The 286,642-nt window shown below is 49.1% G+C and overlaps 3 protein-coding genes and 1 pseudogene across 5 annotated transcripts; 2 read left to right on the top strand and 2 right to left on the bottom strand.

Moving 5' to 3' along the window:
* The first annotated feature begins 47,341 nt into the window (after window positions 1-47,341).
* LOC137371813 (natural resistance-associated macrophage protein 1-like) lies at window positions 47,342-149,843 on the top strand. 2 transcript variants are annotated; one of them, XM_068034705.1, is made up of 16 exons: window positions 47,342-47,449; window positions 51,982-52,073; window positions 64,483-64,634; window positions 77,974-78,096; window positions 78,187-78,306; window positions 81,906-82,012; window positions 84,682-84,752; window positions 96,091-96,158; window positions 106,983-107,138; window positions 108,588-108,746; window positions 109,758-109,844; window positions 125,550-125,669; window positions 127,456-127,605; window positions 128,072-128,145; window positions 136,181-136,334; window positions 146,501-149,843. In XM_068034705.1, exons 2-16 carry the CDS (start codon window positions 52,058-52,060, stop codon window positions 146,585-146,587), a joined length of 1,644 nt encoding a protein of 547 aa, XP_067890806.1. In that variant the 5' UTR covers window positions 47,342-47,449; window positions 51,982-52,057; the 3' UTR covers window positions 146,588-149,843. The 2 variants fall into 2 exon arrangements, with proteins under 2 accessions (XP_067890806.1, XP_067890805.1); XM_068034704.1 differs by lacking the exon at window positions 47,342-47,449 and adding an exon at window positions 48,849-49,089.
* Window positions 60,674-60,781, bottom strand: LOC137372445 (U2 spliceosomal RNA; annotated as a pseudogene).
* A 13,233-nt stretch (window positions 149,844-163,076) lies between the features above and the next one.
* On the top strand, window positions 163,077-231,609 carry gmppaa (GDP-mannose pyrophosphorylase Aa). 2 transcript variants are annotated; one of them, XM_068034449.1, is made up of 12 exons: window positions 163,077-163,217; window positions 168,196-168,293; window positions 182,499-182,602; window positions 190,825-191,017; window positions 198,483-198,542; window positions 199,372-199,502; window positions 223,912-224,046; window positions 226,653-226,750; window positions 227,251-227,297; window positions 228,135-228,227; window positions 230,116-230,284; window positions 231,331-231,609. In XM_068034449.1, exons 1-12 carry the CDS (start codon window positions 163,178-163,180, stop codon window positions 231,429-231,431), a joined length of 1,269 nt encoding a protein of 422 aa, XP_067890550.1. In that variant the 5' UTR covers window positions 163,077-163,177; the 3' UTR covers window positions 231,432-231,609. The 2 variants fall into 2 exon arrangements, with proteins under 2 accessions (XP_067890550.1, XP_067890551.1); XM_068034450.1 differs by lacking the exon at window positions 230,116-230,284 and having other exon boundaries at window positions 231,331-231,446.
* A 12,854-nt stretch (window positions 231,610-244,463) lies between these two features.
* LOC137371800 (rac GTPase-activating protein 1-like) lies at window positions 244,464-266,122 on the bottom strand. Its single transcript, XM_068034680.1, has 10 exons — window positions 266,071-266,122; window positions 264,173-264,324; window positions 263,306-263,470; window positions 262,177-262,272; window positions 261,517-261,715; window positions 258,567-258,669; window positions 257,877-258,009; window positions 253,320-253,434; window positions 244,659-244,749; window positions 244,464-244,580 (listed from the first exon to the last, which is right to left on the bottom strand). Exons 1-10 carry the CDS (start codon window positions 266,120-266,122, stop codon window positions 244,529-244,531), a joined length of 1,158 nt encoding a protein of 385 aa, XP_067890781.1. The 3' UTR covers window positions 244,464-244,528.
* Window positions 266,123-286,642: the final 20,520 nt, after the last annotated feature.

Raw genomic sequence — 286,642 nt, 5'->3', positions numbered from 1 at the left:
GTGTGAGGAAGTGTGAGGGAGTGTGTGTGAGGGAGTGTGTGTGAGGGAGTGTGAGAGTGTGTGAGTGTGTGAGGGAGTGTGTGTGAGGGAGTGTGTCTGTGAGGATGTGTGTGTGTGTGAGGGAGTGTGTGTGTGTGAGGGAGTGTGTGTGGGGAGTGTGTGTGAGGGAGTGTGTCTGTGAGGATGTGTGTGTGTGTGAGGGAGTGTGTGTGTGTGAGGGAGTGTGTGTGAGGGAGTGTGCGTGAGGGAGTGTGTGTGTGAGGGAGTATGTGTGTGTGATGGAGTATGTGTGTGAGGGAGTGTGTGTGAGGGAGTGTGTGTGAGGGAGTGTGTGTGTGTGAGAGGGAGTATGTGTGTGAGGGAGTGTGTGTGTGTGTGAGGGAGTCTGTGTGAGGGAGTGTGTGTGAGGAGTGTGTGTGTGTGTGAGGGAGTGTGTCTGTGAGGATGTGTGTGTGTGTGAGGGAGAGTGTGTGTGTGTGAGGGAGTGTGTGTGAGGGAGTGTGTATGTGTGTGAGGGAGTGTGTCTGTGAGGATGTGTGTGTGTGTGAGGGAGTATGTGTGTGAGGGAGTGTGTGTGTGTGTGAGGGAGTGTGTGTGAGGGAGGGTGTATGTGTGAGGGAGTGTGTGTGTGTGAGGGAGTGTGTGTGTGTGTGTGAGGGAGTGTGTGTGAGGGAGTGTGTGTGTGTGAGGGAGTGTGTGTGAGGGAGTGTGTGTGTGAGGGAGTGTGTGTGAGGGAGTGTGTGTGTGAGGGAGTGTGTGTGTGAGGGAGTGTGTGTGTGTGAGGGAGTGTGTGTGAGGGAGTGTGTGTGTGTGAGGGAGTGTGTGTGAGGGAGTGTGAGGGAGTGTGTGTGAGGGAGTGTGTGTGCGAGGGAGTATGTGTGTGAGGGAGTGTGAGGGAGTGTGTGTGTGAGGGAGTATGTGTGTGAGGGAGTGTGTGTGTGAGGGAGTGTGAGGGAGTGTGTGTGTGAGGGAGTGTGTGTGAGGGAGTGTGAGGGGGTGTGTGTGAGGGAGTGTGTGTGTGAGGGAGTGTGTGTGTGTGTGAGGGAGTATGTGTGTGAGGGAGTGTGAGGGAGTGTGTGTGAGGGAGTGTGTGTGTGTGAGGGAGTGTGTGTGAAGGAGTGTGTGTGTGTGAGGGAGTGTGTGTGAGGGAGTGTGAGGGAGTGTGTGTGAGGGAGTGTGTGTGTGTGAGGGAGTGTGTGTGAAGGAGTGTGTGTGTGTGAGGGAGTGTGTGTGAGGGAGTGTGAGGGGGTGTGTGTGAGGGAGTGTGTGTGTGAGGGAGTGTGTGTGTGTGTGAGGGAGTATGTGTGTGAGGGAGTGTGAGGGAGTGTGTGTGAGGGAGTGTGTGTGTGTGAGGGAGTGTGTGTGAAGGAGTGTGTGTGTGTGAGGGAGTGTGTGTGAGGGAGTGTGAGGGAGTGTGTGTGAGGGAGTGTGTGTGTGTGAGGGAGTGTGTGTGAAGGAGTGTGTGTGTGTGAGGGAGTGTGTGTGAGGGAGTGTGAGGGAGTGTGTGTGAGGGAGTGTGTGTGTGTGAGGGAGTGTGTGTGAGGGAGTGTGTGTGTGAGGGAGTGTGTGTGAGTGAGGGAGTGTGTGTGAGGGAGTATGTGTATGTGAGGATGTGTGTGTGAGGGAGTATGTGTGAGAGAGGGAGTGTGTGTGAGTGAGGGAGTGTGTGTGAGTGAGGGAGTGTGTGTGAGGGAGTGTGTGTGTGAGGGAGTGTGTGTGTGAGGGAGTGTGTGTGTATGTGAGGGAGTGTGAGGGAGTGTGTGTGAGGGAGTGTGTGTGAGGGAGTGTGTGTGAGGGAGTGTGTGTGTGTGTGAGGGAGTATGTGTGTGAGGGAGTGTGTGTGTGTGTGAGCGAGTGTGTGTGAGGGAGTGTGTGTGTGTGTGAGCGAGTGTGTGTGTGTGAGGGAGTATGTGTGTGAGGGAGTGTGTGTGTGTGTGAGGAGTGTGTGTGAGGGAGTGTGTGTGAGGGAGTGTGCGTGAGGGAGTGTGTGTGTGAGGGAGTGTGTATGAGGGAGTGTGTGTGAGGGAGTGTGTGTGTGAGGGAGTGGGTGTGTGTGTGAGGGAGTATGTGTGTGAGGGAGTGTGTGTGAGGGAGTGTGTGTGATGGAGTGTGTGAGGGAGTGTGAGGGAGTGTGTGTGAGGGAGTGTGTGTGTGTGTGAGGGAGTATGTGTGTGAGGGAGTGTGTGTGTGTGAGGGAGTGTGTGTGAGGGAGGGCGTATGTGTGTGAGGGAGTGTGTGTGTGTGTGTGAGGGAGTGTGTGTGAGGGAGGGTGTATGTGTGTGAGGGAGTGTGTGTGAGGGAGTGTGTGTGTGTGAGGGAGTGTGTCTGTGAGGATGTGTGTGTGTGTGAGGGAGTGTGTGTGTGTGAGGGAGTGTGTGTGAGGGAGTGTGTATGTGTGTGAGGGAGTGTGTCTGTGAGGATGTGTGTGTGTGTGAGGGAGTGTGTGTGTGTGAGGGAGTGTGTGTGAGGGAGTGTGTATGTGTGTGAGGGAGTGTGTGTGAGGGAGTGTGTGTGTGAGGGAGTGTGTCTGTGAGGATGTGTGTGTGCGTGAGGGAGTGTGTGTGTGAGGGAGTGTGTGTATGTGTGAGGGAGTATGTGTGTGTGAGGGAGTATGTGTGTGAGGGAGTGTGTGTGAGGGAGTGTGTGTGAGGGAGTGTGTGTGTGTGTGAGGGAGTATGTGTGTGAGGGAGTGTGTGTGTGTGTGAGGGAGTGTGTGTGAGGGAGTGTGTGTGAGGGAGTGTGCGTGAGGGAGTGTGTGTGTGAGGGAGTGTGTGTGAGTGAGTGTGTGTGAGGGAGTGTGTGTGTGAGGGAGTGTGTGTGTGTGTGTGAGGGAGTATGTGTGTGAGGGAGTGTATGTGAGGGAGTGTGTGTGAGGGAGTATGAGGGAGCGTGTGTGAGGGAGTGTGTGTGTGTGTGAGGGAGTAATTGTGTGAGGGAGTGTGTGTGTGTGTGTGAGGGAGTGTGTGTGAGGGAGTATGTGTGTGAGGGAGTGTGTGTGTGTGAGGGAGTATGCATGTGAGGGAGTGTGTGTGTGTGAGGTAGTGTTTGTGAGGGAGTGTGTGTGAGGGAGTGTGTGTGTGAGGGAGTGTGTGTGTGTATGAGGGAGTGTGTGAGGGAGTGTCTGTGTGAGGGAGTGTGTGTGTGTGTGAGGGAGTGTGTGTGAGGGAGTATGTGTGTGAGGGAGTGTGTGTGTGAGGGAGTGTGTGTGTGTGTGAGGGAGTGTGTCTGTGAGGATGTGTGTGTGTGTGTGTGAGGGAGTGTGAGGGAGTGTGTGTGAGGGAGTGTGTGTGAGGGAGTGTGAGGGAGTGTGTGTGAGGGAGTGTGTGTGTGTGAGAGGGAGTGTGACTGTGAGGATGTGTGTGTGTGTGTGAGGGAGTGTGTGTGAGGGAGTGTGTATGTGTGTGAGGGAGTGTGTGTGAGGGAGTGTGCGTGAGGGAGTGTGTGTGTGAGGGAGTGTGTGTGTGTGAGGGAGTGTGTGTGTGTGTGAGGGAGTATGTGTGTGAGGAAGTGTGAGGGAGTGTGTGTGAGGGAGTGTGTGTGAGGGAGTGTGTCTGTGAGGATGTGTGTGTGTGTGAGGGAGTGTGTGTGTGTGAGGGAGTGTGTATGTGTGTGAGGGAGTGTGTGTGAGGGAGTGTGTGTGAGGGAGTGTGTCTGTGAGGATGTGTGTGTGTGTGAGGGAGTGTGTGTGTGAGGGAGTGTGTGTGAGGGAGTGTGCGTGAGGGAGTGTGTGTGTGAGGGAGTATGTGTGTGTGAGGGAGTATGTGTGTGAGGGAGTGTGTGTGAGGGAGGTGTGTGTGAGGGAGTGTGTGTGAGGGAGTATGTGTGTGAGGGAGTGTGTGTGTGTGAGGGAGTATGCGTGTGAGGGAGTGTGTGTGTGTGAGGTAGTGTGTGTGAGGGAGTGTGTGTGAGGGAGTGTGTGTGTGAGGGACTGTGTGTGTGTATGAGGGAGTGTGTGAGGGAGTGTGTGTGTGAGGGAGTGTGTGTGTGTGTGAGGGAGTGTGTGTGTGAGGGAGTATGTGTGTGAGGGAGTGTGTGTGTGAGGGAGTGTGTGTGTGTGTGAGGGAGTGTGTCTGTGAGGATGTGTGTGTGAGGGAGTGTGAGGGAGTGTGTGTGAGGGAGTGTGTGTGTGAGGGAGTGTGAGGGAGTGTGTGTGAGGGAGTGTGTGTGTGTGTGAGGGAGTGTGTCTGTGAGGATGTGTGTGTGTGTGTGAGGGAGTGTGTGTGAGGGAGTGTGTATGTGTGTGAGGGAGTGTGTGTGAGGGAGTGTGCGTGAGGGAGTGTGTGTGTGAGGGAGTGTGTGTGTGTGAGGAGTGTGTGTGTGTGTGAGGGAGTATGTGTGTGAGGAAGTGTGAGGGAGTGTGTGTGAGGGAGTGTGTGTGAGGGAGTGTGAGGGAGTGTGTGTGAGGGAGTGTGGTTGTGTGTGAGGGAGTGTGTCTGTGAGGATGTGTGTGTGTGTGAGGGAGTGTGTGTGTGTGAGGGAGTGTGTATGTGTGTGAGGGAGTGTGTGTGAGGGAGTGTGTGTGAGGGAGTGTGTCTGTGAGGATGTGTGTGTGTGAGGGAGTGTGTGTGTGAGGGAGTGTGTGTGAGGGAGTGTGCGTGAGGGAGTGTGTGTGTGAGGGAGTATGTGTGTGTGATGGAGTATGTGTGTGAGGGAGTGTGTGTGAGGGAGTGTGTGTGAGGGAGTGTGTGTGTGTGAGAGGGAGTATGTGTGTGAGGGAGTGTGTGTGTGTGTGAGGGAGTCTGTGTGAGGGAGTGTGTGTGAGGAGTGTGTGTGTGTGTGAGGGAGTGTGTCTGTGAGGATGTGTGTGTGTGTGAGGGAGTGTGTGTGTGTGAGGGAGTGTGTGTGAGGGAGTGTGTATGTGTGTGAGGGAGTGTGTCTGTGAGGATGTGTGTGTGTGTGTGAGGGAGTATGTGTGTGAGGGAGTGTGTGTGTGTGTGAGGGAGTGTGTGTGAGGGAGGGTGTATGTGTGAGGGAGTGTGTGTGTGTGAGGGAGTGTGTGTGTGTGTGTGAGGGAGTGTGTGTGAGGGAGTGTGTGTGTGTGAGGGAGTGTGTGTGAGGGAGTGTGTGTGTGAGGGAGTGTGTGTGAGGGAGTGTGTGTGTGAGGGAGTGTGTGTGTGAGGGAGTGTGTGTGTGTGAGGGAGTGTGTGTGAGGGAGTGTGTGTGTGTGAGGGAGTGTGTGTGAGGAGTGTGAGTGAGTGTGTGAGTGTGAGGGAGTGTGTGTGTGAGGGAGTGTGTGTGCGAGGAGTATGTGTGTGAGGGAGTGTGAGGGAGTGTGTGTGTGAGGGAGTATGTGTGTGAGTGAGTGTGTGTGTGAGGGAGTATGTGTGTGAGGGAGTGTGAGGGAGTGTGTGTGTGTGAGGGAGTGTGTGTGAGGGAGTGTGAGGGGGTGTGTGTGAGGGAGTGTGTGTGTGAGGGAGTGTGTGTGTGTGTGAGGGAGTATGTGTGTGAGGGAGTGTGAGGGAGTGTGTGTGAGGGAGTGTGTGTGTGTGAGGGAGTGTGTGTGAAGGAGTGTGTGTGTGTGAGGGAGTGTGTGTGAGGGAGTGTGAGGGAGTGTGTGTGAGGGAGTGTGTGTGTGTGAGGGAGTGTGTGTGAAGGAGTGTGTGTGTGTGAGGGAGTGTGTGTGAGGGAGTGTGAGGGAGTGTGTGTGAGGGAGTGTGTGTGTGTGAGGGAGTGTGTGTGAGGGAGTGTGTGTGTGAGGGAGTGTGTGTGTGAGGAGTGTGTGTGTGAGGGAGGTGTGTGTGTGAGGGAGTGTGTGTGTGTGAGGGAGTGTGTGTGAGGGAGTGTGTGTGTGTGAGGGAGTGTGTGTGCGGGAGTCTGAGGGAGTGTGTGTGAGGGAGTGTGTGTGTGTGTGAGGGAGTGTGTATGTGTGTGAGGGAGTGTGTGTGAGGGAGTGTGTGTGTGAGGGAGTGTGTCTGTGAGGATGTGTGTGTGTGTGAGGGAGTGTGTTTGTGAGGGAGTGTGTGTGAGGGAGTGTGCGTGAGGGAGTGTGTGTGTGAGGGAGTATGTGTGTGTGAGGGAGTATGTGTGTGAGGGAGTGTGTGTGAGGGAGTGTGTGTGAGGGAGAGTGTGTGTGTGTGAGAGGGAGTATGTGTGTGAGGGAGTGTGTGTGTGTGTGTGAGGGAGTGTGTCTGTGAGGATGTGTGTGTGTGTGAGGGAGTGTGTGTGTGTGAGGGAGTGTGTGTGAGGGAGTGTGTATGTGTGTGAGGGAGTGTGTCTGTGAGGATGTGTGTGTGTGTGAGGGAGTATGTGTGTGAGGGAGTGTGTGTGTGTGTGAGGGAGTGTGTGTGAGGGAGGGTGTATGTGTGAGGGAGTGTGTGTGTGTGAGGGAGTGTGTGTGTGTGTGTGAGGGAGTGTGTGTGAGGGAGTGTGTGTGTGTGAGGGAGTGTGTGTGAGGGAGTGTGTGTGAGGGAGTGTGCGTGAGGGAGTGTGTGTGTGTGAGGGAGTGTGTGTGAGGGAGTGTGTGTGTGTGAGGGAGTGTGTGTGTGTGTGTGAGGGAGTGTGTGTGAGGGAGTGTGCGTGAGGGAGTGTGTGTGTGTGAGGGAGTGTGTGTTTGAGGGAGTGTGTGTGTGTGAGGGAGTATGTGTGTGAGGGAGTGTGTGTGAGGGAGTGTGCGTGAGGGAGTGTGTGTGTGTGTGTGTGAGGGAGTATGTGTGTGAAGGAGTGTGTGTGTGTGAGGGAGTGTGTGTGAGGGAGTGTGAGGGAGTGTGTGTGAGGGAGTGTGTGTGTGTGAGGGAGTGTGTGTGAGGGAATGTGTGTGTGAGGGAGTGTGTGTGAGGGAGTGTGTGTGAGGGAGTGTGTGTGTGAGGGAGTGTGTGTGTGTGAGGGAGTGTGTGTGAGGGAGTGTGTGTGTGTGAGGGAGTGTGTGTGAGGGAGTGTGAGGGGGTGTGTGTGAGGGAGTGTGTGTGTGAGGGAGTGTGTATGTGTGTGAGGGAGTATGTGTGTGAGGGAGTGTGAGGGAGTGTGTGTGAGGGAGTGTGTGTGAGGAAGTATGTGTGTGAGGGATTGTGTGTGTGTGTGAGGGAGTATGTGTGTGAGGGAGTGTGTGTGTGTGTGAGGGAGTATGTGTGTGAGGGAGTGTGCATGAGGGAGTGTGTGTGTGTGTGAGGGAGTGTGTGTGTGAGGATGTGTGTGTTTGTGAGAGAGTGTCTGTGAGGGAGTGTGCGTGAGGGAGTGTGTGTGTGAGGGAGTGTGTATGTGAGTGTGTGTGTGTGAGGGAGTGTGTATGAGGGAGTGTGTGTGAGGGAGTGTGTGTGTGAGGGAGTGTGTTTGATGGAGTGTGTATGTGAGTGTGTGTGTGTGAGGGAGTGTGTGTGTGAGGGAGTGTGGATGTGAGTGTGTGTGTGTGAGGGAGTGTGTGTGAGGGAGCGTGTGTGAGGGAGTGTGTGTGAGGGAGTGTGCGTGAGGGAGTGTGTGTGTGTGTGTGAGGGAGTATGTGTGTGAGGGAGTGTGTATGAGGGAGTGTGTTTGAGGGAGTGTGTGTGAGGGAGTGTGTATGTGTGTGAGGGAGTGTGTGTGAGGGAGTGTGCGTGAGGGAGTGTGTGTGTGAGGGAGTGTATGTGTGTGTGAGGGAGTATGTGTGTGAGGGAGTGTGTGTGTGTGTGAGGGAGTGTGTGTGAGGGAGTGTGTGTGAGGGAGTGTGTTTGATGGAGTATGTATGTGAGTGTGTGTGAGGGAGTGTGTGTGAGGGAGTGTGTATGTGAGTGTGTGTGTGTGAGGGAGTGTGTATGAGGGAGTGTGTGTGAGGGAGTGTGTGTGAGGGAGTGTGTATGTGTGTGAAGGAGTGTGTGTGAGGGAGTGTGTGTGTGTGTGAGGGAGTATGTGTGTGTGAGGGAGTGTGTGTGAGGGAGTGTGTGTGAGGGAGTGTGAGAGAGGGAGTGTGTGTGAGTGAGGGAGTGTGTGTGAGGGAGTATGTGTATGTGAGGGAGTGTGTGTGAGGGAGTGTGAGAGAGGGAGTGTGTGTGAGTGAGGGAGTGTGTGTGAGGGAGTATGTGTATGTGAGGATGTGTGTGTGAGGGAGTATGTGTGAGAGAGGGAGTGTGTGTGAGTGAGGGAGTGTGTGTGAGTGAGGGAGTGTGTGTGAGGGAGTGTGTGTGTGAGGGAGTGTGTGTGTGAGGGAGTGTGTGTGTGTGTGAGGGAGTGTGAGGGAGTGTGTGTGAGGGAGTGTGTGTGAGGGAGTGTGTGTGAGGGAGTGTGTGTGTGTGTGAGGGAGTATGTGTGTGAGGGAGTGTGTGTGTGTGTGAGCGAGTGTGTGTGAGGGAGTGTGTGTGTGGGAGAGTGTGTGTGTGAGGGAGTATGTGTGTGAGGGAGTGTGTGTGTGTGAGGGAGTGTGTGTGAGGGAGTGTGTGTGAGGGAGTGTGCATGAGGGAGTGTGTGTGTGAGGGAGTGTGTGTGAGGGAGTGTGTGTGAGGGAGTGTGTGTGAGAGGGAGTGTGTGTGTGTGTGAGGGAGTATGTGTGTGAGGGAGTGTGAGGGAGTGTGTGTGAGGGAGTGTGTGTGAGGGAGTGTGAGGGAGTGTGTGTGAGGGAGTGTGTGTGTGTGTGAGGGAGTATGTGTGTGAGGGAGTGTGTGTGTGTGTGAGGGAGTGTGTGTGAGGGAGTGTGTGTGAGGGAGTGTGTGTGTGTGTGAGGGAGTATGTGTGTGAGGGAGTGTGTGTGTGTGAGGGTGTGTGTGTGAGGGAGTGTGTGTGAGGGAGGGCGTATGTGTGTGAGGGAGTGTGTGTGTGTGTGTGAGGGAGTGTGTGTGAGGGAGGGTGTATGTGTGTGAGGGAGTGTGTGTGAGGGAGTGTGTGTGTGTGTGAGGGAGTGTGTCTGTGAGGATGTGTGTGTGTGTGAGAGAGTGTGTGTGTGTGAGGGAGTGTGTGTGAGGGAGTGTGTATGTGTGTGAGGGAGTGTGTCTGTGAGGATGTGTGTGTGTGTGAGGGAGTGTGTGTGTGTGAGGGAGTGTGTGTGAGGGAGTGTGTATGTGTGTGAGGGAGTGTGTGTGAGGGAGTGTGTGTGTGAGGGAGTGTGTCTGTGAGGATGTGTGTGTGTGTGAGGGAGTGTGTGTGTGAGGGAGTGTGTGTGAGGGAGTGTGCGTGAGGGAGTGTGTGTGTGAGGGAGTGTGTGTGTGTGTGAGGGAGTATGTGTGTGTGAGGGAGTATGTGTGTGAGGGAGTGTGTGTGAGGGAGTGTGTGTGAGGGAGTGTGTGTGTGTGTGAGGGAGTATGTGTGTGAGGGAGTGTGTGTGTGTGTGAGGGAGTGTGTGTGAGGGAGTGTGTGTGAGGGAGTGTGCGTGAGGGAGTGTGTGTGTGAGGGAGTGTGTGTGAGGGAGTGTGTGTGAGGGAGTGTGTGTGTGAGGGAGTGTGTGTGTGTGTGAGGGAGTATGTGTGTGAGGGAGTGTGTGTGAGGGAGTGTGTGTGAGGGAGTATGAGGGAGCGTGTGTGAGGGAGTGTGTGTGTGTGCGAGGGAGTATGTGTGTGAGGGAGTGTGTGTGTGTGTGAGGGAGTGTGTGTGAGGGAGTATGTGTGTGAGGGAGTGTGTGTGTGTGAGGGAGTATGCGTGTGAGGGAGTGTGTGTGTGTGAGGGAGTGTGTGTGAGGGAGTGTGTGTGAGGGAGTGGTGTGTGAGGGAGTGTGTGTGTGTATGAGGGAGTGTGTGAGGGAGTGTGTGTGTGAGGGAGTGTGTGTGTGTGTGAGGGAGTGTGTGTGAGGGAGTATGTGTGTGAGGGAGTGTGTGTGTGAGGGAGTGTGTGTGTGTGTGAGGGAGTGTGTCTGTGAGGATGTGTGTGTGTGTGTGAGGGAGTGTGTGTGAGGGAGTGTGTGTGAGGGAGTGTGTGTGAGGGAGTGTGAGGGAGTGTGTGTGAGGGAGTGTGTGTGTGTGTGAGGGAGTGTGTCTGTGAGGATGTGTGTGTGTGTGTGAGGGAGTGTGTGTGAGGGAGTGTGTATGTGTGTGAGGGAGTGTGTGTGAGGGAGTGCGCGTGAGGGAGTGTGTGTGTGAGGGAGTGTGTGTGTGTATGAGGGAGTGTGTGTGAGGGAGTGTGTGTGAGGGAGTGTGTGTGTGAGGGAGTGTGTGTGTGTGTGAGGGAGTATGTGTGTGAGGAAGTGTGAGGGAGTGTGTGTGAGGGAGTGTGTGTGAGGGAGTGTGAGGGAGTGTGTGTGAGGGAGTGTGTGTGAGGGAGTGTGTCTGTGAGGATGTGTGTGTGTGTGAGGGAGTGTGTGTGTGTGAGGGAGTGTGTATGTGTGTGAGGGAGTGTGTGTGTGAGGGAGTGTGTGTGAGGGAGTGTGCGTGAGGGAGTGTGTGTGTGAGGGAGTATGTGTGTGTGAGGGAGTATGTGTGTGAGGGAGTGTGTGTGAGGGAGTGTGTGTGAGGGAGTGTGTGTGTGTGAGAGGGAGTATGTGTGTGAGGGAGTGTGTGTGTGTGTGAGGGAGTGTGTGTGAGGGAGTGTGTGTGAGGGAGTGTGCGTGAGGGAGTGTGTGTGTGAGGGAGTGTGTGTGAGGGAGTGTGTGTGAGGGAGTGTGTGTGAGGGAGTGTGTGTGTGAGGGAGTGTGTGTGTGTGAGGGAGTATGTGTGTGAGGGAGTGTGTGTGAGGGAGTGTGTGTGAGGGAGTGTGAGGGAGCGTGTGTGAGGGAGTGTGTGTGTGTGTGAGGGAGTATGTGTGTGAGGGTGTGTGTGTGTGAGGGAGTGTGTGTGTGTGAGGGAGTATGTGTGTGAGGGAGTGTGTGTGTGTGAGGGAGTATGTGTGTGAGGGAGTGTGTGTGTGTGAGGTAGTGTGTGTGAGGGAGTGTGTATGTGTGTGAGGGAGTGTGTGTGAGGGAGTGTGTGTGTGAGGGAGCGTGTGTGAGGGAGTGTGCGTATGGGAGTGTGTGTGTGAGGGAGTGTGAGGGAGTGTGTGTGTGTGTGTGAGGGAGTATGTGTGTGAGGGAGTGTGTGTGAGGGAGTGTGAGGGAGTGTGTGTGAGGGAGTGTGTGTGAGGGAGTGTGAGGGAGTGTGTGTGAGGGAGTGTGTGTGAGGGAGTGTGCGTGAGGGTGTGTGTGTGTGAGGGAGTATGTGTGTGTGAGGGAGTATGTGTGTGAGGGAGTGTGTGTGAGGGAGTGTGTGTGAGGGAGTGTGTGTGTGTGAGAGGGAGTATGTGTGTGAGGGAGTGTGTGTGTGTGTGAGGGAGTGTGTGTGAGGGAGTGTGTGTGAGGGAGTGTGCGTGAGGGAGTGTGTGTGTGAGGGAGTGTGTGTGAGGGAGTGTGTGTGAGGGAGTGTGTGTGTGAGGGAGTGTGTGTGTGTGAGGGTGTATGTGTGTGAGGGAGTGTGTGTGAGGGAGTGTGTGTGGGGGAGTGTGAGGGAGCGTGTGTGAGGGAGTGTGTGTGTGTGTGAGGGAGTATGTGTGTGAGGGTGTGTGTGTGTGAGGGAGTGTGTGTGAGGGAGTATGTGTGTGAGGGAGTGTGTGTGTGTGAGGGAGTATGTGTGTGAGGGAGTGTGTGTGTGTGAGGTAGTGTGTGTGAGGGAGTGTGTGTGAGGGAGTGTGCGTGAGGGTGTGTGTGTGTGAGGGAGTGTGTGTGTGTATGAGGGAGCGTGTGTGAGGGAGTGTGTGTGAGGGAGTGTGTGTGTGAGGGAGTGTGTGTGTGTATGAGGGAGTGTGTGTGAGGGAGTGTGTGTGAGGGAGTGTGCGTGAGGGAGTGTGTGTGTGAGGGAGTGTGTGTGTGTATGAGGGAGTGTGTGTGAGGGAGTGTGTGTGAGGGAGTGTGTGTGTGAGGGAGTGTGTGTGTGTGTGTGAGGGAGTATGTGTGTGAGGAAGTGTGAGGGAGTGTGTGTGATGGAGTGTGTGTGAGGGAGTGTGAGGGAGTGTGTGTGAGGGAGTGTGTGTGTGTGTGAGGGAGTATGTGTGTGAGGGAGTGTGTATGTGTGTGAGGGAGTGTGTATGAGGGAGTGTGAGTGAGGGAGTGTGTGTGAGGGAGTGTGAGGGAGTGTGTATGAGGGAGTGTGTGTGTGTGTGAGGGAATATGTGTGTGAGGGAGTGTGTGTGTGTGTGAGGGAGTGTGTGTGAGGGAGGGTGTATGTGTGTGAGGGAGTGTGTGTGTGTGAGGGAGTGTGTGTGAGTGATGGAGTATGGGTGTGTGAGGGAGTGTTTGTGGGGGAGTGTGTGTGAGGGAGGGAGTGTGTGTGTGTGAGGGAGTGTGTGTGTGAGAGAGTGTGTGTGAGGGAGTGTGTGTGAGGGAGTGTGTGTGAGTGAGGGAGTATGGGTGTGTGAGGGAGTGTGTGTGAGGGATTGTGTGTGAGGGAGGGAGTGTGTGAGGGAGTGTGTGTGAGTGAGGGAGTCTGGGTGTGTGAGGGAGTGTGTGTGAGGGAGTGTGTGTGAGGGAGGGAGTGTGTGTGTGTGAGGGAGTGTGTGTGAGGGAGTGTGTGTGAGTGAGGGAGTATGGGTGTGTGAGGGAGTGTGTGTGAGGGAGTGTGTGTGAGGGAGTGTGTGTGAGTGAGGGAGTATGGGTGTGTGAGGGAGTGTATGTGAGGGATTGTGTGTGAGGGAGGGAGTGTGTGTGTGTGAGGGAGAGTGTGTGAGGGAGTGTGTGTGTGAGGGAGCGTGTGTGAGGGAGTGTGCGTATGGGAGTGTGTGTGTGAGGGAGTGTGAGGGAGTGTGTGTGTGTGTGTGAGGGAGTATGTGTGTGAGGGAGTGTGTGTGAGGGAGTGTGAGGGAGTGTGTGTGAGGGAGTGTGTGTGAGGGAGTGTGAGGGAGTGTGTGTGAGGGAGTGTGTGTGAGGGAGTGTGCGTGAGGGTGTGTGTGTGTGAGGGAGTATGTGTCTGTGAGGGAGTATGTGTGTGAGGGAGTGTGTGTGAGGGAGTGTGTGTGAGGGAGTGTGTGTGTGTGAGAGGGAGTATGTGTGTGAGGGAGTGTGTGTGTGTGTGAGGGAGTGTGTGTGAGGGAGTGTGTGTGAGGGAGTGTGCGTGAGGGAGTGTGTGTGTGAGGGAGTGTGTGTGAGGGAGTGTGTGTGAGGGAGTGTGTGTGTGAGGGAGTGTGTGTGTGTGAGGGAGTATGTGTGTGAGGGAGTGTGTGTGAGGGAGTGTGTGTGGGGGAGTGTGAGGGAGCGTGTGTGAGGGAGTGTGTGTGTGTGTGAGGGAGTATGTGTGTGAGGGTGTGTGTGTGTGAGGGAGTGTGTGTGAGGGAGTATGTGTGTGAGGGAGTGTGTGTGTGTGAGGGAGTATGTGTGTGAGGGAGTGTGTGTGTGTGAGGTAGTGTGTGTGAGGGAGTGTGTGTGAGGGAGTGTGCGTGAGGGTGTGTGTGTGTGAGGGAGTGTGTGTGTGTATGAGGGAGCGTGTGTGAGGGAGTGTGTGTGAGGGAGTGTGTGTGTGAGGGAGTGTGTGTGTGTATGAGGGAGTGTGTGTGAGGGAGTGTGTGTGAGGGAGTGTGCGTGAGGGAGTGTGTGTGTGAGGGAGTGTGTGTGTGTATGAGGGAGTGTGTGTGAGGGAGTGTGTGTGAGGGAGTGTGTGTGTGAGGGAGTGTGTGTGTGTGTGTGAGGGAGTATGTGTGTGAGGAAGTGTGAGGGAGTGTGTGTGATGGAGTGTGTGTGAGGGAGTGTGAGGGAGTGTGTGTGAGGGAGTGTGTGTGTGTGTGAGGGAGTATGTGTGTGAGGGAGTGTGTATGTGTGTGAGGGAGTGTGTATGAGGGAGTGTGAGTGAGGGAGTGTGTGTGAGGGAGTGTGAGGGAGTGTGTATGAGGGAGTGTGTGTGTGTGTGAGGGAATATGTGTGTGAGGGAGTGTGTGTGTGTGTGAGGGAGTGTGTGTGAGGGAGGGTGTATGTGTGTGAGGGAGTGTGTGTGTGTGAGGGAGTGTGTGTGAGTGATGGAGTATGGGTGTGTGAGGGAGTGTTTGTGGGGGAGTGTGTGTGAGGGAGGGAGTGTGTGTGTGTGAGGGAGTGTGTGTGTGAGAGAGTGTGTGTGAGGGAGTGTGTGTGAGGGAGTGTGTGTGAGTGAGGGAGTATGGGTGTGTGAGGGAGTGTGTGTGAGGGATTGTGTGTGAGGGAGGGAGTGTGTGTGTGTGAGGGAGTGTGTGTGTGAGGGAGTGTGTGTGAGTGAGGGAGTATGGGTGTGTGAGGGAGTGTGTGTGAGGGAGTGTGTGTGAGGGAGGGAGTGTGTGTGTGTGAGGGAGTGTGTGTGTGAGGGAGTGTGTGTGAGGGAGTGTGTGTGAGGGAGTGTGTGTGAGTGAGGGAGTATGGGTGTGTGAGGGAGTGTGTGTGAGGGAGTGTGTGTGAGGAGTGTGTGTGAGTGAGGGAGTATGGGTGTGTGAGGGAGTGTATGTGAGGGATTGTGTGTGAGGGAGGAGTGTGTGTGTGTGAGGGAGAGTGTGTGAGGGAGTGTTGTGTGTGTGAGGGAGTGGTGTGTGTGTGAGGGAGTGTGTGTGAGGGAGTGTGTGTGTGTGAGGGAGTGTGTGTGAGGGAGTGTGTGTGAGGAGTGTGTGTGTGTGAGGGAGTGTGTGTGTGTTTGTGAGGGAGTGTGTGTGTGTGAGGAGTGTGTGTGAGGGAGTGTGTTGTGTGTGAGGGATTGTGTGTGTGTGAGGGAGTGTGAGGGTGTGTGTGTGTGTGTGAGGGAGTGTGTGTGAGGGATTGTGTGTGGTGTGAGGGAGTGTGTGTGAGGGATTGTGTGTGTGTGAGGGAGTGTGAGGGAGTGTGTGTGTGTGTGGGAGTGTGTGTGAGGGAGGGAGTGTGTGAGTGTGTGAGGGAGTGTGTGTGAGGGAGTGTGTGAGTGTGTGAGGGAGTGTGTGTGTGTGTGAGGGAGTTGTGTGTCACAGAGGGCATGTGCATTGCACACGTGTGTGTGCAAGTGTTCATATATGTGTGTTTGCTGAGGGCTCCTGCGTGTCCATTGTGAAGCAGTCCAGGTGAATGTCTCCCCCATTATTTTTGGAGTGAAGTGGATTGAAGGTGACTGGAGTTTGACCGTTTTGACTCACATCCTTTCTGTAATGTCCAAATCCTGCACATCTTTCTCGACTGTTGTGTTTCTCACCTGTACCTGAGCAGAGGACCAATGGGCCCCTCATTTAAAATGGACAGTGAAGCAGACTTCATATTCAGGCTCTCCAGGTAAGTCCTGGTAGTGGGGTGTGATTGGGTGTGATTGAGGGGGGGGGGGGGGGGGTGGGGGTGTGCAGGCAGGAGGCAGGTGGTGGAGGGGAGGTGGTCAGGAAAAGGCCAAGATCGGCTGCTGTGGAATTCGTAGAATGTTTCTGGGGAAAATTTGCATTCAGAGGACCAGAGTGTCCTTGTACATGAATCACAGAAAGTGAACATGCAGTCAGGAAAGCATACTAACATATGAATTAGGAGCAGGAGTAGGCCACTCGGCCCTTCGAGCCTGCTTCACCATTCAATAAGATCATGGCTGTTCTGATTGTAACCTCAACTCCACATTCCCACCTACCCGATAACCTTTCACCCCCTTGCTTATCAAGAATCTATCTACATCTGCCTTAAAATTATACAAAGACTCTGTTTCCACGGCTTTTGAGGAAGAGAGTTCCAAAGACAAGGCAAATGTTATGTTAGCCTTTATTACTAAGGGATTACTAAGAGTATAAAAGTAAAGAGGTCTAATATAAGAGTGGCGCAGTGGTTAGCACCGCAGCCTCACAGCTGCAGCGACCTGGGTTCGATTCTGGGTACTGCCTGTGCGGAGTTTGCAAGTTCTCTCCTGTGACCGTGTGACTTGCAGGTTGATAGGTAAATTGCCATTATAAATTGCCCCTAATGTAGGTAGGTGGTAGGGGAATTGAGGAAGGTGGGGATGTGGTAGGTAATATAGGATTAATGTAGCATTCGTATAAATGGGTGGTTGATGGTCAGCACAGACTCGGTGGGCTGAAGGGCCTGTTTCAGTGCTGTATCTCGAAATAAATAAATAATTATTCAGGGCATTGGTGAGGCTACACCTGGAGCACTGTGTGCAGTTTTTGTCTCCTTACATAAGGAAAGACATATTTGCCTTCGAGGGACTGCAACGAAGGTTCGCTAGACAGGTTCCTCGGAAGAGAGAACTGTCCTTTGAGGAGAGACTGACTATCCTAGGCCTACATTCCCTGGAGTTCAGAAGAATGAGAGATGATCACAATGAAACATATAAATTCTTAAGGGGCTTGACAGGGTAGATGCTGAGGAAATCTTTCCCCTGACTAGGGAATCTAGAACACAGGGTCACAGTCTCAGAATAAGGATTGGCCATTTAGGACTGAGATGAGGAGAAATGTTTTCACTCAAAGAAGAGGAAAATAAGACTGGCAAAGGGAGAATATGAGAATTGAATGGTAGTTAACATAAAAGGGAGTCCAAAAATCTTCTACCAGCATGTAAATAGTAAGCGGGTAGTAAGAGGTGAGGCCTATTTAAGGTCAAAGAGCGTAATATATACTTAGAGGCCCAGGGGAATGCTAGCATATTTAATGAGTACTTTGTATCAGTATTTACTAAGGAAGAGAATGTTGACAAAATATTGGTAGAAGTGGAAATTGTAGAGGTAATGGATGGGGTGAAAATTGATAGAATGTGCTGGAAGGGCTGGCTATGTTTAGAGTGGATAATTCACCTGGTCCAGATGGTTTGCAAACAAAGTTGCTATAGGTGGTGGGGGGGGGGGGGAGAATTAATGCAGCGACTTGTCAAAATCTTCCAATCTTCCCTGGATACGGGGGGAGGTGCCAGAGGATTGGAGAGTGGCAAATCTGATACCCTTATTCAAGAAAGGGTGCAAGGACAGTCCTGTAACTAGGGCTTGGTGCTGAGAGGGGGGTTTTATTGAGAGGATTTAGTGCTGAGATGGGGGTTTTATTGAGAGGATTTAGTGCTGAGAGGGGGGTTTTATTGAGAGGATTTAGTGCTGAGATGGGGGTTTTATTGAGAGGATTTAGTGCTGAGATGGGGGTTTTATTGAGAGGATTTAGTGTTGAGATGTGGGTTTTATTGACAGGATTTAGTGCTGAGATGTGGGTTTTATTGAGAGGATTTAGTGCTGAGATGGGGGTTTTATTGAGAGGATTTAGTGCTGAGATGGGGGTTTTATTGAGAGGATTTAGTGCTGAGATGGGGGTTTTATTGAGAGGATTTAGTGCTGAGATGGGGGTTTTATTGAGAGGATTTAGTGCTGAGATGGGGGTTTTATTGAGAGGATTTAGTGCTGAGATGGGGGGTTTATTGACAGGATTTAGTGCTGAGATGTGGGTTTTATTGAGAGATTTAGTGCTGAGATGGGGGTTTTATTGAGAGGATTTAGTGCTGAGATGGGGGTTTTATTGAGAGGATTTAGTGCTGAGATGGGGGTTTTATTGAGAGGATTTAGTGCTGAGATGGGGGTTTTATTGAGAGGATTTAGTGCTGAGATGGGGGTTTTATTGAGAGGATTTAGTGCTGAGATGGGGGTTTTATTGAGAGGATTTAGTGCTGAGATGGGGGTTTTATTGAGAGGATTTAGTGCTGAGATGGGGGTTTTATTGCGAGGATTTAGTGCTGAGATGGGGGTTTTATTGAGAGGATTTAGTGTTGAGATGTGGGTTTTATTGACAGGATTTAGTGCTGAGATGTGGGTTTTATTGAGAGGATTTAGTGCTGAGATGGGGGTTTTATTGAGAGGATTTAGTGCTGAGATGGGGGTTTTATTGAGAGGATTTAGTGCTGAGATGGGGGTTTTATTGAGAGGATTTAGTGCTGAGATGGGGGTTTTATTGAGAGGATTTAGTGCTGAGATGGGGGTTTTATTGAGAGGATTTAGTGCTGAGATGGGGGTTTTATTGAGAGGATTTAGTGCTGAGATGGGGGTTTTATTGAGAGGATTTAGTGCTGAGATGGGGGTTTTATTGAGAGGATTTAGTGCTGAGACGGGGGTTTTATTGAGAGGATTTAGTGCTGAGATGGGGGTTTTATTGAGAGGATTTAGTGCTGAGACGGGGGATTTATTGAGAGGATTTAGTGCTGAGATGGGGGTTTTATTGAGAGGATTTAGTGCTGAGATGGGGGTTTTATTGAGAGGATTTAGTGCTGAGATGGGGGTTTTATTGAGAGGATTTAGTGCTGAGATGGGGGTTTTATTGAGAGGATTTAGTGCTGAGACGGGGGATTTATTGAGAGGATTTAGTGCTGAGATGGGGGTTTTATTGAGAGGATTTAGTGCTGAGACAGGGGTTTTATTGAGAGGATTTAGTGCTGAGATGTGGGTTTTATTGAGAGGATTTAGTGCTGAGATGGGGGTTTTATTGAGAGGATTTAGTGCTGAGATGGGGGTTTTATTGAGAGGATTTAGTGCTGAGATGGGGGTTTTATTGAGAGGATTTAGTGCTGAGATGGGGGTTTTATTGAGAGGATTTAGTGCTGAGATGGGGGTTTTATTGAGAGGATTTAGTGCTGAGATGGGGGTTTTATTGAGAGGATTTAGTGCTGAGATGGGGGTTTTATTGAGAGGATTTAGTGCTGAGACGGGGGTTTTATTGACAGGATTTAGTGCTGAGATGGGGGTTTTATTGAGAGGATTTAGTGCTGAGACGGGGGTTTTATTGAGAGGATTTAGTGCTGAGATGGGGGTTTTATTGAGAGGATTTAGTGCTGAGATGGGGGTTTTATTGAGAGGATTTAGTGCTGAGATGGGGGTTTTATTGAGAGGATTTAGTGCTGAGATGGGGGTTTTATTGAGAGGATTTAGTGCTGAGACGGGGGTTTTATTGAGAGGATTTAGTGCTGAGATGGGGGTTTTATTGAGAGGATTTAGTGCTGAGACGGGGGTTTTATTGAGAGGATTTAGTGCTGAGATGGGGGTTTTATTGAGAGGATTTAGTGCTGAGATGGGGGTTTTATTGAGAGGATTTAGTGCTGAGATGGGGGTTTTATTGAGAGGATTTAGTGCTGAGATGGGGGTTTTATTGAGAGGATTTACTGCTGAGATGGGGGTTTTATTGAGAGGATTTAGTGCTGAGATGGGGGTTTTATTGCGAGGATTTAGTGCTGAGATGGGGGTTATTTGAGAGGATTTAGTGCTGAGATGGGGGTTTTATTGAGAGGATTTAGTGCTGAGACGGGGGTTTTATTGAGAGGATTTAGTGCTGAGACGGGGGTTTTATTGAGAGGATTTAGTGCTGAGATGGGGGTTTTATTGAGAGGATTTAGTGCTGAGATGGGGGTTTTATTGAGAGGATTTAGTGCTGAGATGGGGGTTTTATTGAAAGGATTTAGTGCTGAGATGGGGGTTTTATTGAGAGGATTTAGTGCTGAGATGGGGGTTTTATTGAGAGGATTTAGTGCTGAGATGGGGGTTTTATTGAGAGGATTTAGTGCTGAGATGGGGGTTTTATTGAGATTATTTAGTGCTGAGATGGGGGTTTTATTGAGAGGATTTAGTGCTGAGATGGGGGTTTTATTGAGAGGATTTAGTGCTGAGATGGGGGTTTTATTGAGAGGATTTAGTGCTGAGACGGGGGTTTTATTGAGAGGATTTAGTGTTGAGACGGGGGTTTTATTGAGAGGATTTAGTGCTGAGACGGGGGTTTTATTGAGAGGATTTAGTGCTGAGATGTGGGTTTTATTGAGAGGATTTAGTGCTGAGATGGGGGTTTTATTGAGAGGATTTAGTGCTGAGACTGGGGTTTTATTGAGAGGATTTAGTGCTGAGATGGGGGTTTTTTGAGAGGATTTAGTGCTGAGATGGGGGTTTTATTGAGAGGATTTAGTGCTGAGATGGGGGTTTTATTGAGAGGATTTAGTGCTGAGATGGGGGTTTTATTGAGAGGATTTCGTGCTGAGATGGGGGTTTTATTGAGATGATTTAGTGCTGAGGTGGGGGTTTAGTGCTGAGATGGGGTTTTATTTCTGAGACGGGGGTTTAGTTCTGAGGTGGGCGTTTAGTGCTGAGGTGGGGGTTTAGTTCTGAGGTGGGGGTTTAGTGCTGAGGTGGGGGTTCAGTTCTGAGGTGGGGGTTCAGTTCTGAGGTGGGTGTTTAGTTCTGAGGTGGGTGTTTAGTGCTGAGGTGGGTGTTTAGTGCTGAGATGGGGGTTTAGTTCTGAGGTGGGGGTTTAGTTCTGAGGTGGAGGTTTGGTTCTGAGGTGGGGATTTAGTTCTGAGGTTGGGGTTTAGTTCTGAGATGGGGGTTTAGTGCTGAGGTGGGGGTTTAGTTCTGAGATGGGGGTTTAGTGCTGAGATGGGGGTTTAGTTCTGAGGTGGGTGTTTAGTGCTGAGGTGGGGGTTTAGTGCTGTGATGGGGGTTTAGTTCTGAGGTGGAGGTTTGGTTCTGAGGTGGGGATTTAGTTCTGAGGTTGGGGTTTAGTTCTGAGATGGGGGTTTAGTGCTGAGGTGGGGGTTTAGTTCTGAGATGGGGGTTTAGTGCTGAGATGGGGGTTTAGTTCTGAGGTGGGTGTTTAGTGCTGAGGTGGGGGTTTAGTGCTGTGATGGGGGTTTATTTCTGAGGTGGGGGTTTAGTTCTGAGATGGGGGTTTAGTTCTGAGGTGGAGGTTTGGTTCTGAGGTGGGGATTTAGTTCTGAGGTTGGGGTTTAGTTCTGAGATGGGGGTTTAGTGCTGAGGTGGGGGTTTAGTTCTGAGATGGGGGTTTAGTGCTGAGATGGGGGTTTAGTTCTGAGGTGGGTGTTTAGTGCTGAGGTGGGGGTTTAGTGCTGTGATGGGGGTTTATTTCTGAGGTGGGGGTTTAGTTCTGAGATGGGGGTTTAGTTCTGAGGTGGGGGTTTAGTTCTGAGGTTGGGGTTTAGTTCTGAGATGGGGGTTTAGTTCTGAGGTGGGGGTTTAGTTCTGAGGTTGAGGTTTAGTTCTGAGATGGGGGTTTAGTGCTGAGGTGGGGGTTTAGTGCTGAGGTGGGGGTTTAGTTCTGAGATGGGGGTTTTGTGCTGAGGTGGGGGTTTAGTGCTGAGGTGGGGGTTTAGTTCTGAGGTGGGGGTTTAGTTCTGAGGTGGGGGTTTAGTGCTGAGGTGGGTGTTTAGTTCTGAGGTTGGGGTTTAGTGCTGAGGTTGGGGTTTAGTGCTGAGGTTGGGGTTTATTTCTGAGGTGGGTGTTTAGTTCTGAGGTTGGGGTTTAGTTCTGAGGTGGGGGTTTAGTTCTGAGGTGGGTGTTTAGTTCTGAGGTTGGGGTTTAGTTCTGAGGTGGGGGTTTAGTTCTGAGGTGGGGGTTTAGTGCTGAGGTTGGGGTTTAGTTCTGAGGTGGGGGTTTAGTTCTGAGGTGGGTGTTTAGTTCTGAGGTTGGGGTTTAGTTCTGAGGTGGGGGTTTAGTTCTGAGGTGGGGGTTTTTGCAAGATGGCAGTGGCGGAGGAGGAATGTCTGCAGCTGTTGCGATGAGTAACCTGTGTCACCGAACACCTCACCACCCACCCCTCACCCAATCCCAAAGCTCAGCAGGGCCTGCACTTTAACTCCATCGGCTGTTGGGCGGACTGTGTAGAGGAGACCTGATGGGTTCAATGACCATGAAGGAGATCGAGCAAGGGCATCGGCTCAAGCAGAAGGGAACTGGTGGCTGGAGACCCAGCTATGGGCAAATAACCCCTCTGCCTTTAGGGCAGATTCTCGAGCGAGAGGCTAGGTAAGGACACTTTGACATAACGCTTATAGCTTAGTGGTTGCCGCAGCTGTCTCAGCCTGCTGAGCTACTGTGGAGAAACACTTCGCCTAAAGAGTGGGATGAGTCTACGTGAGCCGATTTCCACTTTAAACAGACTTAACACAGGTGGGAAGAAAAGTCCTCTCACAGTGGAGCAGAGGTGAAAATGCCAGGTGCAAGATGTCACTGGTGGCTGCAGCTGCAATTCTGCTGCAGACAGCTCAGCAGCAATGGGATGTTTGTCTGCTGACCTGAGGCAATGACATCTTCCCAGAGTGACCAGGCAGCCTTCTCTCGGGAGAGCACTGCCTGCTCCAAATGGAGACGGCCCGTCTCAAATCGCCTGGTTGGCTTGTCATAGCCGTTGGGCATCTCCGACAGCAGTGCAAGAGAAAGAAATAACAAAAACAAAAATAAACAAAACGTCTTGAAACTTGCGTGCTGGACTATTTGTACAAGGTCAGATTCAGATGACATTCTGCATTCATAGCCAGAGAGCTCACTCGGCTGAACATCACAGCACCCAATGAAGTTCACTTCACAGAGCAGGGAGCATTGATAGAGTGTGGAGCTGGTTAGATACCTTTCTGCTCAGGGAAAGGCAAGGATAAACAATGCCTCAGCTGATGAATTTATGGTGACAAACTTCATTGCCAGCAGGCTTTAAAATCTCCCATTGGTATTTCTGATCAACTCATATCCCTATGACAACCAATCCAAGACAACCAGTTCACCATTAGCAGCAAATATGCTCCGACCCTACAAGCCGATATAATGACCAGAGAAGGCTTCCATCGTGCCCCCTGCACAACCTTCAACTGAAGGATAAACTCATCATACTTGGAAATTTCAATTGGTTACAAGAGCAGGTCAGAGACTAGGAATCCTGTGGTGAGTAACTCACCTCCTGACTCCCCAAAGCCTGTCCACCATCTACAAGGCACAAGTCAGGAGTGTGATGGAATACTCTCCACTTGCCTGGATGGGTGCAGCTCCAACAACACTCAAGAAGCTCAACACTACCCAGGACAAAGCAGCCCACTTGATTGGCACCCCATCCACAAACATTCACTCCCTCATCCACTGACACACAGTAGCAGCAGTGTGTACCATCTACAAGATGCACTGCAGCAATGCACCAAGGCTCCTTAGACAACACCTTCCAAACCCGTGACCTCTACCACCTGGGACAAGGGCAGCAGATGCATGGGAACATCACCACCTGCAAGTTCCCCTCCAAGTCACACACCATCCTGACTTGGAACTATATCGCCGTTCCTTCACTGTCGCTGGATCAAAATCCTGGAATTCCCTTCTGAACAGCACTGTAGAGTCATAGAGTCGTACAGCATAGAAACAGGCCCTTCGGCCCACCGTGTACATGCCGACCATAATGCCTATCTATAATAATCCCACCTGCCTGCATTAATTCCATATCCCTCTATGCCTTGCTCATTCAAGTACCTGTCCAGATGCCTCTTAAATGTTGCTACTGTTCCTGCCTCCACCACCTCCTCTGGCAGCTCATTCCAGATACCCACTATTCTTTGTGTGAAAAATTTACCCCTTTGATCCCCTTTAAACCTCCTCCCTCTCACCTTAAATCTATGCCCTCTAGTTTTAGCCGCCCCGACCATGGGAAACAGACTCTGGCTATCTACCCTATCTCTGCCTCTCATCATTTTATATACCTCTTTCATGTCCCTTCTCAGCCTCCTTTGCTCCAGGGAAAACATTGCCCCTATGCTCTCTGACCATCACCCCTGTGCTCTCTGACCATCGCCCCTGTGCTCACTGATCATTGGCCCTGTGCTCTCTGACCATTGCCCCTGTGCTCTCTGACCATTTCCCCTGTGCTCTCTGACCATTGCCCCTGTGCTCACTGACCAATGCCCCTGTGCTCTCTGACCAATGCCCCTGTGCTCACTGACCATTGCCCCTGTGCTCACTGACCATTTCCCCTGTGCTCTCTGACCAATGCCCCTGTGCTCTCTGACCATTGCCCCTTTGCTCACTGACCATGGCCCCTGTGCTCTCTGACCATTGTCCCAGTGCTCACTGACCATCGCCCCATGGCTCTCTGACCATTGCCCCTGTGCTCACTGACCATTTCCCCTGTGCTCTCTGACCATTGCCGCTGTGCTCACTGACCATTTCCCCTGTGCTCTCTGACCATTGCCGCTCTGCTCACTGACCATCACCCCTGTGCTCACTGACCATTTCCCCTGTGCTCTCAGACCATTGCCGCTGTGCTCACTGACCATCGCCCCTGTGCTCAATGACCATCACCCCTGTGCTCACTGACCATTGCACCTGTGCTCTCTGACCATTTCCCCTGTGCTCTCAGACCATTGCCGCTGTGCTCACTGACCATCGCCCCTGTGCTCAATGACCATCACCCCTGTGCTCACTGACCATTTCCCCTGTGCTCTCAGACCATTGCCGCTGTGCTCACTGACCATCGCCCCTGTGCTCAATGACCATCACCCCGGTGTTCACTGACCATTGCCCCTGTGCTCACTGACCATTTCCCCTGTGCTCACTGACCATTTCCCCTGTGCTCTCTGACCATTGTCCCTGTGCTCTCTGACCAATGCCCCTGTGCTCCCTGACCATTTCCCCTGTGCTCAATGACCATTTCCCCTGTGCTCACTGACCATCGCCCCTGTGCTCTTTGACCATTGCCCCTGTGCTCTCTGACCAATGCCCCTGTGCTCACTGACCATTTCCCCTGTGCTCAATGACCATTTCCCCTGTGCTCACTGACCATCGCCCCTGTGCTCTTTGACCATCGCCCCTGTGCTCTCTGACCATTGCCCCTGTGCTCTCTGACCATTTCCCCTGTGCTCACTGACCATCGCCCCTGTGCTCTCTGACCATTTCCCCTGTGCTCTCTGACCAATGCCCCTGTGCTCTCTGACCATTGCCCCTGTGCTCTCTGACCATTTCCCCTGTGCTCACTGACCATCGCCCCTGTGCTCTCTGACCATTTCCCCTGTGCTCTCTGACCAATGACCCTGTGCTCTCTGACCATCACCCCTGTGCTCTCTGACCAATGCCCCTGTGCTCTCTGACCATCGCCCCTGTGCTCACTGACCATTTCTCCTGTGCTCTCTGACCAATGCCCCATGGCTCTCTGACCATTGCCCCTGTGCTCTCTGACCATTTCCCCTGTGCTCTCTGACCATTTCCCCTGTGCTCTCTGACCATTTCCCCTGTGCTCACTGACCATCGGCCCTGTGCTCTTTGACCATTGCCCCTCTGCTCTCTGACCAATGCCCCTGTGCTCACTGACCATTGCCCTGTGCTCTCTGACCATTGCCCCTGTGCTCTCTGACCATTTCCCCTGTGCTCACTGACCATCGCCCCTGTGCTCTCTGACCATTGCCCCTGTGCTCTCTGACCAATGCCCCTGTGCTCACTGACCATTGCCCCTGTGCTCACTGACCATTTCCTCTGTGCTCTCTGACCATTGTCCCTGTGCTCACAGACCATTGCCCCTGTGCTCTCTGACCATTGCCCCTGTGCTCAATGACCATCACCCCTGTGCTCACTGACGAATGCCCCTGTGCTCACTGACCATCACCCCTGTGCTCACTGACCATTTCCCCTGTGCTCACTGACGAATGCCCCTGTGATCACTGACCATCACCCCTGTGATCACTGACCATCACCCCTGTGCTCACTGACCATTTCCCCTGTGCTCTCTGACAATTGTCCCTGTGCTCACTGACCATTTCCCCTGTGCTCACTGACGAATGCCCCTGTGATCACTGACCATCACCCCTGTGATCACTGACCATCACCCCTGTGCTCAATGACCATCACCCCTGTGCTCACTGACGAATGCCCCTGTGCTCACTGACCATCACCCCTGTGCTCACAGACCATTTCCCCTGTGCTCTCTGACAATTGTCCCTGTGCTCACTGACCATTTCCCCTGTGCTCACTGACCATTGCCCCTGTGCTCACTGACCATTTCCCCTGTGCTCACTGACCATTGCCCCTGTGCTCACTGACCATCGCCCCTGTGCTCTCTGACCATTGCCCCTCTGCTCTCTGACCAATGCCCCTGTGCTCACTGACCATTGCCCCTGTGCTCTCTGACCATTGCCCCTGTGCTCTCTGACCATTTCCCCTGTGCTCACTGACCATCGCCCCTGTGCTCTCTGACCATTGCCCCTGTGCTCTCTGACCAATGCCCCTGTGCTCACTGACCATTGCCCCTGTGCTCACTGACCATTTCCTCTGTGCTCTCTGACCATTGTCCCTGTGCTCACAGACCATTGCCCCTGTGCTCTCTGACCATTGCCCCTGTGCTCAATGACCATCACCCCTGTGCTCACTGACGAATGCCCCTGTGCTCACTGACCATCACCCCTGTGCTCACTGACCATTTCCCCTGTGCTCACTGACCAATGCCCCTGTGATCACTGACCATCACCCCTGTGATCACTGACCATCACCCCTGTGCTCACTGACCATTTCCCCTGTGCTCTCTGACAATTGTCCCTGTGCTCACTGACCATTTCCCCTGTGCTCACTGACGAATGCCCCTGTGATCACTGACCATCACCCCTGTGATCACTGACCATCACCCCTGTGCTCAATGACCATCACCCCTGTGCTCACTGACCATTTCCCCTGTGCTCACTGACCATTGCCCCTGTGCTCACTGACCATCGCCCCTGTGCTCTCTGACCATTGCCCCTCTGCTCTCTGACCAATGCCCCTGTGCTCACTGACCATTGCCCCTGTGCTCTCTGACCATTGCCCCTGTGCTCTCTGACCATTTCCCCTGTGCTCACTGACCATCGCCCCTGTGCTCTCTGACCATTGCCCCTGTGCTCTCTGACCAATGCCCCTGTGCTCACTGACCATTGCCCCTGTGCTCACTGACCATTTCCTCTGTGCTCTCTGACCATTGTCCCTGTGCTCACAGACCATTGCCCCTGTGCTCTCTGACCATTGCCCCTGTGCTCAATGACCATCACCCCTGTGCTCACTGACGAATGCCCCTGTGCTCACTGACCATCACCCCTGTGCTCACTGACCATTTCCCCTGTGCTCACTGACGAATGCCCCTGTGATCACTGACCATCACCCCTGTGATCACTGACCATCACCCCTGTGCTCACTGACCATTTCCCCTGTGCTCTCTGACAATTGTCCCTGTGCTCAATGACCATTTCCCCTGTGCTCACTGACGAATGCCCCTGTGATCACTGACCATCACCCCTGTGATCACTGACCATCACCCCTGTGCTCAATGACCATCACCCCTGTGCTCACTGACGAATGCCCCTGTGCTCACTGACCATCACCCCTGTGCTCACAGACCATTTCCCCTGTGCTCTCTGACAATTGTCCCTGTGCTCACTGACCATTTCCCCTGTGCTCACTGACCATTGCCCCTGTGCTCACTGACCATTTCCCCTGTGCTCACTGACCATTGCCCCTGTGCTCACTGACCATCGCCCCTGTGCTCTCTGACCATTGCCCCTGTGCTCTCTGACCAATGCCCCTGTGCTCACTGACCATTGCCCCTGTGCTCTCTGACCATTGCCCCTGTGCTCTCTGACCATTTCCCCTGTGCTCACTGACGAATGCCCCTGTGATCACTGACCATCACCCCTGTGATCACTGACCATCACCCCTGTGCTCAATGACCATCACCCCTGTGCTCACTGACCATTGCCCCTGTGCTCTCTGACCATTTCCCCTGTGCTCACTGACCATTGCCCCTGTGCTCACTGACCATTGCCCCTGTGCTCTCTGACCAATGCCCCTGTGCTCACTGACCATTGCCCCTGTGCTCTCTGACCATTTCCCCTGTGCTCTCTGACCATTTCCCCTGTGCTCTCTGACCATTGCCCCTGTGCTCTCTGACCATTGCCCCTGTGCTCTCTGACCAATGCCCCTGTGCTCACTGACCATTTCCTCTGTGCTCTCTGACCATTGTCCCTGTGCTCATAGACCATTGCCCCTGTGCTCACAGACCATTGCCCCTGTGCTCTCTGACCATTGCCCCTGTGCTCAATGACCATCACCCCTGTGCTCACTGACGAATGCCCCTGTGATCACTGACCATCACCCATGTGATCACTGACCATCACCCCTGTGCTCACTGACCATTTCCCCTGTGCTCTCTGACAATTGTCCCTGTGCTCACTGACCATTTCCCCTGTGCTCTCTGACCAATGCCCCTGTGCTCTCTGACCATTTCCCCTGTGCTCTCTGACCAATGCCCCTGTGCTCACTGACCATTGCCCCTGTGCTCTCTGACCAATGCCCCTGTGCTCTCTGACCATTTCCCCTGTGCTCTCTGACCAATGCCCCTGTGCTCACTGACCATTGCCCCTGTGCTCTCTGACCAATGCCCCTGTGCTCACTGACCATTGCCCCTGTGCTCTCTGACCATTGCCCCTGTGCTCACTGACCATTGCCCCTGTGCTCTCTGACCAATGCCCCTGTGCTCTCTGACCATTTCCCCTGTGCTCTCTGACCAATGCCCCTGTGCTCACTGACCATTGCCCCTGTGCTCTCTGACCATTGCCCCTGTGCTCACTGACCATTGCCCCTGTGCTCTCTGACCAATGCCCCTGTGCTCACTGACCATTGCCCCTGTGCTCTCTGACCAATGCCCCTGTGCTCTCTGACCATTTCCCCTGTGCTCTCTGACCAATGCCCCTGTGCTCACTGACCATTGCCCCTGTGCTCTCTGACCATTGCCCCTGTGCTCACTGACCATTGCCCCTGTGCTCTCTGACCATTTCTCCTGTGCTCTCTGACCATTTCCCCTGTGCTCTCTGACCATTGCCCCAGTGCTCTCTGACCATTTCCCCTGTGCTCTCTGACCAATGCCCTGGTGCTCACAGACCATTGCCCCTGTGCTCTCTGACCATTGCCCCTGTGCTCTCTGACCAATGCCCCATGGCTCTCTGACCATTGCCCCTGTGCTCTCTGACCATTTCCCCTGTGCTCTCTGACCATTGCCCCTGTGCTCACTGACCATTTCTCCTGTGCTCTCTGACCATTGCCCCTGTGCTCTCTGACCAATGCCCCATGGCTCTCTGACCATTGCCCCTGTACTCTCTGACCATCGCCCCTGTGCTCTCTGACCATTTCCCCTGTGCTCACTGACCATCGCCCCTGTGCTCTCTGACCATTGCCCCTGTGCTCTCTGACCAATGCCCCTGTGCTCACTGACCATTGCCCCTGTGCTCTCTGACCATTGCCCCTGTGCTCTCTGACCATTTCCCCTGTGCTCACTGACCATCGCCACTGTGCTCTCTGACCATTGCCCCTGTGCTCTCTGACCAATGCCCCTGTGCTCACTGACCATTGCCCCTGTGCTCTCTGACCATTGCCCCTGTGCTCTCTGACCATTTCCCCTGTGCTCACTGACCATCGCCACTGTGCTCTCTGACCATTGCCCCTGTGCTCTCTGACCATTGCCCCTGTGCTCACTGACCATTTCCCCTGGGCTCTCTGACCAATGCCCCTGTGCTCTCTGACCATTTCCCCTGTGCTCTCTGACCAATGCCCCTGTGCTCACTGACCATTGCCCCTGTGCTCACTGACCATTTCCCCTGTGCTCTCTGACCATTTCCCCTGTGCTCACTGACCATTGCCCCTGTGCTCTCTGACCATTGCCCCTGTGCTCTCTGACCATTTCCCCTGTGCTCTCTGACCATTGCCCCTGTGCTCTCTGACCATCGCCCCTGTGCTCTCTGACCATTGCCCCTGTGCTCACTGACCATTTCCCCTGTGCTCTCTGACCATTGTCCCTGTGCTCACAGACCATTGCCCCTGTGCTCTCTGACCATTGCCCTTGTGCTCAATGACCATCACCCCTGTGATCACTGACGAATGCCCCTGTGCTCACTGCCCATCACCCCTGTGCTCACTGACCATTTCCCCTGTGCTCTCTGACAATTGTCCCTGTGCTCACTGACCATTTCCCCTGTGCTCACTGACGAATGCCCCTGTGATCACTGACCATCACCCCTGTGCTCACTGACCATTTCCCCTGTGCTCTCTGACCATTTCCCCTGTGCTCACTGACCATCGCCCCTGTGCTCTCTGACCATTGCCCCTGTGCTCTCTGACCATTTCCCCTGTGCTCACTGACCATTGCCCCTGTGCTCTCTGACCATCACCCCTGTGCTCACTGACGAATACCCCTGTGCTCACTGACCATCACCCCTGTGCTCAATGACCATCACCCCTGTGCTCACTGACAAATACCCCTGTGCTCACTGACCATCACCCCTGTGCTCAATGACCATCACCCCTGTGCTCAATGACCATCACCCCTGTGCTCACTGACGAATACCCCTGTGCTCACTGACGAATGCCCCTGTGCTCAATGACCATCACCCCTGTGCTCACTGACGAATGCCCCTGTGCTCACTGACCATCACCCCTGTGCTCACTGACCATTTCCCCTGTGCTCTCTGACAATTGTCCCTGTGCTCACTGACCATTGCCCCTGTGCTCTCTGACCATTGCCCCTGTGCTCAATGACCATCACCCCTGTGCTCACTGACGAATACCCCTGTGCTCACTGACCATCACCCCTGTGCTCACTGACCATCACCCCTGTGCTCACTGACGAATGCCCCTGTGCTCACTGACCATCACCCCTGTGCTCAATGACCATTTCCCCTGTGCTCACTGACCATTGCCCCTGTGCTCACTGACCATTTCCCCTGTGCTCTCTGACAATTGTCCCTGTGCTCACTGACCATTTCCCCTGTGCTCACTGACCATCACCCCTGTGCTCACTGACCATTTCCCCTGTGCTCTCTGACAATTGTCCCTGTGCTCACTGACCATTTCCCCTGTGCTCTCTGACCATTTCCCCTGTGCTCACTGACCATTGCCCCTGTGCTCACTGACCATTTCCCCTGTGCTCTCTGACAATTGTCCCTGTGCTCACTGACCATTTCCCCTGTGCTCACTGACCATCACCCCTGTGCTCACTGACCATTTCCCCTGTGCTCTCTGACAATTGTCCCTGTGCTCACTGACCATTTCCCCTGTGCTCACTGACGAATGCCCCTGTGCTCACTGACCATCACCCCTGTGCTCACTGACCATCACCCCTGTGCTCACTGACGAATGCCCCTGTGATCACTGACCATCACCCCTGTGCTCACTGACCATTTCCCCTGTGCTCTCTGACAATTGTCCCTGTGCTCACTGACCATTTCCCCTGTGCTCACTGACCATCACCCCTGTGCTCACTGACCATTTCCCCTGTGCTCTCTGACAATTGTCCCTGTGCTCACTGACCATTTCCCCTGTGCTCACTGACCATCACCCCTGTGCTCTCTGACCATTTCCCCTGTGCTCTCTGACCAATGCCCCTGTGCTCTCTGACCATTTCCCCTGTGCTCTCTGACCAATGTCCCTGTGCTGACTGACCATTGCCCCTGTGCTCTCTGACCATTTCCCCTGTGCTCTCTGACCAATGCCCCTGTGCTCACTGACCATTTCCCCTGGGCTCTCTGACCAATGCCCCTGTGCTCTCTGACCATTTCCCCTGTGCTCTCTGACCAATGCCCCTGTGCTCACTGACCATTGCCCCTGTGCTCTCTGACCATTGCCCCTGTGCTCACTGACCATTTCCCCTGTGCTCTCTGACCATTGCCCCTGTGCTCTCTGACCATTGCCCCTGTGCTCTCTGACCATTGCCCCTGTGCTCTCTGACCATTGCCCCTGTGCTCACTGACCATTGCCCCTGTGCTCACTGACCATTTCCCCTGTGCTCTCTGACCATTTCCCCTGTGCTCACTGACCAATGCCCCTGTGCTCTCTGACCATTGCCCCTGTGCTCTCTGACCATTGCCCCTGTGCTCACTGACCATTTCCCCTGTGCTCTCTGACCAATGCCCCTGTGCTCACTGACCATTGCCCCTGTGCTCTCTGACCATTTCCCCTGTGCTCTCTGACCATTGCCCCTGTGCTCTCTGACCATCACCCCTGTGCTCACTGACCATTTCCCCTGTGCTCTCTGACCATCACCCCTGTGCTCACTGACCATTTCCCCTATGCTCTCTGACCATTTCCCCTGTGCTCTCTGACCATCACCCCTGTGCTCACTGACCATTTCCCCTATGCTCTCTGACCATTGCCCCTGTGCTCACTGACCATTTCCCCTGTGCTCTCTGACCATTGCCCCTGTGCTCTCTGACCAATGCCCCATAGCTCTCTGACCATTGCCCCTGTACTCTCTGACCATCGCCCCTGTGCTCTCTGACCATTTCCCCTGTGCTCACTGACCATCGCCCCTGTGCTCTCTGACCATTGCCCCTGTGCTCTCTGACCAATGCCCCTGTGCTCACTGACCATTGCCCCTGTGCTCTCTGACCATTGCCCCTGTGCTCTCTGACCATTTCCCCTGTGCTCACTGACCATTGCCCCTGTGCTCTCTGACCATTGCCCCTGTGCTCTCTGACCAATGCCCCTGTGCTCACTGACCATTGCCCCTGTGCTCACTGACCATTTCCCCTGTGCTCTCTGACCATTTCCCCTGTGCTCACTGACCATTGCCCCTGTGCTCTCTGACCATTGCCCCTGTGCTCTCTGACCATTTCCCCTGTGCTCTCTGACCATTGCCCCTGTGCTCTCTGACCATCGCCCCTGTGCTCTCTGACCATTGCCCCTGTGCTCACTGACCATTTCCCCTGTGCTCTCTGACCATTGTCCCTGTGCTCACAGACCATTGCCCCTGTGCTCTCTGACCATTGCCCTTGTGCTCAATGACCATCACCCCTGTGCTCACTGACGAATGCCCCTGTGCTCACTGCCCATCACCCCTGTGCTCACTGACCATTTCCCCTGTGCTCTCTGACAATTGTCCCTGTGCTCACTGACCATTTCCCCTGTGCTCACTGACGAATGCCCCTGTGATCACTGACCATCACCCCTGTGCTCACTGACCATTTCCCCTGTGCTCTCTGACCATTTCCCCTGTGCTCACTGACCATCGCCCCTGTGCTCTCTAAACATTGCCCCTGTGCTCTCTGACCATTTCCCCTGTGCTCACTGACCATTGCCCCTGTGCTCACTGACCATTTCCTCTGTGCTCTCTGACCATTGTCCCTGTGCTCTCAGACCATTGCCCCTGTGCTCTCTGACCATTGCCCCTGTGCTCAATGACCATCACCCCTGTGCTCACTGACGAATACCCCTGTGCTCACTGACCATCACCCCGTGCTCAATGACCATCACCCCTGTGCTCACTGACGAATACCCCTGTGCTCACTGACGAATGCCCCTGTGCTCACTGACCATCACCCCTGTGCTCAATGACCATCACCCCTGTGCTCAATGACCATCACCCCTGTGCTCACTGACGAATACCCCTGTGCTCACTGACGAATGCCCCTGTGCTCAATGACCATCACCCCTGTGCTCAATGACCATCACCCCTGTGCTCACTGACCATCACCCCTGTGCTCACTGACGAATGCCCCTGTGCTCACTGACCATCACCCCTGTGCTCACTGACCATTTCCCCTGTGCTCTCTGACAATTGTCCCTGTGCTCACTGACCATTGCCCCTGTGCTCTCTGACCATTGCCCCTGTGCTCAATGACCATCACCCCTGTGCTCACTGACGAATACCCCTGTGCTCACTGACCATCACCCCTGTGCTCACTGACCATCACCCCTGTGCTCAATGACCATCACCCCTGTGCTCACTGACGAATGCCCCTGTGCTCACTGACCATCACCCCTGTGCTCACTGACCATTTCCCCTGTGCTCTCTGACAATTGTCCCTGTGCTCACTGACCATTGCCCCTGTGCTCTCTGACCATTGCCCCTGTGCTCAATGACCATCGCCCCTGTGCTCACTGACGAATACCCCTGTGCTCACTGACCATCACCCCTGTGCTCACTGACCATCACCCCTGTGCTCAATGACCATCACCCCTGTGCTCACTGACGAATGCCCCTGTGCTCACTGACCATCACCCCTGTGCTCACTGACCATTTCCCCTGTGCTCTCTGACAATTGTCCCTGTGCTCACTGACCATTTCCCCTGTGCTCACTGACGAATGCCCCTGTGATCACTGACCATCACCCCTGTGCTCACTGACCATTTCCCCTGTGCTCTCTGACAATTGTCCCTGTGCTCACTGACCATTTCCCCTGTGCTCACTGACCATCACCCCTGTGCTCACTGACCATTTCCCCTGTGCTCTCTGACAATTGTCCCTGTGCTCACTGACCATTTCCCCTGTGCTCACTGACGAATGCCCCTGTGCTCACTGACCATCACCCCTGTGCTCACTGACCATCACCCCTGTGCTCACTGACGAATGCCCCTGTGATCACTGACCATCACCCCTGTGCTCACTGACCATTTCCCCTGTGCTCTCTGACAATTGTCCCTGTGCTCACTGACCATTTCCCCTGTGCTCTCTGACCAATGCCCCTGTGCTCTCTGACCATTTCCCCTGTGCTCTCTGACCAATGTCCCTGTGCTCACTGACGAATGCCCCTGTGATCAATGACCATCACCCCTGTGCTCACTGACCATTTCCCCTGTGCTCTCTGACAATTGTCCCTGTGCTCACTGACCATTTCCCCTGTGCTCTCTGACCAATGCCCCTGTGCTCTCTGACCATTTCCCCTGTGCTCTCTGACCAATGTCCCTGTGCTGACTGACCATTGCCCCTGTGCTCTCTGACCATTTCCCCTGTGCTCTCTGACCAATGCCCCTGTGCTCACTGACCATTTCCCCTGGGCTCTCTGACCAATGCCCCTGTGCTCTCTGACCATTTCCCCTGTGCTCTCTGACCAATGCCCCTGTGCTCACTGACCATTGCCCCTGTGCTCTCTGACCATTGCCCCTGTGCTCACTGACCATTTCCCCTGTGCTCTCTGACCATTGCCCCTGTGCTCTCTGACCATTTCCCCTGTGCTCTCTGACCAATGCCCCTGTGCTCTCTGACCATTGCCCCTGTGCTCTCTGACCATTGCCCCTGTGCTCTCTGACCAATGCCCCTGTGCTCACTGACCATTTCCCCTGTGTTCTCTGACCAATGCCCCTGTGCTCTCTGACCATTGCCCCTGTGCTCTCTGACCATTGCCCCTGTGCTCACTGACCATTTCCCCTGTGCTCTCTGACCAATGCCCCTGTGCTCACTGACCATTGCCCCTGTGCTCTCTGACCATTTCCCCTGTGCTCTCTGACCATTGCCCCTGTGCTCTCTGACCATCACCCCTGTGCTCACTGACCATTTCCCCTGTGCTCTCTGACCATCACCCCTGTGCTCTCTGACCATTGCCCCTGTGCTCTCTGACCATTGCCCCTGTGCTCACTGACCATTTCCCCTGTGCTCTCTGACCATCACCCCTGTGCTCTCTGACCATTGCCCCTGTGCTCACTGACCATTGCCGCTGTGCTCTCTGAAAATCACCCCTGTGCTCACTGACCATTTCCCCTGTGCTCTCTGACCATCACCCCTGTGCTCTCTGACCAATGCCCCTGTGCTCTCTGACCATTTCCCCTGTGCTCTCTGACCAATGCCCCTGTGCTCACTGACCATTTCCCCTGGGCTCTCTGACCAATGCCCCTGTGCTCTCTGACCATTTCCCCTGTGCTCTCTGACCAATGCCCCTGTGCTCACTGACCATTGCCCCTGTGCTCTCTGACCATTGCCCCTGTGCTCACTGACCATTTCCCCTGTGCTCTCTGACCATTGCCCCTATGCTCTCTGACCATTTCCCCTGTGCTCTCTGACCAATGCCCCTGTGCTCTCTGACCATTGCCCCTGTGCTCTCTGACCATTGCCCCTGTGCTCTCTGACCAATGCCCCTGTGCTCACTGACCATTTCCCCTGTGCTCTCTGACCAATGCCCCTGTGCTCTCTGACCATTGCCCCTGTGCTCTCTGACCATTGCCCCTGTGCTCACTGACCATTTCCCCTGTGCTCTCTGACCAATGCCCCTGTGCTCACTGACCATTGCCCCTGTGCTCTCTGACCATTTCCCCTGTGCTCTCTGACCATTGCCCCTGTGCTCTCTGACCATCACCCCTGTGCTCACTGACCATTTCCCCTGTGCTCTCTGACCATCACCCCTGTGCTCACTGACCATTTCCCCTATGCTCTCTGACCATTTCCCCTGTGCTCTCTGACCATCACCCCTGTGCTCACTGACCATTTCCCCTATGCTCTCTGACCATTGCCCCTGTGCTCACTGACCATTGCCGCTGTGCTCTCTGAAAATCACCCCTGTGCTCACTGACCATTTCCCCTGTGCTCTCTGACCATCACCCCTGTGCTCTCTGACCATTGCCCCTGTGCTCACTGACCATTGCCGCTGTGCTCTCTGAAAATCACCCCTGTGCTCACTGACCATTTCCCCTGTGCTCTCTGACCATCACCCCTGTGCTCTCTGACCATTGCCCCTGTGCTCACTGACCATTTCCCCTGTGCTCTCTGACCATCACCCCTGTGCTCACTGACCATTTCCCCTGTGCTCTCTGACCATTTCCCCTGTGCTCACTGACCATTGCTCCTGTGCTCTTTAACCATTGCCCCTGTGATCACTGACCATCACCCCTGTGCTCACTGACCATTTCCCCTGTGCTCTCTGACCATCACCCCTGTGCTCACTGACCATTTCCCCTGTGCTCACTGACCATTGCTCCTGTGCTCTTTAACCATTGCCCCTGTGATCACTGACCATCGCCCCTGTGCTCACTGACCATTTCCCCTGTGCTCTCTGACCTTTGCCCCTGTGCTCACTGACCATCACCCCTGTGCTCACTGACCATTTCCCCTGTGCTCTCTGACCTTTGCCCCTGTGCTCACTGACCATCGCCACTGTGCTCACTGACCATTGCCCCTGTGCTCACTGACCATTTCCCTTGTGCTCTCTGACCATCACCCCTGTGCTCACTGACCATTGCCCCTGTGCTCACTGACCATTTCCCCTGTGCTCACTGACCATTCCCCTGTGCTTTCTGACCATTTCCCCTGTGCTCTCTGACCATCACCCCTGTGCTCTCTGACCATCACCCCTGTTCTCTCTGACCATTGATGCTGTGCTCTCTGACCATTTCCCCTGTGCTCACTGACCATCACCCCTGTGCTTTCTGACCATTGCCCCTGTGCTCACTGATGAATGCCCCTGTGCTCTCTGGCCATCGCCCCTGTGCTCACTGACCATCACCCCTGTGCTCTCTGCGTGTAAGGGTCTGGAGGGTGAATGTGAGGTTCTGGAGTGTGAGTGTGTGGGGTTGTGTGTGAGTGTGAGGGTCTGAGTGTGAGTGTGAGTGTCTGAAGTTGAATTTATGTGAGCAAACTTACGAATATACAAACATACGAATTAGGAGCAAGAGTAGGCCCTTTCAATAAGTTCATGACTGAACTGATTACTCCACATTTCCACCTACCCCCAATATCCTTTCACCCCCTTGCTTATTAAGAATCTATCTACCTCTGCCTTAAAAATATTCAAAGACTCTTCTTCCACTGCCTTTTAAGGAAATGAATTCCAAAGACTCACGACCTTCTGAGAGAAAAAATTTCACCTCATCCCTGTCTCAAATGGGTGACCCCTTATTTTTAAACAGCCATCCCTAGTTCTAGATTCTCCCAAAAGGGGAAACATCCTTTCCACATCCACCCTGTCAAGACAAAGAACAAAGAACAAAGAACAGTACAGCACAGGAACAGGCCATTCGGCCCTCCAAGCCTGCGCCGATCTTGATGCCTGTCTAAACTAAAACCTTCTGCACTTCCAGGGTCCATATCCCTCTATTCCCATCCTGTTCATATATTTGTCAAGATGTCTCTTAAACGTCGCTATCGTATCTGCTTCCACCACCTCCCCCGGCAGCAAGTTCCAGGCACTCACCACCCTCTGTGTGAAGAACTTGCTTCGCACATCCCCTCTAAACTTTGCCCCTCGTACCTTAAACCTATGTCCCCTAGTAACTGACTCTTCCACCCTGGGATAAAGCTTCTGACTATCCACTCTGTCCATGCTGCTCATAACTTTGTAAACCTCTATCATGTCACCCCTCCACCTCCGTCGTTCCAGTGAAAACAATCCAAGTTTATCCGAAACAAAAGCAAAATACTGCGGATGTTGGAAATCTGAAATAAAAACAAGAAATGCTGGAACCACTCAGCAGGTCTGGCAGTGTCTGTGAAAAGAGAAGCAGAGTTAACGTTTCGGGTCAGTGACCCTTCATCGGAACTGACTAATATTAGAAAAGTTACAGGTTATAAGCAAGTGAGGTGGGGGTGGGGCAAGAGATAACAAAGGAGGTTGAGATTGGACCAGGCCACATAGCTGACCACAGAGCAAAGGCAAACAATATGTTAATGGTGTGTTGAAAGACAAAGCATTAGTACAGATTAGGTGTTAATACACTGAATATTGAACAGCAGCAAGTGCAAACCTGAAAAAAAACAGTGGGTAAGCAAACTGAACAAACAAAGATGAAATGAAATAAATGCAAAAAAAAATTGTAAAAAATGTAAAAAAGAATGTTAAAAAAAGGAAGAAAAAAATAACTAAAAAAGAAAGTAAAATGGGGCCCGTCATGCTCTGAAATTATTGAACTCAATGTTCAGTCTGGCAGGCTGTATTGTGCCTAATCGGTAAATGAGATGCTGTTCCTCGAGCTTGCGTTGATGTTCACTGGAACACTGCAGCAATCCCAGGACAGAGATGTGAGCATGAGAGCAGGGGGGAGTGTTGAAATGGCAAGCAACCGGAAGCTCAGGGTCCTGCTTGCGGACTGAGCGGAGATGTTCCAACCTCTCCTCATAGCTAATGCCCTCCAGACCAGGCAACATCCTGGTAAACCTCTTCTGTACCATCTCCAAAGCCTCCACGTCCTTCTGGTAGTGTGGCAACCAGAATTGCACGCAATATTCTAAGTGTGGCCTAACTAAAGTTCTGTACAGCTGCAGCATGACTTGCCAATTTTTATACTCTATGCCCCGACCGATGAATGCAAGCATGCCGAATGCCTTCTTGAATCTTATATGTTTCAATTCCCCCTCAGAATCTTATCTGTTTCAATCAAGTCGCCTCTTACTCTTCTAAACTCCAGCGGATACAAGTCTAGCCTGTCCAATCTTTCCTCATAAGACAGCCCGCCTATTCCAGGTATTAGTCTGGTAAACCTTCTCTGAACTGCCTCCAACGCATTTACCTCCTTCCTTAAATAAGGAGACCAATACTGTACACAGTATTCCAGATGTGGTCTCACCAATGCCCTGTATAGCTGAAGCATAACCTCCCTACTTTTATAATCAATTCCCCTCGCAATAAACAATAACATTCTATTAGCTTTCCTAATTACGTGCTGCACCTGCATACTAACCTTTTGCGATTCATGCACTCGGACACCCAGATCCCTCTGCATCTCAGAGCTCTGCAATCTCTCACCATTTAGATAATATGCTTCTTTTTTATTCTTCCTCCAAAGTGGACAATTTCACACTTTGCCCTCATTATACTTCATTTGCCAGATCTTTGCCACTCATTTAACCTATCTATATCCCTTTATAACCTCCTTACATCCTCTTCACAACTTACTTTCCTACCTATCTTTGTGTCATCAGAAAATTTAGCCACCATATCTTTGGTCCCTTCATCTAAGTCATTTATATAAATTGTAAAAAGTTGAGGCCCCAGCACTGATCCCTGTGGCACACCACTCGTTACATCTTGCCAACCAGAAAATGACCCATTTATGCCTACTCTCTGTTTCCTGTTAGCTAGCCAATCTTCTATCCATGCCAAAATGTTACCCCCAAACACCATGAGCTTTTATTTTCTGCAATAACCTTTGATGTGGCATCTTATCAAATGCCTTCTGGAAATCTAAGTACAGTACATCCACCGGTTCCCTTTTATTCACAACACATGTTACTACTTCAAAGAACTCCAATAAATTGGTTAAACATGATTTCCTTTTCACAAAGCCATGTTGACTCTGCCTGATTATCTTGAATTTTTCTAAATGCCCTGTTATAACATCTTTAATAATAGCTTCTAACATTTTCTCTAAGACAGATGTTAAGCTAACTGGCCTGTAGTTTCCCGCTTTCTGACTCCCTCCCTTTTTGAATAAAAGAGTTACATTCGCTATTTTCCAATCTAAAGGAACCTTCCACAAATCTAGGGAATTTGGGAAAATTAAAACTAAAAGATCAACTATCTCACTAGCCACTTCTTTTAACACCCTATTTTCTTGAGTTCCTCCCTCCCTTCCATTTCCTGACTTACAGCTAATACTGGGATGTTATTTGTACCCTCAATAGTGAAGACCGATGCAAAATATCTGTTTAATTCATCTGCCATCTCCTTATTATCCATTATTCATTCCCCAGACTCACTTTTACAGGACCAACGCTCACTTTGTTAACTCTTCTTATTAAAATATCTGTAGAAACTCTTACCATCTGTCTTTATATTTCGAGCTAGCTTTCTCCCGTACTCTAATTTTAACTTCCTTATCAATCTTTTAGTCGTTCTTTGCTATTTTTTATATTCTGTGCAATCTTCTGACCTGCCTCCCATCTTTGTGAAATTATAGGCTTTTTCTTTAAGTTTGATACTATCTTTAACTGTTTGAGTTAACCACGGATGATGGGTCCCACCCTTGGAATTTTTCTTTCTCGTTGAAATGTATCTATTCTGTGTATTCTGAAATATCTCCTTAAATGTCTGTCACTGCATCTCTATTGACCGATCCCTTAACCTGATTTGCCAGTTCACTTTAGCTAGCTCTGCTTTCATGCCCTCATAATTGCTCTTACTTATGTTTAAAATACTAGTCTTGGACTCTTCTCTCCCTCAAACTGAATGTAAAATTCAGTCATATTATGATCGCTGCTACCTAGGGGTGCCTTAACTATGAGGTCATTAATTAATCCTATCTTGTTGCACAATACCAGGTCTAGTATAGCCTGCTCTCTGGTTGACTCCAGAAGGTATTGTTCCAAGAAATTATCCAGAAAACATTCTATGTGCTCCTCATCTAGGCTACCTCTGCCCATCTGATTTTACCTGTCTATATGTAGGTTAAAACCCCCCATAATTATTGCTGTACCTTTCTGACAAGCTGCCATTATTTCTTCCTTTATACCCCATCCTACAGTGTGGTTAATGTTCGGTGGCCTGTACACCACTCCCACAAGTGACTTCTTGCCTTTATAATATCTTATCTCTACCCAAACTGCTTCGACATCCTGGTCTCTTGAACTTAGGTCAACCCTCTCTATTGTGCTAATACCATCATTAATTAGCAGAGCTACCCCTCCACCTTTTCCTAGCTTCCTGTCTTTCCTAAATGTTATTCATCCTTCAATATTCATGTCCCAATCTATGTCATCCTGCAGCCATATCTCTGTAATGGCTATCAGATCGTACTTATTTATTTCTATTTGCGCTATCAGTTCATCTGTTTTGTTTCGAATGCTATGTGCATTCAGATCCAGTGCCTTTAATTGTGTCCTTTTATTGTTTTTGTAACCTCTAGCCTTATCTGTTGATTTACTCTTAGATTTGTATGGTCTATCGCTTCCTGTCACAGTCTATCATTTCCCATATTAATACCTTTCTCTCTTGCCTTGTCTCTACTCTTTGATTTACCATATCTTCCCAAATTTGATCCCATGCCCCCACTATTTAGTTTAAAACCCTCTCTACTTCCCTAGTTATGAGGTTCACTAGAACACTGGCCTCAGCATAGTTTAGGTATAGACTGTCCCAATGGTTCAGCCACCACTTTCCCCAGTACTGGTGCCAGTGCCTCATGACCCAGAATCCACTTCTACCACACCAGTCTTATGACTCCTGACTTCTGTCTTGTAGATGGTGGGCAGGCTTTGGGGAGTCAGGAAATGGGTTACTTGCTGCAGAATTCCCAATCTTCTCTTGTAGCCACAGTATTTATATGGCTGGTCCAGCCAGGTGACCCCCAGGATGTTCATGGTGGGGTATTCAGCACGGGAAGTGCAGTTGAATGTCAAAGGGAGATGGTTGGATTCTCTTTTTCTGAAAATGGTCATTGCCTGCACCTGTGTGGCATGAATGTAACTGGCCCTTTATCAGCCCAAGCCTGGATGTTGTCCAGGTCTTGCTGCATGCGGGCATGGGCTTCTTCAGTAGCTGAGAAGTTGCGAATGGTGCTGAACATTGTGCAATCATCAGCAAACATCCCCACTTCTGACCTTATGATTTAAGGAAGGTCATTGATGAAGCAACTAAAAATGATTGGGCCTAGGACACTACGCTGAGGAACTCCTGCAGTGATGTCCTGGGACTGAGATGATTGACCTCCAACAACCATAACCAATATCCTTTGTGCTAGGTATGACTCCAACCAGCAGAGTTTTCCCCCTAATTCCCACTGGATCCAATTTTGCTAGGCCTCCTTGATGCCACACTCGGTCAAATGCTGCCTTGATGTCAAGGGCAGTCACTCTCACCTCACCTCTGGAATTTAGCTTTTCCCCAGTTGAGCATTTTTACCTTTGATATTTTCTGTTCTCTTTTTATAATTACTTTAAACTGAATGATGTTGTGGTCACTGTCAACTCGATGATGATTTACTATAACACACTGCACTTATCCTGTTTCATTTCTCACAGCCAGATCCTTTTGGGACTGGAGACAGATTGATCGAGAAAATTCTTCTGTACACATCAGAAATTCCTCTCCTCCCCTACCCTCAGTATATTTTTCCCCAGTCTACAATCGGGTGATTAAAGTCTGCTAATATTACTACATTTTTTTGTTACATAGCTTTGAAACTTGTCAACAAATTAACTCATCTATTGCTTCACTGTCTGGTGTGCAATAAAAATACTCCCAGCAAAATAGCACCCCCTCTGTTCATTAACTGCAGCCTGAAAGACTGTCCGAGAACCAGCTAATAAATCCCTGTTTATTTAGAACTGCAACTTCACTGTTGATCAATACTGCCACTAACCCTCCACTTCTTCCATCTCTATCATTCTGAATACTTGGGACCTATGAATATTAAGGATTCATTCCTGGCCTTGTTTGAACCATGTCTCTGTGAATGTAACCACATCATTATCCCATGTGGTAGTTTGTGCTTGCAGCTCACCAAGCTTATTAGCTACAGACACTGATGTATCTACAATTTAATTCCTCCTTCGTCACTTTGCTGTTTTCCTCAATTTGGTCCCTGCAATATTTGGACTATTTCTAGTTTTACTGCTGTTTATATTTGTCTGTTCTCCAATCTCATTACTGCACTTTTCTGCTATTTTCTGGTTCTGCGTCCTCTTCCAAATTAGTTTAAAGCCTCCCCAACAGTACTGGTTCACCTCTCAGCAAGAACATTGGTCCCGACTCTGTTCAGGTGCAACCTGTCCATCTTGTACAGTTATCCCTTCCCCCAGAACCAGTCCCAATGCCCCACGGATCTGAAAACTGCCCTCCTGCACCACTTCTCCAGCCACACATTCACCTGCACTATCTTCTAGGTTCTATACTCATTAGCAAATTACACCTGCCACATGGGCTGCCCGCGCATCAACACTAACAGAATTTCTTATCCACAGCTGTTACATAAGTTTCTAAATTCACTTGAAAAAGCCCTTCAAAACATTCCTGCGGGGGATGCAGAGACCAAGTGGGCCCACATCAGAGACGCCATCTATGACTCAGCAATGACCACCTTTGGCAAACGTGAGAAACAGAATGTAGACTGGTTTCAATCTCACTTTAAAGAGCTGGAACCTGTCATAGCCGCGAAGCGCATTGCACTGCTGAACTACAAGAAAGCCCCCAGCGAGTTAACATCCGTAGCACTTAAAGCAGCCAGAAGCGCTGCACAAAGAACAGTCAGGCGCTGTACAAATGACTACTGGCAACACCTATGCAGTCGTATTCAGCTGACCTCAGACACTGGAAACATCAGAGGAATGTATGATGGCATTAAGAGAGCTTTTGGGCCAACCATCAAGAAGATCGCCCTCCTCAAATCTAAATCAGGGGACACGATCACTGACCAACGCAAGCAAATGGACCGCTGGGTGGAGCACTACCTAGAACTGTACTCCAGGGAGAATGTTGTCACTGACACCGTCCTCAATGCAGCCCAGTCTCTGCCAGTCATGGATGAGCTGGACAAACAGCCAACAAAATCGGAACTCAGTGATGCCATTGATTCTCTAGCCAGTGGAAAAGCCCCTGGAAAGGACGGCATTACCCTTGAAATAATCAAGAGTGCCAAGCCTGCTATACTCTCAGCACTCCATGAACTGCTTTACCTGTGCTGGGATGAGGGAGCAGTACCACAGGACATGCGCGATGCCAATATCATCACCCTCTATAAGAACAAGGGTGACCGCGGTGACTGCAACAACTACCATGGAATCTCCCTGCTCAGCATAGTGGGGAAAGTCTTTGCTCGAGTTGCTTTAAACAGGCTCCAGATGCTGGCTGAGCGTGTCTATCCTGAGGCACAGTGTGGCTTTCGAGCAGAGAGATCCACCATTGACATGCTCCCTTCGCCAGCTATAGGAGAAATACCGTGAACAACAGATGCCCCTCAGATGCCCCTTTCATCACTCCCCCCTGCTCTCATGCTCACATCTCTGTCCTGAGATTGCTGCAGTGTTCCAGTGAACATCAACGCAAGCTCGAGTAACAGCATCTCATTTACCGATTAGGCACAATACAGCCTGCCAGACTGAACATTGAGTTCAATCATTTCAGAGCATGACGGGCCCCTCATTTTACTTTTATTTTTAGTTATTTTTTTCTTTCTCCTTTTAAAATTTTTTTTTGTGTTTATTTTATTTTATTTCATCTCAGTTTGTTCAGTTTGCTTACCCACTTTTTTTCATGTTTGTACTTGCGGTTGTTCAATTTTTAGTCCATTAACACCTTATCTGTACTAATGCTTTGTCTTTCAACACACCATTAACATATTGTTTGCCTTTGCTCCATGACCTTTTGGTCAGCTGTGTGGCCTTGTCCCATCTACACCTTCTCCTTTGTTATCTCTTGCCCCACCCCCACTTTACTTGCTTATAACCTTTCTAATTTCTAATATTTGCCAGTTCTGAAGAAGGGTCACTGACCTGAAACGTTAACTCTGCTTCTCTCTCCACAGATGCTGCCAGACCTGCTGAGTATTTCCAGCACTTTCTGTTTTTATTTCAGATGCCCCTCTACGTTGCTTTCATTGATCTCACCAAAGCCTTTGACCTCGTCAGCAGACGTGGTCTCTTCAGACTACTAGAAAAGATCAGATGTCCACCAAAGCTACTCAGTATCATCACCTCATTCCATGACAATATGAAAGGTACAATTCAGCATAGCGGTGCCTCATCAGACCCCTTTCCTATCCTGAGAGGCATGAAACAGGGCTGTGTTCTCGCACCCACACTGTTTGGGATCTTCTTCTTCCTGCTGCTCTCACATGCATTCAAGTCTTCAGAAGAAGGAATTTTCCTCCACACAAGATCAGGGGGCAGGTTGTTCAACCTTGCCCGTCTAAGAGCGAAGACCAAAGTACGGAAAGTCCTCATCAGGGAACTCCTCTTTGCTGACGATGCTGCTTTAACATCTCACACTGAAGAGTGTCTGCAGAGACTCATCGACAGGTTTGCGGCTGCCTGCAGCGAATTTGGCCTAACCAACAGCCTCAAGAAAACGAACATCATGGGACAGGACGTCAGAAATGCTCCATCCATCAATATCGGTGACCACGCTGTGGAAGTGGTTCAAGAGTTCACCTACCTAGGCTCAACTATCACCAGTAACCTGTCTCTCAATGCAGAAATCAACAAGTGCATGGGAAAGGCTTCCACTGCTATGTCCAGACTGGCCAAGAGAGTGTGGGAAAATGGCGCACTGACACGGAACACAAAAGTCCGAGTGTATCAAGCCTGTGTCCTCAATACCTTGCTCTACGGCAGCGAGGCCTGGACAACGTATGTCAGCCAAGAGTGACGTCTCAATTCATTCCATCTTCGCTGCCTCTGGAGAATCCTTGGCATCAGGTGGCAGGACCGTATCTCCAACACAGAAGTCCTCGAGGCGGCCAATATCCTCAGCATATACACCCTACTGAGCCAGCGGCGCTTGAGATGGCTTGGCCATGTGAGCCACATGGAAGATGGCAGGATCCCCAAAGACACATTGTACAGTGAGCTCGCCACTGGTATCAGACCCGCTCTCTGCTTTAAAAACGTCTGCAAATGTGACATTGACCACAAGTCGTGGGAGTCAGTTGCCAACGATCGCCAGAGCTGGCGGGCAGTCATTAAGGCGGGGCTAAAGTGTGGCGAGTCGAAGAGACTTAGCAGTTGGCAGGAAAAAAGACAGAAGCACAAGGGGAGAGCCAACTGTGTAACAGCCCCGACAACCAATTTTATCTGCAGCACCTGTGGAAGAGTCTGTAACTCTAGAATTGGTCTTTATAGCCACTCCAGGCGTTGCTCCACAAACCACTGACCACCTCTAGGTGCTTACCTATTGTCTCTCGAGACAAGGAGGCCAAATAATAAGACTCGGAGTAATCCTGAGATTATTATCTTTGAGCTCTTTTTTTCTGCCCCTTTTCCTAGATCCTGACGATCTTCTTGAAGGACTTCACTTTTTTTATATCTATGTCATTGGTTCCAACATGGACCATAACTTCTGGTTATTCCCCTTCCCTTCACACAATGTCCTGTACTCACTCAGTTATGTCTTTACCCTGGCACCAGGGAGGCAACATATCATTCGAGAATTATAGTTGTGGTTAAAGAAAGGCCCGTCTGTGCCCCTAACTATGAAATCCCCTCTGATCGCTGCATTTCTACTCTTTCTTTTTCCCTTGCATGCTATCAAATCTTCCAGAGTGCTGGGGGTTTAATTCTTATTGCATTCCTCCAGGGAGTCCTTTAGGGAAGGAAATCTGCTGTCCTTACCCGGTCTGGTCTATATGTGACTCCAGACCCACAGCAATGTGGTTAACTCTTAACTGCCCTCAGAAATGACCTAGAAAACGACACCATTGTATTCAAGAAGGCAGCTCACCACCTCCTTCTCAAGGGCAATTAGGGTTGGACAATAAATGCTGGTCTTGCCAGCGACACCCACATCTTGCAAATGGATTAAAAAAAGCACCCCCTGGCATTTGAAACAAAAAAACAGTAAGCTGGTACCACTGGCTTGGGGGGATTCCTGCCACTACCTGTGTCATCCTCCTCCCCTGTGGGTGGTCATTCTCCCTCACCTCCTGTGACTTCTGTGCTTGGGGGGATTCCTGCCACTACCTGTGTCATCCTCCTCCCCTGTGGGTGGTCATTCTCCCTCACCTCCTGTGACTTCTGTGCTAGCCTTGTCACCGCATCCTGGAATGTACAATTCAGGAAACTCTCAGTTTCCCAGGTGCACTGCAGTGACTCCAGCTGCTGTCAAGCTCTGAAACTCTGAGATTGAACTTGAGCAACTGCCGACACTTCCTGCACATACAGTAATCCAGGACATGGGAAGGTTCCAGGGGTTCCCAGATAAAAATAGTCAATTGACCTCAAAATTACTAGGACCCTGACCACTAACACACTTGATACTGAATTCCAAATAAGTAAGAAACTGACCACTGACCTCTTTCAGATCGGTGTGTTGTGTTATACGGGTTGCAACATTAAATGTGTCTCAGCGAGTTCAGTGTCTGTTACCTCCAGTAATTTAAATAGAATCACTTTCAGTTCCACTTCATCATTCAATCAGTTATAGCTTCAGCTTCCTTTTCATTAAGGTAAAGTATCGACTTGTCTCCACATCTCCAGAGATACCAGACAAACTCTGCTCTGTCATTTTGGAGGATTGAACTAATTTCTGCAGCAACTTCACAACTCGATGGGATTGGCTTGTGTTCTCACTGTTCCTCAGGTAAGTTCCCAGAACTCCAGGTTAGGACAAAACCCACAGCCAGAGTTAATTCTACAGCAAGACCAGCTCGTAACCTTATGTTCTCCTCGCCTCGTGTCTCAGCCATGCCGCTATGATTAGCACTCTGGCCTCTGAGGCACAGGGTTGTGGACTCAAATTCAACTCCAGACACTTGAAATCATTATCCCAGCTGACACTCCCAGTGCAGTACTGAGGGAGTGCTGCGCTGTCGGCGGGGCAGTATTGAGGGAGTGCTGCGCTGTCGGCGGGGCAGTACTGAGGGAGTGCTGCGCTGTCGGCGGGGCAGTACTGAGGGAGTGCTGCGCTGTCGGCGGGGCAGTACTGAGGGAGTGCTGTGCTGTCGGCGGGGCAGTACTGAGCGAGTGCCGCACGGTCGGAGGTGCAGCGCTGAGAGAGTACAGCATTCTAAAAGGGGCGGTACTGAGGAAGCGCCGCACTGTTGAAGGGGCAGTACTGAGGGAGTGCCGCACAGTCGGAGGTGCAGCATTGAGGAGTGCTGGATTGTTAAAGGGGCAGTACCGAGGAAGCTCTGCACTATCGGAGGTGCAGTACAGAGGGAGTGCAGTGCTGTTGGAGGGTCAATACTGAGGGAGTTTTATGTATTCGTTGCATGGGATGTGGGCATCGCTGGCCAGGCCAGCATTTATTGCCCATCACTAATTGCCCTTGAGAAGGTGGTGGTGAGCTGCCTTCTTGAACCGCTGCAGTCCATGTGGGGTAGGTACACCCACAGTGCTGTTAGGAAGGGAGTTCCAGGATTTTGACCCAGCGACAGTGAAGGAACGGCGATATAGTTCCAAGTCAGGATGGTGTGTGACTTGGAGGGGAACTTGCAGGTGGTGGTGTTCCCATGTATCTGGTGCCCTTGTTCTTCTAGTTGGTAGAGGTCGTGGGTTTGGAAGGTGCTGTCTAAGGAGCCTTGGTGCATTGCTGCAGTGCATCTTGTAGATGGTACACACTGCTGTCACTGTGCGTCGGTGGTGGAGGGAGTGAATGTTTAAGGTGGGGCTGGAGTGCTGAATTTGCCTCAATGCCCTGGGTTGGTAGGAAATTTCAGACTGCAGTTTTGAAGTTCTGAGTCTGTTGTATGGTTGACTTATGAAAAGCTCAGTTATGTTTGAGAATTGCAGAAATTGGAGCTATTATTGGCTTTTGGCCAGTATAGAGGAAGTGAATCCTTAGTCTTGTGACAGTGTATGGTGCCAATCGACTCCAATTCACTTCACGCTTAATCATAACTGGGGACAGGTTCAGTCAGAGTCACAAGAAATACTCTGTAAATCACACAGTAACAGCAAAAAGAAATAGGTGTTCCCCCAAGTGAGGAACATAGAAAAGACTTCCTACCACCAAGCTTCTTCCACTGATTCTATTAAACATGCATCGCTCAGTTTAGTCGTGACTCCTTGCCCTTTCGCAATATCCCACAACGCCGACACAACTGGGTTGCTTACTCAGAGTTCTGAGGGTATTGAGTTGGGGAAATGGAACTGAGGTAGAGATCAGCCTTGATCCAAAGAAAGAACTTGCATTTCTACAGTGCTGTTCAGAACATCAGGACATCAGTAACTGCTTTACAGCTGATGAAGTCACCTTTGAAGTGTGGTCAGAGTTGCAAGGTAGGAAACGCAGCAGTAAGTGTTTGCAAAGCAAGATTCCACAAACAGCATTGTGTAATCGGATCATAATTATGCAATTGAGCCCTTTGTTCAGCCATTGGATGAGATCATGGTTGATCTACAAACTAAGCCATATAGCCACCTCTGTCGCATAGCCCTTAACCATTTGGTTAACAAAAAACTATCAATCTCAGATTTTAAAATTAGCCTTTTTGATTAGTGTTTGTACCTGACTGCTACATAGTGTCATTTATAGCATAGAAGGAGGCCATTCAGCCCATCGAGTTCATGCTGGTTTTCCACAGAGCAATCCAGTCAGTTCCACTCCCCCGCTCAATTCCCGTAGCCCTGCAGGGTTATTTCCTTCCAACTTCACTTTGAGATCAGTGATCGTCTCCACTTCCACCACCCACTCAGGCAGTGAGTTCCAGGTCATTACCAGCCGCTGCGTAAAAATGTTCTGCTGCATTGTCCCCCTGCATCTCTTGCCCAAAACCTTCAATCTGTGTCCCCCAGTTCTTGTACCATTTAGGAACATAGGAAGATTAGGAACAGGAGTAGGCCATTCAGCCCCTCGAGCCTGTCCCGCCATTCAATGAGATCATGGCTGATCCGTGCCCTAACTATATATACCTGCCTTTGGCCCATATCCCTTAATATCTTTGCTTAACAAAAATCTATCTATCTCAGATTTAAAATTAACAACTGTTCTAGCTTCAACTGCTGTTTGTGGGAGAGAGTTTCAAACCTCTACCACCCTTTGTGTGAAGAAGTGCTTCCTAACATCTCTCCTGAACGGTCTGGTCCTAATATTTAGACTATGCCCCCTAGTTTTAGAATCTCCAACCAGTGGAAATAGTTTATCTTTATCTTGCCTGTCTTTTCCTGTTAATATCTTGAAGACTTCAATCAGATCACCACTTAAACCTTCTAAATTCTAGCGAAAACAGGCCTAATTTGTGTAATCTCTCCTCGTAACTTAACCCCTGTAGTCCAGGTATCATTCTTGTAAACCTACGTTGCACTCCCTCCAAGGCCAATATATCCTTCCTAAGGTGTGGTACTCAGAACTGCTCACAGTAACTCCAAGTGGGGTCTAACCAGGGTCTAACCATTTGTTAATGGGAACAGCTTTTCCTAGTCTAACTTATCTAAGCCTGTCATAATCTTGTACACTTCTGTTAAATCTCCCCTCAATCTCCTTTGCTCCAGGAACAACCCAGGATTCTCCAACCTAACCTTGTAAATAAAATCCTCCATCTCTAAATGAGTGCATGGATCCCTAAATCTCATTGGACATCCACTATTCCTTGCCTTTTATTTATTCATTCATGGGATGTGGGCGTTGCAGGCCAGGCCAGCATTTATTGCCCATCCCTAATTGCCCTTGAACTGAGTGGCTTGCTAGGCCATTTTGAGGGCATGTAAAAGTTAACCACATTGCTGTGGGTCTGGAGTCACATGTAGGCCAGACCAGGTAAGGACAGCAGATTTCCTTCCCGAAAGGACATCAGTGAACCAGATGGGTTTTTACAACAATCGACAATGGTTTCATGGCCATCATTAGACGAGCTTTTTAATTCCAGATTTATTAATTGAATTCAAATTCCACCTTCTGCTGTGGTGGGATTTGAACCCATGTTCCCACAGCAATACCTGGGTCTCTGGGTTACTAGTCCAGTGACAATACCAGTACACCACCGCCTTCCCTTTCACTACTATAAGAGTGTTCCAATCTAACATTTACTGGTCCAACGTGGATGACCTCTCACTTAGCTGCTTCCTAGCCAGAGATCGCTGAATCCCCCACTAACAACATCTTGGGGGTCACCATTGACCAGAAACTGAACTGGAGTAGCCATATAAATGCCGTGGCTACAAGAGCAGGTCAGAGGCTAGGAAGCCTGAGGTGAGTAACTCACCTCCTGACTCCCCAAAGCCTGTCCACCATCTACAAGGCACAAGTCAGGAGTGTGATGGAATACTCTCCACTTGCCTGGATGGGTTCAGCTCCAACAACACTCAAGAAGCTCGACACCATCCAGGACAAAGCAGCCCGCTTGATTGGCACCTCATTAACAAACATTCACTCCCTCCACCACCGACACACAGTGGCAGCAGTGTGTACCATCTGCAAGATGCACTGCAGCAACACACCAAGGCTCCTTAGACAGCACCTTCCAAACCCGTGACCTCTACCAGCTGGAAGGACAAGGACAGCAAATGCATGGGAACACCACCACCTGCAAGTTCCCCTCCAAGTCACACACCATCCTGACTTGGAACTATATCACCGTTCCTTCACTGTCGCTGGGTCAAAATCCTGGAACTCCCTTCCTAACAGCACTGTGGGTGTACCTACCCCACATGGACTGCAGCGGTTCAAGAAGGCAGCTCACCACCACCTTCGTACGGGCAATTAGGGGTGGGCAATAAATGCTGGCATAGCCAGTGATGCCCACATCCCATGAACGAAAAAAAAGACCGATGCCAAATATTTGTAGGTTTATAGCTCGGCCTGGACATGACCAGAGACTCACTACCTTATTATTCCAGAGCCCTTCTGCAATTGTAGGCGCTTATCTTCTTCTTATTTGTTCCTGGGGTGTCGCTGGCTAGGACAGCATCTATTGCCCATTCATAATTGCCCTTGAGAAGGTGGTGATGAGCTGCTGATTTCTACAGTATCTTCTCATGATTTAAAAGGCGTCAGAGACTCCTACCTTCTAGGGTTAATGAAAAGTGCTCGGTAAAGAGACAGTATATCATGTTAAATGAGTCATCTAGCCTATACTTCATGTCAGCACATGTCCTGTGATATTATGACAACTTCCTCAAATCTAACTGAATGATTAGCACGTTATCTCAGTTCACTGCTGTGCTGTTTTGCAGTAGTTCAGATGCCTGGAGCACAGTGCGACTAGGAACTGCCCTGACACAGATTCACACCTGAGCCTAGGACTAGACAATGCAGGACAGCAAAGGTAAGTGTGACCCTGTCTCTAATGTTCGAGCTTCAGAAATCACCAGCCAAACTCTTTACAGATTCAAATCTGTTCAATGTGGAACACTTTATGGTGTTTTTGTTTGCAAAATTATACTTTATTCATAAAATTTCTATAAGTACATTCTGTAACATATCAAATTCGGCATTACAGAAGTGGAGTATGGTTCAAATTCTTTCCACACAGCCTGTGGCACTCTGAGGTGCCTCAATACAATTACAATTATGCATGATATTAAACCACATGCATTTCATGTGAATCATACAGCCCGAGGGGATCTAAATGGTTTCCAGCCCCTCGGTATACAATGGCAAACAGGCCTTCCACAGTGGTCTTTCCCCATTGAGCCTTTGCTGTGGCTGCCCCAAGCCTTTGTGCGTCCCTCAGCACGTAGTCCTGGACCTTGGAATGTGCCAGTCTGCAACATTCGGTGGTGGACAACTCTTTGCGCTGGAAGACCTGCAAGTTTCGGGAAGACCAAAGGGTGTCTTTCACTGAATTGATGGTCCTCCAGCAGCAGTTGATGTTTGTCTTGGTGTGTGTCCCTGGGAACAGCCCATAGAGTAACTTTACAGCGTTTTTTTTTTATTTTCAAAATATACTTTATTCATAAAAATCTGTAAAAAATACATTACCAATACAGTTTCAAACAGCACCAAGTCAAAAAATACAAACAGTGCAAAGGAGGTCCGTTTTCTTCAATACAATCATGAGTTGCCTCAGAACCCTTCCATTTCATTTGGTGTGGGTGAATAAGGTGGGTGAGCTTGCAGCATGGGTTGGTACCTGGGATCTCAATGTAGTGGCCACTTCGGAGACATGGGTAGAGCAGGAGCAGGAATGGATGTTGCAGGTTCCGGGATTTAGATGTTTCAGTAAGAACAGAGAAGATGGGAAAAGAGGGGGGGGTGTGGCATTGTTAATCAAGGAAAGTATTACAGCGGCAGAAAGGACGTTTGAGGACTCGTCTACTGAGGTAGTATGGGCCGAGGTTAGAAACAGGAGAGGTGAGGTCACCCTGTTGGGAGTTTTCTATAGACCTCCGAATAGTTCCAGAGATGTAGAGGAAAGGATAGCGAAGATGATTCTCGACAGGGGCGAGAGTAACAGGGTAGTTGTTATGGGGGACTTTAACTTTCCAAATATTGACTGGAAATACTATAGTTCGAGTACTTTAGATGGGTCAGTTTTTGTCCAGTGTGTGCAGGAGGGTTTTCTGACACAGTATGTAGACAGGCCAACCAGGGGCGATGCCACATTGGATTTGGTACTGGGTAATGAACCCGGCCAGGTGTTAGATTTAGATGTAGGTGAGCACTTTGGTGATAGTGATCACAATTCGGTTAGGTTTACCTTAGCGATGGGCAGGGACAGGTATATTCCGCAGGGCAAGAATTATAGCTGGGGGAAAGGAAATTATGATGCGATTAGGCAAGATTTAGGATGCGTAGGATGGGGAAGGAAACTGCAGGGGATGGGAACAATCGAAATGTGGAGCTTATTCAAAGAGCAGCTACTGCGTGTCCTTGATAAGTATGTACCTGTGAGGCAGGGAGGAAGTTGTCGAGCGAGGGAGCCGTGGTTTACTAAATAAGTTGAAGCGCTTGTCAAGAGGAAGAAGAAGGCTTATGTTAGGATGAGACGTGAAGGCTCAGTTAGGGCACTTGAGAGTTACAAGCTAGCCAGGAAGGATCTAAAGGGAGAGCTAAGAAGAGCAAGGAGAGGACACGAGAAGTCATTGGCGGATAGGATCAGGGAAAACCCTAAGGCTTTCTATAGGTATATCAGGAATAAAAGAATGACTAGAGTTAGATTAGGGCCAATCAAGGATAGTAGTGGGAAGTTGTGTGTGGAATCACAGGAGATAGGGGAAGTGTTAAATGAATATTTTGCGTCAGTATTTACAGTAGAGAAAGAAAATGTTGTAGAGGAGAATACTGAGATTCAGACAACTAGGCTAGATGGGATTGAGGTTCACAAGGAGGAGGTGTTAGCAATTTTGGAAAGTGTGAAAATAGATAAGTCCCCTGGGCCAGATGGGATTTATCCTAGGATTCTCTGGGAAGCTAGGGAGGAGATTGCAGAGCCTTTGTCCTTGATTTTTATGTCGTCATTGTCGACAGGAATAGTGCCGGAAGACTGGAGGATTGCAAATGTTGTCCCCTTGTTCAAGAAGGGGAGTAGAGACAGCCCTGGTAATTATAGACCTGTGAGCCTTACTTCGGTTGTGGGTAAAATGTTGGAAAAGGTTATAAGAGACAGGATTTATAATCATCTTGAAAAGAATAAGTTCATTAGCGATAGTCAGCACGGTTTTGTGACGGGTAGGTCGTGCCTCACAAACCTTATTGAGTTTTTCGAGAAGGTGACCAAACAGGTGGATGAGGGTAAAGCAGTGGATGTGGTGTATATGGATTTCAGTAAGGCGTTTGATAAGGTTCCCCATGGTAGGCTATTGCAGAAAATACGGAAGTATGGGGTTTAGTTTAGTTTAGTTTAGAGATACAGCACTGAAACAGGCCTTTCGGCCCACCGAGTCTGTGCCGACCATCAACCACCCACTTATACTAATCCTACACTAATCCCATATCCCTACCACATCCCCACCTGTCCCTGTATTTCCCTACCACCTACCTATACTAGGGGCAATTTATAATGGCCAATTCACCTATCAACCTGCAAGTCTTTGGCATGTGGGAGGAAACCGGAGCACCCGGAGGAAACCCACGCAGACACAGGGAGAACTTGCAAACTCCACACAGGCAGTACCCAGAATTGAACCTGGGTCGCTGGAGCTGTGAGGCTGCAGTGCTAACCACTGCGCCACTGTGAAGGTGATTTAGAGCTTTGGATCAGAAATTGGCTAGCTGAAAGAAGACAGAGGGTGGTGGTTGATGGCAAATGTTCATCCTGGAGTTTAGTTACTAGTGGTGTACAGCAAGGATCTGTTTTGGGGCCACTGCTGTTTGTCATTTTTATAAATGACCTGGAAGAGGGTGTAGAAGGGTGGGTTAGTAAATTTGCGGATGACACTAAGGTCGGTGGAGTTGTGGATAGTGCCGAAGGATGTTGTAGGGTACAGAGGGACATAGATAGGCTTCAGAGCTGGGCTGAGAGATGGCAAATGGAGTTTAATGCGGAAAAGTGCGAGGTGATTCACTTTGGAAGGAGTAACAGGAATGCAGAGTACTGGGCTAATGGGAAGATTCTTGGTAGTGTAGATGAACAGAGAGATCTTGGTGTCCAGGTGCATAAATCCCTGAAGGTTGCTACCCAGGTTAATAGGGCTGTTAAGAAGGCATATGGTGTGTTAGCTTTTATTAGTAGGGGGATCGAGTTTCGGAGCCACGAGGTCATGCTGCAGCTGTACAAAACTCTGGTGAGACCGCACCTGGAGTATTGCGTGCAGTTTTGGTCACCGCATTATAGGAAGGATGTGGAAGCTATGGAAAGGGTGCAGAGGAGATTTACTAGGATGTTGCCTGGTATGGAGGGAAGGTCTTACGAGGAAAGGCTGAGGGACTTGAGGTTGTTTTCGTTGGAGAGAAGGAGGAGGAGAGGTGACTTAATAGAGACATATAAGATAATCAGAGGGTTAGATAGGGTGGATAGTGAGAGTCTTTTTCCTCGGATGGTGATGGCAAACACGAGGGGACATAGCTTTAAGTTGAGGGGTGATAGATATAGGACAGATGTCAGAGGTAGTTTCTTTACGCAGAGAGTAGTAGGGGCGTGGAACGCCCTGCCTGCAACAGTAGTAGACTCGCCAACTTTCAGGACATTTAAGTGGTCATTGGATACACATATGGATGAAAATGGAATAGTGTAGGTCAGATGGTTTCACAGGTCGGCGCAACATCGAGGGCCGAAGGGCCTGTACTGCGCTGTAATGTTCTAATTCTAATTCTAATTTGTCGTGCCAGATGCATTTTTACATTTTACAGCAAACAAAAATTTTCCCGATACAGTTCGAGGGGTTTTCCATGGATCCAGCCCCTCCGTTCAGCTTGGTGGGGGGACCTTACACAGTGGTCTTTCCCCATTGAGCCTTTGCTGCAGCTGCCCCAAGCTTTAGTGCGCCCCTCAGCATGTAGTCCTGGACCTTGGAATGTGCCAATCTGCAACATGCGGTGGTGGACAACTCTTTGCGCTGGAAGACGTGCAAGTTTCAGGAAGACCAAAGGGTGTCTTTCACTGAATTGATAGTCCTCTAGCAGCAGTTGATGTTTGTCTCGGTGTGCGTCCCTGGGAACAGCCCCTAGAGCACAGACTCCTGTGTTGCAGAGCTGCTTGGGATGAACCTCGACAAAAACCACTGCATCTCTTTCCACACCTGCTTTGCAAATACACATTCCAGGAGGAGGTGGGCAACCGTCTCTTCCCCACCACAGCCACCGCGGGGGCATTGTGCAGAGGGGGCGAGACTTCGGGCATGCAGGAAAGATCTGATGGGGAGGGCCCTTCTCACCACCAGCCAAGCTACATCTTGGTGCTTGTTTGAAAGTTCTGGTGATGAGGCGTTCCACCAAATTACTTTGGCGGTCTGCTCGGGGAACTATCCGACAGGATCCACCATCTCTTTTTCCCGTAGGGCCTTGAGGACATTCCGTGCAGACCACTGCCTGATGGACCGGTGGTCAAAGGAATTTTCCTGCAGAAACTGCTCCATGAAGGATAGGTGGGTACGGCACGGTCCAACTGGATGGAGCGTTCCGCGGCAATGTGACCAAGCCCATCGCAACACCGGGGACAGATAGAACCTCAGCACGTAGTGACACTTGGAGTTTGCGTACTGGAGGTCTACACATAGCTTGATGCAGCCGCACACGAAGGTGGTCATCAGGATGAGGGCCACGTTGGGTACATTTTTCCTGCCCTTATCCAGAGGTTTGAACATCGTGTCCCTCCGGGCCCGGTCCATTTTGGATCCCCAGATGAAGTGGAAAATGGCTCGGGTGACCGCCACAACGCAGGAGTGGGGTATGGGCCAGACCTGCACCACGTACAGCAACAACATGAGCACCTCGCACCTGATGACCAGGTTCTTACCCACAATGGAGAGAGATCGCTGCTCCCACATGCTCAGCTTGTGTTGTACCCTGGCTACTCGCTCCTCCCAGGTTTTGGTGCACGCCCCGGTCCTTCCGAACCATATCCCCAGCACCTTCAGGTAATCTGACCTGACGGTGAAGGGGACAAAGGATCGGTCAGCCCAGTTCCCAAAGAACATGGCCTCGCTCTTGCCGTGGTTAACTTTGGCTCCCGAGTCCAGTTCGAACTGGTCGCAGATGCTCATCAGTCTGCGCACAGACAGCGGATCCGAGCAGAAGACGGTGACGTTGTCCATGTACAGGGAGGTTTTAACCTGAGTGCCTCCACTGCCTGGGATTGTCACCCCTCTTATGCTCACATCCTTCCTAATAGACTCAGCAAAGGGTTCAATACAGCAAACAAACAAGACCGGGGACAGAGGACAGCCCTGTCTGACTCCAGATTGGATCGGGAAACTTTCCGATTCCCACCCATTGATTGAGACTGTGCTACTGATGTTTGTGTGGAGCAGTTGGATCCAATTGCAGATTCCCTCCCCAAACCCCATTTCGGAAAACACGTCAATCATGTAGGTGTGTGATATCCTGTCAAAAGCCTTCTTCTGGTCCTGGCTGATGAGGCAGGTGTCCATCCTCCTGTTCCGTACATAGGCGATCGTATCCCTGAGTAGCGCGAGACTATCAGAGATCTTCCTGCCGGGTACAGTACAGGTCTGATCAGGATGAATCACCAACTCCAGAGCAGACTTGACTCGACTGGCGATGACTTTGGACAGAATCTTGTAGTCAACATTAAGCAGTGAGATGGGCCGCCAATTTCTGATTTCTGCCCTCTCCCCCTTCCGCTTGTAAATGAGTGTGATGATGCCTTTCCTCATGGATTCTGACATGCTGCCGGCCAGGAGCATACTCTCGTATACTTCCAGCAGGTCCGGGCCGACCCAGTCCCACAGGGCCGAGTACAACTCAACCGGTAAGCCGTCACTTCCGGGAGTTTTACTCGTCTCGAAGGACTCGACGGCCTTTGTCAGCTCGTCCAGAGTTAGCAGCTTGTCCAGTCTCTCCCTTATGCTGTCAGCAAAGACGTCTGTCATAGATGACAGGAAGGACTGGAAGGCTCTGCTGTCTGTTGGCTTCGCATCACACAGCCCAGCATAAAAGGATTTGTTGATCCTTAGTCTGTCAGACTGCGAAGACGTTACCGAGCCATCCTCTTCCTTCAGGCTGCTGATAACAGAGCTCTCTCTGTGTACCTTTTGGAAGAAGTAAGAGGCAGTGGTCGGAGAAGAAGACCGGCTTGACGTCGGTGGATCCGACCGTGACAGCACGGGACACAAACAGGAAGTCAATCCTGGAACGGGCAGACCCGTCCGATCTTGACCATGTGTATCTGCGCTGCGCTCCGTCTGCAGGTTTGCTGAAGACGTCGTGCAGTTTGGCATCTTTAACAGTTTCTATTCGGAATCTGGACGTAGCGTCCAGTTTGCTGTCGTCACTGCCGGATCGTCCAGCCGCATCGATGATGCAGTTGAAGTCACCGCCTAGGATGACCGGCCTGGACGTCGCCAGCAGCAGTGGGAGTTGCTGGAAGACGGTCAGCCGCTCACTGCGTTGTACCGGGGCGTACACGTTGATCAACCGGAGCGGAGCGTTGTTGTACATCACGTCTGCTACGAGGAGGCGGCCGCCCACCACCTCCTTAACTTCGGAGATGGTGAAGTTACCTCCCCGCAGCAGAATACCCAGGCCGGAGGAACGGCAGTCATTACCCCCCGACCAGATCGATGGCCCGTGGGACCACCATCGCGACCACTGCCTGTAGGTGCTGAGGTGTGGTATTCCACACTCCTGCAGAAACAGTAGGTCAGCTTTGACCTTGGCAAGGTAATCCAAGGTTGAAACACATCGCGTAGTAGATTTAATGCTACGCACATTAATGGAAGCAATCTTTACACCCAATTTTTTAAGTTAGTTGTTGCTTCCCATACCATTTGTCCTTGCTAGTCCCAGTCCTTCGGAATGTTCCTGCATACCCATCGTGTGCGCAAGCAGTTTCACAATAGTTGGGCTCAGAAACCCCTCCTGGTTTTTCATGCAGGGGTTTGTTCCGCTGGGGTGACATTGGGGGGGGGGTCTTGTAGGCAGCAAAGATTGGGTTATCCTCTGCTGCTTCCATCTGTTCCTTCTCGAAAACATCACGGCTCCCGGCTTCCCGGAGCTGAGGTGCGCCGGATGTGTCTTTGCTTTCGGTGGCCCGGAGCTGAGATGCGTTGGCCACGTCGTTACGTGTGGCGCTTTGGGGTTGGGGCACGCCGGGCCCATCACAGCTTCCAGTGCCCGGGGGCTGGGATGCTTTATCATCCATCTCCTTGGAGTTCTGCCGCCTCTTTTGAAGGGGCTGTCGTTCCAGCATTCCCCCGTCCAGTGAAGAGGAGTTGTTGCAGTCTGTTTCAGAAGGTAGCTTCCTCTTGCCACTGGTTTGGGTGGTGGCCTGTTCCACTTTTGGATGTTTTTTCTTTGTGGTTTTCCTTTGTACCACTTGCCACTGACCTGTTTGTCCATCTGCTGCATCCTCCTCCATTGATTCTGTCTGTGGAGGAGGGGTTTCCAGGCGCTGGGTAGGTGCTGGGTCGCTGGTTTCAGCTGCCTCCCCTTCCTTCTCCTTCTCAGGTTGAAGTTCCTCACTGCGGAGAAGGTTGCTGGTCTCCTTTCGAATACCAGACGCCTTCGTCGTACCTTCTCCCGGGCTTTCCTTGGACCTTGCCGCCTGAGCATAACTGAGGCAACGTTTGGGGCAGGTCTTGTAGAGATGGCCTGCCGCACCGCACAAGTTGCAACACTTAGTCTGCTTACAGTCCTTGGTCTGATGGCCTTCTTCCTTGCAGTTCTTGCAAACAACCGTGCTGTAGTTGGCTGCCATGTGACCAGATTTGCCACAGATTGCCAGATTTGCGGCAAACTCTAGGCTGCCCAGCGTAGACCAAGAAGCCTCAACTTCCCCCGATAGCGAAGCTGGAGGGAGGGTGGATGATGGCTCCACTGGGATCGACCTTCAAGGTCACCTTGACCTGCCGCTTGCTGGTCCAGATCCCAAAGGGGTCCTTGACATCAGTGCTGCTGCCGGCCACCTCGACGTACCTGGTGAGAAAGGTGAGTACATCCACCACCGGAACATGGGGGTTGTAGAGGTGAATCGTCACCACCCGGTCCCGTTGTGACGGAAGCGTGAAGAGCGGCTCCGCTGTGAGGATCGACAGTGGCTCCCGGTCCCCTTTCTCCTTGAACACCTTCAGGAACTTGATGCATCCCGCCACGTTCCGGAACGTCACGTCGAAGTATCCACTGCTGGGGAAATCCTGCAGGCAGAAGACGTCCGTCGCTTGAAATCCGCAGCAATCGAAAATAATTTTCTTGATGAAGAAGGTGCGATCGACCGGTGCATCTCCTTCCTTGTCCTTCACGACCACCCGAACGGTGTTGCGCACTCCCTGGCCCGAAGCTCGAAAATTGGTTCTAGCCATTTTACTCAAAACTTCCCCAGGATCAAAAGGCAATGATCATGGTCTCTTCTCAATCAAATAAGCACTGATAAGAACAGATACTACACTTGATCTTAGCCAAAAGGCCAAGACTGATCCAGGGCAGTGTATCCGGAATGAGAGTCACTCCACACAGTGAGACTGACCCAGGGCACTGTATCCGGAGTGAGAGTCACTCCACACAGCGAGACTGACCAGGGCAGTGTATCTGGAGTGAGAGTCACTCCACACAGCGAGACTGACCCAGGGCACTGTATCCGGAGTAAGAGTCACTCCACACAGCGAGACTGATCCAGGGCACTGTATCCAGAGTAAGAGTCACTCCACACAGTGAGACTGACCCAGGGCAGTGTATCTGGAGTGAGAGTCACTCCACACAGCGAGACTGACCAGGGCAGTGTATCCGGAGTGAGAGTCACTCCACACAGTGAGACTGACCCAGGGCAGTGTATCTGGAGTGAGAGTCACTCCACACAGCGAGACTGACCAGGGCACTGTATCCGGAGTGAGAGTCACTCCACACAGCGAGACTGACCAGGGCAGTGTATCCGGAGTGAGAGTCACTCCACACAGTGAGACTGACCCAGGGCACTGTATCTGGAGTGAGAGTCACTCCGCACAGCGAGACTGACCAGGGCAGTGTATCCGGAGTGAGAGTCACTCCACACAGCGAGACTGACCCAGGGCACTGTATCCAGAGTGAGAGTCACTCCACACAGCGAGACTGACCAGGGCAGTGTATCTCGAGTGAGAGTCACTCCACACAGCGAGACTGACCCAGGGCACTGTATCCGGAGTGAGAGACACTCCACACAGCGAGACTGACCCAGGGCACTGTATCCAGAGTAAGAGTCACTCCACACAGTGAGACTGACCCAGGGCACTGTATCTGGAGTGAGAGTCACTCCACACAGCGAGACTGACCAGGGCAGTGTATCTGGAGTGAGAGTCACTCCACACAGCGAGACTGACCAGGGCAGTGTATCCGGAGTGAGAGTCACTCCACACAGTGAGACTGACCCAGGGCACTCTATCCGGAGTGAGAGTCACTCCACACAGTGAGACTGACCAGGGCACTGTATCTGGAGTGAGAGTCACTCCACACAGTGAGACTGACCCAGGGCACTGTATCCGGAGTGAGAGTCACTCCACACAGTGAGACTGACCCAGGGCACTGTATCCGGAGTGAGAGTCACTCCACACAGTGAGACTGACCAGGGCAGTGTATCCGGAGTGAGAGTCACTCCACACAGCGAGACTGACCAGGGCAGTGTATCCGGAGTGAGAGTCACTCCACACAGTGAGACTGACCAGGGCAGTGTATCCGGAGTGAGAGTCACTCCACACAGTGAGACTGACCCAGGGCACTGTATCCGGAGTGAGAGTCACTCCACACAGCGAGACTGACCAGGGCAGTGTATCCGGAGTGAGAGTCACTCCACACAGTGAGACTGATCCAGGGCAGTGTATCCGGAGTGAGAGTCACTCCACACAGTGAGACTGACCCAGGGCACGGTATCCGGAGTGAGAGTCACTCCACACAGGACAGATTGCACATATATTTAAAGAACTTTCCAACACTGATGCAGACACTAAATTTACTGAGGTAGTGATTCAGTGAATCACTAAATAAATGGATAAACTGGGGTACAGTTTAATTTCCCATCTCTGAAGAATCCTCTGGAACATTCCCACCATGTGGGCTCAATCCCTGTGGAATCACTCTCTCCTGGTGGGCTCAATCTCTGTGGAATCTCTTTCTCTCCATGGGATAATCCCTGTGGAATTACTCCCTCCCGGTGGGATCAATTCCTGTGGAGTAAATATAAGTATATCAATGGGAAGAGGATAACCAGAGAAAGAGTAGGACCCATTAGGGACCAAGGGGGAAATTTGTGGGTGGAGCCAGAGGACATTGGTAGGGTATTGAATGAATACTTCACATCTGTCTTCACCCAAGAGAATGAGGAAGTAGATATGGAATTCAGAGAGAGAGACTGTGAGGTTCTTGAGCAAATTGTCATAGGGAGTGACAAGGTATTGGAGCTTTTGGAAGGCTTAAAAGTGGACAAATCTCCAGGTCCAGATGATTTGTGTCCCAGGATGCTGTGGGAGGCGAGGGTGGAGATTGCAGGGGCTCTGACCCTAATTTTTAATTCCTCTCTGGCCACGGGGGAGGTGCCAGAGGACTGGAGAACAGCTAATGTGGTCCCACTATTTAAGAAAGTTTGTAGAGATAAGCCAGGGAACTACAGACCAGTGAGTCTCACGTCAGTGGTAGGGAAACTATTGGAGAAAATTCTGAAGGAGAGAATCATTCCACACTTGGAGAGGCAAAATTTGATTAGGAATAGTCAGCATGGCTTTGTCAGAGGGAGGTCATGCCGAACACAATTGATGGAGTCTTTGAGCATGTGACCAGGTGTGTAGATGAGGGTAGTGCAGTGGATGTAGTTTACATGGATTTCAGCAAAGCCTTTGACAAGGTCCCACATGGGAGACTTATCAAGAAAGCAAATGCACATGGGATACAAGGTAACTTGATAAGGTGGATTCAAAACTGGCTTAGCTGTAGGAGACAGGGAGTGATGACAGACGGCTGTTTTAGTGACTGGAAACCAGTGTCCAGTGGCGTACCACAGGGATCTGTGCTGGGTCCCCTATTGTTTGTCATTTATATAAACGACATAGATGACTATGTGGGGGGTAGGATCAGTAAGTTCGCGGATGACACAAAGATTGGCCAAGTGGTTAACAGTGAGGTTGAGTGTCTTAGGTTACAGGAAGATATAGACGGGATGGTCAAATGGGCAGAAAAGTGGCAGATGGAATTTAACGCTGAAAAGTGTGAGGTGATACACTTTGGAAGGAGTAATGTGACACGGAAGTATTCAATGAATGGCCTGACACTGGGAAGTTCTGAGGAACAAAGGGACCTTGGCGTGTTTGTCCATAGATCTCTGAAGGCAGAAGGGCAGGTTAATAGGGTGGTGAAAAAGGCATATGGGACACTTGCCTTTATCAATCGAGGCATAGATTACAAAAGCAGGGAGGTCATGTTGGAGTTGTACAGAACTTTGGTAAGGCCACAGCTGGAGTACTGTGTGCAATTCTGGTCGCCACATTATAGGAAGGATGTGATTGCACTGGAGGGGGTGCAGAGGCGATTCACCAGGATGTTGCCTGGGATGGAACATTTAAGCTATGAAGAGAGGTTGGATAGGCTTGGGTTGTTTTCGCTGGAGCAGAGAAGACTGAGGGGTGACCTGATTGAGGTGTACAAGATTATGAGGGGCATGGACAGGGTGGATAGGGAGCAGCTGTTCCCCTTAGCTGAAGGGTCAGTTACGAGGGGACACAAGTTTAAGGTGAGGGGCGGGAGGTTTAAGGGGGATTTGAGGAAGAACTTTTTTACCCAGAGGGTGGTGACAGTCTAGAATGCCCTGCCTGGGAGGGTGGTAGAGGCAGGTTGCCTCACATCCTTTAAAAAGTACCTGGATGAGCACTTGGCACGTCATAACATTGAAGGCTATGGGCCAAGTGCTGGCAAATGGGATGAGGTAGACAGGTCAGGTGTTTTAATGCATCGGTGCAGACTCGATGGGCCGAAGGGCCTCCTCTGCACTGTATTATTCTGTGATTCTGTGATTCTGTGGAATCACTCTCTCCGTGCGGGATCAATCCCTGTGGAATCACTCTCTCCGTGCGGGATCAATCCCTGTGGAATCACTCTCTCCGTGCGGGATCAATCCCTGTGGAATCACACTTCTGTGGAATAACTATGAAATCTCTTTGCAGAGGTGTTGAGTTCTGAGGATGCTGCTGTCACCCACCAGGATAACAATGGGAGCATCGAGGGGGAATCCACCAACCCCCGAGACCACAACAGCAGTGACTCTCAGCAGCAAACATACCTGGATGGGAAGATTTCAATCCCCGATGCGGGAATGGTGAGCTCACTTTTCCTCCTCTTCCACAACTGTGATTCTGTTTATTTGCAAGATTGCAATCTCCAACATTTTCTTTCAAATGACTCAATCTCCCAAAAACTTACTACTTCTCCAGAGAAGGAGGTGAGGCTGGGTTTGGCTCAGAAAGTGATAAATACAATACTGAGGGAATGCTGCACTGTCGGAGGGTCAGTACTGAGGGGGTGCTGCACTGTCAGAGGTTCAGCACTGAAGGAGTGCTGCACTGTCCGAGGGTCAGTACTGAGGGAGTGCTGCACTGTCGGAGGCTCAGTACTGAATGAGTGCTGCACTGTCGGAGGGTCAGTACTGAGGGAGTGCCGCATTGTCGGAGGGTCAGTAATGATGGAGTGCCGCACTGTCGGAGGGTCAGTACTGAGGGAGTGCTGCACTGTCAGAGGGTCAGTACTGAGGGAGAGCTGCACTGTTAGAGGGTCAGTACTGAGGGAGTGCTGCACTGTCAAAGGGTCAGAACTAAGGGGGTGCTGCACTGTCAGAGGTTCAGCACTGAAGGAGTGCTGCACTGTTGGAGGGTCAGTACTGAATGAGTGCTGCACTGTCGAAGGGTCGGTACTGAGGGAGTGCCGCATTGTCGGAGGGTCAGTACTGAAGGAGTGCTGCACTGTCGGAGGGTCAGTACTGAATGAGCGCTGCACTGTCGAAGGGTCGGTACTGAGGGAGTGCCGCATTGTCGGAGGGTCAGTACTGAGGGAGTGCTGCACTGTCGAAGGGTCAGTACTGAATGAGTGCTGCACTGTCGAAGGGTCAGTACTGAGGGAGTGCCACATTGTCAGAGGGTCAGTACTGAGGGAGTGCCGCAATGTCGGACGGTCAGTACTGAGGGAGTGCTGCACTGTCAGAGGGTCAGTACTGAGGGGGTGCTGCACTGTCAGAGGCTCAGTACTGAGGGAGTGATGCACGGTTAGAGGGTCAGTACTGAGGGAGTGCTGCACTATCTGAGGGTAAGTACTGAGGGAGCGCTGCACTGTCGGAGGGTTAGTACTGGGGGAGTGCTGCACTGTCGGAGGGTCAGTCCTGAGAGAGTGCTGCACTGTCGGAGGGTCAGTACTGAGGGAGTGCTGCACTGTCAGAGGGTCAGGACTGAGGGAGTGCTGCACTGTCAGAGGGTCAGTACTAGGGGAGTGCTGCACTGTCAGTGGGTTAGTACTGAGGGAGTGCTGCACTGACAGAGGGTTAGTCCTGGGGGAGTGCTGCACGGTTAGAGAGTCAGTCCTGAGAGAGTGCTGCACTGTCAGAGGGTGAGTACTGAGGGAGTGCCGCACTGTCGGAGGTTCAGTACTGAGGGAGTGCTGCACTGTCAGAGGGTCAGTACTGAGGGAACACTGCACTGTCGGACGGTCAGTACTGAGGGAGTGCTGCACTGCCAGAGGGTCAGTACTGAGGGAGTCCTGCACTGCCAGAGGGTCAATATTGAGGGAGAGCTGCACTGTCAGAGGGTCAGTACTGAGGGAGTGCTGCACTGTCGGAGGGTCAGTACTGAGGGAGTGCTGCACTGACAGAGGGTCAGTACTGAGGGAGTCCTGCACTGCCAGAGGGTCAATATTGAGGGAGAGCTGCACTGTCAGAGGGTCAGTACTGAGGGAGTGCTGCACTGTCGGAGGGTCAGTACTGAGGGAGTGCTGCACTGTCGGAGAGTCAGTACTGAGGGAGCGCTGCACTGCCGGAGGGTCAGTACTGAGGTAGCGCTGCACTGCCGGAGGGTCAGTCCTGAGGTAGCGCTGTACAGTCGGAGGGTCAGTACTGAGAGAGTGCTGCACTGTCGGAGGGTCAGTACTGAGGGAGTGCTGCACTGTCGGAGGGTCAGTACTGAGGGAGTGGTGCACTGTCAGAGGGTCAGTACTGAGGGAGTGCTGCACTGTCAGGGGTTCAGGACTGAGGGAGTGCTGCACTGCGGGAGGGTCAGTACTGAGGGCGTGGTGCACTGTCGGAGGGTCAGTACTGAGGGAGTGCTGTACTGTCGGATGGTCAGTACTGTTGGAGCGCTGTACTGTCGGAGGGTTAGTAGTGAGGGAGTGCTGCACTGTCAGAGGGTCAGTACTGAGGGAGTGCTGCACTGTCGGATGGTCAGTACTGTTGGAGCGCTGTACTGTCGGAGGGTCAGTACTGAGGGAGCGCTGTACTGTCGGAGGGTCAGTACTGAGGGAGCGCTGTACTGTCGGAGGGTCAGTACTGAGGGAGCGCTGTACTGTCGGAGGGTCAGTACTGAGAGTGTGCTGCTCTGTCAGAGGGGAGTACTGAAGGAGTGCTGCAATGTCAGAGGGTCAGTACTGAGAGGGAGTGCTGCACTGTCGGAGGGTCAGTACTGAGGGAGCGCTGTACTGTCGGAGGGTCAGTACTGAGAGTGTGCTGCTCTGTCAGAGGGGAGTACTGAAGGAGTGCTGCAATGTCAGAGGGTCAGTACTGAGAGGGAGTGCTGCACTGTCAGAGGGTCAGTGCTGAGGGAATGCTGCACTGTCGGAGGGTCAGTACTGAAGGAGTGCTGCACTGTCAGAGGGTCAGTGCTGAGGGAGTGCTGCACTGTCAGAGGGTCAGTACTGAGGGAGTGCTGCACTGTCGGAGGGTCAGTACTGTTGGAGCGCTGTACTGTCGGAGGGTCAGTACTGAGGGAGTGCTGCACTGTCAGAGGGTCAGTGCTGAGGGAGTGCTGCACTGTCAGAGGGTCAGTACTGAGGGAGTGCTGCACTGTCAGAGGGTCAGTGCTGAGGGAGTGCTGCACTGTCAGAGGGTCAGTGCTGAGGGAGTGCTGCACTGTCAGAGGGTCAGTACTGAGGGAGTGCTGCACTGTCAGAGGGTCAGTACTGAGGGAGTGCTGTACTGTCGGAGGGTCAGTACTGAGGGAGTGCTGCACTGTCGGAGGGTCAGTACTGAGGGAGTGCTGCACTGTCAGAGGGTCAGTGCTGAAGGAGTGCTGCACTGTCAGAGGGTCAGTACTGAGGGAGTGCTGCACTGTCAGAGGGTCAGTACTGAGGGAGTGCTGCACTGTCGGAGGGTCAGTACTGAGGGAGTGCTGCACTGTCGGAGGGTCAGTGCTGAGGGAGTGCTGCACTGTCAGAGGGTCAGTGCTGAGGGAGTGCTGCACTGTCAGAGGGTCAGTGCTGAGGGAGTGCTGCACTGTCAGAGGGTCAGTGCTGAGGGAGTGCTGCACTGTCGGAGGGTCAGTACTGAGGGAGTGCTGCACTGTCAGAGGGTCAGTAGTAGGGGAACGCTGCACTGTCGGAGGGTCAGTACTGAAGGAGTGCTGCACTGTCAGATGGTCAGTGCTGAGGGAGTGCTGCACTGTCAGAGGGTCAGTAGTAGGGGAACGCTGCACTGTCGGAGGGTCAGTACTGAAGGAGTGCTGCACTGTCAGAGGGTCAGTGCTGAGGGAGGGCTGCACTATCAGAGGGTCAGTACTGAAGGAGTGCGGCACTGTCAGAGGGTCAGTACTGAGGGAGTGCTGCACTGTCAGAGGGTCAGTGCTGAAGGAGTGCTGCACTGTCAGAGGGTCAGTACTGAGGGAGTGCTGCACTGTCAGAGGGTCAGTACTGAGGGAGTGCTGTACTGTCGGAGGGTCAGTACTGAGGGAGTGCTGCACTGTCGGAGGGTCAGTGCTGAGGGAGTGCTGCACTGTCAGAGGGTCAGTGCTGAGGGAGTGCTGCACTGTCAGAGGGTCAGTGCTGAGGGAGTGCTGCACTGTCAGAGGGTCAGTGCTGAGGGAGTGCTGCACTGTCGGAGGGTCAGTACTGAGGGAGTGCTGCACTGTCAGAGGGTCAGTAGTAGGGGAACGCTGCACTGTCGGAGGGTCAGTACTGAAGGAGTGCTGCACTGTCAGATGGTCAGTGCTGAGGGAGTGCTGCACTGTCAGAGGGTCAGTAGTAGGGGAACGCTGCACTGTCGGAGGGTCAGTACTGAAGGAGTGCTGCACTGTCAGATGGTCAGTAGTAGGGGAACGCTGTCCTGTCTGTCTGATGAGATTTTAAACTGAGGCCCTGTCTGTACTCTCAGGTTGTTGCTAACGTTTAGACAGCCACTATTAGATCAAGGGGAGGGGAGTTCTCCCTTGTGACATCGCCCAATATTTATCTTCAACCAACATCACTGAAACAGATTGTCTGGTTATTTGCTGCAATTCTATTTGTGGGATCGTGCCCTGTTGCATTTCTGTCCTTACAATAGTGACTGTACTTCAAAAAGTACTTCATTGGCTGTCAACAAGTTTGGGAAGTCCTCAGGTTGTGAAAGGCGCTATATAAATACAAATATTTCTTTTTTTATCCCAGTCAGTACCTATACTGCTGTGGGCTTGTTGCCAGGCAAACCTCTACATGAGTCAACGCTGAGTACTTTGAGTGGACAGTCAATGTTTAAACCCTTCTGGCAGTTTCACAAGAACATGCAACATTTTTCGGTGGGATTGAAGACCCTCTGAAACAGCCAATCCAGTCATTTGGAGGGCTGGAGTGAAAGGTGTTCGAACCAATCAAATTTGAGCTGCACATAAACTTGAGTTCGGAGAGTTTTAAGATGAGATGATGGTTTCTGAGAGTCGCAAGTGTCAACATTTTTCATTCAGTGTCTGATAAAGGGAGGACACCAAATGTATCAGGACCCAATATTTCTCTTTCTAGATACAGCACAGAAGGAGGTCATTCGGCCCATCATTCCTATGCCAGCTCTTTGAAAGAGCTGTCCAATTAGTGCCACTCCCTTTTGAGGCAGAGCATTCCAGATCACAACAACTCACTGTGTCAAATTATTATCCTCATCTCCCCCTCTGGTTCTTTTCCCAATTACCTTAAATCACCTGGTTACCAATCCTTCTGCCAGTGGAAACAGTGGTCTTCTTATTTATTCAGTGAAATCCTTTCGTGATGTTGAAAGTCTGTATTAAATCTCCCGTTAACCTTTTCTGCTGTAAGAAGAATAATAAAAGTTGTTTTTGCATTCACTGAGTCATTAAGTCATTGAAGGTGACAGGACAGGTTGAGAGAGCAGTTAATAAAGCATACAGTATCCTGGGCTTTATTAATTGAGGCATAGAGTACAAGAGCAAGGAAGTTATGCTAAACTTGTATAAGACACTAGTTCAACCTCAGCTGGAGTATGGTATCCAGTTCTGGGCACCGTACTTGAGGAAAGACGTGAGGGCATTGGAGAGAGTACAGAAAAGATTCATGAGAATGGTTCCAGGGATGAGGAATTTCAGTTATGAAGATAGATTGGAGAAGTTAGCACTGTTTTCCTTGGAGAGGAGAAGGCTGAGAAGTGATTTGATAGAGGTATTCAAGATCATGAGGGGTCTGGACAGAGTAGATAGAGAGAAACTGTTCCCACTCGTGAAAGGATCGAGAACAGAAATAGGGTAATTGGCAAAAGAAGCAAAACTGACATGAGTAAAACTTTTTCACGCAGTGAGTGGTTAAGGTCTGGAATGCACTGCTTGAGAACGTGGTGGAGGCAGGTTCAATTGAAGCATTCAAAAGGGAATTAGACAGTTATATGAAAAGGAAGAATGTGCAGGGTTAGGGGGAGGGGGAGAAGGCAGGGGAATTGCATTTTCAGAGAGCCAGCGCAGACACGATGGGCCGAATGGCCTCCTTCTGCACTGTAACAATTCTGTGATTCTGTGATTTTGAATATCTGAATCAGTCTTTCTTCAGACTGGGTACAGCTTCTCTTTGGCTTCCTTATCTCGAGAGACAATGGATACGCGCCTGGAGGTGGTCAGTGGTTTGTAAAGCAGCGCCTGGAGTGGCTATAAAGGCCAATTCTAGAGTGACAGGCTTTTCCACAGGTGCTGCAGCGAAATTTGTTTGTCGGGGCTGTTACACAGTTGGCTCTCCCCTTGCGCCTCTGTCTTTTTTCCTGCCAACTACTAAGTCTCTTCGACTCGCCACATTTTAGCCCCGTCTTTATGGCTGCCCACCAGCTCTGGCGAACGCTGGCAACTGACTCCCACGACTTGTGATCAATGTCACAAGATATCATGTCGCGTTTGCAGACGTCTTTAAAGCAGAGACATGGACGGCCGGTGGGTCTGATACCAGTGGCGAGCTCGCTGTACAATGTATCTTTGGGGATCCTGCCATCTTCCATGCGGCTCACATGGCCAAGCCATCTCAAGCGCCGCTGACTCAGTAGTGTGTACAAGCTGGGGATATTGGCCACCTCGAGGACTTCTGTGTTGGAGATGCGGTCCTGCCACCTGATGCCAAGTATTCTCCGGAGGCAGCGAAGATGGAATGAATTGAGACGTCGCTCTTGGCTGACATACGTTGTCCAAGCCTCGCTACCATAGAGCAAGGTACTGAGGACACAGGCTTGATACACTCGGACTTTTGTGTTCCGTGTCAGTGCGCCATTTTCCCACACTCTCTTGGCCAGTCTGGACATAGCAGTGGAAGCCTTACCCATGCGCTTGTTGATTTCTGCATCGAGAGACTGGTTACTGGTGATAGTTGAGCCTAGGTAGGTGAACTCTTGAACCACTTCCAGAGCGTGGTCGCCAATATTGATGGATGGAGCATTTCTGACGTCCTGTCCCATGATGTTCGTTACAGCTACAGGGTACAGCAACACTTGTAATAAAAACAGAAAATTCTCAAAATACTCAGCAGGTCAGGCAGCAGCCTGTTAATGTTTCAGGTCAATGAACTTGACTTTTTGGGAGAAATTAGCTTTGGTTTGAAAAGTAGAATCAGAGAAGGTTCTAAATCATCCAGAATATTGACCTAACAAAGCCGCCAGTCTTCAGTGATCTGAGTGTTGAGAATGTGGAACTCACTACCACAGGAATAATTGAGGCGAATAACACAGATACATTTAAGGGGATAAAAACAAGAAATGCTGGAACCACTCAGCAGGTCTGGCAGCATCTGTGAAAAGAGAAGCAGAGTTAACGTTTCGGGTCAGTGACCCTTCATCGGAACGTCGGTCACTGACCCGAAACGTTAACTCTGCTTCTCTTTTCACAGATGCTGCCAGACCTGCTGAGTGGTTCCAGCATTTCTTGTTTTTATTTCAGATTTCCAGCATCAGCAGTATTTTGCTTTTACATTTAAGGGGAAGCTAGATAAGCACATGAGAGAGAAAGGAATAAAAGGATATGCTGATAGGCTGAGATCAAGTTGGGTTGGAGGAGGCTCATGTGGAGCATAAACTCTGGCATGGACCCATTGGGCTGAATAGCCTGTTTCTGTACTGTAAATTCTGTGTAATTCTACGTCATGTCTAACCTTACCACTGTCATAGAGTCATTTGCGGCACTGAAGAGGCCATTCGTCCCATCAAGTCCATGTCAGCTCTCCACGGTGCTATGCAGTCAGTCCCACTCCCCGGTTCGATCCCGGTTGCCCGACAAGTCTATTTCTCTCAGGTGGCCATCCAACTTCCTCTTGAAGTGATTGATCGTCTTCGCTTCCACCACCCTCGTGGGCAGCGAGTTCCAGGTCATTACCACCCGCTGTGTAAAAACGTACTTCCTCATATTCCTCCTGCATCTCTTACCCAAAACCTTCAATTTGTGTCCCCCAGTCCTTGTGCCATTAGTTAATGGGAACAGTTTTGCCTTGCCTATCCTATCTAAGCCTGTCATAATCTTGTACATGTCTATTAAATCTCCCCTCAATTTTCTTTGTTCTAAGGAGAACAACCCCAGCTTTTCCAACCTAACCTTGTAACTAAAATCCCCCATCACTGGAACCATTCTGGTAAATCTCCTCTGCACCCTCGCGAGCACCCTCACATCCCTCCTAAAGTGTGGTGACTAGAACTGGACACAATACTCCAGTTGGGGTCTAACCAGAGCTTTATAAAGGTTCAGCATAACTTCCCTGCTTTTGTACTCAATGTCTCTATTTATGAAGCTCAAGATCACATATGCTTTACTAACCACTCTCTCGGTATGTCCTGCCACCTTCAAAAATTGATGCACATGAAGCCCCAGATCCTGCTGCAAACTATATTCTTATAATTGTTAATTTTTTATCCCTTGCAATATAAGTTGTGTAATTGGTTTAAGTTATAACAAGACTGTGCCCTTCTATTTGTCCTCCAAAGCTGACATTTAGGGTTGTTTTTCAAGTTGTCAGCTTTTCTGAAGATTGTTTCCTTCTTTTTAGTTCATTTTCTCAGTGGTTTGTGAATATGTCAAAGTTAAAAACTGTATTTCTGAAACATGCAGGCTTAATGAGTCAACGAGACCGCAGCCACTGTCAGTATATAATTAAGAGCCAGAAACAACACTAACAGAGGGCAAAATAGACCAACTACTCACTTCCACCAGACCAGGGTGTTCCTGTTCAATTAAAGGCAGCAATTCATGTGGATGACAGTAAAAGAAAAGCTAATAGAATTGTGTTATGTGAAAAGTTTTAGAGTAACTGAGATGTAATGATGATCTGATCTGAATGCTAAGACCTCAGTTCGGGCACTGTGTGTAGTATCTGGAGGGATATTGCAGCTTTAGAGGGGGTACAATGCAGATCCACTGGAATGCTGCCAGTGAAAGTGGGTATTTTTTCATTATAACAACATAGATTATGAGGCAATAGCAGTGGTTACAATTCAAAAAGGATGAGACAGGTGAATTGAGGCAGATTTCGTCCAGTAGTCAAAGCTACTGGAACGAGGGGCCAGAGATACAAGATTAAATACTAGAGATTTAGAATAGAGGGAAGGAGAGCTGTGGGGCTGTTACTCCCAGGGCTAGAGGCTGGTTCACTAATATCCTTTAGGGAAGGAAATCTGCTGTTTTTACCTGGTCTGACCTACATGTAACTTCAGAAGCACAGAAATGTGATTGACTCTTAACTGCCCTTTGAAATGGCCCAGTAAGCCATTCAGTTGTCAAGGGAATTAATGATGGGCAACAAATGCTGGCCTTGCCAGCGACACCCACATCCCATAAAAAGGCTGAGGCAGGAAATACTTCAACATTGAAGAGGAGCTTGGACAGGGGATGAAGGAAGAGGAGTTACTGGGAAATGGGAACGGGACAGGTAAATGTGATTATGACTATCCGGTGGAGGGTAAACACCAACACAGACTGGTTCGACCAATTGGCCTGTTTCCATGTTGTAAATTCACTGTATTCTTCTCCATTCACCATCGGCAGCAAGGGGCCAGACCAGTTTCACAAATCCATTGATATAGAGACATTTACAGAACAGAAGGCTTCCGGGAGTTGGGGAGGGGGAGGCGATTGCGAGAAAGGGCCGAAGGTGGGAGGCGACCGGGGTGATCAGTGGAGGTCACGGGGAGATGGGGGTGATTATGGGGCAAGCTCTGGGGTTGGGGGGTGATTGGGGAAAGGGGTAAATGTCCAAAACTGCTGCTCCTCCCAACTCCATAGGGAAAGAAGTTTTTCTAAGCTTTAGAATCCTTTCTATTCAGTGACCGTATACCTGCTCAAGACCCAGATATACTCACCGGAGCTCGGGGTAGAGACCCAGATATACTCACTGGAGCTTGGGGTAGAGACCCAGATATACTCACCAGAGCTCGGGGTAGAGACCCACATATACTCACCGGAGCTCGGGGTAGAGACTCAGATATACTCACCGGAGCTCGGGGTAGAGACCCAGATATACTCACCAGAGCTCGGGGTAGAGACTCAGATATACTCACCAGAGCTCGGGGTAGAGACTCAGATATACTCACCAGAGCTCGGGGTAGAGACCCACATATACTCACCGGAGCTCGGGGTAGAGACCCAGATATACTCACCGGAGCTCGGGGTAGAGACCCAGATATACTCACCAGAGCTCGGGGTAGAGACCCACATATACTCACCGGAGCTCGGGGTAGAGACCCAGATATACTCACCGGAGCTCGGGGTAGAGACCCAGATATACTCACCAGAGCTCGGGGTAGAGACCCACATATACTCACTGGAGCTTGGGGTAGAGACTCAGATATACACACCAGAGCTCGGGGTAGTGACCCACATATACTCATCAGAGCTCGGGGTAGAGACCCAGATATACTCACCGGAGCTCGGGGTAGAGTGTACATGGGTTCTGAGTGGTTGAATTGTAATTCTGTGTTCCATGGCATAGGAACATGGGAACAGGAAGAGGCCATTCAGCCCTTCAAGTCTGCTCCATCATTCAGTTTCTCATGGTTGATCCATCTCTTCACTCCATTTACCCACCTTTGTTCTATATCCCTTTGCCTAACAAAATCTGTCAAGCTCTGTTTGAAATTTTCAATTAGCCTCCAGCATTCACAGCTTTTTAGGAGGAGAAAGTTCCAGATTTCCACCACCCTTTTGTGTGAAGAAGTGTTTCCTGACATTCGCCCTGGATGGGCCTGGCTCTAATTTTAAGCTTCTGTCAAATTGTTCTGGACTCCCCCCAGCAGAGGAAATTGTTTATCTCTATGTATCCGATCAAATCCTTTCATCATTTTAAACACCTCAAATAATTTATCCCCCACACACCCCGTAATCTTCTCGACTCAATATAAGCCATGCCTGTGCAACCTATCCTCATAATTTAACCCTTTCAGCCTTGCTATCTTTCTGGTGAATCTGCACTGCCCCCTCTCCGAGGGTGATCTATGCTTCCTGAGGTCTTGTGTCCAGAACTGAATCATGATCTGATGAGCAATGATCCACAGCAAAGCCACCCACAGATTACAGCCCATTCACAAGGCTGATGCCCCAGTGCAGTGCTCAGGGAATGCAGCATTGTCAATGTGCTATATGGCTGCTTCTATGCTGAATGTTTGACAAAGAGGCAGAGGGAGTTTTCATGGCGCCCTGGCAAATATCTCTCCCTCAATCAAGATCATCAAAACACAAATGAACAATAACAAGCTGCATGTATATAGCATCTTTAACATGGTTAAAATGTGTCAGCAAGGCTCAGTGGGTAACAATCTTAACTTCCAGACAGAAGTCTGTAAGTTCAACGTCCAATCCAGCAGCTTGAGCACAAAATTCAGGCTGATTCTCTTAACGCATTACTAAGGAACACTACACTGTTGAATGGTCAGTATTGAGGATGTGCTACACTGTTGAATGGTCAGTATTGAGGATGTGCTACACTGTTTAATGGTCAGTACTGAGGATGTGCTACACTGTTTAACGGTCAGTACTGAGGATGTGCTACACTGTTTAATGGTCAGTATTGAGGATGTGCTCCGCTGTTGAATGGTCAGTATTGAGGATGTGCTCCGCTGTTGAATGGTCAGTATTGAGGATGTGCTACACTGTTTAATGGTCAGTATTGAGGATGTGCTCCGCTGTTGAATGGTCAGTATTGAGGATGTGCTACACTGTTTAATGGTCAGTATTGAGGATGTGCTACACTGTTGAATGGTCAGTATTGAGGATGTGCTCCGCTGTTGAATGGTCAGTATTGAGGATGTGCTACACTGTTTAATGGTCAGTATTGAGGATGTGCTCCGCTGTTGAATGGTCAGTATTGAGGATGTGCTCCGCTGTTGAATGGTCAATATTGAGGATGTGCTACACTGTTGAATGGTCAATATTGAGGATGTGCTGCACCTTTGGCAGTGCCGCTTTTCAGATGAGATTTTAAACCGAGGCCCCATCTACTCTTTTGAGTGGATTTATACGCTCCCATGGGAGAGTTCTCCCCAGTGTCCTGATCAATATTCATCCTCAAACAACATCACACAAATTATCTGGTCATTTTCCGGTTGCTGTTTGTGGGATCTTGCTCTGCGCAAACTGGTTGTGGTTTTTCCTACGTTACAACAGGGCCTACACTTTAAAAATACTTCAGTTGCTGTAAAGTGCTTTGGGATAGCCTGAAGTTGTGAAAAACGCTATGGAAATGCAAGTTCTCTCACAGTTAAACATCCAAACAACCACATTAACCTGTATTTCTATCGAGCTTCATAGGAGTTTTACCAAACAAATGTTGACATTAAAATAAAAGCAAAATACTGCAGATACTGGAAATCTGAAATAAAAACAGAAAGTGCTGGAAATACTCGGCAGGTCTGGCAGCTTCTGTGGAGAGAGGAGCTGAGTTAATGTTTCAGGTCCGTGACCTTTCATCAGAACTGGCAAAAGTTAGAAATGTAATAGATTTTAAGCAGGTGAAGGGAGTGGGGTGGGGGAGGTGGCGGGGGTGCGTACCAAAAGGAAGGTGTGTGATTGAGCAGAGGGCCAGAGAGATTAACTGACAAAGGAAGTCATGGAACAAAGGCAGAGAGTGTTAATGGTGTGGTGAAAGACAAAGCATTAGTGTAGAGAGAGTGTTAATGACAGAATAATGAACAGCCCTAACCAAAAGCACAAACATGAAAAACCAAGTTTAAGGCAGGCATGTGGCAAAAAATAATTAAACAAAATTGTGAGCAGTCACCTCTAAATTGGGGAGACCAAACACAGACTGGGTGACCACTTTGCGGAGCATCTCCGCTCAGTCTGAAAGCATGACCCCAAGCTTCCTGTTGCTGGCCATTTCAAACCCCTCCCCCCTGGTCTCATGCTCACATCTCTGTCCAGTGAACATCAACGCAAGCTCGAGGAACAGCATCTCATTTACCGATTAGGCCCACTACAGCCTGCCGGACTGAACATTGAGTTCAATCATTTCAGAGTGTGACTGGCCTTTTTTTATTGTTATTTTTTTAAATCATGTGTCTGCCTTAACTGGATTTTTCACGTTGTGCTTTTGGACAGAGCTGTTCATTACTCTGCCATTAACACTCTCTCTGGACTAATGCTTTGTCTTTCACCACAAGCATTAGCTCTCCCTTTGCCTTTGCCCCATGACCTTTTTGCCATTTAATCTATCCTGCCCTCTGTCCTATCACACACCTTCCCTTTTGTTCTCTTTCTCCACCCGCTTCACTTGCTTATAACCTAATACATTTCTAACCTTTGCCAGTTCTGATGAAGGGTCAGTGACCTGAAACGTTAACTCTGCTTCTCTCTCCACAGATGCTGCCAGACCTGCTGAGTATTTGCAGCACTCTCTGTTTTTATTTAAAAGTTGACACAGCCACATGAGGCGATATTAGGGCAGGTGACCAAAAGCTTGATCAGAGGTAGGTTTTAAAGAGTGTCTCAAAGATGAAGAGAGAGGCTGGGAGGTGGAGAGCTTTGGGAAGAGAATTCCAGAACTTCGGGCCCGAACAGCTGAAGGCACGGCCATCAACGGTGAAAGTCAAGGTATGCAAGAGCCAAAAATAAGCGCTCTTTCATTTTGTTGGGATCTTACTGTGCATGCTGGGTGCCATATTTATCTAAATAAGAGATGTTCCTTCCAAGTCACTGTGAGACAGTTCAATTAACATGAGATAGCCAGTGTTTTAATGTAACTCTCTCTGTTCCGTTCAGCCTGGGTTCAGCATTAGGAAGCTGTGGATGTTCTCAGGACCTGGGTTCCTGATGAGTATTGCATTCCTAGACCCAGGAAACATCGAGTCAGACCTACAGTCAGGGGCTGCGGCAGGCTACAAGGTCAGTCCAAGACTCTCATGTTTATTATGTCCATAGTGTTCACTTACTCCAGCACCGATCACCAACACTCACTGCTTTTGTTTCTTGCAGCTCCTGTGGGTCCTCCTGGGATCCACAATCCTTGGTTTGCTCCTCCAGAGACTTGCAGCCCGTCTCGGGGTGGTGACAGGACTGCACCTTGCTGAGGTCTGTCGGATTTACTATCCCAAGGTAAGAGAGAGGGATTCAGCAGGGTAAGGATCACTCACTGTGTAACAGGACAGAGTCACTGTTTATTCAGGGAGAGGATCACTCACCGTGTAACTGTACAGTTACTGTTTATTTTATTGCTGTGTGTGGAATCTTGCTGTGCGTAAATTGAGTGCTGTGTTTCCAACATCATAGCAGTGACTATATTTCTCTTTCCCGAATTCTCCCATCCCAATCTCCCATGACCCAATCCCCCCTCCTCACCACACTTTACCCAATCCCCCCTCCTCACTACCCTTTTCCCAATTCCTCCCTCCTCACCAACCTTTACCCAATCCCCCCTCCTCACGACCCTTTTCCTAATCCCCCCCTCCTCACGACCCTTTACCCAATCCCCCCTCCTCTACCCTTTTCCCAATCCCTCCCTCCTCACTACCCTTTTCCTAATCCCCCCCTCCTCACCACCCTTTTTCCCAATCCCCCCCTCCTCACCACCCTTTTCCAAATCCCCACCCCCCCCTCCTCACCACCCTTTTCCCAATCCCCCTCTCCTCACCACCCTTTTCCCAATCTCCCCCTCCTCACCACCCTTTACCCAATCCCCCCCTCCTCACCACCCTTTACCCAATATCCCCCTCCTCACCACCCTTTACCCAATCCCCCCCTCCTCACCACCCTTTTGCCAATCCCCCCTTCCTCACCACCCTTTTCCCAATCTCCCCCTCCTCACTACCCTTTACCCAATCCCTCCCTCCTCACTACCCTTTTCCTAATCCCCCCCTCCTCACCACCCTTTTCCGATCCCCCCCTCCTCACCACCCTTTTCCCAATCCCCCCCTCCTCACCACCCTTTTCCCAATCTCCCCCTCCTTACCACCCTTTACCCAATCCCCCCCTCCTCCCCACCCTTTTCCCAATCCCCCCTTCCTCACCACCCTTTTCCCAATCCCCCCCTCCTCACCACTCTTTTCCCCATCCCCCCATCCTCACTTTCCTTTTCCCCATCCCCCCCTCCTCACTACCCTTTACCCAATACCCCCCTCCTCACCACCCTTTTCCCAATCCTCCCCTCCTCACCACCCTTTACCCAGTCCACCCCTCCTTACCACCCTTTACCCAATCCCCCCCTCCTCCCCACCCTTTACCCAATCCCCCCCTCCTCCCCACCCTTTACCCAATCCCCCCCTCCTCACCGCCCTTTTCCCCATCCACCCCTCCTCACTACCCTTTTCCCAATCTCCCCCTCCTCACGACCCTTTTCCCAATCCCCCCCTCCTTACCACTCTTTACCCAATCCCCCCCTCCTCACCACCCTTTACCCAATCCCCCCCTCCTCACCACCCTTTACCCAATCTCCCCCTCCTCACCACCCTTTTCCCCATCCCCCCCTCCTCACTACCCTTTACCCAATCCCCCCCTCCTCACTGCCCTTTTCCCCATCCCCCCCTCCTCACTACCCTTTACCCAATACCCCCCTCCTCACCACTCTTTTCCCCATCCCCCCTCCTCACTGCCCTTTTCCCCATCCCCCCCTCCTCACTACCCTTTACCCAATCCCCCCCTCCTCACCACCCTTTTCCCAATCCCCCCCCCCTCCTCACCACCCTTTTCCCAATCCCCCCCTCCTCACCACCCTTTTCCCCATCCCCCCCTCCTCACCACCCTTTTCCCAATCCCCCCCCCTCCTCACCACCCTTTTCCCCATCCCCCCCTCCTCACCACCCTTTTCCCAATCCACCCCCCTCCTCACCACCCTTTTCCCCATCCCCCCCTCCTCATCACTCTTTTCCCAATCCCCCCTTCCCATTTAATGATCTACCTGAGGAGTTCTGTTGGTGATGCTTCAGTCCCATCCTCCCTTCACAGGTGAACTCCCCGGGGATTTCCAACAAGCTACAGCTCTCAGCTTCTCAATGGGCCCAATATCGGGTGCACCTTCGTCCAAACCCAAACAGGCACAGGGATCGTTTTATATTCCAATGCGGGATTTTCCCCACCGGCTTCAGGACCCCAATGTCAGGGTCAAATGCGGGTCAGAAGCCCGCACAGTGTGAGAGACATCCCCTGGCAGTGATTTTCCACGAATTGTCCAAATAGTGGCCAGAGGGCAAGCTCACCATCGAGTAAAGGCAACCGGGCTATTGAAACTGGAGAGCTAACTGGAGGCCCTCTGGCACAGAAGAAGCAGCAGACTGCCTTGATAGGAGAGAGAGAGACAGGGAGCCTCAAGATGGAGGCAAGTCCTCTCCAACTTTTTAAATAAAAAACAAAATCATCAGCTGAGCCACTATTGTGGAGGAGAGGGCCTCAAAGCCTGCCTGGAGTGCTGGGCCCCCGGTCTGCCTCTATGAGGCCACCTCCAGGCAACTGGGCTGCTCCTAGATGCCTCCAGAGGCCTGGAAACCAACTGGAAGATTCCGGTCGACCTCTGATAATAGGCCGTAAGTGGCCTTTAAGTAGCTCAACTGGCTACCTGCTGCTTGTGGGTGGGTAACCCTGCCTGACCCCATCCTGCTTCTGGGAAAATAGCCAGGGGCGGGATGGACACCAGCGAGCGGCGCAAATTTTCATTCCCACCCACTTCTGTGCTCACCCCCATTGGGGGCTTGAAATCCTGCCCTTAGTGTTAGCACAATACTAAATCACAGTTGACCCTACCTGAACTGAGCTAAAGGCCACACCCTGCACCTTCCAGCTGTCTCTGGATTGCTCTTCCCCCTCCAGAGGCACGGAAGACAAACAAACAACAAAGAATAAAGAACAGTACAGCACAGGAACAGGCCATTCGGCCCTCCAAGCCTGCACCGATCTTGATGTCTGCCTAAACTAACACCTTCTGCACTTTTGGGGCCCATATCCCTCTATTCCCATCCTATTCATGTATTTGTCAAGATGTCTCTTAAACGTCGCTATCGTATCTGCTTCCACCACCTCCCCCGGCAGCAAGTTCCAGGCACTCACCACCCTCTGTGTAAAAAACTTGCCTCGCACATCCCCTCTAAACTTTGCCCCTCTCACCTTAAACCTATGTCCCCTAGTAACTGACTCTTCCACCCTGGGAAAAAGCCTCTGACTATCCACTCTGTCCATGCCGCTCATAACTTTGTAAACCTCTAACATGTCGCCCCTCCACCTCCGTCGTTCCAGTGAAAACAATCCGAGTTTATCCAACCTCTCCTCATAGCTAATGCCCTCCAGACCAGGCAACATCCTGGTAAACCTCCTCTGTACCCTCTCCAAAGTCTCCACGTCCTTCTGGTAGTGTGGCGACCAGAATTGTAAGCAATATTCTTAGTGTGGCCTAACTAAGGTTCTGTACAGCTACAACATGACTTGCCAATTTTTATACTCTATGCCCCGACCGATGAAGGCAAGCATGCCGTATGCCTTCTTGACTACCTTATCCACCTGCTTTGCCACTTTCAGTGACCTGTGGACCTGTACGCCCAGATCTCTCTGCCTGTCAATACTCCTAAGGGATATATACTCCTAAGACAATTTGTAAATGCTGCCTCAGCAACCAAGTCAACAATCAGGATGGAACCCGGCCTCTCCTGTTAACCATGTGTTGAACATTCACGTTTGAGCATTGTGACAGAGCCACTGTTTCTGTGTTTCAGTACCCACGGATCATACTGTGGCTGATGATTGAGTTCGCCATCATTGGCTCTGACATGCAAGAGGTGATCGGCACAGCAATTGCCATCAATCTACTCTCCAATCAACGGTAAGACATGCAGTCTCATCCAAAAATCGCAACAAGAAACAAGAATATTTCAAAATCATGTTGTCAAAATGTAACAAATACAACTCACTGGGGACAATTTGTTGTAGCTCATGGGATGTGGGCGTCGATGGCCAGGCCAGCATTTATTGCCCATCCCTAATTGCCCTTGAGAAGGTGGTGGTGAGCTGCCATCTTGAACTGCTGCAGTCCATGTGGGGTAGGTACACCCACAGTGCTGTTAGGAAGGGAGTTCCAGGATTTTGACCCAGTGACAGTGAAGGAACGGCGATATAGTTCCAAGTCAGGATGATGTGTGACTTGGAGGGGAACTTGCAGGTGGTGGTGTTCCCATGTATCTGCTGCCCTTGTCCTTCTAGTTGGTAGAGATGGCGGGTTTGAAAGGTGCTGTCTAAGGAGCCTTACTGGTTTGCTGCAGTGCATCTTCAGAACATAAGAAATAGGAGCAACAGTAGGCCTTTCGGCCCCTCAAGCCTGCTCCCTCAATTAATAATATTGTGGCTGATCTGATTGTAGCCTCTACTTTATTTTCCTACCTACCACCCTCCTCCCGTCGCCCCCCCCCACCCCCCAATAACCCTTGACTCCCTTGTAGATCAAAAATCTGTCTACCTCAGCCTTGAATATATTCAATGACCCTGTCTCCACTGCTGTCTGGGGAAGAGAATTCCGAAGATTAACCACCATCTGAGAGAAGACATTCCTCCTCATCTCGGTCTTAAATGGGAGACCCCTTATTCTGAAACTGTGCCCCCTAGTTCTAGATTCCTCCACGAGGGGAAACATCCTCTCAGCATCTACCCTGTCAGGCCCTCTCAAAATCTTAAGTTTCAATAAGATCACCTCTCATTCTTCTAAACTCCAATGAGTACAGGCCCAACATGCTCAACCTTTCCACATAAGACACCCCCTTCATCCCTGGAATCAGCCTGGTGAACCTTTACTGAACTGTTTCCAAAGGAAGTATATTCCTCTTTAAATAAGGAGACTAAAACTGTACGCAGTACTCTAGGTGCGGTCTCACCAATGCCCTGTACAGCTGGAGCAAGACTTCCCAATTTTTATACGCCATCCCCCTTGCCAACATTCTATTTGCCTTCTTAATCACTTGCTATACCTGCATGCTAATTTTCTGTGATTCATGTACAAGGACATCCAGCTCCTTCTGTATTGCAGCATTCTGCAGTCTCTCTCCATGTAAATAATACTCTGCTTTTCTATTCTGCCTGCTAAGGTGAACAACCTCACATTTTCCCACATTATACTCCATCTGTCAAATTTTTGCCCACTCACTTAACCAATCTATATCTCTTTGTAGACTCTTTGTGTGCTCCTCACAACTCACTTTCCCACCCATCTTTGTATCATTCGCAACTTTGGCCCTAATACACTCGGTCCCTTCATCCAAGTCGTTAATATAGATTGTAAATAGTTGAGGCCCCAGCACTGATCCCTGTGGCACTCCACTAGTCACAGTTTGCCAACCTGAAAAAGACCCATTCATCCCAACTCTCTGTTTCCTGTTAGTTAGCCAATCCTCTATCCATGCTAATATATATTATCCCATGAGCTCTTGTGTAGTAACCTTTTATGTGGCACCTTATCGAAGGCCTTTTTGGAAATCTAAATACACTACATCTACTGGTCTCCCTTTGTCCACCCTGCTTGTTACATCCTCAAAGAACTCTAATAAATTTCCCTTTTATAAAACCACATTGACTGCCTGATTGTATTATGTTTTTCTAAATGTCCTGCTACTTCTTCCTTAATATGGACTCTAGCATTTTCCCAACGAAAGATGTTAAACTAACTGGCCTTCAGTTTCCTGATTTCTGTCTCCCTCCTTTCTTGAATAGAGGTTTTCCATCTGCTGGGACCTTTCCAGAATCTCGGGAATTTTGAAAGATTACAACCTATGCATCCATTCTCATGATAGTCACTTCTTTTCAGACCCTAGAATAAAGGTCATTAGGTCCAGGGAACTTGTCAGCTTTTAGTCTCATTAGTTTTCCTTGTACTTTTTCTCTAGCGATAGTGATTGTTTGAAGTTCCTCCCTTCCATTTTCCTCCTGATTTTCTGCTATTCTTGTGTCTTCTACTGTGAAGACAGATACAAAATACTTGTTCAAAGTCTCTGCCATTTCCTTGTTTCCCATTATTAATTCCCCAGTCTCATCCTCTAAGGGACCAACACTTAATCCAGCTACTTTCTTCCTTTTATTGTCTGTTTTTATATTTTTTGCTGGTTTACTCTCATACTCTAATTTCAGTCTCTTTTTTTCTAGTAATCCTCTGCTGGTCTCGAAATTTTTCCCAATCTTTGGGCCTACAACTAATCTTTGCAGCACTGCACTCCTTTTTGTTCAATCTTGTAGATGGTACAACTGCTGTCACTGTGCACTGGTGATGGAGGGAATGGAGATTGAGATGTATGGCTGATAGCTTTGGCTCTGTGAACATGACTGCCAGGCTGTGGCTCTGCAGAGCAGCTCAGCCAACCTGGGCACCAGCTCTGTGATATATCAGGAGTGCGAAGTTCTTATCCAAACAATGCCTGAATCAGATTCGATAGAGTGCGGCCAACTTTTTTCTTATCTTTAAGTTTGGCGTTTGTTTAAACCATTGGCTAAAACATTTCATGATTCTTTCAGGATTCCAATTTGGGGAGGAGTCATTATTACCATTGTGGACACGATCATGTTCTTGTTCCTTGACAAATATGGTACGTCATGTGTCCCCATGTTGGATGGAGCCCGCTGCGACATTTTGTTCTTGACTTCTTTCTCTTTGTCTTTGGTTCCCCAGGGTTGACTCTGCTGAGGACTGGCAGCTCTGTCTAGCTGTGTACAGTTTTGGGCTCCTCATCTATGCAAGGATATACTTGCTTTAGATGGGATGCAAAGAATATTCACGATATTGATTCCTGGGATGAGAGGGTTGTCCTATGAGGAGAGATTGAGAAGAATGGGCTCTTTGATCGATATTGATGACTTAGACTTGTGCGTAAAGGGCACAATTTCAAAAAAACACAAACATGGAAGTATTGTGAACTGTGAGGAGGACAGTGATAAACTTCAAAAGGACATATAGGCTGGGAGAATGGGCGGACAAGTGGTAGATGAAATTTAATGCAGAGAAGTGTAAATTGATACATTTTGGTAGGAAGAACAAGGAAAGGCAACAAAAAATAAAGGGTACAATTCTAAAAGAGCAGAGAGGCCGGGGGTTTATGTGTATAAATCATTGAAGGTGGCAGGGCAAGTTGAGAAAGTGTTTAGTAAGGCACAGACTGATGGACTGCAGTGGATCAAGAAGGCAGCTCACAAGCACCTTCTCAAGGGCAATTAGGGATGGTCAATAAATGCTGACATGGCCAGTGACACCCACATCCCATGAAACAAATGAAAAAAAAAGGATCCTGGATTTTTAGATCGAACCTTGGCATGCAAAAGCAAAGAAGTTATGATGAACCTTTATAAACACTCGTTCGGCCTCAATTGGAGCATTATGTCCAATCTGAGCACCACACTTTAGGAAGGATGTGACGGCATTGGAGAAGGTGCAGAAAAGATTTATGAGAATGGTTCCGGGGATGAGGAACTTCAGTTAAAAGGATAAATTGGAGAAGCTGGGACTGTTCCCTTTAGGGGAGAGAAGGTTGAGAGGAGATTTGGTAGAGGTGTTCAAAATCATGAGACGTCTAGACAGAATAGAGAGAAACTGTTCCTATCAGTGGAAGGGTTGAGAATCAGACGACACCAATTTCAGCTGCTAAGCAAAAGAACCAAAGGTGACAGAGGAAAATCCTTTTTTGACACAGTGAGTGTTTAGGATCTGGAATGCACTGTCTGAGAGTGTGGTGGAGGCAGGTTCAGTGAGTGTTTAGGATGTGGAATGCACTGTCTGAGAGTGTGGTGGAGGCAAGTTCAGTGAGTGTTTAGGATGTGGAATGCACTGTCTGAGAGTGTGGTGGAGGCAGGTTCAGTGAGTGTTTAGGATCTGGAATGCACTGTCTGAGAGTGTGGTGGAGGCAGGTTCAGTGAGTGTTTAGGATGTGGAATGCACTGTCTGAGAGTGTGGTGGAGGCAGGTTCAGTGAGTGTTTAGGATCTGGAATGCACTGTCTGAGAGTGTGGTGGAGGCAGGTTCAGTGAGTGTTTTGAATCTGGAATGCACTGTCTGAGAGTGTAGTGGAGGCAGGTTCAGTGAGTGTTTAGGATCTGGAATGAACTGTCTGAGAGTGTGGTGGAGGCAGGTTCAGTGAGTGTTTAGGATGTGGAATGCACTGTCTGAGAGTGTGGTGGAGGCAAGTTCAGTGAGTGTTTAGGATGTGGAATGCACTGTCTGAGAGTGTGGTGGAGGCAGGTTCAGTGAGTGTTTAGGATCTGGAATGCACTGTCTGAGAGTGTGGTGGAGGCAGGTTCAGTGAGTGTTTAGGATGTGGAATGCACTGTCTGAGAGTGTGGTGGAGGCAGGTTCAGTGAGTGTTTAGGATCTGGAATGCACTGTCTGAGAGTGTGGTGGAGGCAGGTTCAGTGAGTGTTTTGAATCTGGAATGCACTGTCTGAGAGTGTAGTGGAGGCAGGTTCAGTGAGTGTTTAGGATCTGGAATGAACTGTCTGAGAGTGTGGTGGAGGCAGGTTCAGTGAGTGTTTCGGATCTGGAATGCACTGTCTGAGAGTGCGGTGGAGGCAGGTTCAGTGAGTGTTTAGGATCTGGAATGCACTGTCTGAGAGTGTGGTGGAGGCAGGTTCAGTGAGTGTTTAGGATCTGGAATGCACTGTCTGAGAGTGTGGTGGAGGCAGGTTCAGTGAGTGTTTAGGATCTGGAATGCACTGTCTGAGAGTGTGGTGGAGGCAGGTTCAGTAAGTGTTTAGGATCTGGAATACACTGTCTGAGAGTGTGGTGGAGGCAGGTTCAGTGCGTGTTTAGGATCTGGAATGCACTGTCTGAGAGTGTGGTGGAGGCAGGTTCAGTGAGTGTTTTGAATCTGAAATGCACTGTCTGAGAGTGCGGTGGAGGCAGGTTCAGTGAGTGTTTAGGATCTGGAATGCACTGTCTGAGAGTGTGGTGGAGGCAGGTTCAGTAAGTGTTTAGGATCTGGAATACACTGTCTGAGAGTGTGGTGGAGGCAGGTTCAGTGCGTGTTTAGGATCTGGAATGCACTGTCTGAGAGTGTGGTGGAGGCAGGTTCAGTGAGTGTTTAGGATCTGGAATGCACTGTCTGAGAGTGTGGTGGAGGCAGGTTCAGTAAGTGTTTAGGATCTGGAATACACTGTCTGAGAGTGTAGTGGAGGCAGGTTCAGTGCGTGTTTAGGATCTGGAATGCACTGTCTGAGAGTGTGGTGGAGGCAGGTTCAGTGAGTGTTTTGAATCTGAAATGCACTGTCTGAGAGTGCGGTGGAGGCAGGTTCAGTGAGTGTTTAGGATCTGGAATGCACTGTCTGAGAGTGTGGTGGAGGCAGGTTCAGTGAGTGTTTAGGATCTGGAATGCACTGTCTGAGAGTGCGGTGGAGGCAGGTTCAGTGAGTGTTTTGAATCTGGAATGCACTGCCTGAGAGTGTGGTGGAGGCAGGTTCAGTGAGTGTTTTGAATCTGGAATGCACTGTCTGAGAGTGTGGTGGAGGCAGGTTCAGTGAGTGTTTAGGATCTGGAATGCACTGTCTGAGAGTGTGGTGGAGGCAGGTTCAGTGAGTGTTTAGGATCTGGAATGCACTGTCTGAGAGTGTGGTGGAGGCAGGTTCAGTGAGTGTTTCGGATCTGGAATGCACTGTCTGAGAGTGTGGTGGAGGCAGGTTCAGTGAGTGTTTAGGATCTGGAATGCACTGTCTGAGAGTGTGGTGGAGGCAGGTTCAGTGAGTGTTTAGGATCTGGAATGCACTGTCTGAGAGTGTGGTGGAGGCAGGTTCAGTGAGTGTTTCGGATCTGGAATGCACTGTCTGAGAGTGTGGTGGAGGCAGGTTCAGTGAGTGTTTTGAATCTGGAATGCACTGTCTGAGAGTGTGGTGGAGGCAGATTCAGTGAGTGTTTAGGATCTGGAATGCACTGTCTGAGAGTGTGGTGGAGGCAGGTTCAGTGAGTGTTTAGGATCTGGAATGCACTGTCTGAGAGTGTGGTGGAGGCAGGTTCAGTGAGTGTTTTGAATCTGGAATGCACTGTCTGAGAGTGCGGTGGAGGCAGGTTCAGTGTGTGTTTAGGATCTGGAATGCATTGTCTGAGAGTGTGGAGGAGGCAGGTTCAGTGAGTGTTTAGGATCTGGAATGCACTGTCTGAGAGTGTGGTGGAGGCAGGTTCAGTGAGTGTTTAGGATCTGGAATGCACTGTCTGAGAGTGTGGTGGAGGCAGGTTCAGTGAGTGTTTAGGATCTTGAATGTACTGTCTGAGAGTGTGGTGGAGGCAGGTTCAGTGAGTGTTTAAATCTGGAATGCACTGTCTGAGAGTGTGGTGGAGGCAGGTTCAGTGAGTGTTTAGGATCTGGAATGCACTGTCTGAGAGTGTGGTGGAGGCAGGTTCAGTGAGTGTTTAGGATCTGGAATGCACTGTCTGAGAGTGTGGTGGAGGCAGCTTCAGTGCGTGTTTAGGATCTGGAATGCACTGTCTGAGAGTGTGGTGGAGGCAGGTTCAGTGAGTGTTTAGGATCTGGAATGCACTGTCTGAGAGTGTGGTGGAGGCAGGTTCAGTGAGTGTTTAGGATCTTGAATGTACTGTCTGAGAGTGTGGTGGAGGCAGGTTCAGTGAGTGTTTAAATCTGGAATGCACTGTCTGAGAGTGTGGTGGAGGCAGCTTCAGTTTCTGTTTAGGATCTGGAATGCACTGCCTGAGAGTTTGGTGGAGGCAGGTTCAGTGAGTGTTTTGAATCTGGAATGCACTGTCTGAGAGTGCGGTGGAGGCAGGTTCAGTGAGTGTTTAGGATCTGGAATGAACTTTCTGAGAGTGTGGTGGAGGCAGGTTCAGTGAGTTTTTTGAATCTGGAATGCACTGTCTGAGAGTGTAGTGGAGGTAGGTTCAGTGAGTGTTTAGGTTCTGGAATGCACTGTCTGAGAGTGTGGTGGAGGCAGGTTCAGTGAGTGTTTAGGATCTGGAATGCACTGTCTGAGAGTGCGGTGGAGGCAGGTTCAGTGAGTGTTTAGGATCTGGAATGCACTGTCTGAGAGTGTGGTGGAGGCAGGTTCAGTGAGTGTTTAGGATCTGGAATGCACTGTCTGAGAGTGTAGTGGAGGTAGGTTCAGTGAGTGTTTAGGATCTGGAATGCACTGTCTGAGAGTGTAGTGGAGGCAGGTTCAGTGCGTGTTTAGGATCTGGAATGCACTTTCTGAGAGTGTGGTGGAGGCAGGTTCAGTGAGTGTTTTGAATCTGGAATGCACTGTCTGAGAGTGCGGTGGAGGCAGGTTCAGTGTGTGTTTAGGATCTGGAATGCATTGTCTGAGAGTGTGGAGGAGGCAGGTTCAGTGAGTGTTTAGGATCTGGAATGCACTGTCTGAGAGTGTGGTGGAGGCAGCTTCAGTGCGTGTTTAGGATCTGGAATGCACTGTCTGAGAGTGTGGTGGAGGCAGGTTCAGTGAGTGTTTAGGATCTGGAATGCACTGTCTGAGAGTGCGGTGGAGGCAGGTTCAGTGAGTGTTTAGGATCTTGAATGTACTGTCTGAGAGTGTGGTGGAGGCAGGTTCAGTGAGTGTTTAAATCTGGAATGCACTGTCTGAGAGTGTGGTGGAGGCAGGTTCAGTGAGTGTTTAGGATCTTGAATGTACTGTCTGAGAGTGTGGTGGAGGCAGGTTCAGTGAGTGTTTAAATCTGGAATGCACTGTCTGAGAGTGTGGTGGAGGCAGGTTCAGTGAGTGTTTAGGATCTGGAATGCACTGTCTGAGAGTGTGGTGGAGGCAGGTTCAGTGAGTGTTTAGGATCTGGAATGCACTGTCTGAGAGTGTGGTGGAGGCAGCTTCAGTGCGTGTTTAGGATCTGGAATGCACTGTCTGAGAGTGTGGTGGAGGCAGGTTCAGTGAGTGTTTAGGATCTGGAATGCACTGTCTGAGAGTGTGGTGGAGGCAGGTTCAGTGAGTGTTTAGGATCTTGAATGTACTGTCTGAGAGTGTGGTGGAGGCAGGTTCAGTGAGTGTTTAAATCTGGAATGCACTGTCTGAGAGTGTGGTGGAGGCAGCTTCAGTTTCTGTTTAGGATCTGGAATGCACTGCCTGAGAGTTTGGTGGAGGCAGGTTCAGTGAGTGTTTTGAATCTGGAATGCACTGTCTGAGAGGGCGGTGGAGGCAGGTTCAGTGAGTGTTTAGGATCTGGAATGAACTTTCTGAGAGTGTGGTGGAGGCAGGTTCAGTGAGTTTTTTGAATCTGGAATGCACTGTCTGAGAGTGTAGTGGAGGTAGGTTCAGTGAGTGTTTAGGTTCTGGAATGCACTGTCTGAGAGTGTGGTGGAGGCAGGTTCAGTGAGTGTTTAGGATCTGGAATGCACTGTCTGAGAGTGTGGTGGAGGCAGGTTCAGTGAGTGTTTAGGATCTGGAATGCACTGTCTGAGAGTGTAGTGGAGGTAGGTTCAGTGAGTGTTTAGGATCTGGAATGCACTGTCTGAGAGTGTAGTGGAGGCAGGTTCAGTGCGTGTTTAGGATCTGGAATGCACTGTCTGAGAGTGCGGTGGAGGCAGGTTCAGTGAGTGTTTAGGATCTGGAATGAACTTTCTGAGAGTGTGGTGGAGGCAGGTTCAGTGAGTTTTTTGAATCTGGAATGCACTGTCTGAGAGTGTAGTGGAGGTAGGTTCAGTGAGTGTTTAGGATCTGGAATGCACTGTCTGAGAGTGTGGTGGAGGCAGGTTCAGTGAGTGTTTAGGATCTGGAATGCACTGTCTGAGAGTGCGGTGGAGGCAGGTTCAGTGAGTGTTTAGGATCTGGAATGCACTGTCTGAGAGTGTGGTGGAGGCAGGTTCAGTGAGTGTTTAGGATCTGGAATGCACTGTCTGAGAGTGCAGTCGAGGCAGGTTCAGTGAGTGTTTTGAATCTGGAATGCACTGTCTGAGAGTGTAGTGGAGGCAGGTTCAGTGAGTGTTTTGAATCTGGAATGCACTGTCTGAGAGTGTGGTGGAGGCAGGTTCAGTGAGTGTTTAGGATCTGGAATGCACTGTCTGAGAGTGCGGTGGAGGCAGGTTCAGTGAGTGTTTTGAATCTGGAATGCACTGTCTGAGAGTGTGGTGGAGGCAGGTTCAGTGAGTGTTTTGAATCTGGAATGCAATGTCTGAGAGTGTAGTGGAGGCAGGTTCAGTGAGTGTTTTGAATCTGGAATGCACTGTCTGAGAGAGTGGTGGAGGCAGGTTCAGTGAGTGTTTAGGATCTGGAATGCACTGTCTGAGAGTGTGGTGGAGGCAGGTTCAGTGAGTGTTTAGGATCTGGAATGCACTGTCTGAGAGTGCGGTGGAGGCAGGTTCAGTGAGTGTTTAGGATCTGGAATGCACTGTCTGAGAGTGTGGTGGAGGCAGGTTCAGTGAGTGTTTAGTATCTGGAATGCACTGTCTGAGAGTGTGGTGGAGGCAGGTTCAGTGAGTGTTTAGGATCTGGAATGCACTGTCTGAGAGTGCAGTCGAGGCAGGTTCAGTGAGTGTTTTGAATCTGGAATGCACTGTCTGAGAGTGTAGTGGAGGCAGGTTCAGTGAGTGTTTTGAATCTGGAATGCACTGTCTGAGAGTGTGGTGGAGGCAGGTTCAGTGAGTGTTTAGGATCTGGAATGCACTGTCTGAGAGTGCGGTGGAGGCAGGTTCAGTGAGTGTTTTGAATCTGGAATGCACTGTCTGAGAGTGCGGTGGAGGCAGGTTCAGTGAGTGTTTTGAATCTGGAATGCAATGTCTGAGAGTGTAGTGGAGGCAGGTTCAGTGAGTGTTTTGAATCTGGAATGCACTGTCTGAGAGTGCGGTGGAGGCAGATTCAGAGAGTGTTTGGGATCTGGAATGCACTGTCTGAGAGTGTGGTGGTGGCAGGTTCAGTGAGTGTTTAGGATCTGGAATGCAATGTCTGAGAGTGTAGTGGAGGCAGGTTCAGTGAGTGTTTTGAATCTGGAATGCACTGTCTGAGAGAGTGGTGGAGGCAGGTTCAGTGAGTGTTTAGGATCTGGAATGCACTGTCTGAGAGTGTGGTGGAGGCAGGTTCAGTGAGTGTTTAGGATCTGGAATGCACTGTCTGAGAGTGCGGTGGAGGCAGGTTCAGTGAGTGTTTAGGATCTGGAATGCACTGTCTGAGAGTGTGGTGGAGGCAGGTTCAGTGAGTGTTTAGTATCTGGAATGCACTGTCTGAGAGTGTGGTGGAGGCAGGTTCAGTGAGTGTTTAGGATCTGGAATGCACTGTCTGAGAGTGCAGTCGAGGCAGGTTCAGTGAGTGTTTTGAATCTGGAATGCACTGTCTGAGAGTGTAGTGGAGGCAGGTTCAGTGAGTGTTTTGAATCTGGAATGCACTGTCTGAGAGTGTGGTGGAGGCAGGTTCAGTGAGTGTTTAGGATCTGGAATGCACTGTCTGAGAGTGCGGTGGAGGCAGGTTCAGTGAGTGTTTTGAATCTGGAATGCACTGTCTGAGAGTGCGGTGGAGGCAGGTTCAGTGAGTGTTTTGAATCTGGAATGCAATGTCTGAGAGTGTAGTGGAGGCAGGTTCAGTGAGTGTTTTGAATCTGGAATGCACTGTCTGAGAGTGCGGTGGAGGCAGATTCAGAGAGTGTTTGGGATCTGGAATGCACTGTCTGAGAGTGTGGTGGTGGCAGGTTCAGTGAGTGTTTAGGATCTGGAATGTACTGTCTGAGAGTGTGGTGGAGACAGGTTCAGTGTGTGTTTAGGATCTGGAATGCAATGTCTGAGAGTGTGGTGGAAGCAGGTTCAGTGAGTGTTTAGGATCTGGAATGCACTGTCTGAGAGTGCGGTGGAAGCAGGTTCAGTGAGTGTTTTGGATCTGGAATGCACTGTCTGAGAGTGTGGTGGAGGCAGGTTCAGTGAGTGTTTAGGATCTGGAATGCACTGTCTGAGAGTGTGGTGGAGGCAGGTTCAGTGAGTGTTTAGGATCTGGAATGCACTGTCTGAGAGTGTTGTGGAGGCAGGTTCAGTGAGTGTTTAGGATCTGGAATGCACTGTCTGAGAGTGTTGTGGAGGCAGGTTCAGTGAGTGTTTAGGATCTGGAATGCACTGTCTGAGAGTGTGGTGGAGGCAGGTTCAGTGAGTGTTTAGGAGCTGGAATGCACTGTCTGAGAGTGTGGTGGAGGCAGGTTCAGTGAGTGTTTAGGATCTGGAATGCACTGTCTGAGAGTGTGGTGGAGGCAGGTTCAGTGAGTGTTTAGGATCTGGAATGCACTGTCTGAGAGTGCGGTGGAGGCAGGTTCAGTGAGTGTTTAGGATCTGGAATGCACTGTCTGAGAGTGTGGTGGAGGCAGGTTCAGTGAGTGTTTAGGATCTGGAATGCACTGTCTGAGAGTGTGGTGGAGGCAGGTTCAGTGAGTGTTTAGGATCTGGAATGCACTGTCTGAGAGTGCGGTGGAGGCAGGTTCAGTGAGTGTTTAGGATCTGGAATGCACTGTCTGAGAGTGTGGTGGAGGCAGGTTCAGTGAGTGTTTAGGATCTGGAATGCACTGTCTGAGAGTGCAGTCGAGGCAGGTTCAGTGAGTGTTTTGAATCTGGAATGCACTGTCTGAGAGTGTGGTGGAGGCAGGTTCAGTGAGTGTTTAGGATCTGGAATGCACTGTCTGAGAGTGCGGTGGAGGCAGGTTCAGTGAGTGTTTTGAATCTGGAATGCACTGTCTGAGAGTGCGGTGGAGGCAGGTTCAGTGAGTGTTTTGAATCTGGAATGCAATGTCTGAGAGTGTAGTGGAGGCAGGTTCAGTGAGTGTTTTGAATCTGGAATGCACTGTCTGAGAGTGCGGTGGAGGCAGATTCAGTGAGTGTTTGGGATCTGGAATGCACTGTCTGAGAGTGTGGTGGTGGCAGGTTCAGTGAGTGTTTAGGATCTGGAATGTACTGTCTGAGAGTGTGGTGGAGACAGGTTCAGTGTGTGTTTAGGATCTGGAATGCAATGTCTGAGAGTGTGGTGGAAGCAGGTTCAGTGAGTGTTTAGGATCTGGAATGCACTGTCTGAGAGTGCGGTGGAAGCAGGTTCAGTGAGTGTTTTGGATCTGGAATGCACTGTCTGAGAGTGTGGTGGAGGCAGGTTCAGTGAGTGTTTAGGATCTGGAATGCACTGTCTGAGAGTGTGGTGGAGGCAGGTTCAGTGAGTGTTTAGGATCCGGAATGCACTGTCTGAGAGTGTTGTGGAGGCAGGTTCAGTGAGTGTTTAGGATCTGGAATGCACTGTCTGAGAGTGTTGTGGAGGCAGGTTCAGTGAGTGTTTAGGATCTGGAATGCACTGTCTGAGAGTGTTGTGGAGGCAGGTTCAGTGAGTGTTTAGGAGCTGGAATGCACTGTCTGAGAGTGTTGTGGAGGCAGGTTCAGTGAGTGTTTAGGATCTGGAATGCACTGTCTGAGAGTGTGGTGGAGGCAGGTTCAGTGAGTGTTTAGGATCTGGAATGCACTGTCTGAGAGTGTGGTGGAGGCAGGTTCAGTGAGTGTTTAGGATCTGGAATGCACTGTCTGAGAGTGTGGTGGAGGCAGGTTCAGTCATGGCTTTCAAAAGGGAATTGGATAATTATCTAAAAATAATTGCAGGGCTCTGGTACAAAGGCAGGGGGAGTGAGACTTGCTGAGTAGCTCTTACAGAGAGCAAGCACAGACTTGATGGACCAAATGGCCTCCTTCTGTGCTTTAAGCATTCTGTGATTCTATATTTTCTGGAGTTTAGGGATCTGAGTGAAATGTATGAAATTATTATAAAAGGCCTGACAGGGTAGGTTCAAAGAGGCTGTTTCCCCCGGCTGGAGAGTCTAGAATATGATGTCACAGTTTCATGATAAGGGGTCGGCCAATCAGGACTGAGATGAGGAGAAATTACTTCACTCAAAGGGTTTTGAATCTTTGGAATTCTCTATCCCAGAGGATTGTGGATGCTCAATCATTGAATATATTCAAGACTGAGATTGATAGATCTTTGGACTCGAAAGGAATTCAGGGATATGGGGATAGTGTGGGAAGGCAGAGGTGAGGACCAGCCATGATCTTATTGAATGGTGGAGCAGGCTCGAGGGGCCGAATGGCCTACTCCAGCTTCTCTATGTTATGTTCAGTCAGGTCCTTCCAACTTGCTCATAAGAGAGTGACTATTCTCTCAAGCATTCGTCTGCCCCAAGCAGCTGCCTTATGCTGAGCCTTGACATCGAGTGTTATCATCATCATCCATGTCTGGCAACAAACAGCTGTTGGCACCACAAGCGACAGAAACAAGGTCTGATCGAGAGGGACAAAATTCAAAGGTGTTTTGATTAGGTTATTGGGTTTCTTGGTGGCTATCATTTAAACTTACCAGAGAGTGGTGAGAATGTGGAATTCATTACCACAGGGAGTAATTGAAGCGAATAGCACAGATATGTTTAAGGGGAAGCGAGATAAACACTCGTATGCAGTAGGGCGGCACAGTGGCACAGTGGTTCATTAGCACCGCAGCCTCACAGCTCCAGGGACCTGGGTTCAATTCTGGGTACTGCCTGTGCGGAGTTTGCAAATTCTCCCTGTGTCTGCGTGGGTTTTCGTCGGGTGCTCCGGTTTCCTCCCACCGCCAAAGACTTGCAGCTGATAGGTAAATTGGCCGTTGTAAATTGTCCCTAGTGTAGGTAGGTGGTAGGGAATATGGGATTAGTGTAGGGTTAGTATAAATGGGTGGTTGTTGGTCGGCACAGACTCGGTGGGCCGAAGGGCCTGTTTCAGTGCTGTATCTCTAAATAAATAAAATAAAACGCCAGCACTGACCTGTTGGGTTAACTGGTTTATTTCTGTCTGTACATTCATGTAATTCCATAAGGGACACTATTAAAGGGAATGTGGAAGCATGGATTGTAATGTTGGCGGGAAAGAAGTAGGAGAAGTTGATTAATGGGAGCTGGAGTCGGTTCCTGCAGGGTCAGTCGATCAGGACTGCGCTCACTGCTAACAAGAGTATATTCTGATTCCAGGTCTCAGGAAGCTGGAAGCCTTTTTCGGTTTGCTAATTGTGACTATGGCACTAACATTTGGATATGAGGTAAAGATATGGATACAGGACTGGTGCTTTCACACTAAGAGATGACCATACAAATGTGCAGAATTTTACATTCCTTCCCAGCATTTCAACTCCTACCCAGGGGCTCTCAGGCAACAGCCAAGAGCATCCCAAGATCCTGATAGTTACCAGGCATGTCCCAATCTGAGTTAGCTAAGCTTAGAAGGGGAATGGGGAATGGTGATGTGGACAAGGATCAAGCTTGCAGAGATGGAGCCACTATTCCAATAACCATGTGTGAACAATCCTTTCACTGGATCATGGGCAGGAACTGTAAGTACCTGAAGCACAGACACACCATGTGAGTAGGAGACCACTGCTAATGGTGGAATTATACAGAGCCTTACATCAGTGGTGGGAAAGTTTTGGAAGGGATTCTGAGAGACAGGATTTAAATGCATCTGGAAAGACATGGTCTGATTCGAGATAGTCAGTATGGCTTTGTGCGTGGGAAATCATGTCTCACGAATTTGATTGAGTTTTTTGAGAAGGTGACCAAGAGGATTGACGAGGGCAGGGCGATGGACGTTGTCTACATGGACTTTAGCAAGGCCTTTGACAAGGTCCCGCATGGTAGGCTGGCCCAGAAGGTTCGAACACAGGGATCCAGGGTGAGCTAGCCAATTGGATACAAAATTGGCTTGGTGATAGGAGGCAGAGGGTGGTAGTGGAGGGTTGTTTTTCAGATTGGAGGCCGGTGACCAGTGGTGTGCCGCAGGGATCGGTGCTGGGCCCTCTGTTGTTTGTCATATATATTAATGACTTGGATGTGAATGTAAGGGGCATGATTAGTAAGTTTGCAGATGACACCAAAATTGATGGTATAGTGGACAGTGAAGAAGGTTGTCTAAGGTTACAACAGGATATAGATCAACTGGGAAAGTGGGCAAGGGAGTGACAAATGGAATTTAACGCAGACAAGTGCGAAGTGATGCATTTTGGGAAGTTAAACCTGGGCAGGACATATACAAAGAACAAAGAACAGTATAGCACAGGAACAGGCCATTCGGCCCTTCAAGCCTGCACCGATCTTGATGCCTGTCTAAACCAAAACCTTCTGCACTTCCGGGGTCCGTATCCCTCTATTCCCATCCTATTCATGTATTTGTCACGATGCCTCTTAAACATCGCTATTGTACCTGTTTCCACCACCTCCCCCGGCAGCAAGTTCCAGGCACTCACCACCCTCTGTGTAAAGAACTCGCCTCGCACATCCCCTCTAAAGTTTGCCCCTCGCACCTTAAACCTATGCAATGAATGGCAGGGCCCTGGGGAGTGTTGTTGAGCAGAGACCTTGGGGTGCAAGTACATAGTTCCCTGAAAGTGGCAACACAGGTAGACAGGGTGGTGAAGAAGGCGTATGGCATGCTTGCCTTCATTGGCCGAGGCATTGAGTACAAGAGTTGGGACGTCATGTGACAGTTGTACATAACGTTGGTTAGGCTGCATTTGGAATACTGTGTGGGGTTCTGGTCGCCGCACTACAGGAAAGATGTGATTAAGCTAGAGAGGGTGCAGAAAAGATACACCAGGATGTTGCCTGGTTTGGAGGGCTTGAGTTATAAAGAGAAATTGGATAGGCTGGGTCTGTTTTCCCTGGAGTGAAGGAGGCTGAGAGGGGACATGATAGAGGTATATAAAATGATGAGAGGCATAGATAGGGTAGATAGTCAGAGTCTGTTTCCCATGGTAGGGGTGACTAAAACTAGAGGCATAGATTTAAGGTGAGAGGGAGGAGGTTTAAAGGGGATCAAAGAGGTAAATTGTTCACACAAAGGATACTGGGTATCCGGAATGAGCTGCCAGAGGAGGTGGTGGAGGCAGGAACAGTAGCAACATTTAAAAGGCAGCTGGACAGGTACTTGAATGAGCAAGGCATAGAGGGATATGGAATTAATGCAGGCAGATAGGATTAGTATAGATAGACATTATGGTTGGCATGGATACGGTGGGCCGAAGGGCCTGTTTCTATGCTGTACGACTCTATGACTCTATGGTGTGGTTGGCTTGTTTGATGTTTCTGGCCTGGTGAGGTCATAAAACTACTTCTCACCTTCATTGGGGTAGGAGTTAGCACCTACATAACCATAGAGTCAGAGAGTTATACAGCACAGAAACAGGCCCTTCGGCCCATTGTGTCTGTGCTGGCCATCAAGCACCTAACTATTCTAATCCTATTTTCCAGCACTTGGCCCGTAGCCTTGTATGCTATGGCATTTCAAGTGCTCATCTAAATACTACGTCAATGTTGTGAGCGTTCCTGCCTCTACCAACCCTTCAGGCAGTGTTCCAGATTCCAACCACCCTCTGGGTGAAAACATTTTTCCTCAAATCCCTGCTAAACCTCCTGTCCCTTACCTTAAATCTATGCTCCCTGGTTTTTGACCCCTTCGCTAAGGGAAAATATTTCTTCTTATCTAACCTATCAATGCCCCTCATAATTTTGTATACCTCAACCATGTCCCCCTCAGCCTTCTCTGCTCCAAGGAAAACAACCCTCGCCTTTTCAGTCTCTCTTCATAGCTGAAATGCTCCAGCCCAGGCAACATCCTGGTGAATCTCCTCTGCACCCTCTCCAATCACATCCTTCCTACAGTGTGGTGCCCAGAACTGTACACAGTACTCCAGCTGTGACCTAACTAGCACTTTATACAGCTCCATCATAACCTCCCTGCTCTTATATTCTACGCCTCGACTAATAAAGGCAAGTATCCCATATGCCTTCCTAACCACTTTATCTACCTGTGCTGCTACCTTCAGTGATCTGTGGACAAGTACACCAAGGTCCTTCTGACTTTCTGTACTTCCTAGGGTCCTACCATCCATTATATATTCCCTTCCTTGTTAGTCCTCCCAAAATGCATCACCACACACTTCTCAGGATTAAATTCTATTTGCCACTGCTCCGCCCATCTTACCAGCCCATCTATATCGTCCTGTAATCTAAGGCTTTCCTCCTCACTATTTACAACACCACCAATTTTCGTGTCATCTGCGAACTTACTGATCATACCATCACTAATGTACACTACAAACAGCAAGGGTCCCAGCACCGATCCCTGTGGTACACCACTGGTCACAGGCTTCCACTTGCAAAAACGACCCTCGACCATCACCCTCTGCCTCCTGCCACTAAGCCAATTTTGGATCCAATTTGCCAAATTGCCCTGGATCCCATGGGCTCTTACCTTCTTAACCAATCTCCCACGCGGGACCTTATCAAAAGCCTTTTTCAAGTCCATGTAGACTACATCAACTGCTTTACCCTCATCTATACATCTAGTTACCTCCTCGAAAAATTCATTTAAGTTAGTTAGACACGATCTCCCCCTGACAAAGCCATACTGACAATCCCTGATTAATCCCTGTCTCTCCAAGTGGAGATTAATCCCGTCCCTCAGAATTTTTTCCAATATTTTCCCAACCAATGATGTTAGACTCACCGGCCTGTAATTACCTGGTTTATCCCTGCTACCCTTCTTAAATAATGGTACCACATTCACTGTCCTCCAGTCCTCTGGTACCTCTCCTGTGGCCAGAGAGGATTTGAAAATTTGTGTCAGAGCCCCTGCTATCTCCTCCCTTGCCTCACATAACAGCCTGGGATACATCTCATCTGGGCCTGGGGATTTATCCACTTTTAAGCCCGCTAAAACAGCTAATACTGCTTCCCTTTCAATGCTAATATGTTCAAGTATATCACAAACCCCTCCCTGATCTCTACACCTACATCGTCCTTCTCCATAGTGAACACAGATGAAAAGTAATCATTTAAAACCTCACCTCTGTCCTCCGGCTCCACACACAGATTGCTACTTTGGTCCCTAATGGGCCCTACTCTTTCCCTGGTTATCCTCTTGCTCTTAATATACTATAAAACACCTTAGGATTTTCCTTTATCTTGCCCGCTAGTGATTTTTCATGTCCCCTCTTCGCTTTCCTAATTACTTTTTAAGTACCCCCCTTCACTTTCTTTACTCCTCTAGGGCCTCCGCTGTTTTCAGTGCTCTGAATCTGCCATAAGCCTCCTCTTTTTTCCCTGATCCAATCCTCTAAATCCCTTGACATCCAGGGTTCCCTGGACTTGTTGGTCCTACCCTTCACCTTAACGGGAACATGTTGGCCCTGAACTCTCACTATTACCTTTTTGAATGATTCCCACTGATCTGATGTAGACTTTCCTACAAGTAACTGCTCCCAGTCCACTTTGGCCAGATCCTGTTTTATCATATTGAAATCGGCCTTCCCCCAATTCAGTACCTTTATTTCCGGTCCATCTTTGTCCTTTTCCATAACTACCTTAAATCTTACAGAGTTATGGTCACTATCCCCGAAATGATCCCCCACTGACACTTCTACCACTTGTCTGGCTTCATTCCCCTCCTCTTGTAGGACTTTCTACGTACCGGCGCGTAAAGCTCTCCTGTATGCATTTTAAGAATTCCGCTGCCTTTCAGCCCTTTGCAGTAAGACTATCCCAAATACAGGAACAGGAGGAGGCCATTTAGCCTGTTCCCTCAATCAATGAAAATACAGCTGTCTGTATGTATTTTTTAATGAATTCAAAGGATGTGGGTGTCACTGACATGGCAAGTATTTATTATCCAATAGAAGGTGGTTGTGAGCCACTTTCTTGAATATAGCAGAATGGCATGCTAGGAGGCCATTTGTCCCATCGAGTCCATGCTGGCTCGCCACAGAGTCATTCCCCAATTCGATCCCCAAAGGGCTAAGGACAGCAAATTTCCTTCCCTGAAGGGCATTAGTCAACCAGATGGGTTTTTACAACAGTCTGGTAGTTACATGACCATTATTACTGTTACGAGCTTTTTATTCCAGCTTTATTTATTTCAATGATGTTAAATTCACAGCTGCAGTGGTGGGATTTAAACTCATGTTTCTAGATAATTGGCCCAGGCCCCTGGATTACTAGTCAAGTAGAATAACCACTATGCTACCATTGCCATCAAACTTCACTCCATCCCCACACCTTGGCTCCATACCCCTTAATCCCTTTGTTTAGCAAAACCCTATCAATCTCAGATTTAAAATTCAGTTAGCATCTACTGCTTTTTGTGGAAGAGAGTTCCATACTTCTATCACCCTTTGCAAGCACAACTGATTTCCTAACTTCGCTCCTGAATAGCCAGGCTCTGATTTTAGGTTATGTCTCCTTGTCCTAGACTCCCCACCAGCGGAAAATGTTTCTGCAATCATACAATCATATGAATTAAGAGCAGGAGTAGGCCACTCAGCCCCTCGAGCCTGTCTGCCATTCAATAAGATCATGGCTGATCTGATTGTAACCTCAACTCCACATTCCCGTCTGCCCCCAATAACCTTTCACCCCCTTGCTTATCAACAATCTAACTACCTCTGTCTTAAAAATATTCAAAAATATTCAGGCAGGTAGTACAGGAGATCCCTGAGTGCATCTCACTCACCAGCATGTATTCAGTTCTGAATACTGAGGAAAGTGATGCTTCACCTGGAGAGTGCAGCCAGAGCCAAGTCCATGGTACCACGGGTGGCTCAGCTGCACAGGGGGGTACAGGGAAGACTGGAAGAGCCGTAGTGATAGGTGATTCAATAGTCAGGGGAACAGATAGGTGTTTCTGTGGCCGCAGACACGAATCCAGGATAGTGTGTTGCCTCCCTGGTGCCAGGGTCACTGAGCGGCTGCAGAGCATCCTGAAGGGGGAGGGTGAACAGCCAGCAGTTGTGGTCCATATCGGGACCAACAACATAGGTAGAAAGAGGAATGTGGTCTTGCAGTCAGAATTTAGTGAACTAGGTGAGAAATTAGCAAGCAGGACCTCAAAAGTAGTAATCTCCGGATTACTCCCAGCGCCACACACAAGTGAGTATAGAAATAGAAGGATAAGACAGATGAATGAGTGGCTGGAAAGATGGTGCAGGAGGGAGGGCTTTAGATTCCTGGGACATTGGGACCGGCTCTGGGGGAGATGGGACCTGTACAGGCCGGACGGGTTGCACCTGAACAGAACCAGGACTGAGTTCCTTGCGGGACGTTTTGCTCGTGCTGTTGGGGAAGGTTTAAACTAGTTTGGCAGGTGGGTGGGGACCTGAGGGTAGACTCAATTGGAACAAAATCAGAAATGAAAATGGAAGGTGGAAAATTAATGGATGAGTCTGGAAAACAGAGGAAACAAAGGTTAGAAAATAAAATAAGAGTTTGGCAGTGCTCAAGGGTATCTATTACAATGTAAGGAGTATAGCAAATAAAGCAGATGAGCTGAGGGCACAGATAGACATGTGGCAGTATGATATCATCGCTATTACAGACACATGGTTTAAGGAGGGACAGGAATGGCAGCTCAACGCTCCTGGTTACAGGGTTTTCAGACGCGATAGGGAGGGGGATAAGAAAGGAGGGGAAGTGGCAATTTTGGTCAAGGAAACTATTACAGCTGTGAGGAGGGATGATATATTGGAAATTTCATCAAATGAGGCCATATGGATTGAGCTAAAGAACAAAAAAGGGGCAATCACACTGCTGGGAGTGTACTATAGACACCCAAACAGTCAAAAGGAGATAGAAGAGCAGATATGTAGACAAATCTCTGAGAAGTGCAAGAACAATAGGGCAGTAATAGTGGGGGATTTTAATTACCCCATTATTAACTGGGATAGTTTTAGTGTGAAAGGAATTGAGGGAGCAGAATTCTTGAGGTGCATTCAGGAGAACCTTTTTCCCAGTATGTAGCAAGTCCAACAAGAGAGGGTGCAGTTTTAGACTTAGTTTTAGGAAATGAAGATGGGCAGGTGGAAGGAGTGGCAGTGGGAGAGAATTTTGGTGATAGTGATAATTATTCAGTCAGTTTTAACATCATTATGGAAAAGGACAGAGATAGAACAGGAGTTAGAATTCTCAATTGGGGCAAGGACAATTTTACTAAACTGAGGAGTGATTTAGTGAAAGTGGACTGGAAACAACTACTTGAAGGTAAATCAGTGTCAGAGCAGTGGGAGGCATTCAAAGGGGAGATTCAAGGGTTCAGAGTAAACATGTTCCCACAAAGAAAAAGGGTGAGACGGCCAAATCTAGAGCCCCATGGATGTCAAGGAGCCAACAGGGTAAGATAAGGCAGAAAAGAAAAGCTTATGTCAGACACTGAGAACTCAATACAACAGAAAGCTGAGAGGAGTATAGAAAGTGGAGGGATGAAATCAAAAAGGAAATTAGGAAAGCAAAGAGAGGGCATGAAAGAATATTGGCAGCAAAATCAAGGTGAACCCAAAGATGTTTTATCAATACATTAAGAGTAAGAGGATAACTAAGGAGAGAGTAGGGCCCATAAAAGACCAAAAAGGGAACCTTTCTGTATGGGTGGAAGATGTTGGTATTGTTCTTAATGAATACTTTACGTCTGTTTTCACAAAAGAGGGAGACGATGCAGATATTGTCGTTCAGGAGGAGGAGTGTGAAGTCTTGGGTGTGATAAACATAGGGAGAAAGGAAGTATTAATAAACCACCAGGGCCAGATGAAATGTATCCTAGGCTGTTAAAAGAAGCAAGAGATGAAATAGCAGAGGGTCTGACCACCATTTTCCAGTCCTCACTGGATCCAGGTGTGGTGCCGGAGGATTGGAGAACTGCTAACGTTTTACCTCTGTTTAAAAAGGGAGCGAGGGATAGACCGAATAATTACAGGCCAGTCAGTCTAACCTCAGTAGTGAGCAAATTAGTGGAATCTATTCTGAGAGACAGGATAAACTATCACTTAGAAAGGCACAGGTTAATCAAGGATAGTCAGCATGGATTTGTTAAGGAAAGATCGTGTTTGACCAACTTGATCAAATTTTTTGAAGAAGTAACAAGGAAGATAGATGAGGGTAGTGTAGTTGATGTGGTCTACATGGATTTTAGCAAGGCTTTTAACAAGGTCCCACATGGCAGACTAGTTAAAAAGTAAAATCCCATGGGATCCAGGGAAATGCAGCAAGGTGGATACAAAATAGACTCAGTGGCAGGAAACAAAGGGTATTTTAGCAACTGGAGGGCTGTTTCCAGTGGTGTTCCGCAGGGCTCAGTACTGGGTCCCCTGCTTTTTGCCATATATTATTAAGGATTTGGATGTAATGTAGGAGGCATGATCAAGAAGTTTGCAGATGACACAAGGATTGACCGTGTGGTAGATAGCAAGGAGGATAGCTGCAGGAAGATATTGATGGTCTGGTCAGATGGGCAGAAAAGTGGCAAATGGAATTCAGCTTGGAGAAGTGTGAGGTGATGCATTTGGGGAGGTCAAGCAAGGCAAAGGAATACACGATTAATGGGAAAATACTGAGAAGTGTAGAGGAACTGAGGGACCTTGGAGTGAATGTCCACAGATCCCTGAAGGTAGCAGGACAGGTTGATAAGGTGGTTAAGAAGGCACATGGAATCCTTTCCTTTATGAACCGAGGTATAGAATATAAGAGCAGGGCGGTTATACTGGAACTGTATAACTCATTGGTTAGGCCACAACTTGAGTACTGTGTGCAGTTCTGGTCACCTCATTACAGAAAGGATGTAATTACACTAGAGAGGGTACAGAGGAGATTTACGAGGATGCTGTCAGGACTGGAAAAATGCAGCTATGAGGAAAGATTGGATAGGCTGGGGTTGTTCTCCTTGGAACAGAGAAGGCTGAGGGGAGATTTGATTGAAATGTATAAAATTTTGAGGGGCCTGGATAGAGTGGAGGTGAAGGGTCTACTCACCTTAGCAGAGAGATCAGTGACGAGGGGGCATAGATTTAAAGTGATTGGTAGAAAAAATAGAGGGGAGATGAGAAAAAACCTTTTCACCCAGAGGGTGGTGGGGGTCTGGAACTCACTGCCTGAAAGGGTAGTTGAGGCACAAACCCTCAACTCATTCAAAAGGAGTCTGGAAATGCACCTCAAGTGCCGTAATCTGCAGGGCTACGGACCAAATGCTGGAAGGTGGGATTAGAATGGGTGGATGGTTTTTCAGCCGGCACAGACACGATGGGCCAAGTGGCCTCTTTCTGTGCTTTAAACATTCTGTAATTCTATAACTCTGCTTACACTGCCTTTTGAGGAAGAGAGTTCCAAAGAGTTTCTTTCTGCCCTATCCTTTCAAAATCCTAAAAACCTCAATCAAATCGGCCCTTCTAACCTATCTTCCAGGGAATACAAGCCTCGATTATGTAATCTCTTCTCATAATCTAACCCTTGGAGCCCTGGTAACATTCTGGTCAATCTGCACTGCCCTCCTTCCAGGGCCAATATAACCTTTCCAAGGTGTGATGCCTAGAACTGTACATTGACAATTGGGCAACACCCCATTGGGCTCTGTGCTAAAGGGTGTCTCTTCCCCTGCATTACCTACATTAATATTATAGTGATGATAGTGGTGTAGTGGTAATGTCACTGGAGTAGTAATCCAGATGTCCAGGCTAATGTCCTGGGGATCCTGCTTCAAATCCCACCATGGCAGCTGGTGGAATTTAAATTCAATTAATTCTTAAAAAATCTGGAATTGAAAGTTCGTCTCAGTAATGGTGCCATGAAACTGTCACTGAATTGTTGTAAAAACCCATCTGCTTCACTAATGTCCTTTAAGGAAGGAAATCTGCCGTCCTTACCTGGTCTGGCCTACATGTGACTCCAGACCCACAGCAATGTGGTTAACTCTTAACTGCCCTCTGAAACGACCCAGCAAGCCACTCAGTTCAAGGGCAATTGAATGGGTAACAAATGCTGGCCTTGCCAGCGACACCCACATCTCATGAAAAAATAGACAAAAAAAATACCTGACTGCTCTGTCACAGGACTTGGACTCTGCCCCATCCCCACTGCGCACCCTGCCTACCCAAAACACTGAATACTCTTCTGCATCAAGAAACAGTTATGACAAGGTCTGTCCCTTTAAGCTACAGTACAACGCTAATATTCCGCAGACCCTCCCTCCATTTTGGCCCCAATCTGGTGAGCTCCTGATTACAGGCTGATTTCTCATCTCACCGAGATTAAACCAAATCTTAAAAGGCAGATGCCTGACCAGGAGGGCCACGTCACTTAGTGAGCTGCTGCCATCTCCGGCTGGAACATTGGCGGTACAACAATCTTTGTTTCCGTATGACTGATTGGCTGTCCACTGAAGTTGGTGAGAAACTTTTTTACGCAGGAAGTTGTTGTTACCTGGAACGCACTGCCTGAAAGGCAGGACTGGAACTAATTGGGCCGCTCTTACAAAGAGCCAGCACAGGCACGATGGGCTGAATGGTCTCCTCTGCTGCAAGATTCTTTCAAAGGGGCCTTCAGTCTACCTCTCTCTCTCTAATCCTTCTTCATCTTGGGAGACCACCCACAAGCTGTTTCTATAAAGAGTCCGTTTAATATTAAATAGGCATCAAATATTATCTTTGTATCACTGCTGCACCAGTGTAGCATTTGATTGTATCTTGATCAATATTTGAAAGTATTCACAATTATGAAGGGTTTTGATGGAGCAAGTAGGAAGAAACTGTTTCCAGTGGCAGAAGTGTCACTGACTAAAGGTCATAGATTTAAATTAAAAGAGCTAGAGGGGAAATGAAGAGAAACTTCTTCACAGAGAGGGGTGTTAACGTTTGGAATGCACAAAGGATAGTGGAATCAGATTCAACAGGCAATTGAATATGTTCTTGAAGAGGATTAATAGAGATAGGGAGGGGGTGAGGATAGTCTGAAGTCTATCCTGGTTGATTCTATATTGAGGTGCTGTGACTTTTCTCAGTGAGTTTGATAGCCATTGAACACACCCACTGATCATCTCCCTCTCTGTCTGTCTGCAGTACGTGGTGGTAAAACCCAACCAGGGAGAAGTGGTGAAGGGATTATTCTATCCATATTGTGCTGGGTGCGGAAGGAATGAGCTGCTTCAGGCTGTGGGTATCATTGGGGCAATTATAATGCCCCATAATATCTACCTCCACTCGGCTCTTGTCAAGGTAAGTAGCCATATTATAAAGATCGAGCTGGTAAGCAACAGTAAACCTGAGCACTGCACTTAACCAGTGGACATGAGATTTTGGTCATCTGTCCTAATATCTCCTTATCTGGCTTAGTGACAGATTTTGTTTTATATAGCTCCTGTGAAGCTCCTTGGAATTTTTACAACATTAAAGGTGCTATATAAATAAAAGTTGTTGTTGTAACTTACTCATACCTTACCTCCTCATATCACACATACCTTAGCAATTGTATTTCCCTCTGCTTTATTACTTTCTGATGTCTTTGTTGAGTTATTCCTGTAATATTAGTGTTAATAACCCAGTAATAAATCTGTCCCTTGTGTTCGATTTAACTATTCAGTCTTCACTGCTCTGTCCAGTTTTTCAAAGTTAAACAGGCCCCAGGATGATCCCTTGATCTGAGTTAGTTGAGCTGGATCTGGCCAGGGACATTGTGCTTAGTATCCCTGGATCGTCAAGTCAGCTTTGCTATTCCTGTTCCTCAGCCCTAATGCAATAACCTCCACTGAATGTAGCTCTTGATGCTGGGATTGGAACTGTGATGCCCTACCAGATCAAATAGCCAATAAGCATTCACTGCTTTGGCTCACACATGAAGAATGGCTGCTTGAGCAAGTACCAAAAAGTGATCGTAGAGACAGGAGGAGGCCATTCGGCCCGTCCTCGAGCCTGTAACACAGGAACAGGAGGAGGCCATTCAGCCCCTCGAGCCTGTTACACAGGAACAGGAGGAGGTCATTCAGCTCCTCAAGTCTGTTACACAGGAACAGGAGGAGGCCATTCAGCCCCTCGAGCCTGTTACACAGGAACAGGAGGAGGCCCATTCAGCCCCTCGAGCCTGTCACACAGGAACAGCAGGAGGCCATTCAGCCCCTCGAGCCTGTTACACAGGAATAGGAGGAGGCCATTCAGCCCCTCGAGCCTGTTACACTGGAACAGGAGGAGGTCCATTCAGCCCCCCTCGAGCCTGTTACACAGGAACAGGAGGGGGGCATTCAGCCCCTCTAGCCTTTTCCATCATTCAATCAGGTTATGGCCGATCTGTACTTCAACTCCATTTCTCCACCTTTGCTCCAGATCCCTCGATAAACTTACCCAATAATCCATCCATCTCAAATCCTGAAAGCTCCAACTGACCTCCAGCCCCGACAGCTTTTTGTGGGAGAGAGTTGCTGATTTCCATTAGACTTTGTGTGAAGACATACTTCCTGACATCACCCCTGAACGGCTTGGATCTAATTTTAATGTTCTGCCCCCTTGTTCTAGACTCCATGCACTGGGGAAATAGTTTATCTACCTTAATAAATCGTTCAGTTGTCTTAAAAAAAGTGTAGTCGGCACCTTCAATGGAGAGTGGATGGTGGAGGGGTGTGTGGAGATATTCACTGACATAGTTACTTGCTGTCTTCTCCTTTCTTCCCCCAGTCTAGACAAGTTGATCGTTCCAGGCCGGCTGAAGTTAAAGAGGCGAATATGTATTTTCTGATTGAGTGCTCCATTGCCCTGTTCGTGTCCCTGCTCATCAATATATTTGTTATTTCTGTGTTCGGAGCTGCCTTCTACAATCAGACTAACATGGATGTGGTGAGTGAGAGGCAGACACTTCACTGAGAGAATCACCCCAGAGTCTCTCTCAGAGCCAGTGACAGTCAGTCAAACAACCATTTTCCCTCACGTCTAATATTTTTAGAGCTAATAACAGAAGTGGTCAAAGAAAATTTAAAAATATAATTTTTAAACACCCTGATGCTTTTTCTCCCTGGTTTTGCTCAGAGCACTGTTCTGGAGAATCAGTCGTTACATCTTGGAGATTCCAGGCCATTCCTGGAGGGTTGGCAACCCCTAGGCCAGTGCACAAGGTGAAACAAGTACAATTGATTGACCCAAAGAAACTGGACATTGCATACATCTGCTGGCAGTGTAAGGGTTAAATACGTTAATCAGTGAGTTGCTGTGATCTGGAACACACTGCCTGAAAGGGCAGTGGAAGCAGATTCAATAGTAACTTTCAAAAGGGAATTGGATAAATACTTGAAAAGTTAAAATTTTTCGGGCTATGGGGAAAGAGCAGGGGAGTGGGACTAATTGGATAGGACTTTCAAAGAGCCAGCACAGGCACATGGGCCGAATGTCCTCCTCCTGTGCTGCAAGATTCTATGAAGTTGTCACCATATTGGTGATAAACTTTCATCCGGCAAGTCTGGTACATTTATACAATCCTGTGTTCCTGCTCTCTTTGGAGGGAAGTTACTGCAGGTACTTAAGGTGGGACGGAGAGATGAGGAGGTTTTGAAGGAAAGGGGGGAGGGGGTTTTAGGGAGTGGGGGCCTGTTGGATGACACCCTCACCTTTGTTGGTGGTTTTAAGGAGTAGGGAGGGGGTTAGGAAGCAGGCGAGGGTCAGGTGTGTGTTCGAAAGGTAGGATTGTGAACATTCAGTTAGATTTGTGTGTAGGTTTGCAAAATGATGTGCCAGAGAATCTGGAAACTGGGACTGAATCAGATCAGAAAGGATATGGAATGTTCTGTAAAGATTATGTTTTTGCTGAATAAATTATTGTAACGACAATACTCTTTTGTGTTTGTTTTTCTGTAGTATAATGTCTGTGCGAAGAGTGGAAGCCCCTACATCCATATTCTGCCACAGAACAACAACACCTTGGAGGTGGACATTTTCAAAGGGGTAAGAAACAGGAATGTTAACACTGGGCGATGATATTACACAAGAACACATTTATTAAAGGTCATTAACACCTCCCTTTCACAATAATCAACCACTTCTTTTTTTAAATTCTTTCAGGGGATGTGGGCGTCATTGGCAAGGCCAGTATTTGTTGCCCATCCCTAATTGCCCTTCGGAATATAGGAACATGGGAGCAGGAGTGGGCCATTCAGCCCATCGAGCCTGCCCCGCCATTCAATATGATCATGGCCGATCAGCCACTTCAATGCCTTTTTCCCACACTATCCTCATATCTCTTTGTCATTTGTATTTAGAAATCTGTCAATCTCTGCTTTAAACATACTCAATGACTGAGCTTCCACAGCCCTCTGGGGTAGAGAATTCCAAAGATTCACAACCCTCTGAGTAAAGAAATTTCTCCTTATCTCTGTCCTATGTGGCCTCACCCTTATTTTGAAATTGTGTTCCCTGGTTCTCGACTCCCCAACCAGGGAAACATCTTAGCTGCATCTACCCTGTCTATCCCTTTAAGTATTTTGTAGGTTTCAATGAGATCACCTCTCATTCTTCGAAACTCTAGAGAGTACAGGCCCAGTTTCCCCAATCTCTCTTCATAGGACAGTCCCGCCATCCCGGGAACAAGTCTGGTGAATCTTCGTTGCACTCCCTCTATGGCAATAATATCCTTCCTATGGTAAGGGGACCGCAGACAGTACTCCAGGTGCAGTCTAACCAAGGTTCTATACAATTGAAGCAAGAATTCACTACTCCTGTACTCAAATCCTCTTGCGATAAAGGCTAACATACCATTAGCCTTCCTAATTGTTGCTGCACCTGCATGTTAGCTTTCAGTGATTTATTGACAAGGACACCCAGGCCCCTTTGTACATCTACACTTTCTAATATCTCACCATTTAAGAAATACTCTGCACATCTGTTCCTCCTACCAAAATGGATAAACTCACATTTTTCCACATTATATTCCATCTGCCTCGTTCTTGCCCACTCACTAAGTCTGCACAAATCCCCTTGAAGCCACTTTGCATCTTCCTCACAATACACACTCCCACCTAGTTTTGTGTCATCCACGAACTTGGAAATACTACATTTGGTCCCCACATCAAAATCATTGATATATTGAAGTGATTTATGAATTTAATCCCTTATAGGGACTAAACCAAATCAGGAGTACATCCCTATGAATCTCCTTTAATCAAGTTCAAACCAGACAAATTCCCATAGACACTTATTTGGGTCTAAAGAATTGTACTAGCTTTCCCTCAAAGAAAGAAAACCAACAGACAATATTACCATCTTTTGGACAGCCTATTTTAATAATTATGGCTAAATCATAAATAGTCCCAGATATTATAAGGGTCTGGGAACTCTCGTCAATACGTATCTCTCCAATTAAAGAGACATAGAGAGGGGGGTTCTTTGTAGTTGTATACAAAATGCTACATGAGATGATTTATTAACTATTATAAATTTATTGAAGAATTTAACATGCAATACACTTCTAAGTGGATAAGTATATCACAATATCAAATATTACTTAAAGATGTAACACATAATCTTATTTCTAACATAGAATCCAAAAGTTTAATCTTGCTAATGTTACAGCAAAATTATCTTAGAATATCCAGAATATCCATCAAAATTTAAAGTAAATTTTTACCTTAAATTCCCCTTAGTTGAGAAGCATTGTTTGAGGATTCAACACTTCTAAACTTTGCTTCAGAAACCTCTCTTGTTTATACTGTTTCTGAAGTGTCATCTGACTTTTAGCATTTAGATGTGACCTTAATTATCATTTCCACTTAATGTTTTACTGGACTTCATTTGCTGTTGAAGTTATGATCATTTATCTGGTCAAAATGTTTATAATTGTGTTTACTTAACCTCTGTTTCCTGTGAGTCCATTCCACTTATTGTTTCATTATCTAAAATTTCCCTTTCCATGGCACCCCAAAGCAACCTCCGGGGCTGACCTGTCTGCACAAACTAATTAAGTTTATTGCTACCTCTTACTGACACGATATTTTAATGTGTGTGTTTATTTTCCAAGCCCCTGACAACAGAGACACAAATGGATTTCGCAACTTGTTTCTGGTTCATAATAGGGACCTTGAAATTTTCTAACTCTACCTTCTTAAAGGGAAATGGCAGTGAGTTCTAAAAACTGACCATTTATTCAATCTTGAATTCTAAAAGATATAATATTTTAACTATTTCTAAACTCTACTTGATTAATACTATTATACCTATATTCCATCACAATATATTGTGAACAGCTGGGGCCCAAGCACTGATCCCTGCAGTACCCCACTAGTCACAGCTTGCTAACACGTGAATGACGCGTTTATTCCTACTCTCTGCTTTCTGCCTGTTAACCAATCCTTAATTCATGTCAGTATATTACTTCCTATACCATGTGCTTTAATTTTGCTAACCAACCTCCTGTGGGGAACTTTATCAAAAACCTTCTGAAAATCCAAGTATACCACGTCCACTAACTCCCCTTTATCAATTCTGTTAGTAACACCTTCAAAAAACTCCAACAGGTTCGGCAAACAAAATTTCCCATTCATAAATCCATGTTGACTATGCCCAATCAGTTCATTATTATCCAAGTGTCCATTTATCACATCCTTTAGAATAGATTCTAGCATTTTCCCAATGACTGACTGAAGGCTAACAGGTCTGTAATTCCCTGTTTTCTCTCTCCCTCCCTGCTTAAATAGTGGAGTGACATTTGCTACTTTCCAATCTGCAGGAACTGTTCCAGAATCTATAGAATTTTGGAAGATGATCACCAATGTATCCACTATCTCCATAGCTACCTCTTTCAACACTCTGGGATGTAGAATATCAGGTCCCGGGGAGTTATCAACCTTCAGCCCCATTAATTTCTCCAGTACAACCTTCTTACTAATAATAATTTCCCTTCAATTCTCTCTAGTCGCTTGGATCTCTAATTCTGGGAGATTTCTCGTAAGTTCCTCAGTGAAGACAGACACAAAGTAATCATTTAGCTTCTCTGCCATTTCTCTATTCCCCATTATAAATTCTCCTGACTGCCTATAATGGACCTACATTTGTCTTAGACAAACATTTCCTTTTTATGTACCTATAGAAGCTTTTACAGTCTGTTTTTATATTTTTTGCTAGTTTACATTCATATTGATTCTCCCTTTCTTTATCAGTTTCTTGGTCCTCCTTTGCTGTATTCTAAAATCCTCCCAATCCTCAGGTTTACTATTATTTCTGGCAACTTTATTGGCCTTTTCTTTTAATCTTATACAATCCTTAACCTCCTTTGTTAGCCATGGTTGACTGCCTTTTCTTTTAGGGTTTTTGTGCCTTGAAGGAATGTATATTTTCTGTAAACTATGTAATATTTCTTTAAAGACTATCCATTGTCTATGTACTGTTATACCTTTTAATGTATTTTCCAATCCACCTCAGCCAATTTGCCCCTCATACATTCATAATTTCCTTTGTTCAAATTTAACACCCTGGCTTCAGATTGACCTACCTCACCTTCAAACGTAATGTAAAATTCCATCATATGATAGTCACTCATCCCTAAAGGTTCTTTTACAACAAGATTATTAATTAGCCCTTTCTCATTACATAAACTAGATCTAAAATAGCCTGTTCTCTAGTCAGTTCCTCGACATACTACTCTAGAAAACAATCCTGAACACACTCCAGAAACTCATCCTCCATAGCATTAGTGCTCATTAGGTTTACCCAGTCTATATGCAGATTTAAATCACCCATGATTACTGTATTGTCCATGCTGCATGCTTCTCTAATCTCCTGATTAATACCATGCCCCACACTACCACTACTGTTTGTTGCCCTATAAACAACTCCTACCAATGTTTGCTGCCCCTTGCTGTTTCTTAGCTCCACCTAGATTCCACATTTTGTTGTTCCGATCTGAGATCCTCCCTTACTAATGTATTGATCCCATCCTTTATTATCAGTTTAATACCACCTCCTTTTCCTTTTTGCCTGTCCTTCCTAAATGCCTAATATCTTTGAATATTCAGTTCCCAGTCTTGGTCACCCTGTAGCTACGTTTCTGTTATGGCAATTAGATCATACCCATTTACCTCTATTTGGGCCTTTAAATCATCTACCTTGTTGTGAATGCTGTGTGCATTCAGGTAGAGTTCCCTTAATCTTGTCTTCTTGACATTATTCTGCATTCTAAGCCTAGTTGATGTTCGCCTTTGTCTCGCCTGCCTTCTAATGTCACTTGCTATTTTTCTATCTCCTGTTACCAGCTTTACTTCCTCACAATTTGAGCTACCCCTCAGGTTCCCATCCCCCTGACAAGCTAGTTTAAACCCTCCCAACAAAACTAGCAAATCTCCCTGCAAGGAGTTCCGGTCCTGTTAAAGTGTAGCCCGTCCATCTGCTCCAGAACCAGTCCCAATGCCTCAGAAATCTGATGCCCTCCCTCCTACACCAATTCTCCAACCACATGTTCAATCCATCAATCCTCCTATTCCTATGCTCACTAGCAAGTGGCACTGGGAGTAATCCTGACATTACTGCTTTGGAGGCCCTGCTTTTTAATTTCCTTCCTAACTCCCTAAAATCTGCTTTCAGGACCTCATCCCTCTTCCTACCTATGTCATTGGTACCAATGTGGACCACGACCTCTGGCTGTTCACCCTCCCCCAGAAGAATGTCCTGCAGCCGTTCCGTGACATCCTTGACTCTGCAGCAGGGAGGCAACATACCACCCTGGAGTCATGTTTACTGCCTCAGAAATGTCTGGCTGATCCCCTGACTATCGAATCCCCTATCACTATTGCTCTTCCACTCTTCTTCCTCCCCTCCTGTGCAGCTGAGCCACCATTGGTGCCACTGACTTTGCTCTGGCTGCACTCCCCAAAGAACCATTGCTCTCACCAGTATCCAAAATGGAAAACCAATTAGCAAGCAATTTAGACTCAGGGGAGTCCTGCACTGCCTGCCTGGTACTCTTAGACTGCCTGGCAGTCACCCATTCCCTCTCTGCCTGCAAGCTCCTAATCTGCAGTGTTAGCACCTCCTTATAGGTGCTATCCATGTAGTCGTCTGCCTCGTGGATGCACCACAGTGACTCTAGTTGCCGCTCGAGTTCTGAAACCCAGAGCTCAAGCTTCTACAGCTGGTGACACTTTCTGCAGACGTGTTCGTCTAGGACACGTGGTGCGTCCATGATTTCCCACATACCGCAGGACGTACATTTTAATTGGCCTAGCTGACCTGCCATAACGTAACTTTAAAAACTTTTTAATACAATAAGTAAAATAACTTACCAGTTACTCACCAATCAGCTTCTTCCCCTGTACCACAGAGAGAGGCAGCTTCTGGACGCTGAAAAATTGTAGAAGAAAGAAAGGAGCCCCTCCCTCATGTACCAAATTCCCACTTTACATTCTGTACACTCAAATTTATTTTCTTCTTAATTTATAGTTCCCCTCCTTACTGAACTCCCTCAATTACCAAACTCCCTTCATCACACTCTGAGCCCTCCAGCAGCACTCACTGCACACAGGCAGCACTGAGAGTCCCCTCAATTTATACTCTGAAAACAATGCTGTATCAGCTCTGCTAGAGCTCTGCTACATCTCAGAAACCAGTTTAAGCTAGCTGACTAATTAACTAGCTACAACTACTCTCAGAGTGTTAGTATACCCCTGTTTAAAACTGCAAGAAACCTAACTTACCTCTTAAACTACAACAGGAATTTCAATTAATTGCTAGATGTAAACAAAAAAAAAACTAGTCTTGAGGGTTTAACCCTTAAAATTCACTCATTTACCAAATGCCCTTCTTCACACTCAGTGCAGGGAACTGAGGGGCTTGCTCAGCCATTTCACAGGGCAGTTAAGAGTCAACCACATTGCTGTGGCTCTGAAGTCACATGGAGATCAGACCAGATAAGGCCAGCAGATTTCCTTCCCTAAAGCACATAGTGAACCAAAGGAGTTTTTATGACAATCAATGATAGTTTCATGGTACCATTACTGAGACTAGCTTTCAATTCCAGATATTTATTAAGTAATTGAATTCACCAGTTGCTGTGGTGGGATTTGAACCCCTATCCTCTTAACTGCTAGCCCAGTGACATTACCATTATGCTCTCTTCCCTGCTACTAACCCTCGCACCTTATACCTCAACCCCACCTACCCACCTTCTCCCCAGGAAGATGGTTGTGGTTGTTGGAGACCAATCAGCTCAGTCCCAGGACATCACTGCAGGAGTTCCTCAGGGTAGTGTCCTAGGCCCAACCATCTTCAGCTGCTTCATCAATGACCTTCCTTCAATCATAAGGTCAGAAGTGGGGATGTTCGCTGATGATTGCACAATGTTCAGCACCATTCGCAACTGCTCAGATACTGAAGCAGTCCGTGTAGAAATGCAGCAAGACCTGGACAATATCCAGGCTTGGGCTGATAAGTGGCAAGTAACATTTGTGCCGACAAGTGCCAGGCAATGACCATCTCTAACAAGAGAGAATCTAACCATCTCCCCTTGACATTCAATGGCATTACTAGGTGGGTGATAGCTGTTGTTGCCTGTGGATAGCTTAGAAAGAGCAGAGTGAAAAAAAGGTTCTTTTTGAAATAAAGCCTGAGTATAACTACCTGTAATCTATTAGTGATTACTAGCTGGAATCGTTCTGTTTGCACAGTGAGGCTGTGAGTTGTGTGTGGGGGATTTTGATGGCTTGTGGGGGAGGTGCTCTTTGGTCTCTTTCTTTTCTGCCTTTTCAGCCTCCACTGTGCAGGGGTTAAAGCTGATTACAAATAACTGGTAAGTTATTACATTCATTACACTAGCAATAATTGATTGTAAAGCTAAGTAATGGCAGGGCAGCTCGGCCAAGTGGAATGTGCCTCCTGTGGTATGTGGGAAGTCATGGACACACCATGTGTCCTTGAGAAACACATCTGCAGGAAGTGTCACCGGCTGCAGAAGCTTGAGCCTTGGGTTTCGGAACACGAGCGGCAGCTGGAGTCACTGTGGTGCATCCGCGAGGTGGAGGACTTCGTGGATAGCACGTTTCAGGAGGTAGTCAACCCGGTGCTTAAGAGAGCACAGGCAGAGAGGGACTGGGTGGCTACCAGACAGACAAGAAGGTCAGGGCAGGTAGTGCATGAGAGCACCATGGGTGACTCAGCTGTGCAGGGAGGGAGGAAAAAAGACAAGAGAGCAATAGTGGTCAGGGATTCTATAGTTGGGGAACAGATAGGCGTTTCTGTGGTCTCAGATATGATTCCAGGATGGTATGTTGCCTCCCTGGTGCAAGGGTCATGGATATCACCGAGCGGCTACAGAGCGTTCTGGAGGGCGAGGGTGCACAACTAGAGGTCGTGGTCCACATTGGTACCAGTGATATAGAAAGAAAGAGGAATGAGGTCCTGCAGGCTGAGTTTAGGGAGTGAGGAAAGAGATTAACAAGCAGGATTTCAAGGGTAGTAATCTCCAGATTACTCCCAAGGCCACGTGCTAGTGAGTATAGAAATAGGAGAATACACCAGATGAATGCGTGGCTGGAGAGATGGTGCAGGAGGGAGGGCTTCTGATTTCTGGGGCATTGGGACCAGTTCTGGGGAAGATGGGACCTGTGCAAGCCTGGTCTGCACCTGAACAGGACTGGGACAAATATCCTTGCAGGAAGGTTTACTAGTGCTGTTGGGGATGGTTTAAACTAGCTTGGCAGGGGGATGGGAACCTGAGCACAGTCTTCGATAGGACAATTCCAGAGCAGGGAACAGGGGGCAGAAAATTAGCAAGTGACTCTGAAAGACAGAAGAAGCAAAGGTTAAAAAGTGTGCAGCACAGGAATTTGGTGGTGTTAAAGAGTATTTATTTAAATGCAATGGAGTATAGTAAATAAAGCCGATGAGCTGAGGGCACAGATAGACAGATGGCAACATGATATTGTTGCTATAATGGAAACTTGGCTTAAAGAGGGGCAAGAATGGCAACACAACATCTCTGGAAATAGAGTTTTCAGGCGGAATACAGAAGGGCTAAAAACGGATGGGCTGTAGCATTATTAGTTAAGGAATCAATAACAGCTTTGAGGAGGGATGATATGCTAAATGAATCATCAAATGAGGCCATAGAAGTGGAGCTCAGAAATAAAAACGAGGCAGCCACACTACTAGGAGTGTACTACAGACCCCCAAATAGTGAGAGGGAGGTAGAAGAACAAATATGCAGGTAAATTTCTGAGTGCAAAAACTTTAGGGTAATAATCGTTGGGGATTTCAACTACCCCAATATCAGCTGTGAAGGGCACAGAGGGCACAAAATTCTTGAAATGCATTCAAGAGAACTTTTTTAGCCAGCACGTAACAAGCCCAACGAGACGGGGTGCAATTCTAGATTTAGTCTTCGGTAATGAAGCTGGGCAAGTGGATGAAGTAACAGTGGGTGACCATTTTGGAGATAGTGACCATAATACAGTTAGTTTTAGCATAATCATGGAAAAGGACAAAGAAAAGAAAGGAGTAAAGGTCCTAAATTAGGGGAAGGCAAATTTTAAGAAACTGAGAGGTGACCTGGTGAAAGTGGACTGGATACAGCTACTTGTAGGAAAATCAGTGGCAAACCAGTGGGAGGCATTCAAAAGCGAGATACTACAGGCACAGTGTAGGCATGTCCCCATAAAGATAAAGGGTGGTACTGACAAATCTAGAGGCCTCTGGTTATCTAGAAGCTTACAGAGTAAGTTAAAGCAGAAAAAGAAAGCTTATGATGATCACAAATATCTTAATACTTTAGAAAGCCTAGAGGAGTATAGAAAGTGCAGGGGTGAAGTAAATAAGGAAATTAGAAAAGCAAAGAGAGGACATGAAAAATTATTGGCAGATAAAATCAAGGAAAACCCAAAGATGTTTTATCAGTACATTAAGAGCAAGAGGATAACTAAGGAAAGGGCAGGGCCTATCAGAGATGCACAAGGGATACAGAAGATGTGGGCAGGGTTCTGAATGAGTTTTTTGTCTCTGTCTTCAAAAAGGAGAGGGTTAATGTAGACATTGTAGTTAAAGAGGAGGAGTGTGAAATATTAGATACGATAAGCATAATGAGAGAGGAAGTACTAGAGAGTCTGACATCCTTGAAAGTGGATAAATCACCAGGGCCGGATGGATTGCATCCCGGGTTGTTGAGGGAAGCCAGGGAGGAAATAGCAGATGCGCTGAGGATCATCTTCAAATCCTCACTAGATACGGGCGAGGTACCAGACGATTGGAGGTCTGCAAACGTTGTACCATTGATTAAAAAGGGTGCGAGGGATAGGCCAAATAATTATAGGCCGGTCTGACCTCGGTGGTGGGTAAATTGTTAGAATCAATTCTGAGAGACAGGATAAACTGTCACTTAGAAAGGCACGGATTAATCAGGGATAGTCAGCATGGATTTGTCAGGGGAAGGTCATGTCTTACTAACTTAATTGAGTTTTTTGAGGAAGTAACAAGGAGTATTGATGAGGGTAGTGCAGTGGATGTGGTCTACATGGATTTTAATAAGGCATTTGACAAGGTTCCGCATGGCAGACTGGTCAGTAAAATGAAAGCTCAGGGAAATGTGGCAGGTTGGATCTAGAATTGGTTCAGTGACAGGAAGCAAAGGGTAGTAGTCGATGGATGTTTTTGTGAATGGAAAGCTGTTTCCAGTAGCGTTCCACAGGGCTCAGTGTTGGGTCCCTTGCTGTTTGTGATCTATATTCATGATTTGGACTTAAATGTGGGAGGCATGATTGGGAAATTTGCTGATGACACAAAAATTGTCCGTGTAGTTGATAGTGAAGAGGATAGCTGTAGACTCCAGAATGATATCAATGGTTTGGTTGAGTGGGCGGGAAAATGGTAAATGGAATTTAATCCAGAGAAGTGTGAGTATTGGATTTAAGGAGGACAAATAAAGCGAGAGAATACACAATAAACGGGAGGATATTGAGAGGGGTAGAAGAAGTGAGAGACCTTGGAGTGCATGTCCACAGGTCCCTGAAGGTGGCAGGACAGGTAGATAGAGTGGTGACGAAGGCATATGGAATGCTTTCCTTTACTGGCCGAGGTATAGAATACAAAAGCAGGGATGTGATGCTGGAACTGTATACGAACATCTGAAGTAGGAGCAGGAGTAGGCCACTCGGCCACTCGAGCCTGCTCCGCCATTCAATAAGTTCATGGCTGAACTGATTACTCCACATTTCCACCAGCCCCCAATAACCTTTCACCCCCTTGCTCATTGAGAATCTATCTACCTCTGCCTTAAACATATTCAAAGACTCTGCTTCCACCTCCTTTTGAGGACGAGAATTCCAAATGCTGGTGAGGCCACAGCTGGAGTATTGCGTACAGTTCTGGTCACCACATTACAGGAAGGACATAATTGCTGTGGAGAGAGTACAGAGGAGATTTATAAGAATGTTGCCAGGGCTTGAAGGTTGCAGCTATGAAGAAAGATTGGATTGGCTAGGGTTGTTTTCCCTGGAACTGAGGAGGCTGAGGGGTGACTTGATTGAGGTGTACAAAATTATGAGGGGCCTAGATAGAGTGGACAGGAAGGACCTGTTTCCCCTAGTGGAAAGGTCAATTACCAGCGGGCACAGATTTAAGGCGATTGGTAGAAGGATTAGAGGGGACATGAGGGGAAACTTTTTCACCCAGAGGGTGGTGGGTGTCTGGAATTCACTGCCAGGAATGGTGGTGGAGGTAGAAACCCTCAATTCTTTTAAAAGGTACCTGGACATGCACCTTAAGTGCTGTAACCGGCAAGGTTATGGACCAGCTGCTGGAAGGTGGGATTAGTTTGTGAGGCTAGTTTATTAGGCAGGCACAGACACGATGGGCTGAATGGCCTCCTGCTGTGCTGTACATTTTCTATGGTTCTATAGTTCTATTACGATTGCTGAATCCCCCACTATCAACACCCTGGAGGGGTTACCATTGACCAGAACCTGAACTAGAGTTGCCATATAAATACTGTATCGACAAGAGTTTCTGGGAATTCTGTGGCGGGTGACTCACCTTTTGTTTTAAAGTGCATTTGTGGGATGTGGGCATTGCTGACTAGGCCAACATTTATCATCACTAATTGCCCTTGGGATGGCTTGCTAGGCCGTTTCTGAGGGCATTTTAAGAGTCACATGTGGGTCTGGCATCACATGTCGGCCAGACTGGGTAAGGAGATTTCCTTCCCGAAAGGACATTAGTGAACCAGATGGGTTTTTGTGACAATCAACACTGGTATCATGGCCACCAATAGACTGGCTTATAATTCCAGATTTATTAATTGAATGCAAATTTCACCACCTGCCATGATGGGATTCAAACAAAGAAAATTACAGCACAGGAACAGGCCCTTCGGCCCTCCAAGCCTGCACCGATCCAGATCCTCGACCTAAACATGTCGTCTATTTTCTAAGGGTCTGTATCTCTTTGCTTCCTGCCCATTCATGTATCTGTCCAGATACATCTTAAAATACGCTATCGTGCCCGCGTCTACCACCTCCGCTGGCAACGCGTTCCAGGCACCCACCACCCTCTGCGTAAAGAACTTTCCACGCATATCCCCCCTAAACTTTTCCCCTCTCACTTTGAACTCGTGTCCTCTAGTAATTGAATCCCCCACTCTGGGAAAAAGCTTCTTGCTATCCACCCTGTCTATACCTCTCATGATTTTGTACACCTCAATCAGGTCCTCCCTCAACCTCCGTCTTTCTAATGAAAATAATCCTAATCCACTCAACCTCTCTTCATAGCTAGCGCCCTCCATACCAGGCAACATCCTGGTGAACCTCCTCTGCACCCTCTCCAAAGCATCCACATCCTTTTGGTAATGTGGCGACCAGAACTGTACGCAGTATTCCAAATGTGGCCGAACCAAAGTCCTATACAACTGTAACATGACCTGCCAACTCTTGTACTCAATACCCCGTCCGATGAAGGAAAGCATGCCGTATGCCTTCTTGACCACTCTATTGACCTGCGTTGCCACCTTCAGGGAACAATGGACCTGAACACCCAAATCTCTCTGGACATCAATTTTCCCCAGGACTTTTCCATTTACTGTATAGTTCACTCTTGAATTGGATCTTCCAAAATACATCACCTCGCATTTGCCCTGATTGAACTCCATCTGCCATTTCTCTGCCCCACTCTCCTATCTATCTATATTATGCTGTATTCTCTGACAGTCCCCTTCACTATCTGCTACTCCACCAATCTTAGTGTCGTCTGCAAACTTGCTAATCAGACCACCTATACTTTCCTCCAAATCATTTATGTATATCACAAACAACAGTGGTCCCAGCACGGATCCCTGTGGAACACCACTGGTCACACGTCTCCATTTTGAGAAACTCCCTTCCACTGCTACTCTCTGTCTCCTGTTGCCCAGCCAGTTCTTTATCCATCTAGCTAGTACACCCTGGATCCCATGCGACTTCACTTTCTCCATCAGCCTACCATGGGGAACCTTATCAAACGCCTTACTGAAGTCCATGTATATGACATCTACAGCCCTTCCCTCATCAATCAACTTTGTCACTTCCTCAAAGAATTCTATTAAGTTGGTAAGACATGACCTTCCCTGCACAAAACCATGTTGCCTATCACTGATAAGCCCATTTTCTTCCAAATGGGAATAGATCCTATCCCTCAGTATCTTCTCCAGCAGCTTCCCTACCACTGACGTCAGGCTCACCAGTCTATAATTACCTGGATTTTCCCTGCTACCCTTCTTAAACAAGGGGACAACATTAGCAATTCTCCAGTCCTCCGGGACCTCACCCGTGTTTAAGGATGCTGCAAAGATATCTGTTAAGGCCCCAGCTATTTCCTCTCTCGCTTCCCTCAGTAACCTGGGATAGATCACATCCGGACCTGGGGACTTGTCCACCTTAATGCCTTTTAGAATACCCAACACTTCCTCCCTCCTTATGCCGACTTGACCTAGAGTAATCAAACATCTGTCCCTAACCTCAACATCCGTCATGTCCCTCTCCTTGGTGAATACCGATGCAAAGTACTCGTTTAGAATCTCACCCATTTTCTCTGACTCCACGCATAAGTTTCCTCCTTTGTCCTTGAGTGGGCCAATCCTTTTTCTGGTTACCCTCTTTCTCCTTATATATGAATAAAAGGCTTTGGGATTTTCCTTAACCCTGTTTGCTAAAGATATTTCATGACCCCTTTTAGCCCTCTTAATTCCTCGTTTCAGATTGGTCCTACATTCCCGATATTCTTTCAAAGCTTCGTCTTTCTTCAGCCGCCCAGACCTTATTCGAACCCATATCCCCAGGGCAATAGCCTGGGCTTTAGATTGCTAGTCTAGTGAAATTACCACTATCCCACCTCCTGATTCCCCAAAGCCTTTCCACCATCTACAAGGCACAAGTCAGGAGTGTGAATGACTATAATTGTCCATCCTACCCAAACTGCTTAATTTTTAACTTCACTGGGAACAATGTTCCCAGACCAACCTCACCAAATCCCTTCAAAATGTTGAAAGCTTTGATGATACCAGCTCGATTTCTCATCTTCTGCAAACAAAGCAATGATGAGTTCCTGGACCTTGCCTCAAAATTGCCCTTGAGAGAAACATGAGTGAAGAGGAGATTGAGAATGGTCCTGGATTGTAGGAAGCCTGCCCGACACTCCCTTTCTAGACTAACATGAAAAATGGTGACTTTGGAAAGATAGTGAAGGCAGCAGAGCTAGTGAATCAGCACTTTCTGAGAAACACAGATGTTGACAGCACAGCAGGAGGCCAACTGGTCCATTGGGAATGTGGCGTCTCCTAGTTAGAACAATCCCAAACTAATCCCACTCTCTCCCCAAAGCCCTGTATCAATCCCAAACTAATCCCACTGCCCCACTCTCTCCCCATAGCCCTGTATCAATCCCAAACTAATCCCACTGCCCCACTCTCTCCCCATAGCCCTGTATCAATCCCAAACTAATCCCACTGCCCCACTCTCTCCCCATAGCCCTGTATCAATCCCAAACTAATCCCACTGCCCCACTCTCTCCCCATAGCCCTGTATCAATCCCAAACTAATCCCACTGCCCCACTCTCTCCCCATAGCCCTGTATCAATCCCAAACTAATCCCACTGCCCCACTCTCTCCCCATAGCCCTGTATCAATCCCAAACTAATCCCACTGCCCCACTCTCTCCCCATAGCCCTGTATCAATCCCAAACTAATCCCACTGCCCCACTCTCTCCCCATAGCCCTGTATCAATCCCAAACTAATCCCACTGCCCCACTCTCTCCCCATAGCCCTGTATCAATCCCAAACTAATCCCACTGCCCCACTCTCTCCCCATAGCCCTGTATCAATCCCAAACTAATCCCACTGCCCCACTCTCTCCCCATAGCGCTGTATCAATCCCAAACTAATCCCACTGCCCCACTCTTTCCCCATAGCCCTGTATCAATCCCAAACTAATCCCACTGCCCCGCTCTCTCCCCATAGCCCAGTATCAATCCCAAACTAATCCCACTGCCCCACTCTCTCCCCATAGCCCTGTATCAATCCCAAATTAATCCCACTGCCCCACTCTCTCCCCATAGCCCTGTATCAATCCCAAACTAATCCCACTGCCCCACTCTCTCTCCATAGCCCTGTATCAATCCCAAACTAATCCCACTGCTCCACTCTCTCCCCATAGCCCTGTATCAATCCCAAACTAATCCCACTGCCCCACTCTCTCTCCATAGCCCTGTATCAATCCCAAACTAATCCCACTGCCCCACTCTCTCCCCATAGCCCTGTATCAATCCCAAACTAATCCCACTGCCCCGCTCTCTCCCCATAGCCCAGTATCAATCCCAAACTAATCCCACTGCCGCGCTCGCTCCCCATAGCCCAGTATCAATCCCAAACTAATCCCACTGCCCCACTCTCTCCCCATAGCGCTGTATCAATCCCAATCTAATCCCACTGCCCCACTCTCTCCCCATAGCCCAGTATCAATCCCAATCTAATCCCACTGCCCCACTCTCTCCCCATAGCCCTGTATCAATCCCAAACTAATCCCACTGCCCCGCTCTCTCCCCATAGCCCAGTATCAATCCCAATCTAATCCCACTGCCCCACTCTCTCTCCATAGCCCTGTATCAATCCCAAACTAATCCCACTGCCCCACTCTCTCCCCATAGCCCTGTATCAATCCCAAACTAATCCCACTGCCCCGCTCTCTCCCCATAGCCCAGTATCAATCCCAAACTAATCCCACTGCCGCGCTCGCTCCCCATAGCCCTGTATCAATCCCAAACTAATCCCACTGCCCCACTCTCTCCCCATAGCACTGTATCAATCCCAATCTAATCCCACTGCCCCGCTCTCTCCCCATAGCCCAGTATCAATCCCAAACTAATCCCACTGCCCCACTCTCTCCCCATAGCGCTGTATCAATCCCAATCTAATCCCACTGCCCCACTCTCTCCCCATAGCCCAGTATCAATCCCAATCTAATCCCACTGCCCCACTCTCTCCCCATAGCCCAGTATCAATCCCAAACTAATCCCACTGCCCCGCTCTCTCCCCATAGCCCTGTATCAATCCCAACCGATTGCCATGTTGTACAGACGTATTTGTGCTGTCATGGGTTGCACAGCTGTATCTCTGTGTTTTTGGATTTGTACAGATTTCTGTTTGTGTTTCCAGGGAGTTGTCCTTGGATGTTATTTTGGTTCACCTGCTCTTTATATCTGGGCGATTGGCATTCTTGCTGCAGGTCAAAGTTCAACAATGACAGGGACCTACTCAGGACAGTTTGTGATGGAGGTAAGTGTAAACCAACCGCCTTCATTCATTAGTCCAGCTTCAATTCACCGGACGGAGTAGGTGAGACGAGAAGATAGGGTGAGGGAGAAGGTGTGCGAGTGATCGATGAGGGAATGTCGGAACAGGAGGATCCATCTAGCCCCTCAAACCAGTTCCACCAGATTAAGGCTGATCTGTACTGACCTTTGTTCCTTATCACTCAATACCGCTACCCAACAAAAATCTATCAATCTCAGTCTTGAAAAGTCAAATTGACACCCAACATCCTCAGCCTTTTTGTGGGGAGAGAGTTCCCAATTTCCACTCCCTTTTATGTGAAGAAGTGTTTCCTGACATCACCCCTGAATGGCCTGTCTCTAATTTTAAGGTTCTTCCCCCTTGTTCTGGACTCCCCCCCCACCCCCCCACCAGAGGGAATAGTTTCTCTCTATCGACCCTGCCCACTCTTTTAATCATCTTAAACACTCCAATTAGATCACCCATAATCTTCTCTACTCAAAGGAATACAAGTCTAGTCTATGCAATCTGAGGCCATGCAGTCTTTTCCTTCACCACCTGCCACAGACCCAGTCTAGCAGCTATGTCCTTTAAGACTTGGCCAGCTATCGTTCTACCGAGCCTCTCTTGGTGATGGACTTTGATTGGCCCCCACCCAGAGTACATTCTGTGCCCTTGCCACCCTCGGTGCTTCTTCCAATTAGTGTTCAACATGGAGGAGTACTAACTCATCAGCTGAGGGAGGGCGGCAGGAGGTTTCCTTGCCCATGTTTGACCTGATGCCATGAGACTTCATGAGGTCTTGAATCACTGTTAAGGACTCTCAGGGCCACTCCTACCTGACTGTATACCACCTCTGCTAGGTCTGTCCAGCTGATGGGACAGGACATAGCTGGGGATGGTATGGTGGTGACTGGGACATTGTCTGTAAGGTATGATTTGGTGAGTATGACTATGTCAGGCTGTTGCTTGAATAACCTGTGAGACAACTCTCCCAACTAGATGTTAATGAGCTGGACTTTGTTGGGTTGACTGGGGAGGGTGTTCCTTTTCATTTACTGTGCCTCAGTTGACACGGGGTGGTATCTTATTTGACTTTTCTGTAACTGTTTGATACAACTGAGTGTCTTGCTAGGCCATTTCAGAGGGCATGTAAGAGTTAACCACATTGCTGTGGGTCTGGAGTCACATGTAGGCCAGACCAGGTAAGGACAGCAGATTTCCTTCCCTAAAGGACATTAGTGAACCAGATGGATTTTGTGACAATTTGGCAGTTTCATGATCATTACTAATGAGACTAGCATTTTATTCCAGATTTATTAATGAATTGAATTTAAATTCTCTCAGCTGCTTTGGTGGGATTTGAACTCATGTCTCCAGAGCATTAGGTCATCTGCTGGATTACTAGTCCAGTAATATTACCATTATACTAGCTACACTACTTACTCCTACCTACATAACTTACTGTCCCTCCTAACTTAGTATCAAACTTGGATAAATAATTCAATATTCCTTCATCCAAGTCATTGATGGGATAGTGAAACGTTGAGGCCCTGGAATAGATCCCTGGCAAACAGCACTCGCGATTGGTTAGTTGGAGATTAGCCAGTTGATTACCTGGTGTATATAGTGCTTTAAAAACTTGGGATTACCGAGAGCTGTGCAACACCGTGAGCACCAGAATAGATTCCTTCTTTAATTTACTATCCACTGAGTGCAGGTGGATTTTGATCAGGTATGCTGCTGACATTGCCTTTCCAAACTTTGCTGCCTGTCTGTTCACACTCAGGGCTTTCTCAACCTGTCCTGGTCTAGATTTGCACGAGTGACTCTCACGCGAGCACTGGCGATCATTCCCACGGTGGTAGTGGCAGCATGTCAGGACGTGTCCAACCTGTCGAACATGAACGATATTCTCAATGTCTTGCAGAGTGTTCTGGTAAGGAAGAGCGAGGCTTCCTGTGAGAAGCTGATGGATTATCTCACAGTCACTCTGTGCCCAACATTACCCCTATTCATTGTCCCACCAGACAGACACAGACGGGCGCGCACGCACAAACGCGGGCGCGCACACGGACGCGGGCGCGCACACACAGATGCAGGTGCGCACACACAAACGCGGGCGCGCACACAGACGTGCGTGCATACAGACACGTGCGCACACAGACACACGGGCACACAGACACGCGTGCACACAGACACGCGTGCACACAGACACGCGCACACAGACACAGACATGCACATACACACAGGCAGACACACACATACACACACACTCACTCTCTCACACACAATCACCCACATCTTCACACTGTCTCATACTTTTAAATACAATAACACAAGCACATGTAAACATTTCACATGTCAGTTGCTCAGTTCTAATATCATTTCCTTTCCGGTTTCAGCTCCCCTTTGCTCTAATTCCTATCCTGACATTCACTAGTCTCGGAACATTAATGCACCAGTTCAAGAATGGAACGTAAGTAACCGGGCATCATGTTGTTGCGGTAAATCACTGAGACACATTTAACAGAAAGCTGGATAAGCACATGAGGAAGGAATAGAAGGATGTGCTGATAGGGTGAGATGAAGAGTGGTTACAGGAGGTTCATGTGGAGCATAAATAGTGGCAGAGGCCAAATGGCCTGTATCTGTGCCATAGAATTCTGTCTGATACACAAACAGTCCCAGGACAGGTACAGCACTGGGGTTGGCTGCTGTCTAATTGGAGTGTTGACTGCTGATTGCAGCAACGAGCCTCAGCTGAGAGTGCTGGTGGCAATTGGAGGTTGCAGAGGTGGAGAGAGGAGCTGCACTGAGCAAGGGAGAGCAGTTACAACCAAGTAGAGGGAAAACTTCAACAACAATCGTCATTAAAGAGAAGAAAGAGACATTTTTTGTTGGAAACAAGGCTTTGTCTGGAGGTGGGTGCTGAACACCAGTAATTTGCTTTGCTTTGGACTGTTGGGGGAGGAACGAGTGGCCGGAACAACAAGGGGTGGGGCTGCCAATTCAGCAGGAATCTGTACTGCTGCAACAAGCACACAGGAAAGCTCCCTCCCCACCCCAATTGCCCAGCCTGGGTCAGCTGAAGCTGCCCGGCTAAACAGACGGAAGGGGATAGATTGTGCCTGGGCACCTTCAGCTGACCCAGGTGAAGACGACTCCCCCAATCAGAAGACCAAGTGCAAAGACTGTTTTAAGTGTGCTGTGAGCACCACCTCCAGAAAGCAAGTCATCCCTTACCGCCTGTCTTTACCTCTCCTCTATTCCCTCAGCCTTTCCCCTAACCTGTTGTTTGTTTGTTTTTAATACATATTCAATATCTTCTTTGAATCTTTTGATATTCGGTGTGCAAGCCCACAATTTGGGGTGGGTTTAGCTCTTAGACCCATGGCAAACCCTTCATCACCGGTGGCAGGGCCCTCTACTACCTATGCAGCTGCAGCCTCTGTGGCTGCCCACGTGGCCCTGTCACCCTTTAAATTGATGACATCCAGGGATGAGGTGCAGAGCTATCCCCACCCCAACATGTCTATTGAGACCTGCGTAAAGGCAATGGCCGAGGTTGTCGGCCCCTTGGCCATTGTTGCGGCCTCAAAGATGTATGGGAAGGCTGTGTTCTTTTTGAAGACCGAGCGGGCAGTGTCCCTGGCCCTGAGTAAAGGGCTCACTGTGGGGGGGACCTTCCTGCTGGTGGACCCTCTGGGGGCCACTGCGCAGCGAATAATGCTATCAAATGTCCCGTCCTTCATTCCCAGTGAGCTCCTCCTCCCCCACCTGCACCATCTGGGTGAGGTGAGGTCGGGGATCACCCCAGTCCTGCTCGGTCTTCGGGAGCACAGCCAGCGCAGCTGGCGCGGGAGGAGGTCTCGGAGGGCCAATTTAATGTGGAGTTCCAGGGGACGGCCTATCGCCTCTTCTGGGCCTTGGACGGAGCACGGTGCCAACCTACCGGCCGCCAACTCCACTTCGGTGATGCCACTGCACCTCCTCCTACTCCCCCCACACATCCAACAGACACTGCTCAGTCGGCTCCGGAGGTTGTGGTTTTCACAGCCTCCGGCGGGGAGGGGAGTTCCCGTCCGGGTGGAAGGAAGGCGCGGAGCAAAAATAAACAGTAAGAGGCGCGTCCCCAGGACACATTGACACAACCCGAGCCTGAGCTCAGCCCAAAGCCCGTTCCCATGGAATCCACCTCTCCCAGGGCTGGGCTCAGGCCCAGGGTGACTAAAAAGAAGGAGGGTGCGGAGGTGGAGGCCTCTGATGACATGGAGGTCTCTGAGCCTCTGCACCCTAGTGGGATAAAGAGGAGAAGGCACCCCTCTACAGAGGTAACACAGGGCCCTGAGATGCAGGGTCCATCTGTTGGAGGGGAGCTGCCTCCTGTTTCAGGTCCCCAGGTTCCCCCTGCCACCACCAACATCAAGGCTGCAAAGTCCGGGCAGGAGCTCCCTATTCGTCAGGATGGAGGGGAGGGGGAGACACCTGTACTTGTGGCCCCTCTGGGGTAAGCCAGTGGAGTCCTGCTTGTGGTGGGGGAGCCTGGGGATGCCTCCCATTCTGCCACTGGGTCAGTGGAGGGGAGGGGGAAGCCCTGAGGGGTCGGCCCTCCCAGCCAGAATCCACTCACCACCAGGAGACACCCGACCCGGTTATAACCAAAAATGCTGCCCCATCTGCTGGGTCTGTGGGTGCTAGTGGAGCGGGAGATGGCCTCCTCTCTCCGCCTCCGATCTCTGCTCCAGCTGGATTTCTGGAGTCGGGACTTCCATCTCCCCTGGACCGCTCATTGGCCTGGGAACGGAGGTGGAGGGGAGTCCTGAACTGCTGGCGCCCACAGGCTCCAGTTTCACAATAGAACCCAGAGAGGACGCCTCCGCCATCGATCCTGGGGGGTGGGATCATGACGGAGGCGGGACCAGCTGGCGCGGCCGGGACGTCCGCCCCAAAGTGTGTGGTGGATGTGTCGGCCGCTGGCGGTGACGACCCGGAGGAGGATGGGGATTCGGTGAGGGGCACGGAGGATGATCTTGATTCCATCGCCAGTGAGGTGGTGGAGTCCCTCGTGCCTCCCACCGAATCTCCTCTCATCCCCACGGCGGAACTCCGGGATTTCCTCGCGGCTTGCAGGGGTTGCCGCGATAAAGTTCAGCTGGCCCTCGGCCGTTGGTCGAATCTGGCGCTGATCATACAGTCCGTCCGTGCCGCCCTGAAGAAAGCGGGCAAGCGCGCGGACGTGAAACTGGTTGAGAGGCGCCGTTTTAATGTGTTCCTCAATGGGTTGCTGGGGGAGTGGAAGGCCAGGTGCACTTCCACTCCCTCCTCACAGTGAGGTGTTTGTGACGGGTTTTAATTACCTTTGACATGAAGATAACCATAGCCAGCCTCAACATCAACGGCAGCAGGGGGTATCACCGCAGATTTCACAATCTCTCAGTCCTCAGGGAAGGGAGATACACGGTGAGCTTTCTGCAGGAAACCCACACCGTACCGGGAGACGAAGCCACCTGGTTCCTGGAGTGGCAGGGTGGGGTCTACATGAGTCACCTCACCCCTATTTCTAGTGGGGTGGCTATCTTGTTGGCCCCGACTTTTCAGCCGGAGATCTTTGGGGTCAAGGAGCGAGTGCCGGGCCGCTTGCTCCACCTCGCCGTTCGCCTGGGTAGCATGCCGCTCCACTTTGTGAACGTGTACGCGCCCAGGCCCGGCGCGTTGCAAGCGCGCTTCTTTGAAGAAGTGTCCGCTCTCTTGAGCTCCATCGATAGCGGCGAGTGCATCATCCTCGGGGGGGATTTTAACTGCACCCTCGAAGTGGGGGATCGCTCCGGTCCCCAGCGCGGCCATGCGTCGGTGGAGAAGTTGAGGGGACTGATCAGCTCCCTCAACTTGGTGGACGTCTGGCGGAATCTCCATTCCTGACTCCAGCGCCTTCACGTGGAGGTCTGGAGGAGGAGGGTCGCGAATCGACCGCCTCTACTTTTCGCAGGCGTACGTCTCCCGCGTCTCGGCGGCCTCCATGTGGCTGGTGCCGTGCTCGGTCCACCGCCTGGAGTGGGCAGAGTTCACTCCGCTCCGCACGCGGGCGGGGTCCGCGTACTGGCACTTTAACAACCGGCTGCTGGAGGACGAGCGATTTCGGGACTCGTTCTGTCGATTCTGGGCCGACTGGAGAAGGGCGGCGAAGGATTGGAGGCTCCGCTCACATTGGCGGAGCTGACTGGCGCCCTCCACCAGCTCTCGAGGGGCAAATCCCCAGGGCTGGATGGGTTGACCGTGGAGTTCCTCAGGGAATTCTGGGGCGTCCTGGGGGACAATTACGCGCGGGTCCTGGGGGAAAGCCTGGCGACCGGGGAGATGCCCCTCTCGTGGCGCAGGGCGGTCATCGTCCAACTGCCGAAGAGGGGTGATCTCCGCCTGCTTAAAAACTGGCGTCTGGTCTCCCTCCTCAGCATAGATTCTAAGATCTTTGCCTGGGCTATGTCTACCCGCCTGGGCTCCGTGCTGGCCCACATGATCCACCCCGACCAGTCCTACACGGTCCCGGGCCGGTCCATCCAGGACAACATCCATCTGGTCCGGGAACTGATCCATCTTTCCCAGAGGACTGGTCAGTCGGTCGCCTTTCTCTCCCTCGATCATGCGAGGACGTTCGACAGGGTGGATCACGAATACCTTTTCGGGACTCTGCGCGTTTTTGGACTCGGGCCGCATTTCGTGGCCCGGGTCTGACTTTTATACGCCGCCGCAGAGTGTCTAGTCAACGTTAACGGGTCCTTGACGGCGCCCCATCGCTTTGGGAGAGGAGTGCGTCAGGGATGCCCCATGTTCGGCCAATTGTATACCATCTGCGTGAAGCCCTTCCTGTGCCTGCTTCGCAGGAGGTTGACGGGATTGGCTCTGCGCGAGCCGGCCATGCGGGTCGTCCTCTCGGCTTACGCCGACGACGTGCTCCTCGCGGTCACAGATCCCGTTGACTTGCGGAGGATGCGCGACTGCCAGCAGACCTTTTCTGCCGCGTCCTCCGCAAGGATCAATTGGGAGAAATGTTCCGGACTCCTGGTGGGTCAGTGGCTGGTGGACTCCCTGCCGGAGGAGATGACACCTTTTGCGTGGAGCACCACGCACTTCCTCTATCTTGGAGTCCACCTTCGCCCCGCTGAGGAAGCCTGGCCGGCAAACTGGCAGGAGTTGGAGGCGAAAGTCACCGCTCCGCTGGGGCGCTGGACAGGACTGCTCCGAGTGCTTTCCTACAGGGGCCGAGCGCTGGTCATAAACCAACTGGTGGCCTCCATATTGTGGTACCAGTTGGTCACTTTGGCCCCGCCCCCTGCATTTGCCACCAAGGTCCAGAAGAAACTCGTCGATTTCTTCTGGGGCAAGAGGAAACACTGGGTCTCTGCCGCGGTCCTGAGTCTCCCGATTGAGGAGGGCGGCCAGTCGCTGGTGTGCGTCCGCATCCAGGCTGCGATTCTCCGCCTTCGGACCCTGCAGAGATACCTGTACGTCGAGCGTCCTCCCAGATGGTGTGCGCTGGCGACGTATTTTTTCCGCCAGTGTCACTGCCTTCAAGACGACACGCAGCTCCCGGTGGAGTCCGTTAGCCGCGCCTCTCTGAGGGAGTTGCCTGTCTTTTACCGGGATCTATTCCGAGTCTGGAACATGGTCGCCTCCAGTCAGGGTGCTCCCCCGCTGGCGGAGTGCCTCGGCTGTCCGGGTGGCCGACTCCGGGGCCGGTCCGGCGGGCGGAGGAGTAGCCAAAACCCCTGGGACGCCCCTCACTGTGGGTGGCGAGGGGGCTCGGGAGTGCGGAGCGATCCCGGCCGAGCTGACCTCCGCTCGGCCGGAACTGCTCATTGGACCCAGGCCCCGAAACCCTCCTCGGGAGCCGGTCCCACACAACCCGAGCCGCCTCTCGGAAATGCCCTCCGTGCCATTCCAATCGGCGCGGAGGGGTTTCCTGTACGGGCTGCTCCTGCACACTCTCCACTTCCTCGCCCTCGTCAGCCGGCCGGACACGCCCTGGCGGTCCGCATTGCCATCTGGCGGCGAGGGGAAACCCCGATGGAGGTCTCTCTGCGCGGGAGTCTTCCCCCTTTACATCGGGGACCTGGGTTGGGGGGTGTTGCACAAGGCAGTCCCGTGCAATAGACTTTTAAGTAGGTTCACGGACTCTCCGGCCGCCTGTACTTTCTGCGGCCTGGATGAGTCCGTGTTCCATGTATATGTGGAGTGTGCGAGGTTGCAGCCCCTATTTGAGTATCTGAAGGGGCTGCTCCTCAAATTCTGGCTGCACTTCAGTCCCACGCTCCTGATCTTTGGGCACCTGGTGCGGAGGGGCTTGGGCCGGGAGGAGGACCTCCTCGTCTGTCTCTCCTGGGCCTGGCCAAGGTGGCAGTTCACAGGTCCAGGTTGCGGGCCGTCGGGGGGTCCGTCCTCCCCGATTGCCTGCCCCTCTTCCGCGGTTACGTTCGCGCCCGGGTGTCCCTGGAGAAGGAGCATGCAGTGTCCGCAGGTACGCTTGAGGCCTTCCGCGACCGGTGGGCACCGCAGGGACTGGAGTGCATCGTTGACGCCGAGAATGGTATTTTAATTTGAGTTTTTTTTGTTTATTTATCTGTTTTTAATAAAGTTATTTTAAAACTGTAAAAAAAAAAGGGGTTAGGTACAGAGTAAAGCTCCATCTAAAAACCTTGTAAAAAAGAAGAATAAAAAAGAAAAAAGAATAAAAAGAAATAGAGGAAGAAAAAAAGAAAAAAAACGGGGTTAGATACAGAGTAAAGCTGTCTCTGCACCAGGGTTGTCCACCTTTTCAGGCGAAGGGCCGGTTTATGATTTTTGCTCGGCCCAGGGTGGCTGGTGAGCAAATTTCAAAAGATGGAGGCATTAAAAATTCATCTTACTAATAAAAAGAACAAGAAATGTGTATTTTGTGAAGAAACTTTAAGTGAGAAGACTAATTTATTGACTTACTTTCTCGTCACTGTATTGAAAACTGATTTAGTGACATACCTGGCATTGTTTTTGCTTGCATAAGTATTCAATCTCTGCCCACACATTGATGCAGAGTATTCTGGATCGTCCATCTGTCAGGAGAGACCCTGATCTCTCTTCCCCCTCTCCCCACGCTCTGTGTTCTCTCTTCCCTCCCCACTCTCCTCCAGGACTGGGGGATACAGATTGAAGGTTTTAGGCAAAAGATGCAGGGGAAATATGAGGAAGCACTTTTTTACACAGTGGGTGATAATGACCTGTAACTCGCTGCCTAAGAGGATGGTGAAAGTGGAAACAAACAATGACTTCAAGAGGAAGTTGGATGGGCACCTGAGAGGAATAGACTTTCAGGGCTATGGGGATCGAGCCGGGAGTGGTACTGACTGGATAGCTCTGTGGAGAGCTGACATGGGCTCAATGCAGAATGGCCTCCTTTTGTGCTGTAAGTAAATGACTCTTTGACACTCTCTCCCCCCTCCAGTCTGTGTCTCTCTCTCTTTCCCCCTCACTGCCTGTCTCTGTCTCCCTCACCCCCCTCTCTCTATCCCTCTTCATCCACCTCTTCTCTGTATCTCTCCCCACTCCTCTCTCCACCCCCTGTGTCTGTAGTGTTCCCTGCTCAGTGTTCCCCACACTCTGTCCCTCCATCTCTCTGTACCCTCCCTCTCCTCTTCTCCCTCTCCTCTTCTCCCTCTCCTCTTCTCCCTCTCCTCTTCTCCCTCTCCTCTTCTCCCTCTCCTCTTCTCCCTCTCCTCTTCTCCCTCTCCTCTTCTCCCTCTCCTCTTCTCCCTCTCCTCTTCTCCCTCTCCTCTTCTCCCTCTCCTCTTCTCCCTCTCCCTCTCCCTGTCTCACACAGCTGCAGAGAGTAGAATGCTCTTTACAAGTTCTTTTAAAAGTCAGTTCTTTTAAAAAAAAATCATTGTCAGTTTCACAGCTGACAGCCACTGACATCGGGAACAGCCATTTTCCAACAGACTCCAGGTTTTCCAGCTGGCTTTTTTTAAAAAAAAAAGTCAGAACCCACCGGAAAACCCTGAGTCTGACTTTTAAAAGAAATAAAAACAAGAAATGCTGCAAATACTCAGCAGGTCTGGCAGCATCTGTGGAGAGAGAAGCAGAGTTAACGTTTCAGGTCAGTGACCCTTCATCAGAACTGTTCATCAGGACTTTTGAAAAGAACTTGAAAAGAGTATTCCTCTTTCTGAAACCTGTGAAACTGACAGCACAATAGTTTAAAAGCCGGTTCTGACAAAGAGAAATTTCTCATCTCCAGTCACGGTGAGGATGAGGAATGGCCCTGGGAACAGTTCACATTCGGGGGCAGATCCTGGCCCTGACCCTGCTCAACACTATCCTATCAAACATTCCCAGGACAGGTACAGGTCCTGGCTAGGATTGTGACCGGGACAGGATTCAATGAGTGACTGTGGTTAGAAAGCAGCTCACTGGGTTGCTATTGCTTTCCTTCTGCTGAGGCCTTTCTGCTGATTAAAGTGTGAATGACTCTTTATCTCTTCCAGGTTTGGGAATATTGTTGGTGTTTTGATCACACTGTTGATCCTGACTGTTAATGCCTACTTTGTAGTGGACTATGTAGAGCACCTGGGCAGTGTTTACCTGTACGTTCTCGCTGGGGTGATCCTCTTCCTCTATGTGGTGTTTGTGTTATATTTGGTAAGTCCTGATGATTTATTTATACCATTAAAACCTTGTGTTGACAGGAATGTGTGAACTACAACTGCAGCATTCCGATTATCCCATTCTAACCATGTGATAGTACTTTCACAAGGGCCCGCAGCTCAAGAAGGAGATATTGGCCTTGGAGAGAGGGCAGCACAGATTCACCAGAGTGATACTGGGGCTAAAAGGGTTAAAATATTGGGAAAGGTTGCACAGACTAGAATAATATTCCACACAATATAGCGAATTAAGGGATAATCTAATTGAGGTGTTTAAGATGTTTAAATGATTCGATAAGGTAGATGCAGAGAAACTATTTCCTCTGGTGGGGTGGGGGGGTGGGAGTCCAGAACAACGGGGAAGAACCTTAAAATTCGAGCCAGGCCGTTCAGGGGTGATGTCAGGAAGGACTTCTTCACACAAAGGGCAGTGGAAATCGGGAACTCTCTCTGGGGCAATTGAAAATTTTCAAGCTAAGATTGATAGACTTTTGTTGGGTGAGGGAATTAAGGAAATTTATGTTACAGCACAGAAGGAGGGCATTCTGCCCATCGTGTCTGTGCTGGCCCTTTTAGCTATCCAATTAGTCCCTACATCCAGGGAGAAGACTCAGAGGGTGGAGTTCCAGAGCGGTGAGTATAAAAAACTTACCTCGGGGATTCGCGGCCCCCATCCAGGGAGAAGACTCGGAGGGCGGAGTTCCGGACCGGTAAGTATAAAAAACTTACCTCGGGGATTCGGGCCGACATCCAGGGAGAAGACTCGGAGGGCGGAGTTCCGGACCGGTAAGTATAAAAAACTTACCTCGGGGATTCGGGCCGACATCCAGGGAGAAGACTCGGAGGGCGGAGTTCCGGAACGGTAAGTATAAAAAACTTACCTCGGGGATTCGGGCCGACATCCAGGGAGAAGACTCGGAGGGCGGAGTTCCGGAACGGTAAGTTACCTCAGGTGGAAAAAAAAGTTTTAAAAAAACCTGAAAAATTGACGTCACAGGAAAGCTGTGACCTGATTGGCTGGTAGGCAATCTGCACTGAATTTGAAAATAAAACATTGATTAAAACCCTAATTAATTAATTAATAAGTAGAGGAGTAACTAAACTGGAGGGAGGACATTACTGTATTTAGCATTTAATATTTATAGTAGAAATCTAGCACCAGGGACCATATTGTTAATTGTAATTTAATTTAGTAAGGATTTAAATAAGTATTTATTTTAAATTAATTTATTAATTAGTGCTAGAAATGTCAGTTAGAGGGGTGAAGTGCTTCACCTGTGAGATGTGGGAGGTCCGTTGAAGCTCCTCACAGACCGCATGGATCAGTTGGAGCAGCAACCGGATGCACTTAGGAGCATGCAGGTGGCGGAAAGCATCATAGACAGGAGTTTTAGAGAAGTGGTTACATCCAAGGTGCAGGCAGATAGATGGGTGACCGCTAGAAGGGGCAGGCAGTCAGTGCAGGAATCCCCTGTGGCTCTCCCCCTCTCGAACAAGTATACCGTTTTGGATACTGTTGGGGGGGATGGCCTATCAGGGGAAAACAGCAGCAGCAGCCAGAGCAGTGGCACCACGGCTGGCACTGTTGTTCAGCAGGGAGGGACAAAGTGCAGAAGAGCAATAGTTATAGGGGACTCTATAGTCAGGGGCACAGATAGGCGCTTCTGTGGACGTGAAAGAGACTCCAGGATGGTATGTTGCCTCCCTTGTGCAGGGTCAAGGATGTCTCTGAACGGACAGAGGGCATTCTGAAGGGGGAGGGTGAACAGCCAGAGGTTGTGGTACACATCGGTACCAATGACATAGGCAGGAAGAGTGATGAGATCCTGCAGGGGGAGTTCAGGGAGTTAGGTAGAAAGTTAAAAGACAGGACCTCTAGGGTTGTAATCTCTGGATTACTCCCTGTGCCACGTGCCAGTGAGGCTAGAAATAGGAAGATAGTGCAGCTAAACACGTGGCTGAACAGCTGGTGTAGAAGGGAGGGTTTCAGATATCTGGATCATTGGGATCTCTTCAGGGACAGATGGGACCTGTACAAGAAGGACGGGTTGCATCTAAACTGGAGGGGCACAAATATCCTGGCTGCAAGATTTGCTAGCGTCACTCGGGAGGGTTTAAACTAGTGTGGCAGGGGGTTGGGAACCAGAGCAGTAGGACAGCAGGTGAAATAACTGAGAGGGAACTAGTAAATAAGGCCAGTAAGACTAAGAGGAAGAGCAGGCAGGGAGATGTTGCTGAGCACAGCGGGACTGGTGGTCTGAAGTGCATTTGTTTCAATGCGAGAAGTATAACAGGGAAGGCGGATGAACTTAGAGCTTGGATTAGTACTTGGAACTATGATGTTGCTATTACAGAGACTTGGTTGAGGGAAGGACAGGATTGGCAGCTAAATGTTCTGGGATTTAGAAGCTTCAGGCGGGATAGAGAGGGATGTAAAAGGGGTGGAGGAGTTGCATTACTGGTTAAGGAGAATATCACAGCTGTACTGTGGGAGGACACCTCGGAGGGGTCATGCAGCGAGGCAATATGGGTGAAGCTCAGGAATAGGAAGGGTGCAGTCACAATGTTGGGGGTTTACTACAGGCCTCCCAACAGCCAGCAGGAGGTAGAGGAGCAGATATGTAGACAGATTTTGGAAAGATGTAAAGGTAACAGGGTTGTAGTGGTGGGTGATTTTAACTTCCCCTATATTGACTGGGGCTCACTTGGTGCTAGGGGCTTGGATGGGGCAGAATTTGTGAGGAGCATCCAGGAGGGCTTCTTGAAACAATATGTAGATAGTCCAACTAAGGAAGGGGCCGTACTGGACCTGGTATTGGGGAATGAGCCCGGCCAGGTGGTCGAAGTTTCAGTAGGGGAGCATTTCGGGAACAGTGACCATAATTCTGTAAGTTTTAAGGTACTTGTGGATAAGGATAAGAGTAGTCCTCGGGTGAAGGTGCTGAATTGGGGGAAGGCTAATTATAACAATATTAGGCAGGAACTGAAGAATTTAGATTGGGGGCGGCTGTTCGAGGGTAAATCAACATCTGACTTGTGGGAGTCTTTCAAACGTCAGTTGATTAGAATCCAGGACCGGCATGTTCCTGTGAGGAAGAAGGATAAGTTTGGCAAGTTTCGGGAACCTTGGATAACGAGGGATACTGTGAGCCTAGTCAAAAAGAAAAGGAAGCATTCGTAAGGGCTAGAAGGCTGGGAACAGACGAAGCCCTTGAGGAATATAAAGACAGTAGGAAAGAACTTAAGCAAGGAGTCAGGAGGGCTAAAAGGGATCATGAAAAGTCATTGGCAAACAGGATTAAGGAGAATCCCAAGACTTTTTATACATATATAAAGAGCAAGAGGGTAACCAGGGAAAGGGTTGGCCCACTCAAGGACAGAGGAGGGAATCTATGCGTGGAGCCAGAGGAAATGGGCAAGGTACTAAATGAGTACTTTGCATCAGTATTCACCAAAGAAAAGGACTTGGTGGATGATGAGTCTAGGGAAGGGAGTGTAGATAGTCTGTCATCTCATTATCAAAAAGGAGGAGGTCTTGGACGTCTTGCAAATTATTAAGGTAGATAAGTCCCCAGGGCCTGATGGGATCTACCCCAGAATACTGAGGGAGGCAAGAGAGGAAATTGTTGGGGCCTTGACAGAAATCTTTGCATCCTCATTGGCTACAGGTGAGGTCCCAGAGGACTGGAGAATAGCCAATGTTGTTCCTTCGTTTAAGAAGGGTAGCAAGGATAATCCAGGAAATTATAGGCCGGTGAGCCTTACGTCAGTGGTAGGGAAATTATTAGAGAGGATTCTTCGGGACAGGATTTACTCCCATTTGGAAACAAATGGACTTATTAGCGAGAGACAGCGTGGTTTTGTGAAGGGGAGGTCGTGTCTTACTAATTTGATTGAGTTTTTTGAGGAAGTGACGAAGATGATTGATGAAGGAAGGGCAGTGAATGTTGTCTATATGGACTTTAGTAAAGCCTTTGACAAGGTCCCTCATGGCAGACTGGTGCAAAAGGTGAAGTCACACGGGATCAGAGGTGAGCTGGCAAGATGGATACAGAACTGGCTCGGTCATAGAAGACAGAGGGTAACAGTGGATGGGTGTTTTTCTGAATGGAGGGCTGTGCCTAGTGATGTTCCGCAGGGATCAGTGCTGGGACCTTTGCTGTTTGTAGTATATATAAATGATTTGGAGGAAAATGTAGCTGGTCTGATTAGTAAGTTTGCGGACGACACAAAGGTTGGTGGATTTGCAGATAGTGATGAGGATAGTCAGAGGATACAGCAGGATATAGATCGGTTGGAGAGTTGGGCGGAGAAATGGCAGATGGAGTTTAATCCGAACAAATGTGAGGTAATGCATTTTGGAAGGTCTAACGCAGGTGGGAAGTATACAGTAAATGGCAGAACCCTTAGGAGTATTGACAGGCAGAGAGATCTGGGCGTACAGGTCCACAGGTCACTGAAAGTGGCAACGCAGGTGGATAAGGTAGTCAAGAAGGCATACGGCATGCTTGCCTTCATCGGTCGGGGCATAGAGTATAAAAATTGGCAAGTCATGTTGCAGCTGTACAGAACCTTAGTTAGGCCACACTAAGAATATTGCGTGCAATTCTGTTCGCCACACTACCAGAAGGACATGGAGGCTATGGACAGGGTACAGAGGAGGTTTACCAGGATGTTGCCTGGTCTGGAGGGCATTAGCTATGAGGAGAAGTTGGATAAACTCTGATTGTTTTCACTGGAATGGCAGAGGTGGAGGGGCGACATGATGGAGGTTTACAAAGTTATGAGTGGCACGGACAGAGTGGATAGTCAGAAGCTTTTTCCCAGGGTGGAAGAGTCAGTTACTAGGGGACATAGGTTTAAGGTGCGAGGGGCAAAGTTTAGAGGGGATGTGCGAGGCAAGTTCTTTACACAGAGGGTGGTGAGTGCCTGGAACTTGCTGCCGGGGGAGGTGGTGGAAGCAGGTACGATAACGACGTTTAAGAGACATCTTGACAAATACATGAATAGGATGGGAATAGAGGGATACGGACCCCGGAGGTGCAGTAGGTTTTAGTTTAGACAGGCATCAAGATTGGCGCAGGCTTGGAGGGCCGAATGGCCTGTTCCTGTGCTGTACTGTCCTTTGTTCACTCCCCTACTCTTTCCCCACAGCCCTGTAAAATTTCCCTTTTCAAGTATTTATCCAATTGAATTCTGACAGTTAGAACATAGAACAGTGCAGCACAGTACAGGCCCTTCGGCCCACGATGTTGTGCCGACCCTTTAACCTACTCTAAGATCAAACTACCTACATACCCTTCATTCTGCTATCATCCATGTACCTATCCAAGAGTCGCTTAAATGTCCCTAATGTATCTGCTTCTACTACCACCGCTGGCAGTGCATTCCACGCACCCATCACTCTCTGCGTAAAGAACCTACCTCTGACATCTCCCCGAAAACTTCCTCCAATCACCTTAAAGTTATGCCCCCTGGTGATGGCCCTTTCCACCCTGGGAAAAAGTCTCTGACTATCCACTCTATCTATGCCTCTCATCATCTTGTACCCCTCGATGAAGTCACCTCTCATCCTTCTTCGCTCCAATGAGAAAAGCCCTAGCTTCCTCAACCTTTCTTCATAAGACATGCCCTCCAGTCCAGGCAGCATCCTGGTAAATCTCCTCTGCACCCTCTCTAAAGCTTCCACATCCTTCCTATAATGAGGCGACCAGAACTGAACACAATATTCCAAGTGTGGTCTAACCAGGGCTTTATAGAGCTGCAGCATAACCTCGTGGCTCTTAAAGTAAATCCCCCTGTTAATGAAATCCAACACCCCATACGCCTTCTTAACAACCCTATCAACTTGGGTGGCAACTTTGAGCGATCTATGGACATGGACCCCAAGATCCCTCTGTTCCTCCACACTGCCAAGAATCCTGTCTTTAAGCCTGTATTCTGCATTCAAATTAGACCTTCCAAAATGAATCACTTCACAATTTTCCAGGTTGAACTCCATCTGCCACTTCTCAGCCCAGCTCTGCATCCTGTCAATGTCCCGTTGCAACCTACAACAGCCCTCCACACTATCCACAACTCCAGCAACCTTTGTGTCATCGGCAAACTCACTAACCCAGCCTTCCACTTCCTCATCCAAGTCATTTATAAAAATCACAAAGAGCAGAGGTCCCAGAACAGATCCTTGTGGAACACCACTGGTCACCGAGCTCCAGGCTGAATACTTTCCATCTACTACCACCCTCTGTCTTCTATGGGCCAGCCAATTCTGTTTCCAGACAGCCAGATTTCCCTGTATCCCATGCCTCCTTACTTTCTGAATGAGCCTACCATGGGGAACCTTATCAAACGCCTTGCTAAAATCCATATACACCACATCCACTGCTCTTCCTTCATCAATGTGCATTGTCACATCCTCAAAGAATTCAGTAAGGCATGACCTGCCCCTCACAAAGCCATGCTGACTGTCTCTAATCAAACTATGCTTTTCCAAATAATCATAAATCCTGTCTCTCAGAATCCTCTCCAATAATTTGCCCACCACCGACGTAAGACTGACTGGTCTGTAATTCTCAGGGTTATCCCTATTCCCTTTCTTGAACAAGGGAATAACATTTGCCACCCTCCAATCATCTGGTACTACTCCAGTGGACAGTGAAGACGCAAAGATCATCGCCAAAGGCGCAGCAATCTCTTCCCTCGCTTCCCGTAATATCCTTGGGTATATCCCGTCTGGCCCCGGGGACTTATCTGTCCTCATGTCTTTCAAAATTTCCAGCACGTCCTCCTTCTTAACCTCAACCTGTTCGAGCATATCAGCCTGTTTCACGCTGTCCTCACAAACGACAAGGTCCCTCTCACTAGTGAATACTGAAGCAAAGTATTCATTAAGGACCTCCCCTACCTCCTCTGACTCCAGGCACAAGTTCCCTCCACTATCCCTGATCGGCCCTACCCTCACTCTGGCCATCCTCTTGTTCCTCACATAAGTGTAGAACGCCTTGGGATTTTCCTTAATCCTACCCGCCAAGACTTTTTCATGTCCCCTTCTAGCTCTCCTAAGTCCATTCTTCAGTTCCTTCCTGGCTACCTTGTAACCCTCTAGAGCCCTGTCTGATCCTTGCTTCCTCAACCTTAAGTAAGCTTCCTTCTTCCTCTTGACTAGCTGTTCCACATCTCTTGTCATCCAATGTTCCTTCACCCTACCATCCCTTTCTTGCCTCATCGGGACAAACCTATTCAGCAGTCGCAGCAAGTGCTCCCTAAACAACTTCCACATTTTTGTCGTGCATTTCCCTGAGAACATCTGTTCCCAATTTAAGCACCCCAGTTCCTGCCTAATAGCATTGTAATTCCCCCTCCCCCAATTAAATGTTTTTCTATCCCGTCTGCTCCTGTCCCTCTCCATGACTATAGTAAAGGTTAGGGAGTTGTGATCACTATCACCAAAATGCTCTCCCACCGAGAGATCTGCCACCTGGCCTGGTTCGTTGCCAAGCACCAAGTCCAACATAGTCTCCCCTCTAGTCGGCCTATCTACATATTGAGTCAGGAAACCTTCCTGGACACACCTGACAAAATCTGCTCCATCCAAACTATTTGCACTAAGGAGGTTCGATTCAATATTAGGGAAGTTGAAGTCACCCATGACAACAACCCTGTTACTTCTGCACCTTTCCAAAATCTGCCTCCCAATCTGTTCCTCCGTGTCTCTGTTGCTATTGGGGGGTCTATAGAAAACTCCCAACAAAGTGACTGCTCCTTTCCTGTTTCTGACTTCCACCCATAATGACTCAGTAGACAAACCCTCCTCGACGACCTCCCTTTCTGCAGCTGTGATACTATCCCTGATTAGCAATGCCACTCCCCCACCTCTTTTACCTCTCTCCCTATTCCTTTTGAAACATCTAAACCCCGGAACATCCAACATCCATTCCTGCCCCTGTGATATCCACGTCTCCGTAATGGCCACAACATCGTAGCTCCAAGTACTGATCCATGCTCTAAGTTCATCACCCTTATTCCTGACACTTCTTGCATTAAAATAGACACACTTCAACCCATCATACTGGCTGCAACTTTGCCCTGTCAACTGTCTAACCTTCCGCACAGACTCTCTGCACTCTGTATCTGCCTGTTCAACAGCTACCCCATCCACTGATCCGTAGCTCCGGTTCCCATCCCCCTGCCAAACTAGTTTAAACCCTCCCGAAGAGGTCTAGCAAACCTCCCACCCAGGATATTTGTGCCCCTCCAGTTCAGATGCAACCCGTCCTTCTTGTACAGGTCCCACCTTCCCCAGAAGGTATCCAAATGATCCACATATCTGAAGCCCTCCCTCCTACACCAGCTCTGTAGCCACATGTTCAGCTGCACTCGCTCTCTGTTTCTAGCCTCACTCGCACGTGGCACCGGTAACAATCCTGAGATTACTACTCTGTTCGTCCTGCCTTTTAGCTTCCAACCTAACTCCCTATATTCGCGTTTCAGGTCCTCATCCCTTTTCCTAGCTATGTCATTGGTACTGATGTGTACCACGACTTCTAGCTGCTCCCCCTCCCCCTTAAGAATCCTGTAGACTCGATCCGAGACATCCCTGACCCTGGCACCCGGGAGGCAACATACCATCCGGGAATCTCGTTCACAACCACAGAATCTCCTGTCTGTTCCTCTAACCATTGAATCTCCTATCACTATCGCTCTCCCATTCTCCCCCCTTCCCTTCTGAGCCACAGAGCCAGGCTCAGTGCCAGAGACCTGGCCTGTGTGGCTTTCCCCTAGTAGATCCCCCCCCCAACCGTATCCAAAACGATATACTTATTATTGAGGGGAACGGCCACAGGGGATCCCTGCACTGTGCGCCTATTCCCTTGCCCTCCCCTGACGGTCACCCAACTACCTTTATCCTGTAACTTAGGTGTCACTACTTCCCTATAACTGCTCTCTATCACCCCCTCAGCTGCCTGAATGATCCGACGTTCATCCAGCTCCAGCTCCAGTTCCCTAACACGGTCTGTGAGGAGCTGGAGTTGGGTGCACTTCTCACAGGTGAAGTCAGCAGGGACATAAGTGGTGACCCTCACCTCCCACATCCTGCATGAGGAGCATGCAACTGCCCTAGCTTCCATCCCCTCTGCTCTAAATTGACAACAGAAATTAAAGAACAAGAAAAACCTTACCTTACCAAACCCTCCACACAAGAGTCCTTTTTTTTTGGTTAGAGGAGGAGGATGGGTGGGAGACACTACACCTGTAGTGTTTCGGGTTTAGTCACTGCCCAAATATATAAGTTCACTTACCCAGCAGTCCCCGTGTCCGCGTCCGCTGAATCACGAGGTAAGTACTTTATACTGAAACTTCCCTTCCCGGCTGCCCCCTGACTCGCACTCTCACCGCTCCTGCTGTTCAAATGGAAGAAAGAAATACCCACCAATCACTTACCAGCTCTCCTGTGATGTCACACTTCAATTTCTGCTGGTCAAGCAGGTCCACAGAACAGAACAGAGCGCTCTCGCTGCTGCTTCTGGTCTCTGGCTTCGGCTCCTTTTATCTCCCGGCTCCTCTCGCCTGTTCCCGCTCTCGCTGCTGCTTCTGGTCTCTGGCTTCGGCTCCTTTTATCTCCCGGCTCCTCTCGCCTGTTCCCGCTCTCACTGCTGCTTCTGGTCTCTGGCTTCGGCTCCTTTTATCTCCCGGCTCCTCTCGCCTGTTCCCGCTCTCGCTGCTGCTTCTGGTCTCTGGCTTCGGCTCCTTTTATCTCCCGGCTCCTCTCGCCTGTTCCCGCTCTCGCTGCTGCTTCTGGTCTCTGGCTTCGGCTCCTTTTATCTCCCGGCTCCTCTCGCCTGTTCCCGCTCTCGCTGCTGCTTCTGGTCTCTGGCTTCGGCTCCTTTTATCTCCCGGCTCCTCTCGCCTGTTCCCGCTCTCGCTGCTGCTTCTGGTCTCTGGCTAGTTATTATTGAATCTGCTTCCACTGTCCTTTCAGTATACACGTTCCAGATCACAACAACATAAACTGAAATTAAACCAAACCAGCTGTCTCAAGGACACTGCAGTAAATGTGAAACCTGCTAGCTATTGGGAAATACTTCTCATTTACACTTTTCACTTGAGTTGGAGCAATGAAACTGGAAGCACTAACGGAGGGTGTTATTTTCTCTATTCCAGCTGTGGCTGAGCTGTGTCGTAGCCGGGATAACCTGCCTGAACTTCGGCCATGAGAGACAGTTCAACTATGAAATACTTTGCAACTAAACCTCAAAAATCATTTACTTACTTGTGCTGAACTTGTTTGGGCTTTAATGGTGCAAGACTTCAAAAACCAGCTGTCTCAGTGTTACTGTTGTGCTGGAATCTCACACCTGGAATTATACTTTCCAGATATTTGTTTCATGCTTGGTGTCACATTCCAGATGTTTCATTTATCAGTTAAATTCAAGATCATTGGACTTCTTATTCTCAGGCTCAGCCCTGATCAGCCTCGCTGCAGTTCATCCTTGGCCCCGGTCGTGCAGTGCAGGAGCTGTGGTTCAGAGTGTCCCCACTCTCAGCCCGGCTGACACTCCAAGCCTTCAGTCACACTAGAGATGAATTTCTGACCAATTCTGATCTGGGCTGTTTGATAGAGCCATCTGTTTCCAAAATGCTAATTCCGGACAGGGGTCAGAATACAGGGAAAGGGACGGAATATGGTGGGACGGGGTGGGTGGGATATGGCTGGGGCCATTCAGGATGATGCCAGGAGGCACTTCTCCACACAAAGGGGAGTGGGAATCTGGAACTCTCTCCCTCAAAATGCTGTTGATGCTGGGGGTCAGTTGGAGCTTCGGACACTGAGACTGAGAGATTTTGTTGAATAGGAGAATGGAACCAAAGCAGATGGGGTGAACCATGATCTAAATGAATGGCAGAACAGACTTGAGGGGCTGAATGGCCTCTTCCTGTTCCTGTGAATGAGCTGAGCTGACACCAACATTAACGAGTTCGGGATGGACAATAAATGCTGGCTTAGCCAGCAACATCCACATCCGGTGAAAGAACAAACCAAATCTGCCCTCTCAGGCTGTGTCCACCTGATCATTATCATGTGAATTCTCTTCAAATACTTTTTCTCTCAAGCCTGAACAAAACTTACTTCCCGTAGTTTGGGATGTAGCTTGTCCCAGACTGTAGATACAGCTGGACAGTGTGGGATCCCACCAACACATCTCATGTCTCTCTTGGACAGAAAAATGATGGTCTAACACACCACGTAAGTTGGGCAAAAAATTGTAAGTCAAAATGATTGAAAAGCAGCATTAACTGAATACAGCAAATTTCACTTGTTTACATATCTATTTGCATCACTTCAAAAGCAATAAAACGTCTCAAATCACCAGCAATTCTTGGTAGTAGGTTTGAACATGGTGTGGTGTGGAGCAGTTTAACCATTACACTCCCAATCTCTCCCGTGATTGGTGCCAGAAATCACAATGCACTTTCCCTCTGCAAGACCTGTCCTTCAGAAATGCAAGTGAGGCTTGCAGAATGACAGAGCAAATACAGCACAGAAACAGGCCATTTGGCCCATCAGGTCCATGTTAGTGTTCCACATGAGCCTGCTGTCATCTTCGTTCATCTCACCCTATCACCATATCCTTCTATTCCTTTCTCCCTCATGTGTTTATTCAGTTTCCCCTTAAATGTATCTGTACTGTTCACCTGTGATAGCGAGTTCCACATCCTCACGGCATGCTTGCCTTCATCGGTCGGGGCAGAGAGTATAAAAATTGGCAAGTCATGTTGCAGCTGTACAGAATCTTAGTTAGGCCACACTTGGAATATTGTGTACAATTCTGGTCACCACACTACCAGAAGGATGTGGAGGCTTTGGAGAGGGTACAGAAGAGGTTTACCAGGATGTTGCCTGGTCTGGAGGGCATTAGCTATGAGGAGAGGTTGGATAAACTCAGATTGTTTTCACTGGAACGACGGAGGTGGAGGGGCGACATGATAGAGGTTTATAATGTTATAAGTGGCATGGACAGAGTGGATAGTCAGAAGCTTTTTCCCAGGGTGGAAGAGTCAGTTACTAGGGGACATAGGTTTAAGGTGAGAGGGGCAAAGTTTAGAGGGGATATGCGAGGCAAGTTCTTTACACAGAGGGTGGTGAGTGCCTGGAACTTGCTGCCGGGGGAGGTGGTGGAAGCAGGTACCATAGAGACGTTTAAGAGGCATCTTGACAAATACATGAATAGGATGGGAATAGAGGGATACGGACCCCGGAAGTGCAGAAGGTTTTAGTTTAGGCAGGCATCAAGATCGGCGCAGGCTTGGAGGGCCGAATGGCCTGTTCCTGTGCTGTACTGTTCTTTGTTCTCACCACTCGCTGGGAAAAGACGTTTCTCCTAAATTCCTGATTGGATTTATTTGTGACTATCTTATATCGATAGCTCCTAGTTTCGTATTCCTCCGCAAGTGGAAACATCTTCTCTACGTTTGCCCTATCAAACCCTTCCATAATTTTAAAGATCTTGATCAGGTCACCCCTCAGAACATAAGGAATAGGCACAGGTGGTCGGCCATTCAGCCCCTCGATCCTGCTCCACCATTCAGTAAGATCATGGCTGATCTGATCGTGGCTTTAACTCCACTTTCCTGCCTGCTCCCATAACCCTTGACTCCCTTGTAGATCAAAAATCCGTCTAATTCAGCCTTGAATATATTCAGTGACCCAGCCTCCACTGCTGTCAGGGGAAGAGAATTCCAATGATTAACGACCCTCTGAGAGAAGAAATTCCTGCAGCAACCAGAGACTGACTCAACCAGGAACCAGCCTTAAGGTAGGTCAGGACTGGAGGGGTCTTGTGGAGTGGGGGTTGCGAGAGAGGGGGTTCGGCCCTCAATGGGTCTCCCACTTCCCGATGCTGGGTCCCTCATTCAGGCACTAAGTGCCTTTGAATCAGAAGCCCCTCCGAGTGGCAACAGGGCCGCCTGCTACACGAGTAATAGCGGCTATGGCAGGAAGAGGCATTTAACTAGGGATCAATTACCCAGTTAAAGGCCTCAATTGGCGGCAGGGCGAGAAGGCCATTCACAGGCCTTCCCGTCCCCCTGGACTAGATTTCGGAGGAGGCGGGATGGTGACAGGGGAAGAGCATAACATTCCAATCTTTGTGTCCTCCTCACAACTTGCTTTCCTGCCTATCTTTATATCATTTGCAAAGGTAGCTACAATACACTCTGTCCTTTCATCCAAGTCATCACCACTAGTTACAATTTGCCAACCTGAAAATGACCCATTTCTTCCAACTTTCTGTTTCCTGTGAGTTATTCAATCCTCTCTCCATGCTAATATATTACCCCCAATACCATGAACTGTTATCTTGTGCAGTAACCTTTTATGTGGCACCTTATCAAATTCCTTTTGGAAATCCAAACACACATCTACTGGTTCCCCTTTATCCACGTCATTTGTAACATCCTGAAAGAGCTCTAATAAATTTGTCAAACATGATTTCCCTTTTATAAACCCTGTTGACTCTGCCTTATTGTATTATGATTTTCTAAATGTCCTGCTACTGCTTCCTTAATATATTTGCAGTTTTCCAATCCACTGACATCTTCCAGAATCTAGGGAATTTTGAAGATTACAATCCATGTATCGACTATCACTGCAGCCACTTCTTTTAAGTCCCTGGGATACAGGCCATCAGATCCAGGGGACTTACAAATATACACGCATACAGTAAATCTGGAATTTAAAAGCTAGTCTAATGATGGCCATGATACCAGTGTCAATTGTCACAAAAACCCATCTGGTTCACTAATGTCCTTTAGGGAAGGAAATCTGCTGTCCTTACCTGGTCTGGCCTACATGTGACTCCAGACCCACAGCAATGTGGTTGACTCTTACATGCCCTCTGAAATGGCCTAGCAAGACACTCAGTTGTACCTAACTGCTACAAAGTCAATAAAAAGGAATGAAACCGGACGGACCACCCGGCATCGACCTAGGCACCGGAAACGACAATGGCAAACCCAGCCCTGTCGACCCTGCAAAGTCCTCCTTACTAACATCTGGGGGCTTGTGCCAAAGTTGGGAGAGCTGTCCCACAGACTAGTCAAGCAACAGCCTGACATAGTCATACTCACGGAATCATACCTTACAGACAATGTCCCAGACACTGCCATCACCAACCCCGGGTATGTCCTGTCCCACTGGCAGGACAGACCCACCAGAGGTGGTTGCACAGTGGTATACAGTAGGGAGGGAGTTGCCCTGGGAGTCCTCAACATCGACTCTGGACCCCATGAAGTCTCAGGGCATCAGGTCAAACAAGGGCAAGGAAACCTCCTACTGATTACCACCTACCGCCCTCCCTCAGCTGATGAATCAGTACTCCTCCATGTTGAACACCACTTGGAGGAAGCACTGAGGATGGCAAGGACACAAAATGTACTCTGGGTGGGGGACTTCAATGTCCATCACCACTACTGACCGAGCTGGCCGAGTCCTAAAGGACATATCTGCTAGACTGGGTCTGCGGCAGGTGGTGGGGGAACCAACAAGAGGGAAAAATAAACTTGACCTCGTCCTCACCAATCTGCCTGCCGCAGAAGCATCTGTCCATGACAGTATTGGTAGGAGTGACCACCGCACAGTCCTTGTGGAGACGAAGTCCCGTCTTCACATTGAGGATACCGTCCATCGTGTTGTGTGGCACTATCACCGTGCTAAATGGGATAGATTTCAAACAGATCTAGCAATGCAAAACTGGGCATCCATGAGGCGCTGTGGGCCATCAGCAGCAGCAGAATTGTACTCAACCACAATCTGTAACCTCATGGCCCGGTATATCCCCCACTCTACCATTACCATCAAGCCAGGAGACCAACCCTGGTTCAATGAAGAGTGCAGGAGGGCATGCCAGGAGCAGCACCAGGCATACCTCAAAATGAGGTATCAACCTGGTGAAGCTACAACCCAGGACTACTTGTGTGCCAAACTGCATAAGCAGCATGCCATAGACAGGGCTAAATGATCCCACAACCAACGGATCAGATCTAAGCTCTGCAGTCCTGCCACATCCAGCCATGAATGGTGGTGGACAATTAAACAAATGAAGCATTTGCAACAATCTTCAGCCAGAAGTGCCGAGTTGATGATCCTTTTCGGCCTTCTCCGATAAAATTATGAGAGGCATAGATAGGGTAGATAGCCAGAGTCTGTTTCCCATGGTAGGGGTGACTAAAACTAGAGGGCATAGATTTAAGGTGAGAGGGAGGAGGTTTAAAGGGGATTAAAGGGGTAAATGTTTCACACAAAAATAGTGGGTGTCTGTAATGAGCTGCCTGAGGAGGTGGTAGAGGCAGGAACAGTAGCAACATTTAAGAGGCATCTGGACAGGTACTTGAATGAGCAAAGCATAGAGGGATATGGAATTAATGCAGGCAGGTGGGATTAGTATAGATAGGCATTATGGTCGGCATGGACGCGGTGGGCCGAAGGGCCTGTTTCTATGCTGTACGATCTATGACTCTCTATGACTTTATGAAGTCCCCAGCATCACAGATGTCCGTCTTCAGCCAATTCAATTCACTCTGCGTGATATCAAGAAACGACTGAAGGCACTGGATACTGCAAAGGCTGTGGGGCCTGACAATATTCCGGCAACAGTACTGAAGACCTGTGCTCCAGAACTTGCCGCGCACCTAGCCAAGCTGTTCCAGTACAGCTACAACACTGGCATCTACCTTGCAATGTGGAAAATTGCCCAGGTATGTCCTGTACACAAAAAGCAGGACAAGTCCAACCCGGCCAATTATCACCCCATCAGTCTACTCTCAATCATCAGCAAAGTGATGGAAGGTGTCATCAACAGTGCCATCAAGCAGCACGTGCTTAGCAATAACCTGCTCAGTGATGCCCAGTTTGGGTTCCGCCAGGGCCACTCAGCTCCTGACCTCATTACAACCTTGGTTCAAACATGGACAAATGAGCTAAACTCAAGAGGTGAGGTGAGAGTGACTGCCCTTGACATCAAGGCAGCATTTGACTGAGTATGGCATCAAGGAGCCCTAGCAAAACTGGAGTCAATGGGAATCAGGGGGAAAACCCTTCGCTGGCTGGAGTCATACCTAGCACAATGGAAGATGGCGGTGGTTCACTGCAGGAGTTCCTCAGGGTAGTGTCCTCGGCCCAACCATCTTCAGCTGCTTCATCAATGACCTTCCTTCAATCATAACGTCAGAAGTGGGGATGTTCGCTGATGATTGCACAATGTTCAGCACCATTTGTGACTCCTCAGATACTGAAGCAGTCCGTGTAGAAATGCAGCAAGACCTGGACAATATCCAGGCTTGGACTGATAAGTGGCAAGTAACATTTGTGCCACACAAGTGCCAGGTAATGACGATCTCCAACAAGAGAGAATCTAACCATCTCCCCTTGACATTCAGTGGCATTACCATCGCTGAATCCCCCACTATCAACATCCTAGGGGCTACCATTGACCAGAAACTGAACTGGAGTAGCCATATAAATACCTTGGCTACAAGAGCAGGTTGAGTAACTCACCTCTTGACTCCCCAAAGCCTGTCCACCATCTGCAAGGCACAAGTCAGGTGTGTGATGGAATACTCTTCACTTGCCTGGATGGGTGCAGCTCCAACAACACTCAAGAAGCTTGACATCATCCAGGACAAAGCAGCCCGCTTGATTGGCACCCCATCCACAAACATTCACTCCCTCCACCACCGACGCACAGTGACAGCAGTGTGTACCATCTACAAGATGCATTGCCGCAACTCACCAAGGCTCCGTCGACAGCACCTTCCAAACCCGTACCCTCTACCAGCTAGAAGGACAAGGGCAGCAAACACATGGGAACACCATCACCTGCAAGTTCCCCTCCAAGTCACACACCATCCTGGCTTGGAACTATATCGCCGTTCCTTCACTGTCGCTGGGTCAAAATCCTGGAACTCCCTTCCTAACAGCACTGTGGGTGTACCTACCCCACATGGACTGCAGCGGTTCAAGAAGGCAGCTCACCACCACCTTCTCAAGGGTAATTAGGGATGGGCAATAAATGCTGGCCTGGCCAGCGACGCCCACATACCATGAATGAATTTTAAGAAAAACTTCATCTGCCAGTTCTCCGCCCATTGCACCAACTTGTTTATGTCGTTTGGAAGTTCTACACTATCCTCCTCACAGTTCACAATGTTTCCAAGTTTTGTATCATCCACAAATTAAATTATGAAATTCTGCCTTGTACACTGTTACGACCAGGTGAGGAAGGGGTCTCAGGCTCCCTTTTCGCCCCTTCTCTGATTTGACCGCAACAGGGTTTATCCTTTTAACACAGTGATTTAACTTACCACCTCAGTGAGCATTTGCTCTGTCCATCGAATATAATTGCAAATGAACCAAACAGGTTTTCTTGATTTTAAATGAGAAAGATGCAAGTTTATTAACCTTATCGCTCTAAACCAGTTAAAATTACTAAAATACGCGACACATCCACACTCACACGAGAGGCAGACACACACACACACACACACAAATAGATACAGAGTTGGGAGTTTGGAGTAGAGTCCTTAATAAAAATGGACTTTAAATACTGAAGTTGTAGTACTGAATCCTTGCTGGGCCTCTCATGGTTCCGTCTTCCTTCTCAGGTTCCGGAAGGCTGAAGAAGGGCTTTATCCGTGTCCCCTGGTTGCTGTAGGTTTGCAGCTGAGGCTTCGCTGGAACTTTATTGGAGAGAGAGAGAGATTATGCAGGGTTACGGGCAGAAGGCAGGGGAATGGAACTGAGGGAATTGCTCTTTCAAAGAGCCAGTGCGGACACGATGGGCCGAATAGCTCCATTTTAAAAAATTCATTCATGGGATGTGAGCGTCACTGGCCAGGCCAGTATTTATTGCCCATCCCTAATTGCCCTTGAGAAGGTGGTGGTGAGCTGCCTTCTTGAACCACTGCAGTCCATGTGGGGTAGGTACACCCACAGTGCTGTTAGGAAGGGAGTTCCAGGAATTTGACCCAGCGACAGTGAAGGAACGGCGATATAGTTCCAAGTCAGGATGGTGTGTGACTTGGAGGGTGTGAGAAACGTAGCCCACTTAATAATAATTTACACCAAGTCAAACTCTGAAGAAGTAAGTTTATTTAATGTTCTTGCAAGATCGGGTGTCCTACAAGCAGGCACACCGATCAACATATTCAGTTCATGTTTATACAATACAAATCCATTTTTCCACGCCTTTAGTTTACATTATTGGTTATAACATATTATGACACTAACCTATCCTATAGTTGCTACAGTCTCCTCCTCTGTTTACTTCTCCCCCTACTCTAACTTTCTAGCCCCTGACTCTTGTTGTTGTTTTACCTTATTTGGCTCTCCATTGTGTGTTTTAACTTGCAGCTGTCAGCCTTTATCTTAGTGGGGTAGTTTCTTATTCACTACATCCTTTGTTCGAACTCTTGCTGTTTCTCTTTTCTCTGCCTAAGCACAATTTTTAACTGCTGTACTGTCTCAAGGTCTTTACTTACATCCCCTTATCAGTTCTCTTTTTCAGTGATTTCATTATGTTGTGTAGAAATGACTTCTCGGTAATTTTCCACAAGCTGTAGAAACAACATTTCAGTATTTCTTATTCTCACAAGGGGAACTTGCAGGTGGTGGTGTTCCCATGCATCTGCTGCCCTTGTCCTTCTAGTTGGTAGAGGTCACGGGTTTGGAAGGTGCTGTCTAAGGAGCCTTGGTACATTGCTGCAGTGCATCTTGTAGATGGTACACACTGCTGTCACTGTACGTCGGTGGTGAAGGGAGTGAATGTTTGTGGATGGGGTGCCAATCAAGCGGGCTGCTTTATCCTGGATGGTGTTGAGCTTCTTGAGTATTTTTGGAGCTGCACCCATCCAGGCAATTGGAGAGTATTCCATCACACTCCTGACTTGTGCCTTGTAGATGGTGGACAGGCTTTGGGGAGTCAGGAGGTGAGTTATTCACCATAGAATTCCCAGCCTCTGACCTGCTGTTTGCAGTGTAATGATTCTGTGAGGCATTTCACAAGAGCATTTCGAAAAAAAATTGACACTGAGCCACATGAGGAAATATCAGGACTCGGCACCGAGAGGAGGAGAGAGAGAGACGGAGAGACGGAGAGACGGAGAGACGGAGAGACTGAGAGACTGAGAGACTGAGAGACGGAGAGACGGAGAGACGGAGAGACGGAGAGACTGAGAGACTGAGAGACGGAGAGACGGAGAGACTGAGAGACTGAGAGACGGAGAGAGGGAGAGAGGGAGAGACGGAGGGAGGGAGAGACTGAGAGAGGGAGAGACTGAGAGAGGGAGAGACGGAGGGAGGGAGAGACTGAGAGACTGAGACTGAGAGACTGAGAGATGGAGAGACTGAGAGACTGAGAGACTGAGAGACTGAGAGACTGAGAGACGGAGAGACGGAGAGACGGAGAGACGGAGAGACGGAGAGACGGAGAGACTGAGAGACTGAGAGACTGAGAGACTGAGAGACTGAGAGACTGAGAGACGGAGAGACGGAGAGACGGAGAGACGGAGAGACGGAGAGACGGAGAGACTGAGAGAGGGAGAGATGGAGAGAGGGAGAGATGGAGGGAGGGAGAGACGGAGAGAGGGAGAGGTTGAGAGACGGAGACGGAGAGACTGAGAGACGGAGAGACGGAGAGAGGGAGAGGTTGAGAGACGGAGAGACGGAGAGACTGAGAGACGGAGAGAGGGAGAGAGGGAGAGAGGGAGAGACTGAGAGACTGAGAGACTGAGAGACGGAGAGACGGAGAGACGGAGAGACGGAGAGACGGAGAGACGGAGAGACGGAGAGAGGGAGAGAGGGAGAGACGGAGAGAGGGAGAGAGGGAGAGACTGAGAGAGGGAGAGACTGAGACGGAGAGAGGGAGAGACGGAGAGACTGAGACGGAGAGAGGGAGAGACGGAGAGACTGAGAGACGGAGAGAGGGAGAGGTTGAGAGACGGAGAGACTGAGAGACTGAGAGACTGAGAGACGGAGAGAGGGAGAGGTTGAGAGACTGAGAGACTGAGAGACTGAGAGACGGAGAGACGGAGAGACGGAGAGACGGAGAGAGGGAGAGAGGGAGAGACGGAGAGAGGGAGAGAGGGAGAGAGGGAGAGACGGAGAGAGGGAGAGACGGAGAGACTGAGAGACGGAGAGAGGGAGAGGTTGAGAGACGGAGAGACTGAGAGACGGAGAGAGGGAGAGACGGAGAGACTGAGAGATTGAGAGACGGAGAGAGGGAGAGACGGAGAGACGGAGGGACGGAGGGACTGAGAGACGGAGAGAGGGAGAGACTGAGAGACTGAGAGACGGAGAGACTGAGAGACTGAGAGACGGAGAGACTGAGAGACGGAGAGACTGAGAGACGGAGAGACTGAGAGACGGAGAGACGGAGAGAGGGAGAGAGGGAGAGACTGAGAGACGGAGAGAGGGAGAGACGGAGAGAGGGAGAGACTGAGAGACTGAGAGACTGAGAGACGGAGAGAGGGAGAGACGGAGAGACGGAGGGACGGAGGGACTGAGAGACGGAGAGACGGAGAGAGGGAGAGACTGAGAGACTGAGAGACTGAGACACTGAGAGACTGAGAGACTGAGAGACTGAGAGAGGGAGAGAGGGAGAGAGGGAGAGAGGGAGAGAGGGAGAGAGGGAGAGAGGGAGAGAGGGAGAGACGGAGAGAGGGAGAGACGGAGAGACGGAGAGAGGGAGAGACGGAGAGAGGGAGAGGTTGAGAGACGGAGAGAGGGAGAGACTGAGAGACGGAGAGACTGAGAGAGGGAGAGACGGAGAGAGGGAGAGGTTGAGAGACGGAGAGAGGGAGAGACTGAGAGACGGAGAGAGGGAGAGAGGGAGAGAGGGAGAGGTTGAGAGACGGAGAGAGGGAGAGACTGAGAGAGGGAGAGACGGAGAGAGGGAGAGACGGAGAGAGGGAGAGGTTGAGAGACGGAGAGAGGGAGAGACTGAGAGACTGAGAGACGGAGAGAGGGAGAGGTTGAGAGACGGAGAGACGGAGAGACTGAGAGACGGAGAGAGGGAGAGAGGGAGAGAGGGAGAGAGGGAGAGACTGAGAGACTGAGAGACTGAGAGACGGAGAGACGGAGAGACGGAGAGACGGAGAGACGGAGAGACGGAGAGAGGGAGAGAGGGAGAGAGGGAGAGACGGAGAGAGGGAGAGAGGGAGAGACTGAGAGAGGGAGAGACTGAGACGGAGAGAGGGAGAGACGGAGAGACTGAGACGGAGAGAGGGAGAGACGGAGAGACTGAGAGACGGAGAGAGGGAGAGGTTGAGAGACGGAGAGACTGAGAGACTGAGAGACTGAGAGACGGAGAGAGGGAGAGGTTGAGAGACTGAGAGACTGAGAGACTGAGAGACGGAGAGACGGAGAGACGGAGAGACGGAGAGACGGAGAGAGGGAGAGAGGGAGAGACGGAGAGAGGGAGAGAGGGAGAGAGGGAGAGACGGAGAGAGGGAGAGACGGAGAGAGGGAGAGACGGAGAGACTGAGAGACGGAGAGAGGGAGAGGTTGAGAGACGGAGAGACTGAGAGACGGAGAGAGGGAGAGACGGAGAGACGGAGAGACTGAGAGATTGAGAGACGGAGAGAGGGAGAGACGGAGAGACGGAGGGACGGAGGGACTGAGGGACGGAGAGAGGGAGAGACTGAGAGACTGAGAGACGGAGAGACTGAGAGACTGAGAGACGGAGAGACTGAGAGACGGAGAGACTGAGAGACGGAGAGACTGAGAGACGGAGAGACGGAGAGAGGGAGAGAGGGAGAGACTGAGAGACGGAGAGACTGAGAGACTGAGAGACTGAGAGACGGAGAGAGGGAGAGACGGAGAGACGGAGGGACGGAGGGACTGAGAGACGGAGAGACGGAGAGAGGGAGAGACTGAGAGACTGAGAGACTGAGAGACTGAGACACTGAGAGACTGAGAGACTGAGAGACTGAGAGAGGGAGAGAGGGAGAGAGGGAGAGAGGGAGAGAGGGAGAGACGGAGAGAGGGAGAGACGGAGAGAGGGAGAGACGGAGAGAGGGAGAGGTTGAGAGATGGAGAGAGGGAGAGACTGAGAGACGGAGAGACTGAGAGAGGGAGAGACGGAGAGAGGGAGAGGTTGAGAGACGGAGAGAGGGAGAGACTGAGAGACGGAGAGAGGGAGAGAGGGAGAGAGGGAGAGAGGGAGAGGTTGAGAGACGGAGAGAGGGAGAGACTGAGAGAGGGAGAGAGGGAGAGACGGAGAGAGGGAGAGACGGAGAGAGGGAGAGAGGGAGAGGTTGAGAGACGGAGAGAGGGAGAGACTGAGAGAGGGAGAGAGGGAGAGACGGAGAGAGGGAGAGACTGAGAGACTGAGAGACGGAGAGACGGAGAGACTGAGAGAGGGAGAGAGGGAGAGACGGAGAGAGGGAGAGAGGGAGAGAGGGAGAGAGGGAGAGACGGAGAGAGGGAGAGACTGAGAGACTGAGAGACTGAGAGACGGAGAGACGGAGAGACGGAGAGAGGGAGAGACTGAGAGACTGAGAGACTGAGAGACGGAGAGACGGAGAGACTGAGAGAGGGAGAGAGGGAGAGACGGAGAGAGGGAGAGAGGGAGAGACGGAGAGAGGGAGAGACTGAGAGACTGAGAGACGGAGAGACGGAGAGACGGAGAGACGGAGAGAGGGAGAGAGGGAGAGAGGGAGAGACTGAGAGACTGAGAGACGGAGAGACGGAGAGACGGAGAGAGGGAGAGAGGGAGAGAGGGAGAGACTGAGAGAGGGAGAGACTGAGACGGAGAGACGGAGAGAGGGAGAGACGGAGAGAGGGAGAGACGGAGAGAGGGAGAGACGGAGAGACTGAGAGACGGAGAGACGGAGAGAGGGAGAGACGGAGAGACGGAGAGACGGAGAGACTGAGAGATGGAGAGAGGGAGAGAGGGAGAGACGGAGAGACGGAGGGACGGAGGGACGGAGGGACGGAGGGACTGAGAGACGGAGAGAGGGAGAGACTGAGAGACGGAGAGACTGAGAGAGGGAGAGAGGGAGAGAGGGAGAGAGGGAGAGATGGAGAGAGGGAGAGGTTGAGAGACGGAGAGAGGGAGAGACTGAGAGACTGAGAGACGGAGAGACTGAGAGAGGGAGAGACGGAGAGAGGGAGAGAGGGAGAGGTTGAGAGACGGAGAGAGGGAGAGACTGAGAGACTGAGAGACGGAGAGACTGAGAGAGGGAGAGACGGAGAGAGGGAGAGGTTGAGAGACGGAGAGAGGGAGAGACTGAGAGACGGAGAGAGGGAGAGACGGAGAGAGGGAGAGGTTGAGAGACGGAGAGGGAGAGACTGAGAGAGGGAGAGAGGGAGAGACGGAGAGAGGGAGAGGTTGAGAGACGGAGAGAGGGAGAGACTGAGAGAGGGAGAGAGGGAGAGAGGGAGAGACGGAGAGACGGAGAGGTTGAGAGACGGAGAGAGGGAGAGACTGAGAGACGGAGAGACGGAGAGAGGGAGAGAGGGAGAGAGGGAGAGAGGGAGAGGTTGAGAGACGGAGAGAGGGAGAGACTGAGAGAGGGAGAGAGGGAGAGACGGAGAGAGGGAGAGGTTGAGAGACGGAGAGAGGGAGAGGCTGAGAGACGGAGAGAGGGAGAGACTGAGAGAGGGAGAGACGGAGAGGGAGAGGTTGAGAGACGGAGAGAGGGAGAGACTGAGAGAGGGAGAGACGGAGAGAGGGAGAGGTTGAGAGACGGAGAGAGGGAGAGACTGAGAGACTGAGAGACGGAGAGAGGGAGAGAGGGAGAGAGGGAGAGGTTGAGAGACGGAGAGAGGGAGAGACTGAGAGAGGGAGAGACGGAGAGAGGGAGAGGTTGAGAGACGGAGAGACTGAGAGAGGGAGAGAGGGAGAGACGGAGAGAGGGAGAGACGGAGAGAGGGAGAGACTGAGAGACGGAGAGACGGAGAGAGGGAGAGACGGAGAGAGGGAGAGACGGAGAGAGGGAGAGAGGGAGAGAGGGAGAGAGGGAGAGAGGGAGAGACGGAGAGAGGGAGAGAGGGAGAGACGGAGAGAGGGAGAGAGGGAGAGGTTGAGAGACGGAGAGAGGGAGAGACTGAGAGACTGAGAGACTGAGAGACGGAGAGACGGAGAGAGGGAGAGAGGGAGAGACGGAGAGAGGGAGAGACGGAGAGAGGGAGAGACGGAGAGAGGGAGAGACGGAGAGACGGAGAGAGGGAGAGGTTGAGAGAGGGAGAGACTGAGAGACGGAGAGACGGAGAGAGGGAGAGAGGGAGAGACTGAGAGAGGGAGAGGTTGAGAGAGGGAGAGGTTGAGAGAGGGAGAGGTTGAGAGAGGGAGAGAGGGAGAGGTTGAGAGACGGAGAGAGGGAGGGACGGAGAGAGGGAGAGAGGGAGAGACTGAGAGACGGAGAGACGGAGAGAGGGAGAGACGGAGAGAGGGAGAGACGGAGAGAGGGAGAGAGGGAGAGACGGAGAGACTGAGAGACGGAGAGAGGGAGAGAGGGAGAGAGGGAGAGGTTGAGAGACGGAGAGAGGGAGAGACGGAGAGAGGGAGAGACGGAGAGAGGGAGAGGTTGAGAGACGGAGAGAGGGAGAGAGGGAGAGACGGAGAGAGGGAGAGGTTGAGAGACGGAGAGAGGGAGAGAGGGAGAGACGGAGAGAGGGAGAGGTTGAGAGACGGAGAGAGGGAGAGAGGGAGAGACTGAGAGACGGAGAGAGGGAGAGAGGGAGAGAGGGAGAGAGGGAGAGAGGGAGAGAGGGAGAGGTTGAGAGACGGAGAGAGGGAGAGACTGAGAGAGGGAGAGAGGGAGAGACGGAGAGAGGGAGAGACGGAGAGACGGAGAGAGGGAGAGACTGAGAGACTGAGAGACGGAGAGACGGAGAGACGGAGAGAGGGAGAGAGGGAGAGAGGGAGAGACGGAGAGAGGGAGAGACGGAGAGACGGAGAGAGGGAGAGACGGAGAGACGGAGAGAGGGAGAGAGGGAGAGAGGGAGAGAGGGAGAGAGGGAGAGACTGAGAGACGGAGAGACGGAGAGACGGAGAGACGGAGAGACGGAGAGACGGAGAGACGGAGAGAGGGAGAGAGGGAGAGACGGAGAGAGGGAGAGACGGAGAGAGGGAGAGACGGAGAGAGGGAGAGACGGAGAGAGGGAGAGACTGAGAGACTGAGAGACTGAGAGACGGAGAGAGGGAGAGACTGAGAGAGGGAGAGGTTGAGAGAGGGAGAGGTTGAGAGAGGGAGAGGTTGAGAGAGGGAGAGGTTGAGAGAGGGAGAGAGGGAGAGGTTGAGAGACGGAGAGAGGGAGGGACGGAGAGACGGAGAGAGGGAGAGACTGAGAGACGGAGAGAGGGAGAGACTGAGAGAGGGAGAGACGGAGAGAGGGAGAGACGGAGAGAGGGAGAGAGGGAGAGACGGAGAGAGGGAGAGACTGAGAGAGGGAGAGAGGGAGAGAGGGAGAGGTTGAGAGACGGAGAGAGGGAGAGACGGAGAGAGGGAGAGGTTGAGAGACGGAGAGAGGGAGAGACTGAGAGACGGAGAGAGGGAGAGACTGAGAGACGGAGAGAGGGAGAGAGGGAGAGGTTGAGAGACGGAGAGACGGAGAGAGGGAGAGACGGAGAGAGGGAGAGACTGAGAGACGGAGAGAGGGAGAGACTGAGAGACGGAGAGAGGGAGAGAGGGAGAGGTTGAGAGACGGAGAGAGGGAGAGAGGGAGAGAGGGAGAGACGGAGAGAGGGAGAGACGGAGAGAGGGAGAGAGGGAGAGACGGAGAGACGGAGAGGTTGAGAGACGGAGAGGTTGAGAGACGGAGAGAGGGAGAGACGGAGGGACTGAGAGACGGAGAGACGGAGAGAGGGAGAGACTGAGAGACGGAGAGACTGAGAGACGGAGAGAGGGAGAGGTTGAGAGACGGAGAGACGGAGAGAGGGAGAGAGGGAGAGAGGGAGAGGTTGAGAGACGGAGAGAGGGAGAGAGGGAGAGACGGAGAGAGGGAGAGGTTGAGAGAGGGAGAGAGACGGAGAGACTGAGAGACTGAGGGAGGGAGAGGTTGAGGGAGGGAGAGGTTGAGGGAGGGAGAGGTTGAGGGAGGGAGAGGTTGAGGGAGGGAGAGGTTGAGGGAGGGAGAGGTTGAGGGAGGGAGAGGTTGAGGGAGGGAGAGGTTGAGAGAGGGAGAGACGGAGAAAGGGAGAGACGGAGAGAGGGAGAGGTTGAGAGACTGAGAGACTGAGGGAGGGAGAGACTGAGGGAGGGAGAGAGTGAGGGAGGGAGAGACTGAGGGAGGGAGAGACTGAGGGAGGGAGAGACTGAGGGAGGGAGAGGTTGAGGGAGGGAGAGGTTGAGGGAGGGAGAGGTTGAGGGAGGGAGAGGTTGAGGGAGGGAGAGGTTGAGGGCGGGAGAGGTTGAGGGAGGGAGAGGTTGAGGGAGGGAGAGGTTGAGGGCGGGAGAGGTTGAGGGAGGGAGAGGTTGAGGGAGGGAATTCCAGAGCTTGGGGCCCAGGCAGCTGAGCAGGCGGGGGATGGGACTGACTCATTCAGAGAGCCAGCACGGACAGGATGGGCCGAATGGCCTCCTTCTGCACTCTCACCATTCTGTTAAATTTTGTTTTATAACAAGTGCCTCGGGACAGTGTATTACATTAAAGGTGCTAATCAAATAAAAGCTGTTGCAAACTCCCACAATGTTCAATTACATCATCAAACCGCGCCACAAGCCCCTGGCGCTTCTCTGACGCCATCACCGTGCGCCGGAACTGGTTGGCCAGAGCGAGCGGCTGCAGGCCCCGAAATCTCAAAGCCGCTTCTCCTGCTCCCGCTGCTCTCAGCCGCCGCCATGCTGAAGGCCGTAATTCTTATCGGAGGCTCCCAGAAAGGTAACGGGCCGGGAGAGGTGACTGACAGGGGGCGGGGCCGGGAGAGGTGACTGACAGGGGGCGGGGCCGGGAGAGGTGACTGACAGGGGGCGGGGCCGGGAGAGGTGACTGACAGGGGGCGGGGCCGGGAGAGGTGACTGACAGGGGGCGGGGCCGGGAGAGGTGACTGACAGGGGGCGGGGCCGGGAGGGGTGACTGACAGGGGGCGGGGCCGGGAGGGGTGACTGACAGGGGGCGGGGCCGGGAGGGGTGACTGACAGGGGGCGGGGCCGGGAGGGGTGACTGACATGGGGCGGGGCCGGGAGAGGTGACTGACAGGGGGCGGGGCCGGGAGAGGTGACTGACAGGGGGCGGGGCCGGGAGAGGTGACTGACAGGGGGCGGGGCCGGGAGAGGTGACTGACATGGGGCGGGGCCGGGAGAGGTGACTGACAGGGGGTGGGGCCTGGAGTGAGGGTCTCTTGCTGCCGATTGCCCATTAATTCCACCTGCAAACTGTTTGTTGGCCTCAGGTCCTGACAGGATTGAAGGTTTTTCTACCGTTCGTATTTATTCAGAATCTTTCACAACCTCTCGACAATTGTGTACCTGTCCTGGGAGTGTTTGATGGGGGACAGCGGAGAGGGATCTGGATCCGTGACCTCACGTACGCGCCTCGGGACCCTATGAGCTGCAGGTTCCTCAGCGCGCCCTTCTTCTCTTTGTACGCCTGCCACAGGGCCGGGTCCGCGACGGCATGACCGAGGCGGGATTCCAAGTCGAGCACCTCCCTCTCAAGGCGCCCGATCTCAGCTTCCCGCCTCTTGGTGACCCCTTCGCGTACTCCTGACAGAAGACGCGGATGTGAGTCTTGCCCACATCCCACCATAGCCTCAAGGAGGGGAAGCCCCCCTGCTTCCTTCTCCAGTCGGCCCAGAATCGACAGAACGAGTCCCGAAATCGCACGTCCTCCAGCAGCCGGTTGTTAAAGTGCCAGTACGCGGACCCCGCCCGCGTGCGGAGCGGAGTGAACTCCGCCCACACCAGGCGGTGGTCCGAGCACGGCACCAGCCGCATGGAGGCCGCCGAAACGCGGGAGACGTACGCCTGCGAAATGTAGAGGCGGTCGATTCGCGACCCCCCTCCTCCAGACCTCCACGTGAAGGCGCTGAAGTCGGGATGGAGATTCCGCCAGACGTCCACCAAGTTAAGGGAGCTGATCAGTCCCCTCAACTTCTCCACCGACGCTTGGCCGCGCTGGGGACCGGAGCGATCCCCCACCTCGAGGGTGCAGTTAAAATCCCCCCCGAGGATGATGCACTCGCCGCTATCGATGGAGCTCAAGAGAGCGGACACTTCTTCAAAGAAGCGCGCTTGCAACGCGCCGGGCCTGGGCGCGTACACGTTCACAAAGTGGAGCGGCACGCTACCCAGGCGAACGGCGAGGTGGAGCAAGCGGCCCGGCACTAGCTCCTTGACCCCCAAGATCTCCGGCTGAAAAGTCGGGGCCAACAAGATAGCCACCCCACTAGAAATAGGGGTGAGGTGACTCATGTAGACCCCACCCTGCCACTCCAGGAGCCAGGTGGCTTCGTCTCCCGGAACGGTGTGGGTTTCCTGCAGAAAGCTCACCGCGTATCTCCCTTCCCTAAGGACTGAGAGATTGTGAAATCTGCGGTGAGCCCCTCTGCTGCCGTTGATGTTGAGGCTGGCTATGGTTATCTTCATGTCAAAGGTACTTAAAACCCGTCACCAACAGCTCACTGTGAGGAGGGAGTGGAAGTGCACCTGGCCCTCCACTCCCCCAGCAACCCATTGAGGAACACATTAAAACGGCGCCTCTCAACCAGTTTCACGTCCGCGCGCTTGCCCGCTATCTTAAGGGCGGCACGGACGGACTGTATGATCAGCGCCAGATTCGACCAACGGTCGAGGGCCAGCTGAACTTTATTGCGGCAACCCCTGCAAGCCGCGAGGAAATCCCGGAGTTCCGCCGTGGGGATGAGAGGAGACTCGGTGGGAGGCACGAGGGACTCCACCACCTCACTGGCGATGGAATCAAGATCATCCTCCGTGCCCCGCACCGAATCCCCATCCTCCTCCGGGTCGTCACCGCCAGCGGCCGACACATCCACCACACACTGTGGGGCGGACGTCCCGGCCGCGCCAGCTGGTCCCGCCTCCGTCACGATCCCACCCCCAGGATCGATGGCGGAGGAGTCCTCTCTGGGTTCTATTGTGAAACTGGAGCCTGTAGGCACCAGCGGTCCAGGACCCCCCTCCACCTCCGTCCCCAGGGCAATGAGTGGTCCAGGGGAGACAGAAGTTCTCGACTCCGGGAAACCAGCCGGAGCCGAGACCGGAGGCGGCGAGAGGAGGCCATCTCCCGCTCCGCCAGCACCCACAGGCCCAGCAGATGGGGCAGCATTCTCAGTTATGACTGGGTCGGGTGTCTCCTGGTTGGTGGTGGACTCCGGCTGGGAGGCCCGACCCTCTGGGGCCTCGCCCTCCCCTTCATTCAGGACACCCGACACAGTAGCAGTGGCAGAATGGGCGGTTTCCCCAGGCTCCCCCACCACAAGCAGGGCCCCACTTACTCCTTCAGGAGGGGCCTCATGTACCGGGGCCATCCCCTCCCCTCCATCCTGAGGAATAGGGAGCACCTGCCCGGACTTTGCAGCCTTGGTGGTGGCGGTAGGGGGAACCTGGGGACCCGAAACAGGCGACAGTTCCCCTCCAACAGATGGGCCCTGCGCCTCAGGGCCCCTTGTTACCTCTGTGGAGGGGTGCCTTCTCCTCTTTTTCCCAGTTGTGTGCGGAGGCTCAGAGACCTCCATATCATCAGAGGCCTCCACCTCCACACTCTCCTTTTTTTTATTCACCCTGGGCCTGAGCCCAGCCCTGGGGCAAGTTGACTTCCCGAGATCGGGCCTTGGGCTGAGCTCAGGCTCGGGTAGTGTCACGATATCCAGGGGACGCGACTCTCGATGTTTATTTCTCCTCCGCGCCTTCCTTCCACTTGGACGGTCACCCCCCTCCCTGCCGGAGGCCGTGAAAACCACAGCCTCCGGTACCGACTGAATGGTATCTGGTGGTGGTGTAGTGGGGGTGGGAGGAGGTGCAGCGTCGCCACCCTGGGCCGCTGAGTTGGAGTTGGCAGCCGGGAGGTTGGGGCAGTTCTTACCAACATGCCCCACCTCCTTACAGACATGGCACCGCACCCCGTCCAAGGTCCAGAAGACGCGGTAGGCCGTCCCCTGGAATTCTACATTGGTGGCCCTCTGTCACCTCCTCCCGCGCCAGCTGCATGAATAACTGGCGGCGGAAGGAGTACACGTGTCGGAGGCTGTTCTCCCGAAGACCGAGCGGGACTGGGGTGAGCCCCGTCTTTACCTCCCCCAGATGGTGCAGGTGGGGAAGGAGGAGCTCACCAGGGATGAAGGGCGGGACATTGGATAAAATGAGCCTTTGCGCAGTGGCCTCCAGGGGGTCCACTGGCAGAAAGGTCCCACCCACGGTGAGCCCCTTGCTCAGAGCCAGGGACACCGCCCGCTCGGTCTTCAGGAAAATCACTGCCTTCCCGTACATTTTAGAGGCTGCAACAATGGCCGAAGGGCCGACAACCTCGGCCATTGCTTTCACGCATGCATGTATAGTCATGTTCGGGTGGACGTAGCTCTTGACCCCATGCTTCGATGTTAATAAAGCAAACGGTGACGGGGCAACAGGTGCAGCTGCAGCAGCCGCAGCAGCATATGAACGGGAAGGCCCCGCCACCGGCGAAGAGGGGCTTGCCATGGGGTCGCAGAGCTATGCCCACCCCCAAGAAACAAAGCACACGACAGTTTTCTTAAACACAAACAATATGATGGGGGAGGGGGGGATGGGAATAGAGGAGGATAGGGCTGAAAAGGACAAGGAGAGGAGAGGATAGGTGGCCGAGTGATGGAAGAGAGAGAACAGCTGCAAGGATGTTACACTTCAATTGGTGGTTGGAGCACCTTCCTGCAGAGTCGACACTCCACTCTTCCAGTTAGGGGAGGGTTCTTCGCCCGGGTCGGTTAGAGCCGCCCGGTTCTCTCCCTTTTCTGTTGTTGTGTAAGGATTTTCTTCAGCCGGGCAGCTCCAGCCGTCCCGAGCCACACAGTTGGGGGTGGGGAGGGAGCTACAAGAGCTAGTACAGGGGCTCCCTATAGAATTTGGCAGCCCCACCCCTGAATCTTCCGGTGCCTTCTCCCTCCCCCAACAGTCCAAACAACCAACAGTTCTCTGGTGCTCCAACACCCACCTCTCCAAAATGACTTGCAGGTCTTCTTAATCGTTGAAAAAGTGTAACAGTTCCTCAGCAAATGCAGCTGTCTCCACTCTATAGTCACCTCTTTGCAGTTATTCCACTCTCCTCTCCCCAGTTGCTGCAGTCTCCACTCTCCACTCTGCAGTTGCTGCAACACAGGTGCAGCTGCTCCCCCTGATTGCTGGCAGGAAGTGCTCCAAATTGACCAGCCAATCCCAGTGCTGTACCTGTCCTGGGAGTGTTTGATGGAGACAGTGTAGAGGGAGCTTTATTCTGTATCTAACCCCCGTACTGTACCTGTCCTGGGAGTGTTTGATGGGGACAGTGTAGAGGGAGCTTTACTCTGTATCTAACCCCCGTACTGTACCTGTCCTGGGAGTGTTTGATGGGGACAGTGTAGAGGGAGCTTTACTCTGTATCTAACCCCCGTACTGTACCTGTCCTGGGAGTGTTTGATGGGGACAGTGTAGAGGGAGCTTTACTCTGTATCTAACCCCCGTACTGTACCTGTCCTGGGAGTGTTTGATGGGGACAGTGTAGAGGGAGCTTTACTCTGTATCTAACCCCCGTGCTGTACCTGTCCTGGGAGTGTTTGATGGGGACAGTGTAGAGGGAGCTTTACTCTGTATCTAACCCCGTACTGTACCTGTCCTGGGAGTGTTTGATGGGGTATTGGTGCCTGAAACTGTTGCTTGGATTTTTCTAGGTACACGGTTCCGCCCTTTATCCTTTGAGGTGCCGAAGCCCCTGTTCCCAGTCGCAGGTGTCCCAATGATTCAGCATCACATCGAGGCTTGTGCAAAGGTAATAGAAGCTTCCCTTCAATTTCAGTTCTGAAAGATTCTTTTATTCATTAAGACTATTTTTATTTGGTCCTGGGATGTGGGTGTCGCTGACCAGGCCAGCATTTATTGCCCATCTGTAATTGCCCTTGAGAAGGTGGTGGTGAGCTGCCTTCTTGAACCGCTGCAGTCCATGTGGGGTAGGTACACCCACAGTGCTGTTAGGAAGGGAGTTCCAGGATTTTGACCCAGTGACAGTGAAGGAACGGCGATATAGTTCCAAGTCAGGATGGTGTATGGCTTGGAGGGGAACTTGTAGGTGGTGGTGTTCCCATGCATCTCCTTCCCTTGTCCTTCCAGGTGGTAGAGGTCGCATGTTTGGAAGGTGCTGTCTAAGGAGCCTTGGTGCGTTGCTGCAGTGCATCTTGTAGATGGTACACACTGCTGCTACTGTGCGTCGGTGGTGGAGGGAGTGAATGTTTGTAGATGGGGTGCCAATCAAGCGGGCTGCTTTATCCTGGATGGTGTCGAGCTTCTTGAGTGTTGTTGGAGCTGCACCCATCCAGGCAAGTGGAGAGTATTCCATCACACTCCTGACTTGTGCCTTTAGATGGTGGGCAGGCTTTGGGGAGTCAGAAAGTGAGTTACCGCTGCAGAATCCCCAAGCTCTCACCTGCTCTTTAGCCCAGTATTTTTGTGGTTGGTCCAGTTCAGTTTCTGGTCAATGGTAACCTCTAGGATGTTGATCATGGGGGATTCAGCGATATTAATGCCATTGAACATCAAGGGGAGATGGTTAGATTCTCTTTTGTTTGAGATGGTCCTTACCTGGCACTGGTCTGGCACAAATGTTATTTGCCACTTAACAGCCCAAGCCTGGATATTGTCCAGGTCTTGCTGTATTTCTACAAGGACTGCTTCAGTATCTGAGGAGTCACGAATGGTGCTGAACATTGTGCAATCATCAGCAAACATTCCCACTTCTGACCTTTATAATGGAGGGAACGTCATTGATGAAGCAGCTGAAGATGGTTGACTTGAGGACACTACCCTGAGGAACTCCTGCAGTGATGTTCTGGGACTGAGATGATTGACCTCAAACAACCATTTTCCTTTGTGCTCAGTATGACCCCAACCAACGGAGAGTTTTCCCCCTAATTCCCATTGACTCTAAGGAGTTAAGGCTCTTTGATGCCATACTCGGTCAAATGCTGCCTCGATGTCAAGGGTAGTCACTCTCACCTCACCATCTATCAGTTCCCCTTAATATCTTGAAAACCTCAATCAGATCACCCCTCAACCTGCTAAATTCCAGGGAATACAACCCTAGTCTGTGTAATCTTTCCTCGTAATTTAATCCTGAGTCCATGTATCATTCTGGTAAATTTACACTGCACTCTCTCCAAGGCCAGTATATCCTTTCTAAGGTGTGGTGTCCAGAACTGCTCACAGTAACTGCAGGTGTGGTCTAAACAGGGCTTTATATAGCTGAACCATGACTTCTACCCCATTGTATTCTAGTCCTTTAGATATAAAGGCCAGCATTCCATTAGCCTTTTTGAGTATTTTCCGTACCTGTCCATGACATTTTAATGATCTATGTACTTGGACCCCCCAATCTCTTTGCATCTCCACTGTTTCTAGCTTTTCACCATTTAGAAAGTTCCCTGTTTGATCCTTTTTAGGTTCAAAGTAGATGACCTCACACTCGCCTACATTGAAAACCATTTGTCAATTTTGCCCATTCACTTCATCTAACAATATCTGTTTGTAATTTTATGCTTCTGTCTACACTGCTTACAATGCCCCCTATCAAAGAACAAAGAACAGTACAGCACAGGAACAGGCCATTCGGCCCTCCAAGCCTGCGCCGATCTTGATGCCTGCCTAAACTAACACCTTCTGCACTTCCGGGGCCCATATCCCTCTATTCCCTTCCTATTCATATATTTGTTAAGATGTCTCTTAAACGTCACTATCGTATCTGCTTCCACCACCTCCCCCGGCAACAGGTTCCAGGCACTCACCACCCTCTGTGTAAAAAAATTTGCCTCGCACATCCCCTCTAAACTTTGCCCCTCTCGCCTTAAACCTATGTCCCCTAGTAACTGATTCTTCCACCCTGGGAAAAAGCTTCTGACTATCCACTCTGTCCATGCCGCTCATAACTTTGTAAACCTCTATCATGTCGCCCCTCCACCTCCGTCGTTCCAGTGAAAACAATCTGAGTTTTTCCAACCTCTCCTCATAGCTAATGCCCTCCAGACTAGGCAACATCCTGGTAAACTTCCTCTGTACCCTCTCCAAAGCCTCCACGTCCTTCTGGTAGTGTGGCGACCAGAATTGCATGCATTATTCTAAGTGTGGCCTAACTAAGGTTCTGTACAGCTGCAACATGACTTGCCAATTTTTATACTCTATGCCCCGACCGATGAAGGCAAGCATGCCGTATGCCTTCTTGACTACCTTATCCACCTGCGTTGCCACTTTCAGTGACCTGTGGACCTGTACGCCCAGATCTCTCTGCCTGTCAATACTCCTAAGGGTTCTGCCATTTACTGTATACCTCCCACCTGCATTAGACCTTCCAAAATGCATTACCTCACACTTGTCCGGATTAAACTCCATCTGCCATTTCTCCGCCCAAGTCTCCAACCGATCTATATCCTGCTGTATCCTCTGACAATCCTCATCATTATCCGCAACTCCACCAACCTTTGTGTCATCTGCAAACTTACTAATCAGACCAGCTACATTTTCCTCCAAATCATTTATATATACTACAAACAGCAAAGGTCCCAGCACTGATCCCTGCAGAACACCACTAGTCACATCCCTCCATTCAGAAAAGCACCCTTCCACTGTTACCCTCTTGTCTTCTGTGACTGAGCCAGTTCTGTATCCATCTTGCCAGCTCACCTCTGATCCCGTGTGACTTCACCTTTTGTACCAGTCTGCCATGAGGGACCTTGTCAAAGGCTTTACTAAAGTCCATATAGACAACATCCACCGCCCTTCCCTCATCAATCATCTTCTTTGTGTCATCTGCAAACTTGGATATGTGGCTTTCTATCCCATCATCCAAGTCGTTAATAAATACAATGAATAGTTGAGGCATCAACACAGATCCTTGCGGGACACCGCTAGTCACATGCTGCCAATTAAAATATCTGCCCATTATCCCTAATCTCTGTCTCCTGCCATTTCCTAACCAGGACTTCAATTTCCTGATCTTCAACTTTAGCTGACAGTCAGTAATGAGGGACTTTATCAAATGCCTTTTGGAAGTCCCATAAATAACATCCATAGACATTCCCCTGCCACTGTAGTCACCTCTTCAAAAATTCAATCATGTTAGTCAGGCATGAGCTACCCTTTACAAATCCATGCTGGATCTCTGATCACCTGAAAATTTTCAAAATGTTCAGTCACTCGATCCTTAATTTTATAGACTCTAGTTTTTTTTAAATTCATTCATGGGATGTGGGCGACGCTGGCTAGGCCAGTATTTATTGCCCATCCCTAATTTTCAAACAACTGATGTTAGGTGAACTGTCTATAGTTCCCTGGTTTCCCTTTCTCATTTTCAATTATGGAGTGGTGTATGCAATTTTCCAATCTAAAGGAACAATTCCCAATTCAAGAAAACTTTAGAAGATTATAGTTCGGGCATCTGCAGTGTTCACACCCCCTTCCTTTAAAACCCTGGGATGGGGAAAGAGGGGAGTTTCCCGATGAGGTCAGTGACTAGGCCGAGAATCTCAACAGAGACAGACTCGACACTTACCCAACAGGACATCTAACTGTGTCGCAATCACGCTCCTAGGCATCGTGACCAATATCAATTTCCTCTTGTCCAAGTTACTGGTCTGCGTTGGGCTACGGGTTCCACGAGCACTGACCACCCTCCTGTGCTTTACCCAAGTGCAAATTCTTGATTCATCTTCCAGCCACTGTAAACTTCAGCTCCTCCAAAACTCCGTTGGGCGTATCCAAACTCGCACTCAGTCCCATTCACCCATCTCCCCTGTACACTCTCACCTACATTTGCTTCCGGTCCAGTAACACCTCACGGATTCACAGAATAATACAGTGCAGAGGAGGCCCTTCGGCCCATCGAGTCTGCACCGATGCATTAAAACACCTGACCTGTCTACCTAATCCCATTTGCCAGCACTTGGCCCATAGCCTTGAATGTTATGACGTGCCAAGTGCTCATCCAGGTACTTTTTAAAGGATGTGAGGCAACCTGCCTCTACCACCCTTCCAGGCAGGGCATTCCAGACCGTCACCACCCTCTGGGTAAAAAGGTTCTTCCTCAAATACCCCTTAAACCTCCCGCCCCTCACCTTAAACTTGTGACCCCTCGTAACTGACCCTTCAGCTAAGGGGAACAGCTGCTCCCTATCCGCCCTGTCCATGCCCCTCATAATCTTGTACACCTCGATCAGGTCACCCCTCAGTCTTCTCTGCTCCAGCGAACACAACCCAAGCCTATCCAACCCCTCTTCATAGCTTAAATGTTCCATCCCAGGCAACATCCTGGTGAATCGTCTCTGCACCCCCTCCAATGCAATCACATCCTTCCTATAATGTGGCGACCAGAATTGCACACAGTACTCCAGCTGTGGCCTTACCAAAGTTCTGTACAACTCCAACATGACCTCCCTGCTTTTGTAATCAATGCCTCGATTGATAAAGGCAAGTGTCCCATATGCCTTTTTCACAGCCCTTCTGCCTTCAGAGATCTATGGACAAACACGCCAAGGTCCCTTTGTTCCTCGGAACTTCCCAGTGTCAGGCCATTCAGTGAATACTTCCGTGTCACATCACTCCTTCCAAAGTGCATCACCTCACACCTTTCAGCGTTAAATTCCATCTGCCACTTTTCTGCCCATTTGACCATCCCATCTATATCTTCCTGTAACCCAAGACACTCAACCTCACTGTTAACCACTCGACCAATCTTTGTGTCATCCACGAACTTACTGATCCTATCCCCCACATAGTCATCTATGTCGTTTATATAAATGACAAACAATAGGGGACCCAGCACAGATCCCTGTGGTATGCCACTGGACACTGGCTTCCAGTCACTAAAACAGCCGTCTGTCATCACTCCCTGTCTCCTACAGCTAAGTCAATTTTGAATCCACCTTATCAAGTTACCTTGTATCCCATGTGCATTTGCTTTCTTGATAAGTCTCCCATGTGGGACCTTGTCAAATGCTTTGCTGAAATCCATGTAAACTACATCCACTGCACTACCCTCATCGACACACCTGGTCACATGCTCAAAAAATTCCATCAATTGTGTTAGGCATGACCTCCCTCTGACAAAGCCATGCTGACTATTCCTAATCAAATTTTGCCTCTCCAAGTGGAGATAGATTCTCTCCTTCAGAATTTAAAAAAAATTTAAAATTCACATCTTTGTTTTCTACTCCCTCCATGTCCTCTCCGCTCCCTCTCTCTGTAACCTCCTCCAGTTCTACAAACCTCCGAGATAACTGCGCTCCTCCAATTCTGGCCGCTTGAGCATCCCCGATTTTAATCGCTTCATCATTGGCGGCCGTGCCTTCAGCTGCCTGGGCCCTAGGCTCTGGAATTATCTCCCTAAACCTCTCCACCTCTTTGTCCTCCTTTAAGATGCTGCTTAAAACCTGCCTCTTTGACCAAGCTTTTGGTCAACTGTCCTAATATCTCCTTAGGTGTCTCAGTGTCAAATGTTGTTTGGTAACACTCCTGTGAAGTGCATTGGGACATTTTACTATGTTAGAGATGCTATATAAATATAAGTTGTTCTTATTAGGTGTATGAGGCTGACAATAGGCTATTTGACCATGGGGGTCGCACCAATTTGTCCCCCTTTGATATTCACATACACACAATCCAGACAGAATCAACAGCTAACAATCAGGGGCACTGAGACTAACCCAAGTGCTCCTACTGCAACCTCAACTGTGAAGGTGTAACGCAGCATTGATCAGCAAAGGCACCAGGTCCACAGGGGACAGGAAAACATGACAGGAGGGCTGCTGGACCATTTTCCTCACCTCTCACCACCTGGTTTCAGGATTGTAATAATTATTTGATAACTTAGGCGAGGCGGTGATGTACTGGTAATGTCACTGGACTAGTAATCCCGATGTCTAGGCTAATGCTCTAGGGACATGGGTTCAAATCCTATCACGGCAGATGGTGAAATTTGAAATCAATTAACCAAAAAATTGGAATTAAAAGCTAGTCTAATGGTGACCATGAAACCATCTTCAATTGTTGTAACTCCCACCTGGTTCACTAATGTCCTTTAGGGAAGGAAATCTGCCGTCCTTACCTGGTCTGGCCTACATGTGACTCCAGACCCACAGCAATGTGGTTGACTTTTACATGCCCTCTGAAATGGCCTAGCAAGCCACTCAGTTGTATCAAACAGCTACAAAGTCTATGAAAAGAAATGAAACCAGACGGACCACCCGGCATCGACCTAGGCACCGGAAATGACAACGGCAAACCCAGTCCTGTCGACCCTTCAAAGTCCTCCTTACTAACATCTGGGGGCTTGTACCAAAGTTGGGAGAGCTGTCCCACAGACTAGTCAAGCAACAGCCTGACATAGTCATACACACAGAATCATACCTTACAGACAATGTCCCAGACACTGCCATCACCATCCCTGGTCCTGTCACAAGTGAGTGAATGGGGGCATGAGTGTGAAAATGTGTTTAACATGTTTATAACCTCTGTTTTACATTGCATTCAAAAATGGCATTTCAGTTCACCAAGGGCGGAGGTGTTACACGATTTTTGTATTAAAAACATAAAATGCTGTGTGTTTTAAAAAACTGAAAAAGGATTCTTCAGTGGACATTGACACCTGCAAATAGCTGAAATCTTTGGATGTTTTGAAAGGAAGCTGAACTTGTACACAAGGACAGGAAAGCAGGCAATTTCAAGGAAACCAGAAAGGGGTTTGACCTCCTCAGAGCAACTCTTTGAATGACAAGGGAAACTCTAAGTCTGGACATGTGACTTGTTCAGGAAAGTTTGCTTTCACTTTGGATCTTTTAAAAAGCCAGTGAGTTGGACAAAGAGCAGGCATTTGAAATTTGTTTTTTGACCTGCCTGGAAATCAGAGAGAAAGACCCAGAAAAAGTGTTTATATCTCTCTGTAAAGGAATCCTGCATCTCTTTAGAAGAAACTCTGTATTTCAAAGGTCGCAGATTCCTATTGCCTCCTGTCTCTGAAGAAGCCCTGCATCAAGTGTGGTTCCTGTTGTCTCCTGTTTTTCAAGAAATCCTGAAATCTGAAGAAATCTTCTGCTGGACTGCTGCTGTAAAACCCAAGAAGACCTGTTGCTACCCCCCTGATGAAAGACCTATGTGAAGCCTGCTGCAGTTGAATTGCCTTGAACACCTACCCATCACAGACTGTTCATTTACCTCGCCTGGAGAGACTTCGAGTGGCATCCAACTAGTCGACTTTGGGACACCTCACCAAACCGAAGCACTTTCTACCAGAACGTGACAACCTAAGTTATTTTATTATTCCTTTCATTCCTATGAAACAGCTGTAAACCAAAAGTCCTTTTTCCCCAGTTAACCATTTTTTTGAATGTATGTGTCAGTGCATGAGGGCTAGGGAAATAAGGAGCTTTTTGGATATAGAGTTATCTCATTATTGGTTAAGACTTGTTTTAATAATAAATAGTTAATGTGTTGTTCAAAGAAACCTGGTTGGTGTGCTTTATTCTGAGTGACAAATAGAGTATGTAATTGGCTGCTTTTTGGTAGGTGGGAAAATTTATTGATATGCTGTGACCTGTGGAGAAGTGGGACTGAATTAACAGTGCACTCCTCCCACCTCGGTCGTAACGCTTTAAAATATTTGATAAATACATACCCATATCTATCGCTTCTATCAGTGCATATATATATAATGAACTACATATAATGAATATAATGAAAATATAATGAACCCTGTTGCACTCGAATAACCATCGGGAAGGTTAGAGTGTGAGGCGTCACTAAAAATGACTAATTTCATTTCTTCTGGGTCACCCAGTGCTGGAGACATGAGTGTACATTTGTCTAAACTTAATTTCTTCAATGTCTTATTTGCTTTCATCACTTCCCCAACGTTAGCACGTTTCAACACGCTGCTCAATTCTAATACACCATAGCAAGCATCCAGCCTAGTTGTGTGCACAATCAATTTAATTGCCCGATTAAGCTCCTTAACTGGTCTGCTTCTTCCTTGGTTGCAGAGGGGGAGGCAGTGGCGTAGTGGTATTGTCATTGGACTAGTAATCCAGAGACCCAGGGTATTGCTCTGAGTCTTGATGAAGGGTCACTGACCCGAAACATTAACTCTGTTTCTCTCTCCACAGATGCTGCCAGACCTGCTGAGTATTTCCAGCATTTCTTGTTTTTATATTATTATTATTGCTCTGGGGACATGGGCTGAAATTCCACCACAGAAGAAGGTGGAATTTGAATTCAGTTAATAAATCTGGAATTAAAAACCCAGTCTAATGATGGCCATGAAAGCATTGTCGATTGTCGTAAAACCCATCTGGTTCACTAATGTCCTTTAAGGAAGGAAATCTGCCATCCTTACCTGGTCTGGCCTACATGTAACTCCAGACCCACAGCAATGTGGTTGAATCTTAAATGCCCTCTGAAATGGCCTAGCAAGACACTCAGTTGTATCTAATTGCTACAAAGTCAATAAGAAATGAAACCGGATGGACCACCTGTCATCGACCTAGGCACTTATCAGCCTGAATGTTGTCCAGGTCTTGCTGCAAATGGACACGGACTGCTTCAGTATCTGAGGAGTCACGAATGGTGTTGAACATTGCGCTGATAATTGGCAAGTAACATTCACGCCACACAAGTACCAGGCAATGACCATCTCAAACAAGAGAGAATCTAACCATCTCCCCTTGACATTCAATGGCATTATAATTGCTGAATTCCCCACTATCAACATCCTGGGGGTTACCATTGACCAGAAACTTTACTGGAGTAGTCATATAAATACTGTGGCTACAAGAGCAGGTCAGAGGCTAGGAATCCTGTGCCGAGTAACTCACCTCCTGACTCCCCAAAGCCTGCCCACCATCTACAAGGCACAAGTCAGGAGTGTGATGGAATACTCTCCACTTGCCTGGATGGGTGCAGCTCCAACAACACTCAAGAAGCTCGACACCATCCAGGACAAAGCAGCCCATTTGATTGTCACCCCCTCTACAAACATCCACTCCCTCCACCACCGACGCACAGAGGCAGCAGTGTGTACCATCTACAAGATGCACTGCAGCAACGCACCACGGCTCCTTAGACAGCACCTTCCAAACCCCCAACCTCTACCATCTAGAAGGACAAGGGCAGCAGATGCATGGGAACACCACCACCTGCAAGTTCTCCTCCAAGTCTCACACCATCCTGACTTGGAACTATATCACCGTTCCTTCACTGTCACTGGGTCAAAATCCTGGAACTCCCTCCCTAACAGCACTGTGGGTGTACCTACCTCACATGGACTGCAGCGATTCAAGAAGGCAGCTCACCACCAACTTCTCAAGGGCAATTAGGAATAGGCAATAAATGCTGGCCTGGCCAGCGACACCCACATCCCATAATCAAATTAAAAAATGTTTTCCTTTTGTGAGGATCTGGCCTGGTTTATAGGGATCCTATTAACATTCTCTAGGTAAGACTGTTGATTTAGGGTTCCCCCTAACTTAGTCTGCCTAATATTCAACCCTATGTATTTAAAAGCTCTGGAAGCCTGACTTCCAATTTTAAATTCTTGTAGAACTTTATCTGCCACAAATTTCTCAAATGCCACAGATCCTCCCCACAGAAAATCATCTACGTGCATCAAGAAGATGTCTGCTAGTTTTTCTTCATAGTACCAATAAAACATTGCCGGACCCACCTTTAGTTAAATACAACCAGCTTTTAGTAGGACGGACCTAACTGAAAAATACCACACCCTGGATGCATCATTTAGCCCATAAACACACTTCTTTAGCTTCCATAATTTCCCTTCTATATCTCCAGCTTCTTTTGGTGGCTTAAAAAATACTTCCCTTTGAAATTTCTCCCCTTGCAAAAATGCTGCTTTGATGTCCATGGACTTACATTCCCACGAGTTTGTCGCTGAAAGGGCCAGGAAAATCCTCAAACTTGCTTTTCCTGCTGTAGGGGAATCCACTCTAACTTCTTGGGCAGCTAGTCGTGTTCAAATCCCCGAGCTACAAGTCTGGCCTTCGCTTTATATGTACCATCGGGAAGTACTTTCTCTGTACAGATCCATCGATGGGACAATGCTGGTTGTCCTCTATCTGGCACCTGCATGTATATACCAAACTCTCTCCAACTGTCAAGCTCTTTTTGCTTTACATCCTTTATCAATTTACCATCTAACTTGTTAGTAGCCACTAGAGCTTCTCTATCGTAAGGGCTCCAACTTCTTGTGGTGCCCCTCGCCTGCTCTCTAGTCCTTGCTCTAGTGAAACCACACCCCGACTAGAGTTCCTGTCCCTTTCTGGACCACTACTACTCGACCTGTCCCTCTAACAACCAGACTTCCTTTCACAAGTTTGTGACCTTTTCCTTGGACTATGATCATCTTCAGGCCCACTGTCTGAACTTACACTACGTTTTCTGGTCTTCCATATTTTCACTTCCTTCTGCCAATCTATAGGTCTAATATCCTGTCCCTTGTTTTGCACATTCAGCCAATGTTTGTATTTCCCTATGGCCTTTCCTGCCCTTCCTATAATGGTGGCTTCCCTCCATTCAATAGTCTCTTCTGGCATATACATCGCTCTAGTCCCAACTTTCAGTAGTTGATCTTATTGAAACATATAAGATTTTAAGGGGGCTTGACAGGGTAGATGTTGAGAAGATATTTCCACTAGTGGGGGAATCTCGAACTAGGGGACATAGTTACAGAATAAGGGGGCACACATTTAAAACTGAGATGCAAAGGAATTTCTTCTCTCAGAGGGTGGTGAATCTCTGGAATTCTCTACCTCAGAGAGTTGTGGAGGCGAGGTCACTAAATCTATTTAAGGAGGAGGTAGATAGATTTTTGAAATCTCGGGAAGTCGAGGGTTATGCGGAGCAGGCCCGAAAGAGGAGTTGAGGACTGGGACAGATCAGCCATGATCTTATTGAATGGCGGGGCAGGCTTGAGGGGCTGAATGGCCTACTCCTGATGCTATTTCTTATGTTCTTATTACAATCTGTGTGTTAATGCTTTGCTCCATTACTGGTTCTGTCTTGTTTTATAATAAACTGATCATTTTGTTGTTTATAGAAGAAACCTGGTTGGTGTATTTTATTCTGGGATGAAAATACAGTCTATGATTGACCATATTGGTAACAGGGTAAACATTTGAATATATGTTGTGACCTGTGGAGAAGTGGAACTAGAAAAGACAGTGCACTCCTCCCGCCTCAGTTGTAATACCATTTAGCGTGGTGGTAGTGCCATATAACACAATAGACGGTATCCTCAATGTGAAGGTGGGACTTCGTCTCCACAAGGACTGTGCAGTGGTCACTCCTACTAATACTCTCATGGACAGATGCATCAGCGACAGGTAGATTGGTGAGGTCGAGGTCAAGTAGGTTTTTCCCTCTTGTTGGTTCCCTCACCACCTGCCACAGACCCAGTCTAGCAGCTATGTCCTTTAGGCTTCAGCCAATAGTGGTGCTACCGAGCCACGCTTGGTGATGGACATTGAGGTCCCCCACCCAGAGTACATTCTGTGCCATTGCCACCCTCAGTGCTTCCTCCAGGTGGTGTTCAAGATGGAGGAGTACTGACTCATCGGGTGGGGGGGGTGGTAGGTGATAATTAGCAGGAGGTTTCCTTGCCCATGTTTGACCTGAAGCCATGAGACTTCATGGGGTCCTGAGTCAATGTTGAACACCCTCCCAACTGTATACCACTGTGCCGCCACCTCTGGTGGGTCTGTCCTGCCAGTGGGCATTGTTTGTAAGGTATGATTCCATGAGTATGACTATGTCAGGCAATTGCTTGACTAGTCTGTGGGACAGCTCTCCCAATTTTGTTCAAATAGCCTATTGACAGCCTCATACACCTAATAAGAACAACTTATATTTATATACCATCTCTAACATAGTAAAATGTCCCAATGCACTTCACAGGAGTGTTACCAAACAACATTTGACACTGAGACACCAAAGGAGATATTAGGACAGTTGACCAAAAGCTTGGTCAAAGAGGCAGGTTTTAAGGAGATTTAGGGAGACAATTCCAGAGCCTAGGGCCCAGGCAGCTGAAGGCACGGCCGCCAATGATGGAGCGATTAAAATCGGGGATGCTCAAGCGACCAGAATTGGAGGAGCGCAGTTATCTCGAAGGTTTGTAGAACTGGAGGAGGTTACAGAGAGAGGGAGCGGAGAGGCCATGGAGGGAGTAGAAAACAAAGATGTGAATTTAAAGATCGAGGTGTTACTGGACCAGAAGCAAATGTAGGTGAGAGTGTACAGGGGAGATGGGTGAATGGGACTGAGTGCGAGTTGGGATACGCCGAACAGAGTTTTGGAGGAGCTGAAGTTTACAGTGGCTGGAAGATGAATCAAGAATTTGCACTTGGGTAAAGCACAGGAGGGTGGTCAGTGCCCGTGGAACCCGTAGCCCAACGCAGACCAGTAACTTGGACAAGAGGAAATTGACATTGGTCACGGTGTCCAGGACCGTGATTGCGACACAGTTAGATGTCCAGTTGGGTAAGTGTCGAGTCTGTCTCTGTTGAGATTCTCGGCCTAGTCACTGACCTCACCGGGAAACTCCCCTCTTTCCCCATCCCAGGGTTTTAAATGAAGGGAGTGAGAACACTGCAGATGTCAGAACTATAATCTTCTCCAGTTTTCTTGACATCAAGGCAGCATTTGACCGAGTATGGCATCAAGGAGCCTTAGCAAAATTGGAGTCAGTGGGAATTAGGGGGAAAACTCGCCGCTGGTTAGAGTCATACCAAGCGCAAAGAGAGAAGGTCGTAGTATTTTGAGGTCAATCATCTCAGACCCAGGACATCACTGCAGGAGTTCCTCAGGGCAGTGTCTTAGCCCAACCATCTTCAGCTGCTTCATCAATGACCTTCCCTCCATTATAAGGTCCGAAGTGGGGATGTTCGCTGATGATTGCACAATGTTCAGCATCATTCGCGACTTCTCAGATTCTGAAGCAGCCCATGACCATCAAGAGAGAAGTCTAACCAACTCCCCTTAATTTTCAATGGTATTACCATCGCTGAATCCCCCACTATCAACATCCTGGAGGTTACCATTGGCCAGAAACTGAACTGGAGCAGTTACATAAATAATGTGGCTACAAGATCAGGTCAGAGGCTGGGAATTCTGCGGCGAGTAACTCACCTCCTGACTCCCCAAAGCCTGTCCACCATCTACAAGGCACAAGTCAGGAGTGTGATGGAATACTCTCCACTTGCCTGGATGGGTGCAGCTCCAACAACACTCAAGAAGCTCAACACCATCCAGGAAAAAGCAGCCCGCTTGATTGGCACACCATCCACCACCTTCAACATTCACTCCCTTCACCACTGATGCACAGTGGCAGCAGATGCATGGGAACACCACCACCTGCAAGTTCCCCTCCAAGCCACCCACCAACCTGACTTGGAACTATATCGCCGTTCCAAAATTCCATAATTTCAAAATTCTGGAACTCCCTTCCTCACAGCATTGTGGGTGTACCTCTTCACATGGACTACAGCAGTTCAAGAAGACAGCTCACCACCACCTTCTCGAGGTCAAATAGGAATGGGCAATAAATGCTGGCCTAGCCAGCAACGCCCACATCCCATGAACAAATTAAAAAAGTAGGGAGAAATTAGGGAGTCTAGGACGAGAGACATAGTCTAAAATTAGGACCAGAACTTTCAGGAGTGAAACTAGGAAACACTTCTACACACAAAGGCAGAAGTTTGGAACTCTCTTCCGCAAACAACAATCGATGCTAGATCAATTGTTAATTTTAAATCTGTGATTGACAGATTTTTGTTCTCCAAAGGTATTAAGGGATATGGGGCAAAGGCAGGTATATGGAGTTAGGTTGCAGATCAGCCTTGATCTCATTCAATGGTGGGACGGACTCATGGGGCAGAACGGCCCCCTTCTGTTTCTATGTTCCTACGTTCCTCTCTGTCTCTCTCTGTAGGTTCCGAATATGAAGGAGATTTTACTCATTGGTTTTTACCAGCCAAGCGATGAATTAAACCGTTTCCTCACATCAGCTCAGCAGGAATTCAAAGTCAGCATAAGGTAAAGAAAACGCGATCTAAAAACGAATACCTTTAATAAAGTATAATATCCAAGGGCTGTCGGGCATCTACAGATTATATTGTACATTCCAGGTACACAGTATTGAAAGTCTGGTGATAGCAGTACTGTATGAGCGTCACTCCCTCTCAGACTTTGCCATCAACCTTCTGTTGTTTTTGTTGATCAGAAATGGCCAATGAATCGCTCAGGCCATCTCGCCAGCCTGGCATCACTCTCCTAAACACCACCTATCGTTCCTCTTTCTGCCAGTTCCTTATCCTACTTCTCTATCTCGGATACCCACTGCCTTACGGTTAAGAAGCAGCTATTAATATGGAACATTATGAGAGGCTTAAGATAAGTTGAGCAGAAGAGAAAGACTATACAGTCCTGGAGAGGAAAAGAAGACTGGCAAAGAGAGAATATGAGAATAGAATGACAGTCAACATAAGAGGGAACCCAAAAATCTTCTACCGGCATATAAATAGTAGGAGGTAGAGTGGGGCCTATTAGGGACAGAGAGGGTAATATATGCTTAGAGGCTCAGGGCAAGCCTAGAATACTGAATGAGTACTTTGTATCAGTATTTAATAAGGAAATGCAATCCGACAAAGAATTGGTAGAAGCGGAGAGAGTAGAGCCAATGGATAGGGTGAAAATTGGGAGGGAATAGATACTGGAAAGGCTTGCTTCGGGCAGATAAGTCACCTGGTCCGGATGGCTTGCATCCCAGGTTGCTAAAAGAAGCGGGGATGGGGATAGCCAAAGGGCTTGCCATAATCTTCCAATCTTCCCGGGATGCGGGGTAGGTGACAGAGGATTGGAGAGTGACAAATGTCAAAAGTGACAAAATGACATTATTCAAGAAAGGGTGTAAGGGCAGTCCTAGTAACTACGGGCCAGTAAGTTTAACATCAGTGGTGGGTAAGGTTTTAGAAACTATAATCAGAGAGTTTTGAGTTAATTAAGGATACTAGTAACTACAGGCCAGTAAGTTTAACATCAGTGGTGGGTAAGGTTTTAGAAACTATAATCAGAGAGTTTTGAGTTAATTAAGGATAGCCAGCATGGATTTGTAAAAGGCAGATCATTCCTCACTAATCTAATTGAATTTTTTGATGAAGTAACAGAGAAGGTTGATGAAGGGAATGCGGTGGATGCTATTTATATGAATTTTAAGAAAGCATTTGATAAGGTACCACATTAAAGGCGGATTAACAAAATTGAGGCTCATGGAATAGGAGGGTCAGTGTCCAATTGGATAAAAAAAATTGCTTAAGGACAGAAAACAGCTAGTCATAGTAAATGGTTGTTTTCCAGACCGGAGGATGGTAGACAGTGGTGTTCCCCAAGGGTCAGTGCTGGGACCACTGCTTTTTTTGCTTTATATAAATGACTTAGATCTTGGAATACAGAGTAAAATCACAAAATTTTTTGATGACAGCAAACTTGGAGGAGCAGCAAACAGTGAGGATGAAATGAACTGTCCGCAACAGAACATAGGTAGGCTAGCAGAGTGGAATAGGGAGAGGTAATATATACTTAATGGCACAGCTCTAAAGTGTATGCAAGTACAGAGGGACCTGGGGTACAAGTGCATCGATCTTTGAAGGTGGCAGGACAGATTGAGAGAGTAGTTAGTAAAGCATATGTGATCTTGGGCTTCTTAAATAGAAGCATCGAGTACAAAAGCAGGGAAGTTATGCTGAACCTTTATAAAGCTCAGCTTTAGTCCCAACTGGAGTATTGTGTCCAGTTCTGGTCGCCACACGTCAGGAAGGATGTGAGGTTCTTTGAGAAGGTGCAGCGGAGATTTTCCAGAATGGTTCCAGGGATGAGGGATTTTAGTTACAAGGTTAGGTTGGAAAATCTGGGTTTGTTCTCCTGAGAACAAAGGGTTTGAGGGGAGATTTAATAGAAGTGTACAAGATTATGACAGGCTTAGACAAGGAAGATAAGTTAGACAAGGAAAAATTGTTCCTGTTAATTAATGGTACAAGGACTAAGGGACACGGATTGAAGTTTTGGGCAAGAGATGCAGGGGGAATATGAGGAAGAAGTTTTTTTACGCAGCAGGTGGTAATGACCTGGAACTCACTGCCCACAAGGGGGGTGGAAGTGGAGACAATCAATGACTTCCAAAGGAAGTTGGATGGCCACTTGAACAAAATAAACTTACAGGGCTACGGGGATCGAGCAGGAGAGTGGAACTGACTGGATAGCTCAACGGAGAGCTGGCATGGATTCGATGGATTCAAAAGAAGAATAAGAAGCTAGGTAAAGGTGGAGGTGTAGCACTGTTAATCAAGGATGGCATTGGTGCAATAGTTAGAGATGACCTTGGTTCAGGAGATCAGGATGTAGAATCGGTTTGGGTGGAGATGAGGAATAGTTGGGGAAAGATGTCACTAGTGGGAGCGGTCTACAGACCCCCTAACAGTAACCACAATGTAGGAGGAAGTATACAAGAAGAAATATCGGGTGCTTGTGATAAAGAGACGGCAATAATCATGGGTGATTTTAATCTACATATAAACTTGAAAAATCAGATTGCCAATAGTTGCCTGGATAAGTAGTTCATAGAATGCTTCCGAGCTAGTTTCTTAGAGCAGCACGTTCTGGAACAACCAGAGAGCAAGTTATATTAGACTTGGTATTGTGTAATGTGACAGGATTAATTAATGACCTCAGAGTAAAGACACCTCTAGGTAATAGCGACCACAATATGATTGAATTTTACATCCTGTTTGAAAGAGAGAAGCGTGGGTTTAAGACTAGTATTTTAAACTTAAATAAGGGCAACTATGTGGGCATGAAAGCTGATCTAGCTGAAATGAACTGGGTTACTAGGATAGGAGATAGATCAATAGAGAAGCAGTGGCAGACATTTAAGGGGATATTTCAGAATACTATGGTTAACTAAAGAAGTTAAGGAAAGCATCAAACTTAAGGAAAAAGCATCAAATTACGCTAAGATGAGTGGCAGTTCAGATGATTGGTCAGAATATAAAGAACGGCAGAGAATGACTAAAAGGTTAATCAGGAGAAAGAAATTAAAGTATGAGAGAAAGCTAGCTAGAAATGTAAAAATGGATAGCAAGAGATTCGATGGGTATTTAAAAAGGAAAAGAGTAAGTAAAGTGAGTTAAAACAAGAAATGCTGGAACCACTCAGCAGGTCTGGCAGCATCTGTGGAAAGAGAAGCAGAGTTAACGTTTCGGGTCAGTTAACTCTGCTTCTCTTTCCACAGATGCTGCCAGACCTGCTGAGTGGTTCCAGCATTTCTTGTTTTTATTTCAGATTTCCAGCATCCGCAGTATTTTGCTTTTATTTAAGTAAAGTGAGTGTTGGTCCTCTAGAGAGTGAGAATGGGGAGTTAATAGTAGATAATAAGGAAATGACAGATGAAATGAACAAATATTTTGCTTCTGTCTTCACTATAGAGGATACAAAAAGCATTCCAGTAATGGCTGTAAATCAGGAGGTGGAAGGAAGAGAGGAACTTGGTGAAATTACAATCACCAGGGAAGTGGTACTGAGCAAACTGATGGAGCTGTGAGCTGACAAGTCCCCGGGTCCTGATGGGCTTCATCCTAGGGTCTTAAAAGAGCTGGCGAATGAGGTAGTAGATGCATTGGTGATAATTTTTCAAAATTCGCTCGAGTCTGGAAAGGTTCCATCAGATTGGAAAGTAGCAAATATAACCCCTCTATTCAAGGAGGAGGGGAGGGGGGTGGGGAGGCAGAAAACCAGTAACTATAGGCCAGTTAGCTTGATGTCTGTCATGGGGATGGTGTTCGAATCGATCATTAAGAGGCTATAGTTGGGCACATTAAAAAACTCAAGGAAATTAGGAATAATCAGCATGGTTTTGTGAAAGGGAAATCATGTTTAACCAATTTATTGGAGTTCTTTGAAGGAGTAACATGCGCTGTGGATAAAGTGAAGCCTGTTGATGTACTGTACTTGGATTTCCAGAAGGCATTTGACAAGGGGTCACATAAAAAGTTATTGCTCATGGTGTAGGGTGTAACACATTAGCATGGATAGAAGATTGGCTGGCTGGCAGAAAACAGAGAGCAAGCATAAATGGGTCCTTTTCTGATTGGCGGGAAGTGATGTGTGGAGTTCCACAGGGGTCTGTGCTGGGGCCTCAACTTTTTACAATTTATATCAATGACTTAGATGAGGGGAGCGATGGCATGGAACTAAATTTGCAGATGACACAAAGATAGGTAGGAAAGTATGTTGTGAAGAGGACATAAGGAGGTTGCAGAATGATATAGATGGGTTGAGTGAGTGGGCAAAAATCTGGTAGATGGAGTATAATGTGGGAAAATGTGAAGTTGTTCACTTTGGCAGGAAGAATAAAAAAGCAGAGTATTACTTAAAAGAACGACTGCAGAATTCCGAGGTGCAGAGGGATCTCTGTTTTCTAGTGCATGCATCACAAAAAGTTAGTATTCAGGTACAGCAAGTAATAAAGAAGGCTAATGGAATGCTATTCTTTATTACGAGAGGAATTGAAAATAATAGTAAGGACGTTATGCTTCAGTTATACAGGGCATTGGTGAGACCACATCTCGAATACTGTGTGCAGTTTTGGTTTCTTTATTTAATGATGTAAATGTGTTGGAGGTGGTTCAGAGGAGGTTTACTAGATTGATACCTGGAATGAGTGGGTTGTCTTATGAGGAAAGGCTGGACAGACTGGGCTTGTTTTCACTGGAGTTTAGAAGAGTGAGGGGAGACTTGTTTGAAGTTTATAAGATCCTGACCGGTCTTGACAAGATGGATGTGGAAAGGATGTTTCCTCTTGTGGGGGACTCCAGAACTAGGGGTCACTGTTTTAAAATTGGGGGTCGCCCTTTTAGGACAGAGATGAGGAGAAATGTTTTTTTCTGAGGGTTGTGCGACTTTGGAACTCTCTGCCTCAGAAGGTGGTGGAGGCGGGGTCATTGAATAATTCTAAGGCGGAGGTGGATAGATTCTTGTTATGCAAGGGAATCAAAGGTTATCGGGGGTAGACGGGAGTGTGGAATTCGAGACACAAACAGATCAGCCATGATCTTATTGAATGGCGGAGCAGGTTCGAGGGGCCGAATGGCCTACTTCTGCTCCTAATTTGTATGTTCGATGGGCTGACCAGCATCCTTCTGTGCTGTAAATAACTATGACTCTATGAAGGTGCAAAGGAGACTTAATAGAATGGTACCAGGGATGAGGAACATGAGCAGGAGGAGGCCACTCAGCCCCTCGAGCCTGCTCTGCCATTCAGTAAGATCATGGCTGATCTGATTGTGGCCTTAACGTCACTTTCCTGCCTGCTCCCCATAACTTTGACTACCTTGTAGATGAAAAATCTGTCTCACTGAACTTTGAATATATTCAATGACCCAGCCTCCACTGCTCTCTGGGGAAATGAATTCCAAACACGAATGACCCTCTGAGAGAATAAATTCCTCCTCATCTCTGTCTTAAATGGGAGCCCCCTTAATTTGAAACTGTGCCCCTTAGTTCTAGATTCCCTCATGAGAGGAAGCACCTTCTTAGCATCTACCCTGTCAAATCCTCTCAGAATTGTATACGTTTCAATAAGATCACCTCTCAACGTTCTAAACTCCAGTGAGTATAGACCCAACCTGCTCAACCTTTCCTAATAAGACAATTCCTCATCCCAGAAATCAGCCCAGTGAACCTTCTCTGAACTGCTTCCAATGCAAGTATATCCCTCCTTAAAGAACTTGACCAAAACTGTACGTAGTATTCTAGGTGCAGTCTCACCAATGTCCTGTTCCCTTGTAGCAAGACTATTTTTTATTTTATTCTTTCATGGGATGTGGCTGGCCAGGCCAGCATTTCCTGCCCATTCCTAATTACCCTTGAGAAGGTGGTGGTGAGCTGCCTTCTTGAACCATTACAGTCCTTCTGGTGTGGGTACACCCACAGTGCTGTTCGGAAGGAGTTCTAGGATTTTGATCCAGCGACAGTGACGGAATGATGATATGTTTCTAAGTCAGGATGGTGTGTGACTTGGAGGGGAACTTGCAGGTGGTGGTGTTCCCATGCATCTGCTGCCTTTGTTCTGTCAGGTGGGAGAGGTCATGGGGTTGGAAGGTGCTGTCGAAGGAGGCTTGGTGAGTTGCTGCAGTGCATCTTGTTGATGGTACACACTGCTGCCAGGTGCGCCAGTGTTGAAGGGGGCGAATGTTTAAGGTGGTGGATGGGATGTTGATCAAGTGGGCTCCTTTGTCCTGGATGGTGTTGAGCTTCCTGAGTGGTGTTGGAGCCACACGCATCCAGGCAAGTGGACAATATTCTATCACACTTGTGACTTGCAGATGGTGGACAGGCTTTGGCAAGTCAGGAATTGGGTTATTCTCTACAGAATTGCCAACCTCTGACCTGCTCTAATAGCCACAGTATTCATGTGGCTGCTCCAGTTCAGTTTCCGGTCAAAGATAGCCCCCAGGATGTTGATAGTGGGGGATTCAGCGATGGTAATGCCGTTGAATGTCAAGGGGAGATGGTTAGATTCTCTCTTGTTTGAGATGATCATTGCCTGGCACTTGTGTGGCGCAAGTGTTACTTGCCACTTAGCAGTCCAGGCCTGGATATTGTCCAGGTCTTTCTGCATATGGACACGGGCTGCTTCAGTATCTATGGAGTTGCGAATGATACTGAAAGTTGTACGATAGTCAGCGAACATCCCCACTTCTGACCTTACGATGGAGGGAAGGTCATTGATGAAGCAGCTGAAGATGGTTGGGCCTAGGACACTACCCTGAGGAACTCCTGCAGTGATGTCCTGGGGCTGAGATGATTGACCTCCAACAACCATAACCATCTTCCTTTGTGCTAGGTATGACTTCAACCAGCAGAGAGTTTTCACCCTGATTCCCCTGACTTCAGTTTTGCTAGGGCTCCTTGATGCCATACTCGGTCAAATGCTGTCTTAATGTAAAGGACAGTCACTCTCACCTCACCTCTGGAGTTTAACTCTTTTGTTCATGTTTGGACCAAGGCTGTAATGAGGTCAGGAGCTGAGTTGCCCTGATGGAACGCAAACTAACCTTCGATGACTTCCCTACTTTTATACTCTATCCTCTTTGCAATAAATGCCAACATTCCGTTTGCCTTCCTCTTTATTGCTGTACCTGCATGGTAACATTTTGTGATTCATGTGCAAAGGACACCCAGGTCCCCCTGTATGACAACATTCTGTTTCACTTACCATGAGAGTCTGGAGAATCTGGGATTGTTGTCCTTCGAGCAGAGTAGGTTAAGAGTAGATTTAATAGAGGTGTTCAAAACTATGAAGGGCTTTGATCGAGCGAATAAGGAGAAACTGTTTCTCGTGGCTGGAGGGTCAGTGTGGGAGAAGTTTTTGCTGAGCTTTGCTAATTGTTACGTAACTTTGTAGAAGCAGCAAAACAGGACACAGCTTGTAGCTAATCTAACCAATGGTCATAAAATGTAGACAGAGCAGCTAACCACAATCAGGCCAGATTAATGTCTGGAGTGGGCATTGAATTAAGGAATTATAGTTTGTTATTGTTGAAACTAACGCTTTACTCATAACGGACTCTGCATGGTGCACCGTCACGTAGGCGGTCTTGTAATTGTCTTGTGGGTGTTTATCTAATTGTAAAACTGTTAGCTCTGCCTCTTTTATACTATATAGGTCCACGGTGATCTGTAGATTTTTGGAGTGGCACTGGACCGCCTTTAGGAAAGGTGTGCACCCCATGATATCATGCAATAAAGTGTTTTTTCTCAACGTCTGAGTCCGGAGAATTTGTTCAACAATTGGGCATAATCTGGATTTCTCCAACAGTCAGTAACCAGAGGACACAGATTTAAGATGATTGGCAAAAGAACCAGAGGGGAGATGAAACATATTTTGACACAGCAAGTTGTTGTGATCTGGAACGCGCTGCCTGAAAGGGCGGTGGAAGCAGATTCAATAATAACTTTCAAAAGGGAATTGGATAAATACTTGATGGGGAAAAATTTGCAGAGCTACGGGGAAAAGAGCAGGGGGAGGTGAGGTTAATTGGATAGCTCTTTCAAAAAGCTGGCACAGGCAGGATGGGCCGAGTGGCCGCCTTCTGTGCTGTAAGATTCAATGATTATTTGGCATAGTGAAGCTTGTAAGAAAGCTGGGTTTCTCATGAAAACATTAATAAGGACCTCCTTCCTCATGTCCTGTTTGCTCACAGATATCTGCAGGAATATGTTGCTCTGGGGACTGGCGGTGGTCTGTATCACTTCCGAGACCAGATCCTGTCAGGAAACCCGGAAAAGTTCTTTGTGATGAACACAGACGTTTGCTCCGAGTTTCCACTGATAAAGATGATTGAATTCCAGAAAGCTCGGGGGCAGATCAACTCGTTCGTCATGTTGGGGACAACTGTAAGAAAACTGCTGTGATGTTTTATATAAAGGCCGTGAGATTTCCATTCAGGGATAGGGGGCAGCAGAGAGCAGAATTAGATTGGCAAAGGTAGCTTCAAAGATGAATTCATTGAGTGTATTTGGGACAATTTCTTAGAGCAGTAAAGGAGCCTTTAGGCAACAGTGATCATAACATGATAGAATTTCACTTTATGTTTGAGGGTGAGAAGTGTGGGTCCAAGACTCATGTCTTAAACTTGAACAAGGGTATGAGGACAGAGTTGGATAAAGTGAACTGGGAATATAGATTAAAAGGTAGGACAGTAGAGAAATAGTGGCAGACATTTAAGGAAATTTCTCATAACTCTTAGCGAGGATACATATTCCAGTAAGAAAGAAAGACCAGTACGAAGGATGCACCATCTGTGGCCAACTAAGTAAGTTAAGGATAGTATCAAATTGAAGAAAAAGTGTACAATACTGTGAAGGTTAGTGGTAGGTCAGAAGATTGGACAGGTTTTAGAAACCAACAAAGAATGACTAAAAAATGACTTCAAAAAAATGAGGAGGGAGAAATAGGGTATGAGAGAAAGTTAGTTAGAAATATAAAAACAGACAGTAAGAGTTTCGACAAGTGTTTAAAAAGAAAAAGAGTAACTAAAGTGAGTGTTGGTCCCTTAGATGGTGAAACTGGAGAATTAATAATGGGAACCATGGAAATGACGGAAGCATTTCACTGTAGAAGACACAAAAAGAATCCCAAGAATACTTGAAGAACAAGAGGTAAAAGGGAGGGAGGAACTTAAATAAATCACAATCACTAGGTAAAAGGTACTGGGAAAACTATTGGAGCTAAAGAGTTAACAAGTCCTCAGGACCTGATGGTTTCCACCCCAGGGTCTTAAAAGAAGTGACTGCCGAGATAGTAGATGCGTTGGTTGTGACCTTCCAAAATTCCTTAGATTCCGGAAGGGTCCCAGTTGATTGGAAAATTGCAAATGTAGCACCTGTATTCAATGAAGGAGGGAGACAGAAAGCAGGAAATTATAGGCCAGTTAGCCTCACATCTGTCATTGGGAAAATGCTAGAATCCATCATCAAGGAGGTAATGGCAGGACATTTAGAAAATCATAATACAATCAGGCAGAGTCAACATGGTTTTGTGAAAGGGAAATCATGTTTGACTAATTTATTAGAGTTCTTTGAAGAAGTAAGGTAGATAAAGGGGAAAGTGCATATATGGTGTACTTGGATTTCCAAAAGGCATTCGATAAGGTGTCATATCAAAGGTTATTTGACAAAATAAGAGCTCATGGTGTTGGGGAGAACACATTATTTATTTATTTTATTTATTTAGAGATACAGCACTGAAACAGGTCCTTCGGCTCACTGAGTCTGTGCCGAACATCAACCACCCATTTATACTAATCCTACATTAATCCCATATTCCCTAACACATCCCCACCTTCCCTCAATTACCCTACCACCTACCTACACTAGGGGCAATTTACAATGGCCAATTTACCTATCAACCTGCAAGTCTTTGGCTGTGGGAGGAAACCGGAGCACCCGGAGGAAAACCCACGCAGTCACAGGGAGAACTTGCAAACTCCACACAGGCAGCACCCAGAATTGAGCCCGGGTCCCTGGAGCTGTGAGGCTGCGGTGCTAACCACTGCGCCATGGATAGAGTTAGCGAACAGGAAGCAGAGAATAAGGATAAATGGGTCATTTTCAGGTTGCAAGCTGATACTATTGACATGCCACAGGGATCAGTGCTGGGGCCTCAACTATTGACATGAATGGCTTTCATGAAGGGATTGAATGTATGGGAGCTAAATTTGCTGATGACACAAAGATAGGTAGGAAAGTAAGCTGTCAAGAGGACATAACCTATCTAAAGCCCTTTGTAGACTCTTTAAGTGAGTGGGCAAAAATTTGGCAGATGGAGTATAATGTGGAAAAATGGGAACTTGTTCACTTTGGCAGGAAGAATAGAAAAGCTGTATATTATTTGAATGGAGAGACTGCAGTACAGAGGGAACTGGGTGTCCCGGTACATGGATCACAAAAAAAGGTAGTATGCAGGTACAGCAAGTGATTAGGAAAGCAAATGAAATGTTGGTGTTTACTGCAAAGGGAATCAAGCAGGAATGTGGTCACACCCCAGGTAAAGACTGCTCAGGCAGAGTAGAAGAACTAGGTAGGTAGTGCAGGAGTGCCCTGGGTCCATCTCCCTATCTAACAGATTTTCTGCTTTGAATACTGTTGGGGGAGATAGCTTCTCAGGGGAAAGCAGCAAGAGTCAAGTCTGTGGCACCATGGGTGGCTCAGCTGCACAGGAGGGGAGGAAAAGGAGTGGGAGAGCTATAGTGATAGGGGATTCTATCGTTAAGGGGTACAGGTAGGCGTTTCTGTGGCTGCAAACGTGACTCCAGGATGGTATGTTGCCTCCCTGGTGCTAGGGCCAAGGATGTCACGGAGCGGCTACAGGACATTCTGAAGGGGAGGGTGAACAGCCAGAGGTCGTGGTTCACATTGGTACCAACAACATAGGTAGAAAGAGGGATGAGGTCCTGCAACAAGAATTTAGGGAGATAGGTAGCAGATTAAAAGGCAGGACCTCAAAGGTTATAATCTCTGGATTATTCCCGGTGCCACGTGCTAGTGAGTATAGGGATATAAGGATAGAGCAGATGAATGCGTGGCTGAGGACATGGTGCAGGAGGGAGGGCTTTAGTTTCCTGGATCACTGGGTCTGCTTCTGGCGAAGGTGGGACCTGTACTAGTCGGACGGGTTGCATCTGAACCGGAACGGGACCAACATCCTTGCTGGGAGGTTTGCTAGTTCTGTTTGGGGAGGGGTTAAACTAATTTGGTAGTGGGATGGGATACAGAGTGGAGATACAGTAGGGGGTGATGCACAGTCAAATATAGAAAAGAAATTGAGTCTGTCTGGAAGGCAGAGCAAATATAGGAACAAGTGAATAATGCAAAGCTGGATTGCATCTATTTCAATGCAAGGAGTCTTACTAGTCAGGCAGATGAATTGATGGCATTGATTAGCACATGGGATATGATATTATTGCTATCACTGAGACATGGTTGAGGGAGGGACAGGACTGGCAGCTCAATATTCCAGGGTATAGAATCTTCAGGCGTGACAGGGGAGGGGGTAACTCCTGTTGATTAAAGAGTCAATTACTGCAGTAAGGAGGGATGATATCTGAGAAAGTTCCTCAAATGAGGCCATATGGGTAGAACTTGGGGCGGCACAGTGGCGCAGTGGTTAGCACCGCAGCCTCACAGCTCCAGGGACCCGGGTTCGATTCCGGGTACTGCCTGTGTGGAGTTTGCAAGTTCTCCCTGTGTCTGCGTGGGTTTTCTCCGGGTGCTCCGGTTTCCTCCCACAAGCCAAAAGACTTGCAGGTTGATAGGTAAATTGGCCATTATAAATTGTCACTAGTATAGGTAGGTGGTAGGGAAATATAGGGACAGGTGGGGATGTTTGTTGGGAATGTAGGATTAGTATAAAATGGGTGGTTGATGGTCGGCACAGACTCGGTGGGCCGAAGGGCCTGTTTCAGTGCTGTATCTCTAATCTAATCTAATCTAATCTAAACTTAAAAACAAAAAGGGGTCAATCACTTGGCTGGGAGTGTACTGCAGACCTCCAAACAGTCAGGGAGAGATAGAGGAGCAGATATGCAGGCAAATCTCAGAGAGGTGTAAAAATAATAGGGTAATAATAGTAGGGGATTTCAACTTCCCCAATATTAACTGGGATAGTCTTAGTGCAAAAGGCTTAAAGGGGGCGGAATTCTTAAAATGCGTACAGGAGAGCTTTTTGAGCCAGTACGTAGAAAGTCCTACAAAAGAAGGGGCAGTACTGGACCTAATCCTAGGGAATGAAGCCGGACAAGTGGTAGAAGTGTCAGTGAGGGAGCATTTCGGGGATAGCGATCATAACTCTGGAAGATTTAAGGTAGTTATGGAAAAGGATAAAGATGGACCGGAAATAAAAGTACTGAATTGGGGGAAACAGGATCTGGCCAAAGTGGACTGGGAGCAGCTACTTGTAGGAAAGTCTACATCAGGCCAGTGGGAGTCATTCAAAAAGGAAATAGTGAGAGTTCAGGGCCAACATGTTCCTGTAAAGGTGAAGGGTAGGACCAACAAGTCCAGGGAACCCTGGATGTCAAGGGATATAGAGGATTGGATAAGGGAAAAAAGGAGGCTTATGGCAGATTCAGAGCGCTGAAAACAGCGGAGGCCCTAGAGGAATATTGAGTGTTGGGGGGGTATGAAAAAAGTAATTAGGAGAGCGAAGAGGGGACATGAAAAATCACTGGCGGGCAAGATAAAGGAAAATCCCAAGGCATTTTATGAGTTTATTAAGGGCAAGAGGATAACCAGGGAAAGAGTAGGGCCCATTATGGACAAAGTGGCAATCTGTGTGTGAATCTGGAGGGCAGAGGTGAGGTTTTAAATGATTACTTTTCATCTGTGTTCACTATGGAGAAGGAAGATGTAGGTGTAGAGATCGGGGAGAGGGATTGTGATATCCTTAAACATATTAGATTTGAAAGGGAGGAAGTATTAGCTGTTTTAGCGGGCTTAAAAGTGGATAAATCCCCAGGCTGTTATGTGAGGCAAGGGAGGAGATTGCAGGGGCTCTGACACAAATTTTCAAATCCTCTCTGGCCACAGGAGAGGTACCAGAGGACTGGAGGACAGCAAATGTGGTACCATTATTTAAGAAGGGTAGCAGGGATAAACCAGGTAATTACAGGCCAGTGAGTCTAACATCAGTGGTAGGGAAACTATTGGAAAAAATTCTAAGGGACAGGATTAATCTCCACTTGGAGAGGCAGGGATTAATCAGGGATAGTCAGCTAACTAACTTGATTGAATTTTTTGAGGAGGTGACTAGATGGGTAGATGAGGGTAAAGCAGTTGATGTTGTCTACATGGACTTCAGTAAAGCTTTTGATAACGTCCCACATTGGAGATTGGTTAAGAAGGTCAGAGCCCAAGGGATCCAGGGCAATTTGGCAAATTGGATCCGAAATTGGCTTAGTGGCAGGAGGCAGAGGGTGATGGTCAAGGGTTGTTTTTGCAAGTGGAAGCCTGTGACCAGTGGTGTACCACAGGGATCAGTGCTGTGACTCTTGCTGTTTGTAGTGCACATTAATGATTTAGAGGTGAATATAGGAGTTATGATCAGTAAGTTCGCGGATGACATGAAAATTGGTGGTGTCATAAATAGTGAGGAGGAAAGCTGAGATTACAGTACAGTATAGATGGGCTGGTAAGATGGGTGGAGCAGTGGCAAATGGAATTTAATCCTGAGATGTGTGAGGTGATGCATTTTGGGAGGACTAACAAGGCAAGGGAATATACAATGGATGGTAGGATCCTAGGAAGTACTTGTCAGAGGGACCTTGGTGTACTTGTCCATAGATCACTGAAGGCAGCAGCACAGGTAGATAAGGTGGTTCAGAAAGCATATGGGATACTTGCCTTTATTAGCCGAGGCATAGAATATAAGAGCAGGGAAGTTATGATGGAGCTGTATAAAACAGTAGTTAGGCCACAGCTGGAGTACTGTGTACAGTTCTGGTCACCACACTATAGGAAGGATGTGATTGCACTGGAGAGGGTGCAGAGGAGATTCACAAGGATGTTACCTGGGCTGGAGCATTTCAGCTATGAAGAGAGACTGAAAAGGCTAGGGTTGTTTTCCTTAGAGCAGAGAAGGCTGAGGGGGGACCTGATTGAGGTATAAAAAATTATGAGGGGCATAGATAGGTTACATAGGCAGAAACTTTTTCCCTGTACAGAACCTTAGTTAGGCCACACTTAGAATATTGCGTGCAGTTCTGGTCGCCACACTACCAGAAGGACGTGGAGGCTTTGGAGAGGTTACAGAAGAGGTTTACCAGGATGTTGCCTGGTCTGGAGGGTATTAGCTATGAGGAGAGGTTGGAAAAACTCGGATTGTTTTCACTGGAACGACGGAGGTGTGGGGCGACATGATAGAGGTTTACAAAGTTATGAGTGGCATGGACAGAGTGGATAGTCAGAAGCTTTTTCCCAGGGTGGAAGAGTCAGTTACTAGGGGACATAGGTTTAAGGTGCGAGGGGCAAAGTTTAGAGGGGATGTGCGAGGCAAGTTCTTTACACAGAGGGTGGTGAGTGCCTGGAACTTGTTGCCAGGGGAGGTGGTGGAAGCAGATATGATAGCGACGTTTAAGAGACATCTTGACAAATACATGAATAGGAAGGGAATAGAGGGATATGGGCCCCGGAAGTGCAGAAGGTGTTAGTTTAGACAGGCATCAAGATCGGCGCAGGCTTGGAGGGCTGAATGGCCTGTTCCTGTGCTGTACTGTTCTTTGTTCTTTGTTCTTGTTCTTAGCGGAGGGGTCACTAACCAGGGGGCATAGATTTAAGGTAAGGGGCAGGAGGTTTAGAGGAGATTTGAGGAAAAGGTTTTTCACCCAGAGGGTGGTTGGAATCTAGAACACACTGCCTGAAGAGGTGGTAGAGGCAGGAACCCTCACAACATTTAAGAAGTATTTAGATGAGCACTTGAAGCGCCATAGCATACAAGGCTACGGGCCAAGTGTTGGAAAATGGGATTAGAATAGATAGGTGTTTGATGGGCGGCACAGACACGATGGGCCGAAGGGCCTGTTTCTGTGCTGTATAACCCTATGACTGTATAAAAGTAGGAAAGATTTGCTACAGCTGTACAGGGCTTTAGTTAGACCACATCTGGACTACTGTGTACAGTATTGGTCTCCTTACTTAAGGATAGAATTGCATTCGAAGCAGTTCAGAGAAGGTTCACACGACTGATTCCAGGGATGAAGGTGTTAGCTTATGAGGAAAGGTTGGTCAGGTTGGGTCTATACTCATTGGAGTTTAGAAGAATGACAGGTGATCTTATTGAAACATATAAGATCCTGAGGGAACTTGACAGGGTGGATGCTGAGAGGATGTTTCCCCTTGTGGGGGAGACTAGAACTAGGGGACACAGTTTAAAAAATAGGGGTTTTCCATTTAAGACGGAGATGAGGAGAATTTTTTAGTCTGTGGAATTCTCTTCCGCAGAAAGCAGTGGAGCCTGGGTCATTGCTTGTATTCAAGGCTGAGTTAGATAGATTTTTAATTGACAAGGGAGTTGAGGATTATGGGAGACAAACAGGAAAGTAGAGTTGAGGCCAAATCAGATCAGCCATCATCTTGTTGAATGGCAGAACAGGCTCGAGCGGCCAAGTGGCCTACGGCTGCTCCTAATTCATGTGTTGTGTTGGGGGTTTGTGACAGCGGAGGATGGTTCAGGGGAGGTGGGGCAGCAGAGAGTGGCTTTGGGTGGGGGAGAGCAGTGGTGGGCAGGGCTAGGGTTATGGTGGGTGGGGTTGCGGAGGCCTGGTTGCTTATTCTTCCTAATCGCTCTCCTGGTGTTTCTCTGCAGGCCAACAGGAGGCAGTCGATGAACTATGGCTGCATCGTGGAGAACCAGCAGACGCATGAGGTGAGGCCGCTACCCTGGACATTCAGACCAGCTGCTAAAACCCACTCCAGACAATACCACTGGTGTTTGGGAACATGATCCAGCCCTGCCGCATTCAGCCCAGTCTGCTTTTACACGGAATTTACAGCACAGTAACAGGCCATTCGGCCCAGTAAACCTATGCCCATACGAGCCTCCTCCCATCCTTACTTCACCTCACTCTATCAGCATAACCTTTCTATTCTTTCATGGGATGTGGGCGTCATTGGCAAGGCCAGCATTTGTTGCCCATCCCTAATTGCCCTTGACAACTGAGTGGCTTGCTAGGCCATTTCAGAGGGCAGTTAAGAGTCAACCACATTACTGTGGGTCTGGAGTCACTGCTGCAGTCCATGTGGGGTAGGTACGCCCACAGTGCTGTTAGGGAGGGAGTTCCAGGATTTTGACCCAGCAACAGTGAAGGAACGGCGATATAGTTCCAAGTCAGGATGGTGTGTGACTTGCAGGTGGTGGTGTTCCCATGCATCTGCTGCCCTTGTCCTTCTAGTTGGTAGAGGTCGCGGGTTTGGAAGGTGCTGTCTAAGGAGCCTTGGCGAGTTGCTGCAGTGCATCTTATAGATGGTACACACTGCTGCCACTGTGTGGCGGTGCTGGAGGGAGTGAATGTTGAAGGTAGTGGATGGGGTGCCAATCAAGTGGGCTGCTTTGTCCTGGATGGTGTCGAGCTTCTTGGTTCCTGAGAGGTGGTAGCCCAGAGAGCGGTGAATTATGGGTGTATTGCCATTCCTGTCCCCTTCAACGTGCTGTTGTTACGTTAATCCTGGTTAATTCTCCACTTCTCCCTCACAAGGTTCTTCATTATGTGGAAAAACCAAGCACCTTCGTCAGTGACATCATCAACTGCGGAATTTACCTGTTCACACCGAATATTTTCCAGTACATCGGAGAAGTGTTTCGGAAAAACCAGCAGGACCTCTCCATGTGAGTACATCGGGCCTATGAGAAGCTTGAAAATCACTTCAACCATTCCACAGTCGCTCAGTGCCTGGGGTGAAGTCTTCTCCTTGCTACTCACAACACATCTCCCACCTTTTGGCAGTTATCCTTCCATCTGCCATTTCTCCATTCGCTATCCTAACTCTCACTTCTGAGTCAGAGAGTTGTGGATTCAAGCCCCATTCCAGAAACTTTAAGTGATGGAATCACACAGCACAGAAGGAGCTCAATCAGTCCATTGTGACTCTGATGGCTCTCTGAATGTGCTGTCCAATTAGTCAACTCATGTGCTCTTTCCTCATAGCCCAGTAAATTTCTTCAGTTCCCTTTTGAAAATAACGATTGAATTTACATCCACCGCCCTTTCAGGCAGTGTACATAAGCAATTGAACACATAATACAGGCTGACAGTGCATTACTGAGGTAGTGCTGCACTGTCGGAGGGTCAGTACTGAGGCAATGCTGCACTGTCGGAGTGTCAGTACTGAGGGAGTGCTGCAGTGTCGGAGGGTCAGTACTGAGGCAGTGCTGCACTGTCGGAGTGTCAGTACTGAGGGAGTGCTGTAGTGTCGGAGGGTCAGTACTGAAGCAGTGCTGCACTGCCGGAGGGTCAGTACTGAGGCAGTGCTGCACTGTCGGAGGGTCAGTACTGAAGCAGTGCTGCACTGCCGGAGGGTCAGTACTGAGGGAGTGCTGCACTGTCAGAGGGTCAGTACTGAGGGAGCGCTGCACTGTCAGAGGGTCAGTACTGAGGGAGTGCTGCAGTGTCGGAGGGTCAGTACTGAGGCAGTGCTGCACTGCCAGAGGGTCAGTACTGAGGGAGTGCTGCACTGTCAGAGGGTCAGTACTGAGGCAGTGCTGCACTGCCAGAGGGTCAGTACTGAGGGAGTGCTGCACTGTCAGAGGGTCAGTACTGAGGGAGCGCTGCACTGTCAGAGGGTCAGTACTGAGGGAGTGCTGCACTGTCAGAGGGTCAGTACTGAGGGAGTGCTGCACTGTCAGAGGGTCAGTACTGAGGGAGCGCTGCACTGTCAGAGGGTCAGTACTGAGGGAGCGCTGCACTGATGGAGGTGCTGTCTTTTGGGTGAGACATTAAACCAATGCACCAGCTACCCTCTCAGGTGGGTGTAAAAGATCCCATGGCACTATTGGAAGGAGAGCAGGGGAGTTCATCCCTTTATCCTGGCCAATATTTATCTCTCGTCCAATATCACTAAAAGAGATCATCTGGTCGTTAGCACACTGCTACTGCTGGGGGATTTGCTGTAGAACAACAACAACTGTTTGTATTTATACAGCACATTTCATGAAATAAAACATCCCAAGCATTATGAATCAAAATCTGACACTAAGCCACATCAGGAAATATTAGGACAGACGTCAAAGAGATAGGTTTTAAGATAATAAAAACAAGAAATGCTGGAACCACTCAGCAGGTCTGGCAGCATCTGTGGAAAGAGAAGCAGAGTTAACGTTTCGGGTCAGTGACCCTTCTTCGGAACTGACAAATATTAGAAAAGTCACAGATTATAAACAAGTGAGGTGGGGGTTGGGCAAGAGATAACAAAGGAGAAGGTGCAGATTGGACCAGGCCACATAGCTGACCAAAAGGTCACGGAGCAAAGGCAAACAATATGTTAATATAAAAGCAAAATACTGCGGATGCTGGAAATCTGAAACAAAAACAAGAAATGCTGGAATCACTCAGCAGGTCTGGCAGCATCTGTGGAAAGAGAAGCAGAGTTAACGTTTCGGATCAGTGACCCTTCTTCGGAACAATATGTTAATGGTGTGTTGAAAGACAAAGCATTAGTACAGATTAGGTGTTAACGGACTGAATACTGAACAGCAGCAAGTGCAAACCTGAAAAAAAACAGTGGGTAAGCAAACTGAACAAACTAAGATGAAATTAAATAAATGCAAAAAAAAAGATTGTAAAAAAAAGAAAAAATAACTAAAAATGAAAGTAAAATGGGGGGCCCGTCATGCTCTGAAATTATTGAACTCAATGTTCAGTCCGGCAGGCTGTAGTGTGCCTAATCGGTAGATGAGATGCTGTTCCTCGAGCTTGCGTTGATGTTCACTGGAACACTGCAGCAATCCCAGGACAGAGATGTGAGCATGAGAGCAGGGGGGAGTGTTGAAATGGCAAGCAACCGGAAGCTCAGGGTCCTGCTTGCGGACTGAGCGGATGTTCCGCAAAGCGGTCACCCAGTCTGCGTTGGTCTCCCCAATGTAGAGGAGACCACACTGTGAGCAGCGAATACAGTATACTACATTGAAAGAAGTACAAGTAAATCGCTGCTTCACCTGAAAGGAGTGTTTGGGGCCTGGGATAGTGAGGAGAGAGGAGGTAAATGGGCAGGTATTACACCTCCTGCAATTGCAGGGGAAGGTGCCATGGGACGGGGACGAGGTGGTGGGGGTAATGGAGGAGTGGACCAGGGTGTCGCGGAGGGAACGATCCCTTCGGAATGCTGACAGGGGAAGGGAGGGGAAGATGCGTTTGGTAGTGGCATCACGCTGGAGGTGGCAGAAATGGCGGAGGATGATCCTTTGGATATGGAGACTGATGGGGTGGAAAGTGAGGACAAGGGGAACCCTGTCACGGTTCTGGGAGGGAGGGGAAGGGGTGAGGGTAGAGGTGCGAGGAATGGGCCGGACACGGTTGAGAGCCCTGTCAACCACAGTGGGGGGAAATCCTCGGTTGAGGAAAAAGGAGGTCATATCAGAAGCACCGTCAGAGCAGATGCGTCGGAGACAGAGAAACTGGGAGAATGGAATGGAGTCCTTACAGGAGGTAGGGTGTGAAGAAGTGTAGTCGAGGTAGCTGTAGGAGTCGGTGGGCTTATAATGGATATTAGTAGACAACCTATCCCCAGAGATGGAGACAGAGAAGTCGAGGAAGGGAAGGGAAGTGTCAGAGATGGACCATGTAAAGGGGAGAGAAGGGTGGAAATTGGAAGCAAAGTTGATAAAGTTTTCCAGTTCGGGGTGGGAGCAGGAAACGGCACCAATACAGTCATAAGTGTACCGGAAAAAGAGTTGGGGGAGGGGACCTGAGTAGGACTGGAACAAAGAATGCTCGACATATCCCACAAAAAGACAGACATAACTAGGACCCATGCGGGTACCCATAGCAACACCTTTTATTTGAAGGAAATGCGTGGAGTTGAAGGAGAAGTTGTTCAATGTGAGAACAAGTTCAGCCAGGCAGAGGAGGGTGGTGGTGGATGGGGACTGGTTGGATCTCTGTTGGTTTTAAGGACCATCTTAAAGGAGGAGAGGGAGAAAGAGAGGTGGAGAAGTCTAGGGAGGGAATTCCAGAGCTTGGGGCTCAGGCAGCTGAAGGCACGGCCGCCGATACTGGAGCAATTAAAATTGGGGATGCTCAAGAGGCCAGAAATAGAGGGGTGCAGAGCTTTGGGGCTGGTAGAGATTACAGAGATAGGGAGGGGCAAGGCCATGGAGGGATATGAAAAGAAGGATGAGAATTTTAAATCAAGGTGTTGCTTAATGTGGAGCCAATGTAGATCAGCGAGCACAGGGGAGATGGGTTAGTGGGAGTTGGTACGAATTAGGACACTCAGGCAGCAGAGTTTTGGATGAGCTGAAGTTTATGGAGATTGGACTGTGTTCAAATTGCCACATTTCCTACATTACAACTGTAATTGGCTGTACAGCACTTTGGATCATACAGAGGTGGTGAAGGCGCTTAAGAAATGCAGGTCATATCTTTTTTTCATTTGATTGCAAACCCTGCTCAAAGTACAGATCAGCTCCACTGATATAATGGGGGTGTCATGGGATAATACTCCCCTCTGCTTCACCCCACTCCCAAAAACAGGCTGTAAATTCTATTATAGTTTGATTGAGGGCCTAGATTTTGCCCTGACAAGGGGTTAGTGGTTTGATCCAACTGAGTGGCTTGCTCGGCCACTTCAGAGGGCAGTTAAGAGTGAACCACATTGCTGTAGGTCTGGAGTCACATGTCGGCCAGACCATGTGAGGACAGAAGGTTTCTTTCCCAGTTTCATGGCCACTTTTATTGAGACCAGCTTTTTATTTTCAATATTTTTTAACTGAATTTAAATTCTCAAACTGTTGTGGTGGGATTTGAACTCAACTTTCTGAATTACGAGTTCAGTAACTATGACCACAACACTGGTGGAGACCAGACCTTCAACTCTGAACTTTGGGTTGACATCCAGTGGGATTCTCATGTCTGGTGTGTATGACTTTATCCTCCCAGGGAGTAGAGTGAATATATGAAAATAATGAATATGTCGCCCTGTCAAACTGTTAATCAGCCTGCCAATCGTCAGACAGCTTCACTGATCAGCCGGCCAATCATCAGGCAGCTTCACCCATCAGCCTGCCAATCGTCAGGCAGCTTTATTCTGGTCGCCACACTACCAGAAGGACGTGGAGGCTTTGGAGAGGGTACAGAAGAGGTTTACCAGGATGTTGCCTGGTCTGGAGGGCATTAGCTATGAGGAGAGGTTGGATAAACTCGGATTGTTTTCACTGGAACGACGGAGGTGGAGGGGCGACCTGATAGAGGTTTACAAAGTTATGAGCGGCATGGACAGAGTGGATAGTCAGAAGCTTTTTCCCAGGGTGGAAGAGTCAGTTACTAGGGGACATAGGTTTAAGGTGCGAGGGGCAAAGTTTAGAGGGGATGTGCGAGGCAAGTTCTTTACACAGAGGGTGGTGAGTGCCTGGAACTTGCTGCCGGCGGAGGTGGTGGAAGCAGGTACTATAGAGACGTTTAAGAGACATCTTGACAAATATATGAATAGGATGGGAATAGAGGGATACGGTCCCCGGAAATGCAGAAGGTTTTAGTTTAGGCAGGCATTAAGATCAGCGCAGGCTTGGAGGGCCAAATGGCCTGTTCCTGTGCTGTACTGTTCTTTGTTCACCCATCAGCCTTCTAGTCGTCAGGCAGCTTCACAGTATTCTCCAAGGGAAGAGTGAAGGCACAGAAACAACAATCACTCCCCTTGATGATTCCCACCCCATCCTCCATCCCCCGCACAAGAGATCCGGTTTGTTGTTCAATGCAATGTTAAGTTTGATCATCACTCCTACCTCCCAGTTCCTCGGTTGTCTGTGTACAGGAGGCATGACTACTTTATGATGGCTGTCTCTCATTACTCATCTCTTTCTTTCTTTCCCAATTGTGCCTTCTTCACCTTTATTTGCCTCACCCTCAGGTATTCTCACTTTGGGTAAGTTTAGCTTTGTTAGTACAGTGTGCTCTGTAGGGCTTGCTAATGCTAACACGTTCCCATCCAGGACAGGCACTGTCCATCAGTCTTCCTACATAACTGAAGGAACGTACATTATTCAGCAAACTCCATCAGCTAGGATATATTGACTGTGAGGAGCAGAGAAATTTAGGGGTCCAAGAACAGAAATCATTAAACGCAGGTAGACAGGTACAAAAAATAATTTCAAAGCCTCATGGAATGTTGGCCTTTATCTCAAAGTGAGTGGAATACGAATGGGAGGAAGTGATGCTTCAGTTATACAGAGCTCGGGACAAACCCCGTCAGGAGTAACTTTGTTCAGTTCTGGTAATGACACCTGAGGAAGGATATATTGTCCTTGGAGAGGGTGCAGTGCAGATTCACCAGAATAATCTTGGGACTAAAAGGGTTAAATTATGAGACTAGGTTGCACAGACTAGGCTTGTATTCCTTCGAGTATAGAAGAATAAGGGGTGATCTAATCGAAATGTTTAAAATGATAAAGGGATTTGATAAGATAGAGAGAAACTATTTCCTCTGGCGAGGGCAGGGGGCGGGGGAGTCCATAACAAGGGGGCAGAACATTAAATTAGAGCAAGACCATTCAAAGCTGAATTCTTGACACAAAGAGTGGTGGAAATCTGGAACCTGGAACCAAGGCAGGGAGGTGGAGTTAAGGTACAGATCAGCCATGATCTAATCGAATGGCGGAACAGACTTGAGGAGCTGAGTGACTTTCTGCTGTTCCTATGTTCCATCAATCAGCATTATTGGGGTCACAGGGGTTAGTCCTTCAGGCCGGGAGTTCTGCTGTCCTGGGAGACAGCTCATTCTCCTGGCAAGATTCACACTGACTGTCCCTGTCCCTCCTGTATCTTTGCCCGCCTCCCATACTGCCAGTCTGTCTTTCTGTGTTTGGATCTATCTGTTCTTCCGATTCCCTTTCTCTGTGTGTGTCTGTCTTAACTGTATGCGACTCTTTCTGTGTCTTTGGGGATGTCTCTGTATTTCTCTGTTGCATACTTAATCCTGTTTTCCTGGACCCTCTCTGACATTCAGTCTCTTGTGTTATTTTTCCTTTGCTGTTTCTTTTCCTCCCTCATTTCTTCTGTTTCTCAATGTTTCTCTCTCTGACTTTTCCTCTCTCCAACTGTATCTCTTCCTTCACCACATCATTGCCTGGGTTCCAAGCTCTGGAATTCCCTCCCTAAACCTCTCCACCTCTCTGTCCTCCTCTAAGAAGCTCCTTAAAACCTTCCTCTTTATCAAACTTTTGGTCACCTGCCCTAATATCCCCTGATGAGGCTCGGTCCCATATTTTTGTTGATAACAATCCTGTGAAGTGCCTTGGGACATTTTACTATGTTACAAAAGGCAGGTTGTTGGCTCTAACTCTTTCTCTCATACTGTCTCTTGTGTGTGTGTCTCTCTGTCCTTCTGCCCCCCTCTCTCTCTCCCTGTCTTTCTCACTATCATTCACATTCTCACTCTCTGTCTGTGCCTCTACCTAAGTCTCTGTCTCTCTCTGTCTCTCTGTCTCTCTCTCTCTCTCTCTCTGTCTCTGTCTCTCTCTCTCTCTCTGTCTCTCTCTCTCTCTCTGTCTCTCTCTCTCTCTCTGTGACTAGCCTGTTTCGCCTGGCCTCTGTCCCTATCCCACAGCTGTGCCTGGATGGGAAGCTGTTCAGATCTGTAGCTGTTGCATGCTCTGCCTGGTTGAATGGAATGGTAGTTTCGTTTGCAGTACCTCACAGCAAGGAGACAGGAGATTAAAATCAACTACAGAATGGGAACAAATATGGGTAAATCCCAGGATTAGTAAAATCGCTAAATCGTCAGATTATACAGAAAATTAAATAATGGGTTTGCGTGCCTCACTGAGGACCTGCACATTCTGCAGCTCAAATAACTGAGCCCCTGCTGTGGCGGGGGGAGTGTGCCGCTGGCGGGGGGAGTGTGCCGCTGGCGGGGGGAGTGTGCCGCTGGCGGGGGGAGTGTGCCACTGGTAGGAGGAGTGTGTTACGGGGTAGTGTCACTGGCGGGAGGGAATTGTTACAGGGAGGCAGGGGGACTGTCACTGGCACGGGGAGTGTGTTATGATTAAGGATTGTCACTTGCAGGGGGAGTGTGCTACAGGGTAGTCTCACTGGCGGGGGTGTGTGTTACGGGGTAGTCTCACTGGCGGGGGTGTGTGTTACGGGGTAGTGTCACTGGCAGGGGGTGTGTGTTACGGGGCAGTGTCACTGGCAGGGGGAGTGTGTTACGGGGTAGTATCACTGGCAGGGGGAGTGTGATACAGGATAGTGTCACTGGCAGGGGGAGTGTGTTACGGGGTAGTGTCACTGGCGGTGGGAGTGTGTTACAGGGTAGTGTCACTGGCGAGGGGAGTGTGTTACGGGGTAGTGTCACTGGCAGGGGGAGTGTGTTACAGGGTAGTGTCACTGGCGGGGGGAGTGTGTTACGGGGTAGTGTCACTGGCGGGGGGAGTGTGTTACAGGGTAGTGTTACTGGCGGTGGGAGTGTGTTACGGGGTAGTGTCACTGGCGGTGGGAGTGTGCTACAGGGTAGTGTCACTGGCAGGGGGAGTGTGTTACGGGGTAGTGTAACTGGCGGAGGGAGTGTGTTACGGGGTAGTGTCACTGGCAGGGGGAGTGTGTTACTGGGTAGTGTTACTGGCAGTGGGAGTGTGTGACAGGGTAGTGTCACTGGCGGTGGGAGTGTGTTACAGGATAGTGTCACTGGCAGGGGGAGTGTGTTACGGGGTAGTGTCACTGGCGGTGGGAGTGTGTTACAGGGTAGTGTCACTGGCGAGGGGAGTGTGTTACGGGGTAGTGTCACTGGCAGGGGGAGTGTGTTACTGGGTAGTGTTACTGGCAGCGGTAGTGTGTTCCAGGGTAATGTCACTGGCAGGGGGAGTGTGTTACGGGGTAGTGTCACTGGCAGGGGGAGTGTGTTACGGGGTAGGCTCACTGGCAGGGGGAGTGTGTTAAGGAGTAGTGTCACTGGCAGGGGGATTGTGTTACGGGGTAGTGTCACTGGCAGGGGGATTGTGTTACGGGGTAGTGTCACTGGCAGGGGGATTGTGTTACGGGGTAGTGTCACTGGCAGGGGGATTGTGTTACGGGGTAGTGTCACTGGCAGTGGGAGCGTGTTACTGGGTAGTGTTACTGGCAGTGGGAGTGTGTTACAGGGTAGTGTCACTGGCAGGGGGAGTGTGTTACTGGGTAGTGTCACTGGCAGGGGGAGTGTGTTACAGGGTAGTGTCACTGGCAGGGGGAGTGTGTTACGGGGTAGTGTCACTGGCGGTGGGAGTGTGTTACAGGGTAGTGTTACTGGCGGTGGGAGTGTGTTACAGGGTAGTGTCACTGGCAGGGGGAATGTGTTACGGGGTCGTGTCACTGGCGTTGGGAGTGTGTTACAGGGTAGTGTCACTGGCAGGGGGAGTGTGTTACTGGGTAGTGTTACTGGCAGTGGGAGTGTGTTACGGGGTAGTGTCACTGGCGGTGGGAGTGTGTTACGAGGTAGTGTCGCTGGCAGGGTGAGTGTGTTACTGGGTAGTGTCACTGGCGGTGGGAGTGTGTTACGGGGTAGTGTCACTGGCGGTGGGAGTGTGTTACAGGGTAGTGTCACTGGCAGGGGGAGTGTGTTACAGGGTAGTGTAACTGGCGGAGGGAGTGTGTTACGGGGTAGTGTCACTGGCGGTGGGAGTGTGTTACAGGATAGTGTCACTGGCAGGGGGAGTGTGTTCCGGGGTTGTGTCACTGGCGGTGGGAATGTGTTACGGGGTAGTGTCACTGGCGGTGGGAGTGTGTTACAGGGTAGTGTCACTGGCGAGGGGAGTGTGTTATGGGGTAGTGTCACTGGCAGGGGGAGTGTGTTACGGGGTAGTGTCACTGGCGGTGGGAGTGTGTTACAGGGTAGTGTTACTGGCAGCGGTAGTGTGTCACAAGGTAATGTCACTGGCAGGGGGAGTGTGTTACGGGGGTAGTGTCACTTGCAGTGGGAGTGTGTTACGGGGTAGTGTCACTGGCAGGGGGAGTGTGTTACGGGGTAGGCTCACTGGCAGGGGGAGTGTGTTAAGGAGTAGTGTCACTGGCAGGGTGATTGTGTTAGGGGGTAGTGTCACTGGCGGTGGGAGTGTGTCACTGGCAGTGGGAGTGTGTTACGGGGTAGTGTCACTGGCAGGGGGAGTGTGTTACTGGGTAGTGTCACTGGCGGGGGGAGTGTGTTACAGGGTAGTGTCACTGGCAGGGGGAGTGTGTTACGGGGTAGTGTCACTGGCGGGGGGAGTGTGTTACGGGGTAGTGTCACTGGCGGTGGGAGTGTGTTACAGGGTAGTGTTACTGGCGGTGGGAGTGTGTTACAGGGTAGTGTCACTGGCAGGGGGAGTGTGTTACGGGGTAGTGTCACTGGCAGGGGGAGTGTGTTACGGGGTAGAGTCACTGGCAGGGGGATTGTGTTACGGGGTAGTGTCACTGGCAGTGGGAGTGTGTTACAGGGTAGTGTCACTAGCAGGGGGAGAGTGTTACACGGTAGTGTCACTGGCGGGGGTAGTGTGTTACACGGTAGTGTCACTGGCGGGGGTAGGGTGTTACACGGTAGTGTCACTGGCGGGGGGAGTGTGTTCCGGGGTAGTGTCACTGGCGGTTGGAATGTGTTACGGGGTAGTGTCACTGGCAGGGGGAGTGTGTCACACGGTAGTGTCACTGGCGGTGGGAGTGTGTTACGGGGTAGTGTCACTGGCGGTGGGAGTGTGTTACAGGGTAGTGTCACTGGCAGGGGGAGTGTGTTACGGGGTAGTGTAACTGGCGGAGGGAGTGTGTTACGGGGTAGTGTCACTGGCGGTGGGAGTGTGTTACGGGGTAGTGTCACTGGCAGGGGGAGTGTGTTACTGGGTAGTGTTACTGGCAGTGGGAGTGTGTGACAGGGTAGTGTCACTGGCGGTGGGAGTGTGTTACAGGATAGTGTCACTGGCAGGGGTAGTGTGTTACGGGGTAGTGTCACTGGCGGTGGGAGTGTGTTACAGGGTAGTGTCACTGGCGAGGGGAGTGTGTTACGGGGTAGTGTCACTGGCAGGGGGAGTGTGTTACAGGGTAGTGTCACTGGCGGGGTGAGTGTGTTACGGGGTAGTGTCACTGGCGGGGGGAGTGTGTTACAGGGTAGTGTTACTGGCGGTGGGAGTGTGTTACGGGGTAGTGTCACTGGCGGTGGGAGTGTGCTATGGGGTAGTCTCACTGGCGGGGGTGTGTGTTACGGGGTAGTGTCACAGGCAGGGGGAGTGTGTGACGGGGTAGTGTCACTGGCAGGGGGAGTGTGTGACGGGGTAGTGTCACTGGCGGTGGGAGTGTGTTACAGGGTAGTGTCACTGGCGGTGGGAGTGTGTTACGGGGTATTGTAACTGGCGGTGGGAGTGTGCTACAGGGTAGTGTCATTGGCGGTGGGAGTGTGTTACAGGGTAGTGTCACTGGCGGTGGGAGTGTGCTACAGGGTAGTCTCACTGACGGGGGTGTGTGTTACGGGGTAGTGTCACTGGCGGGGGGAGTGTGTTACGGGGTAGTGTCACTGGCGGTGGGAGTGTGTTACAGGATAGTGTCACAGGCAGCGGTAGTGTGTTACAGGGTAGTGTCACTGGCAGGGGTGTGTGTTACGGGGTAGTGTCACTGGCAGTGGGAGTGTGTTTCGGGGTAGTGTTACTGGCAGTGGGAGTGTGTTACAGGGTAGTGTCACTGGCAGGGGGAGTGTGTTACTGGGTAGTGTCACTGGCGGGGGGAGTGTGTTACAGGGTAGTGTCACTGGCAGGGGGAGTGTGTTACGGGGTAGTGTCACTGGCAGGGGGAGTGTGTTACGGGGTAGTGTCACTGGCCGGGGGAGTGTGTTACAGGGTAGTGTTACTGGCGGTGGGAGTGTGTTACAGGGTAGTGTTACTGGCGGTGGGAGTGTGTTACGGGGTAGTGTCACTGGCAGGGGGAGTGTGTTACGGGGTAGTGTAACTGGCGGTGGGAGTGTGTTACGGGGTAGTGTTACTGGCGGTGGGAGTTTGTTACAGGGTAGTCTCACTGGCGGGGGGGAGTGTGTTACGGGGTAGTGTCACTGGCAGGGGGAGTGTGTTACAGGGTAGTGTCACTGGCAGGGGGAGTGTGTTACGGGGTTGTGTCACTGGCAGGTGGAATGTGTTACGGGGTAGTATTACTGGCAGTGGGAGTGTGTTCCAGGGTAGTGTCACTGGCAGTGGGAGTGTGTTACAGGGTAGTGTCACTGGCAGGGGGAGTGTGTTACGGGGTAGAGTCACTTGCAGTGGGAGTGTGTTATGGGGTAGTGTCACTGGCGGGGGGAGTGTGTTACGGGGTAGTGTCACTGGCGGTGGGAGTGTGTTACAGGGTAGTGTCACTGGCAGGGGGATTGTGTTACGGGGTAGTGTCACTGGCGGTGGGAGTGTGTTACAGGGTAGTGTCACTAGCAGGGGGAGTGTGTTACACGGTAGTGTCACTGGCGGGGGTAGTGTGTTACACGGTAGTGTCACTGGCGGGGGGAGTGTGTTCCGGGGTAGTGTCACTGGCGGTTGGAATGTGTTACGGGGTGGTGTCACTGGCAGGGGTAGTGTGTTACACGGTAGTGTCACTGGCGGTGGAAGTGTGTTACGGGGTAGTGTCACTGGCGGTGGGAGTGTGTTACAGGGTGGTGTCACTGGCAGGGGGAGTGTGTTACGGGGTAGTGTAACTGGCGGAGGGAGTGTGTTACGGGGTAGTTTCACTGGCGGTGGGAGTGTGTTACAGGATAGTGTCACTGGCAGGGGGAGTGTGTTACGGGGTTGTGTCACTGGCGGTGGGAGTGTGTTACGGGGTAGTGTCACTGGCGGTGGGAGTGTGTTACAGGGTAGTGTCACTGGCAGGGGGAGTGTGTTACGGGGTTGTGTCACTGGCGGTGGGAGTGTGTTACGGGGTAGTGTCACTGGCGGTGGGAGTGTGTTACGGGGTAGTGTCACTGGCGGTGGGAGTGTGTTACAGGGTAGTGTCACTGGCGAGGGGAGTGTGTTACGGGGTAGTGTCACTGGCAGGGGGAGTGTGTTACGGGGTAGTTTCACTGGCGGTGGGAGTGTGTTACAGGATAGTGTCACTGGCGGTTGGAATGTGTTACGGGGTGGTGTCACTGGCAGGGGGAGTGTGTCACACGGTAGTGTCACTGGCGGTGGAAGTGTGTTACGGGGTAGTGTCACTGGCGGTGGGAGTGTGTTACAGGGTGGTGTCACTGGCAGGGGGAGTGTGTTACGGGGTAGTGTAACTGGCGGAGGGAGTGTGTTACGGGGTAGTTTCACTGGCGGTGGGAGTGTGTTACAGGATAGTGTCACTGGCAGGGGGAGTGTGTTACGGGGTTGTGTCACTGGCGGTGGGAGTGTGTTACGGGGTAGTGTCACTGGCGGTGGGAGTGTGTTACAGGGTAGTGTCACTGGCAGGGGGAGTGTGTTACGGGGTTGTGTCACTGGCGGTGGGAGTGTGTTACGGGGTAGTGTCACTGGCGGTGGGAGTGTGTTACGGGGTAGTGTCACTGGCGGTGGGAGTGTGTTACAGGGTAGTGTCACTGGCGAGGGGAGTGTGTTACGGGGTAGTGTCACTGGCAGGGGGAGTGTGTTACGGGGGTAGTGTCACTGGCAGGGGGATTGTGTTAGGGGGTAGTGTCACTGGCGGTGGGAGTGTGTTACGGGGTAGTGTCACTGGCAGTGGGAGTGTGTTTCGGGGTAGTGTTACTGGCAGTGGGAGTGTGTTACAGGGTAGTGTCACTGGCAGGGGGAGTGTGTTACTGGGTAGTGTCACTGGCGGGGGGAGTGTGTTACAGGGTAGTGTCACTGGCAGGGGGAGTGTGTTACGGGGTAGTGTCACTGGCAGGGGGAGTGTGTTACGGGGTAGTGTCACTGGCGGGGGGAGTGTGTTACAGGGTAGTGTTACTGGCGGTGGGAGTGTGTTACAGGGTAGTGTTACTGGCGGTGGGAGTGTGTTACGGGGGTAGTGTCACTGGCGGTGGGAGTGTGTTACGGGGGTAGTGTCACTTGCAGTGGGAGTGTGTTACGGGGTAATGTCACTGGCAGGGGGAGTGTGTTATGGGGTAGGCTCACTGGCAGGGGGAGTGTGTTAAGGAGTAGTGTCACTGGCAGGGGGATTGTGTTAGGGGGTAGTGTCACTGGCGGTGGGAGTGTGTTACGGGGTAGTGTCACTGGCAGTGGGAGTGTGTTTCGGGGTAGTGTTACTGGCAGTGGGAGTGTGTTACAGGGTAGTGTCACTGGCAGGGGGAGTGTGTTACAGGGTAGTGTCACTGGCAGGGGGAGTGTGTTACGGGGTAGTGTCACTGGCAGGGGGAGTGTGTTACGGGGTAGTGTCACTGGCAGGGGGAGTGTGTTACAGGGTAGTGTTACTGGCGGTGGGAGTGTGTTACAGGGTAGTGTTACTGGCGGTGGGAGTGTGTTACGGGGTAGTGTCACTGGCAGGGGGAGTGTGTTACGGGGTAGTGTCACTGGCGGTGGGAGTGTGTTACGGGGTAGTGTTACTGGCGGTGGGAGTGTGTTACAGGGTAGTCTCACTGGCGGGGGGGAGTGTGTTACGGGGTAGTGTCACTGGCAGGGGGAGTGTGTTACAGGGTAGTGTCACTGGCAGGGGGAGTGTGTTACGGGGTTGTGTCACTGGCAGGTGGAATGTGTTACGGGGTAGTATTACTGGCAGTGGGAGTGTGTTCCAGGGTAGTGTCACTGGCAGTGGGAGTGTGTTACAGGGTAGTGTCACTGGCAGGGGGAGTGTGTTACGGGGTAGTGTCACTGGCAGTGGGAGTGTGTTTCGGGGTAGTGTCACTGGCGGTGGGAGTGTGTTACAGGGTAGTGTCACTAGCAGGGGGAGTGTGTTACACGGTAGTGTCACTGGCGGGGGTAGTGTGTTACACGGTAGTGTCACTGGCGGGGGGAGTGTGTTCCGGGGTAGTGTCACTGGCGGTTGGAATGTGTTACGGGGTAGTGTCACTTGCAGGGGGAGTGTGTCACACGGTAGTGTCACTGGCGGTGGGAGTGTGTTACGGGGTAGTGTCACTGGCGGTGGGAGTGTGTTACAGGGTAGTGTCACTGGCAGGGGGAGTGTGTTACGGGGTAGTGTAACTGGCGGAGGGAGTGTTTTACGGGGTAGTGTCACTGGCGGTGGGAGTGTGTTACGGGGTAGTGTCACTGGCAGTGGGAGTGTGTTTCGGGGTAGTGTTACTGGCAGTGGGAGTGTGTTACAGGGTAGTGTCACTGGCAGGGGGAGTGTGTTACTGGGTAGTGTCACTGGCGGGGGGAGTGTGTTACAGGGTAGTGTCACTGGCAGGGGGAGTGTGTTACGGGGTAGTGTCACTGGCGAGGGGAGTGTGTTACGGGGTAGTGTCACTGGCAGGGGGAGTGTGTTACGGGGTAGTGTCACTGGCAGGGGGAGTGTGTTACAGGGTAGTGTCACTGGCAGGGGGAGTGTGTTACGGGGTAGTGTCACTGGCAGGGGGAGTGTGTTACGGGGTAGTGTCACTGGCAGGGGGAGTGTGTTACAGGGTAGTGTTACTGGCGGTGGGAGTGTGTTACAGGGTAGTGTTACTGGCGGTGGGAGTGTGTTACGGGGTAGTGTCACTGGCAGGGGGAGTGTGTTACGGGGTAGTGTCACTGGCGGTGGGAGTGTGTTACGGGGTAGTGTTACTGGCGGTGGGAGTGTGTTACAGGGTAGTCTCACTGGCGGGGGGGAGTGTGTTACGGGGTAGTGTCACTGGCAGGGGGAGTGTGTTACAGGGTAGTGTCACTGGCAGGGGGAGTGTGTTACGGGGTTGTGTCACTGGCAGGTGGAATGTGTTACGGGGTAGTATTACTGGCAGTGGGAGTGTGTTCCAGGGTAGTGTCACTGGCAGTGGGAGTGTGTTACAGGGTAGTGTCACTGGCAGGGGGAGTGTGTTACGGGGTAGTGTCACTGGCAGTGGGAGTGTGTTTCGGGGTAGTGTCACTGGCGGTGGGAGTGTGTTACAGGGTAGTGTCACTAGCAGGGGGAGTGTGTTACACGGTAGTGTCACTGGCGGGGGTAGTGTGTTACACGGTAGTGTCACTGGCGGGGGGAGTGTGTTCCGGGGTAGTGTCACTGGCGGTTGGAATGTGTTACGGGGTAGTGTCACTTGCAGGGGGAGTGTGTCACACGGTAGTGTCACTGGCGGTGGGAGTGTGTTACGGGGTAGTGTCACTGGCGGTGGGAGTGTGTTACAGGGTAGTGTCACTGGCAGGGGGAGTGTGTTACGGGGTAGTGTAACTGGCGGAGGGAGTGTTTTACGGGGTAGTGTCACTGGCGGTGGGAGTGTGTTACGGGGTAGTGTCACTGGCAGTGGGAGTGTGTTTCGGGGTAGTGTTACTGGCAGTGGGAGTGTGTTACAGGGTAGTGTCACTGGCAGGGGGAGTGTGTTACTGGGTAGTGTCACTGGCGGGGGGAGTGTGTTACAGGGTAGTGTCACTGGCAGGGGGAGTGTGTTACGGGGTAGTGTCACTGGCGAGGGGAGTGTGTTACGGGGTAGTGTCACTGGCAGGGGGAGTGTGTTACGGGGTAGTGTCACTGGCAGGGGGAGTGTGTTACAGGGTAGTGTCACTGGCAGGGGGAGTGTGTTACGGGGTAGTGTCACTGGCAGGGGGAGTGTGTTACGGGGTAGTGTCACTGGCAGGGGGAGTGTGTTACAGGGTAGTGTTACTGGCGGTGGGAGTGTGTTACAGGGTAGTGTTACTGGCGGTGGGAGTGTGTTACGGGGTAGTGTCACTGGCAGGGGGAGTGTGTTACGGGGTAGTGTCACTGGCGGTGGGAGTGTGTTACGGGGTAGTGTTACTGGCGGTGGGAGTGTGTTACAGGGTAGTCTCACTGGCGGGGGGGAGTGTGTTACGGGGTAGTGTCACTGGCAGGGGGAGTGTGTTACAGGGTAGTGTCACTGGCAGGGGGAGTGTGTTACGGGGTTGTGTCACTGGCAGGTGGAATGTGTTACGGGGTAGTATTACTGGCAGTGGGAGTGTGTTCCAGGGTAGTGTCACTGGCAGTGGGAGTGTGTTACAGGGTAGTGTCACTGGCAGGGGGAGTGTGTTACGGGGTAGTGTCACTGGCAGTGGGAGTGTGTTTCGGGGTAGTGTCACTGGCGGTGGGAGTGTGTTACAGGGTAGTGTCACTAGCAGGGGGAGTGTGTTACACGGTAGTGTCACTGGCGGGGGTAGTGTGTTACACGGTAGTGTCACTGGCGGGGGGAGTGTGTTCCGGGGTAGTGTCACTGGCGGTTGGAATGTGTTACGGGGTAGTGTCACTTGCAGGGGGAGTGTGTCACACGGTAGTGTCACTGGCGGTGGGAGTGTGTTACGGGGTAGTGTCACTGGCGGTGGGAGTGTGTTACAGGGTAGTGTCACTGGCAGGGGGAGTGTGTTACGGGGTAGTGTAACTGGCGGAGGGAGTGTTTTACGGGGTAGTGTCACTGGCGGTGGGAGTGTGTTACGGGGTAGTGTCACTGGCAGTGGGAGTGTGTTTCGGGGTAGTGTTACTGGCAGTGGGAGTGTGTTACAGGGTAGTGTCACTGGCAGGGGGAGTGTGTTACTGGGTAGTGTCACTGGCGGGGGGAGTGTGTTACAGGGTAGTGTCACTGGCAGGGGGAGTGTGTTACGGGGTAGTGTCACTGGCAGGGGGAGTGTGTTACGGGGTAGTGTCACTGGCCGGGGGAGTGTGTTACAGGGTAGTGTTACTGGCGGTGGGAGTGTGTTACAGGGTAGTGTTACTGGCGGTGGGAGTGTGTTACGGGGTAGTGTCACTGGCAGGGGGAGTGTGTTACGGGGTAGTGTCACTGGCGGTGGGAGTGTGTTACGGGGTAGTGTTACTGGCGGTGGGAGTTTGTTACAGGGTAGTCTCACTGGCGGGGGGGGAGTGTGTTACGGGGTAGTGTCACTGGCAGGGGGAGTGTGTTACAGGGTAGTGTCACTGGCAGGGGGAGTGTGTTACGGGGTTGTGTCACTGGCAGGTGGAATGTGTTACGGGGTAGTATTACTGGCAGTGGGAGTGTGTTCCAGGGTAGTGTCACTGGCAGTGGGAGTGTGTTACAGGGTAGTGTCACTGGCAGGGGGAGTGTGTTACGGGGTAGAGTCACTTGCAGTGGGAGTGTGTTATGGGGTAGTGTCACTGGCGGGGGGAGTGTGTTACGGGGTAGTGTCACTGGCGGTGGGAGTGTGTTACAGGGTAGTGTCACTGGCAGGGGGATTGTGTTACGGGGTAGTGTCACTGGCGGTGGGAGTGTGTTACAGGGTAGTGTCACTAGCAGGGGGAGTGTGTTACACGGTAGTGTCACTGGCGGGGGTAGTGTGTTACACGGTAGTGTCACTTGCGGGGGGAGTGTGTTCCGGGGTAGTGTCACTGGCGGTTGGAATGTGTTACGGGGTAGTGTCACTGGCAGGGGGAGTGTGTCACACGGTAGTGTCACTGGCGGTGGAAGTGTGTTACGGGGTAGTGTCACTGGCGGTGGGAGTGTGTTACAGGGTGGTGTCACTGGCAGGGGGAGTGTGTTACGGGGTAGTGTAACTGGCGGAGGGAGTGTGTTACGGGGTAGTTTCACTGGCGGTGGGAGTGTGTTACAGGATAGTGTCACTGGCAGGGGGAGTGTGTTACGGGGTTGTGTCACTGGCGGTGGGAGTGTGTTACGGGGTAGTGTCACTGGCGGTGGGAGTGTGTTACAGGGTAGAGTCACTGGCAGGGGGAGTGTGTTACGGGGTTGTGTCACTGGCGGTGGGAGTGTGTTACGGGGTAGTGTCACTGGCGGTGGGAGTGTGTTACGGGGTAGTGTCACTGGCGGTGGGAGTGTGTTACAGGGTAGTGTCACTGGCGAGGGGAGTGTGTTACGGGGTAGTGTCACTGGCAGGGGGAGTGTGTTACGGGGGTAGTGTCACTGGCAGGGGGATTGTGTTAGGGGGTAGTGTCACTGGCGGTGGGAGTGTGTTACGGGGTAGTGTCACTGGCAGTGGGAGTGTGTTTCGGGGTAGTGTTACTGGCAGTGGGAGTGTGTTACAGGGTAGTGTCACTGGCAGGGGGAGTGTGTTACTGGGTAGTGTCACTGGCGGGGGGAGTGTGTTACAGGGTAGTGTCACTGGCAGGGGGAGTGTGTTACAGGGTAGTGTTACTGGCGGTGGGAGTGTGTTACAGGGTAGTGTTACTGGCGGTGGGAGTGTGTTACGGGGGTAGTGTCACTGGCGGTGGGAGTGTGTTACGGGGGTAGTGTCACTTGCAGTGGGAGTGTGTTACGGGGTAATGTCACTGGCAGGGGGAGTGTGTTATGGGGTAGGCTCACTGGCAGGGGGAGTGTGTTAAGGAGTAGTGTCACTGGCAGGGGGATTGTGTTAGGGGGTAGTGTCACTGGCGGTGGGAGTGTGTTACGGGGTAGTGTCACTGGCAGTGGGAGTGTGTTTCGGGGTAGTGTTACTGGCAGTGGGAGTGTGTTACAGGGTAGTGTCACTGGCAGGGGGAGTGTGTTACTGGGTAGTGTCACTGGCGGGGGGAGTGTGTTACAGGGTAGTGTCACTGGCAGGGGGAGTGTGTTACGGGGTAGTGTCACTGGCAGGGGGAGTGTGTTACGGGGTAGTGTCACTGGCCGGGGGAGTGTGTTACAGGGTAGTGTTACTGGCGGTGGGAGTGTGTTACAGGGTAGTGTTACTGGCGGTGGGAGTGTGTTACGGGGTAGTGTCACTGGCAGGGGGAGTGTGTTACGGGGTAGTGTCACTGGTGGTGGGAGTGTGTTACGGGGTAGTGTTACTGGCGGTGGGAGTGTGTTACAGGGTAGTCTCACTGGCGGGGGGGAGTGTGTTACGGGGTAGTGTCACTGGCAGGGGGAGTGTGTTACAGGGTAGTGTCACTGGCAGGGGGAGTGTGTTACGGGGTTGTGTCACTGGCAGGTGGAATGTGTTACGGGGTAGTATTACTGGCAGTGGGAGTGTGTTCCAGGGTAGTGTCACTGGCAGTGGGAGTGTGTTACAGGGTAGTGTCACTGGCAGGGGGAGTGTGTTACGGGGTAGAGTCACTTGCAGTGGGAGTGTGTTATGGGGTAGTGTCACTGGCGGGGGGAGTGTGTTACGGGGTAGTGTCACTGGCGGTGGGAGTGTGTTACAGGGTAGTGTCACTGGCAGGGGGATTGTGTTACGGGGTAGTGTCACTGGCGGTGGGAGTGTGTTACAGGGTAGTGTCACTAGCAGGGGGAGTGTGTTACACGGTAGTGTCACTGGCGGTGGTAGTGTGTTACACGGTAGTGTCACTGGCGGGGGGAGTGTGTTCCGGGGTAGTGTCACTGGCGGTTGGAATGTGTTACGGGGTAGTGTCACTTGCAGGGGGAGTGTGTCACACGGTAGTGTCACTGGCGGTGGGAGTGTGTTACGGGGTAGTGTCACTGGCGGTGGGAGTGTGTTACAGGGTAGTGTCACTGGCAGGGGGAGTGTGTTACGGGGTAGTGTAACTGGCGGAGGGAGTGTTTTACGGGGTAGTGTCACTGGCGGTGGGAGTGTGTTACGGGGTAGTGTCACTGGCAGGGGGAGTGTGTTACTGGGTAGTGTTACTGGCAGTGGGAGTGTGTGACAGGGTAGTGTCACTGGCGGTGGGAGTGTGTTACAGGATAGTGTCACTGGCAGGGGGAGTGTGTTACGGGGTTGTGTCACTGGCGGTGGGAGTGTGTTACGGGGTAGTGTCACTGGCGGTGGGAGTGTGTTACGGGGTAGTGTCACTGGCAGTGGGAGTGTGTTACAGGGTAGTGTCACTGGCGAGGGGAGTGTGTTACGGGGTAGTGTCACTGGCAGGGGGAGTGTGTTACTGGGTAGTGTTACTGGCAGCGGTAGTGTGTTACAGGGTAATGTCACTGGCAGGGGGAGTGTGTTACGGGGGTAGTGTCACTTGCAGTGGGAGTGTGTTACGGGGTAGTGTCACTGGCAGGGGGAGTGTGTTACGGGGTAGGCTCACTGGCAGGGGGAGTGTGTTAAGGAGTACTGTCACTGGCAGGGGGATTGTGTTAGGGGGTAGTGTCACTGGCGGTGGGAGTGTGTTACGGGGTAGTGTCACTGGCAGTGGGAGTGTGTTTCGGGGTAGTGTTACTGGCAGTGGGAGTGTGTTACAGGGTAGTGTCACTGGCAGGGGGAGTGTGTTACAGGGTAGTGTCACTGGCAGGGGGAGTGTGTTACTGGGTAGTGTCACTGGCGGGGGGAGTGTGTTACTGGGTAGTGTCACTGGCAGGGGGAGTGTGTTACGGGGTAGTGTCACTGGCAGGGGGAGTGTGTTACGGGGTAGTGTCACTGGCGGGGGGAGTGTGTTACAGGGTAGTGTTACTGGCGGTGGGAGTGTGTTACAGGGTAGTGTTACTGGCGGTGGGAGTGTGATACGGGGGTAGTGTCACTTGCAGTGGGAGTGTGTTACGGGGTAATGTCACTGGCAGGGGGAGTGTGTTACGGGGTAGGCTCACTGGCAGGGGGAGTGTGTTAAGGAGTAGTGTCACTGGCAGGGGGATTGTGTTAGGGGGTAGTGTCACTGGCGGTGGGAGTGTGTTACGGGGTAGTGTCACTGGCAGTGGGAGTGTGTTTCGGGGTAGTGTTACTGGCAGTGGGAGTGTGTTACAGGGTAGTGTCACTGGCAGGGGGAGTGTGTTACGGGGTAGTGTCACTGGCGGGGGGAGTGTGTTACGGGGTAGTGTCACTGGCGGGGGGAGTGTGTTACAGGGTAGTGTTACTGGCGGTGGGAGTGTGTTACGGGGTAGTGTCACTGGCAGGGGGAGTGTGTTACGGGGTAGTGTCACTGGCAGGGGGAGTGTGTTACGGGGTAGTGTCACTGGCGGGTGGAGTGTGTTACAGGGTAGTGTTCCTGGCGGTGGGAGTGTGTTACAGGGTAGTGTTACTGGCGGTGGGAGTGTGTTACGGGGTAGTGTCACTGGCAGGGGGAGTGTGTTACGGGGTAGTGTCACTGGCGGTGGGAGTGTGTTACGGGGTAGTGTTACTGGCGGTGGGAGTGTGTTACAGGGTAGTCTCACTGGCGGGGGGGAGTGTGTTACGGGGTAGTGGCACTGGCGGGGAGTGTGTTACGGGGTAGTGTCACTGATGGGGAGTGTGTTACGGTGTAGTCTCACTGGCAGGGGGAGTGTGTTACGGAGTAGTCTCACTGGCAGGGGGAGTGTGTTACGGGGTAGTGTCACTGGCGGTGGGAGTGTGTTACGGAGTCATCTCACTGGCAGGGGAGTGTGTTACGGGGTAGTCTCACTGGCGGTGGGAGTGTGTTACGGAGTCGTCTCACTGGCAGGGGGAGTGTGTTACGGGGTAGTCTCACTGGCGGTGGGAGTGTGTTACGGAGTCGTCTCACTGGCGGTGGGAGTGTGTTACAGGGTAGTGTCACTGGCAGGGGGAGTGTGTTACGGGGTAGTCTCACTGGCGGTGGGAGTGTGTTACGGAGTCGTCTCACTGGCGGTGGGAGTGTGTTACGGGGTAGTGTCCCTGGCAGGCGGAGTATGTTACGGGGTAGTCTCACTGGCGGTGGGAGTGTGTTACGGGGTAGTGTCACTGGCGGTGGGAGTGTGTTACGGGGTAGTGTCACTGGCGGTGGGAGTGTGTTACGGGGTAGTGTCACTGGCGGTGGGAGTGTGTTACAGGGTAGTGTCACTGGCAGTGGGAGTGTGTTTCGGGGTAGTGTTACTGGCAGTGGGAGTGTGTTACAGGGTAGTGTCACTGGCAGGGGGAGTGTGTTACTGGGTAGTGTTACTGGCAGTGGGAGTGTGTGACAGGGTAGTGTCACTGGCGGTGGGAGTGTGTTACAGGATAGTGTCACTGGCAGGGGGAGTGTGTTACGGGGTAGTGTCACTGGCGGTGGGAGTGTGTTACGGGGTAGTGTCACTGGCAGGGGGAGTGTGTTACTGGGTAGTGTTACTGGCAGCGGTAGTGTGTTACAGGGTAATGTCACTGGCAGGGGGAGTGTGTTACGGGGGTAGTGTCACTTGCAGTGGGAGTGTGTTACGGGGTAGTGTCACTGGCAGGGGGAGTGTGTTACGGGGTAGGCTCACTGGCAGGGGGAGTGTGTTAAGGAGTACTGTCACTGGCAGGGGGATTGTGTTAGGGGGTAGTGTCACTGGCGGTGGGAGTGTGTTACGGAGTCGTCTCACTGGCAGTGGGAGTGTGTTTCGGGGTAGTGTTACTGGCAGTGGGAGTGTGTTACAGGGTAGTGTCACTGGCAGGGGGAGTGTGTTACGGGGTAGTGTCACTGGCGGGGGGAGTGTGTTACGGGGTAGTGTCACTGGCGGGGGGAGTGTGTTACAGGGTAGTGTTCCTGGCGGTGGGAGTGTGTTACAGGGTAGTGTTACTGGCGGTGGGAGTGTGTTACGGGGTAGTGTCACTGGCAGGGGGAGTGTGTTACGGGGTAGTGTCACTGGCGGTGGGAGTGTGTTACGGGGTAGTGTTACTGGCGGTGGGAGTGTGTTACAGGGTAGTCTCACTGGCGGGGGGGAGTGTGTTACGGGGTAGTGGCACTGGCGGGGAGTGTGTTCCTGGGTAGTGTCACTGATGGGGAGTGTGTTACGGTGTAGTCTCACTGGCAGGGGGAGTGTGTTACGGAGTAGTCTCACTGGCAGGGGGAGTGTGTTACGGGGTAGTGTCACTGGCGGTGGGAGTGTGTTACGGAGTCATCTCACTGGCAGGGGAGTGTGTTACGGGGTAGTCTCACTGGCGGTGGGAGTGTGTTACGGAGTCGTCTCACTGGCAGGGGGAGTGTGTTACGGGGTAGTCTCACTGGCGGTGGGAGTGTGTTACGGAGTCGTCTCACTGGCGGTGGGAGTGTGTTACAGGGTAGTGTCACTGGCAGGGGGAGTGTGTTACGGGGTAGTCTCACTGGCGGTGGGAGTGTGTTACGGAGTCGTCTCACTGGCGGTGGGAGTGTGTTACGGGGTAGTGTCCCTGGCAGGCGGAGTATGTTACGGGGTAGTCTCACTGGCGGTGGGAGTGTGTTACAGGGTAGTGTCACTGGCAGGGGGAGTGTGTTACGGGGCAGTGTCACTGGCGTTGGGAGTGTGTTACGGGGCAGTGTCACTGGCGGGGGAAGAATGTCACTGGATAATGTGAGTGATGCTGAGGTCTTTACATTGGCTCGTTATTTGGGATCATCCTTGTGTTTGTTACACTGCTTGTGTCTCTCACACATCCTGGTTCGTGTGTGCGTGCATGAGGTTTTCACTAGTTTTCCATTTGCCTGTTCCTCATCTTTATTACTCTCCTCGGTCACCCCGATCCCTTCAGCTGAATGGTTTTCTGGAGCGGGAATCCCTGGAGTTTGAGTCTCGGTCACTCCATATCAGCACCTTCAGCCGACTGACCACCAGGTGCATGCAATGGACATCAGCATCGCACCTGGCCCCCCCCTTGGCCCACCACCCCACCGACGCCCCGACACACAGGCTCCTGGAGTTGAGATATTCAGGGAGCTTATCGCCAAGACTCCTTGATCTGGAACAGAGGTCAGGGTTTGGGCTGGACTAACCCTCTCTATACTGAGGGACTGTAGCACTTACCGAATAGATGAGGAGGGTGGGGAGGTGGGTGGGTTGGTGGCAGGGGGAGGGTGAGTGGGGGTGGGGTGGGGGCAGAGGGTGGGTGGGAGCAGCGGGTGAGGGTGAGGGAAGGGTGGGAGCAGAAGGGGGGAGCAGCGGTTGGGGGTGGGGGAAGGGTGGAAGTGGGGGAAGTGTGGGAGCTTCGGGTGGGGGGGGAACGGGGGGGGGGGAATAGCGGGTGGCGGTGGGGGAAGGGGGGAGCAGGGGGTGGGGGAAGGGGGCAGCAGCGTGTGGGGGCAGCGGGTGGGGGGGGAACAGCGAGTGGGCGGGCAGGGGGGGGAAACAGCGAGTGGGGGTGGGGGAAGGGGGGGAGCAACGGGAGGGGGCAGGGTAAGGGGGGGGAAGCTGTGGGTGGGGTGGGAAGGGGCGGAGCAATGGGTGGGGGTGGGGGGTGGGGGGGGCGGAGCAGGCCGTATCGTGGATTCCAATCACAGTGTAGTGAATGTGGTCAGAGTGGTGTCTCCGCCCCTGGCGCAGGGCGGGACATTTTGACACAAGGAGAGGGTGTGGAATGGGGCGTCAGGATCTGATAAGCTCATGCCTTGCAGAGAGGAGTGTACAAATGGCTGGCAGCGAGCTGAAGTCATTCGTCTGGAGCAAGACATCTTCACCACCATGGCTGGTCGCGGATCCCTCTACATTTACAAAACCAACGGCTTCTGGAGTCAGATCAAGTCAGCAGGGTGAGTATGAACACAGAGAGATGGGAGGCCGTGGATCGGGGGGCATCAAGGGATGGTTGGGGCGGGGGGGGGGTGGTGGGAGGGGCACTGAGGGATGGAGAGACTGAGAGATGGGGACACCGAGGGACGGGGCACACCGAGGGACGGGGAGGGAGCATTAAGGGATGGGGAGACACCGAGGGACGGGGAGACTGAGGAGCAGGGGCGGCATCGAGGGACAGGGAGACCGAGGGATGGGGGGACACCGAGGGACGGGGAGACCAAGGGACGGGGAGACCAAGGGACGGGAGGGGTTAACATTGAGGGGCGGAGAGAACAAGGGATGGGGAGACTGAGAGACGGGGAAACCGAAGGACGGGAAGACCGACGGACAGGGAGACTGAGAGATCAGAGATGAAGGGAATAGGCAGACTGAAAGGATGGAAATGGAAAGAGAGAGAGAGAGAGAGAGAGAGAGAGAGAGAGAGAGAGAAAGGCAAACTGAAGAAATTCGCAGGTATGGGTTAAATTTGATATTAGTCAGAGCAAAAAAAAAAGAAAAAAGGGGGGTGAGGAAAAGCCCAGCAACGACAGGCCAGTCAGTTTAACCTCAGTGACGGGAAAGCTTTTCGAAACGATACTTCGGGACAAAATTAATAGTCACTTGGATTAATTAAGGAAAGCCAGCACAGATTTGTTAAGAGCGAATCGTGTTTAACTTACTTGCTTGAGTTTTTTGATGAGGTAACAGAGAGGGTTGATGAGGGTAATGTGGTTAATGTGGTTTACATGGACTTCCAAGAGGCATTTGATACTGTGCTTGTCGGCAAAATTCAAGCCCGTAGAATAAAAAGGGACAGTAGCAACATGAATACCAAATTGGCTGTGAGTAGTGGTTAGTGGATGTTTCTCAGACTAGAGGAAGGTATACAGTGGGTCCCCGGGGCCAGGACCACCGCTTTTCTTGATCTAGACCTGGGTGTACAGGGCAAAACTTCAAAATTTCTAGATGACACAAAACATGGAAGGAATGTGAACTGTGAGGAGGATAGTGATAAACTTCAAGAGCACATAGACAGGCTGATGGAAGGGGCGGAGAAGTGACAGATGAAATTTAATGCAGAAAAGTGTGAAGTGATTCATTTTGGTAGGATGAACAAGGAGAGACAATATAAAATAAAGGGTACAATTCTAAAGGGGGTGCAGGGACAGAGGGACCTGGAGGTGTATCTGCACAAATCATTGAAGGTGGCAGGGCAGGTTGAGAAAATGGTTAATAAAGTATATGGGATCCTGGGCTTTATAAATAGAGACAGAGAGTACAAAAGGAACGAAGTTATGATGAACCTTTATAAAACACTAGTTCGGCCTCAACCGGAATATTGTGTCCAATTCTGCGCAAAGCACTTTCGGAAGGAAGTGAAGGCATTTGAGAGGGTGCAGAAAAGATTCACGAGAATGGTTCCAGGGATGAGGAACTTCAGTTACGTGGATAGATTGGAGAAGCTGGGGCTGTTCTCAGAGAAGAGGAGATTTGTTAGAGGTGTTCAAAATCATGAGGAACCTGAACAGAGTAGATAGAGAAAAACTGCCCCCAGTGGTGGAAGGATTGAGAACCAGAGGACACTGATTTAAGGTGATTGGCAAAAGAAACAACAGTGACATGAGGAAAAACATTTTTACGCAGCGAGTGTTTAGGATCTGGAATGCACTGTTTGAGAGTGCAGTGGAGGCAGGTTCAGCGAGTGTTTAGGATCTGGAATGCACTGTCTGAGAGTGCGGTGGAGGCAGGTTCAGTGAGTGTTTAGGATCTGGAATGCACTGTCTGAGAGTGTGGTGGAGGCAGGTTCAGTGAGTGTTTAGGATCTGGAATGCACTGTCTGAGAGTGTGGTGGAGGCAGGTTCAGTGAGTGTTTAGGATTTGGAATGCACTGCCCGAGAGTGTGGTGGAGGCAGATTCAGTAGAGGCATTCAAAAGGGAATTGGATAATTATCTGAAGAGAAAACATTTGCAGGGCTGCGGGGAAAAGGCAGGGAAGAGGAACTCAGTGAGTTACTGTTGCAGAGAGCCAGCACAGCCACAAAGAGTTGAATGGCCTCCTTCTGTGCTGTAACTATTTTGTGATTCTGTCAGTTTGGTGTACAGTTCAGCTCAGTGCTCTGGGATTGGCCTGGTGAAAATCATCCAGATTTTCTGCTCCTGATCAATAGCCAGTGACTGCTACTGGCTAACAGACATGTGAATATTGAGCAAGGGCAGGACTGGACCCAGCTCTATTACCCAAGATAGTTGATTCGTTCGTCCCATGTTACCAGTCTAATCTCACACATCAAGAGTGGCAATTTGAGCAGGGTTGGGAGGGGAGGGGAGGGGTAATAGAGACGTTTAAGAGACATCTTGACAAATATATGAATAGGAAGGGAATAGAGGGATATGGGCCCCGGAAGTGCAGAAGGTGTTAGTTTCGGCAGGCATCAAGATCGGCGCAGGCTTGGAGGGCCGAATGGCCTGTTCCTGTGCTGTACTGTTGTTTGTTCTTTGAACCCCCATCCACAGTGAGAGGCAGCTCCCTGCTGGGGACCAGGAGATTAATACTCATCATAGTAAAGTTTCAGTTGCTCTGCAGGTCTGCCATCTATGCCAACCGCTTGTATCTCAACCAATACCAAACAACCCACCCAGACCGGCTGGCCAAGGATGAGCACGACGGCCCCAGAATTTTAGGTATGTGAATTCAACAACAGCTTGCATTTATATAGCACCTTTAAGGTAGTAAAATATCTCAGGACCCTTCACAGGAGCATCATCAAACAAAATCTGACACCAAACACCTGAGGAAATACTGGGGCAAATGACCAAAAGCTTGGTCAAAGAGGTAGGTTTTAAGCAGCATCTTAAAAGGAGGAGAGAGATAGAGAAGTGGAGAGCTTTAGTGGTTCCAGAGCTTCGGGCCTGGGTTGCTGAAAGGCATGGCTGCCAGTGGTGGAGTGATTAAAATCGGGGAAGTTCTAGAGGTCAGATTGGAGGAGCGCAGAGATCTCAGAGGGTTGTGGGGCTGGAGGAGATTACAGAGGTGGGAGGGGCAAGACCATGGAGGGATTTTGAACACGAGCACAACACAAATCAGTGTCCATGGGAAATGGAGTGGGAGCCAGGACAGGGTGGGTAAGGGTCCAAAGCTTGATACTCGAATGTAATTTTGTCTCTGGTCATTTTGTTAACAGGTAATGTTTATATCCACCCGACAGCAACTATTGACCCCACAGCTGTGGTGAGTATTTCCTCAACCAATCATAGAATCATACAGCACAGAAGGAGGCCATTCAGCCCATCGTGTCCGTGCCGGCTGAAAAAACTAGCCGTCCATTCTAATCCCACTTTCCAGCACCTGGTCCGTAGCCTTGCAGGTTACAGCACTTCGGACGCAGGTCCAGGTACCTTTTAAATGTGTTGAGGGTTTCTGCCTCCACCACCGGTCTGGGCAGTGAATTCCAGATACCCACCACCCTATAGCCCTGCAATTAGTTTCCCCAAGTAGTTATCCAATTCCCTTTTGAAATTTATTATTTAGTTTTAGAGATACTGAAACAGGCCCTTCGGCCCACCGAGTCTGTGCCGACCATCAACCACCCATTTATACTAATCCTGCACCAATTCCATATCCCTACCACATCCCCAGCTGTCCCTATATTTCCCTACCAGCTACCTATACTAGGGGCAATTTATAATGGCCAATTTACCTACCAACCTGCAAGTCTTTTTTTGGCTGTGGGAGGAAACCGGAGCACCCGGAGAAAACCCACGCAGACACAGGGAGAACTTGCAAACTCCACACAGGCAGTACCCGGAATCGAACCCAGGTCGCTGGAGCTGTGAGGCTGCGGTGCTAACCACTGCGCCACTGTGCCGCCCCTATTGAATCTGCTTCCACCGCCCTATCAGTGCATTCCAGATCACAACAATTTGAAAAATATTCTCCTCATCTACCCCCAGGTTCTTTACCTTCGATCTGTGTCCTCTGGTTACTGACCCATCTGCCACAGTTTCTTCGTGTTGTGCGCTTGTTCTCTGTGCTGATGTCTCCTGTGTTTCTCACATTTGTCCTCAGCTGGGTCCCAATGTCACCATCAGTATGGGAGTGACAATCGGTGCTGGAGTTAGAGTCCGAGAGTCCATCATCTTACACGGAGCCTCACTCCAGGTAATGCAGAGCTCACAGCACTCCCAGTACACACAAAAGTCCCACAGACTGAGTGGAGGCACAGAAGGTAGGGGGCAGAGCTGAGTCCGGACAAACCTACAGGGGCTAAACATCAGCAACACCAACCTTTAATAAGTGCAGAATAAGGGAGGGAGAGCAAATGCTATTGTCATACCACACACCGGAAACTCGGGTGACAAAACTTGCACAAAGGATAACCTTCTCTGCCCCATCTTCCAGGATTTTACACTCAGGGTCGATTGTTAAGAGACTGAGGTTCCCTAAACAATGAGAAGAATCTTCATCCACTGCCCTGGCATAATACAATAAATCTCTTGCAAAACGTCCCTATCAAACACTCCCCCCAGGGCAGGTACAGCACGGGGTTAGATACAGAGTAAAGCTCCCTCTACACTGTCCCCATCAAACACTCCCCCCAGGACAGGTACAGCACGGGGTTAGATACAGAGTAAAGCTCCCTCTACACTGTCCCCATCAAACACTCCCAGGACAGGTACAGTGCAGGGTTAGATACAGAGTAAAGCTCCCTCTACACTATCTCGCATGAGTTATAGCTGATTCTGGAATTCTGTATGGGAAGGGGTTGGGTCCATTGGGATTGTGTACAATGGAAATAATGGGAAAGGGTTTGATCCTTTGGGATTGTGTATAATGGGAAGGGATTTGGATCAATTGGGATTGTGTACAATGGTAGCTTTTGGGAAGGAGTTTGGGTCCATTGGGTTACTGGTTGGCTCTGAAATGGGGAACACACTGATCCAAAGGAAAGAGAAACAAAAAAAAACAGGGTTAGATACAGACTGTGTCTCACTAAGAGAATTTTGTTTCCATTCAGGATCCTTAGATTCAACAGAAAAGAGAGCTTTATTCCCTTGATCATGGTGCAGACGGCTGGGAGAGTGTTAATTGTGTATCAATTGTTTGATTATCTGCAGGTGGAGGGTGTTAATTGGGGTCTTACTTGAGGAATTACAAGCAATCATTTACTGAGACTGGTGGAGGGTTTGAGTGAGGAGCTACATGTTTTTAATCTGCACAATAAATGTGAAACTGAGTCAAGATAGGCTCCAGCATTATCCTTCCAGAACAAGCTATCTGGAGTTTAACGAGGGCGGGCGGTGCAGACGTCTGGTTGGGAGCGGGCGGTGCAGACAGCTGGGAGGGGGCTGCTGGTTGGGAAGGGGCGGGCGGTGCAGATGGCTGGGAGGGAGCAGACAGTTGGGAAGGGGCGGGCAGTGCGGACGGCTGGGAGGGAGCGGGCGGAGCAGACGGCTGGGAGGGGGCAGACGGCTGGGAGGGGAGCGGTTAGAGCAGATGGCTGGGAGGGGGCAGACAGTTGGGAAGGGGCGGGCAGTGCGGACGGCTGGGAGGGAGCGGGCGGAGCAGACGGCTGGGAGGGGGCAGACGGTTGGGAGGGGGCAGACGGTGCAGACGGCTGGGAGGGGGCAGACGGTTGGGAGGGGGCAGACGGTGCAGACGGCTGGGAGGGGGCAGACGGCTGGGAGGGAGCAGGCGGAGCAGACGGCTGGGAGGGGGCTGCTGGTTGGGAAGGGGCGGGCGGTGCAGACGGCTGGGAGGGAGCGGGCGGAGCAGACGGCTGGGAGGGGGCGGGCGATGCGGATGGCTGGGAGGGGGCAGACGGCTGGGAGGGGGCGGTTGGAGCAGACGGCTGGGAGGGGGCGGTTGGAGCAGACGGCTGGGAGGGGGCGGTTGGAGCAGACGGCTGGGAGGGGGCGGGCGGTGCAGACGGCTGGGAGGGGGCGGTTAGAGCAGACGGCTGGGAGGGGGCGGTTAGAGCAGACGGCTGGGAGTGGGTCCTGAGCCTGTGGTACAGACACAGTCATTGATCTTCTGCCCTCTTTTCCAGGATCACAGCTGTGTGCTAAACTGCATTGTGGGCTGGGATAGCACCATTGGTAAATGGTCAAGAGTTGAGGGAACCCCAAGTGACCCCAACCCCAATGACCCACATGCCAAGATTGACAGTGAAACACTATTCAGTGATGGGAAACTCAATCCCTCGATAACCATTCTCGGTAAGAGCAGATGGTAGTGAGTGGCAGAATTGAAAGTGTGTGTCTTATACCAGAGGGATGTATGTGAATGTGTGAAACCGGCACTCCCTCAGTACTGACCCTCCGAGAGTGCAGCACTCCCTCAGTACTGACCCTCCGAGAGCGCGGCCTCCCTCAGTACTGACCCTCCGAGAGCGCGGCCTCCCTCAGTACTGACCCTCCGACAGCGCGGCCTCCCTCAGTACTGACCCTCCGACAGCGCGGCCTCCCTCAGTACTGACCCTCCGACAGCGCGGCCTCCCTCAGTACTGACCCTCCGACAGCGCGGCCTCCCTCAGTACTGACCCTCCGACAGCGCGGCCTCCCTCAGTACTGACCCTCCGACAGCGCGGCCTCCCTCAGTACTGACCCTCCGACAGCGCGGACTCCCTCAGTACTGACCCTCCGACAGCGCGGACTCCCTCAGTACTGACCCTCCGACAGTGCCGCGCTCCCTCAGTACTGACCCTCCGGCAGTGCCGCGCTCCCTCAGTACTGACCCTCCGGCAGTGCCGCGCTCCCTCAGTACTGACCCTCCCGCAGTGCAGCGCTCCCTCAGTACTGACCCTCCGGCAGTGCAGCGCTCCCTCAGTACTGACCCTCCGGCAGTGCAGCGCTCCCTCAGTACTGACCCTCCGGCAGTGCAGCGCTCCCTCAGTACTGACCCTCCGGCAGTGCAGCGCTCCCTCAGTACTGACCCTCCGGCAGTGCAGCGCTCCCTCAGTACTGACCCTCCGGCAGTGCAGCGCTCCCTCAGTACTGACCCTCCGGCAGTGCAGCGCTCCCTCAGTACTGACCCTCCGGCCATGCAGCGCTCCCTCAGTACTGACCCTCCGGCAGTGCAGCGCTCCCTCAGCACTTTACTGTGTTGTCCTGGATTGTCAGTCAAAGTCTCTGGAGTGGGATTTGAATCCACGACCATTTGAGTCAGAGGTGTGGGTACTGCCTGCTGAACCACAGCTGACATCAGCCTGTGCCTTATCTTACAGCGGTTTAGAATTTCACATGATTTTGTTTCCTCTCTGCAGGGTGCAATGTCAGTATTCCCGCCGAGGTGATCATCCTGAACTCTATTGTCCTCCCTCACAAAGAGCTGAACCGCAGCTTCAAGAACCAGATCATTCTGTAGAAACGAAGCCCGCTCATCACTCGATCTGCGTGTCTGGCATGAGCGCACAAACATCGCCATGTGGCAGCATCTGCAGAGCCCAGCGTGCTAGTCAACCGTTAGTGCACAAAGCAGATTTGTGCCTCGTTATTTTCATGACCCTATTTTCTAGAAGTATATAAATCTATTCAGAGATTTACATTATCTTATCCGGCATTGGTTTTTGGAACAATCAGACCCACTCCTACCGCAGCACTTGCACGCTCCCCTATCACGGACTCTTCCCACCCATATAATCCCCTCACACAGTCCTGGTCGCCCCCAGTGAGGGGGAGGCGGTGGTGTAGTGGTATTGTCACTGGACTAGTAACCCAGAGACCCAGGGTATTGCTGTGGGGACATGGGTTCAAATCCCACCACAGCAGAAGGTGGAATTTGAATTCAGTTAATAAATCTGGAATTAAAAGCTAGTCTAATGATGGCCATGAAACCATTGTCGATTGTTGTAAAAACCCATCTGGTTCACTGATGTCCTTTCGGGAAGGAAATCTGCTGTCCTTACCTAGTCTGGCTCACGTGACTCCAGACCCACAGCAATGTGGTTAACTCTTACATGCCCTCGAAATGGCCGAGCAAGACACTCAGTTCAAGGGCAATTAGGGATGGGTAAAAAATGCTGGCATGACCTGCGACGCCCACATCCCATGAATGAATAAATAACAAGTACCTCCTAGAAGGGCTGCTCTCCGGATCTTTCCTCATTTCAGCAGTCTCTGCACTGCTGTCAAGGTCACATGGGGTGCAAACAGATTGGATTGGTGAAGCATAGACATTGTCTGGAGGATATTGATCTCTCTATTGAAGTTATTTTCCTCTCTCTCCCCAGTTTCCAGTTAGTTTCTGTTGGTATTTTATTCAACCACAGACACCAATATCACAAAATTCTCCCACTTTGAGTCTGAGGTTGAATGGAAGGATATTGATGATAAAGCTTTGTGAGGTGTTGCTGAATTGGTGAACTAACAGGGATGGCCCATCCCTTCTCGGAGTAGTTTACAAAACTGTTTCCTTAGCTCTGGAGTGATTTACTGGCAAAATAGTGGCAAAAAGACAGTGATTGACTGACACTGGAACTGTCAGTGGGTTGTGCTCTATTGCACCATGTCTGATTCCCCCACTTGGTAGCAGTATGTGGGTCTATGTCTGTGATGTCACATGGCTGTGTGTGGCCTGGACTACAGGAGTTGCAGTGTTGCCCCTCAAAGCACAGCACCCCACACCACCAGTGTGAGGCTATTCCATTTGTCCCATGATTAAAATGAGACCCAAAACCCCAGCCTCACCCCTGGACTGTTACCCCAGCCTGACACTGACACCTACTGTACTTTTACATCACAGCACTGTCTTGCTCCTGGGCTGGAAGCTCGCTAGGAAGCTCCCTTGCTGTTCAACTCTATCCATGGCCATCTGCTCCCATCCCTAACGTTTTCTCCCCCAATCTGCCCTCTTAAACTGTTTAAATTCCCCTGGCTCTTTAAATCAGTTCATTTTAGCCCTATCTAAAAGTTAACAGTTAGTTTAGTGTATGTTACCTGGGCCCACTGCCCTCCCCCAGCCACACCTGCTCTTTGTTTCCTCAATGAAATTGATCCGGATGAAACTGACGAGCACAGCTGCCGATACTTCAATCTCCGATCCTGCTGTCTTCACAGTCCAGAGTGTCTGCAGCCAGGGCATGCGGTAAGTCCATTGAGGTGAAGAAGGAGCTGCGGGACCCGAGAGAAGTCCTGTGAAAAGGTGCCCCGAACACCCAAAACATCCACGAACGGCCCCCCCGGCCGCAACTTCAAAGCGCCCGCGGGAGATGGCTCGGAGAGCATCTGCAGCGCACTGTCGGCAATGCTGCATGCCTTTATTTAAACCACTGCAAAAAAAAAAAACCCTTAGCAAATGTAATCACCTCGAAGTCTGCCAAATGATGCTTCACCTCCCGAAGGACGTGGATGAGCTTTCCGGACGTCGATGGTGGGCACTGAGGAAATGGCTTATTACCTGCACCAGATTCCACCCCCCCCTTTACCCCCCTTCCCTGCTCCACCCTCTCAGCTCACCCCCTCACAACCCCGTCCAAGCCCGCCCCCCCCCCTCGCACCATCTTCACCCCGCACCCCCTTCCCCTGCACCCCCCCCCTCTACCCCACCCCCTTGCATCCCCTCCTCCCACCGGCACCATCCTACACCTGTGTAGGGGCCCCAACAACCCCACTGCCTTGTGGGCGTCTCGGGAGAGACCAAGGCTAAGGGAGTAAACCCTAACAGAAAATCCGGAGCGGAACCCCGTAGGCGGTCATGTGTCACCTTTGGCATGTTTCCGGCAGTTCCTGCAGCCATACTGGTGCCAAACGTCGTGTCCTGCACTCCTTTGGACCCCACCAGAACGGCTGAGAGGGGGGTTTTGACGACTGGGCAACTCTCAACCTCCATAAATTTGCCCAGGCATGCGCCATGGAGAGGTCACTCCATAGTTGCCTCACAGCGACTAAAACAACACGGAAGGCAGCAGTTACGGGTTATAAGTCCAGATAAATTGGCGTAGAAACTGGGCGCCACGGGTTGCCTTTGTCGGTGGGAGAGGTCATTGCACCTCACTGGACAGCTACCGCCCGCCTCAAACTGGGCAGCCCCCGGTCAATAAGGTTCTGTCCCGCCACAGTCTGCCTGCTTCAATGGGTGCTTGGAGCTCAGGGTCATTGCCCGAAAGGTGGACTGATACACCGCACCAAACAACATGAAAAAAGGAAAGAAGGTACCAGCCCTTCGCTTTGCAAGCTGGAACGTCAGAACTATGTGTCCTGGCCTGTCGGAAGACCTTACACAAATCAACGATTCTCGGAAGACCGCCATCATCATCAACGAGCTCAGTAGATTCAATGTGGACATTGCAGCACTTCAGGAGACTCGCCTCCCCGCGAGTGGCTCTCTAGCAGAGCAAGACTACACCTTCTTCTGGCAGGGCAGGGATCCTGAAGAACCAAGACAGCATGGAGTGGGCTTCGCCATCAGAAACTCCTTGCTCAGCATGATAGAGCCTCCCTCAAATGGCTCGGAACGCATACTGTCCATCCGACTGCTCACCACCTCTGGTCCAGTACACCTACTCAGCATCTATGCTCCAACACTCTGCTCCGCACCTGAAGCTAAAGACCAGTTCTATGAACAACTCCATATCATTAGCAGCATCCCCAACACCGAACACCTATTCCTGCTGGGGGACTTTAATGCCAGGGTTGGGGCCGACCATGACTCATGGCCCTCCTGCCTTGGGCGCTATGGCGTTGGAAGGATGAATGAGAACGGGCAGAGACTGCTTGAGTTGTGTACCTATCATAACCTCTGCATCACCAACTCGTTCTTTCACACTAAACCCTGTCACCAGGTTTCATGGAGGCACCCAAGATCACGTCGTTGGCACCAGCTAGACCTCATCGTCACAAGGCGAGCCGCCTTAAACAGTGTTCAAATCACACGCAGCTTCCACAGTGCGGACTGCGACACCGACCACTCCCTGGTGTGCAGCAAGGTTAGACTCAGACCAAAGAAGTTGCATCATTCCAAGCAGAAGGGCCACCCGCGCATCAACACGAGCAGAATTTCTCACCCACAGCTGTTACAAAAATTTCTAAATTCACTTGTAACAGCCCTTCAAAACACTCCCACAGGGGATGCTGAGACCAAGTGGGCCCACATCAGAGACGCCATCTATGAGTCAGCTTTGACCACCTACGGCAAAAGTGCGAAGAGAAATGCAGACTGGTTTCAATCTCATAATGAAGAGCTGGAACCTGTCATAGCCGCTAAGCGCATTACACTGTTGAACTACAAGAAAGCCCCCAGCGATTTAACATCCGCAGCACTTAAAGCAGCCAGAAGTACTGCACAAAGAACAGCTAGGCGTTGCGCAAACGACTACTGGCAACACCTATGCAGTCATATTCAGCTGGCCTCAGACACCGGAAACATCAGAGGAATGTATGATGGCATGAAGAGAGCTCTTGGGCCAACCATCAAGAAGATCACCCCCCTCAAATCTAAATCGGGGGACATAATCACTGACCAACGCAAACAGATGGACCGCTGGGTTGAGCACTACCTAGAACTGTACTCCAGGGAGAATGCTGTCACTGAGACTGCCCTCAATGCAGCCCAGCCTCTACCAGTCATGGATGAGCTGGACATACAGCCAACCAAATCGGATCTCAGTGATGCCATTGATTCCCTAGCCAGCGGAAAAGCCCCTGGGAAGGACAGCATTACCCCTGAAATAATCAAGAGTGCCAAGCCTGCTATACTCTCAGCACTACATGAACTGCTATGCCTGTGCTGGGACGAGGGAGCAGTACCCGCGCGATGCCAACATCATCACCCTCTATAAAAACAAAGGTGACCGCGGTGACTGCAACAACTACCGTGGAATCTCCCTGCTCAGCATAGTGGGGAAAGTCTTTGCTCGAGTCGCTCTGAACAGGCTCCAGAAGCTGGCCGAGCGCGTCTACCCTGAGGCACAGTGTGGCTTTCGTGCAGAGAGATCGACTATTGACATGCTGTTCTCCCTTCGTCAGATACAGGAGAAATGCCGTGAACAACAGATGCCCCTCTACATTGCTTTCATTGATCTCACCAAAGCCTTTGACCTCGTCAGCAGACGTGGTCTCTTCAGACTACTAGAAAAGATCGGATGTCCACCAAAGCTACTAAGTATCATCACCTCATTCCATGACAATATGAAAGGCACAATTCAACATGGTGGCTCCTCATCAGAGCCCTTTCCTATCCTGAGTGGTGTGAAACAGGGCTGTGTTCTCGCACCCACACTTTTTGGGATTTTCTTCTCCCTGCTGCTTTCACATGCGTTCAAATCCTCTGAAGAAGGAATTTTCCTCCACACAAGATCAGGGGGCAGGTTGTTCAACCTTGCCCGTCTAAGAGCGAAGTCCAAAGTACAGAAAGTCCTCATCAGAGAACTCCTCTTTGCTGACGATGCTGCTTTAACATCTCACACTGAAGAATGCCTGCAGAGTCTCATCGACAGGTTTGCGTCTGCCTGCAATGAATTTGGCCTAACCATCAGCCTCAAGAAAACGAACATCATGGGGCAGGATGTCAGAAATGCTCCATCCATCAATATTGGCGACCACGCTCTGGAAGTGGTTCAAGAGTTCACCTACCTAGGCTCAACTATCACCAGTAACCTGTCTCTAGATGCAGAAATCAACAAGCGCATGGGTAAGGCTTCCACTGCTATGTCCAGACTGGCCAAGAGAGTGTGGGAAAATGGCGCACTGACACGGAACACAAAAGTCCGAGTGTATCAGGCCTGTGTCCTCAGTACCTTGCTCTACGGCAGCGAGGCCTGGACAACGTATGCCAGCCAAGAGCGACGTCTCAATTCATTCCATCTTCGCTGCCTTCGGAGAATACTTGGCATCAGGTGGCAGGACTATATCTCCAACACAGAAGTCCTTGAAGCGGCCAACACCCCCAGCTTATACACACTACTGAGTCAGCGGCGCTTGAGATGGCTTGGCCATGTGAGCCGCATGGAAGATGGCAGGATCCCCAAAGACACATTGTACAGCGAGCTCGCCACTGGTATCAGACCCACCGGCCGTCCATGTCTCCGTTATAAAGACGTCTGCAAACGCGACATGAAATCGTGTGACATTGATCACAAGTCGTGGGAGTCAGTTGCCAGCATTCGCCAGAGCTGGCGGGCAGCCATAAAGACAGGGCTAAATTGTGGCGAGTCGAAGAGACTTAGTAGTTGGCAGGAAAAAAGACAGAGGCGCAAGGGGAGAGCCAACTGTGCAACAGCCCCAACAAACAAATTTCTCTGCAGCACCTGTGGAAGAGCCTGTCACTCCAGAATTGGCCTTTATAGCCACTCCAGGCGCTGCTTCACAAACCACCGACCACCTCCAGGCGCGTATCCATTGTCTCTCGAGATAAGGAGGCCCAAAAGAAAAGAAAAGACTGTCTTGCTGCTGTAATTGTGGCTTCAGTTTCTGTGATCTCCATTATTGTACAGCTTTGTATTGTACCTGCACAGCCCAATGTCTGTCTGTCAGCCTCACCTTCCCTAGGGTCAGGGATTGGAGAAAAGTGAGGTTCTTCTGCTGCTGCTGGAGGGCACAGAGTGAGAAACATAGAAAATAGGAGCAGGAGTAGGCCATTCAGCCCTTCGAGCCTTCACCGCCATTCAATACGATCATGGCTGATTATCCAAACTCAGTACCCTGTTCCCGCTTTCTTCCCATATCCCTTTAGCCCCAAGAACTATATCTAACTCTTTCTTGAATATATTTAATGATTTGACCTCAATTGCTTTCCATGGTAGAGAATTCCACAGGTTCACCACTCTCTGGGTGAAGAAATCTCTCATCATCTCAGTCCTAAATGGCTTACCCCTTTATCCTTATATTGTGACCCCTGGTCCTGGACTCCCCCGCCATCAGGAACATCCTTCCTGCATCTAGTCTGTCCAGTCCTGTTAGAATTTTGTAGGTTGCTAGGAGATCCCCTCATTCTTCTAAATCTAGCGAATACAAACCTTCATACGTCAGTCCTGCCATCCCAGGAATCAGTCTGGTGAACCTTCGCTGCACTCCCTCCATAGCAAGAACATCCTTCCTCAGATCAGAGAAGGGAGTTTGGTAAGGAGGGGAACTAAAAATTAATTGAGAAAATAAATTTAAATTAACACAATAAAGATGGCAGGACAGGTGATGTGTCGCGACTGGAGTATGTGGGAACTCCTGGATACCACGGCAATCATGTCTGTCGTAAGTGTCCGCGGCTTGAGGAGCTTTGGCTCAGTCATTGAGCTGGAGGCAGAGCTGCAGACACTGCGATGCATCAGGAAGGGGGAAAGTTACCTGGACACTTTGTTCCACACGCCTTAGGATAGGGTGATCCGTTTTGGTCTGTGGTCAGGAGGGTGACACTGCGCGTCACGCAGGTAAGGAGATCGAGAAGGTGGGAGTGGAGGAGCCTCAGCCCTTGCAATTGAGGAACAAGTTTGAGATTCTTGCAGCTTGTACGGACAAGAGCGAGGGTTGTAGTGTGCATGAGCAGACTGACCATGGCACCATAGTACAGGAAGCCGTTCAAGGGGAGGAATAAAAAGGAAAGTCGTGATAGTAGGGGATAGTATAGTTAGGGGGATTGACATTGTTCTCTGCAGCAAAGAGCGAGAGTCCAGACGGCTGTGTTGCCCCCGGTGCCAGGGTTCGGGACATCTGCTCAGGGCTGGAGAGGGACATACAGTGTGAGGGGAAGGATCCAGTTGTTGTGGTCCATGAAGGTACCACCGACATAGGCAGGCCAAGGAAAGAGGTTCTGCATAGTCAGTATGAGGTGGTAAGCACCAAATTAAGCAGCAGAACCTCAAAAGGTAATGATCTCTGGATTATTACCTGAGCCACGTGCAAATTGGAGTAGGGCAAATAAGATTAGAGAAATGAATGCATGGCTCAAAGACTGGTGTGGGAGAAGTGGGTTCCGGTTCAGGGAGCACTGGCACCAGTATTGGGAAAAGTGGCTGGTGTACCATTCAGGTCTATACCTGAAGCTTGTTGGGACCGGTGTTCTTGCGAGTCACATAACTAGGGAAGTAGAGAGGGTTTTTGAATTAAATATTGGGGGCAAAGGATCAAATTTGGGAAGATGTGGTAAATCAAAGTAGAGACAAGGCAAAAGAGAAAGGTATTAATATGGGAAATGATAACTGCCCCTTCCTATCACAGTCTATTACAAATCTAAGAGTAAATCAGCAGTCAAGGCTAGAGGTTACAGAAATAATAAAGGGCAAAACTAAAGGCTCTGTATCAGAACACACACAGCATCTGAAACAAAACAGATGAACTGATAGCACATATAGAAATAAATAAGTACGATCGGATAGCCATTACAGAGACATGGCTGCAGGATGACATAGATTGGGACCTGAATATTGAAGGATACATGACATTTAGGAAGGACAGGAAACTAGGAAAAAGATGGAGGAGTGGCTCTGTTAATTAATGATGGTATGAAATCCTGTGACATTGATCACAAGTCGTGGGAGTCAGTTGCCAGTGTTCGCCAGAGCTGGTGGGCAGCCATAAAGACGGGGCTAAAGTGTGGCGAGTCGAAGAGACTTAGTAGTTGGCAGGAAAAAAGACAGAGGCGCAAGCGGAGAGCCAACTGTGTAACAGCCCCAACAAACAAATTTCTCTGCAGCACCTGTGGAAGAGCCTGTCACTCTAGAATTAGAATTGGCCTTTATAGCCACTCCAGGCACTGCTTCACAAACCACTGACCACCTCCAGGCGCGTATCCATTGTCTCTCGAGATAAGGAGGCCAAAGAAGATTAGCACAATAGAGAGGGATGACCTAAGTTCAGGAAACCAGGATGTAGAAGTGGTTTGGGTCAAAATGAGAAATGATAAAGGCAAGAAATCACTTGTGGGAGTGCTGTACCGGCCCCCTAACATTAATCACATGGTAGGACGGGGTATAATGGGTGCTCGTCAGAAAGGTACATCGATTTTAATCTACATGTAAATTGGAAAAATCAGATGGGCAAAGATAGCCTAGATGAGGAGTTCATAGAATGTTCTCGGGATAATTTCTTGGAACAGCACGTTGTGGAGCCAGAGAGCAGCCTAGACTAGACCTAGTATTGTGCAATGAGATGGGATTAATTAATGACCTCAGTTAAGCCGCCCTTAGGCAGCAGCGATCATAATCTGAATGAATTTTACATTCAGTTTGAGGGAGAGAAGAGTGGGTCCAAGACTAGTATTTTAAACTTAAAAGAAGGGCAATTAGGAGGGCATGAAAGCAGAGCTAGCTAAAGTGAACTGGCAAATCAGGTTAAGGGATAGGTCAATAGAGATGCAGTGGCAGACATTTAAGGGGATATTTCAGAATACACAGAATAGATACATTCCAACGAGAAAGAAAAATTCCAAGGGGAGGACCGACCATCCATGGTAAACTAAAACAGTTAAAGATAGTATCAAATTTAAAGAAAAAGCATATAATTGCACAGAGGTGGGTGGTAGGTCAGAAGATTGGACAGAATATAAAAAACAGCAAAGAATGACTAAAAGATTGATAAGGAGAGAAAAATTAGAGTTTCAGAGAAAGCTAATGAGAAATATTATGACAGATAGAGTTTCTATAGATATTTAAAAAAGAAAAGATAAAGTGAGTGTTGATCCTATAGAAAGTGAGTCTGGGGAATGAATAAGGGAAAATAAGGAGATGGCAGATGCATTGAACAGGTATTTTGCATCGGTCTTCACTATAGAGGATACAAGTAACCACCCAGAAATAGCTATAAAATCAGGAAACTGAAGGGAGGGAGGAACTCAAGAAAAATACAATCACCAGGGAAGTGGTCCTGAACAAATTGTTGGAGCTGCGGGCTGACAAATCCCCGGGTCCTGATGGACTTTATCCTAGGGTCTTAAAAGAAGTGGCTAGTGAGATAGTTAATGCATTAGTTTTAATTTTCCAAAACTCCCTAGATTTGGGGAAGGTTCCTTTCGATTGGAACATAGCGAATGCAACTCCTTTATTCAAAAAGGGAGGGAGACAGAAAGCAGGAAACTACAGGCCAGTTAGCTTAACGTGTCATCGGGAAAATGTTAGAAGCTATTATTAAAGACATTATAGCAGGGCATTTAGAAAAAATTCAAGGTAATCAGGCAGAGTCAACATGGATTTGTGAAAGGGAAATCATGTCTAACCAATTTATTGGAGTTCTTTGAGGGAGTTACATGTGCTGTGGATAATGGGGAACCGGTGGATGTATTGTACTTAGATTTCTGGAAGGCATTTTATAAGGTGCCACATCAAAGGTTATTGTGGAAAATAAAAGCTCATGGTGTGGGGGGTAACATTTTGACATGGATAGAAGATTGGTTAGCTAACAGGAAACAGAGTAGGCATAAATGGGTCATTTTCTGGTTGGCAAGATGTAACGAGTGGTGTGCCACAGGGATCAGTGCTGGGGCCTCAACTTTTTACAGGTTATATAAATGACTTAGATGAAAGGACCGAAGGTATGATTTCCAAATTTGGTAACAAAAATAGGTAGAAAAGCAAGTTGTGAAGAGGACATAAGAGTTTACAAAGGGATAAATAGGTTAAGTGAGTGGGCAAAGATCTGGCAAATAGAGTATAATGTGGGAAAGTGTAAAATTGTCCATTTTGGCAGGAAGAATAAAAAAGCAGCAGATTATCTAAATGGTGAGATTGCAGAGCTCTGAGATGCAGAGGGATCTGGGTGTCCTAGTGCATTTTGTTTTATTCATTCATGGGATATGGGTAGCGCTGGCTAGGCCAGCATTTATTGCCCATCCCTAATTGCCCTTGAGAAGGTGGTGAACTGTCTTGTTCAGCGGAGCAGTGGCTGGCGGACCTGCATGGAAGCTGATCCGAAGCAGCGGCAGACTGCCTGTGTCTCTCGGCGCGCGCTGAGACTCGAAAAGGGGAAAAAAAGCTTAGTGACATCACGGGAATTCTGCAAGCTGATTGGTTGGGTAAGTAACAGCTGTTGGTGTATTTAAATAGCTCAAAAAAGGGGGAAGCTTTTTTTTAAAACTTCAAGTCTTAAGGTGAGTAGTACTAAAGTGTGTTTTATTTTTTTTAATTATTGTAATTTATTAAGACTTTAGATTGTACTGGGTAGTGTTTGGAGTAGAACTAGGCCCCTAGTGTAATTAATATTTTTAAAGGGAGTAACTAATTAATCTAAGGGTAAGTCATGACAGGAGAGCTCAGCCCCGTGATCTGCTCCTCCTGCACTATGTGGGAAATCAGGGATGCTTTCCCATTCATAAATCCATGTTGACTCTGCCCAGATTATTATCCAAGTGGCCATTTATCACATCCTTTAGAATAGATTCTAGTATTTTCCCAATGACTGATAAGGCTAACAGGTCTGTAATTCCTGGTTTTCTCTCTCCCTCCCTTCTTAAAATAGTGGGGTGACATTTGAGACCTTCAAATCTGCAGGAACCACTCCAGAATCTATAGAATTTGGAAGATGATCACCAATGCATCCACTATCTCCATGATACCTCAGCCAATTTGCCCCTCATACATTCATAATTTCCTTTGTTCAAATTTAACACTCTGGTTTCAGATTGAACTACCTCACTTTCAAACATAATGTAAAATTCTATCATATCATAGTTACTCATCCCTAAAGGTTCTTTTACAACAAGATTATTAATTAGCCCTTTCTCATTACATAAACTAGATCTAAAATAGCCTGTTCTCTAGTCAGTTCCTAACGTACTGCTCTAGGAAACCATCCCTAACATTCCAGAAACTTGTCCTCCACAGCACTAGTGGTCATTAGGTTTACCCAGTCTATGTGCAGATTTAAGTCACCCATGATTACTGTATTATCCATGGCACATGCTTCTCGGATCTCCTGATTAATATTATGCCCCACACTACCACTATTTGGTGACATATAAACAACTCCTACCAATGTTTGCTGCCCCTTGCTGTTTTCAGCTCCAAACAGATTCCACATTTTGTTGTTTGATTGGGGATCCTCCCTTACTATTGTACTGATCCTATCTCTTGTCAGCACACTACCACCAGGGAGATTATGCTATACAGGGCATTGGTGAGACCACCTATGGAGAATTTTTTTCTGAGAGGGTTGAGAGTCTTTGGAATTCTCTTCCTCAAAAGGCAGTGGAAGCAGAATCTTTGAATATTTTTAAGGCACAGGTAGATAGATTCTTGAAATGCAAGGGGGTAGGCAGGAATATGAAGTCAATGTTACAATCAGATCAGCCATGATCTTATTGAATGGTGGGGCAGGCTTGAGGGGCAGAGTGGCCTCCTCCTGCTCCTAATTGGTATGTTCTGTCTAGAGCAGAGAAGGTTAGGGGGAGACTTTGAGACATTTCAATTATGAGCAGCTTTGACAGTTTCTCTATGTACTCTTTCCAGTGGCAGAAGGGTCACTAGCCAGAGGGCACAGATTTGAGATAACTGGCAAAAGTACCCAAAGGGAGGTGAGAATGTTTTACACAATGAGTCGTGATCTGGAACGCACTGCCTGAAAGGGCGGTGGAAGCAGATTCAACAGCAATTTCCAAAGGGAATTGGATAAATACTTGAAAAGGAAAAATCTGCAGGGCTTCTGCAGGACTGGGGAAAGTGTTGGTGGGGGATGGGGGTAGAGAGTGGTATTAATTGGATGGCCTCCTCCTGTGCTGCATCATTCTATGATTCCCAACACTTTAAATATTTTTGTCAAATGGATTTGACTGTCACACACACCCAAATTAGTAATTAAAGGCCATAACAGCAGAATCAGCTGTCTAGTTCAGAAAAGTATGTGGCATTTCCACTGGGGTTCCACACGGAGATACGCTCAGCACAGGCAGAGTTGGAGCCTGGGTCTTTCCTGCTGTGTGTGTGTGGGGCTCAGTACCAGACCAGGTTAGACTTTTATCAACTTGAATCATCAGGGACCCAAGCAACATTTGTGTTTGAGTTTAGTTGATCAATGCTGAGCTTAGTCTCAAACTTTGGCCTTTGCCCAACTGTCCCAAAAAACCAAGAGATGGATTTGAAAATAGGAACAGTCATTGGTGAATGCAAATATTTTATTTCATGAGACAGGCAGTATTAGACATGGTCTCAGTGTAACCCAATTCCTCCCCCCACCCCCACCCACCCATTTACATTAACTCATTGGATGAGAAATAAGAATCTGTTTGGTTACTTAGTCACTCAGCTCTGCACTGCCCTTCAGCCCCATCAGAACCACTTGTTCTCCAGCCCCTCCCTGGCCGAGGACTCAGCACTCCAATAAATTGGGGCAAACAAAAATGCAACATTCCAGCAGGAGGTTAAAAGTTCAAGGTGTTACCCTAAATACTTGGCATGATTGTGAGGGGAGACTCGGGGTGGGGGGGGGGGGGGGGGGGGGGGCAGTCCGGGAGGGGGCAGGATGGGTTCCATGTGGAGGTTGGGGTGGTGGTGGTGGTGGAGAGAGGGTGTTGATTTCTGGCAGGTTTCTCCCAGAGTTGCTTTTGGTTTAATTCAGTGTTGGCGATGGGAAAATCTTCCCAGGAATAATGTTCCCAGACCTGCGGGAATACAATGGAAGAGATGTTAGCAACGGATCCCCCTCACTGTACACCCCTCCAGCCCTTGCAGATACTCACATCGCTAGCATGCCAGGTGGCATACAGCAGCTGGGGGTCCGGTTCATCATGTCGGCCACATCAGGAGACGTCAGTGGCTTAAACAAGCGCCCTGAGGGAACAGAGGGGAGAGGTTAGAACGTAGCATCACAGTCCTGACTCCAAACCCCACCCCATTCTCCCCCCCCCCCCCCCCCCCCCATCTCTAAATGGCAGTAGTGGGCATGAGACAGCGAGCGTGGAGACCCAGGCAGGGTTGGATTGGCCGACAGGACCATGACTTCAAACCAAATGTTGCTCCCTCAAGCTGGAGATGGAATCAAATCGGACGACACCAATGGCCACACTATGCAAGAATTGACAGTCTGATGTCAGCTCGTGATGGTGCTCAGGACAGAGTGTGTGTGGGTCTTGAGCACATAACTCAGGCCAACACTCCAAAGCAATACTGAGGGAGCACTGCAGTGTTGGAACAGCTATCTTTTAGATGGGACATTAAAAGAAGACCTTGTCTGCTGTCTAGGGAGGACGTAAAAGATCCTGTGACACCATTTTGGAGAGCAACAGAATTCCTCCCCCACAGTGTCCTGAGCAATATTTATCCCTCAATCAACAAAGATTATCTGGTCATTATCACATTGCTGCTTGTGGGATTTTGCTAGGTTGAAATTGACTGCAGCGTTTCCTGCATCAACCTTCACCCATCGTCATAGAACCATAACAGAACAGGAGGCCATTTGGCCCATTGAGTCCATGCTAGCTCTGTAGAGCAATCCAGTCAGTCCCATTCCATCCCTATACCTCTAAGTTTATTTCCCTCAAGTGCCCATCTAATTTTCTTTTGAAATCATTAGTCTCTACTTTCGCCACACTCATGGGCAGCGAGTTCCAGGTCATTACCACCAGTGTTAAATGTTCCTCCTCATATCCTCCCTGCATCTCTTGCCCAAAACCTTAAATCTGTCACCTAGACCTTGTACCATAAGCTAATGGAAACAGTTTTTCTTTGTCTACCATACCCTACCCTATCCAAACCTGTCAATCTTGAACATTGCCATCAAATTGCCCCTTAATCACCTTTCCTCCAAGGAGAATTATCCTAGCTTCTACAACCTAACCTTGCAGATGAAATTAATCAATCCTGGAACCATTCCGGTGAATCTCCTCTTCACTCTCTCAAGGACCCTCACATCCTTCCTGAAGTGTGGTGACCAGAACTGGACACAATACTCCAGTTGGGACCTAACCAGAGCTTTATAACGGTTCAGCATAACTTCCCTGCTTTTGTACTTAATGCCTGTATTTATGAAACTCAAGATACCATATGCTTTGCTAACCACTCTCTCAGTATGTCCTGCCACCTTCAATGATCTATGCACATGCACCCCCATGTCCCTCTGTCCCTGTACACTTTAGAACGGTGCTATTTAGTCTATATTGCTTCACCCTCCCTTCTGCCAAAAAGCATCACCTCACACTTCTCTATTAAATTCTATCTGCTACTTGTCTGCCCATTCTGTTAGCCTATCTATCTATCTCCTCTTGCAGTCAATTGGTATCATCCTCACTGTTTGCCACACCTCAGTTTGGTATCAGCAAATTTTGAAATTTTACTCTGCATTGCAATATCCAAGTCATTTATATAAAGCAAAAAAAGCAGTGATTCCCAGCACTGACCCTTGGGGAACATCACTGTCTACCATCCTCCAGTCTGAAAAACAATTTAGCACAATGCGCTGTTCTTTATCCTTTTAAGCCATTTTCTTTTATCCAATTGCATCCATTGGTTTAGCAGCCTTTTATGTGGTACTTTGTCCAACACTTTCTTAAAATACATATAAACAACATCCATTGCAGTCCAACAAGATCTCTGGAGAGAGAAACAGTTAACATTTCCTGAAAAGGTCATCGACTTGAAACATTAACTTTGTTTCTCACTCCATAGATGCCAAGCCTGCTGGGTATTTCCAGCACTTTCTTTTTATTTCAGATTTCCAGCATCCAGAGTGTTTTGTGTTTATTCATTGCCTTCCCTTCATCAACCTTCTGTTACTTAATCAAAAGATGGAATTAGATTAGTCCAGCACAATTTTGCCTTTACAAACATGTGCTGGGACTCCATAATTAACTCAAACCTTTACAAGTGTCTGTTAATTTTATTCCCTGATCATGGTTTCTAAAAACCTTACCAACCAGTAAGTTCGTAGATGACATGAAAATTGGTGGTGGTGTAAATAGTGAAGCGGAAAGCCTTAGATTACAGGGAGAAAAAGGTGGGCTGGTAGGATGAGCAGAGTAGTAGCAAATAGAATTTCTGTGCTGTATAACTCTGACTCTATGACGAAGTGTGAGGTGATGCATTTTGGGAGGACTAACAAGGCAAGTGAATAACCAATGTAATTTTAAGGTGATTGGAGGAAGGTTTCGGGGAGATGTCAGAGGTAGGTTCTTTACACAGAGTGGTGGGTGTGTGGAATGCACTGCCAGCGGTGGTAGTAGAAGCAGATACATTAGGGACATGTAAGCGACTCTTGGATAGGTACATGGATGATAGTAGAATGAAGGGTAGGTAGATAGTTTGATCTTAGAGTAGGTTAAAGGGTTGGCACAACATCGTGGGCCGAAGGGCCTGTACTGTGCTGTACTGTTCTATGTTCTATGTTCAATGGATGGTAGGACCCTAGGAAGTACAGAGGGACCTTGGTGTACTTGTCCATAGATCACTGAAGGCAGCAGCACAGGTTAGGAAGGCATATGGGATACTTGCCTTTATTAGCCAAGGCATAGAATACAAGAGCAGGGAGGTTATGATGGAATAAAAGCAAAATACTGCAGATGCTGGAAATCTGAAATAAAAAGAAGAAATGCTGGAACCACTCAGCAGGTCTGGCAGCATTTGTGGAAAGAGAAGCAGAGTTAACGTTTCAGGTTACTGACCTGCTGAGTGGTTCCAGCATTTCTTGAGGTTATGATGGAGCTGTACCACAGCTGGAGTACTGTGTACAGTTCTGGGCACCACACTATAGGAAGGATGTGATTGCACTGGAGAGGGTGCAGAGGAGATTCACCAGGATGTTGCCTGGGCTGGAGCATTTCAGCTATGAAGAGAGACGGAAAAGTCTTGGGTTGTTTTCCTTGGAGCAGAGAAGGCTGAGGGGGGGGCATGATTGAAGTATACAAAATTATGAGGGGCATTGATAGGGTAGATAGGAAGAAACTTTTTCCCTTAGCAGAGGGGTCAATAACCAGGGGGCATAGATTTAAGGCAAGGGGCAGGAGGTTTAGAGGGGATTTAAGAAAAGATTTTTTCACCGAGTGGTTGGAATCTGGAACACACTGACTGAAGTGGTGGTAGAGGCAGGAACCCTCAGCATTTAAGCATTTAGATGAGCACTTGAAACTCCATAGCATACAAGGCTACAGGCCAAGTGCTGGAAAATGGGATTAAAATGGATGGGCTTGATGGCCAGCACAGACACGATGGGCCAAAGGGCGTGTTTTTGTGCTGCATGACTCTGACTATTGATGTTAAACTAACTGGTCTGTAGTTATTAGGGCTGTCCTTACACCCTTTCTTGAAGAAGGGTGTCACACTTGCCACTCCAAGTCTCTGGCACCTTCCCCATATCAAGATTGGAAGATTATGGCAAGCCCTTCCACTATTTTCATTCCCACCTCCTTTAGCAACCTGGGATGTAAGACATCCGGACCTGGTGACTTATCTACCCTAAGCATAACCAGCCTCTCCAGTACATCCTGTTTATCAATTTTCACCCCATCCATTACCTTTACTGATATTTTGTCACATCCTCTTCCTTAGTAAATACCAATATAAAGTACTCATTAAGCATCGTCCCCAATAGGACCCACCCCACCTCTGACTGCTTGCTTACTATTTAAATGCTGGTAGAAGATTTTTGGGTTCCGTTTTATGTTAACTGTCATTCTATTTTCATATTCTCTCTCTCTGTTAGTCTTATTTTTCTCTTCACTTCCCCTCTCAACTGAATGTATTTGGCCTGGTTTTCACATGCATCATTCACCCTCTTGTTTTGTTTCATCGTATTCTCCATCTCCCTCATCATCCAAGGAGCCCAGGCTTTGGTTCCTTTACCTTTCACCCTTGTTAGAATGTACCTAACCTGTACCTGAAACATCTCCTTAAAGATCACCCCCATTTTACCCTGGATAGATTCCCACTTATCCCATTGGTTAGCCCTCTTCCAATTGGAAGCTCGACTTTAGAATGTTCCTGATTTCTCCATGACTAATCTAAACCTTATAATACAATGATTACTCTTACTCAAATGTTCCTCCACAGACTATAGGTGGGCACCTAGAAAAACTCAATGTAATCAGGAATAGTCAGTGTGGTTTTGTGAAAGGGAAATCATGTTACTCCTTGAAAGAACTTCAATAAATTAAACATGGGCTGTGGATAAAGGAGAGCTCAGTAACTTACTGTACTTGGATTTCTAGAAGGCATTTGACAAAAGGTTATTGCGTAAAGTAGGTGTAACATATTAGCACAGATAGAAGATTGGCTGGCAGAACAGAGTATAAATAAATGGGTCCTTTTCTGAGTGACAGGATGAGACAAGTGAAGTTCTGCAGGGGTCTGTGCTGGGGCATCAACTTTTTACAATGGCCTAGTAGCTAAATTAGCAGATGACACAAAGATAGGTAAGAAAGCCTGTTGAAGAGGACATAAAGGAGCTCACAGACCAATATAGATAGGTTGAGTGAGTGGGCAAAAATCTGGTAGAACACAAGAACATAAGAACTCGGAGCAGGAGTAGGCAATTCAGCCCCGAGCCTGCTCCGCCATTCAATACAATCATGGCTGATCTCATCTCAGCCTCAACTCCACTTTCCTGCCCGTTCTCCATAACCTTTCAATCCATTACTAATTAAAAATCTGTCTATCTCCTCCTTAAATTTACTCAATGTCCCAGCATCCACCGCACTCTGGGGTAGTGAATTCCACAGACTCACGACCCTTTGAGAGAAATAATTTCTCCTCATCTCTGTTTTAAATCTGCTATCCCTTATCCTAAAACTATGACCTCACGTTCTAGATTGCCCCACAAGAGGAAACATCCTCTCTACGTCTACTTTGTCAATCCCCTTAATCATCTTATATACCTCAATTAGATCTCCTCTCATTCTTCTAAACTCTAGAGAGTAAAGGCCTAAACTGCTCAATCTCTCTTCATAAGACAAGCCCCCCCATCTCTGGAATCAATCTAGTGAACCTCCTCTGAACTGCTTCCAATGCAACTACATCCCTCCTCAAGTAAGGGGACCAAAACTGTACACAATATTCCAGGTGCAGTCTCACTAATGCCTTGTACAGTTGCAGCAACACTTCCCTACTTTTATATTCTATTCCTTTAGCAATAAATGCCAAAATTCCATTTTCCTTCCTTATTATCTGCTGTACCTGCATACTAGTTTTCTGTGATTCATGCACGAGGACACCCAGATCCCTCTGCACTGAAGCACTCTGAAGTTTCTCTCCATTTAGATAATAATTTGCCTTTCTATTCTTCCGACCAAAATGGATAACCTCACACTTATCCACGTTAAACTTCATCTGCCAAATTTTGGCTCATTCACCTAACCTATCCATATCCATTTGTAAATTTCTTATTTCTTTATTGCAACTTACTATCCCACCTATTTTAGTGTCATCTGCAAATTTGGTTATAGTACCTTCTATCCCTGCATCCAAGTCATTAATATCGATTGTAAATAGTTGGGGCCCGAGGACCGAACCCTGTGTCACCCCACTAGTTACATCTTGCCAACCAGAAAAGGACCCATTTATCCTGACTGTTTTCTGTTGGTTAGCCAATCCTCTATCCAAGCTAATAAATTGCCCCTAACCCCATGTTAGATTAGATTAGATTAGATTAGAGATACAGCACTGAAACAGGCCCTTCGGCCCACCGAGTCTGTGCCGAACATCAACCACCCATTTTATACTAATCCTACACTAATCCCATATTCCCAACAAACATCCCCACCTATCCCTATATTTCCCTACCACCTACCTATACTAGTGACAATTTATAATGGCCAATTTACCTATCAACCTGCAAGTCTTTTGGCTTGTGGGAGGAAACCGGAGCACCCGGAGAAAACCCACGCAGACACAGGGAGAACTTGCAAACTCCACACAGGCAGTACCCAGAATCGAACACAGGTCCCTGGAGCTGTGAGGCTGCAGTGCTAACCACTGCGCCGCCCCATGTGATCTTACCTTGTGTATTAACCTTTTGTGCGTCACCTTATCAAATGCCTTCTGGAAGTCCAGATATACTACATCTACAGGATCCCCATTATCCACTTTACTTGTTACAGCTTCGAAGAACTCTAGCAAATTATTCAAACACAATTTACCCTTCATAAAACCATGCTGACTCTGATGGATTGGGTTTTGACTTTTTAAATGTCCTGTAGATGGAGTATAATGTGGGAAAAATGAAGTTGTTCACTTTGTCAGGAAGAATTTTTTTTAAAAAGCAGAGTATTACTTAAATGGAGAACGACTGCAGAATTCCAAGGTGCAGAGGGATCTCGGTTTTCTAGTGCATGCATCACAAAGAGTTAGTATTCAGGTACAGCAAGTAATAAAGAAGGCTAATGGAATGCTATCCTTTATTACGAGAGGAATTGAAAATAAAAGTAAAATGTTATGCTTCAGTTATACAGGGCATTGGTGAGACCACATCTCGAATACTGTGTGCAGTTTTGGTCTCCTTATTTAAGGAAGGATGTAAATGCATTGGAGGTGGTTCAGAGGAGGTTTACTAGATTAATACCTGGAATGAGCGGGTTGTCTTATGAGGAAAGGTTGGACAGACTGGGCTTGTTTTCACTGGAGTTTAGAAGAGTGAGGGGAAACTTGATTGAAGTTTATAAGATCCTGAACGATCTTGACAAGGTGGATGTGGAAAGGATGTTTCCTCTTGTGGGGGAGTCCAGAACTAGGGGTCACTGTTTTAAAATTAGGGGTCACCCTTTTAGGACAGAGATGAGGAGAGATTTTCTCTGAGGGTTGAGAGACTTTGGAACTCTGCCTCAGAAAGTGGGAGGGTCATTCCTTAAATATTCAGCAGTAGGCAAAGGGAATCAAAGGTTATTGGGGGGTAGATGAGAGTGGAATTCAAGACACATTTAAATTAGCCATGATCTTATTGAATGGTGGAGCAGGCTAGAGGGGCCGAATGGCCTACTCCTGCTCCTAATTTATATGTCCGTATGACACTTGGCCTCAATCTGCAGCACCAGACCCAGAAATACCTCCTCCCTAGTTGGATTGAGCACATACTGGTCAAGGAAGTTCTCATACATTTCAGAAATTCCTCATTTCCCCCCCCCCCCCCCCACTTTACTCCAACATTAACCCAATCGATATTTGGGTAATTAAAGATCCCCAATATCACCAGTCTAGTTCTTACACATCTGATTTCCCTGCAGTTTTGCTCCTCTATCTCCCACTATTTGGAGGCATGTAGACTACTCCCAGTAGTGTGATCATACCCTTTTTGCCCCTCAATTCTAACTAAATAGATTTTGTCTTTCCCCCTCATGGGGCCAACACTACATTGTCTTTCCAAAACAGTTCTGCCCCCTCACCTCTCTTTTTGCTTCTCTATCTTTTCTGAACTCTTAATATCCTCGAACATTAAGCACCCAGTCCTCAGCATTTTTAAGCCAGGTTTGTTATTTCCACATGGTTATATGCGTTTGTAGCTCACCAACCTTATTCACTAACTTTGTGCATTGGAAAGCTGTATTTGTATTCATTCTTAGTCCACTCCTATCTAATATTGTACTACTTCCTGCTCCAGCACTTTCCAACGGTCACTTTATGCAACTTGTTCCTCTTTTTTTACTTCTGTATACGGTGCCTATCCCCTTGATACTTTAGTTAATTCTCCCCAGCTGCACTTGTGGACCTCCCCAAGAGGACACTGTTGAGGTGCAATCCATCCCTTTTGAATGGTGCCTCCTACCCCAGAACTGGTCCCAATGCCCCAATCTAAAACCTTCCCTCCTGTGCTCCTTAACACTAACTCCTTAGTTGAAGGGTCAGTTACGAGGGGTCACAAGTTTAAGGTGAGGGGCGGGAGGTTTAAGGGGGATTTGAGGAAGAACTTTTTTTATCCAGAGGGTGGTGACGGTCTGGAATGCACTGCCTGGGAGGGTGGTAGAGGCAGGTTGCCTCACATCCTTTAAAAAGTACCTGGATGAGCACTTGGCACGTCATAACATTCAAGGCTATGGGCCAAGTGCTGGCAAATGGGATTAGGTAGACAGGTCAGGTGTTTTAATGCATCGGTGCAGACTCGATGGGCCGAAGGGCCTCCTCTGCACTGTATTATTCTGTGCCATACATCTATTCACCCTATCTTCCTATTACTACTCTTGTATCAGTAAATCCCAAGACTCAAACTTCAATCCTGCTCATTTATGCTGCCCACCCTCTCTCTCACACACACACACTTTTCCATCCTCACTAATTTCTGAACTGCCTTCACCATTCCTACCTGGTTTACAGACGGAGCTTGGAATTCCAGCCACCCCATCCCAATTTACCAGCTCTTCTCCACTGAGGGTCTTGGCCTGTCACCCAAGATTTCTACTAAAATAGAATGGAAGCATCATTCTCACCGGATGTGACGAGACCTGGTCCGGTGCTGCTGGCTCCTGTCTGGGTCGTCTCCTGTCCCACCGGTACAATCTGGGTCCAGTAGTCGCAGGACAATGAGAGGAGTCGTTCCACAACCTAGGGAGTGGAGAACATGCAACAGCAGCAGTGGGATTGAGACCAGCCCGACACTGCTCTTCAATATCTCATTTCAACCCAATTCAGTGGAGCAGTAAATGGTGTCAATAGCAGCAAAAGGAAATTGACACATTAACTGGGCAAAACTGGCAAACAACTCGTGCAGGCAAGGAAGAGATCATCATTTTGGAGCCAAAGCAGAGTATTTGCTGAATGATGAGAAGGTAGGAACTTTCTGCTGGAGTAGCAGAACTTCTGCAAGTTCAAATATAGAAATCATGGAATGTTATTGGGCAGGTACCAAAATCAAAAATCGAGAAAGGGCGGCACAGTGGCGCAGTGGTTAGCACCGCAGCCTCACAGCTCCAGCGACCCGGGTTCAATTCTGGGTACTGCCTGTGTGGAGTTTGCAAGTTCTCCCTGTGTCTGCGTGGGTTTTCTCCGGGTGCTCCGGTTTCCTCCCACAAGCCAAAAGACTTGCAGGTTGATAGGTAAATTGGCCATTATAAATTGCCACTAGTATAGGTAGGTGGTAGGGAAATATAGGGACAGGTGGGGATGTGGTAGGAATATGGGATTAGTATAAATGGGTGGTTGATGGTTGGCACAGACTCGGTGGGCCGAAGGGCCTGTTTCAGTGCTGTACTTCTAAACTAAACTAAAGCAAATTGCACGTTGACCTTTATCAAGGAGACTGGAATATATATGCAACTGAAGCATTACTTCCTTGCATTGAGTTAGAGTAAAGCTCCCTCTACCGTGTCTAAGCCTCAAACTGCACCAAATTTATTCATTCCTGACATCATCCCTGAACAAGCTGGCTCTAATTTTAAGGTTATGCCGCATTGTTTTGACCTCCCTCACAGGAAATAGTTTCTCTATCTACCCTATTGACTCAATCATTTTAAAGCACTCGATTATTCTTTGCGCCACCTCTGGACCTCAGTTCCTGCCAAGGACAGAGTACAATGTGGTTATTTTAGTTCTCCATCTCCTAACTCAGTCTAATTTCACCCTGCACCTTCACTCTAGCAGCCAGCACTCCAAGCCTCCTGCAGTCCTGCTTTTTTCCCACTGGGAGGCACATGGCAACAACTTTCTGTAAACACTCAGCCTGGTCTGCCCTTGTCCCTGCAGTCAGTGTGTAGACTTGGCTCAGATTTTTATGTTTTCATATTTACAAAAGTAGAAGTCTTGCATGGTGTTGCACATTACTCATTTATATAGCACCTGTATCATAGTAAATGTCCCAAGGTGATTCACAGGAGCATTAGACAAAAATAAAGAGATAATAGGACAGGTGGCCAAAAGCTTATACAGGAATCCGTTTTATGGAGCATCTTGGATCAGCTGAAGGTACAGCCACCAACTGTGGAGCAATTAAAATTGCGGATGTGCAGAGACCAGAATTGGAGGAGCGCAGAGATTTCGGAGGGTTGTGGGGCTGGAGGTTAGAGAGATAGGGAGGAGCGAGGAGGCCATGGAGAATTTGAAAACAAGGATGTAAATTTCAAGTTCATGGTGTTGAACAGCAAGAGTACACTCAAGATGAATGGGGTTAGAGGATGGGATAATTGGAACAGTGGGTGAACTTTAAAAAATGGATTTACTTCAATCCCTATTTTTTTTGTATGTTCCATGATTGGGAATTCCTATATTCCCATCTAGAATGGAAATAGTCAGTAAATGTGTTTCTGCAATTACATGCTTGCACCCGTGGGACAAAAAAGGTAATTACAGCGCGAGATGTTTACATAGGCAATTCTCAAGTAGAAACAGAAGAGCAGAGAAGGCGGAGGGGGGACCTGATTGAGGTATACAAAATTATGCAGGGCATAGATAGTGTAGATAGGAAGAAACTTTTTCCCTTAGCGGAGGGGTCAATAACCAGGGGGCATAGATTTAAGGTAAGGGACAGGAGGTTTAGGGGGGATTTGAGGAAAATAATTTTCTGGTTGGAATCTGGAACGCACTGCCTGAAGAGGCAGGAACCCTCAACATTTTAGTAGTATTTAGATGAGCACTTGAAACACCATAGCATACAAGGCTACGGGCCAAGTGCTGGAAAATGGGATTAGAATAGATAGGTGCTTGATGGCCAGCACTGACACAATGGACCGAAGGGCCTGATTCCATGCTGTATAACTGACTATAAATCCATGTTGACTTTCCCAATCATTACTTTCTAAGTGTCTAGTTCTCACATCCTTTATAATAGATTCTAATATTTTCCCTACTGACATACTAATACGTCTGTAACTCCGTTTTCTCTCTCTCTCTCCTTTCTTCAATATGGGGTGACATTTGCTACCTGCCAGTCTTCAGGAACTGTTCCTGAATCTATACAATTTTGCAAGACAACCACCAATGCATCCACTATCACCGCAGCCATCTTCTTCAATACTCTGGGATGTAGCTCAGCTGGTCCAGGGTTTTTTTTTTAAATCAACCTTCAATCCAGTTTTTTTTTTTTATATAAACGAGTACTACCTCTAATACTAATTTCTTTCAATTCCTCATTTTCACAAGTCCCTTGGTTCCCCATTTCTGGGAGATTTTCTGCATTTTCTTCTGGGAAGACATGGAGGTGGTGTCATTGTACTGACACTGGACCAGTAATCCACAGACCAGACTGATACTCTGGGGACATGGGTTCGAATCCCACCATGGCAGGCGGTGAAATCGGAGTTCAATTAATAAATCTGGAATTAAAAAGTTTGCTTAATAGTGACCATGAAACCACTGTTGATTGTTGTGAACCAGATGGGTTTTTACTAATGTCCTTTAGGGAAGGAAATCTGCCATCCTCGCTGGGTCTGGCCTACATGTGACTCCAGACCCACAGCAATGTGGTTAACTCTTACAAAACCCTCTGAAATGGCCCAGCAAGACACTCAGTTCAAGGGCAATTAGGGATGGGTAAAAAATGCTGGCTTAGCCAGCGATGCCCACATCCCACAAAACAATTTTAAAAAAGGCATGTTTAGTTTCTCTGCCATTTCCCTATTTGCCATTATAAATTCCCCTATCCCTGCCTGTTTTGGACACACATTTGTCCTCGCTAATCTTTTCCTTTTCACATACCTAAAGCAGCTTTATGTTTCTCGCTAGCTTGCATTCATATTCTCTTTTCCCTCTTTCCGTTTCTTGGTCAGCCTTTGTTAGATTCTCAATTGCTCCCAATCCTCGGGCTTATCACTTTTCTGGCAACCTTATAAACCACTTCCTTTGACCTAATGCAATCTTTAACTTCTTTTGTTAGCCACGGTTGATTCATTTCCTTCCCTAAAGGACATTAGTTAACCAGATGGGTTTTTACAACAATTGATGATAGTTTCATGGCACCATTACTGAGACAAGTTTTCAATTCCAGATTTTTATCAATTAATTGAACTGTCCAAAAACAAGCAGTCAAAAAAAGATTAACCAACCGGTGATGAAATTTCATTGTCCATTGGGGTCATTCCAGATATGCACCCCAATCCAGTTCTCACCCTCCCCAAATCTTTTGTACTCTAACCCCACAAGAATCAAACAGATCTGCTCTTGATACACCCTCTTGAAGGGGTGCAGCCACCCTCTCAGTGTTGAAAGATCCCAGTGATCTTGGAATCCTTGTCTCAGAGTCCATCCCAAACACTATCCTGGGAGAATAGTTTCTTTATCTCCAAGGTTCGATTGTGGCCTTACTGTCCTGCATTTCACCTTGTCTGGGCTGCCTATGACATGGAGACCTGGATTATACCTCCACCATCTTGGAGAGGGTGCAGAAGAGATTTACTGGAATGGTACCCCCAGGGATGAGGGATTTCAGTTAATGTGTAGAAGCTGGGATTGTTCGGTTTACAACAGAGAAGGTTAAGAGGAGATTAAGAAAGAGGTGTTCCAAATTAGGAAGGGTTTGGAGTAGATAGCGAGAAACTATTTCCTCTGGCAGGAGGGCCAGTAACCAGAGGGCATAGATTTAAGCTAATTGGCAAAAGAACCAGAGGGGGAAGATGAGAGTTTAAAAAAAAACACAGCAAGTTGAGATGTGGAATGACCTGCCTGAAGGGTGGAAGCAGATACAGTGACTTTCAAAAAGGGAACTTGATAAATCTTTGAAGGGGGAGAGTTTGCGGGGCTATGGGGAAAGAGCAGGGGCACAAGATAATTGGATCTCTTTTTCAAAGAGCCAGCACAGCAATAATGGGCCAAATGGCCTCCTTTGCAGATTATGTCTTCATCCTTCCCGCTTTAGTGAAACCAAATTCACTTGCTTGAACTTTTAAGATCATTCTGTCTCCAAGGCCCAGATCTATCCTAAACCCTCTAATACATCTTGTAATGGGATGACTAAACCTATATCCCCAATTCCTAGCACAGGCTTCTCTGCTGATCACACTTGACCTTGTAACCCCTCAGAAATCTGTTACTCAGAGTCCTGGGGATTAGGCACTAACCTTTGGCTGTCGTTTTGTGTCCTCAAAGACCTCCAGTGGATTTGGGCTCGGATTGGAGTGACCCACAATTGTTGGACCAAAGATTCTGGCAAGGTTCTGTTTATCCATTCTGCATTCTGGACTCCCCATCACCCTGGCAGGAGAGACACAAGGTCAACAACCATTTCCCCACCTCCATCGCACTGATTGACAGACCCGAACTAGACCCTGCAACCCAAGTAGCTCCTTCACCATACGGGTTTGGGCACAAGCCCAGACACTAGCTGCAAACTTTGGGCCCTACCCCCACCACAGACCTCCTGTGTTGCCAGTGCAGAAGGAGGGCTGCACTCTGAGGGCCAGTCTTTCAGCTAAGACATTAAAAGGAGGTCCTGCCTGCTTATTTGGGTACATGTTAAAGATCCCATGGTACTATTGTAAGGGCAGAGATTTCAGCCTCAAACCAATCAATTGGTCATTCATCACAATGCTGCCTCTCTGGGATCTTGCTGTGCAAAGAATGGCTACAGGCTTTGCCTATATTGTAGGCGATGTATAGAAACATTTTGCAGAGATGTCACAAGGTGATGTAAAAATCTGCAAATCTGTGGAAACAAACAAGGACTGGAGCCAGAAATTGGACTGAGGTCAAGGGCACGAGGTCTCAGGACATTGTGAAGATTTGGCCAGTTTCAGCCCTGCACGTCTTACCTGTGCAGATGGATGATGAGAAAGGCCAGCGTGTCTCGGTTAGCTCGAGGCAGGTTCCACACAGCTTGACTGAGGTCCCTTGTGCTCTGATCATCTGGGAGATCTACACAAAACTCAGGAGAGAGAATACAAACACATGGATTGGAGCATCTCAGTGAACAGAACTGCACAGATCCCATGCATCACTCCTGGATCCCCCTCCCCAACACTATCCAGTACCTTTAGCACACACTGCAGCAGTTCAAGGCAACTCACTACCACCTTCTCAAGGCTAATAAATGGCAGCCTTGCTAGTGACTCCCTCATCCTGAGAAATGAATAAAACTACATTACCCAATCAGTACTGCGTGGTGACGTTGGCAAGGCTGCATTTAGTGCCCACCCCTTGTGGCCCGAGGGCAGTTAAGAGTCAATCACATTAGTGTGGGAATGGAGTCACATATAGGACGTCAAGTTTCCTTTCCTAAAGGCCATTAGTGAACAGTTGGATTTTTATGAAAATCTATAGTTGTAGAGGAAAAAAAAAAATCTAGTTTATTCTCATATAGAGACACTGAAAACATCAACATTACTCAATTAACATGAAGTCCACCACCAGTGGGAGATTCATCACTGGTGCAGAGCCAACACTGAATTCAGAAAGGCTCAGTCAAATTATTTGATAGAATTGAAAGAAAATCAAACTAAGCTTTCACTTTAGTGTTCAACAAAAGTGACATTAAAAAAAAAAATAGCATCAAGGTTGAACAAATGGTTGAAGATGGTAATTTTGACACAGAAACAGGCCATTCAGCCCAACAGGTCTGTGCTGGTGTTTATGCCCCACACAAACCTAAAGTATAACTTTATGGAACTTCCATCTGGATTCCTGATTACCTGGACTCGAGGAATTTTCCTCAGGTTTGAAAACCTTTCACTAACTTTTGTTATGAACACTAGACTTTGTGGTATGATTGTTTTAAAAACTGATTTTTAAATGCAGTGTAAAAGGATTTGGAGGAGATAATATAACCTTTTGGGTGGCGCAGTGGTTAGCACCGCAGCCTCATAGCTCCAGCGACCCGGGTTCAATTCTGGGTACTGCCTGTGCGGAGTTTGCAAGTTCTCCCTGTGACTGCGTGGGTTTTCTCCGGGTGCTTCGGTTTCCTCCCACATGCCAAAGACTTGCAGGTTGCTAGGTAAATTGCCCCTAGCGTAGGTAGGTGGTAGGAGAATGGTGGGGATGTGGTAGGGAATATGGGATTAATGTAGGATTAGTATAAATGGGTGGTTGTTGGTCGGCACAGACTCGGTGGGCCTGTTTCAGTGCTGTATCTCTCTATGACTCACACCAAGTCAACCCAGAAAGAAGCCCAAGCACAAGAACTCAGCTCAAAGACCCTTTAGAAATCAGAGTGCAAGGTTTAAACACCTCTCCCAGACTTACCAGGGAGCCAGGGGCTCAAAACACAAATTCAAGTTATAATTGCTAACACCTGAAAGCAAAGGATGGTCCTGGTGTTTTGATATGGGCAGACTTATGGACTCTGAATATTGTAAAAAGGAAAATGACTATAGACTTTTTATTCTGACTAAATACAACAGGCTTTCCCAAATCTGACAGGCTGTAAGGAAGAAATGAAGACATGAGGAAACCAGCAGGAGCTACACAGCCGGAGAGAAAACAACTGCTCTCAGAACACTGATAGTGAAAGGCTAAGACTTGAACCCAGTTCAAAGTCAAGGTTTGTGGAGGAGAAAAGACCAACAGGCTCACCAGAAATTGCCCTAATGGAAGACCAGTTGAATGCTCAGAAGTGAGAGAAGAGGACATTGGGTTTTTGAGAAGGAACGAGAGATCCAACCCATTGCAACTGGGAAAAGTTTAGGACTGGTGTGGGGTTTTCAAATGTGTTAAGATAATGGGAAATACCTTTCTCTGTAATTTAGTGTATTAACTACCCAAGTAGTTTAGTTAATGTTGATTTTTTTTAAAGTTTAATTATAATAAAAGTCTTAAAACATGAAATCTTGTTTAAGTCTTTAATCGATCTGGGGAGTTCATATTTCTTGCTTTAAAGAGAACAGTCTCTACTGAGGTCGTCGCACTTTCCTTTCACATTGGATGATGGGATTGACTATTTAAGTAAGGTTTTGATTGGCTCAACTTCAAAAATCATGTTAAGCAGCCAATAAATGGGATGCAACAGAAGATTGACGTGGTTAAAGGAACAGAGGACCCAAAACTCTAGGTAAACCCAGTTATGTTAAACTTGTATCAAATCTTGGTTAGATCATACTTGGAGCACTGTGCAGCATTCTGGTCTCCATATTATAAAAAAAAAGATAAGAGGCACTGAAAGTGCAACAATTTATTTATTTATTTATTTTTATTTTTTTTAAAAAGGACACTACCATAACAGAGGTTACTGCTAACGGAGATTCAACAGACTGACACTCTTCTCTAGATTAAAAAGTGAGGGGTAATCTGATAAACACCTTTAAAATAACGAAAAGGTCGATAAGGTCGATGTAGGGAGGATGCTTCTATCGGTCAGTGAGACCAGAATTAGGGACCATAAATATGACAGTCACAAATAAATCCAACAGGGAATTCAGGAGAAATTTCTTTGTCCCAGAGAGTGGCGAGAATGAGGAACTCACTACCACAGGGAGTGGTTGAGGTGAGTTGTGTAGATATATTCCAGAGGAAGGAGGGAGAAATGGTTGGAAGGATATGTTGATTGGGTGGGAAGAAGAATGGGAGGAGGCTCATGAGGAATATAAATACCAGTCTGGAGCTGTTGGGCCAAATGGCCTGTTTGTGTTGTAAATACTACGTAAATCCAGGAAGGATCCAACACCAAGAGTAAGTCCCACCTCCATGACCAGAACATTATAGAATGTGACAGAGAATAGGAAGTTGAGAATTTAAGACCAGCGGAATGTTCTGGAAGAGGAGTTGCTATACCTGCCACTGCCATGAATATTGAGTGGAGTTTGAAGGTCACCAGAGGCTCTTTCAGTTTACGGAGAAAATCTTTCAGCAGCCCACATACCACATGGATGTTGGAGACTCGGCTGAGTGGTGGGAGGCCCTTCCCTCGAACGTACTTCTCCTTCAGCTCCCTCACTACCCGTTCACCACCAGGCACCCGGTAAATCCCAGGCTGAGAAGGATAGAGCATGGAGTCAGATCAATGCACCACCCCCTGCAAAACACTGTGCCCCCCCCCCATTTTATACAGAGTACCTCAGCTTACAGAACCCAGGGCCTAGCTAATACATCACCCCGTTAACATACAGCACAAAGACCACTCACACCCAGCAAACTCACCTTCCCCCAACACTCACTCCCGGGTATCGGTTATTCTATATATAAACCCCCCTGAACCCCTCGATTAGATTCCAGTCTGTAACTCAGTCCCGGGTATCTGTTATTCTATATATAAACCCCCCGAACCGCTCGATTAGATTCCAGTCTGTAACTCACTCCCTGGTATCTGTTATTCTATAACAAACTCCCAACCTCAACGAACCCTAGAATAAGATTGCAGTCTATAACTGGGGGTTATTCCACACACACCTCACTGTTCAATAAGTAAACTTCATTCTCGGAGCTGATTCTCACCTCCTGTAACCCTCTTTGTTCAATTTCATTGATACAATGGATGACAAGAGATGGGATCATGGGAGCTGTCCGTGGAGCAAAATCTGCAACTGTTCCCTGAAAGAAGAAAGATTGGGATTCAGGACTAAAAACTGACTGGTCAGTCCCGTCACTGTGACCTTTGTTAACCTCAGACCCTACGTTTCTCAGCCCAATGCTCTCCACCTTCTCTTCAGCTGCTCGCTGGGGTCACAAACCTGGTACCAGCTGTCCCTGTGGTACCTCAAGAGCCTTCAGGGCATGACTATAACACTCCAACTCCTCAGCTAATATTCACCCAGGATCACTGCATGTGCTCCAGAACAGGGACCCTCTCTCCTCTTGCACTGGCACGGAGGATAACCCTAGCTCCAACTCCTACCCTGACTCAGCTGAGTACAGTGGGAGGAACCAGGCACCTAGTGACTATATACCCACATCACCAAGACCACCTACTTCCACCTCGGTAAGATCACCTGACTCTGCCCCACTCAGCTCATCTGCCACTGAAACCCTCATCCATGCCTTTGTTACCTGTTGGTTTGACTATTTCAATGCTCTCCTGACCAGTCTCACATTCTACCCTCCATAAACTTGAGATCATCCAAAGCTCTGCTGCCTATATCCCATCTCTCACCAAATCCCGTTCATCCATACGCCCTGTGCTCGCTGACATAGACACCTGGTCTAGCAATGCCTCGATTTTAAAATTCTCATCCTGGTTTTCAAATTCCTCCATGACCTCGCCCCTCCTGATTTCTAATCTCCTCCAGCCCCACAACCCCGAGATCTCTGCACTCTAATTCTGACCTCGAGCATCCCTGATTTTAATCGCTCCATCATTGGCGGCCGTGCCTTCACCTGCCTGAGCCCCAAGCTCTGGAATTCCCTCCCTAGACCTCCCGGCCTCTCCACCTCACATTCCTCCTTTAGGGTGCTCCTAAAACCAGAGCTCTTTCCCTGTCCCAATACCTCCTCATGTGACACAGTATCAAGTTGTGTTTGATAATGCTCAGTGAAGGTCTTGCAGATGTTTTCCTATGTTAAAAGGTGCTGTTTGAAGAGGATGTTTGTGGGAATGTGAGGGGAACCATTCCTCTGGTGTCTGTACCTCTCCGTTTTTGACAGAGCTCAGAGTGAAGTTGGGCGCACAGAGCACTGGGCATCGGTCCTGACAATCCAGGTGGCACACCATGCAGCATCTGCGACACTTCTTTGCCATCTTCCCAAATCGGATCCGTTTCCCGCAGGGAATGCACGACTCTGGCATAATGATCTGAGGGACGAGGAAAAGAAAAATTCAACTTCAAACAGTTCTCATGACTCATTTCACTGGCAGTGGCAGAGAGGACACCCAGTTAGAAACGGCAGCTGGCACCAGGGTCAGGACTGAGGGAGTGCTGCATGGAGGGTCTGTATTTCAGGAGATGTTAAATTGAGGCCCAGTCTGCCCTCAGGTCAATGTAAAACATTCCACACCCACTATAGGAAGAGGAACTGGGGAGTTTTCCCCAGTATCTTGGGTCAGCACTAATCCCTCAACCAATATTACTGAAAACAATTGATCGGATATTTCAGATTTCTGTTTGTAGGATCTTGCTGTGCACAAACTAACTGCCAGTGCGACAGATACTACACTTCAGAAAGTATTGCACTGGCTTTCAAATACTCGGGCATGTGTTGAGGTTGTGAACAGTGTTATGATGTTTGTTTTACTGAAGGCACAGTTTGGTGCAGTTTGGCCATTCCTGTTAGTAACTGGGTGTTATACAGAGGAGCTGCAGCAGACAGACAGGGAGCTGAAACTGGATGCACTGGTTCAACACTCTCCCAGACAAGAGAAAGCTCATTCGCCCACCCACCCCTTGTCCTGATTCTCCCTCCTTTACTCCAATCTAACACTGACACCACCCTGCCCGAGTAGTGTTCACCCTATATCAAACCCATACTAGCCCAGAGGGGAAACAAGTCCTTTTACTGTCTTAGAGATGAAGATGTGCAGCCTGGTTTGACCAGAGTGCTCTGGAGTCGTGAACAGGTCAGGAGAAGGTGGTGCTGGTATTTCTGGAGGCGCTGGGGCAGTCAGTAGAGTCTGTTGGTTTCCCACGCAGTTGTCCTCCAGGATCCGTTCTGTAACAAAAGAGACAATTCAATAGCAAGCTTTTCTTAATTGTGACTGCACACACCACAGCACAAGGCAGAGCAAGTCTTAATCACTTGGAATACTAAACCTGTTCATCTTTATATTTGCACTGAACAATCACTTTAAACACCAGTCCTTGGTAGCCAGGTCCTCAGGCTCAGGTTACAAATTAAGGCTTTGTCTGCAAGTTGTGATTTTAAAGGCATTAATCTTCAAGTTTTATTACAATTCATCTTCTGAGGGGAGGGGACTATCCAGCAGGTTTAAGACAGGTTCATTTATTCAGGAGAGAAGGTTGGCGGGGTGGAAAATGGTGGAATTCCATTTAAAGACAAAAGGACCCACAGGATGTTTTTAAGTGCATCCTTGACTGGCAGATGGTAAGTGCAGAAATCTGAGGGTTGTGGGCCTGGAGGTGGTTACAGAGGGAAGGAGGAGGCAATGGAGGGAGTGAAAACAAGGATTAGAATTTTTTTAAAAAACGAGGTGTTGCCGGACTGGGAGTCAATGAAGGTCAGTGAGCACAGGGCAGATGGTGAACAGGAATGGGTATGAGTTTGCAGTTCACAAGAACGCAAGAAATAGGAGCAGGAGTAGACCATTCGGCCCATCGAGTATGCTCTGCCATTCAATACTATCACAGCTGATCTTCGGATTCAACTCCACTTTCCCACCCACTTGCCATATCCCTGATTCCCCAAGACCAAATATCTGTCTATCTCAGCCTTAAATGTATTCAACAATGGAGCAGTCAGAACCCTCTGGGGTAGAGAATTCCGAAGAGTCACCACCCTTTGAGTGAAGAAATTTCTCCTCATCTCAGTCCTAAATGATCATCCCCTTATCCTGAAACTGAGGTCGTGTATTTTAGATTCCCCAACCAGTGGAAATAATCTCCATCTACTCTATCCAGTCCCTTTAGAATTGTATATATTTCAATGAGATCACCTCACATTCTTCTAAACTCCAGAGAATACACTCCCAATTTACTCAGCCTCTCAGAGAACCCCCTCATCCCAGGGACCAATATAGTGAACCTTCACTGCACTGCCTCCAATGCAAGTATATTCTCTTAAATGGAGACCAAAACTGCACACAGTATTCCAGATGTGGTCTCATCAAAAGCCTATACAATTGTAGCAATACTTCCTCGTTCCTGTACTCCAATCCCCTTGCAATAAAGGCCAACATGTCATTTGCCTTCCTAAGTGCTGGTTGTACCTGCACGTTAATTTTCTGCGTTCATTGTACAAACACATCCAAGTCTCTGAACAGCAACACTTACAAGTTGAACACTTTTAAAATAATGTTGTGTCTTCCCTTCAGCTTACCTTTCCACCTACCTCTATCATCAGTAAATTTAGATACATGCCTGTCTCTTCATCCAAGTCATTAATATAGAGTGTAACTAGCTGAGACCCCAGCACTGATCCTTGTGGCACTCCACTATTTACTGCCTGCCAACTTGAAAATGCCCCATTTATGCCCACTTGTTGCTTCCTGTCTGTTAACCAATCCTCTATCCACGCTAATATATTACCCCCAATTCCATGAGCCCTTATCTTACCTATTAATCTTTTATGAGGCACCTTATCGAATGCCTTTTGGAAATCCAGGTATACTACATCTACTGGTTCTCCTTTATCTTCCCGACTAGTTACATCCTCAAAAAACTCTATTTGTCAAACAGGATTTCCCTTTAGTAAAACCATGCTGACTTGTTCTAATCATACTGTGTTTTTCTAAGTGTATTGCTAAGACTTCCTTAATTAGAGATGCCAGCATTTTCCCAATGACTGATGTTAGACTAACTCACCTGTAGTTGCTCATTTTCTCTTTCCCTCCTTTCTTGAAAAGTGGTGTAACATTCCTGAATCTAAGAAATTTTGGAAAATCATAGCCAGCGCATCCACTATCTCTGCAGCTATCTCTTTTAGAACCCTAGGATGTAGGCCATCAGATCCTGGGGATTTGTCAGATTTTAGTCCCTCAAGTTTCTCCAATACTTTTTCTCAGCTGATATGAATTTCCTTAATTTCCTCACTCTTTTTAGCCCCTAGGTTACCATGTACTTCTGGTATGGAAATTGTATCTTCTGTGAAGACAGACAAAATATTTGTTCAATGCCTCTGCCATTTCCTCATTCCCCATGATAATTTCTCCTTTAGCTACTCTCTTCCTTTTGATTATCTATAAAAGCTCTTATAATCTGTTTTTATATTACTGATTAGTTTACACTCATTCTATTTTTTTCTTTATCAAATGTTTGGTTGCTCTTTGCTGGTTTTTAAAACACCCCCAATCCTCAGACTTGCAATTATTTTGTACAATGTTGTAAGCCTTTTCTTTTAAATCGAATACTATCCTTCACTTGCTGAGTGAGACACGGATGGGTCTTTCTGGCTGAGTTTGTTTTTCAGTGGAATGTTGAACATTTTGAACTGTTTCTTTAAAGGTTTCCCACTGTTCATTTACCATCATACCTTTTGGTCTATTTACCCAATTTACCTTAGCCAGTTCTCCTGTCATGCCTATGCAATTGGCTTTAAGATTCTTGTTTGTAATTACAGCATGTCACTTTCAAACTTAACATGGAATTTAATGGAATTATGATCACTATTTCCCAGTGGATCTTTTATGACATTACTTATTAGCCCTGCTTCATTAAACAATACTATCGCTCCACAATGTATTGCTCCAAAAAACTATCCCGAAAACATTCTACAAACTCATCTTCAAGACCACTCTTTCCAATTTTATTATCCCAGTCTATATGAAGATTAAACTCCCCCACAATTATTACATTGTCTTTGTTACAATGTCCAATAATTTCTTGTTTAATGCTCTGTTCAACAGTATAACTACTGTTAGGGGCCTATAAACTACTCCCACCAGTGTTTTCTGATTCTTGCTATTCCTTATTTCCATCCAAACTGATTTTACTTCATGATCTTCTGCAGTCAGATCCTTTCTCACTAATGTCTTTATGTCATCCTTTATCATCAGTGCTACCCCTCCTCCTTTGCTATTCTGTCTGTCTTTCCGAAATATTGTGGACCCTGGAATATTTATTTCACAACATTGATCACCATGTAACCATGTCTCTGTAATGATGATTAGATCTAAATCATGTATCACTATTTGTGCCACTAGATCATCTATATTATTGCAGATGTTTCGTGCATTCAGATAAAGAACCTTTAATTTATTTCTTTACTTCTATTCCCTTCAATGACCTTATTTGCCAATGTACAATTTCTGTTAAACTCTCTGTTCCTTCCTGTCTCATTCTGCCTGTCTTTACCCACAATGCTACACTGTTCCGATGCCTTGGCCTTTCTCTTTGGATTTCTAAATCTCACCTCTCACGAGCCCTCCCCCACTCTTAGTTCACAACCTCTAGTCTTATCTGCTGGCTCACTCGAGTTTGTACGCTCTGTCCCTTCCTGTCACACTCTGATTATCATTATCCTTATTGCTATCGTGCTCTCTTGCCTTCTCCTCTCTTTAAATCACATCTTCCCTCACTGGATGCCTCACCCTCACTATTTAGTTTAAAGCCCTCTCTACTGTCCTAATTATACGACGCACCAGAACACTGGTCCCAGCACGGTTCAGGTATAGACCGTCCCAACAGTACAGCTCCCACTTTCCCCAGTACTGGTGCCAGTGCCCCATGAATCGAAACCCATTTCTCCCACACCAATCTTTGAACCACACATTAACACTAATCTTATTTACCGTACGCCAATTTGCTCGTGGCTTAGGTAATGACGCAGAGATTTGTTGTTCTTAAGGGGGAGGGGGAGCAGCAAGAAGTCGTGGTACACATCGGTACCAATGACATAGCTAGGAAAAGGGATGAGGACCTGAAAAGCGAATATCGGGAGTTAGGTTGGAAGCTAAAAGGCAGGACGAGCAGGATAGTAATCTCAGGATTGTTACCGGTGCCACGTGCTAGTGAGGCTAGAAACAGAGAGTGAGTGCAGCTGAACATGTGGCTACAGAGCTGGTGTAGGAGGGAGGGCTTCAGATATGTGGATCATTTGGATACCTTCTGGGGAAGGTGGGACCTGTACAAGAAGGACGGGTTGCATCTGAACTGGAGGGGCACCAATATCCTGGGCGGGAGGTTTGCTAGAGCTCTTTGGGAGGGTTTAAACTAGTTTGGCAGGGGGATGGGAACCGGAGCTACAGATCGGTGGATGGGGTAGCTGTTGGAAAGGCAGACACAAAGTGCAGAGAGTCTGTGAGGAAGGTTAGACAGTTGACAGGGCAAAGTTGCAGCCAGTATGATGGGTTGAAGTGTGTCTATTTTAATGCAAGAAGTGTCAGGAATAAGGGTGATGAACTTAGAGCATGGATCAGTACTTGGAGCTACGATGTTGTGGCCATTACGGAGACTTGGATATCACAGGGGCAGGAATGGATGTTGGATGTTCCGGGGTTTAGATGTTTCAAAAGGAATAGGGAGGGAGGTAAAAGAGGTGGGGGAGTGGCATTGCTAATCAGGGATAGTATCACAGCTGCAGAAAGGGAGGTCGTCGAGGAGGGTTTGTCTACTGAGTCAGTATGGGTGGAAGTCAGAAACAAGAAAGGAGCAGTCACTTTGTTGGGAGTTTTCTATAGACCCCCCAATAGCAACAGAGATACGGAGGAACAGATTGGGAGGCAGATTTTGGAAAGGTGCAGAAGTAACAGGGTTGTTGTCATGGGTGACTTCAACTTCCCTAATATTGATTCGAACCTCCTTAGTGCAAATAGTTTGGATGGAGCAGATTTTGTCAGGTGCGTCCAGGAAGGTTTCCTGACTCAATATGTAGATAGGCCGACTAGAGGGGAGGCTATGTTGGATTTGGTGCTTGGCAACGAACCAGGCCAGGTGGCAGATCTTTCGGTGGGAGAGCATTTCGGTGATAGTGATCACAACTCCCTGACCTTTACTATAGTCATGGAGAGGGACAGGAGCAGACGGGATGGGAAAATCATTAATTGGGGGAGGGGGAATTACAATGCTATTAGGCAGGAATTGGGGAGCTTAAATTAGGAACAGATGTTCTCAGGGAAATGCACGACAAAAATGTGAAGGTTGTTTAGGGAGCACTTGCTGCGACTGCTGGATAGGTTTGTCCCGATGAGGCAAGGAAGGGATGGTAGGGTGATGGAACCTTGGATGACAAGAGATGTGGAGCAGCTAGTCAAGAGGAAGAAGGAAGCTTACTTAAGGTTGAGGAAGCAAAGATCAGACAGGGCTCTAGAGGGTTACAAGGTAGCCAGGAAGGAACTGAAGAATGGACTTAGGAGAGATGGAAGGGGACATGAAAAAGTCTTGGCGGGTAGGATTAAGGAAAATCCCAAGGCGTTCTACACTTGTGAGGAACAAGAGGATGGCCAGAGTGAGGGTAGGGCCGATCAGGGATAGTGGAGGGAACTTGTGCCTGGAGTCGGAGGGAGGTAGGGGAGGTCCTTAATGAATACTTTGCTTCAGTATTCACTAGTGAGAGGGACCTTGTCGTTTGTGAGGACAGAGTGAAACAGGCTGATATGCTCGAACAGGTCGATGTTAAGAAGGAGGATGTGCTGGAAATTTTGAAAGACATGAAGATAGATAAGTCCCCGGGGCCAGACGGGATATACCCAAGGATATTACGGGAAGCGAGGAAAGAGATTGCTGCGCCTTTGGCGATGATCTTTGCATCCTCACTGTCCACTGGAGTAGTACCAGATGATTGGAGGGTGGCAAATGTTATTCCCTTGTTCAAGAAAGGGAATAGGGTTAACCCTGGGAATTATAGACCAGTCAGTCTTACGTCGGTGGTGGGCAAATTATTGGAGAGGATTCTGAGAGACAGGATTTATGATTATTTGGAAAAGCATAGTTTGATTAGAGATAGTCAGCATGGCTTTGTGAGGGGCAGGTCATGCCTTACTGAATTCTTTGAGGATGTGACAATGCACATTGATGAAGGAAGAGCAGTGGATGTGGTGTATATGGATTTTAGCAAGGCATTTGATAAGGTTCCCCATGGTAGACTCATTCAGAAAGTAAGGAGGCATGGGATACAGGGAAAGTTGGCTGTCTGGATACAGAATTGGCTGGCCCATAGAAGACAGAGGGTGGTAGTAGATGGAAAGTATTCAGCATGGAGCTCGGTGACCAGTGGTGTTCCACAAGGATCTGTTCTGGGACCTCTGCTCTTTGTGATTTTTATAAATGACTTGGATGAGGAAGTGGAAGGCTGGGTTAGCAAGTTTGCCGATGACACGAAGGTTGCTGGAGTTGTGGATAGTGTGAAGGGCTGTTGTAGGTTGCAACGGGACATTGACAGGATGCAGAGCTGGGCTGAGAAGTGGCAGATGGAGTTCAACCTGGAAAAGTGTGAAGTGATTCATTTTGGAAGGTCGAATTTGAATGCAGAATACAGGCTTAAAGACAGGATTCTTGGTAGTGTGGAAGAACAGAGGGATCTTGGGGTCCATGTCCATAGATCCCTCAAAGTTGCCACCCAAGTTGATAGGGTTGTTAAGAAGGCGTATGGTGTGTTGGCTTTCATTAACAGGGGGATTGAGTTTAAGAGCCGCGAGGTTATGCTGCAGCTCTATAAAGCCCTGGTTAGACCACACTTGGAATATTGTGTTCAGTTCTGGTCGCCTCATTATAGGAAGGATGTGGAAGCTTTAGAGAGGGTGCAGAGGAGATTTACCAGGATGCTGCCTGGACTGGAGGGCATGTCCTATGAAGAAAGATTGAGGGAGCTAGGGCTTTTCTCATTGGAGCGAAGAAGGATGAGAGGTGACTTGATAGAGGGGTACAAGATGATGAGAGGCATAGATAGAGTGAATAGTCAGAGACTTTTTCCCAGGGTGGAAAGGGCTGTCACCAGGGGGCATAATTTTAAGGTGATTGGAGGAAGGTTTCGGGGAGATGTCGGAGGTAGGTTCTTTACTCAGAGAGTGGTGGGTGCGTGGAATGCACTGCCAGCGGTGGTAGTAGAAGCAGATACATTAGGGACATTTAAGCGACTCTTGGATAGGTACATGGATGATAGTAGAATGAAGGGTAGGTAGTTAGTTTGATCTTAGAGTAGGATAAAGGTTCGGCACAACATCGTGGGCCGAAGGGCCTGTACTGTGCTGTACTGTTCTATGTTCTATGTTCTACTTTTTAAATTTAGCCCCGAGCTGCTCATATCCCCTACACAGAACCTCTTTCCTAGTCCTGCCTATGTCACTGGCACCTACATGGACCAAGACGACTGGATCCTCCCCCCTCCCACTGCAAATTCCACTCCAGCCCCGAGCAGATGTTCTGAACCCTGGCACCAGGCAGGCAACACAGCCGTCTGGATTCTCACTCTCAGCTGTAGAGAACGGTGTCAATCCCTAACTATACTGTCCCCTACTACCACTACATTCCTAATTACTAATCTATTTACTCCCCCCACTTGAATGGCTTCCTGTATCACGATGTCATGGTCAGTTTGCTCATCCACCCTGCAGTCCCACAAACCCCCTCCCCCAACCCCTCCCCCAACCACAAACCTGCCAAAGGGAGTCGCCGGTTCCAGTCAGAGCGCCGACGTCGAGTCAGTTCCCTCGGGGACCCAGTGCGAACCTCCCATTCGCTCCCTGTTTTACTGTCTGTTGTGTCACTGCCCTGGAAAAATAGATCGACTTGCATTTCTATAGCGTCTTTCATATGAACATACAAATTAGGAGCAGATGTAGGCCATTCGGCCCCTCTAACCTGCTCCGCCATTCAATAAGATCATGGCTGATCTGTGTGTTTCGAAATCCACATTCCCATCTACTCCCGATAACCTTTGATTCACTTTCCTAACAAGAATCTATCTACCTCCGCCTTAGAATTATTCAATGACCCCGCCTCCACCACCTTCTGAGGCAGAGAGTTCCAAAGTCGCACAACCCACAAAAAAAAAAAAATTCTCCTCATCTCCGTCCTAAAAGGGCGACCCCTAATTTTAAAACAGTGCCCCCTAGTTCTGGACTCACCCATAAGAGGAAACATCCTTTCCACATCCATCTTGTCAAGACCGTTCAGGATCTTATAAACTTCAAACAAGTCTCCCCTCACTCTTCTAAACTCCAGTGAAAACAAGCCCAGTCTGTCCAGCCTTTCCTCATAAGACAACCCGCTCATTCCGGTATCAATCTAGTAAACCTCCTCTGAACCACCTCCAATGCATTTACATCCTTCCTTAAATAAGGGGACCAAAACTGTACACAGTATTTGAGATGTGGTCTCACCAATGCCCTGTATAACTGAAGCATAACATCCTTACTTTTATTTTCAATTCCTCTCTTAATAAAGGATAGTATTCCATTAGTCTTTTTTATTACTTGCTGTACCTGAATACTAACTTTTTGTAACTCCTGCACTAGAACACCTAGATCCCTCTGCACCTCGGAATTCTGCAGTCGTTCTCCGTTTAAGTAATACTCTGCTTTTTAATTCTTCCTGCCAAAGTGAACAACTTCACATTTTCCCACATTATACTCCATCTACCAGATTTTTGCCCACTCACTCAACCTGCATCGATCTGCAACCTCCTTATGTCCTCTTCACAACATACTTTCTTACCTATCTTTGTGTCATCTGCAAATGTAGCTACCATGCCATCACTCCCCTCATCTAAGTCATTGATATAAATTGTAAAAAGTTGAGGCCCCAGCACAGACCCCTGCGGGACTCCACACATCACATCCCGCCAATCAGAAAAGGACACATTAATGCATACTCTGTTCATCACCTCAGGATACCCAAAGTATTTACAGCTAATGAAGTACTTTTGAAATTTAGTCACTTGTAATGCAAGAAATGCAGAAGCCAATATGCACACAGCAAACTCCCCATAAACAATGTGATAATCACAGAATCATTTCAGTGCAGAAGGAGGCCATTCGGCCCATCGTGTCCACACTGGCTCTCTGAAAGAGCAATTCCCTCAGTTCCATTCCCCTGCCTTCTCCCCGTAACCCTGCACATTCTTCCTTTTCATATAAAAAAGGTCTCATTCCCTTTTGAATGCTTCAATTGAACCTGCCTCCACCACGTTCTCAGGCAGTGCATTCCAGACCTTAACCATTCGCTGTGTGAAAACGTTTTTCCTCATGTCACTTTAGCTTCACCGACCCATTACTTTAAATCTGTGCCCTCTCGTTCTCGATCCTTTCATGAGTGGGAACAGTTTCTCTCTATCTACTCTGTCCAGACCCCTCAGGATTTTGAATACCTCTATCAAATCACATCTTAGCCTTCTCCAAGGAAACAGTCCCAACTTTTCCAATCTATCATGACTGAAGTTCCTCACTCCTGGAACCAGTCTCTTTTCATGCTCGCTCTCTGCTTCCCTTATTTGCTTTTTCACTTCCCTTCTGGACCTTCTATATTCAGCCTGGTTCTCAATAGTATTTTATACCTGGTATCTATCAAACACACTCTCTTCTTTATCTTAAATCACTACCTTTTTAGTCATCCAGGGAGCTCTGGATTTGTTTGCTCTATCTTTCCCCTTCGAGGGAACATACCTTGACGGTGCAGCTACTGTTTTCCTACCAACCTTTGACTCCAATTTATTTGCCCCAACTCTGTTCTTACCCCATTGAAGTAGTTTTTCCCCAGTTAATTATTCTTACTCCAGATTGTTCTTTGTTCTTTTCCATAGTCAGTCTAAACTTTATGATACAATGATCACTATCCCCTAAATGCTCTCCTTCTGATATTTGATCCCCTTGGCCCACCTCATTCCCAAGAACCAGGTCATTGGACCAGAAGCATACTACTGAAAATTTTCCTGAACACTTTCTGGGAACTCTTTCCCCTCACTGCCATTTACACTACTACTATCCCACTCTATGTTTGGATATTTAAAGTTTCCCCATTATAACGACACTATAATTTCCTTGCAAATTTGTTCCTCCACATCCTTCACTAACTGGTGGTCTATAGACAACACCGAGCAATGTAACTACACCTTTTTTTGTTCCTTAGCTCGAGCCAAATTGATTCTGTCCTCGACCCCTCTGGGACATCCTTTCTCTCCAGCACTGCAATGCTCTCCTTAATTATTACCACCATCCCTCCTTTTTTTCCCCTTTCTTATCTTTCCTGAATACCTTGTATCCAGGAATATTTAACACCCAGTCCTGCCCTTCTTTGAGCCAGGTCTCTGTTATAGTCACATCATATTTCCACATGGCAATCTGTACCTCACCAGTCTTATTAACCACACTCTGTGCATTCACAGACATACACATTAACCCTGATTCAGACTTGATCCCACGTAATAACTTACTATTCTCTACTCTAGTAGTATCAGTATTGTGTGCACCTTGGTATTCCTGATAATTCCTCCTGGCTCCCATACCTCTGGCCAAGTCAGTTTAAATTCTGGATTAGGGACTGATTAGAGATGTTGGTTGAGAGAAAAATAATCGGCCAGGAAAGCCAAGAATCCCCTCCTGTTTAAATAGTACCATGGGATCTTTTACATCCACAGTGGCGCAGTGGTTAGCATTGCAGCCTCACAGCTCCAGTAACCCGGGTTCAATTCTGGGTACTGCCTGTGTGGAGTTTGCAAGTTCTCCCTGTGTCTGCGTGGGTTTTCTCCGGGTGCTCCGGTTTCCTCCCACAAGCCAAAAGACTTGCAGGTTGATAGGTAAATTGGCCATTATAAATTGTCACTAGTATAGGTAGGTGGTAGGGAAATACAGGGACAGGTGGGGATGTAGTAGGAATATGGGATTAGCGTAGGAGGAGTATAAATGGGTGGTTGATGGTCAGCACAGACTCGGTGGGCCGAAGGGCCTGTTTCAGTGCTGTATCTCTAAACTAAACTAAACACCCAAGAAGGTAGATGTGGCCTTGCCTTAACGTCTCATCCAAAATTCTATTGGTCTGTAACTATTGGGAAAGATATAGAAGAAACATTTGCAAGGAAATTACCGATAGGTGCAAAAACAATAGAGTAGTTATAATGGGGGACTTGAAATATCTGAATATGGACTGGGATAGTAAGAGTGTAAAAGGACAGAGAGGCAAGAGATTCTGAAGTGTGTTCAGCATAATTTTTACATCACTGTTTCCAGTCCAATGAGGAAGAGTGCGGGAGCAGGGTCTCAGTGCGGGAGCATTACAGGTGCAGTGATCTTAGTATCATAAGGTTTAGATTAACTATGGCAAAGAACAGAGAAAGCCAGAGTAAAAGTAATTGATTGGGGGAAGGCCAATTTCAATGGGGTGAGATTCTCTGGTCCAGATAAATTGGAATCAAAGATTGGCCGGCATATGTAACATAGCAGTGGGCTCCCTTTAAAGTAGGAATGGTTTACAGAGTCAAGGTACATTCCCACAAGGGGGAGAAAGGTAAGGCAACAAAATCCAGAGCTCCCTGCATGACGACAGAGCTAGAGAGTAAGATGAAGCAGAAAAAGTTTGCATATGACAGATGTTGGTTGATAATTCAAGTGAGAACCAGGCTGAGTATAGAGTTCAGATGGGAAATGAAAAGATAAATGAGAAGCAAAGCGAGACAGAGAAAAGACTGGCAGCTAACAGAGGGAAATTCAAAAGTCTTCTATAGGCATATAAATGGTAAAAAGGTGATTAACAAGGAGTGGGGCCAATTAGGGACCAAAAAGAGGATTTGTGCATGGAGGCAGGGGGCATGGCTGAGGTACTAAGTGAATTCTTTGCACCTGTCTTTACCAAGGAAGATGCCGCCGTCTGTGAAAGAGGAGGTGATTCAGATACCGGATGGGATAAAATTGATAAAAAGAGGAGGTATTAGAAAGGTTGGCTGTACTTAAAGTTGATAAATCATCTGGATTGGATGAAATGTATCCAAGGATGCTGAGAGAAATAAGTGTGGAAATTGTGGAGACACTGGTTATAATCTTCCAATGCTCCTTAGAAACAGGGGTGGTGCCAGAGGACTGGAAAATTGCAAATGTTACATCCTTGTTCAAAAAACAGTGTAAGGGCAATCCCAGCAACTACAGACCAGTCAGTTTAACCTCAGTGGTGGGAGAGTGTTTAGAAACAATAATCTGGGACAAAATTAACAGTCACTTAGACAATTGTGGATTCATTAAGGAAAACCAGCATGGATTTATTAAATCATGTTCAACTAATTTGAGTTTTGAGAGAGGGGGCTGATGAGGGTAATGTAGTTGATGTGGTGTACATGGACTTTCAAAAGTCATGTGATGAAGTGTCACATAAGAGTCTTGTCAGCAAAGTCAAAGCCCATGGAATAAAAGGGGACAGTGGCGCCATGGATACGAAGTTAGCTGAGTGACAGGAAAGAGTAGTGGTGAATGGTTGTTTCAGGCTGGAGGAAGGTATATAGTGGGGTTCCCCAAGTGTTGCTTGCTTTTCTTGATCTATATTAAATGACTAGACATGGGTGTGCAGGGCACAATTTCAATATTTACAGACGTCACAAAACATGGAACTATTGTGAACTGTGAGGAGGATGGTAACGGATTTCAAGAGGACAGGCTGGTGAAATGGGCAACACACGGCTGCATTAAATTTAATGCAGAGAAGTGCGACACGATACATTTTGGTAGGAAGAATGAGATGATGTAAAATAAAGGATACAATTGTAAAGGGGGTGCAGGAGCAGAGGGACCTGGGGGTGTATGTGCACAAATCATTGAAGGCGGCAGGTTGAGAAAGCTGTTAAGGCCTACAGAATCCTGGGCTTTATAAATAGAAGCATATAGAGTAGAAGAATACAGAAGTCATAATGAAATGTTATAAAACATGGGCGACACAGTGGTTAGCACCGCAGCCTCACAGCTCCAGCGACCCGGGTTCAATTCTGGGTACTGCCTGTGTGGAGTTTGCAAGTTCTCCCTGTGTCTGCGTGGGTTTCCTCCGGGTGCTCCGGTTTCCTCCCACAGCCAAAGACTTGCAGGTTGATAGGTAAATTGGCCATTATAAATTGCCCCTGGTATAGGTAGGTGGTAGGGAAATATAGGGACGGGTGGGGATGTGATAGGAATATGGGATTAGTGTAGGATTAGTATAAATGGGTGGTTGATGGTCGGCACAGACTCGGTGGGCCGAAGGGCCTGTTCCAGTGCTGTATCTCTAAACTAAAACACTGGTTCAGCCTCAGCTGGAGTACTGTGTCCAATTCTGGGCACCACACATTAGGAAGGGCGTGAAGGCATTGGAGTGGGTGCAGAAAGATTTATAAGAATGGTTCCAGGGATGAGGAACTTCAGTTACGTGGATAGATTGGAGAAGCTGGGGCTGCTCTCCTTGGAGAGAAGATTAAGAGGGGATTTGATAGAGGTGTTCAAAATCACGAGGGTCTGGACAGAGTAGATGGAGAGAAACTGTTCCCATCAGTAACAAGGTCTCGAACTGAGGACACCGATTTAGGGCAAATGGTAAAAGAACCAAAGGTAACACGAGGAAATTTTTTTTTATTTTTTATAAACGCAGCAAGTGGTTAAGATGTGGAATGCACTGTGAGCATTATGGAGGCAGATTCAAATGTCTTTCAAAAGGGAATTGGATAATTATCTGAAGAGGAAAGATTTGCAGGGCCAGAGGGAAAAGGTGGGGAGTGGGTCTAGCTGAGTAGCTTAGAGATCCAGTTTGGTCGTGACAGGCCGAATGGCCTTCTTCGTGCTGTAACCATTCTATGATTTATGATAAATACAGCACCTCCAACAGTGCAGCACTCCCTCAATACTGCACTGGGAGTGTCAGGCTGGATTACGGGATGAGGTCTCGAGTGGGGTTTGAACCCCCAATATTTTGACTCAGATGGAGATATCCACTGAATGGTGACTGGTACCTGGTGTCAGGACATCCATTGCAGATCACTAAGACTACAGCTTTATCTACAGAAAAATTCTCATGTGACAAAACATTACTTGCCTTGACATTTACACCGTGCAACACACAACCACCCCCTCTCCCCAAACACTGCCACTGAATATCCAGGTCTCAGACCACATCCAGTCCCAATGGTCACCCAGGGCAGACCACTTACACTTCCAGGTGTGGAGCCCACACGGTCCAGGGTCTGGTCAAAGGAGAGTGAGCGGGACCTCCTGGCAACAACTGGAGGACAATCAACCAGGATACGACGGGAACACTGGAAGAGACAGAGGAAGATCCCAGGGTGAGTGGCCTGTCTCAGTCTCCCCAACCCATGAAAAAGCAGAGCAAGATCCACTCGCCAGTTTCTTACCCTCTTGTTCCGATTCTTTGGCTTTATTGGTTTCACTGCCGACAAATTCATATTCTGCAACAGGACAGAGGTGTCAATGAACCCCGAGAGCCTCCAGAACCTCCCTTTGCATCAGCATTGCTAGTCACCCACAATTCCACTCTGGCCTCATCTCTCTCTTTCTCCCCCCCACCCCACCCCCATCCTGCCCCTCGCATCTCTCTTCCCCACCAACCCCACCCCCCCACATCCTGCCCCTCGCATCTCTCTTCCCCACCAACCCCCCCCCCCCCACATCCTGCCCCTCGCATCTCTCTTCCCCACCAACCCCCCCCCCCCCACATCCTGCCCCTCGCATCTCTCTTCCCCACCAACCACCCCCCCCACATCCTGCCCCTCGCATCTCTCTTCCCCACCAACCACCCCCCCCACATCCTGCCCCTCGCATCTCTCTTCCCCACCAACCACCCCCCCCACATCCTGCCCCTCGCATCTCTCTTCCCCACCAACCACCCCCCCACATCCTGCCCCTCGCATCTTCCCCACCAACCCCCCCCCCACATCCTGCCCCTCGCATCTTCCCCCCTCCCCCCCCACATCCCCCCCCCCCACATCTTCCCCCTCCCCCCACATTGAGAAGAGAGCCACAATCCAGAGCCACAGCAATAGTCCACCCACAACTAGCATTTGCCCACGTCCAACACCCTGCACCCATGCACAGACCCAATGCTCACTGACCAACATCTCATCGTAGGTTCTGTCGTAACTGATGCTGGAATGCGAGAAGTTGGAAGTCAATGTTTCATCAACTACACAGAGTCTGAAAAGGAGACGGGAGATCAGGCAAAAGGAAGGAAAGGTCTGCATTTCGATAGCAACTTTCACCACCTCAGGACATTCGTAAAGTGCTTCCCAGTCAATGAAGTACATGAGGGTAGGGATTGATCTGCACTAACTGTACTGGGACAGGACTATTGGCCTAATTAGGACTAGTCCCAAAAGATCAGTTCAATGCAAAATGAACAGTGATAAAAACAGAAAATACTGGAAATACTCAGCAATAGTGGAGAGAAACAAAGTTAATATTGACCTTTTAGCAAAGTTTCCAGTAAGGTGGTGGTGTAGTGGAAATGTCACTAGACAAGTAACCCTGACCCCCAGGCTAATGCTCTGGGGGACATGGGTTTGAATCCCACCATGGCAGATGGTGAAATTTGAATTAAATTTGTATATTTAAAAAAAAAAAGTAAATCGGGAGTTAAAAGCTATTCTAGTGTTGACTATGAAACCATTGTCGATTGTTGGAAAAACCCACCTTGTTCACTAATGTCCTTTAGGGAATGAAATCTGCTGTCCTTACCTGGTCTGGCCTACATGTGACTCCAGACCCACAGCAATGTGGTTAACTTTTAACTGCCCTCTGAAATGGTCTGGCAAGTGACTGAGTTGTAACAAACCACGACAAAAAGTCTATGAAAAGGAATGAAACAGGACAGACCACCTGTCCACTGAGCAACTTGTTGGAAATGCGGGCTGACAAGCCCCCGGGTCCTGATAAACTTCATCCTAGGGTCTTAAAAGAAGTGGCTCGTGAGATAGTTGATGCGTTGGTTTTGATTTTCCAAAATTCCCTAGATTCAGGGAAGGTTCCATTAGATTGGAAAATAGCAAATGTAACTCCTTTATTCAAAAAGAGAGGGAGTCAGAAAGCAGGAAACTACAGGCCAGTTAGCTTAACATCAGTCTTGGGGAAAATGTTAGAAGCTATTATTAAAGGCGTTATAACAGGGCATTTAGAAAAATTCAAGGTAATCAAACAGAGTCAACATGGTTTTGTGAAAGGGAAATCATGTTTAACCAATTTATTGGAGTTCTTTGAGGGAGTTAAGTGTGCTGTGGATAAAGGGGAACTGATGGATGTATTGTACTTAGATTTCCAGAAGGCATTTGATAAGGTGCCACATCAAAGGTGATTGCGGAAAATAAAAGCTCATGGTGTAGGGGGTAACATATTGACATGGATAGAAGATTGGCTAGCTAACAGGAAACAGAGTAGGCATAAATGGGTCATCTCCTGGTTGGCAAGATGCAACGAGTGGTGTGCCACAGAGATCTGTGTCGGGGCCTCAACTTTTTACAATTTATATAAATGACTTAGATGAAGGGACTGAAGGTATGGTTGCTGAATTTGCTGATGACACAAAGATAGGTAGGAAAGTAGCTTGTGAAGCGGACATAAGGAAACTACAAAGGGAGATAGGTTAAGTGAGCGAGCAAAAATCTGGAAAATGAAGTATAATGTGAGAAAGTGTGAAATTGTCCAAATATAATATATATAATGTGAAATATAATATAATGTGAAACTGTCCATTTTGGCAGGAAGAATAAAAAAAGATTATCTAAATGGTGAGAAATTGCGGAGCTCCGAGATGCAGAGGGATCTGGGTGTCCTAGTGCATGAATCACAAAAGGTTAGTATGCAGGTACAACACGTCATTAGGAAAGCTAATAGAATGTTATTATTTATTGCGAGGGGAATTGAATACGAATGTAGGGAGGTTATGCTTCAGTTATACACAGCATTGGTGAGACCACATCTGGAATACTGTGTACAGTGCTGGTCTCCTTACTTAAGGAAGGATGTAAATGCATTGGAGATGGTTCAGAGAAGGTTTACTAGACTAATACCTGGAATGGGTGGGTTGTCTTATGAGGAAAGATTGGACAGGTTAGACTTGTATCCCCTGGAATTTAGAAGAGTAAGAGGTGATTTGATTGAAACATATAAGATCCTGAGGGGTCTTAACAGGGTGGATGTGGAAAGGATGTTTCTTCTTGTGGGAGAATCTAGAACTAGGGGTCACTATTTAAAAATAAGGGGTCGGCCATTTAAGACAGAGATGAGAATTTTTTTCCCCTCAAAGGGTCGTGAGTCTTTGGAATTATCTTCAAAAGGCGTTGGAAGCAGAGTCTTTGAATATTTTTCAGGCAGAGGTAGATAGATTCTTGATAAGCAAGGGGGTGAAAGTTATTGTGGGCAAGTGGGAATGTGGAGTTGAGATTACAATCAGATCAGCCATTCGTACGTTTGTATGCATCAACCTAGACACCAGAAATGACGAGGGCAAACCCCAGCCCTGTTGACCCTGCAAAGTCCTCCTGGGGGCTTGTGCCAAAATTGAGAGCGTTGTCCCACAGACTAGTCAAGCAACAGCCTGACATAGTCATACTCACAGAATCATACTTTACAGACAATGTCCCAGACACTGCCATCACCATCCCCGGGTATGTCCTGTCCCACCAGCAGGACAGACCCACCAGAGGTAGCGGTACAGTGGTATACAGTCGGGAGGGAGTTGCGCTGGGAGTCCTCAACATCAATTCCAGACCCCACAAAAACTCATGACATCAGGTCAAACATGGGCAAGGAAACCTCCTGCTGATTACCACCTACCGCCCTCCCTCAGCTGATGAATCAGTGCTTCTCCACGTTGAACGCCAACTGGAAGAAGCACTGAGGGTGGCAAGGGCAAAGAATGTACTCTGGCTGGGGCGGTTCCAATGTCCATCACCAAGAGTGACTCGGTAGCAACAGTACTGACCGAGCTGGCCGAGTCCTAAAGAATATCGCTGCTGGACTGGATCTGCAGCAGGTGGTGAGGGAACCAACAAGAGGGAAAAGTCTACTTGACCTCGTCCTCATTAATCTGCCTGCCGCAGATGCATCAGTCCATGACAGTGTTGGTAGGAGTGACCACCGCACAGTTCTTGTGAAGACGAAGTCCTGCCTTCACATTGAGGATACCGTCCATTGTGTTGTGTGGCACTAACTTGCTAAATGGGATAGATTTCGAACAGATCTAATAATGCAAAACTGGGCATCCATGAGGCACTGTGGGCCATCAGCAGCAGCAGAATTGTACTCAACCACAATCTGCAACATCATGGCCCAGCATATCCCCCACTCTACCATTACCATCAATCCAGGAGACCAACCCTGGTTCAATGAAGAGTGCAGGAGGGCATGCCAGGAGCAGCACCAAGCATACCTCAAAATGAGGTGTCAACCTGTGAAGCTACAACCTAGGACTACTTGCATGTTAAACTGTGTAAGCAGCAAGCGATAGACAGAGCAAAGCAATCCCACAAACAGATCAGATCTAAGCTCTGCAGTCCTGCCACATCCAGCCGTGAATGGTGGTGGACAATTAAACAACTAACTGGAGGAGGTGGCTCCACAAATATCCCCATCCTCAATGATGGGGTGCCCAGCACATCAGTGCTAAAGAGAAGGCTCAAACATTTGCAACAATCTTCAGCCAGAAGTGCCGAGTTGATGATCCATCTCGGCCTCCTCCTGAAGTCCCCAGCATCACAGATGCCAGTCTTCAGCCAATTCGATTCACTGCACGTGATAACAAGAAATGACTGAAGGCACTGGATACTGCAAAGGCTATGGGCCCTGACAACATTCCGGCAATAGTACTGAAGACCTGTGCTCCAGAACTTGCCGCACCCCTAGCCAAGCTGTTCCAGTACAGCTACAACACTGGCATCTACCCTGCAATGTGGAAAATTGCCCAGGTATTGCTTCTGTGGACGTGAAAGAGACTCCAGGATGGTATGCTGCCTCCCTTGTGCAGGGTCAAGGATGTCTCTGAACGGACAGAGGGCATTCTGAAGGGGGAAGGTGAATAGCCAGAGGTTGTGGTACACATCGGTAGCAACAACATAGGCAGAAAGAGTGACGAGGTCCTGCAGGGGGAGTTTAGGGAGTTAGGTAGTAAGTTAAAAGACAGGACCTCTAGGGTTGTAATCTCGGGATTACTCCCTGTGCCACGTGCCAGTGAGGCTAGAAATAGGAAGATAGTGCAGCTAAACACGTGGCTGAACAGCTGGTGTAGAAGGGAGGGTTTCAGATATCTGGACCATTGGGCTCTCTTCAGGGACAGATGGGACCTGTACAAGAAGGACGGGTTGCATCTAAACTGGAGGGGCACAAATATCCTGGCTGCGAGGTTTGCTAGTGTCACTCGGGAGGCAAGGGGGTGGGAACCAGAGCAGTAGGACAGCAAGTGAAATAACTGAGAGGGAACTAGTAAATAAGGCCAGTAAGACTAAGAGGAAGAGCAGGCAGGGAGATGTTGTGGAGCACAGCGGGACTGGTGGTCTGAAGTGCATTTGTTTCAATGCGAGAAGTATAACAGGTAAGGCAGATGAACTTAGAGCTTGGATTAGTACTTGGAAATATGATGTTGTTGCTATTACAGAGACTTGGTTGAGGGAAGGACAGGATTGGCAGCTAAATGTTCCAGGCTTTAGAAGCTTCAGGGGGGTGTAAAAGGGGTGGGGGAGTTGCATTACTGGTCAAGGAGAATATCACAGCTGGACTGCGGGAGGACACCTCGGAGGGGTCGTGCAGCGAGGCAATATGAGTGGAGCTTAGGAATAGGAAGGGTGCAGTCACGATGTTGGGGGTTTACTACAGGCCTCCCAACAGCCAGCAGGAGGTAGAAGAGCAGATATGTAAACAGATATTGGAAAGATGTAAAAGGTAACAGGGTTGTAGTGGTGGGTGATTTTAACTTCCCCTATATTGACTGGGACTCACTTAGTGCTAGGGGCTTGGATGGGGCAGAATTTGCAAGGAGCATCCAGGAGGGCTTCTTGAAACAGTATGTAGATAGTCCAACGAAGGAAGGGGCCGTACTGGACCTGGTATTGGGGAATGAGCCCGGCCAGGTGGTCGAAGTTTCAGTGGGGGAGCATTTCGGGAACAGTGACCATAATTCCATAAGTTTTAAGGTACTTGTGGATAAGGATAAGAGTAGTCCTCGGGTGAAGGTGCTAAATTGGGGGAAGGCTAATTACAACAATATTAGGGAGGAACTGAGGAATTTAGATTGGGGGCGGCTGTTTGAGGGTAAATCAACATCTGACATGTGGGAGTCTTTCAAACGTCAGTTGATTAGAATCCAGGACCGGCAAGTTCCTGTGAGGAAGAAGGATAAGTTTGGCAAGTTTTGGGAACCTTGGATAACGCGGGACATTGTGAGCCTAGTCAAAAAGAAAAAGGAAGCATTTGTAAGGGCTGGAAGGCTAGGAACAGATAAAGCACTTGAATATAAAGACAGTAGAAAGGAACTTAAGCAAGGAGTCAGGAGGGCTAAGAGGGGTCATGAAAAGTCATTGGCAAACAGGATTAAGGAAAATCCCAAGGCTTTTTATACATATATATAAAGAGTAAGAGTGTAACTAGGGAAAGGGTTGGCCCACTCAAGGACAGAGAAGGGAATCTATGTGTGAAGCCAGAGGAAATGGGCGAGGTACTAAATGAGTACTTTGCATCAGTATTCACCAAAGAGAAGGACTTGGTGGATGATGAGCCTCGGGAAGGCAATGCAGATAGTCTCAGTCATCTCATTATCAAAAAGGAGGAGGTATTGGATGTCTTGCAAAGCATTAAGGTAGATAAGTCCCCAGGGCCTGATGGGACCTACCCCAGAATACTGAGGGAGGCAAGGGAAGAAATTGCTGGGCCCTTGACAGAAATCTTTGCATCCTCATTGGTTACAGGTGAGGTCCCAGAGGACTGGAGAATAGCCAATGTTGTTCCTTTGTTTAAGAAGGGTAGCAAGGATAATCCAGGAAATTATAGGCCAGTGAGCCTTATGTCAGTGGTAGGGAAATTATTAGAGAGGGTTCTTCGGGACAGGATTTACTCCCATTTGGAAACAAATGAACTTATTAGCGAGAGACAGCATGGCTTTGTGAAGGGGAGGTCATGTCTTAGTAATTTGATTGAGTTTGAGGAAGTGACGAAGATGATTGATGAAGGGCAGTGGATGTTGTCTATATGGACTTTAGTAAAGCCTTTGACAAGGTCCCGCATGGCAGACTGGTACAAAAGGTGAAGTCACATGGGATCAGAGGGGAGCTGGCAAGATGGATACAGAACTGGCTCGGTCATAGAAGACAGAGGGTAGCAGTGGAAGGGTGCTTTTCTGAATGGAGGGATGTGACTAGTGGTGTTCCGCAGGGATCAGTGCTGGGACCTTTGCTGTTTGTAGTATATATAAATGATTGAGGAAAATGTAGCTGGTCTGATTAGTAAGTTTGTGAACGACACAAAGGTTGGTGGAGTTGCAGATAGTGATGAGGATTGTCAGGATACAGCAGGATATAGATCGGTTGGAGACTTGGGCACAGAAATGGCAGATGGAGTTTAATCCGGACAGATGTGAGGTAATGCATTTTGGAAGGTCTAATGCAGGTGGGAGGTATACAGTAAATGGCAGAACCCTTAGGAGTATTGACAGGCAGAGAGATCTGGGCGTACAGGTCCACAGGTCACTGAAAGTGGCAACGCAGGTGAATAAAGTAGTTAAGAAGGCATACGGCATGCTTGCCTTCATCGGTCGGGGCATAGAGTATAAAAATTGGCAAGTCATGCTGCCGCTGTACAGAACCTTAGTTAGGCCACACTTAGGATATTGTGTGCAATTCTGGTCACCACACTACCAGAAGGACGTGGAGGCTTTGGAGAGGTTACAGAGGAGGTTTACCAGGATGTTGCCTGGTCTGGAGGGCATTAGCTATGAGGAGAGGTTGGATAAACTCGGATTGTTTTCACTGGAACAACGGAGGTGGAGGGGCGACATGATAGAGGTTTACAAAGTTATGAGCGGCATGGACAGAGTGGATAGTCAGAAGCTTTTTCCCAGGGTGGAAGAGTCAGTTACTAGGGGACATAGGTTTAAGGTGTGAGGGGCAAAGTTTAGAGGGGATGTGCGAGGCAAGTTCTTTACACAGAGGGTGGTGAGTGCCTGGAACTTGCTGCCGGGGGAGGTGGTGGAAGCAGATACGATAGCGACATTTAAGAGGCATCTTGACAAATACATGAATAGGAAGGGAATAGAGGGATACGGACCCGGAAGTGCAGAAGGTTTCAGTTTAGGCAGGCATCAAGATCGGCGCAGGCTTGGAGGGCAGAATGGCCTGTTCCTGTTCTGTACTGTTCTTTGTTCTTCGTATGTCCTGTACACAAAGAGCAGGACAAGTCCAACCCGGCCAATTACCGCCCCATCAG

This window comes from Heterodontus francisci, chromosome 7 (assembly GCF_036365525.1).
Source record: "Heterodontus francisci isolate sHetFra1 chromosome 7, sHetFra1.hap1, whole genome shotgun sequence".
Classification (NCBI taxonomy): Eukaryota; Metazoa; Chordata; class Chondrichthyes; order Heterodontiformes; family Heterodontidae; genus Heterodontus; species Heterodontus francisci.
This window is presented reverse-complemented; position numbering and strand designations above follow the sequence as displayed.

Excerpts from the sequence above, each read along its gene's own strand:
- LOC137371813 (XM_068034705.1), top strand. Across the intron at positions 125,670-127,455 it reads CAGGACAGTTTGTGATGGAG|GGCTTTCTCAACCTGTCCTG; the intron begins GTAAGTGTAAAC and ends GTTCACACTCAG. Across the intron at positions 128,146-136,180 it reads CACCAGTTCAAGAATGGAAC|GTTTGGGAATATTGTTGGTG; the intron begins GTAAGTAACCGG and ends TATCTCTTCCAG.
- gmppaa (XM_068034449.1), top strand. The coding sequence starts at position 163,178 with ATGCTGAAGGCCGTAATTCTTATCGGAGGCTCCCAGAAAG. Across the intron at positions 191,018-198,482 it reads TCGTCATGTTGGGGACAACT|GCCAACAGGAGGCAGTCGAT; the intron begins GTAAGAAAACTG and ends GTTTCTCTGCAG. Across the intron at positions 230,285-231,330 it reads TCCCTCGATAACCATTCTCG|GGTGCAATGTCAGTATTCCC; the intron begins GTAAGAGCAGAT and ends TCCTCTCTGCAG.
- LOC137371800 (XM_068034680.1), bottom strand. The coding sequence starts at position 266,122 with ATGCTGGCATCTCTAATTAAGGAAGTCTTAGCAATACACTTAGAAAAA. Across the intron at positions 262,273-263,305 it reads GCTCTGTCAAAAACGGAGAG|GGAACAGTTGCAGATTTTGC; the intron begins GTACAGACACCA and ends TTCTTCTTTCAG. Across the intron at positions 244,750-253,319 it reads ACCAGGTCTCGTCACATCCG|GGCGCTTGTTTAAGCCACTG; the intron begins GTGAGAATGATG and ends CTGTTCCCTCAG.